Source organism: Oryctolagus cuniculus, chromosome 2 (genome assembly GCF_964237555.1).
Source record: "Oryctolagus cuniculus chromosome 2, mOryCun1.1, whole genome shotgun sequence".
In the NCBI taxonomy this organism is placed as follows: domain Eukaryota; kingdom Metazoa; phylum Chordata; class Mammalia; order Lagomorpha; family Leporidae; genus Oryctolagus; species Oryctolagus cuniculus.
The window spans coordinates 115,919,764-116,185,498 of NC_091433.1; the positions used below are offsets into that span (position 1 = coordinate 115,919,764).

The window sequence follows — 265,735 nt, forward strand, 5'->3', positions numbered from 1 at the left end:
GGGCCGGCGTTGTGGCGTGGCAGGTAACGCATCCACCTGCAGCACCGGCACCCCATACAGGCTCTGGTTCAAGTCCCAGCAGCTCGATTCCCGATCCAGCTCCCTGCGATTGTGCCTGGGAAAACAAAGGAAGATGGTCCAAGTGCTTGAGTACCTGCACCCACACGGGAGACCCATAAGCCCCTGGTTCCTGGCTTCGGATTAGCCCAGTCTCAGCCACTGGGGCCATGAGTGAATCAGCAGATGGAAGGCTCTCTTTTCCTCTCTCTGTCTCTCTGTAACTCTGCCTTTCAAATCAATAAATAAATCATTAAAAAAAGAAAAGCCCTGTCTATTCATCCTTCCTGGCCCCTGGGTTGTAGTTGTAGCTTTCCTTCCTTCCAGGAATGCAGCAAGATGCCTTTGGAACGAGGGTCTTATGACCTGATCCTGGGGAAAAAAAATACAAGAATACACCAAAGGCAGAAAAATTAGGGAAATAAGGAATAGATAAGAGAATGATGAAGACAATCCAACTCATGTAATGAGAATAATACAAAAGACTTGAAGAAAAATGATGAAAATAAAGATAAGCAAAGGAGATCCAGAGATATTGGGAGCCTCTAAAGAAGAAGACAGAAGCCATGAAGCAGAATACTTTAAACCGTAATGGAGGGGCCTCCCTTGTGGTGCAGCAGGGTAAGCTGAGGCCTGTGATGCTGGCATCCCATTGGAGTGCCCATTCAAGGCCTGGCTGCTCTGCTTCCTATCCAGCTTCCTAGCCGTTAGCCCCCTGCTAAAGTGACCTGAGAGAGCAGCAGATGATATTCCAGCCGCTTGGGCCCCTGCCACCCACATGGGAGACCCACATGGAGGTACAGCATCATGGCTTCCGCCTAGCTCAGCCCCAGCTGCTTTGGCCATTTGGGGAATGATTCAGTAGATGGAAGATATTTCTCTGTCTCTCTGTCTTCTGTCTCTGTCTCTGTCTGTCTCTCTGACTCTCTGTGTGTGTCACTCTGCCTTTCAAATAAATGAATTTTAAATAAAAAGCTAATTGAAATTTTTCCCAAAGATACATTTTAGTGCAAAAAAATGGAAATCCATGCATAGGTCTTTTTTTTGGTAATATGTTTTCCATGAACTTTTTGAAGACCCTTCATATTTCCAAAATGAGCATTTAAGAGAAGGATGAAGATATGACATCTAGAAAACTGAAGACTAGCAAAAGAAAAATGTTAAGAGGATGTCCTAGACAATGGTGAATGAAAATACCAGTTAAACAAACACTTGCTCCACGTGGGAGCTTGCCAGACGCTTCATGAAGATAAAACTGAGAAAACAGGAGCCAGCATTGTGGCATTCTGGTGCAGTGGGGTAAGCCACTACCTGCAACACCAGCATCCACGGTTCGAGTCCTGGCTGCTCTACTTTTTTTTTTTTTTTTAAGATTTATTTATTTATTTGAAAGTCAGAGTTACACAGAGAGAGGAAAGGCAGAGAGAGAGAGAGAGAGGTCTTCCATCCGATGGTTCACTCCTCAGTTGGCCGCATGGCTGGAACTGCACCAATCCAAAGCCAGGAGCCAGGAGTTTCCTCCAGGTATCCCACACAGGTGCAGGGGCCCAAGGACTTGGGCCATCTTCTACTGCTATCCCATAGCAGAAAGCTGGATCGGAAGAGGAGCAGCCAGGTCTCGAACCAGCACCCATATGGGATGCCAGTGCTTCAGGCCCAGATGTTAACCTGCTGAGCCACAGCGCCGGCCCCTGCTCCACTTCTGATCCAGCTCTCTGCTAATGCACCTGGGAAAACAGCGGAAGATGGCCCAGGTGCTTGGGCCCCTGCCAACCACGTGGGAGACCCAGATGAAATTCCAGGTTCTTGGCTTCAGTTTGGCCCAGCCCTGGCCATTGGTGGGGCATGAACAAGCAAATAGAAAAATGGAAGATATTGCTCTCTCTCTCTCTCTCTCTCTCGCTCTCGCTCTCTCTCTCTCTCTTTCAAGTAAATAAAATAAATCTTTAAAAAAGAAGCTGAGGCCGGCACCGCGGCTCAATAAGCTAATCCTCTGCCTGCGACGCCGGCACACCGGGCTCTAGTCCTGGTCGGGGCGCTGGATTCTGTCCCAGTTGCTCCTGTTCCAGGCCAGCTCTCTGCTATGGCCCAGGAGGGCAGTGGAGGATGGCCCAAGTCCTTGGGCTCTGCACCTGCATGGGAGACGAGGAGAAGCACCTGGCTCCTGGCTTCGGATCAGCGCAGTGCGCCGGCCGTAGCGCGCCGGCCGCAGCAGCCATTGGAGGGTGACCAATGGTAAAGGAAGACCTTTCTCTCTCTCTGTCTCTCTGTCTCTGTCTCTCTGTCTCTGTCTCTGTCTCTCTCTCTCACTTTCCATTCTGCCTGTCAAAAGGAAAAAAAAAAAAAGAAACTGAGAACATAGACATCTGATGTACTGAGAGGTACACCCTAGGACCCTGGGACTCTGGACCCTGGGAAGCGTAGGGGGATACATCAATGATTAGTACATAGACAACTGAGCACTGGCAAAAAGAAGGCAATTGTTAACTCCAAGGAAAATGAAATGTAGTAAAGTCAGGGAAAAGTAATTTTATTTTTCTGGTTAATATTTATAGTACCAAATTTGAGCCAGACATGGTTTAGGGCCTTGGGAAAACAGTCTGAATCTCTGCCTAAGTGAAGCTCTATTTTAATGGGAAGAGACAGAGAAGAAATAATGAGCACAATAGATAAGCAAGTTAGTGGCTATATTGGAAGGATATTTAAAGCATAGAGAAGGGGCTGGCTCTGTGGCTCAGCAGGTTAATGCCCTGGCCTGCAGCGCCGGCGTCCCATATGGGCACAGTTCGAGACCAGGCTGGTCTACTTCCAATCCAGCTCTCTGCTATGGCCTAAGGAACCAGTAGAAGATGGCCCAAGTCCTTGAGCCTCTGCACCCACATGGGAGACCTGGAAGAAGCTCCTGGCTCCTGGATTCGGATCAGTGCAGCTCTTGCCATTGCAGCCAATTGGGGAGTGAACCAGCGGATAGAAGACCTCTCTCTCTCTCTCTCTGCCTCTCTTCTCTTTGTGTAACTCTGACTTTCAAATAAATAAATAAATCTTAAAAAAAAAAAAGTAAAGCATGGAGAAAAGTCATAGAGTACACACTACATAGTTCAGCTGTCCAGAGTGTTTCCATGAGCACCAGATATAATTTACTGGGGCAGGTGTCTACCCCAGCAATTTATACCCCATATGAGAGTGTCTGGGTTAGATCCCTGACTCCAGCTCCCTGCCAGTGCAGGGGTGACAGCTCAGGTAGTTGAGTCCATGCCACATGGACTGAGTTCCCAGCTCTTGCCTTCTGCCTGGCCTAGCCCCGGCCATTGCCAGTATTTGAGGAATGAGCCAGTGGATGGGAGTGAACTCACTCTCTTGCTTGCTCACTCCTTTAAAAAATTTTTTTTTAAATTTTTGATAAAGAGAGCCTTGTGGCCCAGGTGGTTAAACCTCTGCTTGGGACACTCCCACCACATATCAGAGCATCTGGTTTGAGCCCCAGACTACTCCTCTTCAGATCCATCTTCCAGCTAATGAGCCTGGGAAGCAGCAGGTGACTCAAGTACTTGCATCTCTGACCCCTACATGGGAGATCCAAATGGAGTTCAGGGCTCCTGGCTTTCTGATGTTCCCAGGTCCAGCCTGGCTATTGTAGGCATTTGGGGCGTGAGATAGCTGATAAAAAGATCTACCTCCCCTGCCCGTCATTCTGCTTTTCAAATAAATCAGTCTTTTTAAAAAACAGAAAGCAAGGGCCGGCACCGTGGCTCAATAGGCTAATCCTCCGCCTTGCGGTGCTGGCACACTGGGTTCTAGTCCCGGTTGGGGCGCCAGATTCTGTTCCGGTTGCCCCTCTTCCAGGCCAGCTCTCTGCTGTGGCCAGGGAGTGCAGTGGAGGATGGCCCAAGTGCTTGGGCCCTGCACCCCATGGAAGACCAGGAGGAAGCACCTGGCTCCTGCCATCGGATCAGCGTGGTGTGCTGGCCACAGCGCGCCAGCCATGGCAGCCATTGAAGGGTGAACCAACGGCAAAGGAAAACCTTTCTCTGTCTCTCTCTCTCACTGTCCACTCTGCCTGTCCAAAAAAAAAAAAAGAAAGAAAGAAAGAAAGCCGACAGGACTCCAGCTTCACTACGCTACAATTTGCGGTGAGACAGGAGCAGCACCACCAACCACAGCAGAGGACAGCCCTGGTTCTTGGACTCTTGCACCCACGTGGGAAACCCAGATGGAGTCCCAGCCTCCTGCCTCCAGCCTGGCCCAGCCCTGGCTGTTGTGGTCATTTGGGGAGAAAACCACTGGCATAATCTCTCCTCTTTTTTTCTCTCTCACTCTGCCTTTCAAATAAATAAATAATTTTCAAAAAATTTTTAAAACAGGAGTCCCCCAGAGCCCACTGATCTTTCTATAGGTAAAATATAGTTCTATTGACAAAAACATGTTCACTCTCAAGGGTTCAAAGACACAGTCACTGCTAAAGGTGTGGTGCTTTTGCAGCTTCCACTGTTTACAGAGGTGGGAGTGTGTCATCCTTGGGTATGTTATAACAAGATGGAAGGAGACAGGGAAAGGGAGTTGTCAGTTAAGGAAAGAAAATCTGAGTGTGAAATTCCTTTCCAGCAGAAGCCGTGCACAGCAGTTTCACATCACCTGTTAAAAACCAGGGCAAGGGGCTGGCGCCGTGGCTCACTGGGTTAATCCTCCGCCTGCAGCGACGGCATCCCATATGGGTGCCGGATTCTAGCCCCAGTTGCACCTCTTCTAGTCCAGCTCTCTGCTGTGGCCTGGGAGGGCAGTGGGGGATGGCCCAGGTGCTTGGGCCCCTGCACCCACATGGGAGACCAGGAGAAAGCACCTGGCTCCTGGCTTCGGATCGGCACAGCGCCGGCCGTAGCAGCCATTTGGGGGGGTGGTGTGAACCAACGGAAGGAAGACCTTTCTCTCTGTCTCTCTCACTATCTAACTCTATCTGTGAAATAAATAAATAAATAATTCGCTAATAAAAAAACCAGGGCAAGGAGCCCCCACAAGAGGTGTGGAATCGGGAAGTATGCAGTACTTGTTTCCGTATGCGGATGAAATAGACCTAGGTTATTTGAACTTTAACTTCCAGGAAAGAGAGCGAATCTGTGGACACAGGGGCATCTTAGAGAATCAGAGAAAGCCAAGGAAAGAAAGTATTGGAACTGACATTGTGGTGTAGTGGGTTAAGCCACCACCTGTGACAGGGATCCCTTATGGGTGCTGGTTTTAGTCCAGGCTGCTCCACTTCTGATCCAGCTCCCTGCTAATGCACAGTGGAAAGCAGTGGAAGATGGCCCAGATGGAAGAGGGCCACCTACTAGGAGACCCAGATGAAGCTCCTGGCTCCTGGCATCACCTTGGCCCATTGCTGGACGTTGTGGCCATTTGGGGAGTGAACCAGCAGATGGAAGATCTCTCTCTCTCTCTCTCTTTCTCTCTCTCTCTCTCTCTCTCTCTGTCTCTCCCTCTCTCTCTGTAACTCTGCTTTTTAAATAAATATATACATATATATTTAAAATAAGTTTAAAATTTTAAAAAATTAAAAAGAAAGCATAAGGTGAGAAAATGACCTTTTTGGCTTGTAAATATCTGACACCATGGTCTATTTCAGGGCTGGAAGAGCCTTAAGGAATTTGGGTGGGACAGGGCTTGTCCTACCACAGCAACAAGAATATCCCTTCCTGGTAAGTTTAAACCTGGATACCTTGGCAATGCCATCAAAAGGGGATGTGGGGGCCGGCGCTGTGGCATAGTGTGTAAAGCCACTGCCTGCAGTGCTGGCATCCCACTGGTTCAAGTCCCAGCTGCTCCACTTCTTTTTTTATTTATTTATTTATTTTTATTTGACAGGCAGAGTTAGACAGAGACACAGAGGGAAAGTCTTCCTTCCGTTGGTTCACCCACCCAAATGGCCACTATGGCCAGCGCTGGGCCAATCCGAAGCCAGGAGCCAGGTGCCTCCTCCTGGTTTCCCATGCGGGTGCAGGGGCCCAAGCACCTGGGCCATCCTCCACTGCCTTCCCGGGCCACAGCAGAGAGCTGGACTGGAAAAGGAGCAACTGGGACTAGAACCCAGTGCTCATATGGGATCCCGGCGCCGCAGGCAGAGGATTAACCAAGTGAGCCATGGTGCTGGCCCCTGCTCCACTTCTGATCCAGCTCTCTACTATGGCTTGGAAAAGCAGTGGAAAATGGCCCAAATCCTTGGACCCTGCATGCATGTGGGAGACCCAGAAGAAGCTCCTGGCTCCTGGCTTTGGATCAGCGCAGCTCCCACCACTGCAGCCATGTGGAGAGTGAACCAGAGAATGGAAGATCTCTCTCTCTCTCTCTCTCTCTCTCTCTCTCTCTCTCTCTTTGCCTCTCTGTAACTTTACCTTTCAAATAAATAAATAAAATATTTTTAAAAAAGGGGGGGGGGATGGGAAGACACTTGGGATGCCTGCCTTTAATTTATTTGAAAGGCAGAAAGATAGGGACAGAGAGACCTCTTATCCATTGCTTCACTCACCTAACACCAGCAACAGCAGGGATGGGGGCCACGCTGAAGCCAGAAGCCAGGAACTCAATCCAGATCTCCAAATACTCCAGCCATCACCCGCTGCCTCCCAAGGTGCACATTAACAGGACACTGCAATTGTAAGTGGAGCCAGGAATCAAACCCAGCTACTATAACATGGCACGCAGGCATCCCAAGTGGCATTAAAAGTGCTGTTCTGCCCCTGTGTACAAGTATTGAAATGTCACACTGTACCCCATTAATATGTACAATTACTATATGTCAATGTTTTAAGTGGATGTTTTGTGAAAAAAAATTTTTTTGAGGTAAACTCTTCAAACAGGATTTCATAATGTAAGTTAGGTTATAGGCTGATTGGATTCCAAGGCTAAACTTGGGTGTTCCTAAATCAGATTAGGGCGTATGATGGGATATGTTTCTCAGGAAAGCCAGGAGCTATGGGATGAGAAGGCCTCCTGAGACCTAGAAGCCAGACACAAAGGAAAGGGTGTGGCTTCCCTGCTGCCCAGGGGCGTGGCCAGAAGTGTGAGCAACTGAGAAGGCGGGGAAGCTGGGAATTTTGGAGCAAACTCTCACCCTGTGCTGGGGCTTCTCTCTGAGGCTTCCCCCCGGTGGACCTCCACCCTGGAGTGTCCTGGGACTTCTTACACAACTGCAGAACCCAAAGGCTTGTAGGCTTAAGGAAGTGAGGGTTTTCTATCTGTTGATGGAATTTCCTCTGAGTAAAGTAACGCACGGTGACTTCAGGTAAGAAGGAAACCAAGCCTGTTTCCCTTTCCCTCTAATGTGTGGTGGGGCGTGGCGTGTGGCGTGTGGCGTGTGGCGTGCTAGTTGGTAAGGCAGACGGCTGAGGTGCAAGCAGGAGGCATCCGTGACCTCAAGTGAGGCAGGTAGCACCCCTGGGATGGGAGGTGGGCCCCAAACTTCTGAAGCAAGGTCAGGGCCTTGCATCACTCATTGATTCAACAGTGAATGGTAGTTCGGCCTCTGCTCTTTGTCAGGCACGATCAGACAGGGTGAGGAAGCACCTCTGCTTGTGAGGAACATGTCGACAAGTGTGCTAAGACAGGAAGTAGACCAAAGTCAAAGCTTGCGTAGCTTGGCAGCCCCTTGCCACGCACGGTGTGGAATGGGTGTGAGCAGCGTCCGCATCACCAGGGAGCTTGGAAGAAATGCAGAGCCTGAGTCAGCATTTTGGCAACACGTGTTGGGAGGCCCTGTGTTAGGTGATGGGGAAATCGAGTGGGGAGCAGGCAGCAGTGTTACACCTGGAGCAGGGGGCCAAGCTCTGAGAAGGCGGCATTCCAGCCTGGGCCAGGGGCAAGGAGTCTGGGTGTGGATGAAGGGTCACCAGGGGACTTGGTACAAAGGCCGTGGGGCTGCTGTGTCGCGTGGAACCTTCCAGCTGAGAGGCCAGTGTGGCTGGGGGAGTGAGCGGAGCAAAGGGAAGGCTCTCAGTGAGGAACCGGCAGTGTGGGGTCTGGGCAAGAAATTCTTCTCAGCAAGGGAGGGAGGAAACTCCAGATGGTTTTGTGCCAGCAGTGACACTGGCCAGGGTTACATTACATCAAAAGGATTCTCCCAGCTGCTGGCTTGGAGGTAGTCGGCGAGCAGGAGGTTGGAGACCAGTTAGGAGGTGCTGGTGCTGATCCAGTGTGGATGTGATAGCCTGGTTCAGTGGAGAGAAGAGCCCCAGTTGTATGCATCTGCTCCTGATGCATCGTGGGAGCAGAGCTAGCAGGGCCAGCTGATGGTGCTGCTCGTGAGGTGTGAGGCGAGCTGGGGTCTCCTAGGCCTGTGGTCCCAGCAGTGGAAGGCAGGATGGGCATGCATGGAGCTGGGAGCCTGCAGGGAGAGCGAGCTCCCCTTGTGGGCAGACAGTGGGTTACAGGCTCCTTGTCTGGGAAGAGCTCTAAGTGGAAGGAAACATCTAAGAGAGCTTGGTCTGACCGGACTCTTAAAAATTTATTGATTTATTTATTTGCCAATTTTGCTTTCTACTCTATAGTAGAGCCTTTTTTTTTTTGTTTTTCTTTTTTTTTTTTTATTTGACAGGTAGAGTTAAAGACAGTGAGAGAGACAGAGAGAAAGGTCTTCCTTCCGTTGGTTCACCCCCCAAAATGGCCACCAAGGCTGGCGCTGTGTCGATCCGAAGCCAGGAGCCAGGTGCTTCTTCCTGGTCTCCCATGCGGGTGCACGGGCCCAAGCACTTGGGCCATCCCCCACTGCCCTCCCGGGCCACAGCAGAGAGCTGGACTGGAAGAGGAACAGCCGGGACTAGAATCCAGCGCCTATAAGGGATGCTGGCGCCACAGGCGGAGGATTAACCAAGTGAGCCATGGCGCCAGGCCCCTCTTTTTTTTTTTTTTTTTTAATTTATTTATTTGAGAGGCCAAGTTACAGAGAGAGGGAGAAACAGAGAGAAAGATCTTCCATCTACTGATTCACTCCCCAGTGGGCTGCAATGGCTGGAGCTGTGCCAATGTGAAGCCAGGAGCTAGGAGCTTCTTCCGGGTCTCCCATGCAGATGCAGGGGCCCAAGGACTTGGGCCATCTTCCACTGCTTTCCCAGGCCATAGCAGAGAGCTGGATTGGAAGTGAAGTAGCTGGGACTCAAACCGGTGCCTATATGGGATGCTGGCACCACAGGCAGAGGCCTAACCTACTGTGCCACAGCAGCAGCCCCGAGCTAAGATAGAACATCCCAGCTGAGAAAACAAAGCCAGGCTGGCATGAAACCGGGCTGCCAGAGGCCTGCTGGGGAATGACAACCTGGCAGATGTGTAGAAAGGGCAGAAGGTGACTAGGCAAGGGCCAGGGCTAGGAATATGGAGGATGGCCTGAGCCTGGATCCCAGAAAGGCTGAGAAAGACAGAGGGCAGCAGTGTCGGGTGGCTCACAGAGCCTGAGTGGTGGCCTGGAGCTTTATTAAGGGTGTAACTTAAACCAAGGGGAAACCTGGAAGTGTTTGACTGGAAGAGACACAATTAGATGGATTTTGAAAGCATTCCTCTGGCTGTTTCCTAGAGAATGGCTCCAGGGCAGGCCAAGGGTCAAGATGGATGAAGGAACACCACCAAGGGATGATGCGCAGCGCAGGGCAGAAGGCAAAGGGCAGACTGGGCATGTGGAGGAGGGGCGGTAAGTCGGGCCTGGTGGAGCTCATGGTGCAACACACACTTTCTGGCAGTGTTTGAGTCAGGCAGGGTCAGTGGTGAGGAGCGAGAGAAGCAGGTGTAGCCACTCTGCCCAACGTCCCCTTCCTTCACCGCATCCCAGTAAGACAGCCCAGACCCCTCCTCTCTCCTTTCCAACACTGCTCAAGGTGCTCCTGCCTGTTTGGGGTGTGAAGTTGTTTATTGTCTGGTCGTCAGACAAGTAAGCTCCCCCAGGGCGAGGAACAGGTGTTCAGTTGGCCTATGTGCCCAATGCCAAGCACACAGCACCTAGCTGAGAATACACGCTCGGTGAGAATGTGTGATGTCCTGGATAGAGAAAACCATATCCTACCGAGTCAAACCTCACACCATAGACTACACTACACACGAGGGCATTGAGACTCTACGAAAGTAAGACCATTACACAAGTCAACACGTGAGCAAGTGACCAGCCTGGCTCCAAATGCACACCTTCCCAGTTGCTCCGGCCAGGATTGTGGCCCTGAAGTCGCCACACCTATGCCCTCTAGGAGAGTCCTGCCAGGGGTGACCACCATTTCTATGTGCCCTCTTTTAGACTGGGCACCCCAGCCACTGTCCCATACTTACAAGACCCTTTGCAATCCAATTTTTCATGCTTCCTTCTCCTTCCATAATGAAGAAATGACTCAAGGTAACTCTAAAATCCCATTTCACCTGGCCAATTTGCAATAACTTACAACCCTTTACAGAAGAACTATACCCCTCTTCTGGCAACTTCAGGGTCACTCTAGATGCTATGGGGATGCTTCAAAAAGTTTGTTTTGTTGAGGGGTGGGCTTTAGTCTAGCTGTCAAAATGCCCACATGCCACATCAGAGTACCTGTGCTTGATATCCAACTCTGGCCCCTGATTCCAGCTTCTGGCTACTATAGGCCCTAGGAGGCAGCAGGGATGGCCCAAGTAATTTGGTTCCTGCCACCCACATGGGAGACCTGGATTGAGTTCCTGGATCCCATCTCCTGCCCCATCTGGCTCTGGCTAATGCATGCATTTAGGGAGTGAAGCAGTTGATGGGAGCACTCTCTCTGTATCTCAAATCACAAAGAAAAGTAAGATCATGGAAAATGGGACTAAAAGAAAAATTCATTTTGGTGTAAAACAAAAAAATTGAATCCCACGTGTATCTTTTTCATAATGAGTTCCCTTGGACTAAATGTTGTGGTTAAGGTGTCATTTGGGACACTCGCATCCCCTGTCTGAGTGCCTGGGTTTGAGTCCCTGCTCTGCTTCTGACTCCAGCTTCCTGCTAATGGCCACCCTGAGAGGCAGTAGGTGATGGCCCAAGTGTTTGGGTTCCTGCCATCTATGTGGGAGACCCTGAGTTCTGGGCTCCTGGCTTTGGCCTGGCCCATCCCCAGTTGTTGTAGTCTTTTGGAGAGTGAAGTAGCAGATGGAAGATACTTCTCTTTGTCTGTCTCTCTGTGTTGCTCAATTTTTTTTTTAAGTTAAAATCTACCACCCATGTATGGTTGTTTTAAAAAATATTTTTGCACCAAAATAAACATCTTTTAATTAACTCAGATTTCCACAAACTTTTAGAAGGACCCTCATATTTTGGGATCAAGATCTTCCTAAGAATGGGGGCCCTGTCCCTCAGCCCCTCTCTACAGCTGACATTGTGCATGCAAAACACTGCTGCTTTGTTAGCCAGAGCTAAAAGCTAGCAAGAACCTAAATCTGCAAGTTAAACAAAGAATCGTGGCCTATAGCTGCTCCAGCACACCAAGCAGCCCTCTTAAAAATGAGGTCTATCCGTTATGCACTGAAATAGAAAACAAATCTAAACACACTCATGCATCACTTAACAGGGACCTGTTCTGATAAATCTTAGGTGATTTCACCGTTATGCAAACACAACAGGGTGCACTCACCCAAGCCAAGATGTCTGTGACCTCACCAAGTGATGTAACCTTATGGGACCACTCTATGCAGTCTGTTGTTGATCAAAACGTTGTTAAGGGATGCAAGTTGTTTGGGAAGAAAAAAAAAGTCTGAGTTGTGAGCCATGATACCAATCTGACTTCACAAGGGGTGGACTCTAGTTTAGTCTAGAGTAATCCAGTTAGCCCCGGAAAGTGGCAGTAGGGAGAATTTGGTTTTATGGTGTTTATTGCTGCTGTGATCTTTTCATTCTGTTTTTAGCACAAACACATAATTATTTGACTACACGGGAAAACAAAACATTCAAGTAAGATGGAGGTACATCCTCAGAATAGACCACCAGCAACACAGTTAATGTCTGTGGCCTCCCTGGGCATCCTAATAATGCGATTGTGAACAGCTAACACGGACAGTAGCTGTGTGCCCAACACTGTCCCACACCCTGTGTTTGTCATCACTCCTCTGCTGCTGGCCATAGCTGTAAGGCTGGTACCCACAGCAGAGGTGGAAAGCATTCTGAGCTAGGGACTGTGGCCAGGCAAGCAGCCTCTGGACCCTCTTCTCTGCCTGGGTTCAGATCCTGCTTCCTCCACTTTTTGGCCATGACCTCAAGCAAGCTACTTACCCTCTGTGACTCAGATTTCTCATTCGTGAGACAAGATTGATAGTTTCAGATTTTAACACAGCAAACAATGTGTCCCTCAGGTCATTCACCTGTCAAATGACAAAAATTATTGAAAACCAGCTTACAGATCTTGATTGGCTTTTATTTGTGCTTCTGGAATTGGACAACCCCTCATTCGGTAAACAGTGAGTGTTGCACTGAACTGAGTAGGGGCGGTGGTTTCACAGAGAAGCGCTGGGGAAAGCAGACACAGAGCACAAAGAGATCGGTTGCTCCGGAGAGGCCGTCCTTGCAAAGATGGGAACCCAGGGGGCTGCCTCATCATGCCAGCTAACACCAGCCTGTCTGGGAGTCTAGGTATCTGTCTCCTGATAAAGGCCTTAGTTGCTGCTTGGTGGCATCGACTTCAGCCTGCTAACTCCATTTTGGTTTGACCTGTTGGGTCTAGTGCAGGAGCTCAGTCCAAACCTGTGGTCTCCTGTACATTTTGTGTGACACACCCCAGCTATGACACAAGATAGAAAGGGAGTGTGTGAATGAGTGGCCGTAGAATGTGTGTGTGTTGACCTGGGATTATGTTTATGATCTATTCTTCCTTTCTGGGCATATAAGCATGGAGCTAGCCAGTTCTGTTTTTAGAGAACACTGCTTGATAGTCTGTTTTCGTTAAGTGACTTGATTTTCTTAATTACACAGGTAAGGCTAAAATAACCCATCATTTCTAAACCTAGGGTAACTACTGATAAATTTTTATGTAAATTTATGTTATATATTTATAGATCCTCCAATTGACACAATTCCATTTTTTATTAAAGATTTATTTATTTATTTTAAAGATTTATATTATTTATTTGAAAGACAGAGTTACAGAGAGGTAGAGACAGAGAAAGAGGTCTTCCATCTGCTAGTTCACTCCCCAGATGGCCACAACGGCTGGAGCTGTGCCAGTCTGAAGCCAGGAGCCAGGAGCTTTTTCCAGGTCTCCATGTGGGTGCAGGGGCCCAAGGATTTGGGCCTGGGCTTCCCCAGGCCATAGCACAGAGCTGGATCAGAAGAGGAGCAGCCAGGACTAGAACCCGGCGCCCGTATGGGATATCGGCATTTCAGGCCAGGGCTTTAACAGCGCCGGCCCCAGATTTATTTATTTATTTATCTGAAAGTTATAGTTACAGACAGAAACGCAAAGACAGAGAGAGAGATCTTCCATCTGCTGGTTCACTTCCCAAATGGCCAACATACCCAGGGCTGGGCCAGGTGGAAGCCAGGAGCCTGAAATTGCATCCAGGTCTCCCATGAGAGTTTCAGGGGCCCAAGCACTTGGGCCATCTTCTGCTGCTTTCCCAGGCACATTAGCAAGGACCTGGATCAGAAGTGGAGCAGCCGGGACTGGAACTGGCATGCATGTGGGATGCCAGCATTGCAGGCAGTGGCTTAACCCACTACACCACAATGCTTCCCAACACAGAGTTTTAAGACACATTTTGGGGGGCCGGTGCTGTGGCGCAGTGAGTTAATGCCCTGGCCTGAAGCGCTGGCATCCCATATGGGCGCTGGTTCAAGACCCGGCTGCTCCAATTCCAATCCAGCTCTCTGCTATGGCCTGGGAAAGCAGTAGAAGATGGCCCAAGTTCTTGGGCCCCTGCCCCACGTGGGAGACTCGGAAGAAGCTTCTGGCTCCTGGCTTCGGATTGGCACAGCTCTGGCTGTTGCAGCCAATTGGGGAGTGAACCAACGGATGGAAGACCTCTCTCTCTCTCTCTGTAACTCTTTCAAATAAATAAATAAATCTTTTTTTAAAAAGACCCATTTTTGTTATTCCATTATATTTCTCAATTCTCAGTGTACATCAAATACGATGGAAATACATCGTATTTCCAGTATATGGCATTATTTAACGTCTCCTAAAAATTTCATTCTGATCTTTTCTTAGGACAAAGAAAACATCCATACGAAACAACACATTCGACAGGAGGTTCCCTCCCACTTTCCCCAGGGCAGCTTCATGCACAGACAAGATCATGGAAGATCCCGAGACCTACGACTCTTTCCAACACGAACTTGAGGCTTATATTAGAAAGCAGAAAGCCAGAGGCTTACAACCAAAGATCTGCTTCAGAAAGGTGACAGAGGACTCGGCTCCCCAAGAAAGAGGCCGCATGGGCGCCGCGCCCCCGGGCCTCTTCCCCTGGGGTCCGCCCAGGTTCCCAGCTCCCCACGAAAGTCTGAGGCCCACAGAGGGTCAGGTTCCCGCCTGGCCTGACACTGGTCACCCCAGACAAAGACTGGGATTCCTAAACGGCTCTGCGCCCCCGGGCCTCTTCCCCTGGGGTCCCCCCAGGTTCCCAGCTCCCCACGAAAGGCTGAGGCCCACAGAGGGTCAGGTTCCCGCCTGGCCTGACACTGGTCACCCCAGACAAAGACTGGGATTCCTCAACGGCTCTGAGCAGAGACGCCTGCGGTCCTTCCAAAGCACCTGGCTGCCGAGCCCACGTGGGCAGGAGGAGCCCGCGGGCCGCGCCGCCGGAGCAGGAGCACGAGGCGCGGAGGGCTCCGGACGCCCGGGCCCGGAGAGCCGCGGCCACCGTGCAGGAGGCCCAAGGGCCCGGGAGGAGGCCCAAGGAGAAGCCGCCGCCCAGGAGGCGCGAGCTGAAGCCAAGAGGAAGCGCCAGGCGGCGGCAGAATCCCACAAGGAGAACGCAGGCCTGGGGCGGAGGAAGGCCGAGCCGCGCGGCCGCCAACGCCGAGAGCGCGAGCGCCACACACGGGCGGCCGCCAGGGCGGAGCGGCGGCGCGGCCGGGAGAAGCGGGCGCCGGGGAACGCCGGCTCTGAGGAGCGGGACCTGTGGGACGAAGCCATCCTCGGCGGGGGCTGCTGAGGCCGCAGCCCCGGGCGGGGTGGGGGACAGGGATCCGCCGCGAAGAACGCGCAGTCCCTGCCTCGCGTTCCGTTCTGGTACAGAACCCAGCTGGCGGACCCGCACACGGATGAAAACCACGAGCGTGCAGACGCGTGAGAAGAAAATGTAGGAAAATTGCCTCAGACGTGGACGTCGCAGCAAAACACGGCAGCCAGGGGCCTTTCTGCAGCAAAATTCCGTAGACATAACTGCCAAAGCACTCGACGTTGGCGTCCAACAGCACGTTTCAGATAAGCGCCGTATAGACGCGTAGCCCGGCTCCAGAGACACTGCACGCTGAGAGCTGTGAGGACAGGAGCCGAGGGGATGGGGGAGCCTGGGGCGGGTTGGGGGGGGGAGGGGGAGGGGAGAGTTAACTTCTCTTAAGTGTATTTCCTTCTATTTTGGATTTCGTACCACGCGATTCTTTTTTGATAAATAAATATTTTAAAGGGAGTCGACATATTGGAAAATCCGTTCTGTGCATCACCGTATGTGACTACTTCTGTACCTCTTGGCTGCCAGCAGCTTCTTGCTCGCTTGTGAAACTGAGACTTGTCCCCGGTTTGCCAGTCGCTTTGTAAATTGGTGTCTGCCACTAGAGGGCTCTGGACTCACCATGAGAACCGGCATCCCATATAGGCGCCGGTTCTAGTCCTGGCTGCTCCACTTCCCATCCAGCTATGCCCTGGGAAAGCAGTAGGAGATGGCCCAAGTGCTTGAGCCCCTGTACACGCGTGGGAGACTTGGAAGAAGCTCCTGGCTCGTGGCTTCGGATTGGCCCAGCCGCAGCCATTGTGGCCACTTGGAGAGTGAACCAGCAGATGGGAGACCTCTCTCTCTGTCTCTCCTCTCTGTAACTGCCTTTCATATAAATACATCTTTAAAAAGCAGAAGAGCAGAGCAGAGCCCGAGGGCAGGGTCCAGCTCCAGCCACACTCCTGTGGGACCTTGAACATCCTGACCCCTCCGAGCCTCGCTGTCACGTGCGGGCACAGCTCTGTTCCGAGCTCTCCGCGGGCAGGAGACCATCGCACGCTTGCACCTGCTGGGCGCCAGTCAGGGGCGCCACCTCCTTCCGGGAAAGCAGAGGGTCCTAAGCCTGCTCTTGGGAAAGGCGAGTGAGAGGATGGGGGCGGAGACCTTGCGCTCCGCACACCAGACTCCCGCCCCTTCCCCTCCCCGGCCCGTCCCACCCCGCCCCGGTGCCCGCTGCTGGTCCGCTCCCCGCCCCAACCCTGCTCTCTCCCCGGAGCCCCGCGGGGACCAGGTGTCCGGGCGACCCAGGATGCAGCCGCGGATCTGTCTCCTCCTGGCTGCGCAGCTCGCCGGTAAGACGCCAAGACTCACGGGCTGCGCGGGGCAGGGCCGGGTGGTCTGCGCCGGACGGAATTGAGAAGCGGCTGTGGTCCCGGTGAGGCATGCCACAGGCGAGGTCCCTAAGCAACACCGGGAGCTCTGTCCTCCAGTCCCTAGAGAGCCCGGGGATGGAGAGGAGGGGCACCCTTCTCTCCGCAGGAGTCTAGGGGCAGAAAGAGAGGGCGGGAGAAAGGAAGACAAGAGAGGTCAGGTCGGGAAAGCAGAGGAAATGTCTTTGTCCAGGGTCCCCGGGAGGATCTGCCCCGGCAAAGTCCAGCACTCAGTCTGGCCCTCGTGCCGGGCACTTCCGGCCCAGCATGCAGTGGACACATTCTCATTACCTCCCGGAAGCCTGGGTGGTGCGGGGGACACGGCTGCTGCCAGGTCTCAGTGCTGGCAGGGTGGGCTTCTGTGACCCCAACTCCCCCACAGTCCCTATTGTTGGGTGTCCTGGGCTGGGCGACTCACTACAGGCAGCCTTGCGGCCAGAATGTTGATCTTGGCACCCAGGCGAGGGTCTACACTGTCCTTCTGTCTAAGCCCGTACAGACCACCTTTGGAAGAAGCCCCTCACCCCCCAAACTGCCCACTAACCCGTGGTTGATTTGCTGTCAAGCCCCCAAAGCTGCAAACCAGCCATTCTGGAGAGAGAGGCCCGAGGCCTGGCGGCCCGGACTCCGACCCGCTGAATTCAGCGACGTCATTAAGTAGAAATGGGGCCATTCAGAGCCACTCAAGCTGTGGCCAGTCCTGGAAACAGCAGGTCCCTCCTAAGAGTGGAGTGGGTGGGCTACTGACAGGGTCACATGAGGCCACATGTGTGGTGTGGCAAGGCCTGGCTGTGCGTCCATCCCCAGAGGCGGAAGAGCGAGCAGACAGGAGAGAGACTCAGAGAGGCCCCAGGCCGTGTCCACCAGAGGGGGACATGCACACTCACAGCGCAGGCCTGGCACGATCGAGAAGTCACTCTGGCCTTTGCTTGGAAGGACTTCTTCGGGCATCTGTGTATTTGCGACTCGCTGAGCGCTTATGCTTGTGAGCCCATTACTTTGATCCCGCAGAGGATCACGGGGCTCCATGCTCGGTTCCGAGGCCCCACGGCCTGGGTGTGAAGCTTCATCCCTCAGCTGTGTGAGTTTTTGCTTCCTTGTGCAGAGAATGGGTGTGAAACGGTCTGTGCCCCCCACCCCGAGGCCTGGTGAGGGTTAAGTAAGATGATGCTTGTCCCATGCCCAGCAGAGCTCAATAAATGTAGTCATGTCCGAGCTCATTAAACACCCACAAGGAGTCAGTGACCCCCACAGTGAAGAAGCTCTGCTGCACCCCAAAAGTCAGACTGGCATCTGGGGACAAAGAGAAGGCCCAGCAGTCAGTGGGGGCCCTGCTGCCATTTCATTCTCCATGCAAGCAGAAGCTTAGAGTGGTCTGGGAGAGGAATCGCGTTCAAGTGCATTTCATCAGTGATTACGAAGGAAGCCATGAGGCCAGGAGTCTGAGCCGCCAGTACAGGCAGGGTTGTGACACAGGGCCCTGACTTGGGAAGCCAGCTCCTCCTGCACACCCACACACGCGCCAGGTCTGTGTCCCCTCTGCCTTGCTGCTCCTGTCTTGATCTGCAGGGTCTTTCTCTGCTCCACAGCCAAGCTTAAAGGCTCTCAGGTCAGACTGGGTTTGTTGGAGGCTCAGTGTCCGTGGCCTTGGGACCTGTGTTGCTCCTTCTCTTTGAGATTTTATTTCCTGCCAGGAACAACCCCTGAGATGGGGGAGAGGGCTTCCTTCCTTTCCCCTTTCTTTTTAAATATTTATTTTATTTATTTGAAAGGCAGAGTTAGAAAAAGATCTTCCATCCACTAGTTCACTCCCCAAATGGCCGCAACAGCTAGATTTGGGCTAGGCCAAAGCCAGGAGCCTGGAACTCCATCCAGGTCTCCCACGTGGGTGCAGGGATCCAACCACTTGGGCCATCTTCTACTGCTTTCCCAGGCCATAGCTAGAGCAGCCAGGACTTGAACCAGTGCGCATATGGGATGCTGGCATCGCAGGCAGCAGCTTAACCCAACGCTGTGCTATAGTACCAGCACCGTTTCTATCTTTCTAAGCCTCAGAGGCGTGCAGGACAATAGCACCAAGCTACTCCTACACAGAGAGGAGAGAGAGGCTGGGTGACCTGTGTGAGGTCCCACAGCTGGTCCTGGGCAGAGGCTGGGTTCAAGGCCAAGCTGTGGGTCCTCCTCTAGTTCTTCATGAATGAGCCCCTGCCTTCCAGGCGCTCTCCCTCAAAGATTAAAATAGACTACCCCACCCCTGGGAACACGGACCCAGTGACTGCCGGGCTGGGCAGTGGCAGGCTGTTAATTTTGTCTACCAGGGGACAATGAGATCCTTCTGCCGTCTGTCCGGAAATGGTGGCTAGTCCTCTTCAAGGTTGATCAGACCAGCCGTGTGCACTGCCTGTGCCCCTGAGCTTGTCCTGGGTCTCAGTCAGCAGCATAGAGTCTTTGGGAAGTCTTGACTTAGAGTGACCCCCGGGCAAGGTAAAAGGCAGCCTGCATCGGCTTCACGCTTTAAATTCATGGATTTGAATCCTGGGCCACTCAGTATCTGTAAATGAGATCCCGAACTAGTAATTTAATGCCTCAGTTTCCTCATCCACATAATGGGGACAAAAATTCTGAAGCCAAGGTCTGGGCTTGTAGCAGGTTAAGCTGCTGCTTGGGACACCCTCATCCCATATCAGAGTGCTGGTTCGAGTCCCAGCTACTCTGCTACCAATCCAGCTCCCTGCTAATGCACCTGGGAAGCAGCAGATGATGGCTCAGTACTTGGACCCCTGCCACCCACATAAGACACATACATGGGATTCCAGGCTCCTGGCACTGACCTGGCCCAGCCTTGGCTTTTGCAGCCATTTGGGGACTGAACCAGCAGATGGAAGATCTCTCTGTCTCTGTCTTCTCTATCTCTGTGTGTGTTTGTGTGTGTGTCTCTCTCTTTCACTCTCTCTCTCTCTCTCTGCCTTTCAAATAAATAAATATTCTAAAAAATTCTGATATCAGAGGCAAGGGTTTGGGCCTAGGGAGTAAGAAGATATCTTGTAGGGTTAGGGTTTAGTCTCTGATTGAGACACTGGCATCCCTTATCAGAGCACCAGTTTGAGTCCCACCTGCTCCGCTTCTGGTCCAGCTGCCTGCTAAGGTTCCTAGGAAAGCTGTGGAAGATAGTCCAAGTACTTGGAACCCTGCCACCCATTTGGGAGACCAAGATAGAATTCCAGGGTCCTGGCTTCGACCTGGTTCCAGCAAAGGTAGCCATCAGTGGACAGACGATCTCTGTCTCCTCTTTCTCTGTCACTCTGCCTTTCAAATAATTAAAATAAATCTTTTTTTTTTAAAAGGATACCAGCTGGATGCCTGTATCTCAAATTAGAGTTTCTAGGTTGGAGTCCTAGGTCCACTCCTGATTCCAGCTCCTGCACACACTGAGGCAGAAGGGGATGGCTCGCATAGTTCAGTCCTGCCACCCACTTGAGAGACATGGATCGAGTTCCTGGCACCCGGCTTCAGCCGGCCCCACCCCAGCTGTTGCAGGCAGCTGTTGTTGGGAAGTGAACTAGCAAATGGGAACCCTCTGTCTGTCTGTGTTTCTGCCTCTCAAATAAAATAAACAAAAATAGGTTTTGATCCTTAAACCAGTTTGAGAAGTGGTTGAGATAATTTTTGTGATCAAAAAATGGCAGCTCTCTCTGGTCCATTTCACAAAACTGGACTTGGCATTTGGGTCTGGTCTCCTGGCAGCTGACAGGGACATGAGTTCTGAGTCTAGGAGCCCGCAGCTTCATTTGACACAGTCCCTGGACCCTGGCATTGGGCACGCTCTTGCATGGTTTCTCTGTGACACTTGATTCAGTGTGGCTCCGAGACCCGGTAACTGTGCTGATGTGGTCTCTCTTCCTCTGGCTCCTCCCAGCTGTCCACGGCAGCACAACCCTGCAGCAGACCCCTGAGGCCATCATGGTTCAGACGAATGAAACGGTGATGCTGTACTGCACCTGCCCTAGTGCGACTGTCTTCTGGCTGCGACAGCGCCGGGTCCTAAGCAAGGACAGTGACCTCGAGTTCCTGGCCTCATGGCATCCCGAGAAAGGGACTACACTTGGCACGGGGGTGGAAAAGGAGAAGCTGACTGTGTCTCGAGAGACAACCCGGTCTGTTCTCAGTCTCACAAGCGTGGAGCCTGCAGACACTGGCGTCTACTTCTGCATGACCGTCGGGTCTCCCGCACTCACCTTCGGGAAGGGAACTCAGCTGACAGTGGGTAAGAATCAGGCCTGATCCTATAACGAGCGTTGAGCACCTACTGTACGCCGGTACCCCACTTGTTCCCAGCAAGCCCCACGCTGCTGCCGTGATCATTAGCACTGCTGCCAACTGTATCAAAGGCTGTGTGTTGAGACTCACCCAGGCCAGGCGCCTACAGGTGTTGGCATGTTTATCTCACTGAAGCTGCTGCCTACGATGGCAGGGGGCGTACAGGGTTCCCATTTTAGAAGGGAATCAGATGAGATCGAAAGATGGGTTTGGGGCTAATCCTCCGCCTAGCGGCGCCGGCACACCGGGTTCTAGTCCCGGTCGGGGCGCCGGATCCTGTCCCAGTTGCCCCTCTTCCAGGCCAGCTCTCTGCTGTGGCCAGGGAGTACAGTGGAGGATGGCCCAGGTGCTTGGGCCCTGCACCCCATGGGAGACCAGGAAAAGCACCTGGCTCCTGGCTCCTGCCATTGGATCAGCGCGGTGCGCCGGCCACAGCGTGCCAGCCGCGGCAGCCATTGGAGGGTGAACCAACGGCAAAAGGAAGACCTTTCTCTCTGTCCACTCTGCCTGTCAAAAAAAAAAAAAAAAAAAAAAAAAAAAAAAGAAAGAAAGAAAGAAAGATGGGTTTGAACCAGAGATGGCCAAAGGCAGTGCTGCCCTTCAGGCCTCATCAGAGCCGCCTGAGGCTGTGGCCACACTGGGCCGAGTCCCCAGGCCTGCCAGTGGTTTCAGAAATCCCTTGAGTGTGCAGGCGGGGTAAAAGGGGGTTCTTGAAGCCCTGCCATGCTCCGTGAGTGCTTTCCCAAAGAAGTGAGGAGCAGGTGCACGCCCCTTCCCCACGGAGGCCTGCAGCTCGAACCCACTCCCCGAGCTCAGGGAGGGCCTTGGCTTTCTCATCTGCGTCGCGAGGCTGCCGGGACCTCTGTGTGAGGCCGCAGTCCTGGGACAGGTCAGCACGGCAGTGGAAATGTGTTGCGAGCCGTAAGTGCAATTTTAAATTTCCCGATAGCCGTGTTATACAAAAGGAACAAGTGAAATGAGCTTGCACCATCTATTTTTCTTCACCCGGTTTATCAATAGGATTATCATTTCAACATGTAATCAGCGTGAGGATCACTAGACGGACTGACCTTGCTTTTTCCTACTGAGAGTTTGATGTGTGTTTTACACGTACAGAGTGCATTCCGACCGGCCCCACTGCAGGGGTCTCACGGGCCCCAGGCTGGCTTTAGCCTCTTCTCCAGCTTAACCTCTGGCCGGGTCAGCTGCCTACAGACCTCTCCCTCTGCTCTTCCGGGGCTACTGAGAGGGACCCCCAGAAACCAGGCTGCTCAGCAAGGGGAGGTGCAGGAAGACAAAACCAGCAGAGCCGTGCCTTTCACCAGCCTGGGCCTTCACCTGGAAGGCAGCGGGCGGGGGATAGATTCTGACAAGGCGTGGAAGGAGTCCGTGGTTCTCGTATTGACTCGTGGGCTTTGGGGGGCTTGGGATTTGGGTGTGGTTCCTGTTCTTGTCCCTCTAAGCCCTATAGCTGCCCAGTGCTGTGAGCTCAGGGTCTGAGAAAAGTGGGTCGTGAGAGACGCATGGCTGATTTTTTTCAGCCACATCCTACCACCTCCTCTACCAGCACCACCACACACTCCTGGTGTCCACGTTCCCAAACCCTGTGTACTGCTCGGCACCTCCCACACTGTGCACTTACCACCATCCCTTCTCCTCCAGGGGTGGGTTTCCTGGAGCCAGAGCCCACTTGTTGGGCCAGAAGATCGCTGCATTTAAAGTGTTCATTTCTTTATTTTTTTTCTTTTGATTTTATTTATTTATTTTCAGAGGAATAGTTACAGAGAGAGGGAGAGATAGAGAGAAAGGTCTTCCATCCACTGGTTCACTCCCCAAATGGCAGCAACAGCCAGAGCTGAGCCAGTCCAAAGACAGGAGCCAGGAGCTTCCTCCAGGCCCCCCATGAAGGTCCAAGAAACTGGGCCTTCCTCCACTACCCTCCCAGGCCATTAGCAGGCAGCTGGATCGGAAGTGGAGCAGCCGGGACTCAAACCGGCGCCCATATGAGATGCTGGTGCCACAGGCGGAGGCCTAGCCCACTACACCACAGCACCAGCCCCTATTTTTTATTTTTTGAAGGGGGCGGGGATAGAGAGAGAGAGAGAGAGTCTACTGTTCCTTCATTCCCCAAATGGCCACAACAATTGAAGCTACGCCTGGCTCTCCATCCAGGTCTCCCTCTTGGGCAGCAGCAGGGACTCGAGTACTCCAGATGTGCACCAGCAGGAAGCTGGAATCAGGAGTGGAGCCAGGACTCGAGCCCCAAAACACCCTCAGGTTGGAATGCAGGTGTCCCCCTGGGTGTCTTGGCCACTGCACCAACTGCCCGCCCCAGGTCAGTCATTTTAAGGGGGGGAAGCACAGATGGCACAGAAAGTGTTTAGAGAAAAGACAGGGCTTTTTCCAGGCCCCACAGACACACTGGGGGCTCAAAACGCCAGCCCCTTTCAAGGAAGACAGAGACGGGAAAGGTTGAACTGGGGTGTCAGGAGGAATGCAGGGGGCCTGGCTATGGGCAAGAAGCTGTTCAGTGGACCAAGCCCCTCCCAAGTCCCCAAGGCCCTGAGAGTCAGTGGAGCCGGTGCACCTCCCACCCCATTGCGAGGACTCCCTGTGTCCTCGAGTAAGAGTCAGGCCAAGAGAGAGGCTTCTGGGACTGTGAGGATGAAAATGGGTGATCCACCACCCCCTGCCACCAGCTCCTTGCTCTCAGGGCTGTTTGCTTCTTGCTGTACTTATCCTCAGGGCTGTGCTGCCCCAGGGCCTTGGTCCACCCAAGAAGTGTTTACGTATTCATCAGAAAATGCCTGTCCCCAAGGCAGTACAGCATGACTGACAGCACAGCTTCTAGAATCAAAGTTGTTTGGGTCAGACCCTGGCTCTGCTGATCCCTGGCCATCTCCCTTGGGGAAAATTCCCCCAGCTCTCCCAGGCCAGGCTTCTTCGGGAATAAAGGGGGAGCAACAGTGCCTACCCCAACAATAGACTTAGGCTGATGTGCGTGGCACTGTCTCTGGCACACAGCGGGAGCTCAGCACCCGTCCATTCAAGTTCAGGGTTCTTTCCAGAAACGGCACAAAGCAGGCAGAGCAGGTGGTGTTCGCTGCACTTCCCAGAGGCAGCTCAGGGGTCCAGGGGTCCGCTTTGAACCGGAAGAGGCCAGCCCCAATGTACCCTTCTGCTGGCTGCCAGTCCCTGTCCCCTTGACTCTCAGGTTCACACCTGTCCCTGTCCCTTGCAAGAATTTTGCAGAAAAATCGTTTCCAAGAGATCCGTTTCCTCCACTCACAAAGGTTGGTTTCTGTGGCACCCAGCACCCACCCCGTCCTCTACGTCTCAGAATTGCAGGTGTCTTCCTCCACCCTGTGGGCCCCTCCCACCACCCTCTGTGGAACCCAGGGGTGGCATGAGAGGAGTTGGCCCACCCTGAGCCAGAAGAGGGGCCTGACCTCTCGGCCCCCGGGGGCCAGTTCTTCTCATCTCTGGGACTCACGTTTGAAATGAAAGTTTAAAACTCAAGGTTTCTCTAGCGCTCTTCTATATGATTTTTTTTTTAAAAAGATTGATTTATTTATTTGAAAGGCAGAGTTACAGAGAGGCAGAAGCAGAGAGAAAGAGAAAGACAGAGAGGGAATCTTCCATCCAATGGTTCACTCCCCAAATGGCCACAATGGTCGGAGCTGTGCCAATCCGAAGCCAGGAGCCAGGAGCTTCTTCTGGGTCTCCCACGCGGGTGCAGGGGCCCAGGGACTTGGGCCATCTTCCACTGCTTTCCCAGGCCACAGCAGAGAGCTGGATCAGAAGTGGAGCAGCCGGGAAGTGGAGAACCAGCGCCCATATGGGATGCCGGCACTGCAGGTGGTGGCTTCGCCTGCTACACCACAGCGCCAGCCCCACTCTATGATTTTTAAAAGGTGTCTGAGAAGGAAAGCAAATCTCCACCCAGGCACCCAGTGTGGTGCTTTGTATGAGGAAAGGACGCCACCTCTTTTCTAGAATCTTCTTCCACCTGCTGAGAGGTTGGCAAGGTGGGCTGAGGGGCTGGTCATGCCAAGGACTTGGGGTCACAGCTTCAACTTGGGGTCTTCAGCCAGGGGTCGCTCTGTGTGCTGCACACTTTGCTGGATCCTCAGAGCTGTGCTGGGAAGGGGGGGGGGCTCATGTTTACTTCAGCAGGTGGGGACACTGAGGCACAGAAAAGTGTGATGATTTGCCCCAGCTCACACAGCAGCTAACTGGGCAGCCGGGCTCTGGTCAGGTCCAGTGGCTCCAGGGTCCCTCTCTCTAGAACACCAAGCTGACCCCCATCCTTGGGTCCTAGTTATATCGACGAGAACGCAGATCACAAATGCTCGTGCCCCGCAGCCTTCGAGCCCTGTCGGAGCCTGGGTGGGGCACGGCTGTGAGGATGCGAGGCGCGCCATTCTGGGCTGGCCTCTGCGTCCCTGCTCCTTACCTGACCGAGGGGTGCATTCTCCTTTCTCTCCATAGTTCACATGTTTCCCACCACTGCCCAGCCCACCAAGAAGTCCACCCCCAAGAAGAGAGTGTGCCGGTTCCCCAACCCAGTGACCCAGAAGGGTGAGTTCTCTTGTTCCCCTGCACCTGCACCCTCAAAACCAGGCAAGCAGCTTCTTCTCTCCCTCTTTCCACCAGCATTTGCCAAGTGTTGACCCTGTCGCCTGCTCTGCAGCCTGAGCTGGGGTTGGAAGGGGCACTGAGCAGGACAGTCATTCGCTGATTGGAGGACGGGCTTGCAACTCCTCGCAGGACCAAATGTAATGGACGGTGTGTCCACCCGAACACTCGCACTCGAATGTTCGTAGAAGCAGTATTCATAATAACCCAAGAGCAGAAACTGCCCAGATAGCCACCAGCTAATGAGTGGGCTAACAACAAGACATACACCCATTGCAATGGACTATCACTTGGCTGTAATAAAGACTTAGATGCTGGTTCTGCCATCGCACGGATGAGCCTGAGTGAAAGAAGCCACTCACCAAAGACTAGGTGTTTTATGATCCCATTGGCCTGAAATGTCCAGAACACACATTCTGCAGAGGCAGGAAGTAGATTAAGGCTGGAGGGATGGGGAGAGAGATGGGAGTGACTCCCAATGGGCACGGGGTTTATTTGGCTAGGGAGGGATGAATGTGTTCTACAATTAGACTTGGATATGCTTGCACAACTCCGTTAATATACTAAAAGCCATTAAATTGTATACTTCATTTTTTATTTTTGTTCCTTTATTTGAGAGACAGGCACTCTCCAAATACCTAAGGGCTGGCAGCAAATTCAAACCCAGGCACTCTGATATAGGACACATGGCATGTTAACTGGTGCCTTAACCACCAAGCCACATGTCCCCCCTCCACCAAATTATACATTTTTAATCTGGTGGAATTTATGGTATGTAAGTTATATTTCAATGATGCTGTTATGCAAGAAAAACAGCCTAAAGAATCAGCACATTAAATTTTTCCAGTTTTGATGCCTAACAGAGGCACCAACACAGATTAGGGACTTAATATATATTTGTTAATGAATGGACAAACTTCCCTCTGTGTGCTATAGGCACCAGGCACCTCAGCCAGAGTTGGCACATACAGTTTCCTTGAACCCATCAGCCCAAAAATACTGATCGCAACCCCCCCTAAGGGTTACTGGTGAAAAACAGCAAGTGCCATCTGCTGCCACCCCCAGAACAAACCACAAGCGGTCCCCCCACCAGGGCTGCCTCGGGCTTGGGTTGCTGTGTCTTAAGGATGCCAGGTGCAGAAATCATCTGAGGAGGGGCACCCAGCAGGTGGGGGAGGGAAGCTGCCACAAGGGGAGGGCACCAGACAGGCAACAGCAGAACCCTGGGCAGAGGGCCCAGTCTCAGGCAACAGCAAGATGGGGATACATAAGCCTGTTTGATAAAGTGCCAGGATGCTTCTAGAAGTTTGTGGAAAATAGAATGAGAAGGTAAGTTTATGTTGGTGCAAAAAGTTTTTGGAATCCATGCATACAAGGGGTCTCTAGCAATTTCATGAAAAGTGAATGTTATAAAAAACTATCCATGGACGTGCCTTTCAAATAAATAAATAAATGGACATGGTCTATGGTTTGGTAATTCCCATTTTCAGTGTCTGCCTCAGGAAGGCACTTGGGCAAGGCAGCACGCCACAATGTGCTCAGTAGCTATTGGTAAAACACAGCAAACAACCCCTGTTCCCCGGTAGTGAAATGACCCATAGTACATCCATGCTGGCCAGTGCTGCTCTTCTGGATGAAAAGAATATGTGGCCCGATTGTGCGAAGGAAAAAGAGCCAGTGGCAGAGCAATTTGGATGGCATAATTCACTGTATTAAAAAAAAAAAAAACTCTACGTATCCATGGAGATTATTCTGTATAAATACAAAGAGAAAGCTAACAGATGAACAGTGGTGGTTCCTTCCAGAAGGAGTAAGGATGTCAAAGTCCACTCTGATCCCATATCAGCTATTGCTTGGGAAATGAAAAGATTTTTTTTTTTTTTTGGACAGGCAGAGTGGACAGTGAGAGAGAGAGACAGAAAGGTCTTCTTTTTGCCGTTGGTTCACCCTCCAATGGCCACCGCGGCTGGCGCGCTACAGCCGGTGCACCGCGCTGATCCGATGGCAGGAGCCAGGAGCCAGGTGCTTCTCCTGGTCTCCCATGGGGTGCAGGGCCCAAGCACTTGGGCCATCCTCCACTGCACTCCCTGGCCACAGCAGAGAGCTGGCCTGGAAGAGGGGCAACCGGGACAGAATCCGGTGCCCTGACCGGGACTAGAACCTGGTGTGCCGGCGCCGCGAGGCGGAGGATTAGCCTGTTGAGCCACGACGCCGGCCCTGGAAATGAAAAGATTTTTAATCAACAAAGAAAAATCCTATTATAAGGCATGAGCATTGTCCACCTGCTTTGAACATAAATAGCTCCGGAATTTAATTCATGTTTAAAAGGTGGATGTGAGCCATGAAATTTTATATGCAAAATGATCTCAGCGATATGTGAGGTGCGTAGAGAAAACTCAGAAGGAGAGACACAGGAGGGCCCTGCACGTCTGCTGAGCCCCCCACTTCAGAGGGAGAACGTCTGAAGCAAGCTGTGACGTGTTGCCTGTGTGCGCGGTGACGTCAGCCTGCTTCGTCGCATCTGTCCTGAGCACACACACACTTTGTTCGTGTCCCTGTTCCCTAAATACTGTAACAGCTGTTGACACAGCACCTACATTATAGCAGGTAGGATCTGCAGCCTGAAGCACACAGGAGGATGTGCGTGGAGGTGATGCAGATGCCATGCCGGCTTATACAAGAGACTGTGCTTCCAGGGATTTGGGTATCCAAGGCGGTGGGGTCCTATAACCAGTCCCAAGGATGCCGACTGGTCACCAGGATGCGGATGGCGGTGTCTCTGGGAGGGGGCCTTCCAGCTGACTCTCTCTGTTTGAATTTCCGTCCATGTCTCAAATGTTTGGAGTCGAGAACGAGTTGTGTGTGTCTCTTCCAGGCTTGCCCTGTGGCCCCCTCATCCTCTGCCTGCTGGTGGCCGGCGTCCTGGTTCTGCTGGTATCCCTGGGTGTGGCCCTCCACCAGCACTGTGAGTTGTCCCCACTTGGTGGCCCCGTTGGCCGTTGGACATGTCCCTGGGGGTACTTTATTCCCTAGGGGAGCAGAGCAGGTGGTAGCCTGCTGGAAACTTGTCCCAGAAAAACTATGTTGATCCCCAAGGTGACTCTTGGCTCATGGTCATACAGCTCCAATCAGAAACCCTTCTGCCTTTGGAGTCAGACAAACCCAGTTACATCCAACACTGCTGCATGACGTCACCACCTTGGGTGTGTGCCTGGCCTGAGCCTCAGCTGCCTCCCAGGTTGCTCTTTGTAAAGTCCCAGCCAGAGAGCCCAGCCGTAGCGTGTGCCCCGTGGGAGGTAACGCATGTGAGCAGTTGACATCACAGCCCAGAGCCCAGAAGCAATTGCAGGGCTGGGGTAGGGGTAGGGAAGCTAGCAATCCTCGTGTTGATGAGGCTGCAGGGAAACTGGGACAGCTGCTGCTCTTGGCCACTCAGGATGGGATGGGTTCACAGCAAAGATGGGGCCGAGAGCTCAGAGCCCCAAGTCCATCCCTGGCTCTTCTCTCGCTGTGTGCCACCTCGAGCAAGTTGGGTGTCCTCTCCATGCTCCTATAAATGGGACGGACAGCAAGGACCAGTGGCTCTCCCCTCGTATAGGTCACATACCGCTTTGAATAGCTGACGGCAACTGTGAACCCCGTGCCCGGAGTAGTGCACCTGCTTGTGTAAGCCGTTAGCCTCATCACACAAAGGAGTCTGTACCCTCCTTGAGAACCCCAGTAAAGATCAGTGTTCTGCAAACCTATCTGATCAAGGACATCACCAGGAAAAAGTTGAGATACTGTGACTACCGTACTTAGTTAATGTATTTATTTAATGTATCCTGGATGTTCAAATATGTACTCCAAAGATAAAAAGTCAACAAGGAAGAGATAGACGTGTCAGTAGACTTGCTTGTATTTCCCTCCTATGTCCCAGCAGGCAGCCCTGCTCACCCTGTGAGTACCTGTGCTCTGCTGAGACCGCCCATCTGCTGGGCCGCCAATTCTTCCCTTAAAAAAGAAAAAAAGAATTTACTTATGTATTCAAAAGGCAGAATGATGGAGAGAGAAGGAGGGGGGGGGGGAGAGAGAGAATCTTCGATCCACTAGTTCACCCCCTAAGTGGCCACAATGGCCAGGGGTGAGCCAGACCTAAGCCAGGAGCCAGGACCCCACCGGGCAGGACTGGAAGTGGAGCAACTGGCTTAACCCACTGGCCCACAGTGCCGGCCCCTTGATCTCTCATTTCTGACCTGCTCTGAAGGGCGAGAGAGCAAGCTGAAGGACACACACTCTGGGGCAGATTAGTTTTGATTCTGGCTTCTCTGCTTACGAGCTGGGTGTCTTTGGATGAGTAACTCAGAGACTCACTCCCTCCATGCCTCAGTTTCCCCATTTATAAAATAGAGATCGAAGTCCCGTCCAGCTCATAGGTTCCCAGTGAAAGTAAAGGAAGTTGAAATGTGTGACGTGTTTAGGACAGCGCCGGGCACCAGGAAAGAGATCTGAGGTGTTGGCTGCCCCCCCACCCCCTCCTTCTCCTCCTTGTCTCTGGGCCCTGCCGCCGGTGGCCCACGGCCCACGCTGACTGCCTACCCTTGCTTTCCTCCTCCAGGCCTGCAGAGGAGAGCACGGCTACACTTCATGAAACAGTAAGTGTGGGAAGGGGGTGTGGCTCAGACCAGTGTGAGGCTTCCCTGGGGAGCTCTGCTCACAGCCTCCCGCCCTGCCACAGCCAGGGCCCCCCCACCCCCGACAGATTTCACCTTCAAAACAATCAGAGACAGGGCTCTGGAAGATACAACCTCCACAGACAGACCAACCGGTCATTTAGGTGCATTCCACACGCACGGCCTTCGGCTCGGAGCTCTCCTGAGGACAGCAATCCCCCTTCACAGGCATGGAGTTCCGCAGGGCCCCCCCGCCCCGCCCCGAGCTCGTGAGACAGGAGGGGCCTTCCTCCACCTCGCAGATCAGTGGCGAGGCAGGTGCATCCACCCCAAGGCCAGCCTTCCCCACCAGCAGTTCATTCCTTTCCCGGGAGAGCTGCCTGTGTCCCAGCTGCCACCCTCCACCCATGGGTTCCCACAGGCTGAGCCTCACAGCACGGAGGCTGGAAAGCTCTCAGGAGGCCCCGTGAGCTGTGGGGGCCCAGACCGAGGCCGTGCAAGGCCGGTAATGAGCGGAGGCTACGGCTACTCCTGGCCCCGGGCCACAGGCCGAGTTTTTGGATTCAGTTTTTCTCCCTCAAAGCAGAGACCTTGTCACCTCTGCCCCTTCGTGCATTCCATTGGCTCCTGAGAACAGCCATGTATTCCGTATAGAAATGATTGGGGGCAGACAGACGCAGCTTCAGCTGGAAGAGGGTCCCAGGGCCCTGAGCACCACAGCTCCACTGTAAGCCCACCTGGGACGCAGTGGAGCCGGGGAAGGGGGTCGGCGCAGGCCCTGAGCCCACCTCGTACTCTCTGTGTTAGCAATGCTCCTACCTTTTGTCTGGGTTCGCACCTACCTGTAAGATGTCATTTGAACAAAAGGGTTTGTGGCTAAAGAAAAAAAGTTTGAAAACCACCTCAGGTGTGGCTCTCATGATCCAGCTGTAGATAAGGCAGCCCCACGGGCCTCGCAAGGAGCCGCTGGGGATTCGGGGTGCCTCAGGAGCGAGGTGCCACCAGCCTGTCACCGTGTCCACCAGCAGCCAGTTCCTGCTGGCCCCAGGGTGTGCATTTGTGGGTGGCTCTTCTTAGCCGGTACTGCAGGAAGTAACACTATTCAAAGCTAGAGTTATTTGGGCTACCCTTTTTTTTTTAAAGCTTTTTAATTTTTTTACAGAGAAAGATAGGCCCTAAAAACACACTAGCACAAGGCTGTTGGCTGCAGGCTACTTGGGGAGACCCCTCGCCCTCATGGGCTGTGCCTCTCTGTTACAGGAAATCTAGAATCATCTGACTGGAAATAAGTGGTTTCATGACACACTGTTGTTTTCAGGTTTTACAGATGAACAATGAGTCCCTCTCTCATGTCCTGCTGTAAAAAGACACTGACCAGTGGCTGGTGCTGTGACGTAGCGGGTAAAGCCACCACCGGCAGTGCCAGCATCCCATATGGGTGCCGGTTCGAATCCCAGCTGCTCCACTTCCTATCTGGTTCTCTGCCATGGCCTGGGCAAGCAGTAGAAGATGGCCCAAGTCCTTGGGCCCCTGCACCCACGTGGGAGACCCAGAAGAAGCTCCTGGCTCCTGGCTTCGGATCAGTTCAGCTCTGGCCATTGTGGCCTGTAGCCATTTGGGGAGTGAACCAATGGATGGAAGATCTCTCTCTCTCTCTCTCTCTCTCTCTCTCTCTGCCTCTCTGTAATTCTGCATTTCAAATAAATAAGTAAATCTTTAAAAAAAAATAAAGCAGTAATGAGCAAGATCGGGAAACATGAGCGAGAAGGGACACATTGCGCCGTGGGGACAGAGGGGACCCGCTGCAACCACCTGCTGCTCACTGTCGCCAGTTCTCATGCATGTATACGCGTTTTCAGCCGGCCTTGGAGAATCTGAGGGAGAAGGCACTTGCCAGAGGCTGCCGGAGACCTGGGTCCCAAATGCCACCCGTGACACCACTTCTGCCTCCTGTCCCATCCCTGGGCTGGGCTCCCACCTTTGCTGGTCACTGCCCAGCCACCATCTTTGCATGTAGCCTGGCCTGGGGGAGGCATGGCAGTGGCTGCTCAGTCTGTGATGGGCCAGGCTGGGGCTGGCCATGCTCGCAGAAAGGCGGCCTGAGAGAGGCTGCCCACCTCCCGGCTGGCCGGCCCTGAGGCCTCTCCTTGGAGCCAGGACCTTGTGGGACTGAGGGCAGCAGTTCACTCCCCCTCCCCTTAGGAAGGTTCTCACTTTCACTTCTACTCCCTGGTGGTGTGTCAGTTTCTCCTCGCATTTTCTGATCTCTTTAAGGGAGGTGTTCTTGGCTATAAAAAGCCCAGGGGTCAAACTGCACCCAGCCTCTGTGACATCAGGGAAACCCAAGCACAGCCAAGATGCCGGTGCTCAGGGGACAGACAGAGCAAGGTTGAGATGTGTCCGTCCTCATTTGGCAATCTGCGGTCCTCACTGGCAGCCCTGGTTGTGGGAATGGAGAAAGCGGGGCGGCCATGGAGCTCCCAGGGCAGGCAGAGCCAGGCAGCAGGTGCCACGGGCCCAGTCCTGCTAGCCAGCTCCCCAGCACCTGCACTAGTGCCCCAAAGCGGCCTTGTGCCAGAGGAGGTCAGAGTCATCGGGGCCTCTGTCCATTTGTTTTCTCGTCACCTCTCCGCCGTGGCGGTCAGGGAAGACGGCTGCATTGAGAACAGTTGCAGAGCCGGAGTAGGGGGTGGCCACGAGGACCGTGTGCCCTCAGCCTGGGCACGAGTGGCCTGATGCACCCTGAGGCTGTGTTTCCCAGGTGCACCATGTCCAGGGCAAAGGAGAATCAAGTTCAAAGAAGGGCCCTCGCAAACCAGGTTGCAGCTAGAATGGAAAAATGTTACAGATGATGAGAGGGGAAAGGGTCTGGCAGGGAGGGGGCAGTGTGGCCAGCTCTTGGCCTCTGGCTGTGCTGGGTAGGATCTAGATAGGCCATAGATGGCTTGAGCAAACGCGCTGACCTCAGCCCGGCAGACCAGGAACAAGCTGCCTTCCAGGGCTGAGGGCGGGAGTGACAGAGACCCAATGGGCTGGAGCAGCCCCCTCCGGGGTTCTTTGTTAAGGCAGCTCCCAGCCTGGCCATTCTGTGCAAGTGGAAAGAGACCAAGGGCCTCACAGCCGCTCACACCCGTCCACAGCGGAAGCAAGAACAGGCCTCAAGGCCTCTGTCTCAGGCCCTGACACTTGCCTGGTGTCCCTGCTGCCGTCTTGTTTACAAGTTTGCATGAGGCTAGGTTGCGGGCAGAGGTGGCTCGTGCTTTGGGGTCTGTTATCTGTGCAGCAAGCACCTGTTGTGGGCCCCCCCTCACCGTGCTGGGGGCCGGAGCAGCGGGAGCTGCGGTGAGGAGGTCTGCACCCAGCACCTGACTTTGGTTTTAAAGAAGAAGCTGAACTGTTACTATTTTCTGAAGTGCCATTATGGCAAGTGCACACACACACACACACACACATATCTATAATTTGATTTAGATATATGCATACTTTAATTTAGATATTAACTAGCAATTCCACTCAAGCATTTATGCTAAAGGAGCACATCAAAAAATTATATTCATGGAGCCAGCGCTCTGGCATAGTAAGTTAAGAATCTGTGTGCGGTCCCAGCATCCCATATTGGTGCCAGTTGGAGTCCCAGCTGCTCCACTTGCGATCCAGCTCTCTGCTATGGTCTGGTAAGGCAATAGAAGATGGACCAAATGATTGGGCCCCTGCATTCACATGGGAGACCCAGAGGAAGCTCCTGGCTCCTGGCTCCTGGCTCCTGGCTCCTGGCTCCTGGCTTCAGATCAGATCAGCTCCAGCCATTGTGGCCATTTGGGGAGTGAATCAGCAGATGGAAGACCCCTCTCTCCCTCTGTCTCACCCTCTCTCTGTCCATAACTATGCCTCTCAAGTGAATAAATACATCTTAAAATTATATTCATAAAGAAATATGCATTAACATGTTCCGTGTAGTGCTGCTTATTAGCCAAAAACTGGAAACAACACGAATGTCCATCAAAAGGGACCAGTTAGATAAATTATGATGCTATCTGTATGAGTTACTGAATTTTGAGCTAGATCCATATATATTGATGCCAAATGATGACCACTGCACATGCATGTATTTTGGTAACATCGTGTTGATTATTCCATTTTCCCAAGTTTTTATTTATTTTTCATTATTTGAAAGGCAGAGAGACAGACAGCTCCCATCTGTTGGTCCGTGCCTAAAATATCTGCAGTAGCAGGGGCTGGCAAGGCTGAAGCCAGAAGCCTGGAACCCAGTGCAGAACTCTCATGTGGGTGAAGGGACACAAGTACTTAAGCCAACACCTGCTACCTCCCAGGCTGTGCACAAGCAGGAAACTGGGATTGGAATCGGAGCTAAGACTCAAACCCAGGCATTCAAGAGGGGATGTGGCACCAAATGCCTATTCACTAAATCTCATTTTAATCCAATACATGATCACCATCAAGATTCAAAGACAGATGAAAACAGGCCAAACAAATACACGCTGTCAGAAGCCAGGATACAGTCACCCTGGGGCTGGTGATCCTTAGAGCATGGGGTTGTTGAGGGGAGGCGTTGACAGGTCCTGTTCCTCCATCGGGGAGCTGGTTGTTTGTGTGTGCTTAGTTTGCCAGAGGTCATCGAGTTGTATGTCCACTTTCATACCTAGAGATGGATATAAAGATTATATTTCAATAAAGATATTTGAAACCCCAACACAGAACATTGCAGGAACATGTAAAATCAGCATTTGGAAGTCTCTTGTTTGTCCAGATTTTTTTCTGCAGGTACTTTTTCAAACAGAAAATTTAAAGATTATAATATAAGATGTAATGCAGATGGAATATATAAGATAAAAAATATAGAAAATCTCATTGTTTTGCAAGCTTGATCTTTTTTTTTTTTCTAATAATTTGCCAAGGCCTCTGGGTGCTTTTGCTTGTATATGTACAAAGAAAGCTCTCTAAGGATTTACTCCAAGCTACTAATGGCTGTGACTATGGGGAATTTCTATGTCTGGTTTTGTACAGTTCCACATTATGTAAATGTTTGTAACAATCATATATTACTTTGGTTGTGGGGAGTAATTTAAAAGTTTGGAAAAGAAACAATTTTAAAAGGTCATTGTTATAGTAAAAAATCGGAATCAATCAGAATTCCCTCCACAAACTACAAACATCATTCCACGGGAGTCATTTGACACATGTCTGAACAGCCAGACGGCGTGGCCCCCTCCCTCCTGGCTGTGCAACCTTGGACAGCGTGGCCCAGCCCCTGATTCACTGTACAGCCTTGGGCAAGCTCTGTGAGCTCCATGAGCCTCGGTTCCCTCCTGTGGAACAAGCTTGCAGGGTGCCTCCCTGGGTGCCTTGGCTGTGGGAAGGAGCCTGGGGAGCCCTCAGTGGGAGGCAGCCTGCAGGTGCGGCTCCCACCCAGGCCTGTTCAAAGTGGGGGCAAAGGGGGGGATGCAGGCTGTGACACCACCCTGCCTTTCATCCTTACTCATCCCCACCCCCGCCTGTAGGAAGTGGGCAACTTGTTTTCACAACGTGATCCCCGGCCCGCTGTGGGCTGCAGCACTGATCCGAATCTACACCCAGTCAAAGGGAAAGACAGAACGGCCCTGGCTGCCTTCACAGGTGCGCCGCCAGGCCGGGGACAGAGGTCTCCTCTGCCGCCTCTCGGGAAACCTCCTGGCTTCGTCACTGACGTTCCCCGGGGGCCTGAGTCACATCGATGACACAGCGAAAGGAAGCCCAGTCCCCCAGCCCCACGTGTTCGGGAGTCACAGAGACACGCGTGACACACGATTCTTCCCATGCTGAAGGCAGAGGGGCAGACAGAGGCCCCGTGTGTGCACAGTGTGGTGTGCTCTCCTGGGTCGGGCTTCTCCCATCTGCTCACTGCCTTTCCCTCTTTCTTTTCTTAAAGATTTTATTTATTTATTTATTTGAAAGACAAATTTACAGAGAGAGAGAGAGAGAGAGAGAGAGAGAGATCTTCCATCTGCTGGTTCATTCCCCAAATGGCCACAATGTCCAGTGCTGGGCAGATCTGAAGCCAGGAGCCAGGAGCTGCTTCCGGGCCTCCCACATGGGTGCAGGGGCCCAAGTCCTTGAGCCATCTTCCACTGCCTTCCCAGGCCATAACCAGGGAAATGGATCAGAAGAGGAACAGCTGGGACTTGAACTGTGGGATGCTGGTGCCGCAGGTGGCAGCTTACTCTGCTGTGCCACAGCACAGAGCCCTGGGCCTTAGTTTTTGGACGCTACTCCCAATGGACTTATTGGGGCAACTTCTGTGTGCTCAGCCAGGCAAATGCTGGAACCAGGGCTGCAGCACAGCCGTGCCCCAGGGCTCCCTGTCGAAGCTCACAGGCACTTACCAAGGGGGCCCATCAGCCTCAGTTCTCTCCTTATTGGCAGAGGGGCCCTGGCTCTTTCCTGCTACCTATGCCAAAGACTGGATTCCCAAGCCTCGAGGGCAGAATCCAAGTGAGCAAAGCAAAAGGCTCAGCTCCCGGTCCTGAGGTTCTGCCCCTGATGGTGGTGAGCAGGGCAGAGCTAGCCCGGGCCACGGCTCTCAGGGCCTCCCCTGCCCACTGCTCACAGCCCCTCTCTGTGCTGTGAGGGCTCCTCAGGGTGTCTGCTCTGCCAAGTCCATGAACAAGCCCCAGAGGACCCCAGCTCAGCAGCTCACGTGCTAGCTGAGCACATGTGTCCCCAGCACCTCCGGTCCCTCAGCCCACGGACTTCCATTACATCACCGGGGAACAGAGCTCCAGGGCCAGCACTTACGCAACTCTGAGGGTGGGTGGCCGCAGTGCCTCGCTGCCCCCACGCTAGCACCAGCCCTGGACAGCAAATAGACAAGTGGCAGAGAAATGCCCAGGTGAGGCTAGCCCAAGGCAGAAGGCGTGAAGCACTGAGAATAGTTTGCAGCCTCTCACAGGAGATGTTGTGGAGGTCCCTGTGGTTGGGTGGGGATGAAGTCACAAGAGGAACATTTGCGGCGGGGAGGCCCACCTTCCCCAACACACTTCAGCACCCTGTAGGCCCTGGCTACACCTGCTGGCTGGGCAGGGCCAGCCAGGACGCCTCCCCTCCACCTCCCATCCTGCTCCAGGGCTCTGCCCAGCCTGCGGGACGTGGACAAGGAAGTACAATGGGCAGTACAGAAGGTGAGCCTGGCTTGGACTGCAGAGCCTCCAGCTAGGTCAAGGCAGGAGAAGTTGGAGCTGGGGCTGTCCCTCCCTGCTGTCCAGCCCCTACTCGGCAGCCACACTGATGCTTCTGGTTTGGGCATGGAGAGGCAGGGCGGCTTTCATAGAGCAAGCAAGCCACAGTGGAAGTCCTTTTGTGACTCCTGCTGCCTGCCGACGTGGTCCCTGGGAGACAGCAGATGATGGTTCAAATAATTGGATGCCTGCCACCCATAGAGAAACCTGAATTGAATGCTGGCCCAACCCCTACCATTAAGGGCATTAAGGGAGTGAACTAATAGATGAGTGTGCTCTCTGTCTCCTTGTCTCTCTGTCTCTTTCTCTCTCTCTCTACCCCTCAAGCAAATTAATTTTTTAAAAGACGAATTTTAATTATCTGAAAGGCAGAGTAACAGAGAGAGAAAGGAAAAGAGAGAGAGATTTTCCATCCACTGGTTCACTCCTCAAATGGCCAAAATGGCTGGGGCTGTGCCAGGCCAAAGTCAGCAGCCAGGAGCTTCTTCCGGGTCTCCCACATGGGAGATGGACTTGGTCCATCCTCTAATGCTTTCCTAGGCACATTCGCAGGTAGCTGGATCGGAAGTGGAGCAGCCAGGAATCACACTGGCACCCATACAGGATGCAGGCATCGCAGGCAGTGGCATTACCTGTTACACCACAATGCCAGCCCCAGTAACTAAAATTTTTTCAAATGAAAAGTCACATAATTTTGATAGTAAAGAAGTAACATTTCGAGGCTGCAACTACCTAAAACATTTACACAGAACTTCACACTTACACTTGACTCTGAATATCAAGTCTCTCTCTTTCTCTCTCTCTCTGCACCCCCCGCCCCGGCCCCCGTATTGTCAGAGAAGTCCCACTAAGAATTTGAAGTGTCTTCACGTGCTGTTTAGGGAAGTGAACACTCGCCCCTACTTGCCAGCCACCATCTCCATTCATCAAGCTCTCGTTATGGGTGTGGTTTCGTGCCATTTGCCTGCATACCTGCACTTAACCCCCAATGCACGTATGCATACTTGCCATTTTACAAGCTGGGCACTAAGCCCAAGCTTGGTCAAGTCGTCACCAGGCTGGAAAGCAGCGTAGGACTTCACAAAATACCACCACCACCTACTGATTCTTGGTGAGATGTCCTCCTGCTGCTTCAATGGTGACAAGAGCCAGGGCAGTTTACCCCCAGGCCCTGCCCAAACCTCCCCAGTCCTGTCACTCTGTGAAGCCCCAGGGTTCATCATGACCATGTATCTGTCACTTGCAGCCGCTCTCTGTACTCTAGAAGGTAAAGAAGCTGCAAACCAACTAAAAGGCAAACATGTTTGCAGCTGGCAAAATCTGACCCATTAGTCCACGTCTGCAATCTTGCTAGAAAAAGGACTTAAGGTCTCCCTAACTGAACTCCCAAAATAATACTTGACCACTCTTGACAACAACCATGTCAGGTAATTTTCCATTGAAATACGCTCTGTGGCATGAACTTGAGCGGTGTGGCTGTAGAGGAAACATGGCCACAACCAGAGACAAAGGAAGGAAAGTGGATCCCTGACACTAACCTTGAAACGTGACTGCTCCCAATTATCTGGTGAAGCAGCTGTGCGCGGTTATCTTGTCTAGGGAGGGAAGATGTCCTAAGTTCTGCTTCTGCAACTCCAGTCACAAGTCTGTCCTATCAATCTGCCCCCAGTATCTTTTTATTTTTAAAGACTTATTTTATTTGAAAGTCAGAGTTACACAGAGAGAGAAGGAGAGTCAGAGAAAGAGAGAGGTCTTCCATCCCATGATTCACTCCCTAAATGGCCACAACGGCTGGAGCTACACCGATCTGAAGCCAGGAGCCAGGAGCTTCTTCTGGGTCTCCCATGTGGGTGCAGGGGCCCAAGGACTTGGGCCATCTTCTACTGCTTTCGCAGGCCATAGCAGAGAGCCAGATAGGAAGTGGAGCAGTCGGGACTCGAACCAACACCCATATGGGATGCTGGCACTGCAGGCAGTGGCTTTACCTACTACACCACAGCGCCGTCCCCCACCCCATGGCCTGCACAGGGAGTCTTTGGGGCACACAGGCACAGCCCCAAGAGCTGACACAGCCAGGTAACAGCAATGAGACCAAGAGAAAGCAGCAGCCCCTTCCAGCTCCCATACCTCCTCCCTGGCCTGCTGGCCACTCAGACTTGGAGGTGGCAGCAAAGAACAGGCCACGGCACACGGCACTTGGCTTTGCTCGTGTTGCTGCTGCACACTTCTGGTTCACGGTCATCTGCCCAGAAGAGGATGGGCTGGGTTTTAAAGGCCAGGCTCCCAGGGCCTGGGTCTCTCCCTGAGCCCCGAGGTCGGCCGCCTGGCATGATCTTTTCCCACCTGAGATGCACCCGGGTGCCTGCTGCCAGTTGTAGTCTGGCTCCAGTGTGATCGCAGCTACCGCAAGGCAGCCACAGGCCTCTGTCTTTATGTGCCTGGGGTTTGCTGGGACAGTTAGGGATTCAGCTGGGGTCGGATTAAAGCAGACAAAGAATCCCTATTCCCTGGACTATTTCCCGAGGAAATGAAAGGGAATGGTCCAAAGAGTCAGGGACCCTTGAGGAGAGGTGGTCTCCCAGAAGCAGGGGGGAGCCAGGCAGAGCTGCCAGCACACCGAGCCCACCCCATGCACCTGCCCCTTTCATGTGGGCATGTTATGTAGGGCAGCCCTTCCCCCACCTCCTGTACTGCTCGGGACGGATGGGACAAGTACACGCACAGAGGCAGATGCTGCCGCCCCCCGCCCCCCACCATTGGCTTCCCGGCCTCCTCTGTGTGCCCAGAGTTGCCCTCATTGTGTAGCAGAAACAACAGGGCTCAAAGACACCGCGCCGGCTGGAGATGAAGCCTCGGGAATGATTCCTCTCGGTGTTGTTATCAGTCAATAGCAAGAATGGGGCATTTTAGGAATATCGAAACAATCTACTCTCTAAGGGAGAGTTTTAATAAACTGTCATCCATTTACTTAGTAGACAATTACTCAAACCCCTAACACTGTGGTCACAAAGATGTCACAGGTGATTTGGAGAATCTTCACGCAAGGACAGAGAAGGCCGGATGTAACACTGCAGTGCGTGGGAGGGCACGCCACAGCCTGGGAACCCTTGACCGTGCTCCGGGCAGACTAGAATCATCTCTGCCTCTTCTGCTCCCCCCTTTGCCCCTCCATCACAGACCTCCCCCTCTCTCCCCTGGCCCAAGCCGGACGCTTTCTCAACTGCAGATCCACTCTTCCTTGACTTCCTTTCTCTTCTTCCTGGGGATTCCTTGTCCCCGAGCCCCAGTTCCCACTCCTAAGAACTGGAGAGAGCACTCACCTCCCTGCGGGGTAGCCTGATGACAGCCCTACACACACAGCCGCCAGCTGTGCTGGCTGCAGACCTGTGTGTGCCGAGTCGGCTGCTGCCGGCTGGCCCTGCTGGCTGAGAACCGGGCTGCTCGTGGTCTCTGGCCCAGCAGGCCTCGCGGGTTAAGAGGTTGGCAGAGTTCGCACCCAGCATAAGGTAGGGGTGTTTGTTCCTCTGGCCACAGTCCGGGGCGCTCCTCCCCTCCTCTCAGGAGGCTCCCACTGCACCTAGAATGCCCTGTCCCCTGCATTGCCCGCACGTAGGCGTGAACATTCACACCCACACACACTAACACACACTCACACACACACACTATGCAAAGGCCTCAGGGCTCCCCTTCAGCCTTCTCCAGCCCCACTTCCCACTCATCCTCCATCTAGTGATCCAGATGGCCCAGAGGGCCGGTGCTGGTCTCTGTCCCCACATCAGAGCCCTCGGCCGTTCTTCCTTCTCTACTGCTCTCTGCTGCCTTGGCTCCCTACGCTGTCGCCCTCCGGGGACACCTTCTGAGTGTCACTTCACCCTGGCCCAGCACCCCACGGGACACATACCTGATGGGTGCACAAGTATCGCAAGTGAACAGGATGTTTAAAATGAAAAGAAATCCAGCCGGCGCCGCGGCTCACTAGGTTAATCCTCCACCTTGCGGCACCGGCACACCGGGTTCTAGTCCCGGTCGGGGCGCCGGATTCTGTCCCGGTTGCCCCTCTTTCAGGCCAGCTCTCTGCTGTGGCCAGGGAGTGCAGTGGAGGATGGCCCAAGTCCTTGGGCCCTGCACCCCATGGGAGACCAGGAGAAGCACCTGGCTCCTGCCATCAGATCAGTGCGGTGCGCCGGCCACAGCGCGCCGGCCATGGCGGCCATTGGAGGGTGAACCAATGGCAAAGGAAGACCTTTCTCTCTCTCTCTCACTGTCCACTCTGCCTGTCAAAAAAATAAAAATAAAATTTAAAAAAAAATGAAAAGAAATCCGAGCTTTGGTTGTTATCCTCAGAGGGCTTTCAAAGATGGTTCAGGGTGGGCATTTGGCCTAGCGGTTAAGATGCTCACGTCCCATATCTAAGTACTTGCGTTCAACACCTGCCTCCCACTCCAGACCCCAGCCTCCTAATGCGCACCTTGGCAGGCAGCGCTTTGGGCTCAGGTAGTTTGAGTCCCTGCCATCCACGTAGGAGGCCTGGAGGGAGTTCCCGGCTGAGCTTTGGCCCAGCCCAGAGCTTGGCTGTTGCAGGCATTTAGAGTGAACCAGCCTGTGGGAACACTCGCTCTCTCGCTCTCTCTCTTTCTCTCTGCCTTTCAAATACATAGCTAAAATCGCCTTTAAAAATGGAAAACTGCAGTACGATGCAGGTTACAGGTGTTATCTAGAGCGGCCACGTTCACGGAAACAGAAATAAAGCAGCGGCAGCCAGGGGCCGGCCACGGGAGAGGCCCAGTGCGTCTCTAAGGCGCACAGAGCTTCCGTTTAGGAAGACGGGGCGGCTCTGCGCACATGTGCGGGAATGTGCTGGATGCCACGGTTCTGTGCACTTAAAACCGTAGTTTTTGCTATGGACATCTTGCAGCAATTTTTTTTCTCCATGAAGAGAAAGATTTTAAACTCCCCAAAGGACAGGACACTTCAGAGACAACATAGAACAAATCGCCCAGATAATAAGGCGCTTGATTCCGGCCCCTTAAAGGAAATGCGCCCCGCCCTGAAGACAGCCCCTGGCTGGACGCTGCTGGGCCCAGGACGACGGCCTTGGGAGGTAACAGAGAGTAGAAGCAGGCATCGCGCAGACTTAGACACTCGGAGGAAGTGCAAGGGAAAGGCCGCTAAGTACTCTTTTCCAACGTTTTTGAAATATTTTCTGTGTGGTTGTAATCATACCGAATGTATGCTTTACAAAAGATGCCATAATTTTCCTTGTTCCTACAGACGTCACAATTCTAATAGTTTATCATGTTAATGCTTACAATTGTGTTGAATGGATTGTCATAATCTACTTTCTTTTTTTAAAAAGATTTATTTATTTATTTGAGAAGTAGAGTTACAGACAAACAAAAGGAGAGACAGAGAGAGAAGTCTTCCATCAGCTGTTTCACTCCCCAAATGGCCGCAACGGCCGGAGCTAGGCTGATCCGAAGCCAGGAGCCAGGAGCTTCTTCCAGGTCTCCCACACAGGTGCAGGGACCCAAGCACTTAGGCCATCTTCCACTGCTTTCCCAGGCCTCAGCAGAGAGCTGGACCAGAAATGCAGCAACAGGGACTAGAACCAGCACTTATATGGGATGCCACAGCACGGCAGGCGGAGGCTTAGTCCACTACGCCAGAGCACAGGCGCCCATAGTCTACTTTCAACATTTCTTTATTTCTGCCTGTTTCCTGTGCATTAGCAGGCAATGCCTCGTGTGCTCCATGTCTGAGATTATATCCACTGGAGAAACTCTGCAGCTTGGAATCAACGTGTTTATTTATTTAATGTATAGTTTTGTGAGTGTTGTTTATTTTCATTGTTTGGGTTTTCTTTCCTGCAAATAGCTTTATTTTTTTGTTTGTTTGTTCTTGAGAGGCAGAGAAAGAAAGAGAAGCAGAAAGCTTCCAACCACTGGTTCACTCTCCCAAATACCCCCAACAGCCCTCGTTAGGGGCCAAAGCCGGGGGCCAGGAACTCAGTCCAGGTTTGGACGTGGGTGGCAAGGTCCCAGCTACCTAAGCCACCACCAGCTGCCTCCAGCAGGGTCTGCATTAGAATCAGGAGCTGGAGCTGGGAATCAAATCCAGGCTCTCTGACGTGGGACACAGGGTCTGAATCACCAGGCCAAGTGCCTGCTCCCTACAGCTTTTATCATCTGGTATTGAATTGCTTTCCAAGGCCACCACCACTTCCTCCCACAGTGGGTGCCATCTTTCACTTCGTTGCTGGGTTAGAGGTGGAAAATACTTTTTCAGCACTGATGTCATTTTGTACTGGAGAGTGGCAGCGTTTCAAAACTGTACGTTTCCCAGATGGTGCCCCTGTGCTTTAGGCACACAAGCCGGCCTGCTGTTTACAGAGCTAAAGCAGAGAGTCCACGCTGCAACACGGCAGGAACTCAAGGCCCTCCACAGAGTACCTGGCTCATCTCGGCTGGGCCCCGGGGCCAGAACAGGGCCAGGGCTGTTGTGGGAGTGGTCATCCAAGCTCAGAGTGGCACAGAGATGCTGAGGGAGGCAGCTGGACAGAAGACTCTGGCTGGACACACAGACAATCCAAAATCTGAAAGTCATGCCCAAGTCTGCACTCAGCTTCCAAAATGGGGGAGTCAGACAGAGCCCCTGTAATGCAAAGGCAGGACGGACCTCACCTCTCCTCTGTGGCCCTGGGCTCTGAGTGTCCTTGCCTGTCCTTTACCAAAAGGAACCCACTGACTTGGGGGAGCGACACAGCTAACCCAACAAGGTTCCAGTCACCAGACCTAACAAGTCATTTGCTTCTCCAGCAGGTAAAACCCTGCTGGCCAGTGTTGCCCAGAGGGCTTTGTTTAGGGGAATTCCAGGTCCAGGCTGGGGGAAACTCCTCATCTGGGGCAGGAGGGAACTGCTATTTGCATGTAGCCCTTCTCCCTCCTCACCACCCTCCCCCCCCCCCCCAGACCAACTGGAGCCCACCCGGCCTTCTTGAAAATTCCCTGAAGACCATGACATCGCCAACCAATCAAAGGAGGACATGAGCACCACTGATCAACCAGGAACTTGGACTTGAGCTGATGACACACCTCAGCCCCAATTTCAGATGAGCACCTTCACCCCTAACAACTTGGGGAGCCCAGGGTATTAAGCAGTAACTGCTCGGCTCCTTGCACTACACTTTGCAGTGTATAATCCCCGCTTTCTTCCAGCAGCCCTACGTCAGCACGTGAGGCGTGAGGACCAGGTCTGGGGGTTCTGGAGCAACATCTCCCACTAGTCTGGGGTGCTTTCCTGCAACAGGAGCAGCAGGGATGGAAAAGGCAAGGGACCAGAGCAGGCAGCACGCGAGGCAGCCAAGGCATGATCCAGCCGATGGGAGGAGGAGGGTGCCCAGGACAGGGGGCCAGGAGCAGAGAACCGTCCGTCGGGAGAGGACTGGCGGCACGGGGCTTTCCCCAGCAGCTGCAGGGTCTTGCTAAAAGTGAAACTGTGAATTTCGGAGGGTTCTGGAGGCGTCTGCGCTGGGAGGGAGACGTTTCCCTTCGGGGTCCACGCTGCCTTCAGAGTACCATCTCCTGCTCTGCCCCCCAGGCCCTTGGGGGTCTTCAGGGTCCCCTCTGGAGGGTTCTGAGGCGTCCCAGCCTGGCCAGCCCTGGAGGAACCCCCAGGGTGGGCGGAACTCAAGTGTGCCCGCCAGGACGCGACATCTTGCACCCTCACCACAACGACTCTGGGTAACAGAGCTCCCCTTGCTGAGTGTGTCGCAGGCTCGGGCATTGTGCTGGGAGCTGCGTGACCCCTTCCTTGCTCACGTGCCTAACAGCAGAACGAGGCAGCTATTAGTAACCCCACAGCAGATGAAGGGGCAGGCTCAGAGACCCAGCGGCATCCTCAACACCACACAGCACTTAATCAACCCCAGAGCTGGGCATCTGCCCAGGCAGCCTGATCGCAAGGCCTTCTCTTTTTTCCTCGTGTGCTGTTCTCAGCAACTGTGAGGAGTACAAACCTCTTGAGTTTGGGGGAAAGTGTGGGACAGGCCAGCATCGCCTAATAAAAAAGTTAGAGTTATTGGCTGATTTGATAAAAGACAAAACGAAAATTGATTTTTTTCAAGAGCATCCACAACTCGAAGCAGCCAAACCCAGCTATGCAGCGAGCGAGCAGTTCAGGACAAGAGCAGGGAGGCAGGGCAGGTGGATCAGAGCGGGCGGGACAGATGGGGTGGCTCAATAGTTAGGGAGGAAGGTGGCGCCGGGTAGACTGGAGCTGCCTGTGTGACCTTGGGCAAGTGAATTAACCTCTCGGAACCATGAATCTAACATGAGGATAATGATAATACATTCTACACACCTGAGCACTCGTCAAACAGCGCTAGAAAGACCCTTGGCACGCAGTGCTCAGTCAATAGACGCAGCCAGCACTGCTCTCTTAATCAGCGCTGGTATAACTTTCTCTTCTAGCTTTTTCGATCGGTGTAACACTCACCCTCACTCAAGGCTACAAGAAGGATGTTTCACGAACCTTGGAAACTCCAGGACTTCAAACAGTGCCTGGACCACGGCAGCTGTTCCTTATAAGTAGTTATTCTACTACCCAAAAGAGGACGGAGTTTTTGTTTTAAATCACGAAATGCGTCAACTATAAAGAAACGCGCTGAAAGGAATATGAGGAGACTTCAGTAAGTTCGTGGGAAAAACTGGAATTAAACAGTAAGTTTATTTTGGTCCAACAAATTTGAAATCCATACCTCACTTCGTCATGACATGACTCTCCATGAACTTTTGGAAGATTCCCTGTATAAAGGACCGAAAGTAGCCGAGACAAGTTTGCTGAAGGGCCGGGGGAACCCACTGTTGCAAATGTCGGGATTCATGAACTAGGAGTTTAAACAGTCATAGGCCAGTGAAAGAAAGGAGGGGACCCAGGAAGGCTATCTGAGGAAGTGCCGGGGGTGTGTGCACGCTGGTGGGAGAGGGACCACTGGCCTTCCACTTGGGAAGAATGTAAAACGCGAGCTCAATTGCACGGGATTCACAAAATTGGATTCCAGACAGGATAAAGGCTGAAAGTGAGAGGCAGAATTTTAAAACTTTCTGGGGAAAGAAAGATGTTTCTGGGGTAAAATGTCTTTCAGGGCTGGCCCTGTGGCAGGGCCAGTGGGTAAGGCCTCCGCCTGAGGTGCCGCATCCCATCTGGGCGACGTTTGGAGTCCCAGCTGCTCCTCTTCCGATCCAGCTCTCTGCTATGGCCTGGGAAAGCAGTAGAAGATGGCCCAAGTCTATGGGCTCTGCACCAGCATGGGAGACCTGGAAGAAGCTCCTGGCTCCTGGCTTCAGATCGGTGCAGCTCTGGCCATTGCAGCCATTTGGGGAGTGAACCAGAAGATGGAAGACCTTTCTCTCTCTCTCTCTCTCTCTCTCTCTCTCTCTCTCTCTTCCTCTTTGTAAATAAATAAATAATAAGTAAATCTTTTAAAAAATTTTCTTGCTCAAAACATAAAAGCATAGAGCTAAAAATCTGATAATATGAGGGTATTTCCAAGAAATTTGTTGAAAAATAAAATCAAAATATAAGTTGATTTTGGTGCAAAAAATTTGAAATCTATGTATCGTTTTTTTCATAATGTGCATTTTCCATGACTTTTTAGAGACCCTCTCATTCTTCCATAGGATTTTTACAATCAACTTGCCAAGAAAATCTGGTAGACTTTTTTTTAAAAAAAAATTTCATTTTTATTCGAAAGACAGAGTTACAGAGAGAGTGAGGGAGAGACAGAGAGAGCAAGCAGTCTGCTGGTTCACTCCCCCAGATGGTTGCAACCACTGGGGCTGGGCCAGGCTGAAGCCAGGAGCCAGGAACTGCATTCAGGTTTCCCATGTGGGTGGCAGGCCCAAAGTACTTGGGCCATCCTCTGATGCTGCCCCAGGAAACTGGATCAGCCGTGGAACGGTCAGAACTTGAACCAGCACTCTGATCTGGGATGCGGGGGTTGCAGGAGGCAGCTTAACCCCCCGCCCCACAACACCGACCTCTGGCCAACATCTTGAATGTACTGAATCAGCACATTGACGGGAAAAACTGGCAACTTCATCAGGTTGGCTCCCCAAGTCCACTATAATGTGCCTCCGAGGGGCAACCGCCATTGGAACCCACTCCGCGCCTATGGGATGTGCTGGCTTGGCTCTCAGCAGTAGCTCCACCTCCCACTCTGCTGGATAAATGGTAAGAGTCTCTCACAGCCGCAGGCCAGTGTAGCCCTGGTTCCAATTTGCAGGTCACAGGCCTTAGCTAACTGGGCAACAAAATCGAGGGGATGCCCAAAGGAAGGGCGCATCCTGCAGTCTACTTTCCTGTCTGAGGTTAGCTGGCTTACCTTCGGGGAATAGTCGCAATGGGTGTTTCTGCATGTGTGGTTTCCTCTCTCTGAGGGCAATCAGAAGAAACAGAAACAGTTCTCTGGCTTCAAGGTCCTGAGTCAAATGAGGGTGGGTTCCATCGTATCCAAAAGTCCGTCTGGCGATCTACTCCCCAGGTCTTCCTGTTTAAATGGACACAACTTCTGGTTGGTCCAACTGAGTCACAGAAAAGTCAATCAGCTCCTTCCGAAGAAGGAAATCATCAGGGATTGAGAGGAACGTTACATAAGGTTCAAGGCATCGATTCTCCAAGAAGACACAATCCGTAATATGTGTGCACCCAGCAACAGAGCCTCAAATGTGTAGGGGAAACAGTGATGGAAATACAAGAAGGAATAGACAAATCCACTACCCTAATCAGCTATTTCAGCACTCCTCACCCAGTAGACAATAAATCCAGCAGGCAGGACATGAGGAATGGTTTAATTGATCTGAACAGCACCATCCCCAGTTTGATCTAACTGACACAGACTGCTCCATCTAACAACACTAGAATACGTATTCTTCCCAAGCTCACATAGAAATTCACCAAGTAATCTACATTATAAAACAGAATCTAGGGGCCAGCACTGTGGCGTAGCAGGTAAAACCACTGCCTGCAATACTGGCACCCCATAGGGGCGCCAGTTTGAGTCACAGTTGCTCCACTTCTGATCCAGCTCTCTGCTATGGCCTGGGAAAGCAATAGAAGATGACCCAAGTCCTTGGGCCCTTGCACCCGTGTGGGAGACCCAGAGGAGGCTCCTGGCTCCTGGCTTCAGATCGGCCCAGCTCTGGCTGTTGCAGCCAACTGGGAAGTGAACCATCGGATGGAAGACCTCTCTCTCTCTTTCTCTGCCTCGCCTTCTCTTTGTATGTAACTCTGACTTTAAAATAAATATATCTTAAAAAAAATAAATAAGTAAAACAGAATCTAACAAAATTAAATGAACAGAAGTAATACAAAATAAGTTCCCAGACCACACAGTAAACAAGAAATTTATTAGTATGAGGAAACCTTCAAATATTTTAAGGTTAAACAGCATACTTCTAATTAACACGTGAGTCAAAGAAGTCTCAAAAGAAATGTTAAAATATTTTGAAAATGAAAAATATAATTTATCAAAATTCATGGGATACACCAAAAGCAGTATTAAATGCAATAGTGTGCATATATTTATTAAATGAATATATTTAAAAAACAGAAGATCTAAAACCAATCACTTAATTTTCCATCTTGGGAAAGAAGAAAAAGAGTAAGCAGCAAGGGGCCAGTATGGTGGCGCAGTAGGTTAATCCTCCACCTGCTGCACCAGCATCCCATATGGGCGCCGGTTCTAGTCCCAGCTGCTCCTCTTCCTGTCCAGCTCTCTGCTGTGGCCTGGGATAGCAGTGGAGGATGGCCCAGGGCCCTGAGCCCCTGCACCCGCATGGGAGACCAGGAGGAAGCTCCTGGCTCCTGGCTTCGGATCGGCATAGCTCCGGCCGTTGTGGCCATTTGGGGAGTGAACCATCGGAAGGAAGACCTTTCTCTCAGTTTCTTTCTCACTGTAACTCTTCCTGTCAAATACATAAATAAAATCTTAAAAAAAAAAAAAAGAGTAAGCAGCAGAAGAGAAATAATAAAAATCAGAACAGAAATTAACAGAAAGTTAAAACAGGAAAATAGAGAAAAATGAAGAAAACAAAAAGCTGGCTATTTGGCAAGATCACTACAATGAATAAACCTCTAGCCAAGCTAATCAAAGAGAAAAAAGGGAGCAGACACAAATTGCTGGTATCGGAGAGGAACCATGAGAGGAACCTCAGAACAGGCCGGGCGCCTGTGCAGGGCCGTGGGCCGTTCCTCCGTCTCCTGGGTCCCAAAGAAAGGCAAAGGCTTCCGGCTCCTCACACTCCCTTCCCTCTTGCCCAACCCAATTCCTTTCTCTGAAGGCCAAACATGAATCCTTCAATCCCAGGAAACTTGTGTCATCCCACTAGGCATCACTTTTTTCTATACTGCAGGCAAAATACCTGAAACTTCACCCAATAAACACACACATATACACACGCAAACAATACAACCCCTAAATCATATAAGCTCTAGCCTGCTGTGTGCCCAAACAGGAAAACAGCAGAAGGAGTTAGTCGGGGTGAACTTGAGGCATCTGTTGGAGGAGTTGGAGTTTGTTTGTTTGTTTGTTTGTTTTTTCCCAATAAGATGTTTGCCTTAGAAGTAATAGAAACATAACCCCTAAAAGGTAAGAGCTAGAAGAGATTAACCGAGTTAAAAGGTAGCAAACAGAAGCACAAAAGGACAGAACAGAGCACACACATACACAGAAGAAAACCAGCACCTGTCAGAGCGAGGTGGGGCAGGGAAGCCAAACACAACCAAAACAAAGGGAAAATGTAGGGGGAGGAGGGAGGAAGGGACCATCATTATGTGATTAGAATTGTGTCTACAAAGCACATTGAGTCTGTTAAGGACTAATTAAAAATTTAAAATTCAGCCCAATTCTTGCATCTCTCAAAATAAGACTGATCGACTTCTCACAAAACTCTGTGAGCTGCCAACCATGCACATTTGACAAATCCTGAAAAGGCCAATCCTTAAAATGGCTTGAAAGGCCATTTCTTTCTGAAAATCCAGACCAAGAAAATAATTCAAAATGCATAAAAGATGTATGTGCCAATGTTTCTTTGCGTGCCTTCCAAACAGACACGTGGTTTTTACACTTTGTAGTATCACTGTAAACTATCTCTGGGTTCGGTGTTTGATCTAGAGGCTACGTTGTCATTTGGGACACCTGCATCCCATGTCAGAGTGCCCCGGTTTGAATTCAGGGTGGGGCTCCCCATTCCAGCTTCCTGCTGAGGCACACCCTGGGAGGCTCAGGCATCTGAGTCCCTGCCCCCTCCCTGGGACACCAGCGGGTGTCCCCAGCTCCTGGCTGTTGCAGACATTTCAGGAGGAAACCAGCAGACGAGAGATCCTTATCTCTTCCTCCATCTCTGTCTGTGTCTCTGCCTTTTAAATAAGTAAGATAATGAATACAATTTTTTTAAAAATCGAGTGCACAAACTGTTAGATACATAAAGAGGAAACCGTAAACCCACAAACGAATCTGGGAAATTTACAGCTCTTTTGGAAATTAATAGACCAAGTGGATAAAAATAAAGAATATGGTCAATATGGGTAAGATATTTGAATGAAGCTTGTCCTAATACCCAGAATTTCGTACTCAATCCCTCATACAAAATTGTGCCTAAAGCTAAGTCCATTAATCAATCACCTATCAAAATCTCAAATTCCAAAAAGCATAAAAGCAGCCTCATCCTTAGACTACAGAGTGATAAAATTACAAACCAAAGAAGGGGCAGGGGAATCTATCCACAGGAGAAATTGTAAACAGCTTTTAAGAACTCTTAGGTTGCCTAAGAAATAAAAATAGAAATCACATGCCCATTTAGAAATCGTTGTATCACAGTGAAAAAGCAGACGTGAACTGAATGTCTAACGCACTGGACAAAATATGAATGGGATACTTGCTCAGATATCAGGCAAGACTGAGGAAGATGTGCTGAGACTGCTGAAATATGAGATCAGAACTGTAAAAGTAGGAAGGAAATCTGCTTTATATTAAATAGGAAAATGATGGATTCACATACAGGTATGATATATAGATACAGATAATGTATAGGGTCAGCGCAATAACAAAATACAAACTAAATATACCAAAACGTTAAATGATCCGACTTATCTATAGTGGCCCTAGGAGACAATTTTTTTCCTTTTCTATTTTCCAAAATATGATTAACTTTAAAAAGAAGGCAAAACTTTTTTTAAGGTAACTATTAATTGTCTACAGACGAGGCAGAGAGGGATTGTGGGGGCTTGCTAAAACATTACAAAATCTGTGCAGGGCCCGGCCGAACGAACTCTGTGGATAAACCAAGAGGAGCTCAGAGGGACTGGGCTCGCGGACACTCCCCGGCGGGGCTCCGAGGCGTCCCCCGTCCCCTGCGCCCGGGACCCTCCTCTGCACGGAGACCTTCGCGCCCCCGAGCCCGGAGCTCACCTCATCCTCCTCCTGGCCGAGGGCGCGCTGGCGCGACTGCAGCGAGCGAGGGACCCCGGCCCGCTTGGCCCCTAAGCGCCTCTGCGGAGCCGTCGGGGTGCGGGAGTGGCCGTCCGCTGCCCGCTCAGCCCGGGCGCTCGGGACCAGCTAGCACCAGCCAGCACCCACACCCCAGCCCTTTGTCGTTTTTGACAAGGGCGGGAAAGAAGGTTGGGCGAGCTCCTAGCCTGACCCGAACCAGAGACGCTTTCAGATTGCGGGGAGCGGCGGGGATGCGGGGCACCGCTCCGACGTCTGCATCGGAGCCCGGACGACCGACGCGGGCGTGGTCTCCCCGGTTGACAAGGAGCGCTGCGGCAGGTCACCGGGGTCTCCCCCCACCGGGCCAGAAATTCCATCGCGGACCAGCCGAGGGTTCCTTCGCACAACCTGACACCGCCACCCCGGAATCACCTCTGTCGCCCCAGAAAGAGGGACCCTCAGGGGCCTGCCACGGGCCGGGGAGCTGACGGTGGCGGGGATGGGGTCGGGGGAAGGGCGAGGGCTGCAGGAGACGCGCGACCGTGAAGGCGGCAGGCAGGAACGCGCACCTGCCGCCAGTCGCCGGATTCCGGCTCCACGGCCTGTCCAGGATGCGTGGACATCGCCCCCTGCAGGACTGAACTGGGCACTTCACGAGACGCAGGCTATGGGCACCGCACTGCGCCTGGGCGGCTCCGGCCCAGGGTCCGCCAACGCCCTGCCTCCGACCCCCCGCCCCAGCTCCCCCGCCACCGCGCCTCCGTTTCCCCCTCGGTAAAATAACTGTGTTGGGCCAAGACGTTTTCTGAGCCCACTTCTAACTCCGTGTTCCAGATCCTTCTCGCCTTCCCTGCCTACCGCCCCCCCCAAGGGATGTTAGGCAGCCCCCTCCACCCCCCCAACCCACTCGGAACCCCGGGTGTCTGAACTGTGTCCCACCAGGCCCGGACCTGCCTGGTGGCCGCTATTTCCCAGGGTGACAGTGGGATGCGCTCGGGGGCTTGCTGTGAACAGAAAAGTGAATGGGGTGGGGGACAGCAGAGGGGGGAGTCCAGGCCCGCGGTCACCGAGGTGGATACCTGGGACCCTTGCCAGGGCTGGCCCAGAGAGCTGTGCAGGAGGGGCTGCGCTGCGGTGGGCGGCCGTGCCTGGGTCCGCCTGCTGTCCGCCTGGCCTGTGTCCTACTCCTGACTGCCCAGCTCCTGCTGCAGCCACACTGCCTCCAGGCCCCTTCGTGGCTGTTTCAGGCACAGTGGGCTCCAGGCGCCCTGATCTACCCCCGACCCCCACCCCGCGCCCCTGCACTTCTCTGTCTCTTCTCAGGGTGGAGCCCTGGGCTGTGCTCCCCACATCCTGGCGCCTCCAGCGTGGCCTTCGTGTAGTACGCTTTCCGTCCCCATTGCCACAAGCTGCTGGGACCTGCAGAACAGGTGAGCAGCAGGCTCGGATGCGGAGCATCCACTGGAAACCCCAGCCACGCCGAGCTCCAGGTGGCTCCGCGCCACTGCACAGGGCGCACCTGCACCGGGAAGCACCCCTCTCTGCCCTCGCACTGAAAGACCGACTCTGGGGCACAGGGCAGATCCGCTGTCTGGCTCTGCCTCTGAGCGGGAGCAGGAACCTTCCAGAGGAACCACTGACCTCCGTGACTGAGGCGTGGCAGGAGCAGTCCTTCCTGTCTTCCTGACAAACAGGGACGTTTTCCAAGAAGTCCACCGCCTTCCACCCCCGCGGAAAGAGAAGGAGGCAAGAGGCAGGAACGGCGAACGCAGGGAGGAAAGCGTGGAGAGCCTGATGGCCACTTTCCTGGCCAAGACCGGCCATGTCTGCCTTCCTCTCTCTGGTGCCCCCGCCCTCCCACCTCCTCCTCTTCCCAGAGAAGCAAAGTCCTGCCCCGCACAGCTGCAGAAGGAGCCCCCGCGCCCTAGGCCCCGGTGGGTAGCGGGGAAGCAGTCGGCCTCCCCTGGCACCATTTCCACCGCGGCAGCCTCCAGCCTCCAGCCTCCAGCCTCTGCCGCTGGCCCCGCCGCGAGGGAAGAGAGGGGCTCAGGTCCCCGCGGAAAGTCGTGAGCCAGGTCACCATGGGAGGGCGACGCTTTGTGACCCAGGGCAGGTGACTTGGTGCATCCTCCCCAGTGGAGAATTAACCATCTTGTGTAAAAAAAGAAAACTTTCCACTGACTTTTTTAAAGTTTCTATTTTGGGTAAACCAGAGATAAATTCTGGCCCCCCCCACACACACAATGGCTGGAGGGAGGGGGAGGAGGGAGGGAGGGAGGGAGGGAGGGAGGGGAGGAGGGAGGGAGGGAGGGAGGGAGGGGAGGAGGGAGGGAGGGAGCCGAGGCTTCAGTTTCTTCAGCTGCACATTGATTTCTACCAGAGCCTTAACTGGCAGGACTCAGCCAGCCTTCAGACACACCACACTTGGCTCCCAGGGAACATGGACAAGGATGTTCGCTGCAGTGTGTGTATAACAGCAAAAATCAGAAACAACCCAAGTTCCATTAACAGAAGACCCAATAAACCCCGGCAGTCATCAAACCCCACGGCTCCTGTGTTCCTCCTAAAATAGCAAAGACCATGCACTAAAGGTTATTGATTTTTATTTATTTGAAAGGCAACAAGAGACACACAGACAGAGGTCTTCCATGTGCTGATTCACTCCCCAAATCCCCACAACAGCCAGCCTAGGGCCAGGCTGAAGCCAAGAGCCAGGGACTCCATTCAGTTCTCCCAAGTGGCTGGCAAGGACCCAAGTACTGTTTCCCAGGGTGAGCGCTGGCAGGAAGCTGGCTTTGAAGTGGGATGGCACTCAAGCCCTGGCCCTCTGGTAGAGAGTGCGGCCATCCCAGTGGCTTCACCCATGCCCAGCAGCGCCCAGACCAGCCTTCCTGCATTTCTTCAAAGTTGTTTTTCACTGTGGTAAGTATCCAGTTGAGTGGCCCTGAAGACATCCACACGCCTCTGCAACCAGCACTACCCTCCGTTTCCAGATCTTTCATCTTGCAAAACTGAAACTCTACCCTCACACCATAACTCCCCATTCCCCAGCCCCTCCCCTCCCAAAAGAACCATTCTGCCTCCGTCTCTGTGCTTCTGACTACCGCCAGCGCCTCCCACGAGTGGGAGCACACAGGATTTGTCGTGCTGTGACTCTCAGCACCGTGTCCTCCAGGCTCCCCCACGTCACAGCAGGTGTCGGGATTTCCTTCCTTTTTCCTTTTGTTGGTGGCCACTCCAGTTGCTTTCGTGTTTTAGCTACTTTTAAAAAATATTTTATTAATTTATTTGAGAGGTAGAGTTACAGACAGTGAGAGAGACAGAGACAGAGAGAGAGGTCTTCTGTCTGTTGGTTCACTCCCCAGATGGCCGCCATGGCTGGCGCTGCGCCAGTCCAAAGCCAGGAGCCAGGAGCCAGGAGCCAGGAGCCTCTTCTGGGTCTCCCGTGTTTGTGAACGATGCTGCTCTGAACCGGGTACGCTCCTTCACTCATTTCTGCCTTAGCTGCCAGTCTTCATCCTTGTAAATGATACAATTTCCAATTTAAATATTGGGATTTTTTTTCCTAAAATGTCTGTTTTCTTCTATTTAAAAAGCAAACTGATAGAGAGAGAAAGAGAGAGAGAGAGAGAGGTCTTCCATCCACTGGTTTGTTCTCCAAATAGCCGTAACAGGCAGGTTTAGGTCAGGCAGAAGCCAGGAACCAGGAACTCCATCCAGGTCTCGCACGTGGACGGCAGGGGCCCCAGCGCTTGAGTCATCATCTGCTGCTCCCCAGGTGCTTCAGCAGGAAGCTGGATTGGAAGCAGAGGAGCCGGAACTTGAACCAGGACTCCATTATGGGATGCAGGTTTCCCAAGTGATGGCTTAACCTGATGCACCATAAAACCCACCCTTCAATATTGATTTTTAAAAATAAAACCATTACATCACCCTTTTGAATTGCTTCTAACAAACTATCATTAATACATCCATTTTATTTCAACCACACCCATTTTTAAAATAGAAGGACAAATTCCTTCCTCTACTGGTTTCCTACCCAAATGGCAGCAACAGTCAAGACTTGGTCTGGCGGAAGCCAGCAGACCGGAACCCTCTCCAGGCCTCCCACATTGGTGACAGTGGCCCAAACACTTGGGTTACCATCTGCTGCCTTCTCTCTCTAGTAGGAAGCTGGACCCACAGTGGAGAAACCAGGATGCAAAGGACTCTGTGATACGGGATGCTGACCCCAAGACAAATTCTTTAACTCCTGGAAATTTTATGTTACTCTTTTTATCTTCTTAAACTTCTAAGTTGTACCCCATCTTCTCCATAGAAGTTTATTTTAATGTGATATGTCCATATGCTTGAGGATTTTTTAATCAATCAATATATCATACTTGTTTTGCCCTAAAAAGCATATAAATTGAAATTTTAATTTCCTATGGTTATAAATTCCAAGTATGACAAGCAAATTTAGATTATGCAAACGTTGCAACCATTAGCACTGCACAAGTGCTCAAAATAACACACATTTTAAATTGTAAAAATTAATTATTAAACACAAAAAATAACCCATGGTGATACTGTGTTATAGGTATGTAAGATGCTATCCTTGGGAGAAACTAGATGCAGGGTAGAAGATGTCTCTGTTATTTCTTATAACTTCAGGTTAATTTGCAAGGATTTCAAAATAAAAAGTTTTATTAAAAAGTCATTTTGGGGAGAAATGCGGCTCTTACTGAAATGAATAAGGTCCAATTTATTAATGAGCCCCTAGGATAATACTAATTATTGCTAGAATGAGATGGAGTTTGCGTCAATCTGCCTCTTTCTGTTTACTTGTCATACAATGCGACGCACCGAGAACTCCTGTCCTTCTGTCACAGCACAGCAGAGCCACTGACCTTTTAACTTTTTCCGATATTGTTTGGTAAAAGGAAAGAGAACAAACACAACAGCGATCTATCACCAGGAGCTGCTGCGTGTACCTGCAGAGGCCGCTGGAACCAAGCACCAGAAGCCAGGAACTTACATAACAGCAGTGTGCTGTCTCAGGGTTCTGGAAGCCAGAAGAACAAGATGAAGGGGTAGAGGCTGCATCTGGTCCTCTGGGCGCTCTGAGGAAGAGCCTCTGCCTCTGGCCTCGCTTCTGGCGGGCTGTTTCCAGTGGCTGGCATCTCCTGGCCTGTGGAAGCACCACGGCTGTGTCTGGCTTTCTCACCAGGCAGGGTTCCGCCTGTGTGTGTCCGGGTCCAGATTCACCTGTTGGTAGGGACAAAGTCATGATGAGTTCTGACCCACCCTTCTTTGAACTTGCTTGTTTCTGTAAAGATCTTATTTCCAAATAAGGTGACAGAAGTCTGAGGTGCTGGGGTGTAGGACTTCAGCAAATTCAACCCCCAACAGTTGCCAACTGAAACAGGTCTTTCAATTTCATTGAAAGCAAAAACTTGGGCACCACTGACCTCAACGTGGGCTTGTTACCCTCTGTAGAGTTACTTCCTCAGTTTCCGGAGTCTCACTAGACAAGGCTTTGCCAAAAGCCTACCAGGCAGCTATCATGTAAAAGCAGCTGCCTAAACTGATAAACTCAGAAAGGGTCACCGGGGTAGAAATAGTTTTCATGTAATTTCAATACAAGGAATGTGCATAAAATGTTTCCATCTTACCATAGGGTTTGATCTTTATTTGCATCAAAACTTTGCAGCTCAAGATTTCACTCATACAGTTGTTGAAAAATAAAAGTGCCCCCACAACCTCAGGGGTAAAACTGGTCTTCCAGATCAACCCGATCAGCAAATCACACTTACCTCCTCTTTTAACAAAGTCTGGTTCCTTTTGGAATCCTAATGGCTGGAAAGCACCTGCCACCAGCATTTCTCCCAGATGCCTCTTTGCCTGAATCCTGGGGCCCCTCCTCAGGAGAAATGTACCCTTTGGCAATTCCTAAGAGACAGATGTTGATGTTAAATGAAAAATATTAGGATTTATCCTTTTGAATTATCCTCCAATCAAAACCCAAACTCAAAGAAGGCTTTTCACCTCCAGGGCATTGAGCCATAGTAAGGTACAAGAAGGGAATAGAAGAGTTTGCCTTTTATTTTTTTTTTTTTCCTTTTATCTGAGAGACAGAACAGACAGACAGAGCTGGCAGCCTCTGGTTCACTCTCCAAATGCCTGCAATGGTTTGAGCCAGGCTGGAGCTAGAGCCTGGAGCTAGGAATTACATCCAAGTCTCCCAGGTGGGTGGAAGGAACCCGATTACTTGAGCCATCCCCACTGCCTCTCAGGGTCTGCATTGACAGAAAGCTGGAATCAGGAGCCAGGAGTCCAGTGCAAGCACGCTGATGTGGACGATGGTGTCTCAACCCCCAGGCCAAATGCTCACTTCTGCCTTTCTGTTTTAAAGTGGGAAAAGAAGCATCACCAAAGGGGTACAACAAAGAGAACCACAGGAAACACAGGCACTTGCTCTGTGGCAGCTCTATCTTAGGAAAAGGACCCGGGGAACTGAGGATAGGGAAAACAATTCTCTTAAAGTCACACATTATCCCTGAGGACAGTATCTGTGTACCTTCTAGGGTATGAGCGAGCGCTCTGGTTTGAGAACCACAAAGTTGCGGTTACACTGCTGCACAGCATTGAAAATAAACCTAGATGCATTATCAGAGCTCAGACTCAAAGACATGCAGTATCATGGCCTCTTGTACATCAAAACACAAAGTATTATATGACATTAATACATATGAGGATATTTTGAAGGGTTTGGGGGAAATGGACTCAAAAGTTAAGTTTGTTTTGGTGCAAAATATTTTTGAAAGCCATGCATAGGAGGAGGGTCTTCAAAAAGTTCACGGAAGGGGCCAGCATTGTGGCGTAGCGGGCAAAGCCAATACCAGCATTTCATTTGGGCACAGTTTGTATTCCAGCTACTCCACTTCCAATTCAGCTCCTTGCCAATGGCCTGGGAAAAGCAACGGTAAATAGCCCAAGTGCTTGGGCACCTGCTACCCACATGGGAGACCTGGAAGAAGCTCCTGGCTCCTGGCTTCAAACTGGCCCAGCCCCAGCCATTGCAGCCATCTGGGAAGCAAATGAGCTGATGGAAGATCTCTCTCTCTCTCTCTGTGTCTCTATCTCTCTCTAACTCTGACTTTTAAATAAATAAATCTGTTTTTTAAAAAACAGTTCATGGACAGTATGTATGATGAAAACACTAGGCATGGATTTCAATTTTTTCACCAAAACAAACTTATCTTTTAATTCCATTCTCTCCAAACTTTTTGAGATTCCACCTAACACATATAAAGTATTAAAACAGAGAGGGGTACGCTGAAGGGAATGATAGAAAAAGATGTGTCATGCAAACAGAGAAGAAATATGAGGAAGTCATCTGAATATTAAAGTAGACTACAAAATTAAATATCGGGGCTGGCTCTGGTGCAGTGGGTTAACACCCTAGCCTGAAGCGCCAGCATCCCATAGAGGCACGGGTATGAGACCCGGCAGCTCTACTTCTGATCCAGCTCTCTGCTATGGCCTGGGAAAGCAGAAGATGGCCCAAGTCCTTGGGATCCTGCACTTACATGGGCGACCTGGAAGAAGCTCCTGGTTCCTGGCTTGAGATCAGCGCAGCTCTGGCCATTGTGGCCAATTGGAGGGTGGATGGAAGACCTCTCTTTCTTTCTTGCTCTCTCTGCCTCTCCTCTCTCTGTGTAACTCTGACTTTCAAATAAATAAAATAATCTTCAAAAAAATTAAATATCATCAGAGACAAAGAAGGACATGTCATAATGGCTAAAGAGCCAGTTCATCCAGAAGACAGAACAATCCTGTGTGTGAAGCTAACAGCAAAGCTTCTATATATATGAGGCCAAAATCGCATGGGATAAAAGGGAGAAACAGACAAATCTGCAATCCTAGTTGGAAATTTAATGTCCTTCACTTGACGTTGACAAACCCCCAAATTTTCCTTCTCGCAAGGAGGCAGGGGTGGGACTTGGGACGTTGCATCTTTAATGTTCATTTGGATCTATGACAAAATGCTAACACTGTAGGCAGCCTTTGGACAAATCAAGGCCAATGTTGGCTTGTGGAGTTCTTGGGATAAGAAAGTCACATACTCCCATCCTGAAGGAGGATGTTAATCAAGAACACTCTGTTAAAATTATCTGTGTTACCAGAGGCCCCGATAAGTTGCTTACGTATGTAGTTATCTTTTGTGCTGCTTTGTTTTGCAGCTGGTTATGGATAAATACTGCTGGGACTTTAGAATAAATGAGCCTTGATCAGCCTTGTTGTCTTGGCTCCATTCTTTGCAATCGCTTGTCTCTCTTTTAGGTCCCTCTCCCTCCCTTAGGTTCTGTTCGACTGGCGCGGCTGGCCCACACATATCACAACATTAGGAGCGGGTCCAAGGGTGTTTTATATAATTTGCTATGCGTTTCTTGGTTCAAATGTTTTAAAACGTTAAAAAGAGCATATAGCTGAGACATTTAGAGTAGGGAGCAAGGAAGGAGGTCCAGAAGTCAGCATCATTTCGCCAACACGATCCTCCACACGTCCCCAGCCACGCTCCCTACGCTCTCTACTGGAGTCCTCCTCATCTTAGCATCAGCAGCTGACACGTAAGGCAGTGAGTGTCCTTGAGTGGGCCGGAGCCGACGCGGGCACGGACACACAGTCCTCCTGCCTCAGGCTTGTGCTCCCACATCCAGGCCCCCTCGCAGTTCCAACCTGCAGCACTGCTTCCCCCGTGAGGCTTCTGCACCTTCTCAGGCTCCCTGCTGAATTCCCTACGTGACCTGATTCAGAGCCTCCCCTGTTCCTCTCTCCCTGCCACCTCCCTTGGTAGCGATTCCACTCCCACAGCTACTTTCTCACCTCCTCCCCAAGGTTGCATCTGCAGCCCTGGCTGCTCCACAGAACTCAAATCCCAGTTCTCCTGCTGCCTTTGGGACACTTTGGTTTCAATGTTCTTGAGATGAAAGATCTGCATCAATCTGACCCAACTTCACAGCAAGCACACGCCAGCAGTGGGCTAGGGGGATGACACAGTCATTGCCAACACAAAGTCCGACCAAACCATGTGGGCTCTTCTCCCTCACGGCTCAGCCTCTTACTCCCTCTCTTATTCTCCTCTTTCAAAAATCCTATTACCTATTTCCAGTGCTAATTCACTTTAATTTCACTTTCATGCCCTGTCTTTATATCCCTGCATTGAATTCTCTGTGAATTCTTCAATGCTAGCTTCCGATTCACTAATTATTCCTTCAACTGTGTCCAACACACAGCTTTTATAGAGAGCACTCATTTCCCGCATGCTCAGTATTCATCATCTTCAACTGTTCTTATTTAACTTTTTCATTTTCCGCACATCCTGGTCCTTTTGTTAAAATCTCTTTTCATATGTTCTATTTTTTACATCTCTTTGGGAGTAGAATCACATTCTCATTGTTGAGTCTTTCTTATATGTACTTTGAATTTTGAGTGTGTACACAGAGTCATCTTGAACACTAGTTATTTATTTTTTTTACATTTTATTTGAAAGGCAGAAACACATAGAAACAGAAACAGGGAGGGAGGGAATGGGGGGAGAGAGGAAGAAAGAAAGAGAGAGAGAGAGAGAGAGAGAGAGAGAGAGAGAGATGCTTCATTTACTGGTTCACTCCCCATATGACGCAGCAGCTATAACTGGGCTAGCCAAAAGCCAGGAGCCCTGGACTCAACCTGGATCTGCACATGTGGGTTGCAGAGACCTAAATACTCAAGCCATCATCCTCTGCTTCCCAGTGTGCACATCAGCAGGATACTGGAATCAGAAGTGGAGCCAAGGCTCAAATCCAGGCATTCCAACATGGGGTGTGGGCACCCCCAGAATCATCTTAGCTACTGTACAAAATACCCCCTCTTTTAAAATAAAAGTGGGGGGAGGTGTAAAAGAATCTCTTCCTCCCTTCACTTTCACTCTTCCTGGGGTTTTGGTCGCCTCTGCTTTTCCAGGCCTTGTCTAAGGGTTCTGGACTCCAGTCTTTCAACCAAGAGAAATCCAGATCCAAGGCCCTGTTTCCAGCAGAGAGCCTGGCTCCAGCTTCCCTCTGTCAGTAAAGCACTTTGGTACCTCATCAGCTGAGTCACATCTTTGATACTTCTGCTTCAAGAACGGGCCCTCAAGACCCAACCCCAGAAAGGTTGCTCAAAAGCAGACCCCAGGAAGCCAGCCCCTCATTCCAGCATGGCCCCAGCCTACACCCATGAACGTCTATCTGGCTTCTGAGTGCATCTGTCTTTCCCTCTCCCACCTTATCCTTGTTTATTCTTAGTGGTGCTATTAACGCACCAGCACTGTCTTGACAAGAAATTTCCTCATCCTAATCCACATCTCTCCTAATTCTCATCTTCAAACTCAACTGTTGGAAACCTTTTTCTAACCACTCTTGCCTGAAATGAACTCTGTCTCCTCTGGTCTCCATCCTTACTTCTGCCTTCTCTTAGCTTTTGCTTCTTGAAGACCAAGTGTGTGCCAAGCCCTCTGCTTGGTGCCCTGATGGAAATCTCAGTGTGACCAAGTCTTTTCCTCCAGGGACAAAGGGTGTGAGTCAAGGAGGAAACCATTGCCCAGGAATACCTGAGGCCAGGTGATACGGAGAAGAATGTGGTCTACGCTGCTGGGGTTAGGAGCCACACCCCACGGGGAGAAGATGTTTGAGTGGCTCTTGGGGAAAAAGTGTTTGCGAGGTAGACAGCTATGGGCATTCCGGGCCGAGGGAACAGCCTCCGAGGTGGACAGCAGGAGGGCCCCTTTGGGAAATGGGGAGACCCTGAGCTTAGGAGGAGTGAGGAAGCTGAGCAGGACAGAGGATGGGGGAGGATGTAGATGGTGCTGTGGGGCCAAGGGCACGGGGCTTCCCCGGTGACTTTGGGAAGCACCTGACCTTCTCACAGGGGCTGGGCCAGGCCCTTGTGGGTTGAAGCAGGGGTTGGTGTGACAAGCTTTTCACTGGAAGACACTTAAGTAGAGGTGGTGTGACCAGTGAGGAGAGCCCTGCCAAAGTCCAGACAGGACATGACAGTGCCTAGATGAACCTGGGGGTCCCAGGGAAGTAAGGTTGGCAGCAAAGAGGTAGAACTGCGATGGAGATAAAGCAAGGTGGCCTCTCTAGCCCCAGACAAGTTAGCAGCACCCAGTGAGACCAGTAACACCACCATAGACCTGAGTTGGCCAGGGACCCCGCAAGAACCTCATGGCCATGCTTCCAGGCCGTCCCTGTAGTCTGTCTCTCAGCAGCTGAAACTCAGAGTCCTGATGAGTCTCTCACCACTGGGCCATTTCGAATATGTCTTCAGTGTAATAAACTACGATGGTTTCAGTCCACGTTCTAAGGACAAACACTTGGAGAAAAACAAAATCTGTTTTAATTCAGCACAGAAACTGTTTGCTCTCTGACACTTTCTCTCTCCAGGTATTTTTTAAGCTGAGGGCTTGCTTGATGAAGTGCGGTCATCCAGATTTCTTCCCACCACCCGATGTGGGTGCCGCCGTGCAGGGCAGGGGAGCTCACCTGGCTGTGATGGGCAAGCCTCACCCAGCCCTCTGCACACCTGGTCCCCAGAGAGCAAGCATCTCCGGAGCGTGCTGCAGGCGCATCTGCTCCCCTCTGCTGCAGGGCGGATGTCGCTGTGGTTACATTGAAAATCCACTGGGTTCTGTGAAAAATATCATTGGGGTCACAAAGCCTCCCTGGTGGGTTTGACATTGTTGGCTTGGTACACCCCACCCCAGCCCCCATGGTGCACTGTACAAAGGGGCTGCTACCCCCATGGCTGATGCTTTTCTCTGCTGCAAGGCTGGAAGGCCCCCGAGCCAGCTACAGCTCATTTCCGGGGTGCTGAGATAGGTCTATACTATTTCCAGGCAGTCCACCCCCAAATCCAGCCATCTTTATACTCAGGGGCTCAGTTCCCAAGATTCAAATATGTAAATGTTGGCTCTGGCCCCTTTCAAAGCTTCCTCTGAAGCCAGACAAGGCATACCTCTTAAGCATTGTTTCTGTTTGCTTCTTTTTAATATTCACTTATTTGAAAGGCAGTTATGGGGGTGGGGGTGGAGATCTTCTTCCCTCTGCTGTGGATTCATTCCCCAGATGGCTGCGATGGTCGGGGCTTGGCGAAGCCGAAGCTGAATATAGGAACCTGGGACTCAGTCCAGGTCTCGCCATGTGGGTGTCAGTGGACCAAGTGGGCCATCTTTCCCTGCCTTTCCAGGTGCATTAGCAGGGAGCTGGATCGGAAGTGGAGCAGCCAGGACATGAACCAGTGCTCACATGAGATGCCAGTATTATAGATGGCGATTGAACTTGGTGTACGACAATGCAGGCCCTACCTCTTTAGCATCCTTCAGATTGTATACTTTGGCCAACAGGCCATTAGAAGCCACCAAGCAAAATGGGAACCCGTCGTTTGCTGAGTCAGTGTCCTCTCTGAACTTTGCTATGTCCTTGTCTCTGCCGCTCATATGAGTTAAGAAACAGCAGTGTATCTACAAAACCAGGGACACACACACACACACGCACACGCACGCATATATCTGTATGTTAGTCATAGCCATCGCTGCAAAGGTTTTTGCCCTTCTAACTCCCTCATCCTCCATTTGAAAATGCTCCATGTTCAGGTGCGAGCCCTTGGTGCCACAGGTGCACTGCAGCTACCACAGCCTTGCTGGCAATCGCAAGAAATGAGAAGAAGCTGCCGAAATGCCCGTTAGTAAGAGAGCACCCATCTAAATACACTCATTTGAAAAAAATGTGCACATCTGCAGACATGAAAAGATTTCTTGCTTCTACTGTTAAACAAGAAATATGTTACAAAATGTATATACGGAGTACAATGTCCTGTGTTTCAAAACATCTGTTTGTGCGCAGATACTATCTGAGGGACACACTCAGCTGCAGCACTGGTTTTCTCCAGAGTGGAGAACAGTGAGACTTGAGACAGAGGATTTCTCTGCATTCATTTTCAAGAACATACGACTTTCATAACTGAAAAGAACACTTTTGCAAACATTTCTAAATGTTAACTGTTCCATGTTAGCATAAGCATCTTGGGGGCATTGAAATTTAAGTAAATTTTGTAAGTCTACCCAGTGCTTGTTTGGACTCCAAGAGAGGCAGGCAGCTCAGTGAGCATAGCACAGCCCATGCTGTGCTGTGACATCAGGGGTTGCAGAACACACCATGAAGTTTGGGACATGGCCCTCACCCGGCACTACTCCAGGGGAGTCAGTTCAAGTCCCGGCTGCTCCACTTCCCATCCAGCTCCCTGCTAACACACTGGGAAAGTGGTGGAAGATGGCCCAAGTCCTTGGGCCCCTGTACCCATGTGAAAGACCCAGCTCCTGGCTCCTGGCTCCAGCCGGGCTCAGTCCTGGCCATTGCAGCCATCTGGGAAGTGAACCAGCAGACTGAACTCTGCCTTTCAAATACACAATTAAAAAGGAAGTGCAGGTGACTTGGCTCTCAGTGAAGCGGCAGCGACTCAAGGGGCACCCACTGTGGGATTCAAAGGAGGAAGTTCAGGAAGCCCTGAAGGAACAGGAGGGCACATCTCCGAAGCTGGATAGCATCAAGTAAAAGAGAAGGGGGGCATAGGAGGGATCTTCACAAAGCCCCTGGAATGTTCCCATTATCCTTTAGTTCGATTTTTCAGGAATTATCTGAGGCCCCTACATACGTGTGCCAGGGAAAACTGCCTCCAGGCTCCTTGTGGAGCCCACGGAGCCAGGAAAGGAAGAAAGGAGAACCCAAGCTAGCCCCAGGGGTGAAACACAATACCGTTCCTGGCACAGGGAACAGCAAACGCGAGGGCTTGAAAGCACGGAGGAGCAGAGTTTGGGTAACTTCAAGTCTGCGAGGCTACTGCTGCAGGTGCATGGGAGACGCAGAGGCAGGGGCCTGGGGCAGAGCTGGGGTGGGGGTGGGGAGGTGGCACAGAACAAAAGAGCTGGAAAAGCCAGGCAGGGAGTTGAGCTCTGCCCAGCAGTGCAGGCGTAAGCTACAGAATGCCGTGGCGGCCAGATCCCTTGGAGGAGAATAATTTTCCTGGCGGGGTGACGGGAGGACTGCACAGGAAAGAGGCTGATGTGGAGGCTGCTGCCCGCTGGATGAGGGTAAGGCTGGGAAAAAGCCCTGGCTGTGGTCAGCAGAGGACGGCCAGCCTGCACAGGGCTTTGGCTGCCTGTGGACTCCGCAGAGGCCTCCCGGGGGGGGGGGGGGCAGGTTGCCCTGACCCAGCTTTGGAAGTGGGGAGAACCCCACCTCTTCTTCTCAGTCCTCAGTGCCCACTGGGCAGACAAAATGGCCCAGGGAGAGGGCCCAAGGGAAACAAGAGTGAGTGCCAAGGGGGTGGATGCTGCTCTCCCTGCGGCTGCCCTGGCCCTGGCTTCCTGAAATCCTTTCTCTCTCTTTATCCTCTGTGTCTGTCACTCCCACCAGAGAGCCGCTTCCAGGGGACACCCGGTCCTCATCCCCAATCCTGCAGTTTTCAATCCTACCCCGCTGCTCCCTCGACGGTTCTCGGTTCCCAGCCCCCTCCCCGCGCTGGAAGGTGACAACCACGAAAAGGAGGGTGACTCTCTCCTCGGCCGGGGCTTCAGGTGACATCACATCCTCCAAATGCGAAATCGGGTCTGCGGCCGGCCCAGGGGCTCAGCTCCACGTCTAGGTGCCGAGCGTCCTCCCGCGCGCCTGCTCTCCCGTCGGAGCCTGCCGCTGAGCCGTGTCCTGCCAAGCGCGCCATGGCCTCGTCGGCGACAGCCCTGCTCCTGCCGCTGACCCTGCTGCTGCGTGAGTCTGAGACCCCCGGGGAGGCAGAGGTGGGAGGAGGGGCGCGGGCCTCAGCCTAGCCCCTGCCTCCCGCAGACTTCGCCGCGGCCTTCGGGCAGAGCCAGATCCGGATGAAGCCAAAGGAGGTGACGGCGATCCTAGACAAACCTGTGACGCTGATCTGCGAAGTGCTGCTGTCTGACTTGGGGGATAGCTGCTCCTGGGTGTTCCAGCGGAGCGCCGCGGCCAGCCCCACCTTCCTGCTGTACCTCAGCAAAACACGCAACCAGGTGGACTCTCCGCTCAACTCGGGCAAGCGCGTCCAGGAAAAAGTCTTCAGCCTCACCCTGCACCATTTCCGCGAGGAGGACCAGGGCTACTACTTCTGCGTGGTCGTGGGCTCCCTCAGCCTACACTTCAGCCCCTCTGTGCCCGTCTTCCTGCCAGGTCTGGCGCGGGGCGCCGCACCTCTTCACCCGGGGTTGGGGGGGCACTCCTCTGAACCCGTCTTTCCTAGTGAACGCCCCTGGGTGCTTAGAAATCGCCCCCATTTCGCAGCCAGGAAAACGGAGGCTAAGGCGCGGTTGGGCAGGGACTGCAGATGGCTTTTCCTGTCGGGCCGACTAGGGCTCGAGTTCAGATGCCTGTGCGGTCCTGGGCAGGTCGCCCCCGTGCCTGGCACCTCGTTCACTGGGGTGCAGGAGAGAGGTCCGGGGCGCATATCCGAGGTTCCTACCCTTCCTCCCCACCAGCCAGGGAAAGACCGGGAGGAAGCTCCCCTTTGGGTAAGGTGCCTTGGTGGGGGGGGGGGGCTCCCCGGCTGGAGCGCAGGTGCATCCGCACCCTGGCCGAGCCCCAACCACACTCCATTGTTCCTGCAGCCAAGCCCACCACGATGCCGGCGCCGCGGCGACCCTCGGCGGCGCCCACCACCGCGCCGCAGCCCCGGAGCCTGCGCCCAGAGGTCTGCCGGCCCTCAGGGGGTGCCGCAGGTGAGGCGCGCGCGGTGGAGCCGAGGGCTGCCCACGTGGTGGGGAAACGGGGAGACGTGCCCGGGATGGTGGGTGGAATGGGGTCGGTCCCCGGGCCCGCTCCTAAGTGGCATCTTCGGTCTGGTCAGTGGACTCGAGGGGGCTGGACCTCACCTGTGACATCTACATCTGGGCGCCCCTGGCTGGGGCCTGCACGGTCCTTCTCCTATCACTGGTCATCACCGTCATCTGCAACCACAGTAAGTCCTGGGGTGCGGGTGCGGAGGCGTCTGCCCGGCTCCTTCCCTCCCCGGCTCGCTCCAGGCGGCGCCTGTCGGGAGCTAGGGTGGAGATTTGGGGAGGCTTCCCCGAGCTGCCTGGCGGGCCCAAGGGCGGCCCGGTTTGCACCCCTCTTCCCACGCTCCGGGAGGGTTTTGGAAGCCGGAGCCCCGGGTCGTGAACGGCGGCAACAGGAGGACTCCGCGGGTGTAGCCCGCGGAGCGCGCCCGAGGCCCGGCTCGAGGGGAGTAGAGGGCGTCGCCGGGGCCCTGGGCTGGGTCAGGCCGAAGCCAGGGCCCAGGCACTCCATCCTGATCCCTGACAAGGGCGCAGGCGCCCAGGCACTTGAGCCATTCTGCTCTGCTTTCCACCCAGTGGGTATTGCCGATCCTTGTGTTTGTAATGTTTATAACTGACGCCTGAGGCGAGGACTGGAACAGCAACTCTCATCTAAAAAGAAGTAGGAGAAGGGAAGGAGGGGTTGGCAACGCGAGGGGTTGGCAACGCGTGGTGTCCGGGAACACTCACTTCCGCCTTCCTCTTCCTTATCCAGGGACCCGCAGACGCGTCTGCAAATGTGCCAGGTGAGTCTCTCCACCCCCCCACCCCCCCACCCCCCCCCCCCCCCCCCCCCGGCCATGGGCAGGGATCCCCGCTCCCTCCGGAGAGCAGCTTTTGGGGAGAGAGGCCAGGGCAGTGGAGTCCTGGGAGCAGACTCAGCTGAACAAAGAGGCAGGGGGCGCCAAGGTCTGCCCTGGGGGCCCAGGGTGGGGGCTGGGGCCGGTGACTTCAGCAAATCTCCATATTCCTTGGTCATAGCCCCACAAACTCACCCCGAGGGCTTTGCCCAGTGTATCCCAGCTCTTTGAAGGACCTGAAGTCTTTTTCTGATTGATTGATTTCCCCTGGGTTTTTGTTTCTTATGAAAACTTTCCATTTCTTGTCTACTTTGCCCAGTTTTTTTTTTTTTTTAATTTTGAGGAAGAGCCGCACATTATGACCCACATAAATCTTGGCCTGGGTGCCTAATTTTTCTGTGATTATTGCCCCAAGATTGAAATGGGGGTACAGGGGGCATGAGGCCAGGGAGCGTGAGCCATTGGCAGCTCCAGTGGCTGCCACAGTCCACAGGAGCCCATGAGCATTTGGAAATCATCCCAGGAAAACACAGCAAAAGCCAGAGCCTGTGGGAGAGGCCTCCGTCTCCTGTCCCCTCCGCCGTGGCTGGGCAGCCCTGTAACACGTCACTGCCCGCCTTAGCCCGCACCGGGATAGGGAATCTATTCAGGATCTCTGTGAACCTCACAGCAACCTGGGGTGGCACACACCGCGGTCCCGGCTCACAGGTCACTGGCTTGGGGCTCACCTCCCCAAGGTGGCAGGAGGAGGGTGACACTCAGGTGACCGGTAGCTGCCTGCCTCACAAGTCGGCTGGCTGTGTCCATGGGTTCTGCACCTGCGGATTCAGCCACCTTTGAGTTGAAAATACTCAACACAACAGCACGCACAGGCTTTTTTCGCTGCCATCCTTCCCTAACAGGACAATGTAACCTATTTTACACAGCTGTACAGCATATTAGGTGTCCTAAGTAATCTATAGATGATTTCAGGTCTCCTGGAACCAATCCCCAACAGATACCTGGCCGGGGGCGGGGGGCTATATTTTCTAAATTTCAAATATTTAAAGTAGTTACTAGGATTTCCATTTTACAGATGGGGAAACTGAGGCTTGGGGCACTTGCTGTCAGCAAATAGCAGAGCTGCAACTTCCACCCAAAGCTCAGGCTGCTTCCTGTGGTTGGGGGACTGAAACAGGGGTGGGGCTGGGGTGAGGACTGGAAACAAGTACATACACCTGTTCCTCTCAACAGGTGAAAACACTTCCAATTTCCTACCTGGGCTTTGCATTCTGCACTCTCTGCAGGAATCCAACATCTTACACATCCTTATTTTAACAATGGAAATGTAACACATGTCCCCTGAGTATGTTACAGGAGATGCACCAAGGCATAAAGACTCTAAACACAGAGGGTTTGAAGCACTTTGATCACTTGGGAGCTTTTGCAAGACTCCTGTCTCATTTTGACACAAATAACTGAGAATAAACTCCTGCCCTGAAGTCCAAGGCTATGCAGATGGAGCCCACCTGCGTTCGCACACCTGCGCCAAGACACTCGGTGATGGTGGTGGGCAGCTTGGCTCCAGCAGAGCCTTTTTGGGGGTAGTGGGTGTGTAGATGTGACGCTGATGACAGAGGAGCCCGTTCAGGGGACGTTAGCCCAGTGCCGAGTTAACAAGCAATTCACTGTGACACCCCCCTTGAGTCGACCAAGCTTGATAAAGTAGTGCTCTCGGGCTGATGGGGGTGCCTTCGTCACCTCCTCCTCCATCCCTGTGACCCTGTGACCCTCCAGGGCCCACACCCTGTTCGCTGGTGAGCGTGGTTATGTCTCTTTCTCATACTCCCCTGGGAACCCTGACAGACTCCCAGAAGCTGGACTAAGGGTGCTGGGCCCCAGCAGACATGTTCTCCGCCCCTTCCAAGGCTGAGGGGTTGAGGAGCAGCGTGGCTGGATATGGACGCTGCCTGGGCAGGGCTCTTGCCGGGATGACAGTCTGCCTGCTTCTGTTTCAGGCCAGTGGCGAGACCAGGAGGCAAGCCGAGTGCTTCAGAGAGAACCATCTAACGTGTGACAGCCACTTCGCGACTTCAGACAGACGGCTCCTTATGAGAAGAGCAAGTCCTCCCCCCCGCCCCGCCCCAGCCCCAGCCCCAGCCCCAGCCCTAGCCCTGTATACCTTCCTATGTAGTGGTCCTCATTAGCTGGGTGGGGTGGGGGTGGGGGTGGGGGTGGGGATGGGGAGGGTTACTTTGTGGATTTACTCTCACAGACCCATAGTGCACACATACTGGGGTACAGGCCAGGAAGAGGCGGTCGGGGCTACCCAGAACTGCGAGCTCAGAGTCACGCAGACAGGGCTGAAGGTGGTCTCAGTGCCCTAGGGGTGGAAGCCTCTTCCCTGCCTGTTTGGGGGCTGAAGGCCTGACGGGTGGTGCGGGTGTTGCGATGAGTCACAGCACAGGGCTGGAGCCCACTCCTCTCCCAGATCAGCGCTCTTTTCCTTCACGGTTCCATGATGTCGCTGAACAGTTACGAGACCTGTGTATACCAGACCTGTGAAACCTGTGAAACTGTAGACAGCACAAATCCCTAGAGTCGAGTTGAAGGGGTGAATGGAATCCCAGAAAACAAATCTAAAAATCTCCGACCACACTGCTGCCCTTGCCCTTGCCTGCAGAGGCACCTGTTCCCAAGTCCACTGGACTGTCAGTACCGCCAGTCTCTCCACTGGAGACCACACTCCTGGCATCACTGGTGACTAATTGTGTTTTCTGTGAAGCTGGGATGGTTGGAGGGCTCCTCCTCCATCAGCAGATGCCCGGATGGGGCAGAACAGGCTGTGATGAGGTGGCCAAGAGCCAAAGCTGCTGCCCACTGCACATTTCCTCTCTTATGACCTTGACCAGCAATGTTTTCTCATCCCGAGAGAAGACTCACCCCTAATTGTTTACCTTGGGGGCAACCCTCTGTTAATATTACAGTGTTTTCTTCCAATTGTCTATGCATATATGTAAGATACCTTGTTTTCTGATCGGAAGTGTACTATACCTTTATTAAGTGGCTGTTAATAAACATTAATGGTATCGTGTTCAATGGCCAAAAAGTATTCTTTTGTTGTTACCATCTATACACTTATACATTGTTTCCAGTTTTCACTTCTGTAACACTAATAACACTTGGCACACGTTTGCTTATCAGTGTCCCACAGAACTCCTGGTCAGTCCCCACTGTCACCCTGGGGTCCCCACTTCCATGTCAACCAGCGGATCAGCACCCGCCTGTACCACCTTCCCTCCTTTCGCTCATTCTGGGTAATGGAGAAGCTGCTCCTCCCATAATCACATCTCCACCTCAATGCTGCCAGCCACAAGCCCAACCAACACGTTATTTCATTTGCCAGTGGCTGGCTGGCCTCGAATGTTGATTCTGCATCTCTCTACAGAAGATGCCCACGTTCTTGGGGCCTTGAAACAGAAAAGGCAAGAAAGGACTCTTGTCGTAAGCTATAAACTTAGTATCAGCTGGCTGGAATTCGGCCTTGATGTGGTTCATTTTATCAGTCACTCATTTAACAAAAACACATGCTGTTTGTGGAAGGGGGGTTTAAAAAAAAAAAAAAAAGAAAAAGTTCTCATTTTTTCCCTCTAGCTGGTCAGGGAGGTTCCCATTTCTGCCAGCTGCTCCTCCGGCGCATGGCACCATGTGTGCATCATTCCCTGCAGTTTCTATGGACAATTGGGTAGCACGTCTCCACGGAGGAACTACGGGAGGCAAAGTGGTGAGATGCAGGAGCCACGGAAACAGCTCCTGGCCTCCACTACTTGATGTGGGGGTTCTCTGGCGAGTGACTGTCTTGGCAACTAGATCCCCCCATACGTAAAATGGGAGCGTAAGCCTCTATCTTTAAATTGATTTTGGAGTTGCCTAGAACACAGCAAGCAAATAATACATGCTGATTAATCTCTGAATGCAGGCTCCTCCCACTTCCTAGCTCAAAGGCACCACCTTAACCCTTCCTGCTGGATACACTAGATCCGCCCCAGGGCCTCAGCCTCCAGTAAGAGCCAGCCCCAGGACAGGTGCCCACTCCCCCGCCTCTCACCCCCTGCCACTAGCTCCAAGTGTGACCAGGTTCCCCCAGGTGGGAACATTCTAAAATCATAGGGAAATGTGCAAAAGGAGCACGTGTTTTTAGTCTGCATTCCCTTAGCTCTTCACCGAGTAGGAAGGAAGCTGGCCTGTTCCTTCCCCGTTTGTGCTGCCTGTGAAGCCCTGTCTGGCTGACTTGGCCAGCGTGGCCAGGGTGCAGGGCAGAGTCCTGGCTGTGAACAGGATGGACATGAGGGGGCAGCAGAGTGGAAATACTGACGTCATCCCTTAGAAGCTCAGAGCAGTGCCCAGCCACCTCCTCTTCTCACATTGCTGGTGTCTCCGAAGGAGATGAGATGGTGACAAAGATATTCTAAGTCCCTCAGCAAATGCAGGCAGCTGCATGCTCCCTTCTGCCTGTCCCTGGGCACAGGCGTACAGACTGGCTCCACGAGAACACTTTTTAAATGTGCATTGTTTTTTAATTTTTAAAAAATATACAGAGGAGAGGCCATGTGTTTTACAAAGGAATATACATCAACAAAGCATTTCTTATAGTTTTCCAAAACTCTTCTTAGATCAATCCAAAATTTATAAATTAAATATATCAGAATTTTTTAAATTTAAAATGAAATCCCTGAAACCATGGGATATGCTAGACTTTTTCCAAAGCCAAATGAACAGAAAATATGAACACGGTCTGTGTTAAATAAGGTTTATTGTTAGCTTTATTGCCTATAGTCTATAAGATGCAACTTTATTGTGCCTTTGCAAACAGGATACATTTCTTAAAAAACTGATCAAAATTTTCCATACATATAGCTCTATATGATAGATTACAGTGCAACACTATTCTTATTACATAATTATAGAAATACTATCGAACCCAAGAGCACAGGGTAAGCCAAAGAAATACAATCCTGAGCCATCTGAACAAGATGATTGGATGAATCCTTTTAGTGTGAGTGTAAAAAACATGGAGGAGGAAAAAAATACATGCACACGCAGTCATGGCAAAATATATTCAAGCCCTGTGCTGGGCGCGACACAGGTGGGGGTCATGGTGAACTTCAGACACATGCACACTCACTCACGCTCCCAGTTTCTTCTGCTTCCCTCCCATCCGGGATACATTCACTCCCACCCCTTCCCAAAAGAAAAGATCAGGCACTAACTCTTAGTGAACCCCACATCGGCCTTGCTGGAGGTGGTCAGGTGACGGCTGGAAAACAGACAGAGTGCAGGTCCTCACCCACACCGTGAGGCACAGCATGCGGCGGAAGCCAATGCCAGCCGCCTGTGCCTCTTAGGAAGTCAGTGAAGCATGTGCCCACGACGGTCTAGAACCGCAGTGGGAAAATGTCTCAAAAAAACAAAACTTTCTCTTGCTTATGTCTTGAAGTAAAATCAACAGTGGGAAATTCACCCTAAGACTAACTGCCTCTCCTGCTATTAAAATACACTTGTCATTCTATTTTTGGTATCTATTCAATTCGAGTTCAGTAAGGTAAGTTCATGGAGCTTGTACGTGCTCATGGTAAACACCAGCGTACCACTTGAAGCCCGCCAGGCGGGAGAGGCTTGGGGCACACCAGCCTTGCCGGGTGTTCCTCGCTAGAACAGCCTCGAGACCACGGCACTCTAGTGTCACCAAGGATAATGTACACAGAGCTACGCAATGAAAGGTATTTGGTTTGTGTCTTTACCTTACACGTCCTAGTGATGAAACTAAGCAAACCATGCCTCCATACCTTCCCTGAAAATAACCTGAGTTGGCTGACCGCACAGCGGGGCCAGCGTGGCTGTCAGTCCACTTTATCAGAGGTTGAGCTGGAAAACCCGAGGGCTAACGTAGTCGACCAGCAGCTTGTCTTGTGCGGATAACCAAGAGTTCTTGGTTTTTGCAATACCCACGGTCCCAAAGGCTGTCGCCACTGAGGTGGAAGGAGCTCACAGCGTAAAGAACACTGAACTCAACTGCGGAGCCTGTGGGGCCTCTGGAGAGAAAACAAGGATCCTCACCGCCCACAGAACCTGGTGTGGGTTTTAGTGTCTCCGTATATACATGAGCTGCTACAGAAAAAATATCAGAACAGATTTACTTCCTAACTCTCGTAGTTTCAGCTAAATGCGCGCATACACACAAAATACATATCCTATGCATAAGAGGTGGCTCTTCGCTTCGAAAAGTTTCTCCGTGAAGAGGCACCAATACCCGTTCGCTGATGTAACTAGCAGTCTCAGATGATCACCGATAGAACAGAAACGGCATCTGCAGATGATCACACAGAGGAGAAAGAAAGATGGCGGGACAACCTTGGGACTGTAAACACCGTCCCTGAAGACACAGGCGCTCTGGCTGGGTCAGAGCCCAAAGATCTGCTCGTGAGCTTCGCGGGTGGAGCACAGTCCCCCGTGGCCTTTGTCCAGGACTGGTAAGTGGGAAATGGCTCCCAAAGAAGCCTCCCTGCAGTGACCCTCGATGCGTCTTTCCTGTCAGTGATCTGTGATGAACCTCGTGTCCGTCCTCACCTTCCGCACGCGGAGGCAGAGCGAGAGGAACCGCGTCCTCCTATGCTTCCCCGCCTGTCGGCCGCTGTGCAACCAGGTGGCACGCGAGTGGGGAGGGCTGGGTGCTGTGCCGCGGCATCTTTGGTTAAGGTGCGGCCCCTTCAAACGCACCTCTCCTGCGCCAGCAGTCTCCGGCAAACTCTGTGTCCACGCACTTGAAGGTCACACGACGCCATCTGCACGTTACGCTGTCAGATCAAGAGGGTCCCGTTCGCTGGCCCTCTCCCTGCCCACTGGGCTGGCAGGAGCTGACGCGGGAAGCCAGGAAGTCCCACACTTCAGTTACGGCGCGTCCCTCTCAAAGTTTCAGGTGTTGCACAGAAAACCGTCGACTCCCAGCCCCGGGAGAGGGACAAAGCAGAGCTCTGGCTTTTGTCCTCACAAGTGGCCAGAGCCAACTGTGACAGGTGTCTGCCTGCTGAGAACCGAAGCGCCCGGCCTCCTTGCACGTCTGCTTCATTCAGACCTCCCTTAGACACCAGACAGTCGCAGGCGTCCGAGGGAGAAATGGGGGAATAAGCTGCAAAGCAAGCCAAATCTGACCTAGGCAAGAAGAGGTCTTGTTTTGCTTTAAAAAGGTAAAGTTTTAATGAAAAGGAATAAAAATCTATACAAGAAGCCATTTTCCACTGCGAGCAGAGTGCTGCCTGGAACTCCCTCGGCAGCCCGGGGCCCTGTCTAGCTTTCGCGGAGACAGGGGACCTTTCCAGAGGGTTCCAACTGGGAAGAAACACACGGCAGAGGCCGCCGGCTATGGGGCCAGACCGGCGCTGGGACAAAGCAGGCCCTCTGGGTCGGGCCAGTGGGGACGGCTGGCTGCCCTACACAGCACACAGCCCCAGGCAGCGCTCTCCAGAAGTCCCCGCTCTCCCAGGGAAGCTGCAGGCTGCACCACCCAGGCTCGGGGACCACTGCAAACGCCGCCGCCTGGCCGCCAGCCGAGCCCCGCATCTGTTCGCCCGCCCTCAGAGTCAGCCCCTCTGTGGTCCAGAGCGGGAAGCACCACATTTCTCTTTGTTCTGTGTTTTCTTCTGGCTTCGTTTTCTCCGTGTCTTGACGGTCAGCTCCACGGCAGATGAAATCCAGCTGCAACACACTTGGTGACTCCCATGTAACATTCTTTCACAACGAAGCAGCTTCGCGGGTTCGAGTCAGAATTAAGTCCACAGAAGTCTTCTCCGTGCAGTTTGTCATACAGAGGAGGATTCGTACACACGGCTATTTCTGGACAGTGCATTAAATGAACATCCCTCGCAAGAGAAAAAGTTCATTATCTGAATCCACGAGAATACCACACAGATTCACAGTCAATGAGATGATACACTAGGTAGGAGAGACGCATCGGACAGGAAGCTATTCAGATACAAAAGTGGCAATAAACAGATTCAGCACTACTGACAATCTGCGAGCCGCTAAACTTGAGGGACGCAGAGTGATGGGTCTGCTAACTGCACTTTAGGACCGAACATGCTGCTTCCCTTCCAGATGCACGATGCTTGATGCTGGTGCACACACGTGTATCCACACACGCACAACACTGTGTCTGCAACGACAGACAAGATGGCCACAGCCAGCCACGTCCTGGAGGCAGATTTCAGCGAGCAGGGCGACCAAGACCAAGAGAGCGTGTATCAACTTAGGAACACTTCTAACTCGAGAATTTCATTTTATTGAACACACTTTTAAAACAAGCACCTCTTGGCAATAAAAGCAAAAAAAAAAAAAGAAAAAAAAAAACACCCAACCCAGTAATACTCCTTCCACTGTGTCCTAGTGGAAGACTTCTCACACCAGCCTGCCCAATCCATGATGGAATTGTAAACAGGCAGCCTGCCGGGCTGCAAGCAGAGCTCAAATGCAGGTGTGCGGACTTCGTGGTGAGAGCTGGAGCAGAGGAAAACATCAAAAAGCAAATTTGGAATCTATCACAGCTTTCTTCCTTAAGCAAAAAAAAATGCAAATTAGTTTTATATCCACAATTCCATTGATCAAACTTTTTCAGAATAATTTTCATTTAGTTACATATACATATCAGGAAATAAAGCGTTTCCACAAACTCTCTCAAGGCTTACAATTATCAAGAAAATGACCAAAGTGAAAGCAAGGGAAATATTCCACACATGGTGGGAAGGTCAATTTCTGTTTCTGCTCTTAAAAAGTAAAAAAATCACCATATAATTAAGTACAAAAACCTGCCTTGAATGACAACTGCTGGTGTATTTACTTGATCAGAAATGAAGACCAAGAATATAATAAAGCCCTATGCTAGCATCCACCGGGAGCACTGCCCCCGGTGTGCACACACTAAGTGTTGGCAACGACTCTGGAGCTTTAGCTTATATCAACATGGAGTCCTTGGTTAGCTGCGATAAATGGAACGTTCTCTTCTGAAATGCAACCACAACTCAGTTTCACTTACAAATTGCAAATTAAAATTATTTCTTCAGAAAAATATCTGTTTGGCATCTCCCGGGCTTTGCTCCATTGGACAATATGGACATTTTAACCTACAGGGAAAAAAGACGACACTGAATCAAGGGCCAGGATCAGCACTGCACGCTGTTCTCATTCCGCTACCACTACCCACACACACAGGCGTGCATACAGGCGCACAACGTGTCTGCGCCTACTCGGAGCATGATGCTGTCCAAACACCACCACCAAGCTTCCCAGGGTCGCAAGCACAACCTAAGGCATACTCTGAACTACAAGCCTCTTCTTCAGCAGTGATCACTGGACACTGTATTATAAACAAAACAAAGACGATTTTTCTGAAAAGTGCTTTTGAGATGTCAGAGGTAAATCCAACTTCTCTTCTCCAAAGGTTTCAGTTGTACCTATCTCTAAAGGAATTTCCAAAATATTAGTCACACAATCTACTCAAGGGCACCAGATCAGGTGCCAGCCACCGAATCCACACCAGGAACAGCTCACAGATGCCTCTTGGGGACACATGCGCCCCCTCAAGATCTGCAACCTATCTGGCTTCTAGTCTCCACCAGCCTGCAGGAGTAAAAGTTACACAGGTGTACACCCTCGGAGCCCACAACTACAGTTGCACGGACTTGTACAGCACATGTGGATAAGGCAAATCACTTCAGCACTGTTTACAGTGACAACCTCAAGGTTCATCCCTAGGGAACTGGCTACAGTCACACTCCCACATGGCACACTTGCAGCAGTTTAAACAAAAAAGAGCTTTCCCAGAAGTAACATTAAGTGGGAAAACAGAAAGCAGAGAGGACAAAGCATACAGAAGGCCACTATGAAGAAACAGGGAACTTGTATCACATCCCCAAAAAGTTAAGAGCTAAAGATTTGTGCTTCGAAATCTCATCACCACATCCATGAGCAAGTCAGAGACTGACAGAGATCAGACGCCACTTGTTCTGCTGAGTGAGCAGTTAGGAAACCTCTTGCTAAATCCAGCTCTATTACTTACTCTCTTTACTTCTTCGCCCACCAAGGACCAAAAGAAAATTGATTTACTAACATTTAAAAAGTCAGACACTTACTTGCTACCGTTAAACATTTTATTCAGGGCATCTCTTGATATAATGTGACCACAGACCAGTTTCATGGGTGGATTGTTATCTGTTGTTTGCTGACGAAGAATGGGACAGGCAAAAATAGAGTGATACCAGCACTTTTTACCAAGGTCCACTTCGATCTGTTTCAAAAGAAAAAAGAAAAAGAAAACATGAAAAAGGCTTGAGTTATATTTCAGAAAATGTTCTGTGCACAGAGAGCGCTGGCTGGATGCACACACCTGGCCAGAACTTTCTACAGCACTCTTCTCCCTCATGCAAAGTGAGAAATCAACCTTCATAGCTACATGCAACGTCACTTTTCAAACTAAAGTCTCATGTCTCCATGTTCATCAAAGGCAAGATGATATTCCAGAAAACACTGCCAGAAGTACCCAGGAACAAAACCCCCCAGAGCCCATTTCGGAAGCACGCCTGGCTCGGTGATAACATTCAGGGCGGTGCCTCCTTCATGGGTGGACTAACCATGGTTTACTGCTGTGCGAACTTCAGATGGGAGTTGCCTACATCTTGCGTAGCCATCCAGAGAAACCACCCGACACAGGGCTGGGAGCCAAGGCTCAGCGGGACCTTGCACAACCTGTGCATCGGGGCCCACAGCCTCGGACCAGCTGCCTCTCCTCACACGTCACCTGCCACGAAACCTAGCAGGGTGGGGACCTTCGCTCCACGAACAGCACTTCTGTTTTCTGTCCCTCTCAATCCGAAGTGGCTACTAGCATAAAAATCCATGACCCAGGCTCTTTCAAGAAGGTGGACAAAGTGTCCAGGACAATCCTGACAAAGATGGCCTGAGGACCACCACCAACGGCTTCACCAGCCCCAACACAGGCTTTCTGCAAATCCACATTCCAGCGCGCTCTGCTCAGGGGCCCAAGTGGCAAAGATTCTTCCCAGGTAACTGGGAAGCTGCCAGAGGCCGGGCACCTGCCTCAGCCGAGCGAGTGAAGGCTCGCGTTCCTTTCACTTGTGGAGGCTGGCAGCAGGGGAGTGGGGGCCACGTGTGCCCTGACCACACTCCGGACTGGGAATGCACCTGGGCCTCTAATCACAAAAGGATCTCTGAGTGGCTGGGACGACCCACTGACAGGGCGACCAGCCAAAAGAACAAGGTCACTGCAGATAAACCTGTGCACAGGTGTGGCAGAAGAGAAGCCACAAGCCAGATGTGTCTTTCAGTCGCTCACAGTCTGACACACCTGTGACAGGCGGGAGCACACATACGACGACCTCGGCACGTCACACCGTTGTGAGTACCTTCTTCGTGCCCCCAGTGTTCTGAGCATGCCCAAGTCATCTCGTGAGTAGCCGCAGAAAAGGGAAGGCGGTCCCCCGTTTAGAGAGGAGCAGGCCACTGCTTGCAGAAGCAGGTGGCGGGAGCTGGGGTTGAAGGCCACAGTAGCAGCAGCCACACAGCACTGGAGGCCCACAGATGGCCGAGGTGTCAGACACGGCCTGCGTTTTAACAGCCGTGTATTTGATTTCACGTCAAAATTTTAAGAACACTTCTCTAGTGCGTACGCGGTTCCACTCCTCATTTCTGTTACCGACTCACGCCTACATAAAGGACTCCTACCAAACGGCTACACTAGTGCTTCCTCCTTAAAGGGCAAAATGGGGATTTTTAAACCCTTTACAACCCTGGTGTGTGTTTGTTTGTTTTTAATGGCAGGAAAAAGAAACAGGCAACCGAAAATGGAACTCACAGGTAATTCGTCTTTCTGGTTCCAAACTCCAGTGCACTGCCTCTGTTCGATCACGGCTTTGATGTTAATTAGAGCTGGCAGCGCCACACAACCTGCTGAGAAACTGGGAGAGCAGCAGAGCAAGCGTCAGTAGCAGGCCAGGTGTCTGGCACATGGGCCAAGGAGACGTCAGCTCCTCCGGACTCCATGCACAGCAGGCCCTGACCATGGGACAGGGCACGGAGCCTTCTGCTCGGCTACAACCAAACCAAGCCGTTTCCACTAGAGAAGTAACTTGTTTTCCCTTCCCTCTTGCCAGGCCCATGAATGTACTTCCTGTAGGTAACTGAAAAAGCAAACCCTGTTTAAAAAACAATAACAAGAGCCCTCAAGTAGTAAATAAACCTCACCAATGTGGGGAAAATGCAGCTTTGAAAGCACAAATGTTGAGTCTGGCATTGTGGCACAGTGAGCTGAGTAAGCCTCCACCTGTGGCGCCGACATCCCATACGGGTGCTGGTTTATACACCAGCCGCTCCTCTTCAGATCCAGCTCTCTGCTGTGGCCTGGGAAAGCTGCAGAAGATGGCCCACGTGCTTGGACCCCTATACCCGCGTGGGAGACCCGGAGGAAGCTCCTGGTTCCTGATCAGCCCAGCTCTGCCCACTGTAACCATTTGGGGAGTGAACCAGTAGATGGAAAAGCTTGTTCTCGGTCTTTCCCTCTGTAACTCTACCACCCAAATAAATAAGTATTTTTAAAAATACAGAGATTTACTAAAAATGAAACAGACTAATATATTATATATAAAAATGGAAGCTCTGGCATTCAGTGTTGAGAGAGAATCACTCATGAACAGAAAGGTGCCCATTCACAAGGAGAGCAGAGCAGGGAACAAGAACACTGCTCTGCCAAATCCGGTGGTTTCAGCACGGAGCCTGCAAGGGAGAAAGACATTTGCACCGATTTATCCACTCAACAACACCTAACACTTCTCCTTGTACTGAGCACAGAGCGGCACGCCTGCTGTTTTCCTTCTAAAATGTGCTGCACGGCATACACTCCTAGAGCAGCGAGATGTGAAGTGTGGTCTGCAGATGGGTGCCACTGGTTTACACACCCTTCTTAGTTCAAAAGGAGGACAAAGAGTTGCTCAGGAGTCGAGAAGCTTTTAGAGAATTTCATGACCATCTGAAATTAATGCAAAAGTATTTATGGCTTACAAACCAACCAGATTTGATGGGCTCTTCTTGTCAGTCACTAATGACATCCTTGCCCCTCAAACTTCCGGCATTGGCTCCGCTTAGACCTGGATCACCCCTTCCGGAGTGGAAGCACCCATTTCTCAGAACCCAACTGCAGGCGCCCGGCGCTGTGGCACAGCAGGTTAAGCCACTGCCTGCGATGCTGCCATCCCGTATGTGTGCCAGGTCGTGTCCTGGCTGCCTTCTAATGCACCTGGGGAAAGTGGTGGAAGATGGGCCAAGTGTTTGGGTCCCTGCCACCCACGTGCGAGATCTGTAGGAAGCTCCTGGCTTCAGCCTGGCTCAGTCCTGGCCAACGTGGCCATCTGGGGAGTGAACCAGCAGATGGAAGGTCTCTTCCTTTTTCCGTCTCTCCCTCCCTATCTGTAATTTTTTTTTTTTTTTTTTTTGACAGGCAGAGTGGACAGTGAGAGAGAGAGACAGAGAGAAAGGTCTTCCTTTGCCGTTGGTTCACCCTCCAATGGCCGCCACGGCCAGCGCGCTGCGGCCGGCGCACCGCGCTGATCCGATGGCAGGAGCCAGGTACTTATCCTGGTCTCCCATGGGGTGCAGGGCCCAAGGACTTGGGCCATCCTCCACTGCACTCCTGGGCCACAGCAGAGAGCTGGCCTGGAAGAGGGGCAACCGGGACAGAATCCGGCGCCCCAACCGGGACTAGAACCTGGTGTGCCAGCGCCGCAAGGTGGAGGATTAGCCTAGTGAGCTGCGGCGCCGGCCGACTATCTGTAACTCTTTCAAATAAATAAATCTTTAAAGAAGGAGCCCGAGTATTGTAATCAAAGCTCAGCTGAGTCCTTCTTCAGGGCTGTCTCAGGCAGCGAGAGCCACCTGTCTGGTCACTGCTTCACAGGACACAGAAGTGCTGTCCCAGTGCCCCAGTCTGGGACAACTCCAGGCCCACGGCAGCTCCGGGACAGCACAGGCAGAGGCTTTCACCACAACTGCATCACGACCGACTTTTCTCTCCGCTCAGTCTTCTGCTTTCATTCCCCCATAGCTGATCCCGGGACGCTTCCTGGACCTCCATCCCCACTTCCGAGTCTGTTCCCCAGCCGGCGTCTGACGGCAACAGTGCCTGGCGTTACAGGAGATGTGGAGTCTGTCTCCTAGGTAGGATGGAGACTCGTGGGGCATGCACACTGCACCCAACCCATCTTAGTATCACACACGTGCCCAGCAGACAGTAGGGATTCAAAAACACTTGTGGAACTAAATGGGAAGAGCTAGGAAAAAAAAAAAGGTTTATCTTCTTAAAACAAGTTCTTCAATGTCAGGGGCTAGTGCTGGGTTATAGCTAGTAAAGCTGCAGCCTGCAATGCCGGCATTCCATGCGGATGCTGGTTTGAGTCCCGGCTACTCCACATCTGATCTAGCTCCCTGCTAATGCTCCTGGGAAAGCTGCACAAGATGGCCCAAGCGCTTGGGCCCCTGCACCCATGTAGGAGACCCAGAAGAAACCCCTGGCTCCTGACTTTGGCCTGGCTTAGGCCTGGCTGTTATGGCCATTTTTCAACCAAAGGATGGAAAATCTCTAACTCTGCCTTTCAAATAAATAAAATAAATCTTAAAACACACACACACACACACACACACAAAATGTATCTGTGAAGAGTAGTATTGTTTTATATTTCAAAAAAATTTCTAATGGAAGAAAGCTGGATTCTGATGGCCTCCCTTGCAGTCAATGCAGTTTTAATTTCTGCTGGTTGCAGTAAATTAAGGAAAGAAAAAAAAAAAAAAAAACTAGCTTTACCCAGATACACAGTACACTGACTGCCTTCTCAGATTATTGTGGATAGCTTTAAGACCACACCAAAACTCAATATAGAGCGGTCTCCTGAAAGTTAATTGCTAAGCAAAATCTGAAACCTCATCATTCAATTTTTTTTGTACCCTGGTACTTTAGATTCAACTGGCCTATCTCATAATTTGAATAACTTTTACTTGTGCATGTTTTCCTAAGATCATACTGAATTAAGACCTTGCAAATGTCTCATTTAAAACATCAAAAGGCTACACTGTGGTGTAGTCGGTTCAAGTACTGACTGCTCCACTTCCAATCCATCTCCCTAATAATGTACCTGGGAAAGCAGCAGAAGGTGGCCCAAGTCCTTGGGCCCCTGCCCCCATGTAGGAGACCTGGAAGAAGCTCCTGGCTCCTAGCTTCAGTCTGGCCCAGCACCAGCCAATTGTGGCCATTTGGAGAGTGAACCTGCAGGTAGAAGATCTCTATGTCTCTCCCTCTCCCTTCCTCCCTCTCTATAACTCTGCCATTCAAATAAATAATTCTAAAAAAAAAATTAAAAAAAAAAAAAAAAAAAAAAGGTCAAGTCTGTTAACATAATCACCAAGCTCATCAGAGAAGTCTTTACCTACTGGGAAGCTTACAGGCTCTCAGCGGAGGGTCTGAGTGCTGCCAAATGCCAATGCTGGCTTAAAATCTTGAACTTTATCATCGTCAAAAGACAATGACAGGCTCACTTCACTTAGTTTGTCTGGGAGTGTGCAGCACTGTAGTTCGTTAGTGATTCTTTCAAGTAAAAACTGAAGAGAGAGACGAGTTTATTAGCTCATAACTCAAGTGCTGTTTCTTGAGACAATCGGTGTATTCTGGCAGGAAGCGGAGGTGCTCGGTGCAAGCTTCCTGTTCCGGCACACGGAGTATTAGAAAGACGTGGGCTCGGAGGTGGAGGTTTAACAAAGTTAACGATCTTTAATGTTTTATCGAGAACACTATTTGGAAAACTAGCATTTCTTAAAACTGCAGGTACGTGGCTATGAGGAATGTGGGATCACTGCCCGTGTTGTGCCAGCTAAGGTGCTGGAGTTAACTCACCACTGTCCTGGCACCATGTACACGAATGTCAAATGGTGGGAAAAGTTCTCGGGACCCCCAGGGTCACAGACCGTAGTACTTAGGCAAACACTGCCCTAAAACCACGCCACTGCTGACTTCTCCAGAAATACCACCCCCGCTCGTCTTCGCAGAGACAACAAGTCCTCTGGGCTTTAAACACCAAGAGCAGTCCCGAGGAGCCGACTGAGCAGTGTGTGTTCCAGTGACTGACGGGGCCTACTGCCATACCTGACGCTGAGAGGGGACTCCACGGAGAGCCCCAGGAGGGCACAGGCATCCCGTGTGAAGATGTCACAGATGTCAGCCCACTGGTTTGCATCAAGCAGGTGGACGTACGGCGAGTTCTCGATCCCTTGTCTCAGGTACACAAGGCTTCCCATCAAAACCTGAATGTCTGAACAAAAAGCACCAGCGATTTGGAGGTGAGAACAACCGCACATGACATGAGTCTGCTTGCAGGTAACAGGCTGAGAAAGGCAACACCCCCACCTCCACTGAGATAGCCTCAAATAACGCAACAACGTCTACCGAAATTCTGGTCCATGGCACAGGTGTTGGACACAGAGGGTAAGATGCCACTTGGACACAGGTAGCCCCTAGCAGAGTTGGATCCCGGCTTCCTGCTAACGGAGGCAGCAGGTAGCTCAAGTAGTTGGGATCCCGCCACCCAAGCAGGACACCTGGATTGAGTTTCCAGCTTCTGGTTTGGGTCTGGCCCAGCCCCAGCTGTTGCAGGTATTGGAAGAGCGAACTAACAACTGGAAGATCTCTTCATCTCTCTCTGCCTATCAAATTAACTAAATAAAAACTTTAAAAATAATTCTGGTCCTTCACTCAGTTTAAGCTTAACATTTCTTTCCTCATCCTTAAATTTAAAAATACAGCATGAAGAGAAAGGGGATGAAAAAGAAAACACCTACATTGGCTGTAGAACGAGCCAGTGCTCTCACATTGCCACTGGCCAGTCAATAGCAGCAGAAGGCAAGACATGGCTGGGCACAGGGCAAGCGCACCTTCGCTCTTCCTTAGCCTCCCCTGAGCTTCATACAGACCAAAGAATATGCACTGGTTGCTTCTGACTTTATGTTCTGCTTTCATATCTGACTTTACCCTGGGGCAGTCAGAGTTCCGGGAGTGATTTTCATCTACAATTGTTTTAATTTAATGGCAAATATACATTAAGGTTTAATTAAGATAAAATGTTAAATTCCAGTGGTGGCTGTTTAGCCCTATTCCAAACATTAAAATCAATTGACTCCAGATTTACCTTTTTGATGATTTAGGGCAAATGGCTGGAAATTCTTGGCATACTGTAGTGCCTCTCGCTGATTGGTAGTTCCACCCATTAATAAGCTAATGAAGTACAGTCGGTGCAGCTTAAACTCCAAGGAGCTGTTTTGGGCTATGAGCATTTCACGGTTTGATACTGCCCACCTACAGAAAAAGCAGAAAAAGAATTTAACAATAATCAAGAGAATAAGCAAGGTGCACTCAAAATTGTTTGAATCTAGTGACATGAAGAAGCTTGGTCTGCCACCTTGTGGAAGTCTGTGGTAGCATCAACCCCTAGGGGAGACACCACAATTCCACCTGAAGAAATGCTACAGTTGGCGAAGGAGAAAAATACGCAGTTAGAAGACAGTCACACCTTGGCAAGGTTTCACAGCACAAGAGGAGCGACTGGCGTGTCACACCTGGGGTGGGACCTGTACAAGGAAGTGACATGAGCCACGACAGTCACAGCTGCACTGCTTAGATCCCCTGTTTCCTGTTCAACTGGAAACCTAACTCAATCAAAGATGCCAGGAGGGAACCATCGTTTATTTAAAAGACTTATTTATTTGAAAGGCAGAGTTACAGAGAGGCAGAGAGAGAGAGAGAGAGAGAGAGAGAATCTTCCATCCCTTGGTTCACTCCCGAGATGGCCACAACGGCTGGAGCTGTGCCAATCCGAATCCAGGAGCCAGGAGTTTCTTCTGGGTCTCCCATGTGGGTACATGGACCCGAGGACTTGGACCAGCGCCCACATGGGATGCCGGCACTGCAGGCAGCAGCTTTATCCACTATGCCACAGTGCCAGCCCCAAAATATTCTACTTCTAACCCAAGGATTACTGGAATCTGAACTGGGTGTGAACATAAAATCTCAGGGACCCCACAAACAACAGGAGTATAACATTTCAAGTTATTTACAACAGCTCAGTTGCTGGGGGGAGCTGTACCTCCCAAAGCTGCCCATCTAATGGATCCTACCTGTCCTCAAAAGGCTGCGCTTGCAAAAAAATATTCTAATAACTTGCTGATAGATCCACAGCTTAAGAGTCAAATCCTGACATTTCTTTGACCTCCAGGGATCATCCAGATCTTGGAAACATTTACCTTAAGTTTAGGTTCGCTTCAGAGCCTGGCCGGCACCGGAGTGACCATGGTCAAACCGCCACGCCAAGACTGGCGAAGCCCGCCCACAGGAGCTAGGCACTTCCGGCAGCTGGCTCTCACCAACACCCAACACCGTCCACCCACACAGGAGCTGCACAGTCGCAGTCTCCAGGCTGCCAGGCCCCTGGGGGACTTCTAGCTCCAGGGGGTACATTTCAGCCAGGCCACTTACCCGAAGTTCCTAACCGCAACTCATAAAAGCTCAAGCAAGGCTGGGTAGCGAGCCTGTTCTTTTTTTCCTCTGACACGAGGTTGTATGTGCGAGGGTTTGGAAGTCAGAGAAGGGAGCTAGAAAGACCAGCTGCTCGTGGTAATAACAGATGAAAGCGCACTGGAGAAAAGAAAGGCCCTCAGCAGGCGGTGCACACAGGAAAACGCCCATGATGCAGCGCTAAAAGGGGGGAAACCTATGACGTACAGGGAAAGAACAGCCACCACTTAGCAGAATTTCTAACAGGAATTTTCTCAGGAGAAGCTGAATTTCAAGCATCAGTTGCTACGGGCGGGGCTCTGACTGGCAGCGGGCGGCTGAGTGAGCAGCAGCCCCCGTCAGCACACGGCTCAGCAGTCCAGGCCTGCCCGCAGTGCCCAGGCTTTCTATAACCAACATGCTACTTTACACTTGAAAAAGGCAGTCGCATTCTAGGCTGATGCAAAAATAACAAACAAACCCATCCAAGTTCCCACACTTCTTTAAGTGATACTTTGTCTCAGTCTGTTCGACTATCTCCATGTAACTTCTGAATATTAAAACTCAAATCTCACACGGCAAAGAAGCTTTACTCTTCTTCCTCCTTAGCAAAAATGTCTAAACTTAGGGTGACACTCCCGATTTTAACCCTACACACTTTTTTTTTTTTTTTTTTTGACAGGCAGAGTGGACAGTGAGAGAGAGAGACAGAGAGAAAGGTCTTCCTTTGCCGTTGGATCACCCTCCAATGGCCGCCGCTGCAGCCGGCGCACCGCGCTGATCCGATGGCAGGAGCCAGGATCCAGGTGCTTTTCCTGGTCTCCCATGGGGTGCAGGGCCCAAGCACCTGGGCCATCCTCCACTGCACTCCCTGGCCATAGCAGAGAGCTGGCCTGGAAGAGGGGCAACCGGGACAGAATCCGGTGCCCCAACCGGGACTAGAACCCGGTGTGCCGGCGCCGCAAGGTGGAGGATTAGCCTATTGAGCCACAGCGCCGGCCAACCCTACACACTTGTAAGCACGCTCTAGCACTGAAGTGAAATCCCCGCCTGCCACACCCCCAGCACGGTACCCAGGAACCCACATTTGTATTCTCTTAACTGCAGCTCCAAGGGCACAGTTCACTGGGCAGACAGGTATCCGCTCTAACTTGAAGTCATTACGTGTGGCCTCCTAATACAGCAGCTAATCTTTCTAAAATTCTTTTATGGCCACTTCATGATTCTATGTTTTTGCTCTATAAATTCTTGTCGGAGTGCTATATTCTGGATAATGGCATTTCTAGCAAAGTTTTTTTTTTTAACGCTTATTTTCATTAACCTGAAAGGCAGGGGCAGGGGAGAGCAAGATCTCCCACCCACTGGTCCACTCCCCAAAGTCTGGACCAAGCTGAAGCCAGGAGCCCAGAACTCCATCTGGATCTCTCAGTGGGTGGCAGGTACCCAAATGCCTAAGCCGTGATCTGCTGCCTTCCAGGATACAGTAGCAGGAAGCTAGACTGGAAGCAGAATTCGGACCCAAACTGGCAGGCTGACACATGGCAGCTGAACCTGCTGTGCCACAATGCCTGGCTCTGATTTCTTTTTTAAGAGTTTATTTATTTTACTTGAAAGTCAGAGTTACACAAAGAGAGAAGGCGAGGCGGGGGGAGGGGGGTGTCTTCCATCTGCTGGTTCACTCCCCAATTGGCTGCAATGGCCGGAGCTGAGCCGATTCTAAGCCAGGAGCCAGGAGCTTCTTCCAGGTCTCCCAGGCAAGTGCAGGGGCCCAAGGACTTAGGGCATCTTCTTTCTACTGCTTTCCCAGGCCATAACAGAGAGCTGGATTGGAAGTGGAGCAGCTGGGACTCAAACCGGCACCCATATGGGATGCCAGCACTGCTGGCGGCAGCTTTACCCGCTACACCACAGCGCCGGCCCCTAGCCCTGATTGTCAATTTAAAATACATACACGTTTGGAGCCAGTGCTGTGGAGAAACGAGTGAAGCTGCGGCTGCAGTGCTAGCATCCCATAAGGGCACAGGTTGGAGCCCCAGCGGCTCTACTTCCAATCCAGCACTTTGCTATGGCCTGGGAAAGCAATAAGATAATGACCCAAGTGCTTGGGCCCCTGCACTCTCATGGGAGACCCAGAAGAGGCTCCTGGTTCCTGGCTTCAGACAGGCCAAGCTCCAGCCATTGCAGCCATTTGGGGAGTGAACCAATAGACAGAAGACCTCTCTAACTCTGCCTTTCAAATAAATAAATCTTAAAAATACATACACATGCACACACACCTCACTTTATCAACCAGCAAGTTAACTAAAAATTCAGTTAAATTATTGATTTTTTTTTTTTAATTCTTCTCCCAAATCTCTAACGTGGGCTACAAGACCACTGTCAACTTTGGAACTATCCCCTACTTAGAGAAACACTGCAGAGAGGAGGGGGCAGGGACAGCAGGTCACCAATGTCAGCTACCTCAATTCACTACCACCACAAGCTCCTATTAAAGAGAACTCCCCAAACAAGACTACTGACTAAGTCAGATACAACGCACACCTACACAATTACCCAACAGAAACACTCATTATCCTAATTGTCAGGCCTCTGGAAAGGCTTGGCACACTGTTTGCTCCATATTCAGAATTTCCCTATCATTGCAAAAATGACGACAAGATTTCGCCCGCAGCCAGCTGTTCTCCCCCAGCGACCTGACACCAGGGGCCTGTCTCTCTCCTGCAATCTGCCTAGCAGGCTGGGCATCTATCTCTGGGAATACTTAAGGAAAATGCCTCTTTGCATGTCCCACAGCACACTACGCTACCACTCCTGACAGGATTTTTAAAGGCATAAGTACGGTTTTAAAATAGCCTCCTTTAGGGACTTTCTTCAGTCTCCTTTTTTAGCCTCTTGGGATAAGAGCTGAAGTTCAGGGGCAATGAGTCATGCTGATGTACTGCACAGGTATGGACGCGGTAGGGCATTATTACCATGAATCAAATGCTTTACACACTCAGAGGATGGCAAACATTACAGAAATCAAAGTTCAAACAAAGTTAAGCCATTAGTTTGGAACAGCTACCATTTCATTCGTAAGGTATCTTTCTTACTTTTTAAGATTATTGATTTAGTTCAAAGGCAGAGTTACAAACAGGAAGGAAAGGCAGATCTTCCATCTGCTGGTTCACTCCCCAAATACCACAACACCCAGGGCTGGACCAGGCTGAAGCCAGGAGCCTGGAACTTCACCCAGGTCTCCCTCGTGGGTGGCAGGGACCCCAAATATTTGGGCCATCTTCTGCTCTGCTTTCCCAGGTGGCATCAGCAGGGATCTGGATCAGAAGTGGAACAGCTGGGACTTGAACTGGCACTCCTTCATATGAGACGCCAGCATAGCAGGTGGCGGCTGAACCCACAGCACCAGCACACCAACCCCCTGTGAGGTATTTTCAAGTGACAATTTCTCAGATGTGGGTTGGGTCCATCGCTGGAACTATCACCTGACTCATCACGCAGCTGGTGAGTCTTTGTCCTCACATGCTACTTAAGATGGGGTGGACATGAAGGAAACTGAAAACAGATCTGTGTAGATGGGGCAGGTGTCTGGCATAGCAGTTAGGACAGCAGGTGACAGCCTAAGTACCTAGGTGTCTGCACACAAGTGGGAGAGACCTGGGTTGAGTCTGGGCCGCTGACTTCAGCCTGCCCCAGTCCCAGCTGTTGCAGGCACTGTATTCTGACAACAGCTATTCTGTCTCTCAACAAACATGCACACACGTTGGAACTTGATAGAACTTTCACCTTAGCCAGTGTAAAAGACGATGAAAAATGGTGTTGTCACCCCAATGTCTTCTCTTCGCTGGCCTTTCTATTCCGCTATGCCATCGTCTTTTCTGCATCCTTCTCACTGGCACCTTTTTCCTTTTTCAATTAGCTTCTTTCAATATTGGTACATTCTCCCCAACAGACTGCACACAGGAAGTTAATCTATCAACTCTCTCCTCTTCCACCTTTCCAGAATTCGGACGAAGGAAGGGGAGGGAGGAGAATACCCCGCCGTGTTCCAGCCCTGAATGCCCTCCCCGTCAGACCTCTCCAGAGCCTTGCTTCCTCTGTGGTTCTGGGTGCTCAGCAAGCAGCACCTCGCTCGGGAAGAGCACCCACAACCAAGAACAAGCACACAAGCACAAGCACACACACACACACACACACACTCCAGAAACCCCTTCATCACTGCTATCCTCATCTCCAGTGACAGCCGAGGCACCTCTCCTTGCTTCCTCTTGCTATTTTCTAGAACCATTTTCTGCTTATAACGTGTAGAATAACTTCTTGAGCCTGACAAGGAGTAGGGCTAAGGACTACTGATCACACACACCACTGGCAGACTCCAATGGCAGCTGCTGTGGGGGGTTGCTTCTATCCCCAGGGGAAGCTTCTTGTATTTCAGCAGCCTGCTAGATACCATTCATGGCCTGTCCAAACCAAAACTCTCTGTGGCCTAAGCTAAGAAAACCCATTTTCACTCCTCTGTGCCCTCGTGGCATTCTACTGAGAATAGTGGAGCGGCTGAAGAATGTGGGACGAGTGTCCCAGACACAGTGGTGAGCTACTCACAGGCCCTCGGAAACGATGCTGTGCAACAAGGTGACCACATCTCAGCACATGTGGTCCTCTGTGCCTGTCAGCCAGGGCTGCAAGCCAGGACTTCAGCCAGAATAAAGGTGTGAGCCTATCTAAATTAAGGCGTGGCTCAACTTCACTCCCAAGATAAAAGCAAACTGCCCTTCTTCCTTTCATAACATACCTTCTATCAGACTTGAAAAATTCAGGGGAAAAAAAAGAGGAAAACAACTGTAACAAGGGTGTGAAACACCCTTGCAATCTGTGGCAGGACTATTATTATGGGGCAACATTTACAGACATTTGACAAGATCAAACGTACTGGGGCCGGCACTGTGGCCTAAAAGGTTAAGCAACTGCCTGTGACGTTGGTATCCCATATGACAGCTAGTCTGAGTTCCAGCTGCTCCACTTCTAATCCAAATCCCTGCTAATGTACCTGGGAAAGCAGAAGATGGCCCAAGTCCTTGGGTCCCTGCACCTGCGTGGGAGACCTGGAAGAAGCTCCTGGCTCCTGGCTTTGGATCGGCGCAGCTCCAGCCACTGTGGCCATTCGGAGAGTGAACCAGTGGATGGAAGACCTTTCTCTCTGCCTCTCCTTCTCTCTTATCTGTAAGCTCTACCTCTTAAATAAATCTTTTTAAAAAATTATATAAATATTAAAAAAAGAGAGATCAAGTGTACTGTGACCCAACATTCTAGGAATGTACACTACCTAGCTGGGCACTGGATACTCACGCCTGCACCACTTATAAAGCAACAGACTGTGAACTACCAAGCATCCATCAATAGAGGCTAATTAAAACAAGAATATATTAAGAATATTAAACAGCCACCAGAAAAAAATGAGATGGTTCCATATGTTCTGATACAAGTAAAAATTCAAAACTTGTCAGGTAAAAAACAACTGTGTGTACAGTAGACAATCTGTGCATGCAAACACAAACATACTTAGCACCATAAACTTGTTCACGTATGCCATCTCGGGAAGTGAAAGGCCACGGTGACTGTCCATGGGGACAGAATGTGGATGACTGGGAGGGAAGGGAGAGGACGTCCACTTCTGACTGCATTTTGAGTCTGTTAAAGGAAGCCTTAGAAAGAACTTACTGAGGCAACCCAAGGACTATTTAGGGGAGAAAAAAAAAAGCTGATGGACTCTGCACTACCCAACAGCTTTCTGTAAGGCCGCATCTGCTGTCAAGACAACAGCATCATGGCATTTCCGCACGAGAACATTAAACACTTTCTAGAGCAACCTCCTCTCACGCCAATTACATGTGCAGCAAGCTCATATTAAACTGTGCTTCCACATGGATCTGCCTAGCACAAGCTAGTCTCAGAGCCACTAGTAATCCAAACTGTACGTATGATTTAGCAATGCCAGCAGTCTTTAAAGGCCCAGGCCTGCTGCGCACGCATGCACGCACACACACACACACACGCGCACATACACACACACCCAGGGTTCTGGGTCTGAGTGGCTGAAAGCCAGATCCTGGACTAAGGCGAATCCACTAAGGTAGTATCACTCTTCGAGACACCTTTAGGAAGGCACCAGCTGGCTGGCTTCCCCGAAGGCAGGACCTCTGTGGAAAGGTCAGGAGGTGGCACGGCTGTTGGCACTGTTGAGGCTCTCCTTCTCCCTGTCACGTTCACTCAGAATCCTCCTCCAGACAATTCCATCGTTCCATTTACTGAATCCTGCCAAGAAATAACTACCACTCTACCACTCTAAGGTTCCAGAGAGGAATCAGAAAGGGGCGGGGCGGGCCATCTACACGAGGAGAGAAACCTGCCGGAACTCGCGGTACCCAGGGGCAGTGCCAGTCCTGGCCAGCTCCGGACCCGGAACCTGAACTTGTTCTGCCGTGACTCTTCTCTTGCGCCTTCTTTCCACGGCTGGACCTGAACAGCCAACACTGTCCAGGCGTCTTTCTCGGCGAGCCCTTGCCGGCTGGTCAGCGCCGCTGGCCGGCCTTGGCCTCCACCTCCGGACACCGCAGCTGCCTGCAGGAGCTGCTGCAGGCCCTCTCCCTCCTCTTTGCCCTCGCAGGAGGCGACATGAGTCTTCTCCCCAGCGTGGGCTTGCGAGAGGAACCAGAATCCCCCAAGCCGGTGTTCCCTATCTTCCAACTTTGCTGTAAGTGGAACAAAACGAGTTTTCTCTATCTAGCCCATGAAACATTTGCTTGCATCCACCAGTAGTGGGCAAGAACTGCAAAAGTGTTTGAGTCGTTGAAAGGCGACTTCCACTGAACATTTTCCAAGTTCTGAAGAACTTCAATTTTGCTTTAATAGGTGTGAATGGTGGGGGCAAGGCGGGGGAAGCTGACACAAGGACTCCCTGGTGACATGAACAGGAAGCACAGGGTTATACAACGCTGAATGCATATCTTCACCGTGGGATTACCGAGCTGAGTCAACAGTCTCTCACGTCATCTTCTGGCTCCACATCCTTCTCTCAGGCTCCAATCCCTCCTCCGTAAAGCGAGTTCTGACCTTGTGGGGCCATTATGAGGACTGAGCCGGCGTGGCGTGTAAGACTCTCCAGAGGCCCCGGCTAGAATCACCACTACGCTCCCCATGCTGACACTGAACATGGGAATGCGCCCAGGAGAGTGAAATGGGAACATTGTACTGTATAGGAATTCCCACTGTTGCCATGGAGTGCATGGGATGACCCCTCCCGCTGCCCAGACTGTCTTGAGGTTACAAATGATAGAAAAAACAGAAATAGCTGATTTATATGCTGTGATTATCAACAAGAAACTTCTACCTTACAGAAAAATCACAAGGTTTAAAGGGTCCTAATCCTCCTCCCCCTCACCCCAACACGGGGCTGGCATTGTGGCAGAGCAGGTCAAGCTGTTGCCTGGGACACCCACATCCCACGCTGGGGTGCCAGTTCAAGTCCCAGCGACTCCACCTTTGATCCAGCTTCCTGCTAATGTGCCTGGCAGTCAGCAGATGGCGCTGTAAGTACTACAATTCCTGTCACCCACGTGGGTGACCTGGATGGAGTTCCTGAGCCCTGACTTCAGCCTGGCCCACTTGAAACGTGAACCCGGGTGGAAGATCTCTCTCTTTCAAATAAATGAATCTTTAAAATTTTTTTTCTTCTCTATTCTTTTAAATAAAGAAAAGAATTCTTAATTAAGAAAAGAATTCTTAATTCTTTTAAAAATTATTTTCTTCTTTATTCTTTTCCAAAAGGAAAGTTGTGAGTACTTTGATGGCTGGGGCAGCGCAGATACACAAGCACAGTTACTGTCCACAGTGAAAGTTTGATGAAAAACCCAAGAAATTAATGAGTCAGTGAACATTACCTTGAAAAACAACCCAAATATTATTTCCTTTCATCCCTACAGGACAACTGGGAAACCGGCTACACTTTAATATTTAGGCATCCTCACTCTCTATAAAGATACTGTATTTTGTTTTAAAAGGTGTTGGAAAGTACTTGGCTCAATTTATCTTTTTTTTTTTTTTTTTTTTTTTTTTTTTTTGACAGGCAGAGTGGACAGAGAGAGAGAGAGAGAGAAAGGTCTTCCTTCCGTTGGTTCACTCCCCAAATTTCCGCAACGGCCGGTGCGCTGTGCTGATCTGAAGCCAGGAGTCAGGTGCTTCTCCTGGTCTCCCATGGGGTGCAGGGCCCAAGCACCTGGGCCATCCTCCACTGCACTCCCTGGCCACAGCAGAGAGCTGGCCTGGAAGAGGGGCAACCGGGACAGAATCCGGCGCCCCGACCGGGACTAGAACCCGGTGTGCCAGCGCCGCAGGCGGAGGATTAGCCTAGTGAGCCGCGGTGCCGGCCTTGCTCAATTTATATTTCAGGTGTGTCACAATCTAAAATCTGCTTAAAAAACAAAACCCATGAACTATACACAAAAGCAACACACATAAGGGTACAGTTTCAGTGAAAGCTAGCTGTAAATACAAAGTACGCACCACATATTTATAATTCATGCAGGAATTTTATGTTTTACAAATTTACACAGCCATTTCTCTCTACCTGTTTACTGGGCTGGTTTTAGAACTACACAAATGAACAGAGAAATGGTCAGAAACAAAAAACTACCTATGGAGAACTACATGGGTCGAGGGAAAACTGTGCATCTTATAAAAACCAACATAAATAGTCTCAATTTTTTTTTCCTGGTAATAATTATCTCAAATCCTTCCAGTTTTAAACATATCAGGATCTTAAAAGCCACGACCTCACGTACCATTGCTTCTATCCTCCAGTTTCTTCCCTTTATTTTGCGAGCTATTGATTACAAACACAACTGGGTCGGCACACCACGGTGCAGGCCAAATGCAGCTCGCAGCCAGTTCTGCACAACAGATGGCCACGAATGGTTTTTTCACATTTTGAAAAGATCATAAAATAAAACACGGCAGAATGTGTGACAAAGACTTTATGTGGCCTACAAAGGCTAACACATTTACCATTTGGCCTTTTAGGACAATGTGCCGACCCTGCCTGCTCTAGGGCAGTATTTCTGCTCGCTCAGTTCACGGACAGCAGTGACAAGTTCACAGGGAATCCAGATGCACAGTAACTAAGAACAGAGCACCTTCCTGATGGTACTTGCTGTCTTCCCGGGCACCACTTAGTCCCAGGAAGCACTGACGTCGTCTCCAGGAAGGCTGGCACAGACAGCACCCTGCAGAAGCTCCGCCGTCGAGCAGGCACCGCCTGCACAGCAGTGCTTCGGCTCCAAGGCTGCTGGGCCCACACAGAGCGCGGTGGGAAAGCCTGGGTGCAGGAAACCCATTTCTCTCACGGGAATTCAGACCAAATGATAAGGGAAATGAGCTCCATTTTCTCCCACCACGCACACCCCCCCAAACCGTTCACTACACTAAGGATACATTTCTCCCTCGACTGCTGTAAGTCTACCCTAGGTGAGATAAACCTAAAACTCTCTAATGTGTTTTCAATTCGCTTCTCTCACAGAGTTTCCTCGCAGTCCCCACAAGAAAACAAACGCAGTGACTCACTCCAAAGCAGGCCTCAGCACTCTGACTTTTAATGCTTCTAATATTCGATTTAACTCCACAAATGGTTCTTTTTGACTTGGGTCTACTGAAAGACCAGATTCCTGGAAAACAAAACAAAGCAGGACTTTCGTTAGAAGATATCAGGGTAAAGACACAGTGACCAAAGTATATTCTTAAAAAAAAAAAAAAGATTATTTAATTTATTTGAAAGTTACAGAGAAAGGCAGAGACAGAGAGAGGTCTTCCATCCACTAGTTCAATCCCCAGATGGCCACAACGGCTGGAGCTGCACCGGTCTGAAGCCAGGAGCAAGGAGCCTCTTCCAGGTCTTCCATGCAGGTGCAGGGGCCCAAGCATTTGGGCCATCTTCTACTGCTTTCCCAGGCTGTAGCAGAGAGTGGGTTCGGAAGAGGAGCAGCCGGGACTAGAACCAGTGCCCATATGGGATGCCAGTGCTTCAGGCCAGGGCTTTAACCCACTGTGCCACAGCACCAGCCCCAAAAAGTATATTCTTAATTGTAAACTATAGGGTGGAATATTAAGACAGCTTCCATCCAACATGTTCTGCCGTGGCAGAGACAAGACTGGCCCAAAGTCACTCTGCCCTGTTCCACATTTCAGCTGGGCACATGAACACATGGAATAAAACTGGGTATGTAAGGCCAATGAGATACAAATGTGCGATTGTTGGCCCTGCCTGGGATACAAAGGTGTGGCTAGAGCTCTGGCTGCTCTTCTGGACCATGAGGACAGGGGTCCCTAAGACAGAGCAGTACCATAAGCAGTGTAGGTTCCTAACGGCTTCCCAGAGCACAGCTGCCACACGGGCTACAGACACCCTACTACCTACTTCTATTCAAGAAAAAGTAGTTTCATTTTTGTTTAAGCCCTTGTTATCTTAATTCTCTAAATTAGGAAAGACTGGGGCAGGCTACTAGCCTAGCAGTGTAGACGTGGGTTTGAATCCCAGCCCCAATGACTGGGTTCCTGCCACCCACAGGGGAGACCTCAATTGAGTCCCAGCTCCTAGCTGGATGGGAGCCCTCTCCCTGTATCTGTGGTCTCTCTGCCTCTCAAATAAATAAATACTTTTAAAAATAAAATGGGAAGGCTTAGATTAGAGAGAGGTTCAGCTTATAGACTGGCCTTACATCATTCAATCCTTTTAGTCCTTCATTTTCCTAGACAGAAAGAGCAACAGCACACAGTGGCTTAGCTTAGGTTAGAGACCCACGGATCAGAGAACCTCTGTGGCGTTGGGCAAGTTAGACGTCCCACCTGTGCAGGAGGAATGATAACCTCTACTGTATGAGGCTGCGTGACAAATACGGGCTTACGGTAAACGCCGAGTACACAGCCGCTGCTACTGTCCACTGCATGGCACTGGGAAGCTGTGAGACCCCGCAGCTCAGGTCTAGTCGAAATGACAGCCGTATGCTGCTCACCTGAAGTGAACATTAGGTCTGAAATGTACTTGATCGACAAAATTCTTTGAGCTGGGCTAGATCAGAAGAAAAGATGCTAACGTTTCTGTCCCTCTCCTCCGCTACATCAACCTTCCCTATCCAAAGAGATGGAGAAGGCAGGACCACTTCTGATGTTCCTGATTCATGAACTGGGATCCACTTTGTCAGCCAGAAACAAGGAAACAATTCAGTTAACAAGTTTTCACTTAAAAAAAAAAAAAGAAAGAAAAAGATTTCCTAGTAAACTGAGGTCATCCCTGGTAATTAAAATATTAAGACTCTCTCTGTAGGGGCCGGTGCTGTGGCGTGGCAGGTAAAGCTGCCGCCTGCAGTGCCAGCACCCCATATGGTGCCAGTTCAAGTCTGGGCTGCTCCACTTCGGATCCAGCTCTCTGCTACAGCCTGGAAAAGCAGCAGAAGATGGCCAAGTGCTTGGGCCCCTGCACTCAGGCGGGAGACCTGGAAGAAGCACCTGGTTCCTGGCTTCAAATAGGCCAGCTCTGGCCATTGTGGCCATCTGGGAGTGAACCAGGAGATGAAGACCTCCCCAACCCCTGCCTCTGCCACTCTGCCTTTCAAATAAATAAATCAATCTTAAAAAAAAAAAAAAAAAAAAAACAAACAAACAAAAAACAAAAAAACCACTATCTGTAGCTAGCAGACATGAAAATCCCACTCGGCAAATACCGCGCACTGCAGGGAGCTGTGTTTCTGCCCCATATCCTCCCAGCAGCCACACTTACCTGGCAGAGCTCCTCCGCCACGTCCAGCATCCCTTGGCGGAAGAAGTGCTCCACCATCACCTCATTGAGAAGCCTCTGGCTGTCTGCCTGCCAGCAGCCATCTATTCCCACACTGCTAATGTCAGAGTCAAAGTTCTGGGAAAAGAAAGAAAAGGAGTCATGAATGGATGCTTTTCACCTCACCCAACAGAAAGCATGCGCCTCATTTCACTCTCAGGGTTCCTGGTAAGCACCTCATCCCCTTCTGTCTGCAGACCCAGGGCACGGAACCTTCTCCCTGTCCATTTTACTCTCAGGTGTTCCTGGTAAGCATCTCATCCCCTTCTGTCATACGACGGAACCTTCGCACTGTTCACCCTTGTCACCCTTTCTGAAGAGGAAACAGGTGTCTTTTTGGAGAATATTTTGGAAAAACATACTGATTTAATAAGAATCTCTGTGATTCCACTGAACTCAAGTGAACAGACTGAGTTCTAGACACACTATATCGACAGTCTTGGAAGAACACAGTATGACTGTACAAGCATACTCCCTGCAGCACGGTCTGTAACAGGGAGAACACACACGCCCGTAAATAATCCATGGTCCATTCAAACAACGCAGCAGTGAGGTCAGGACTGCAGGGACGGCCAGGCACTCACGGGGCTGGTGCGTTTACTCCTGGGCTCGCCAGCTACTATGTACCCGTGGGTCTGACTCTAAACAGTATACTACAGACTGAGCTGGGGACAGACCCAGTTCCCAGGCCCCAGAATGGCTACAAACACAGGACAAAATTTGCATAGCTACAATGGTTTTGAAAATGAAACTTAACATTGAACCTCAACCCAGGGAAGACTGATCAGAGCATGCGGCCTGAGCCTACCCAGGTAGAATCTGTGAAACAAAAGTATCAGCTTTCTCCACAGAATTTAAGCAAGACCCACAGTGTTGTAATATTCAGTATGTCCTGGATACACACACAGTTATTCTGCATACAAAGTAACAAGAAAAATCTTAACTGGGGGCAAAAATCATTGACACCAAGAGGATGCCAATACTGTAATCAAAGATTACAAAAGATTTAGAGTAATCAAAAGAGTTAGAGTAATTCTTATAAAAATGTTCCAAGAATAAGGGCAAGCACCTTTGAAAGATAGAAAGATTCAGCAAAAAATAGAAGATACACGAGCCAAAAATTCTTTAAAAATTATTATATAGACAGACAACAGAACGCAGGTGTTAGCAGAAAAACAATCAGTGAAGATAAATAAAAATTGAACAGAAAAGATTTAATGACAGCCTCTGGGACTGTAAGAAAATAAGAAAAGACCTAATATTTGTATCAAAGAAGAGGATACAGACTGGTACGGAAAAATAATTTGAAAAGCATTTCCCAAGTTTGGCAAAAGATATAAACTTGAGATTCAAGAAGTTCAGTGAACTACAAAAAAAAAAAAAAAAAAAAACCAAACAAACAAACAAAAAAAAACAAAACCTCAAAGAACACCTCAAAAGCACTCCTAAAAGCCAAAGCCAAAGCAAGTTTTGCAAGCAGCCAAGGTGCTACTTTTATGGGAACTATAATTCAAATGATTGTAGAGGCCAGAAAGGAGTGACAAAACATCCATCAAGTCCCCAAAGAAATTCTGCTCTCAGGGAAAGTTCCCTTCAGGAAGGCAGATGAATGAAGACGCTCCCAGAGGAGGGAAGGCTGCATTTGTCGCTGGCTGTCCCGCTCCGCACAACTGCCAGGCTCTTCAGACAGAAGAAAACGAGGCAGGAAACCTGAAACATCAAGGGCGACCTACTGCACCTCTGCCAGCCTTCTCCTACCCACTTCCCCTCCCACTCCCCCTCGTCTTTCAAAGCCACTGCCCTCCGAGAAGCCTCCGGCACCCTTCCTGAAGGCACACAAACTTGGGCAGGGTATTTAGATTGAACCGAAATCACAGCTGGATTGTTCTACAGCGCGTACCCAGAACGGGTGGCAAGTGACCACAACAACAACTGCACACGACCACTCCTGACAGTCAGCACAGGGCAGAACACCACGCTGCCCCGGAAAGAGCTATCTCCTCTGTTTGCAAACATGAAGCCGTAGCCGATAGCTGAACGCACACAATAAAATTTGGAATCACTTGGACAAAACCAAAACACCAAGATTACTGTCATTTTAATTTTATTCATTTTCTTTTTACGGACATCTTTCGTGGCTTAGTATTTAGCCTAGAGAATGGAAATAATACCAAGCACCTAGAGGCTACAGCACCCACGCACATATACAACAGACAGATCGATCCCTGGCCCGGAAGAACCACAACTGCTTGGATGAGGTTCTGCCTGCTGAGAGTTAATTTTCCAACAGCTCATCTATCCTTATGCTGTCTGTGACAACTCAAACATTGAGAGGGGGACTATGTTTTTCCTCTCTGGACTTGACTAGAGGTAAGAGCAACTGATGTTACTATGTTCTCCCATATTTTAAACCCCAAAAGCCATTCAAAAGACTAAAGGTGGGGGTATCTGCAGATCCCAGAATTGATTACAAACCCTGTGACCTGCCAATAACTATCAGCCAGAATCACCGAGAGTAATTAAGACAACCCCTCACTAACCTAATTCAATCCAAATTAAACCTTCAGGTTTCTAACACGCACTTGAATATTTATTCCCAAACCTCATCAAATTCCAACAAATCTTTCAGGCATGGTCCTCAGCAAAGAAATGAAACAAATCTGCATGGCACGAGGGTCAGCTCCAAGGACAGCCCGCACTAAAACAGACTCAGCAGTGTATCTTCAATCAGAATTTTAACGGTTACCATACCAGACAGTACCTGCTCACACAAAAGAATTGCCTGAATTCTTTCCTTTATATAACAAAAGTGAACATGGATCACCTAGAAAACTTTAAAAATAGTCCACCATTTAAACAATTTCCATGGGTCTGTTACAAAGTTCTGTAATGATGTCCTTCCCTTAGCCTTGTTTCCTTAAGGCTTATGAACGTCACCATCATATGACTCAAGAAAACCTAAAACCCTTAAGGTCAGAATCTCTGTATTCAAACTTGATAACTTATGTGCTATTCTTGGAGAATCAGCATGAATGAGAAATGCACCAGATGAAATTTTCTGAGTTTCCTTGCATCATGCTAACTTTCCAGTTTAAACTCACTGAGGAAGGTAAGTAAACGACTTTCACCCATAGTATGTTTTCTAGTTCCAAGTAATGAAAATTAAAACAGATTATAGGGTCACACTCCTCCGGCTAAAACTGCAGGTTCTTACTCAATGTTGCATCAGCGCTGGAATCAGGTCCAGCTTCTGTTGCTAGGCAACCAACTCATTTGCATGGCCGCCCAAAAAATCCGCAGCACTGTGAGGACGGGGTGAAGAGAAATACCTGTCTATAATTAGCATCTTGTGTTACCGCACTTTGTCCTTTCACGTGTTTAAGGCAAAGCCTGGCCCAATGCTTTGAGACGGGAAGGAAGGACCCAGACAAGAACCAAAAGCAAAAAAAGCACACGTTCAAGGCATTCAAGGGTGTGTCTGTCTGGAGAGGATGTTCTGGTTTGGAAGGAACAAGCTGGAAAACACTAAATTTGGAAGCTGAGGCAGAGAAGTCAATAACTTCAACACAATTTCGTTTTGAAACTGAGACCTACATGGCCCACCCTAACTGGATCAAGAACAGGCTCTCAAGTCAGCCAAACTTGCAGGGCTGGCTTTCGCTGTTCACCACCAAAACTCAACCCACTTCTCAAACAGATTTTATGCAATTTCAATTACTGAGCAGACAGTGGTAACAACGTGGTAAAACTCTCTTTTATTTTTAAGGTGCCAATTCTCTAGTATTAACCTTTTTTTTCCCCCAAACTTTCCCTCTACTTTGAAGGAAAATTGGTGCATGAACCTAACAATGCATTATTGTTGCATCTACCGGGAACAAATCCCCTGACAAGCATGCAGTAAATCTGGTTTAGCAGTGAGGCAGACTGCAAAGGAAACCTAACAGGGTAAGTTGACGTGGATCCTGGTTCCCATCAGATGGTAGAATCGAGCTACTCACACACAACCCACAAAAGCTTAATACTCAGGTCTGAAAACAATCTCCTCTCAATAAGACAACTGAATAGAAAAAAAAAAATGAAAGAAGAGCATAAAATTCACAAAGGGGGAAATCCTTGTGGTCAAACGCGAAGAGATGCTCAATCTCAAACATGATCAAAGGAACACAAAATTGGGAGCAAGGATTTAGTCTAGCAGTTATGTCTCATATTGGCATGCCTGGGTTTCATTCCTGGTTCCAGCTCCTGACTCCAGCCTCCAACACAGGACCTGGTGGGGGAGGTGGGAGTGATGGCTCAAGTGACTGGGCTCCTGCCATCCATGTAGAAGACCTGGACTACTACATCCCTGGGTTCTGGCCCAGCCCCAGCCATTGTGGGGATTGGGGGAGTGAATCCGTGGATGACAGCTCTCCTTCTGCCACTCAAATAATAAAAAAATGATTGTAAAGGCAAAATTAATACAAGTAGATACTATTGCACATCCATTTGATTAACTTTTCAAAAATTTAACGTCTGTTGATACCTGCGCTATAGGTTGAGAAATGAGGAAACAGGAAGTGCTGAATGTGTCTGGTAGGACTGTAACTTAGTCTAGACCCTTCAGGGAAGAACTTGGTAATCCCGGTAAAGCAGCTGATGAGGCGTGTGTCCTGCGAGGAGATGATCCCTATTTACGCAGATTCCAGACAGCCTAGCAAACTGTGGGCTGGCAACACATTCAGCACTCTGGAGGTGCATTTTACATACTGGGGCTACCTTTTTAGATATTCCATATCCTCTACTGTACAATATTTGCACCTCTACTTTGGGTTTCCAAGATAGGGGGAAGGTAGGTTCACAGTGACGGCCCTTACTTTATAAACAAAGGAAAGGAACACGCCCAGATCCGGAAGATGCTCCACACTCCAGCCATCTGTCATTCGCCTTCCTCACTATCACTTTACCCAGTTTGGCTGTGGTCAGCCTGCTGCCTGTGATGCCGCCTTATCAGAACAGATCACAGAAGTTTGCGTGACTGTTTTTTTTAATTAACTCCCAAAGATGACAAACATCTCTGTTATGATTCTGGATACAAAGGAGAGATTTATATGTGGTGGGTGCCCTGAGGGTACAAGAGATCAATTCTTTCCAGAAACTTCAGTACGGGAGAGTTCCTCTGAGTCTTAGAGTCTGAGGCTGCTGCTGTTCCGAGTTAGACAGACAGACAGACAGTGAGTGAGCTTTCACCCAAACGCCCACAACAGTATCTGGCAGAAGCCAGGAGCCAGGAACTCGTCTCCCATATGGGTGGCAGGACCCAACTACTCAAACCATCTCCCACTGCCTCCCAGGTTGTGCCTTGGCAGGAAGCTGGAACCAGAAGTGGACTCAAACATAGGCACTCAGATATGGACCACGGGCATACAATTACAATTAGCGACTTAAATGCTTAACACCCGCCCCAAATCTGGGTTTTCATCCCAGCTCTTCCGCTTGTTTTCTAGCTCTGTGACCTCAGGTACGTTACTTAACCTCAGTTTTCACATGTGAAAACCCCTACTGGTACCTATCCGACAGCAAACCTTCCCAATAACTCAGCAGAAGGCCAGGTCGTGCCACCAGTCTTCTCATATTTAAAAGAATCATTGGAAAATATCAACAGATATGAAAAAGCATATTAGATATTGGTGATAAGCTCATTAACTTAAAAGCATTTAAATACAATCACAGACCGGGCTGGCCAGCAAGGCTTAATGCGTATAATGCCCTTTTGTTCCTCTTAACCCAACCTGCCTGGGATGTTAGACCAAGCACAGTACTTCCACTTCCAGACACAGCAAATGGGGTCTGTACCACATTCACGTGCAGCGAGACCGTGGACACCAGACTGCAAAGGCCCCAGGCTTTCCTGTGGCCCAGATTGTAACTCATCAAATCACTACCTGCAGCAGCTAAACGATGCAGCTGCATTCTGCTCAGAACACAAGAAATAAGAAAAACACAGGTCTGTAACTTAGAACTAACGATGCAATGTGACAGATGGCCGCGAAGGCAGAGTTTAACTTTTGTTTGTAAATGATCTCCAGCCTGAAAGGGCAGAAGCAATACCGGCTCACAGGGGCTGACGCCCAGAGAGCGAAGCCACAGAGCATCCAGTTGTTCATGAGCCAAGGCTCTCGTTCTATCAACGGAAACCTTTATTTTTTGTAAAGATTTATTTTGTTTATTTGAAAGACAGAGTTACAGAGAGAGGTAGAGACAGAGAGAGAGGTCTTCCATCCACTGGCTCACTCCCCAGATGGCCACAACAGCCGGAGCTGCGCCGATCCAAAGGCAGGAGCCAGGAGCTTCTTCCAGATCTCCCACGTGGGTGCAGGGGCCATCTACCTGCTTTCCCAGGCCATAGCAGAGAGCTGGATCAGAAGAGGAGCAGCCGGGACTAGAACCAGCGCCCAAGGCCAGGGCTTTAACCCACTGCGCCACAGCGCCAGCCCCAGAAACCTTTCTTGCCTAAGCAAGTAGGACTCAAAGAAAGGGGCAGGCAGGAGGGTAACTGGGCCTCTATCAGCACCTGTTTCCCACGCCAAAGCACTCTTCCAAGGCTACGAATTGCTCTCAGGCTCACATATTCCCAGCCCCTCCTTCCCTGAGAGTGCCGACAAGAAAGGTCCTGGGGAGGTCTTCGGGACACCCACCTGCAGCAAACCACTGAGGCCAAGCCTGGCTGGGTCAGGTGAGTCAGGTCCACCCCGGTGCACAAGGCAAGCAGCGGATGGCAGCTCCTCTTCAAACCCCATGACTTTCAGAGCAACATCCTCCCTCCCGACCTCGGCAACGCATTTCACTAAATGCCTCGCACAAGTGCAGATACACTGCCTCCTGCATCTTCTTGATCTGTTCTCCAGTAACTGGGGCAGCGAATGAGGCACAGCTTTCCAACTATTTTATTTTTAGGAAACACATTACTCTTGGCATGGTATCAATATTTTCTTTATAAATGTATCAATTGTTCCATTTTGTTAATTCCAGAAATTCTACCTATGATATGTATCAAATTATGCTTATATTTCAGACCTCAGCTTACTTCTTTTTATTCTTAATCAGAGTGAATTTTCTAGTCTTTTTAATTCTCCGTCTTCCTTAATGCTTATATAATGCTATAAGACGTTATCTATTACACAATGATAGAATTTTGGAGCTAGTACGTAACTTTACCCACTACTATTTAAGGCTGAACATAAGAACTCACCGCCCACTGCTATTTTTATCTTCTCTTACATCCCAGTCATACCTACGTAAAAGGCAGTTCCAGACTGTCCACCTACTATCTTAAAACACTCGGCATTTCCTGGTTTATACCATTATTCCATTCACTCTGACAGTCAGCATTTCACCCTGCCAATCTAGATGCTCCATCTAGTGGCAGAAAATCATTTCAGACAAAGTAGTTTAAAAACAACGTTAACCATTATTTCCCCCCTTCAACATCACCAGATGTACAACGCTCTCATGATTCCCTAGTACAGCACAGAGCACACCCTTGGGTGAAAACTTTTCCCCAACCCTGACCCATCACTTCCAGGTATATACCTGGACATTACTGAATACCTTTGAGTCTTAGTTTCCTCATCTGGAATGTAAGAACAACACATCTGTATTATGGGATACAAGTACATGAAGCATTTGGTTCAGTATCTGGAACACGGCCAACTCTAAGTGACCGCTATTATCTCCCTACTCCAGACCACTCATGGTCAAGCCATCTTCAGCTCCTTCATGATTCACTCCACTTCCCGTAGGCCTTCCATCATTTACCTCCTCCCAACTCCATCTTCCCCTCCTCCCAGCAGGGCCAGGCACTCTAACCAAGTCAATCCCTTGTGAGTGTTTAACACGAGTCAAGCACATTCCCAGGTGCTGTTTTACAGCCTCTCTTCCTAGCCCTGTGGAGAATCACAGCTGACTGCTCTGTCACTCTGAATCTTACCCATATTCTCAGTCAAATCTAGGGCATCACTCTACAAACCTTAGATTAATGAAGAGCACAGCAATTGTTCCTTTATGATAAGCAGCGGTTACCCTACACAAGCTTATTTTATGTTGTGGAATCTTCCCAGGCATATGTGTACAATAAGCACTTTATATGATCAAACAAGACTGCAATCGTAAACACCATAAAAACTGTGTTTTTATATTTTAACTGTACTATGGCAGATTTTAGACAATTCACAATCTTAGTACTAGTTATTTCAACACATATATACACACCTCTGAAAGTAAAGCAGTGATTATTTTTATCGACTTTTCCTATAAATTAAAAAAAAAAGCCAAAGAAAATGTAAAACATTGAATAAAACGTCCTAAATCAGAATTCCAGATTTTCTAAAAATGGGACAGGAAATTAAAAGCAGCCCAACGCAGAATTTCTTTACACTAAAAAAAAATTTTTCCACAGAATCCAATGGCTGGTATTATTTATTTTCAATAGGAATCATACTATGAGCATTTGAAAATGCCAACTTATTAAAGCAGATTTCTTCAACTTTTTATATTCACAGTAATTATAAGCCAGAAAATGCCTTGGTTACTACCACCAGAAACCTCTTTTCTGTTTACATTTTTAGAGAAGTCATAGCTAGAGAACCTGAAAATACATGAAGATTAAATGAATTAAAGGGATGATTATCATTTAGCATGTCAAAAATTTACCCAAATTTCTTAACTCAAAACCAGCCTGCTAATGAAGGCTCTCTGATTGCCCCCATCTTGTGAGGGAGGGAGCACATGTCCCTAAAATGCTGCTCGCAGGCTGCTGGATGGCATTCCAGGTTCCCAGGCAGGTCGGTCTGGTGTGGCGCTTAAAAGCCTGGGCCACAAGAGCTCCAGCTCCACCCTGCTTGCTCACCACTCACTCACAAGAGTCCACTCGGCTTTTACAACAGGCTGCCCGGAGCCTGCACAAGTTTATCCGAGTCACATGACGATGACAGCTGGGGACTTGACAAGTCAGTGGAGTCTCAGGTGACAAAGCCCAACAACAACACGGGAATCCATTCACAATATCCAGGTGGTTCTAGTGGGGAAAGAGCTGCCTCTTCAGATGAGACCAAGTAGATGCCAAAACTCTCAGGAGGAAGTGTGTGGAAAGATGCTAGAGAACCGGGCTGGAAGACCCAGGTGTTCCTCTGTGGCTCTGGAGTACAGTCTAACAAATACTCGTTGGGATGGTATGTGAGAAGAATCCAGAATCCAGGTCACATAGAACATAAACTACTTTCATAGGAACATAAAACAATTCTTGAAAGAAATTTTAAAAGAATTATTTGAATATGCTCATGAAAAACAAAATGCCTTCAAAAGAGGAAGGAGCTAATTGAAATATGTAATCAGGACCATCCACCTCAAACACATCCTCCCCAATAATAAAGCCAAAATGCAAATCAGTCAGCAAAAATGTATCCCTGGATATCTATTCTGAAAGAGCTATTTCCATTTTTTGGCACCAAGTACATCAAAACGGTTCGCCTCAAAGGAAGTCAAATACCTACCACCCTTCTGAGTGGATGTATCTGCAAAGACCTGCCGGGCCTGCAGGAGACCTGCTCGGCAGCGACAGGACACAGACACAGCAGGTGACGGGAAAACACAGCTTCTCTACCAGTGACAGAGCGCTAAGCTGGTGGACCACGTGCCTAGCTGTTCTCCATCCTGGAACACACTGAGCTATGGCTGAGCCGGTTCCCACTTAGGGCAGGCACCTGCCATCTCTTCCCGGGCACTCTTCTCTGACTACCTTGGAAGCGTTAGCTTTCCCACCGGCATGGCACCTAAGGTTCTGCCACTCAGATGCCATCAGAATTGCGGACGGCAACTTCACGGTCTGGTGGGTAACCCCAGGAACCCACTAGGGTTCTCTCCCGGCTTTGAGCCGTGAGAATCACCAGAACACCTCATTCACTTTCAACAACGAAAATCTGAAGCCTCTTCAACACTCCCATTTATGGCCCTAGGCAAACTGAGACATCCTCACCCAGCGTCAAGGCCATCTCCATTGCCCTGGTTCTTAAGTGAACACACAGCAACAGCTACTTCGGGTAACAACTGAAGACTTCCAATGCAATAACCCCAGATAGCCTGAGGCCATGCCCACTTCCCGGGAGTTGCCAAACAGGCTTCATGACCTCAAAGCTACTTCAGAACACTCACTGTCTTCCCAGCCTTTGCTGGCGACTGCCGTCACTGATCCAACAAGGAGGCCAGCACGCTGCAGCTGCCAACACCTCCCGACCTCTTTTGCAGAGTCAAAGTCTTGCCACCATCCCACTGAGAGCTCAGTCAAGGGCCACTGGCTTCTGTAAGCCACTGGCTACCAACCCAAGTCCGCAGACCCCTGCTACTCACAGTCCAATCATACAGCACCTACCAGAGAACGCTGTGTTCTTAGACGCAGAGTTCTGACTTCCACAGCCTCAAGCCTAACCTTGCAATGCTACTCATTAAGATAATTTCTCAGGGCTGGCATTGTGGTGCAGCCGGTTAATCAGCATCCCATGAGTGCAGGTTCAAATCCCAGATGCTCTACTTCCCATCCAGATCCCTGCTAATAGGCCTGGGAAAGCAGACGATAGCCCAGGTGAGAGACCCAGATGCTCCAGACTCCTGGCTTCAGCCTAGCCCAGTTCTCCACTCTTATGGCCATTTGGGGGGTGAATCCGTTATTTCTGTCCCTTCCTCTAACTTTGCCTTTCAAATAAATAATTAAAAAAAAAGATAATTTCTTTTTTTAACTTTTTTTTTTTGGACAGGCAGAGTGGACAGTGGGAGAGAGAGAGACAGAGAGAAAGGTCTTCCTTTGCTGTTGGTTCACCCTCCAATGGCCGCCGTGGCCGGCGCACCGCGCTGATCCGAAGGCAGGAGCCAGGTGCTTCTCCTGGTCTCCCATGGGGTGCAGGGCCCAAGCACTTGGGCCATCCTCCACTGTACTCCCGGGCCACAGCAGAGAGCTGGCCTGGAAGAGGGGCAACCGGGACAGAATCCGGCGCCCCGACCGGGACTAGAACCCGGTGTGCCGGTGCCACAGGCAGAGGATTAGCCTATTAAGCCGTGGCACCAGCCCAAAAAAGATAATTTCTAACAGGCCTACCCTGACTTACATGGACCCACTCCCTAGAGTCAGTGAGGTTCCATTATCCACATTATAGCTATCACTCTTGTGCATAAAGACCTAGCAATTCATGGGACCATTTAGGAGATGCCTTTGCTACAAAGAACTCGCCAAGAATTCTTCCTATCCTCCTGGAAGCTTACAATGCGGGGACAGAAAAGTTTCTGATCAGACTTAACCTGAATGGCTCAAGCAGTCAGACGTATCACACAGTAACCTTGGGCTAACTCCTCTTAGACGATGAACTCCATAGGTAAGCCTGCCCAGTGCTAAAAATGATAACTACTTATGAATCGACCACTAAGTCAAAGACTGCTTATTCAGGAAATGTCACAAGGAAAAAAAAAATCACCCACCAGAAGTGATTGGCATGGCTCGCTGGCAACCAAGCCACCCACACATGAACTCACACACAGAAGGCAGCACTGAAGAAAAGCAACCAGTGTGCCCACAGGAAGCCAGGAGCCAGGATGCTGCAGGGGAGACACAGGCAAGGGCGTTATTCTAATCACCCCTAACAGACACAGCCACAGCCAGGGACTCACTCAGGAAGCAGGAAAAGTCACTCCTGAAAAACAGACTCCCACAGACACAGTTAAAAGGTCTCTGGAACCTCACCCTGACCCTAAGAGCTCCAGTCACAGAAGCAAACGGATAAACACTGCTATAAAAGGAGGGGCTTTTTTTGTTGGGTTTATTTTTGTTTTGTACATAAGAGCAACAAAGAACTTTAATAAGAGTAACTTAGTAGGGGCGGTGTTGTGGTGCCGCAGGGTTAGGCTGCAGCCTGCAACACCAGCATTCGCATTCGCATTCACACTCTCTCTCTTTCTCCTCTCTCTCTCTCCCCTCCCCCTCCCTCTCTGTAACTCTGCCTTTCAAATAAATAAAACAAACCTTTAAAAATAACAAAAAGAGTAACATAGTAAAACCAGACCTATAAAATATAAAATGCAAAGAAGAAAGGAATAGCAAAAAAATAACAATGTGGCAAAGTACTGTCAGAAGTATGATGCTGAAAAACCAGACAATACTTCCTTCAATACCATACCTTATCGATGGCTTTTCCAACCCGAGAAACACTGCTGTGGATGTCTTTGTGGTCCGAGGCCAACTTTTGAACAGTATCCTTTATTCTCTTACAGCACTGCGTCAAAACAAGTGAAAGTGTCCCTGATAATTCAGCATCTTGTCCTACGAAAGAAGAAAGATTAGTTAGTCACCAAAGCAAACCCAGAGATGGCAAGTTTCACACAGAAGAAAAATCAGTATCTGCTTTGAAGCAGATGGTCATAGATGTTTTTTTCCAAGTGAATACTGAGAATGATAGCTAAAACAAGAAAATTAAGAAGCCATTTTTATAATTGCAAAGATAAGCACAGACTGTGACTAATATTGTAAAGAGATTATTATCTTTCAGAAAATATGTCTAAATGAATAAATTATCCAACTCAGTTAAACTGTTCAAGACATTTGGGGGTGGGGGAGTTATTTATTTATTTGAAAGGCAGAGTTACAGAGAGGCAGAGGCAGAGAGAAAGACAGAGAGGTCTTCCATCTGCTGGTTCACTCCCCCAGATGGCCACAATGGCTGGAGCTGGGCTGATCCAAAGCCAGAAGCCTGGAGCTTCTTCTGGGTCTCCCACACGGGTGCAAGGGCCCAAGCACTTGGGCCATCCTCTACTGCTTTCCCAGGCCATAGCAGAGAGCTGGATCAGAAGAGGAGCAGCCTGGATTCAAACCAATGCCCATATGGGATGCTGGAACTACAGGTGGCAACTTAATCCACTATGCCACAGTGCTGGCCCCATCAAGGCATTTTTTTTTTTTAATTACTTTGATGTGACAGATTTAGTTTTTTAAAAAGATTATTTTCATTTTATTTTAAAGGCAGGGAAAGATCCTCTATCCACTCTCCCTCCCCCCAATCCAGGTACCCACAACAACCCCAGGGTTGGCCAGGCTGAACCCAGGAACTTAGAACTCAAAGTCTCCCACACAGGAGGGCAAGGACACTAGTACTTGAGCCATCACCTGCTGCCTCCTGAAGTACACATAAGCAGGAAGCTGGATGGGAAGTGGAACAGGGACTTGAACCAGGCACAGCTCAATGGGATGGGGACATCTTAAACACTATGCCAAATGCCCAACCAAGCCGGTCTCTAAACATTTTGGTTGTTACCAAATTTCCAAAAGAAAGATGATTTAGTTTAAATGTTTCATATCCCATATAAAGAAGAAAAAAAAAACTTCTTTGGATGCCAAGATCTGCAGAATACGGCTGATACCACAGGCCTGACACTGCTATCCTTAGAACATCTTGGTTGCGAAGTTGGCCCTTGGCTAGCAACTGGGAATTTGGAGTTCAAGAAGGTTCCCACCATTCCATAACTCATAAAAATGGCTCACCATGCCTAAACTGTTGTACAGTGGGTGCTTATGGTGACACCTGCTTTGATTGAAGGAATTTGGAATTCTGGTCCACACTAGTCAGAGGACTCCTCCATGACTAGCCCCAATAAAAATCTGGGAGACGGAGCTTCTCCGACAACTTAACACTTGTCCTAATTTGTTATTGGAGGAACTGAGTGTATCCTATGTAACTCTACAGGGAGAGAACTCTTGCATGTGTTTTCCTGGCTTTCTGGACTCCACCCTTGGAGCCTTTTCCCCTTTGCAGATGTTTCTTTGCTATAATAATCTCAGGAGCACAACCAGATGCTGAGTCCTGTGAGTACTCTCAGTGAACCACTGGACCCCACGGGTGTCCTGATGGCCCCTAACATGCTGGTAAATCAACTGAGAGTTACTACACTTTGGACCCTCCTACCTGTGTTACCTCCTTCCAAACCTTGTTCCTCTAGCAGCCAAAAAGGGAGGAAGCAAAGGGGGAGAACAAATCCAGTACAGTATTTCTCAATTACTCCTCTAGCTACATATCCTCTCCTGAAAGTAACAGGCTGGACTTCTGACATCTGTCATATAGCAGTGGTTCTCATTTACTTATTTATTCATTTACTTGAGAAGCAGAGTTACGGACAGAGAGGGAGAAACACAGAAGTCCTCCATCCACTGGTTCACTCCCCAAATGACCACATCAGCCAGAGCTGGGCTGATCCAAAGCCAGGAACCAAGAGCTTCTTCCAGGTCTCCCATGTGGGTGCAGGGACACTTGAGCCATCTTCTCCTGCTTTCCCAGGCCACGACAGAGAGCTGGATCAGAAGAGGAACAGCAGGGACCCAAACCAGCACCCATATGGGATGCCAGTGTCACAGGTGGAGGCCTAACCTATATTATGCCAAAGTGCCGATCTCCCAGCAGTGGTTCTTAAACTTTAATGTACACCAGAGTCACCTGGAGACCTCAGAGCTTCTGATTCAATAGGTCTGGAACAGGACCCAAGAATAAGAATAAGAACAAGGCTGAGAGTAGAGAAGCCCCTTAAGGTTGGGAGCAGAGTGAAACTGACATAAGGCCTTCTATTTATTTATTTATTTATTTATTTATTTATTTATTTATTTATTTATTTTATTTGAAAGACAGAGTTACAGAAAGAGGGAGAGCAGAGAGAGGTCTTCCATTCGCTGTTTCACTCCCCAAATGGCTGCAATGTTGAGAGCTGAGCCGATCCAAAGTCAGGAGCCAGAAGCTTTTTCAGGGTCTCCCACATGGGTGCAGGGGCCCAAGGACTTGGGCCATCTTCCACTACTTTCCCAGGTGCATTAGCAGGGAGCTGGATCCGAAGTGGAGCAGCCAGGACTCTAACCCATATAGGATGCTGGTGCTTCAGGCTGGGGCTTTAACCCACTGAGCCACAGCGCCAGCCCCCATAACATCTTAACATGGCCCATCTGATCGACAGACAGGAGCAGAACAGAAGGAAAGACACTAGGAGGCTGTGGCAGACTCTTCACAAGGGAGACGGCAGCAGCAAGCCTCAGGATTTCCTGACTGGATAGGAGGGAAGAGAAGGACCTGCAGATGTCTCTAAGGTGTTTGCCTTTAGTCCACTAGGAAAATGGTGGGGGAAGGCTCAACAGGCATCAGAGGGCTGGGAGAGATTAGAAAGTCCAGTTTGGGGCTTGCTAAATTTGAGACACTGAGTGGGCACCCAGCACACATGTGGAGGGGTCAGCTGGTTTTACAAACCTGAAGTCCAAGAGCAGAGGCAGGCCTAGAGACAGAAACTGCTGAGTCATCGGCATCCAGAGGACACTTGAAGTCATGAGACTAAATGAAATCACCCAGGGAGTCAGAGCAGACAGACAGGAAGAAAAGGGCGGAAGTGACCCAGAAAGGAGACCAAGACGAATGACGGAGGAAAACCAAGACAGTACGGTGTTAGCAAATCCAAGCGAGGCAAACCTGTCGGTGAGGAGGGAACAACCAACTGGGTTCAAGTTGGGCTGTTGGGCCAAGAAAGATGGGACTGAGACCCGGCCACCAAACCACAACGTGGAAATCAGTGACCATGACAAGAACAGCTTCAACAGATTTCAACAAAAAACAAACAAACAAACAAACAAACAAAAAAACCCACCAGGAGGCTGCAGGGAATGTGAACAGGGGATGGTAAGTCTGGCTCAATGACAACCACTGGGAGAAGGCAGTGCCTTTAGGGCACCCAGTGCCACAAGGGTGGCCAGAGTAGAAACTGCCCTTATCTCTAAATACAAGTGCCCACAGCGTCCAGGCACCTCCAACTCCTGATCACCTCATTTCCAGGAGTGGCGAATGAACATCCTGCCTGCAGGCTAAGGCCTGCGGAATCCCGGCTGGACCACAGGCCCACAGGCAGGACTCAAAAATTCTATCAACTCTAGAGCAGGCTTGGTAAACTTGGTAACCTTGGATGGTCCACGAATGATCACAGAAATCTCCAAATGGGCCTTGATAGAAAAAAAAGGCTCCCTGGCCCTGATAGGGCCAAGGGACAATTTGGTACTTCAGAAAAATTCCAAAATCTGTTTCTAAAGGGTGTTCCATGCAGACTTTGGACCAAAAGCAACCATTGAAATGCAACCATTTCAGCAGTTCTGTTCAGGCCGTTTCTGGTCTTTCTGAACCTAAACCTCCCCTAACCTTGATGCCATCTCCTGTACAACCCTCTCTGCCTATCCTGGCTCTTCTGAATTCCTGACAACTTCTGTTCTTCCCCACACCTTCCAGCACTTAATCACGTGTCATTTAACAATTTCAGGTATACAGGCCATCATCAGTGTCAACCAACCATAAGCACCCAGGGAAGACAAGGCTCATTCTGTAACCTGTATACTCCACAGTCTTACACTAGCAGTGCCTGCAAATGTGCAAAAACATCTGTATTTGATTCGGAGACAAAGCAAGGGCAAAGACAGTGAAAGGGAAGGCCATATTGAACAACTAGTTCTGGGGCAACAAGCAAAAACACACATACAAAAGAACCACACCATGTACAAAAATTCAAGACCTAAATTTAAAGAGTACAAACTGTCAAATTCTTAACATAGGTGCTTTCTTGACCCTAGATTAGGGAAAGGTTTCTTAGATTTGATGCCAACAGCAAAAGCAGCCCAAGAAAAAGTAATTAAATTGGACTTCGGCTGGCACCGTGGCTCACTTGGCTAATCCTCTGCCTGCAGCACGGGGCACCCCAGGTTCTAGTCCCGGATGGGGCACCTGATTCTATCCCAGTTGCTCCTCTTCCAGTCCAGCTCTCTGCTGTGGCCCGGGGGAAGGCAGTGGAGGATGGCCCAAGTGTTGGGCCCTGCACCCTCGTGGGAGACCAGGAAGAAGCACCTGGCTCCTGGCTTCAGATCGGCAAAGCGCAGGCTGTGGCGGCCATTTGGGGGGGTGAACCAACAGAAGGAAGACCTTTCTCTCTGTCTCTCTCACTATCTAACTTTGCCTGTCAAAAAAAATAATAATAATAACAATAAAATAAATTGGACTTCATCAAAACTAAAACTTTGGGGAACAGGCATTTGGCCTAGTGGATAAGCAGCCATTTGGGAGGCCTGGGCCCAAGTCCTGGCTTTGCTCCTGATTCGAGTTTTCTGCTAAAGCTGGGAGGCAGCTGGGGGTGACTCTAGCAGCTGGGCCTCTGCTGGGACACATCCGTGGGAGACCTGGACTGAGTTCCCAGCTCCCTGGCTCTGCCCTAGCCAGGGAGTGATTGCAGGCATTCAGGGAGCGAACCACTGGATGGGGACTTTGTCTCTCACTTTTTAATTAAAATTTGTTTCAGACAATGGGAGAAAATATTTGGAAATCATACATTATATTAAGAACACTTGGGGCCGACGCAGTGGCATAACAGGTAAAGCTGCCGCCTGCAGTGCCAGCATCCCATATGGGCACCAGTTCAAGTCCCGGCTGCTCCAATTCTGATCCAGCTCTCTGCTATGGCCTGGGAAAAGCAGAAGATGGTCCAAGTTCTTGGGCCCCTGCACCCATGGGGGAGACCTGGAAGAAGCTCCTGTCTTTGGGTCGGTGAAGCTCCGGCCATTGCGGCCATCTGGGGAGTGATCCAATGGATGGAAGACACCACCCTTTCTCTCTCTCTCTTTTTGTAACTCTGCCTTTCAAATAAAATAAATCTTGGGGGGAAAAAAAGTAGATGGTAAGGTAAGCAAATTATAGCACTGTGGAGTAGAAGGTTAAGCTACTACCTGTGATGCCAGCATCCCTTATGAGCACCAGCTCAAGTCCAGGCTGCTCTGCTTCCAATCTGGCTCCCTCCTAATGTGCCTGGGAAAGCAGCTGAAGATGGCCCAAGTACTTGGGCCCCTGCACCCACATGGGCAACCAGGATGAAGCTCTAGTTCCAACTGGCCTAACTTCAGCATTTGTGGGCATTTGGGGATGCTGAATCAAAGAATGGAAGATCTAATTCTGCCTTTCAAATAGATAAATTTTAAAAAACACTAATTTAAAAGAAAGCCCTAACTTCTATTCATCCATATCCATTTGCTTCCACAACCAGATGACAGCAAAGCACACAAAAATGCAGAAGCCAACAAAAGCAGTCATCTATAATTTCCCGACTAAACTTTCATCATCATCCTTGAAATTCACCAACATTTCCATATTTCAACAACTGAGATACTGAAGGTTGGAGCAGCCGTCATCCCCTTTTTTTTTCTTCACCATCTACAAATGCCTCTACTTTTTTATTGCAATGTTGTAAACCATAAATACTAGGAGTACGTGGTCAATTAACCACACCCGGTTTCTGTTATCTTCCAAGGAAAAAAATGATGTCTATAAGGTACAGTCCTGTGTCACATCAGGAAGTTTTAAGGATGGACCACACCCTCCACCACGCATGGACTATGGCGTGGGTGTGTAGGAGGCTACACCAGCTAGATTTGTTTAAGTTTACTCAATGACAGTCACACAGCACAGACCCCGCCTAAGAACACAATTTCAGAATACATCCTTGTGTTACTCCACACGTCTGTATTTGGAAGCTCAAGAAAAGTCTAACAAAAGAATCTGAAAGAGAACCCTGCGAAGGCCTTGTTTAGAAAAGATTCCACAAATGCATTTTCGAATGGATTCAGTGGAAAGCAGCCAAAGGTAAAAACAGGTTTGAAAAAAAACCACTATGATGATCAGGCTGACTGAGACTCCATCAAGCTTCTAAGTCCTGAAGGGAGAGTTTCAAAGTGCTTTTGCTCTCTCTCTATGAAAACACAGTCTGCTTCCAGGAGAATCTTTCTGTGAGAAAAATCTAATTGGGTTCAGTTCCTGGAAGGAAAGCTGAGAAATGACTCCAACATCTTCACCATGACTAACCCAGGCTGGCTCCCGTGGCAGTCAGTCACCTGTCACCCAGGTCAAAGCCCCATGCAAACCGTGTTTTTATTTACACAGACCTCCCCAGGCACACCAGGCCTCCTAGATAAGCAGGAAAGAAACAGCCCTGGGCTGACACTCACCATGAGAACTTTTAAAAACCATTCTTCCCAGCAACAAGAATCAGCACATTAAATCCAAGCAAAGAGCCTACGTGTGGTTGGTCTAAGTTAAAAACCATTTCCTTTCAACGTAAGGGACTAGCACCTTCTCTTTGATGAACAGATTGTAAGCATGATATTCTCAGAAATTAGAATAGCTGTGGGCTCCTCCAGAATCTGACATTTGCTAAAATAAATTAAACATAATTGACTTAACTCCTTTTTTTTTTTTTTTTTTTTTTGGAAAGCCTAGCTAAGACTTTAAGCTCTGCCTTTGGACTTAACATGGAAACAAACTGGGACAACGTTTGTGTCTGCGCATCCTGTCCTTCTCTATCAGAGTTTCACACTTAACACAGTCACTTGTCCAACACTCCCAAGAAATTAACTGAAGACAGGAAATGTGACATTTCATAACTGGCACCCAGTAGGCATTCCATAACTATCTGCCAAAAGAACACAGATAAAAATAATAAATTGTGGGTTACACATCCTCAATTTCAAGCCCCACAGAGGAAACCCCGTAGTGCCACCACCACCTCTGAAATCAGCAGACTGATGAGCCCCACCCTCATGTAGAATGCTTAGTGTCTGCTACACAATACCGCTGCGTCCTGCATTTCCCAAACAGGAAGCAAATCAGGAAATAATCCCGTCCCTATTTGCCACTGACATTATTATCTAAGGAGAAAAATGCAATGAAATACATCTTTACTTTAGTATGTGTGTTCCAACAGCATTTGGCCTCACAGTTAAGGCACCAGTTGGGATACCTGCATCCCGTATCAGAGCGCCTGGTCCAGGCTCCACACCCAATCCCAGTCTCCTGTGAATGCTCACTTTGGAGGACGGCAAGTGAAGGCTCAAGTAGTTGGGTCCCTGTCAGCCATATGGGAGACCTAGGCTGAGTTCCTGGCTCCCACTTCAGCCTGGCCCAGGTGTAGCCATTGTGGACATTTGGGGAGTGATCCAACAGAGGTGAGTGCTCTCGCTCTCTCTCTACTTCTCAAATAATAATAATAATGTGTAAGAGTATATAAAAAGTCAGAACGTAGAAAGGTACAACAAACTTGGTGTCTGGTTTCCACAAAGCTAAAAATGGTAAAAATCCTGGTTTTCCCTTGTTTTTGATAAGCAACCTGCAATACAGTTTCAAGCATTTGGAACATACATTTGTTTTATTTTCTTCCTTACTGATCCAAAGGCTTAAGACGACACAGGTCCGATGGTGTGACAAGATGTACTCACTACTGTGGCCCATCTCATACAACCAGGACAAACACAGCATGACGGTTGACAACTATGTTTCTCAAATGTACTCAGTATTCCCACTTTCAATTTTCTGTCACTTTTACAGTTTCAGGGGAGAGCGAGGGGCTCAAAAAAGTGTGTGTGCCCACATCCGTGTACGTGCACACACACACACACACACACACACAAGAAGATGGCACTATTAGAACTGCACAGGCTGGCAGGCAGCCCCATGGCGCCATTCAGCAGCAGACAACCGGAAGTTCTAATCTGGCCGATGGAAGATGCCAGTTACACCAGAAGTACACACTGTGTAGAGGCAAACACAAGAGATGGGACTCCCCCCCGCCCCCCACAACTGAGAGCAGTCAAACTCTGTGAGGCACAATGCAAGTGAGCACTGCCGTGGCTGTGGCCACATTCAGACTTTCAGAGGCTGAAAATTTCACCACTTACAACTAGAATGTTCTGGTAAGAATAAATAGTAGGATTCAGACCCAGCAACATTTTCATGAATATCCAGGAGGCAGAAAAATTTTAATGTAGCCAAGTCTATAAATATTACACATACTGCACTGGAGTGCTTCTGGGTCATTAAAAGTTAACTTCCCTGTCACAAAAAAAGAGAAATTTTAACAGAATTAAACAGAAAGCAAAATGGAACATGAATTTTGATGCAGATAAACACAAAGAGATCTGCTTGAGAAACATAACCCTAACTACCTCAACGAAGCCATACATAGAATTCACAGAGCCATACTTAGAATTCGTTCTAGATTAGCTTCCTCAAATAAAGTTAGAATAAAAAAAATGGCATCACTAAAAGGCTTGAAGAGGGGGGAAAATCTGTTACCCCCATTTTTCATACCTTAAAATAAACCAAATGAAACCAAGATGGAACAGCAAAGTCAAAAACGAGGGATAAGTATGACATTTCCGTTTAAGTGGCACGTGCTGAGCACGAAGGGCGGTGTTGGCAGTGTCCCAGGTACTTTCCAAGGTACTTTCCTTGTGTGCAACAGCTAAATCACACAGCCCAGGCTCACAGTGGTCCTGGAGCAGAGAACAGGACCTGCGACTGTCATAAAGAAAGGGAAGTCTTCAAAGCTTATGAGGCTGGGGCCGGCACTGTGGCCCTGCAGGTAAAGCCACCGCCTGTGAGGCTGGCATCCCATATGGGCACCAGTTCAAGCCCCAGCTGCTCCACTTCCAACCCAGCTCTCTGTTAATGTACCTGAGAAACTCGGAGGAAAATGGCCCAAGCATTCGGGACCCTGGCACCCACTTGAGAGACTCAGATGAAGCTCCTGGCTTCTGGTTTCCCTGGCTTCAGCCTGGTAGTCCAGGCCATTGTGGTCATCTGGGGAGTGAATCAGTAGAGTGAAGCTCGCTCGCTCTCTGATTTTCAAATAAATAAATAAATCTTAAAAACAACAAAGGGGGTTGGCGCTGTGATGTAGTGGGTAAAGCTGCCCTCTGCAGTGCTGGCATCCCATATGGGCGCCAGTTCCAGTCCTGGCTGTTCTATCTTTGATCCAGCTCTCTGCTATGGCCAGGGAAAACAGTAAAATATGGCCCAAGTCATTGGGCCTCCGCACCCACATGGGAGACCCGAAAGAAGCTCCTGGCTCCTGGCTCCGGATAGGCCCAGCACTGGCCATTGAGCCATTTGAGGAATGAGCCAGAAGATGGAAGACAGATTCAATCAATCAATCGATCAACCTCGCTCTCAGTCCACCTTTCAGATAAATAAATAATTTTTTAAAAACCAACCACAAAGTATATGAAGGGAAAACTGCAGACAGAAGAAAAAAGGGATGCAGGTCCATGGGTCACCTTTATTTAATTATTTGAGATGCAGAGAGACAGAGAGACAGGTAGAATACCCCGGCCTACTGATTCACATCCCAGTGTCCCCACTGGCTGGGGGTAGGCCAGGCCAAAGCCAGGAGATGGGAACTCATGCCAGGTCTCTCAGATGGGTGGCAGGGATCTAACCACTGAGGCCACCACTTGCTGCTTCCTAGGGCCTGCATCAGCAGGAAGCCAGAATGGAAGCCAGAGTCAGGACTTGAACCCAGATCCTCTGACAGGAGATGCAGGTGTCTTAACTGATATCTTAACTGGTAGGCCAAACGCCCACTGTAGCCCCATATTTAGAGAGCTTACTCACTGCTTTAAATTCAGCAGGGAGAGAATTCATCTCTAGCCATCATTAGTATCTCTCAAACCTCGTAACATTTCTTGTAGCATTTAAATCTAGAATTCACATTTTAAAATCCAACTCAAGAGCTGTGCCTTCCCCTCTCCTGAACTTTCCACGTTCCTCCTAGTTCTATAATTATCCACCTGTCACTCATACTCAAAGCCTTAGATCAACTCTGCATGCTCCAGCCCGTCTCTCCCACTCTGCCAGAACCCACCCGTGCAAACCCTGCTAACCCCTTCCCTCAGAAGCTCCCCTGCTCCCTGACCACAGGCCCCACTTCATCAGACCTAGGCTGACACTCAGCCTGCTTGTCTCCAAGCAAACCTCATTCCCAACTCCAATCAACCTCGATACTGCTGACATGTCATGTGTCTCCTGTCACATCCCTGCACCCCCCACTCAAAACGCCCCCAGCTTGATGTCTCTCAGTATCTTCCCAGTTCATTACTTTACCTGGTATCCAGTCTGTACCCATCTCATTTTAAGGTTTTTACCCCATTTCCCTCCCCACTGTCCTTAACCAGCTCGCTGCTCTGTAGCTTTGTTCCTGCCTTCCCCTGCTGACACTCAGCCTGTCCTACTGGCCACATTCCAGCCCCACTACAGCACTCCCCGCAGGTCAGGAGAGCCCCTTCCTGTCTCAGACGCGACCCTTATCGTCTGCACCACTCACTCATTCACATCTGGCCAAAATACATGGCCTTGCATTACAGGGCAATGCTTTTGTTTCTTTAAAACTTATACCAGTCTCATCTCCCTAATTAGAACCAAAGTTCCTGAAGGATGGGATCGCTTGTCCTTTGTGTCGCCTACAGATTCAGCCTAGTTCCACATGTAATTGCTGATTGGTAACCCTGACTAAGCGACATGTCCCACTGAAATAATACTCACCCCTTCCCATGCAGCTCTTTCTGAAGATTTCTTCTCTTTCGATTTTTCTGAATAGTATTTGTACCAACCAGTAGAAACGCTACATACTGGGCCATGGCCTAGGTGTTTTTCCCCTTGCAAATGTTAAGTCTGGTCCCCCTAACTCAAGCTCCTTCAAGAGTGCTTTCTACACCTTGTCAGGATTCCTTGCATTATAAAGCAAAACTCTGGGCACAACAGTATTTAACATACACCAGTAATAAAGACACCTAAATATTAGTCAACGAGTTTCAATTAAAACTACCTAAAAGCAAAGGCTTTATAAATACCACGTATAGGGGTCCAGTGCTGTGACGCAACAGGTACAGTCGCCACAGCCTGCGGTGCCAGAATTGCACGTGGGAACGGGTTCAAGTCCTAGCTGTTCCACTTCTGATCCAGCTCCCTGCTAATGGCCTGGGAAAAGCAGCAGCAGATGGCGCAAGTCCCCTGGCCCCTGAACGGCCTGGCTTGAGGCCATTTGGGAAGTAAACCAACAGATGGAAGATCTCTCTCTCTCTCTCCTTCTCTAACTCAACCTTTCAAATAAATAAATAAATCCTTAGGAAAAAAAAAACCCACCAAGTATACCGTTCTACAGATTTCAAAGCCAACTCACATCTATTATTTATTTCATCCCTCTAACTCTGTGAGGTGAGTTCTCTATCAGTTTACTGGGGAAAAAAAAAAAAAAAAAAAAAAAAAAAAAAAAAAAAAAAACCACCATGAACCAGTGCAAAGCAGGGATCAAATCCAGACCTCCTGGGCAAGGACAACCTGGTATCCATGGAGAAACAGTTCCAGGATACCGCCTCCCTCAGACACCAAAGCCCATGCAAGCCAAGTCCCTGATACAAACAGAAAATGGTACTGTTCGCACAAGGCCTATGCACATCCTCCTACATATCTGAAATCCTTTGATCAATGCTTAATACAATGTAAATGCTATGTCAATAGGTGTTGCCCTGCACCGTTTCAGGAATAAGGAAAAAAGTCTATACGTGTTCAGGAGACACAACTTTTTTTCAAATATTTTGGCTCCAAGGTTGGGTGAATCCACCGGAGTGGCGCCCGCAGACAGAGTGCCTGCCGACTGTCCTAATCCTTACCTCTTACACCAGCCTCCAAGCTCCTGTGTACACAGGTTTCTTCTAACATCAGTGAGATGTCATTAAATCTATACAGACACTACAGAAACAGCACATTCATCAGAGATAACACACAGCCTAACTTGCCCATGCCCCAGTAAGAGAAGAAATCACTCTCCAGACCTCAGTCCTGTGTGGAGAAAGGCTCAGTAATATAAGCTTGGTGGCCTCCCCAAACGACCATTTCTAAAATCCTCAACTCCTGCAGGATATTCCAGTCTCTGCTGTTTTTTATATTGATTTATTTCTCTAAAAGACAGGGACACAGACACAGGTGTCCCACCCACTGGCATACTTCCCAAATGCCCACAAAGGCTAGGGCTGGGCCAGTGCAGGATCCAGGAGCCCAGAACTCAATCCAGATCTTCCATGTGGGTGGCAGGGACCCAACCACTTGATCCATCACAATTGTTTCCCTGGGCAAATGTTAGCAGGAAACTGGAGTCCAGAGACAGAGCTGGGTATCAAACCTAGGTGCTCCAATGTGGGACATAAACAACTTAATTTATGGCTAAATGCCCAGCCCCTCTGTCCTTGGAGGTGTTGAGTTAAATCTAAGAAGTTCCTGCCACCCTTATACAAACTCTTGGATCTTTCAAAGAAATGCCCAGTTAGAGAGCAACATCTCCCTGGTATCCATTAACTTCTGCAAGGGCCCTTGGGTTCCAAATACATCGCTCTGGGCCAGGGCCCTCCATTCTCCCCAAAGTCTTACAGAGGAAGAAGGCCCTAAATAAAAACAATCAGGGTTTTTTTTTTTTTTTTTTCCCTCAAACATTTCAGAAGAGTTTTAAATTTACAAAACAATTAGCTTAATATCCCAAGGGAACAGTGTGCTCAAACCTCTTTTAACCATCCTAACAATAGATAGACAAAGACATGAGAACAATGGAAATTTCTCCATTAGCTCTTCTATGATAGTATCACAGTGTTGGCAAGTTTCTCCTTCACTAATGTTATTATACAGAATCAGAAACTATTTCAGGGATAAAATACTCTAAGGAAAATGATTTTATTATGCCAAGCATTAAAGCCATTTCAAGTAACTTCCCAAAGTAACAGGACCCAAGCTACTTTCACCACTCTACAGATAAACTCAGATTAAGAACTCAGTTTTTTTTTAATTGTATGAACATAGAGTTAGGATGCAAGACACAAGCTGAGAAAAGTCTGAGCTAGGCACAAAAATACCTCAGAGTACATTGTTAATGATGTAGTGTACAGCTGTTCATTATAACAGATATGTATTGCTTCTGTCTGGGAGCAAATGTCCCTTTCTAGAACTCTCTCCGCTACCTGATGAAGGGTGGATGGGTCATATGGTCATCTCTGTCCTGGCACGGGGTCAGCATAGCTCAAAGTGCTCAGAAGACCCCATACCCTAGCCTCAGCCACCAAGTGAGGTAAAGGCACAGGACCGACCCAATACAGGATAGCGGAGATACTCCTTAGGAGTCTTGTTGGAAATGCAGGAGAGTACCCACATACTCATTTTTGAGCCCCACTGGCCATCTCCACTTCCACTCATTGAGAATGGAGCTAACCATGTAAAGAACTGCCAGTCCTAATGATACCCCTTCTGTCCCTGGAGCCAGCCTGGCAGAACCTCAGCCTATTTAGTCACTGTCAACAAATTCCACTCAAATGAAAACCTCTGTGTCTCTGTTCCTGCAGGACCCTGAAGGGTCCCCTCCCACCCAGCTGTCTGCAGGCTCCCGCTCAGCAGAGCCAGGATGGTAGGAGGTGGGCCCTGCGTGTTGGGCTGGACTGAATGTATGCTAACAGCATAAATCCAATGCTACACTTTTGTGATTAAACTTTACTGTAAAAAAAAAAAAAAGCTACTGTGTCACCTGCAACCAAAAGAATACTGAATAATGTAACAGTCTAAACAAAGAAAGGCCAAATTACAAAGAATTCCTTCCTAAATGAGCTGGAAAGAAATGGCTACCAAAGTTAGATCTGCTTCTAAACCTACCTGGAAACATTGACTTAAATGAGTTCTACCACCTAAAATAGCCCAGTCCATTCTCCTTAGAATATCTCAACAATGGCTACTGTCCTCCACCCAAACTTTTATTTATGACCTACTTATTTTCTACCTTCCAGACTAGATGTTAAATGTAGATATCAAGTTGTATTCAATTCAAAACTCAAAGTCATTATTCTCTCAAGAGTGTATTGTTGGGGCCTGGTGGGCGCTGTGGCAGGTGAAAGCCGCAGCCTGAAGCAATGATTCGAGTCCCGGCCGATCCAGCTCTCTGCTGTGGCCTGGGAAAGCAGTAGAAGATGGCCCAAGCCCTTGGGCCCCTGCACCCACATGTAAGACCAGGAAGAAGCTGATGTCATAAATAAGAGTGTCAATTGTTAAATCAACAAAAGGAGTCACTGTGCACTTGCTCCCCATGTAGGACTTCTGCCCTTAATGAGCTGTACTATGAGAATTAATGGTAAAACTTGTCTTCAAACAGTACTTTATACTTTGTGCGTCTGTGTGGGTGCAAACTGTTGAAATCTTTGGCATCTTTGGGAGATGGGCAATGAGATGGTCCAGGAACAAGAGTGGGAGGGAGACTTCACTAATGAACTTCATCTTCTGAATGAGCCATTCACTCAAAATAGATACATTTTAAACTTAGGAAATTCCTTGAAAGTCACTTTCAGAAACTTCTTTGGAACTACCTTTAATGTCTAAAATGATCTTGCAAATCTTTCTCTGTATCTTCCAAAGCATACTTTAAAGCATGTTCTGAAACCATTATTAAATTGTTTCAGCCTAACCTTTTACCAAGTATCAATTCAGCAACACATAATATACAATGCATTTGTTACCCCTGCCAGAACCCCTAGTTGGAACCAAAAAACAAACATTTTCTCAATAGAAAGAAAATGCTGAAAAACATACAAATAAGTCAGATCACCAAACCGTCACCACACAAAGTGAGGTTCCCATATCACTGCTGTGAACGATGATCAAATCTGGTAACGAACTATCATCTCAATAGTTATTTAGCTATGAGGTTATTACTAGTTTACTGTAACTAAGCAAACCAAATTTATAACTCCACAAAGGTCCTTCCCAGAGAGAGAATAAGTCTACTAAAACAAAACCATTAATCCATGTACATGTGTGAGTGGCGCTTGAGAAGCACCAGTGCACTATCCAAATTAAATCAGGGGCACACTAGCAACCATCACACCCAGTCTCAACCCTATTGAATCTTAAATTAAACCAGACTTCATGCTCAAAAGGAAACTCTGCTTCTTGGAAGACTGGTACAACTAAATGACAAAAGTATTCTCTCCCCTCAGAGCTGGAGACATTAAAAGAACCCAAAGTTCAATAAAAACAATTAAGACTCAAAGCTCAATACAATTCCAGAATGCAAGTCAGGTTTTAAAATGGCACACTGGGGATGGGATTTGGTGCAGTGCTGAGACACTGTCTGGGATGCCCACATCCCATATCGGAGTGCTGGGTGCTGGTCCCAGTTCTGAGTCCAGCTGCAGCTTCCTGCAAGTCACACCCTGGGAGGCTACAGGTGATGGCTCAAGTACTTGGGTCCCTGAATTTTGAGCTTCTGGCATCAGCCTGATTCTGCCCTGGCTACTGTAGGCAATTCTGGGGAATGAATCAGTGGGTGGAAGATGAATCTCTGTGTATGTAAGCCTTTCAAACAAATAAGTGTAAAAATGTTTTTACAGGGTATACCACACTGCCGTCCCACAGCAATATCTCAGCAAACCCTCTGCATGCCATGAACAGTTCTCCATCCCTGCTACTACGGGCCAGGCTCTGGATCAGTCCATCCTCCTAAGGCAGCCACAAGGCAAGAGAAGGCCCTGGCGGGGGTTCCAGGAAGAGGAGTGATCAGGCCCCAGCAGGGCTCCTCTTGACTCTTCTCTGGAGCTCTGTATCGCTTTACTGCCTTTTCCTGCTTCTCAGACTTCTGTTAGCCCTACTGCAAATACCCTGGAAAGCAACACTCCCTCCCCAAAGCCTGCCCTTCCCTCTCAGAGCCATAATACTCCAGTATTACTCCTCTGCCGCAGGCCTTTACCCCATGGAGCACAAACCACCCCACCAGGTGTTAGGTAACCACCCTACATCCTCATTCCCCTAAAGGATTTGGAGAAATTTTACATGAAAGGATTCCAGGCTACAGAGAGATGACTTAGAGCGACTGAGAAGTGTCGGGGTTCACTGCAGGACTGTCTCCAGGCCAGTTGGACCCCACTGGCCCGTGTTTTCTACAGGGAATAAGAGTGGAAGATAATGCTCCCATCCTCCCTCCAAACTATCCTAACATGCTTATCACAGCGCTCACAACTTTAGAGGGGCAAACATCTAAATAGAAGAATACACAATTCATTCTCTCAGAAACCGAAGCGATCCCCTCGCCCCCACTGAAGGATCTTTCTGAAACCCACAGCCCCTCAGCAGGATGAGGTCCTAGAGAGGATCCTGGGGGATCTGGGATCTGCAAAACCCCCAGGGTTCTGCTTGATTTACATCACACAATTCCTGCAAGGAGGGTCCCAACCAGGGACCCTTCCTCAGGTCAGAGGAGCCCACCAGACCACCTGCCCAGACAGAGACGTTCGGACACCCTGCAACTGTCCTTTTAAACTTGAACATGGAATTCCAAAATCGGTCTTCAGCACAGACACCTCTGAGGAGGGTACATATAAGGCTGAAGGTGGTAGCCACCACCCTTGCCTGCAGAGAACTTTAATTCAGAAACGATCTGCTTTGAAAAATACCATAACCCAGATACCAAAGCATGCTGTCATCTCACAAAAGAACACCAAAAGTTAGATTTTATTTTAGAAACCAGACCTAGTATCTGAGGCATTTGTTTTAACATTTTAGAATGACCTTTAATCAAACCTATTCTTACAGAATTAAAGGAAATCAGAGATACCAACACAAGACAGGCAATTTGGAAGACAAGAGGGTTAAAAAAAAAAAAAAAAAAAACGGCTGACCATGGAAAGAAACAGAACTCAACAGCATGGCATGCAAGCAGCTCACACCCCACACCCCACCAACTCTCAGGTCCCCAGGAGCAAGCAAAGCTGTCTAAAGCGAATTCTTCATTATCACTTTATCCACCTGGGACTGACCCGAGATCACCTAAAACCAAGTTCACAGTCACTTCTGCTTCCACTAACAGCTCCCTCTTCCCGGAACCCAGGGTCTTCGTCTCCCATCATTTCCGGTCTAACACTTCATCTCCCACCGGCACCTCTGAGTCCAGGCGCTTCATTCATTCTCTTCCTCCGCTGGTTCCTCCCTTTCAGCCCGTAACAAGAACCACACTTCCTCTGGGAGGGGCCTCCCACCAGCCTGGCAGAGAGGAACACTTCAGTGTACACATGCTTCCTCCACTGAACCTCCGCTGACCCGGCTCTACCAAACTCCACGCACGGAGGCCCACTGACCCCCAGTGCCCAAACCCGCGCACGCTCTGCCTTGACCCTCCACTCTCCAAGGAGAGTCCAAGGTGAGGCTCAGACCCCGCCACCTTCCTCCCTCCTCTTAGGGACATCAGGAGAGTCTTGGACCTGCACATCTCCCAAGCCTCTGACTTGCCTTTGTGAAGCCCTTCAACTTCAGCGGGCAGACTCGGGACCCCCTGATTGCCACGCCACGCCGCCTGGCTTCCCCATTCCTGCCAACTCGACCATCACCACCAAGGCGGCCACCAAGGCCTGCTTGGGTTTCCACAGCAGAACTGGAACTCTTGCTACGGTCTTTTCCATATTAATATTTTAATCACTACGGTTGCAGGGCTGCTTCTTTCCTGGACTTCAAAAATGACTGCTGTGTCCACAGTGAGAAGCCGAGGACTCTCCCTCCACTGAAACTCAAGCCTGGGAAAGGGAGGCGTAGAAGAACGCAGAGGAGGGAAGCCGGGGCTTCCTCACCGCCCTGGTCTCACCTGCCACAAATACCTGCCTTTCTGCCCCCTCCCAGCCCTGCTCGGGGGAGAGGGCCGCTCCCCAGCCTCCCGAGCAAGCCCATTCAATAGCCAGCCCTTCCCTTCTCCATCAGCAAGAATCAGCCCTGCGACTCTCCGCGTCGAAGGACACCAGGCCGTTAACGCTCCTGGTAAAACCAAAACCCCAAGCCCCTTCCAGACCAGCTTCCAAAAGTTAGCTCTGGCAAACCAGGCGTCCCCATGGGGCCTGGGGTCACAGTGCAATCAATCATCTAGACACAGCACGGAGCCGAACTGTACAAACCCGAGCCGGCAACGCGGGCAGCTCCCCACTCCACCGTGCGCCTGCTCCCTGGGCCTCGGGAGAGGCTGCACCGGAGGGCGGCAGAGTCGGAAGTCGCCGGAGCGGCTGTCCCAGTAACCCACCGCCAAGAATAACGCTCGACTCCCCTGCTCCCACCCCCCACCCCCTAAAAAAGGCCAGGAAAGAAAAGTGCCGCGGCCAAAGATCTGGGTCCGGTAGACCAAGGGGCTTCCCATACCGACCCCCCAGTCCCTCGGACTCTCGGGGACAGCCCGCGCGGCCACGTGAGCCCCCCGGGGCCGGGGGCCGGGGGAGCCCGGCAGTTTGCAGGTGCGGCGGAGGCCGCCCACCCACGCTTCCAGCCCGCCCGACCCGGCTCTCATTCCGGGGTCGCGGCAGAGTCGAGGTGAACCGAGAAACAAGAGCAGCAAAGTCCCGGTGCTGGGCATCCCTGCGCCCCCCGCAGCCGGGCCGGGCCTGAGCCTGAGGGTGGGTGAGGGGCTCCGCCGCGAGGCTGGCTGGGCCCTGCCCCGCGCGCCCACCCGCGCCGCCCTACCGTGGCTCTGCAGGATCTCGTGCTTGAGGCCACCCGTGTAGTCGATGAGCTCCTCCAGGCCGCGCTCGCACAGCTGCCCGTAGCCGGAGAACTTGTGCAGCACCTTCTCCAGCTCGCGCTCCACCGTCACGCACTGATCCATGCCGGAGGCGGCGGCGCTCGGCTCGCCGGCGCCTGGCAGTCCGCAGCCGTCCGGCCCGGGCCCCGCCGAGGCCGCGTCCCGCTCCTCGTCCCCCAGGCAGGCGGCCGAGACGGCGGGCGCGCTAGCCGCGGCGCCGGGGGAGCCCCGCGCAGCCCGCGCCCGCCTGCCCCATGGCCCCCGGGTCCCCCAGGCGCGTCGCCGCCGCCGCTGCCGCCCGCTCGCCCGCTCGGACCGCCGCTCGCCGCGTTCGGCTGCCCGCGGCGGCGCCGCCGATTGTTTTTGTTTTCACGGGAACCGACCGATGACCTGGTTCTCCCGGGCGACACCAAGCGCCGCCGACTGCGGGGGGGGGGGATCAGCCACCCCAGCTAGGGAGAGAGGCGGCGCGGGCCGTACCAAGCGCACCCTCGGGGGAGGGAGAATAAGCCTGGAGAGCGTGGGCGGAGGAGCGCGACGAGTGTCCGCTCACGCCGCCGCTAATAAAGGTGTGGGCCGGACCACGCAGACAAGCGGGCGAGAGCGAGGGCGAGGGCTAGGGCGAGGCAAGAACCCAATTGGTCTGAGGAGCTAAATAGAGAACTTTAGACACAGCCCCTACGCGCAGGGAGCGCTACAACTACGCGCTCCGTAAACAAGGGGGTGGAAACCGTTCCTAACCACCCCGCCCAGAAACGAGGAAAACCAGCCAATGGGGCTCGGGGACTATGTAAGAAGTCAGCTTCCTCCAATCTCTGACCGGGGCGTAAGCCTTCAGCCAATCCAGGACGGGGGTCCAAACCAATAGGCTCGCTGTTGGAGGGGGAGACTTGGAGACAGGAGCGAGTGAGGCCAATCGTTTCCGGAAAGCCATAGGGGGTTGGGATGTATGTGTGTGTGTGTGTGTGTGGGAATAGGACGAAAATAAAAACGGTCGTTTTCCGTAGGGCCTCGTCCCAGCCACAGTTCTTGTTATAGCCTTGAAGGGAAAAGTGGGTCCGACGCTCCGAAGTTTTGAGTAGACGGGCCCATCTCCCCGGAAGGAAAGCGGAGTCGGGCCGCCCGGGCGGAGAGGCGCGGCGGGCGGGGGCGGTTCTCCCGGCGCGTACCCGCCGGCGCGCTCCCCACACCCCGCGGGGCGGCGACCTCTGGGCCCTGTCCTCTCCTGACCGGTGGGGACGAGAGCACGCGCCGGGGAGCTGGACTGCCCGCCGGAAGGGCGGCTTCGTCCCCGCACGCCCCTGCCCGCTGTGCGCCGCCGGCCTCGGCCTGTCTCGCCTGACGCCCCGAGCTGCGGCGCCGACCTTTGCGGCCTCGAGCGAGCGCAGCCGGCCGCGTGCCGCCGCCTCGGGCGGAGGACTCCGGCGCCCGGTTCGTCTTCGGGGCCTCCCGTGACCGCGCGGAGTCCCGCAGCCTTTGGCTTCCCGCGCGGCTCTGTCCTGTCACGACTTTGTCATGTTCGCGCCACTTAGCAACGTCCGCTGGGATTTGTTTGACTTTGTTGTCTGCACCACTTCAGAAAAACCGTGAAGGCTTTTTTTTTAATAGCCTTTTGAGTTTCAGTTTCCTTTATTTTTTTTTTAATAATTGGAGTTAATAGCACGTCATTGGTAGTTAGACTAGATAATACGCGTAAGTGCTTGCAATGGGCCGGTGATGGTGGCCGGCGGCCTTAGGGTAATCCAGCTGATGCTATTCTCATCTCTTCCTCCCCACCCACCCCGTTTCTGCCTTCTGCCCTCTTTTCTTAACAGATGGCCCTGATCCCTGTTTAACAGAAAAACACCCAACGCCAGGAATCTCCGTCACTCAGTATTTCTGTCTCCCATGGCTGTTGTGAACCTCAGACGCCCAAAGGAGCGAAAGTGCTTCCTCTCCGAGACAGCCCCTGGAGCCTGCGGGCTTCCTCGGACCCGGGGCCAGGTGCCCAGGTCTTGCCCCCTCCCCCGTTCTTCCTTCCTAAGGGCCGTGAGGGGAGCTGAGTTTCCCCCTCGATGTGTCTCTCTTCCTCCGTTCTTCCATGCTTGTTCCTCCCTTTGCTAAGCTCACTCACGTTTTGTTTTTTGTCTTCAAGGAGTTGTCATCACTGAAGGAAGTAGCCCCTGTGAGGAACTGAACATAATGCCCGGCACAGGTAAGAGCCATTGTTTCCTGTCCACTGATCGGTGTCTGGTTGCCTACAGCTTCGGGTCCTACCTCGGCCGGGCGCTTCGCCCCGTGTAGTGTCCCAGCACCACCTGCCACCTCCCTGCCAAGCTCCTTGTCGTTCCCCCTGGGGACTGAGGACAGCTCCTTCGCCTGTGTGCTCCTGAAATGCTTTTGGTTACTGTCGGCTTTTCAGAGCCTCTCTTTGTTCCCACGGCGTGAGTCCTGCTTTAACTATTGACACTTTTCTGTAACCTAGGCCCACCTATGCAGTACTGCCTTGTATACCCAAGTTGATTGTTAGCTCCCAGATCTGGGCCGGCTCCTTTTTCTTTGCCATAATTTAATCAGTCTAGGAAAAAATGTGTTCTGAGTATTTGCTAAAGGAATGAGAATAAACAAATTAGGGAAGAAGAGGCTTCAGCTTTAGCCAAGAGGAGAAAAAATAGTACTTGGAAGAAACTCTGATGTTCTGTTGACTTTGTACGGCCCTTCCTATGCGGTGTGTGGTTGCTTTAAGCCTAAACCTTTAATCCTCAGTGAAGGATCTCTAGAAACAAGGGGGGGAAAATTCCTTTTTTTTTTTTTTTTTTTTTGACAGGCAGAGTGGACAGTGAGAGAGAGAGACAGAGAGAAAGGTCTTCCCTTGCGGTTGGTTCACCCTCCAATGGCCGCCGCGGCCGGCGCACCGCGCTGATCCGAAGGCAGGAGCCAGGTACTTCTCCTGGTCTCCCATGGGGTGCAGGGCCCAAGCACCTGGGCCATCCTCCACTGCACTCCCTGGCCACAGCAGAGAGCTGGCCTGGAAGAGGGGCAACCGGGACAGAATCCGGCGCCCCGACCGGGACTAGAACCCGGTGTGCCGGCACCGCTAGGCGGAGGATTAGCCTAGTGAGCCGCGGCGCCGGCCGGGAAATTCCATTTTTAGGGCAACTGCAAATTGTTTTTTTCTGCTTGTATTTTCACTATGCAGCTAAAGTAAGAGTTCACCTACACACACACCAGTATCAAATGAACTCTCATCCCCACATTCTGCTTATTCTGGAGAGTCTAATTTGCCGTTATTCTGAACATTGCTCTCGTTCTCTCCTCCATTCTAAATTTGATTGTCTTTAGCATTTAAGTAAATGTTAATGAAAAAGAAAGGAAAAGAATACCTTTTATCCTTTTGCCAAAATTCATATTTGTTGTAGGAAAATTAGAGAATACAAATAAATAGAATAAAAGCTCCATGAAACCCCAAAACTCAGTAAAAAAATGTTTCAACACTTGGGGTGAATTTCCAGAACTTTTCCTGTGCACACACATATAGTCATTGTGCATTATTACCAAGTATAGCTCTCATTATATTTATTGTGTGAATATGTAGTCCACTGTTTTCCCTAACCCTCTGCCAAAAAGATTGCTTTTAAAACTGCTTTGATTTGTTCTTCAAAGCCTGAAATCAGGCAAGGCAGGAAAAACAAAATTTCATTTGTCAGTTAGAGGAGATAGAAGAAATACTGTGTCAAAAATATTTTTATGCAAAATACACTCAGATTAGGGTCACAAAGACCACACTAATAATTATTGGAAAAATAAATCAGCAAGAATTGTAAAGACCTTGTGGAAAAAACTGCTGGTGATTTCCTGGTTTTAAACTTTTTTTAGTATGTATATATGTATGTATGTATGTATTTGAAGAGGGAAAGAAAGAGATCTTTGACCCATTGGTTCATTCCCCAAATGCCCACTTCAGCTAGGGCTGGGCCAGGCTGAAGCCAGGAACCAAGAACTCTATGAGTCTCCATGGGCCTCACATTGAGTGGCAGCCGCCCAAGTGCTTGGGCCATGATCTGCTTTCCCAGGCACATTAGCGGGGAGCTATGGAAGCGGAGCATCTGGGTCTTGAACCTGCACTGATATGGGATGCCAGCGCTGCAGGCAGCACCTTAGCTTGCTGTACCACAACATCAGCCCCCAACCCCCAACCCAGTTTTATTCTAACTCAGGCCTAATATAAAAGTAAGGATAAACTGATAAGATATGTTATTAAGAAATGTTAAATTGTGAAAAAATATTCTCATTTAAAAAAATTTCATTATTTTCTGTTGAAAAACAAACCAACCCTTGGATATTGCTTCTGCCATGTCAAAGAAACAGGTGAAGGCACGGCCACCACCAAAATCTGTTGCTCTGAATGTGCTTTACCATTGTACCTCCTGTGTGCTGTGTTTTGGAGCATGTTGCCATTTAAATGCCTGTTTGCTGGCTGGATGGAGGGTACTTGCTAGCCATTATGACCTACTCTTAGGGACGGGACAGGCAGAGTTAACAACAGTGCGTTTCTTCTGTGTGCGTCACCCTTCTTTCGGCTCCACTGATGTCTGCAGAAGATAGTGTCTCCTGGGCAGCAAAGCTCTCCCCGTTGTAGCTGTCGCTACTTCGGGAAACCAGGGCCGTTCTGATCTAATTCCCAGCATTTAGCTCCTGGTAGACCTCTGAGAGGGTGCTACACAGGCATGGCCCTAGCACCCTGTTCTCAGCCTATAGAAGTATTTCTACCTCTGGAACCTCCCCGTCAGGTTTTACTGTCTGCATCTCTCTCTTGCTGCAGGCAGGATGTCTTTCTGTATTTTGCTTCCTGCTTCACCGGGTGTAGCAGGAAGGGTGCTAAACACTGTAACCTTGGAGTAACTCATTCAGCCCCTGCCAGCCTCAGTTTCCTTATCTGTACAATGAGAAACCTGGAATAGATGACCCTTAAGTTCCTTCCAGTTCTGAAATTACAGGGATGCCAGTGCTTATTAAGCAACATGTGAGGTGCTATGCTACCAAACAGAACTGGGCCGTGCCACTTCCCTGGTCTGAAATTTTTGAGTCTGAATCATGACTTCTTCATTATGGAAAAACAATAAATTTTTTATGCTCTGTTTATCCTTAATTGCTATTTATTGAGCACTTACTATGTGTTAGGTACTCTTCTTTAAATGTGTGATTATCTCAATCCTCAAAACAAACTTTTTTTAAAAAAAATTTATCTTTAATTTTTTAACAGATTCAATGTGGTATGTAGACACTATTTTAGGTTTTTAAATTTTTAAAAAATTTTTCTAAGGTGAACAAATATGTATTTCATATATACAGATTTAGGAGCATAGTAATATTTCCCACTCTACTCTCCCTCCTCTTTTCTTTCCCATTTCTTCCTTTAATTTTTATAATGATCTACTCTCAGTCTATTTTATACTCATAAGATTAACCCTACACTAAGTAAAGAATTCAACAAATAATAATAAGAAAAAAACACTGTTCCTCAGCAATAGAGACAAGGACTGTAAATAATCATTGAATCTCAAAATGTCAATTTCACCCCTATACATTACATTTTTTGGTACTCTATTAGAGTACACACATCAAAAAAAAACATATTGTCGTTCCCCGTCTTCGTGGAGGAACGACACAGGACCCTGCGCTGTTCTTTTGTCTGCTCGGCCCTCCCCGGATTTGCTGCTGGTTCTTCCCGGTTGGCTACCGTCACTTCCACCTCCGCGGAAGGGCGGTTCCCCCTGCCACTTTCCCCACTTCCGTGGGGGAGTGGCACACCACCGGCCGGCTCTCTCGGGGGGGCTGCACAGGTGTTCTTTCAGCTAGATGTTCCCTGGTGCATGTTGTCTCTCCTCCTTTATATTCCTCTTCCACCAATCCCAACTCTGCTACCCACACGCCGAGTACGCTGCTCTCCTCCAATCAGGAGCAGGTCCTGCAGCTTGTCAAGTTGGTGAAAGGCAGCTGTGTAGAAGCTGTTTCCTCCTCTCCCAGCGCCATATTGTGGGAGAGCAGATGCATAGAATAAGTCTTAATTCCAGTAACTTAGTCTAGTCCCAGTTGCTCTCAGTTGCTCCCCACACATATGGTATTTGTCTTTTGGAGACTGGCTTATTTCACTAAAAAATATACTAAATTTGCTGAAGAAAATAATGTTTTTATTATTTCTCAAATTTACAGACGAAGAAGTTGAGGCACAAAGGGGATAAGCAGTTTATGCAAGGTTACACAGCTGCTAAGTGGCAGAGCTGCAGTTTTAATGCAGATCTTTCCAACTCCAAAACCTGTGAGTCACTAGACCTCTAAAAGGCAAAGTTAGGCTTTATGTTTAGTAGTTTTTTTTTTTTTTTTAAAGATTTATTTATTTATTTGAAAGAGTTACAGAGAGAGAGAAGGAGAGGCAGAGAGAGAGAGATCTAACATCTGCTGGTTCACTCCCCAAATGGCCACAGTAGCCAGAGCTGGACTGATCTGAAGCCAGGAGCCAGGAGCTACTTATGGGTCTCCCACATGGGTGCAGGGGCCCAAGGACTTGGGCCATCTACCACTGCTTTCCCAGGCCACAGCAGAGAGCTGGATCGGAAGTGGAGCAGCCAGGTCTCAAACCAGCACCCATATGGGATGCTGGCACTGCAGGCAGCGCCCTCACCCACTATGCCATAGTACCAGCCCTGCTGATTAGTGTTAAATGTGTGATTCCCCCATAGAGTAAAGAATAATTTATTTTGGGTAATGTGGTTTGGTAATAGGAGCACAGGACCAAAATTCACAAAAATTGTATCACTTTCCCTCCAGTTCTTCAAACTTGGGCAAAATCTTAGCCAAACTAAGCCTTTATTTAAAAAAAAAAAAAAAGTAAGGCTATACCATGTAACTTGTAACATTATTGAGAGCAGGAAAGAGAGAATAATTTTTAAAGTACTCTCTAAACAATGAAGCCCTACAGAACTGCAAGGTGCAATTATTTCTTGTTGTTATTCCATATTCTCTCTCCCTTTTTTAGGCCTATCAAGTATGTATGTATGTATATATTTAACTTTTTTTTAGTAGTTGCCCTATAGTTTGCAATATACATTAACAGCTAATTTAAGTCCATTTTACTTAATCTTTTTATAAGGCCATTTTAAAATAGCACTTTACCACTTCATGGGTCATGGGTAGTTAAAATACAGAGGTCAGGACCCCCTTTTTTTTTCTGCCAAAGGCCATTTAGATATTTGTAACATCATTTGAGAACCGTACAAAATTATCAACTTAAAAATTAGCCTGCTATAGATTTATTGAATTTTGAGTCCTACCTTTGGTTGCCTTGGCAGGATCAGACCAAATAATTCTGGATATTCCCCACACTTGCTTGAAAATAAAATTTTCCTAATTCATCCTTCTTGTCCTTTATATCTTTGTTGTCATTTTGTTTATATGTAAATTATAGTCATTGAATACTTTGTTACTGTTATTATTTTAAAAAACATATTTCAGATCAATTAAGAATAACAATATTAAAGTTTTAATTTTCTTAAAAAAGATGTATTTATTTATTTGAAAGGCAGAGTGATAGAGACAGAAAAAAATCTTGCATTTATTAGTTCAGTCCCCAGATGCCTGCAACAGCCAGGCTGTTGCTAGGATACAAAAACTCCATCCAGGTCTCCCATGTGGGTGGCAAAAACCCTGTACTTGGGTCACCCTCCACTACTTCTCAGATGCATTCTCCAGAAGCTGGATTGGAAGCATGGAGTAGCTAAGCTTGAACCAAGCACTCTGATATGGGATGCAGGTATCCCAAGCAGTGGCTTAACCCTCTGCACCACAACACCCAACCCTAAAGCTTTTGTTTTACCTTCAATTATTGCTTCTCTCTTGCCTTTCCTTTATAATATCTGAATTTTTGACCTACATCATTTTCCTTCTCTTGGAAGAACTTTTGAACATTCTTGCGAGGTAGATCTTACTGGCAACAAATACCTTGACTTTCTTTCTTTTTTTGTTATTTTTATTTTATTTATTTATTTTTTTGACAGGCAGAGTGGACAGTGAGAGAGAGAGACAGAGAGAAAGGTCTTCCTTTTGCCGTTGGTTCACCCTCCAATGGCCGCTGCGGCCAGCACACCACGCTGATCCAAAGGCAGGAGCCAGGTGCTTCTCCTGGTCTCCCATGGGGTGTGCAGGGCCCAAGCACTTGGGCCATCCTCCACTGCACTCCCAGGCCACAGCAGAGAGCTGGCCTGGAGGAGGGGCAACCGGGGCAGAATCCAGCGCCCCGACCAGGACTAGAATCTGGTGTGCCAGCGCCACTAGGCGAAGGATTAGCCTATTGAGCCGCGGCACCAGCCTCTTTCTTTTTAAGAAGTAAGCATTTTTATTTATTTATTTTTCTTAAGTGCAACTTTAGGAATATAGTGATTCTTCCCACCATACCTGCCCTCCCACCCACACTCCCACCCCTCCTCCTCCCTCTCGCAATCCCAGTCCCATTCTCCACTAAGATCCATTTTCAATTAACTTTATACACAGAAGACATACTCTATACTAAGTAAAGAGTTCAGGCCGGCACCGCGGCTCACTAGGCTAATCCTCCGCCTAGCGGCGCCGGCACACCGGATTCTGTCCTGGTTGCCCCTCTTCCAGGCCAGCTCTCTGCTGTGGCTAGGGAGTGCAGTGGAGGATGGCCCAGGTGCTTGGGCCCTGCACCCCATGGGAGACCAGGAAAAGCACCTGGCTCCTGGCTCCTGCCATCGGATCAGCGCGGTGCGCCGGCCGCGGCGGCCATTGGAGGGTGAACCAACGGCAAAGGAAGACCTTTCTCTCTCTCTCTCTCACTGTCCACTCTGCCTGTCAAAAAATTTAAAAAAAAAAAAAAAAGAGTTCAACAATTTGCACACACACAAAAAAACTGTTCTTCAGCAGCTGAGACAGGGTTGTTCAAAGTCATTATATCTTGAAGTTAATTTTCACTTCTTCTTTTTTTTTTTTTAGAAACTTAATTAACTTTAAAGAAGCACCCAAGAATGATGTATCTTTTGTGAGCACTTAGACATAATTAAAATACAAGTCTTTGAGGACAAAGGTCCTGCATGGGAAGTTAGTGCACAGTGACTCCTGTTGTTAATTTAACAATTAACACTCTAATGTATGATGTCAGTGATCACCCGAGGCTCTTGACATGAGCTGCCTAGGCTATGGAAACCTTTTGAATCCACAATCTTCGTCAGTATTTAGACAAGGCCATAAGCAGAGTGGAAGTTCTCCCCTCCCTTCAGAGAAAAATACCTCCTTCTTTGATGACAACGTCTTTCTGTGGGGAGCAACTCGGACTATACTGTTACTGGAATTAAGACTTATTCTATACATCTGCTCTCCCACAATATGGCGCTGGGAGAGGAGCAAACAGCTTCTACCCAGCTGCCTCTCACCAACTTGACAAGCTGCAGGAGCTGCTCCTGATTGGAGGAGAGCAGCGCACTCAGCATGTGGGTAGCAGAGCACGGATTGGTGGAGAAGACGATATAGGAGGAGAGAGACGGCATGGTGGTGTGGGTTGGTTGGAGAGTGTGTTGGAGAGTTCGCGGGGAAGTTTGTTGCTTCGCTCTTTCTCATTTCTCTCTACTCATTCTTGCTTTGGGAGTTCGCTGTTTACTTATTCTTACTTTACTATAGAAAGGACTTGTAAATAAGGGGAACATCAAGCGTCCAGTCCGGTGCGGCTCCTCCGCGTGCGGAGGAGCAGCACTTTCCACTGGGGTCTTACCCACTAAGGTCCTCACGTAGGGCATTTTTTGCCACAGTGTCTTGGCTTTCCATGCCTGAAATGCTCTCACGGGCTTTTCAGCCAGACCAGGAAGCCTTAAGTGCTGATTCTCACGGCCCCGGCGCGGGGCCCCATCACGCACTCCGCAGCCAGCCGGCCGCCCCGCCTTCACGTCGGGAGCTTCCCACGCCGCCTTCCCGACTTCCACGGCCTCCCGGGGCGCGCCGCGGCAGCCCCAAGCCCAGCGGCCCGGGCGGGAGGCCAGGCGGCCGGGGCCAGCCCGCAGCCGCGTCCCCTGCCCGCCGCCATGGCCGCCGGAAAGGCAGGAGTGGCAATATTAATAACAAAGTTCGGGCTGGCACTGTGGCATAGAACGGATAAAGCCGCCACCTGCAGTGCCATCATCCCATTTGGCACCAGTTCAAGTCCCAGCTGCTCCACTTTCAATCCAGCTCTCTGCTATGGCCTGAGAAAGCAGTAGAAGATGGCCCAAGTCCCTGAGCCCCTGCACCCGCATGAGGGACCTGGTGGAAGCTCCTGGCTCCTGGCTGTGGATCTGCACAGCTCCAGCTGTTGCAGCCAGTTGGGGAGTGAACCAGCAGATGGAAGATTTCCTCTCTCTCTCTCTCTCTCTCTCTCTCTCTCTCCCCCTCTCCCCCCCCTCCCTCCCTCTCCCTCTCTCCCTTTTCCTCTCCCTCCCTCTCTCTGTAACTCTGACTTTCAAATAAATAAATAAGTAAATCTTAAAAAGACAAACAAACGGCAGGCACCGAAGCTCACTAGGCTAATCCTCCACCTTGTGCGCCAGCACTCCAGGTTCTAGTCCCAGTCGGGGCGCCGGATTCTATCCCAGTTGCCCCTCTTCCAGGCCAGCTCTCTGCTGTGGCCCGGGAGTGCAGTGGAGGATGGCCCGAGTGCTTGGGCCCTGCACCCCATGAGAGACCAGGAGAAGTACCTGGCTCCTGCCATCGGATCAGCGCGGTGCGCCAGCCACGGCGGCCATTGGAGGGTGAACCAACGGCAAAAGGAAGATCTTTCTCTCTGTCTCTGTCTCTCACTGTCCACTCTGCCTGTCAGGAAAAAAAAAAATCAAACAAAAAAGACTTCAGAGCAAGGAAACTTCCCAGACATACAGGTGGACATTATACCATGATAAAGGAATCAATTCATCAAGACATAGCAGTTCAAAATATGTATTCACTAGACAACAGAAATGCAAAATATGTGAGGAAAAAGAAAAAGAACAATTCAGAATTACACTTGGGAAGTTCAGCATTTGATAGAACAACTAGAAAGAAAATCAGTAAGGATATTGAAGAATTCAGCATCATCACCAACCAACATGATCTAAGAATACTCCACTTGGAGCCCACAGCTGGCCACCACAGGCTGCCCCAGCAAAGCGGATCCAGAGAACTGACTGACTTACAGAGGGCTCCTGCCCAGTGCTCCATAGTGAGTAATGATTTGTTCCATGGGCAGGCCACCATCATGGGCCTCCCTTACCAAGGAGGGGTTTTCTTCCTGACCATCCACTTTCTTACTAATGACCCTTCAAGCCCCCAAAGGTTGCTCTCACAACCGAAATGCATCATTACAATGTCAACTGCAATGACAGCATCTGCCTCCACATCCTACAATCACAATGGTCCCCAGAGCTGTGTCCAAAGTCCTCTTGTCCATCTGCTGCTTGCTCTTCAACCCCAATCCTGATGACTCTCTGGTGTCAGAGATAGCCCACATCTACAAGGCTGTCAGAGAGATGTACAGCAGACTAGCAAGAGAGTAGACACAGAAATATGCTATCATGTTAATACCACTCTAAGCTGTTGTGATGGTTTTGACAATGTCATGTCTCTGATCATTGTTGGGATTGATGTCTGCAATCATCGTTAGGATCTGCAGCCTTTTTGGATACACTAGAATCTATCCGTCTTCCCCAATCCTCTGTCTCTGGGGATTGGTCCCTACACACCTCCCTGACCTGACCTCAGAGGGTGTTGCTGCTCACCATGGTGCCATGTGTGTGCCCAGCCTGACCCCTCATCACATGTCCTTTGCCTTTTAGAACCAGTGCCATCCTGGGTGCCCAGGCAGAGCAGGCTTTCTTCACAACATCTTCCCTAACCCTGTCTATCACAGAGCCACAGCCTGAGGAGCCTAAGATTCTGGGCTTCCAGGAATGGGGAACGGAGTCACTGGGAAACAGAGGCCTCGTGCTGTGACTTCCACCAGTCTTCCTTTGCAGTGCCACAGGCTGACATTTCTCCCCCCACCCCAAAAAGCAGCAAGTGGAAAATGTCAGAATGAAAAGCACATAGCACCCCATGACAGATGAGTGTCTTTTTAGAAGCAAGAACAAAATGATGAAACCTGGAGAGACTTGGGTTATGTTTTTCTGTGTGATGAAGTTTCTCACCACCCCCACCTCCTCCCACCAGAAAGCCTACACGAAGCCCATGTGCAAGCCACTCAGACGACAACACAAAGGGAGAGACTTAAATGTCAAAAAAAAAAGTCACTCATTTAAAAAAAAAAAAAAAGAATATCCACAACAGAATACACATTCTTTTTAAGTGCATATGGAACATATATCAGGATAGATCATATTCTGGGCCATAAAACCTCAAGGATTGAAAGGAATTGGAGTGGGTGTTTGGTGCAGTGGTTAGGACAGCCTATATTCCAGGCCTGGCTGTTCTCCTGAATCCAGTTTCCTGCTAAATGCGCATTCTGGGAACAGGAGATGATGGCTCAAGTAGTTGGGTCTCCGTTATTCATGTGGGAAATGAGGAGTAAGCCAGTGAAGGGGATCAATTCTCTCTCAATCTCTCTCTTCCCCCCAACTCACAAATGGAATAAATAGATATTTTTTATTTAAAGAACTAAATCATAACAAACATGTTCTCTGAGCACAGTGAAAACAAACTAGAACTACACAGCAGAAAGATAACAGGAAAATGCCCAAGCACTTGGGAACTAAACAGCATGCCACTAAAGAAGCATGGGCCAAAGAGAAAGTCACCTCATGAAACAAGAAAAAAAAAAGCAAAATAAACCCAAAGCAAACAGAAGGAAATAACAAAAGAGAAAACCCTGATGACACTGAAAACTAAGAAATAATAGAGAAAATAAATAAAACTAGCACACCTCTAGCAAGACTGACAATGAATACTTTTGTGCTGCTCTGCTCTCAGCAGGCTGTGGGCTTTCTGGTGTGACCTAGCATTGTAGAGTTGCTGGCCACAGACAGAGTGCCTGGGCCTGTCTATCCCCAGGAAGACATAGTAGGTACAGACTAACCCTTCTCTAGACCAACTGATCTTTGATAAAGATGCTAAGAATAGGTCTTGGGAAAAGGACAGGCATTTTTAAAAGATTTTATTTATTTGAGAGGTAAAGTTACAGAGAGAGGGAGAGACAGAAAGGTCTTCCATCCACTGATTCACTCCCCAAATGGCCACAAATGACCACAATACTAATCAGAAGCCAGGAGCCAGGTGCTTCTTCCAGGCCTCTTGCATGGCCCTAAGCACTTGGAATGTCTTCCATTGCTTTCCCAGGCCATAAGCAGAGAGTTTGATCAGAAGAGGAGCAGCCAAGACATGAACTGGTGGAGAAGCTTAGCCATGCAGGAGAAGCTTAGCACAGCAGCTGCCCCAAGGACAGGCTTTTCAATAAATGGTGTTGGGAAAACTGGATATCCACATGCATAAGGATGAAATAGACCTTCCCTTCGCCTATCACTATGTACAAAAAGCAACTCAAAATCATCTGAGGACTGAAATATAAAACCTGAGGCTCTGAAACTACTAAAAGAAAACATAGGGGAGGTGTTTCAGGACATTGGTATAAGCAAGGATTTTTTAAATCAGACCCCAAAACCACAGGAGACAAAAGCAAAAATACAGAAATGGAATTTTATCAAATTAAAGACCTTGTACCCAGCAAATGAAACATAAACAGAGCAAAGATATAACCTACAAGCTGGGAGAAAATATTTGGAAGTTAAATATTTGACATATGGTTAATAACCAGAATATATAAATAGCTCAATGGCAATAAAACCAAATAATCCAATCTAAAAATGAGCAATAGATATAAACATATTTCTTGAAGGAATACATACAAATGGCCGACAGGTACATGAAAAAAATGCTCAATAACATTTATCATTAAGGAAGTGCAGAGGAAAACCGCAATAAGATATCACCTCACTCCAGTTGGATTAGCCATTATCAAAGACAAAATATGAAGTGCTGGTGAGGATGTAGAGAAAAGGGAACTCCAGCACCCTGCTGATAGCCACGTAAATTAGCATAGCCATTGTGGAAAACAGTATGGACGTCCTTCAAAGAACTAACATATGATATGGTAATCTCACCACTGGGTTAGGTATCCAAGAGAAATTAAATCACTCTGTCAAGGAGACACCTGCATTCTTGTGTTTATTGAAGCATTATTTACAAGAGCCAGAAGTGGAAACAACCCAAGTGTCCATCAACTGATAAACAAAGAAAATATGGCATGCATAAATCAATAGAATACTACTCAGCCATGAAAAAGGATGAAATTTTTGTCATTTACTACAACATGGATAGAACTGGAGATCATTATGTGAAGTGAAATAAGCCAAGAACAGAAAAACAGTGCTGCATGATTGCACTCATATATGCAATCTAAAAAAGTTGATCTCATAGAGGTTAAGTATATAATGGTGGCTAACAGATACTGGGGAGAGTAAGAAAGAGAGGGATGAGGAAAGGTTGATTAATGGGTACTAGGTTGTAGTTATATAAGAGTAAGAAGTTCTAGTGTTCTGTTGCATAGTAGGGAGACTGTAGATAATGATAATGTACTGTATGTTTTTTAAAAAACTAGAAGAAAAGATTTCAAGTGTTTTCCCTACAAATAAGTGAGGAAATAGATATGTTTACACTCATTGGATGTTCCACAGTGTATAAACATATCAAAACATCATGTGGTACCCCATAAATATGTACAAAATTTTGCATTAGTTACAAATAATTTTCTTTATGGAAACACAGTCCATAAAATGAAAAATTGATAAACTGAGCCTCATCAAAATTAAAATTTTCTTCTCTGCAAAATATCCTGTGAGGATGATTGTATGAACAAGCTACAGAGTGAGAGAATATCTTTGCAAACCAGCTATAAAAACAGTTTTTATCTAGAGTATATAAAGAACTCTCAAAACTCAGGATTAGGGGTAGACATTGTGGCAAAGCAGGTTAAGCCACCATTTGGGACACCCATATCCCCTGTTGAAGTGCCTTATTTGAGTCCTGGCTACTCTACTTTCCATCCAGCTTCCTGATAATGTGCACCTTGAGAGGCAGCAAATGATGGCCCAAGTAGTTGGGTGCCATGCCAATCCATGGGAGGCCTGGATGGAGATAATGACTGCTGGTTTTGGCCTGGCCCAGCCTTGGCTCTTGTAGTCATTTTGAGGGACTGAACCAATGATTTAAAGATCTCTCCCTTTTTTTCTCTCTCTCTTCCTTTTTCTTATTCTGCCTTTAAAATAAATTCTAAAACAATTTAAAAATGCAAAAGTAAAAAAAATTGCATTCAGAAAAAGGCAAAGAACACAAATATACATTTCCTTAAAGAGGGTATACAGATAGCCAGCAGTTAGGCATTACCAAAATAAAAATCTAAATATTAGCAAAATACAAATTTAAACCACAGTAACTATTACTACACACCTGTCAGGATGGGTGAAATAAAATATAGTGATAAGCCAATGATGCAGAAGTTGGGAGCACTCACTCATACATTGCTGATGGGAATGTAAAATGATAATCACTCTGGAATAGAGTATGGCAGTTTTTTTGCAAAACTGAACATGAGCTTACTGTGCAACCCAGCAGTTAGACTCTTGGGCATTTATTCCAGAGAAATAAAATGTTATGTTCTCACAAAAACCTGTACACAAATGAAGATATAAGCTTTATTTACAATAACCACCAAACAGGAAATGATCCAAATGCTTATCAGTAGGTGAATGGTTGAACCAACTGTGAAACATCCAGACTGTGTAACACTACTTAGCAATAAAGAAGAATGAGCTATTAATACACAAAACAGCATGAATGAATCTCAGAGGAATTATGCTGAGTAAAAAAAAAAGCCAATCTCCAAAGGTTCCTATTGAACCTTGAAATTATAAAACTGTAGAGGTAAATTGGTGGTTGCTAGGGATTAGAGACAAAGGAGAGGCAGAAATAGTGTGGCTACAAAAACATAACAGGAAGGATCCTTGTGATGGAACCATTCTGTGTCTTGACTGTGGTGGCCACACGATTCTACACACATACAGCTGCATGGAATTCAAGACACACACATGCACAATGCATGTAAAGCTGAAGAGGACTGGATAAACTTAATGGACTCTGTCAATGTTAATATGTTGGTTGGGATATTGTGCTGTAGTTATACAACATGATACCTCTATGGGAAACTGGGTGAAGGATTTGTAGGATCTCTGCAGTTTCATACAACTGCATGTAAATCTATAGTTATCTGAAAACCACTTTTAATGGCCCTTTGAGGATAATTACGACAATGAATAAGGAGTCTTTTTACATCCCTAATTATTGTATCCACAGCCTCTTCTCCCTGATTTTAGTGTTGCCTGGTGTAATTTCTCCAGTGATTTAATGTTACATTTAAATATAGAGATTTTATGGTGGTTTTCAAACTTCTGACTGATCTTCCCATAGTCGAGAGAGCAGGAAGCAGCACTGTTGTTGCTGGATGCTCTGAGAAGACAGCAAGTGTAGGGTGTAAACAGTGAGCCGCTGTTGTGTCATGAGACAAATGCCTCCAGTACCAATCTTCTCAGTTACCTCAGGTGTTAAGACAAGCAAGATGATTGTTCTGCGTAACTCCTTCTGGGCCTCTGTCATTGCCGTGGGTGAAGAATCAGATATTATACTTTTCTGAAAAATGGCAATAGCTTACTAGAATTCAGAGATGGTAGTGTTTGCAATAGAAATGAAAGATGATGGTAAGTGATTAACCGCATTCCAAAGGAATAATAACATGTTTCCTGGGCCCTTACCATCCCAGTCATGCCTCATGCCTTTGCATATGCCATTCCACCTGCCTGGAATGTCTTCCCTCCATCTTTCAAATCCTGCCTAGCTGTTGGTCAATCCTGACCCTTCATCCTACAGACACAGTTATTCCCTGTGCTATATACATCCAAAAAGCAAGCATACTCTTAATGTGTAAAATGTAAAAAGGAAAGAGGCCGCAATCTTGATCATAATAAACTGATCAAGAACTTGAATTCCAGTACCACACTGATTCTAGCTGAGTAGCTATAAGCAAATTGATTAACCTTTTGTTACCTCAAGTTCCTCATCTACAAAATGGCAATAATAATAATATTTACCTCACAGAGTTATAGAGGTGTCGCTCCCCCTCTTCGCGGAGGAATGACACTAAACCCTGTGCTGTTCTTTTGTCTGCTCGGCCCTTCCCAGGTTTGCTGCTGGTTCTTCCCGGGTTGGCTGCCGTCCCTCCACCTCCGTGGAGGGGCGGGCCCCCTGCCACTTTCTCCACTTCCACGGGGGAGTGGCACACCGCCGGCTGGCTCTCTTGGGGGCTGCTCAGATGTTCCTTCAGATAGATGTTCCTCTTAGATGCTCCTGGTGCATGTTGTCTCTCTCCTCCTTTATAGTCCTCTTCCACCAATCCCAACTCTGCTACCCACGCGCTGAGTACGCTGCTCTCCTCCAATCAGGAGCAGGATCAGCTCCTGCAGGTTATTGGTCTAACTGGAGGCAGCTGCGTAGAAGCTGTTTACTCCTCTCCCAGCGCCATATTGTGGGAGAGCAGATGCATAGAATAAGTCTTAATTCCAGTAACTTAGTCTAATCCGAGTTGCTCCCCACATAGAGGTTAATCAGTAAATGTAAAATACTTAGAGAAGTACCTGATATATCTCTACTTATAGAGAGAAGTATTGGCATAAATAGTACAATATATATTAGCCATTATTTTTATTTAAGTACTTATTTCGTTTAATTAGACCATAAGCTATTGGAAGTCAATGTAATTTACATTGTTCAAGATTACATTTTAATGCCTTGATGGATATCATCTCAGTTTCTGTGGGTCAGATTCCTGACCCACATTTACTTGGATTTATTTACTTGGATCACTCACAGACTACCTTCCAGCTGGGGCTGGGCCTGCCGTTGTCTGAGGGCCTCACTGGGGGAGGATTTGATTCTAAGCTCACCTATGTGGCTTATGTAGGATTCAAGTTCTTATGAGATGTTGGGCTGGACTTGCAGCACCTCAGAGGCCATTGGCCAGAAGAGGACTCTTTCCAGAGTTCTTTGAAGAAGGATGTTGGTGTCCCTCAGGAAGAGCAAGCAAGAGAAGTGAGCAAGACAGAAGTCACCCTATTTTTACAATCTAATCTCAGGAATCACTCACCAGGGCGGGCACTGTGGCTTAGCAGGTGAAGCTGCCACCTGCAGTTCTGGCATCCCATATGGGCACCAGTTCCTGTACCAGCTGCTCCACTTCTTATCAAAGGCAGCAGAAGATGGCCCAAGTCCTTGGGCCCCTGCTACCCAGTTGGGAGACCCGGATGAAACTCCTGGCTCCTGGCTTTGGCCTGGCCCAGCACTAACCAGGGAGCGAACCATTGGATGGAAGATCTCTCTGTCTCTGTGTCTCTCTTTAGCACTGACTTTCAAATAAATAAATACTTTTGTAAAGATTTATTTATTTATTTGAAAAGCATAGCTATAGCGAGGCAGAGAGAGAGATCTTCCATCCTCCAGTTCACTCCCCAAATGGCCACAATGGTCAGGGCTGGAACAGGCCGAAGCCCAGAGCTAGGAGCTTCTTCTGGGTCTCCCACATGGATGTAGAGGCCTAAGCACTTGAGTCATCCTCTGCTGCTTTCCCAGGGAGCTGAATCAGAAGTGGAACAGCCAGGACTTGAACCAGTGCATATGATATGCATATGAGATGTAGCACTGTAGGTGGCAGCTTTACCCGATATGCCACAGCACCGACCCCAGTACATAAATCTTTTTAAAAAAAGTAATTTTCCTGCCTGTCACAGTATTTGAAAAAGGTGAAAGATTTATACAATCTGAAGAGAAACCAGGGTATCTGACATAGTATTTGTTTAGCATAAGTCGCTAGATCTAGCTTTGATCAAGGTGAGGGAATTATACAAGAGCAAGAATCAGGCCGGCGCCGCGGCTCAATAGGCTAATCCTCCACATAGCAGCGCCGGCACACCGGGTTCTAGTCCCGGTCAGGGCGCCGGATTCTGTCCCGGTTGCCCCTCTTCCAGGCCAGTTCTCTGCTGTGGCTAGGGAGTGCAGTGGAGGATGGCCCAAGTGCTTGGGCCCTGCACCCCATGGGAGACCAGGAGAAGCACCTGGCTCCTGCCTTTGGATCAGCACGGTGCACCGGCCGCAGCGCGCTGGCCACGGCGGCCATTGGAGGGTGAACCAACGGCAAAAGGAAGACCTTTCTCTCTGTCTCTCTCTCTCACTGTCCACTCTGCCTGTCAAAAAAAAAAAAAACACAAAAGAAAAAACAAGAGCAAGAATCAGAGATAGCAGGGATCACTGGGAACCATCCAAATGGCTACCTGTCACAGTCCACATTCTGGTCCTAAGGAGTCACATTCCACCCAGGCAGAACTCCCAAAGTCTTAGCCCACTATAGATGGATAACTGTGTCTTATTCATCTTTCTTTTTTTTTTTTTTCAAAGATTTATTTATTTGAAAGTCAGAGTTATACAGAAAGAGAAGGAGAGACAGAGAGAGAGAGAGAGGTCTTCCATCTGCTGGTTCACTCCCAAATTGGCTGCAATGGCTGAAGCTGTGCTGATTAAAAGCCAGGAGCCGGGAGCTTCTTCCGGGTCTCTCATGCGGGTGTAGGGGCCCAAGGACCTGGGCCATCTTCTACTGCTATCGCAGACCATAGCAGAGAGCTGGATCAGAAGTATAGCAGCCCGAACTCGAACTGGCACCCATATGGGATGCCGGCACTGTAGGTGGTGGCTTTACCCGCTACGCCACAGCGCTGGCCTCCCTTACTCATCTTTCTAACCATAGCCACCTTTTCTCATTGCTTTAAACAAAAGGAAAGGGTAATGTCCTTTTCTCTGAAAGTAGAGTATAGAAATGAAATTTTATAAATCAAAATCCATAGCTGTTATTTTGAATACCCTGATATTTTAAACGGTCATTTTATTTCACGTCCATATTTAACTATAAAGATGTCTCAAGAGATCAGAAGGCAAAACCTGATTGTGCATTTTAAATTTCAGTCAGTTCATGCATATAATTCTGTTTATGTTGAGTTTGTGCTACCAAATCAACTTCTGATCATGGTTGTCCAATAAGATACAACCAACTAAAGCAAACCATTGCACTGCAATAGAACTCATCCGACCAACTCCAGGGCATTTCTGCAGTCTAGACACAGGTGCATTCAGCCATATGGTCTACACCCTGTGATGCAAAAGGGTGACACACTGGGTGCATGTCATACCATGCGCCCCCTCCTTTCCATGACGCACATCTTCCTAGACATAAGTAAAAATCAACTACTTCATTGTGGAGCTTTGGACTTGGATCTGCAGCAGCCTTTTCTTTTTTTGTTTTTAAGATTTATTTATTTATTTGCAAGTCAGAGTTTCACAGAGAGAGGAGAGGCAGAGAGAGAGAGAGAGAGAGAGAGAGAGAGGTCTTCCATCTGCTGTTCACTCCCCAATTGGCCACAACGGCCAGAGCTGTGCTGATCCAAAGCCAGGTGCCAGGAGCTTCTTCCAGGTCTCCCACGCGGGTGCAGGGGCCCAAGGACTTGGGCCATCTCCCACTGCTTTCCCAGGCCATAACATAGAGCTGGATCGGAAGTGGAGTAGCCGGGTTTCGAACCGGCACCCATATGGGATGCTGGCGCTTCAGGCCAGGGCATTAACCCCCTGCGCCACAGCGCTGGCCCCTGCAGCAGCCTTTTCAACAGTGTTGAATTCAGTGCCTTTCAGAAAATCAGAGAAATTGAACCTGAAATCTGAGTCTGCTCAAAATATGGATATTGATGGCTTAATATTTGGAGTCTGTTTTTCTTATTCTCAGCCCAGTATGCCAGAAAATATTTTTTTCTGTTTGATTTGATTTGATTATTATTTATTTGAGAGATGGAGATAGAGCTCCCATCTGCTGGTTCACTCCCAGAATGCCAAAATTGGAGGCCAGAAACTCAATCCAGGCTCCATTGTGGGTGGCAAGAACTTGTACTTGAGTTATACTTGTAGTACTTATACTACTTATACTTGTAGTTATATTTGTAGTACTTGAGCCATCATCTTCTACTTCCCAGGAGTCACAGCCAGGAATCACTAGGTGTTCCAAGTGGAATCCAGGTTTCTTAACTATTGGGTAAACACCTGCCCCTTCTTTTCTTTTAAAACTTTGAGACTTTAGGACAAACATTAAGTTTTTAGATTTAAATGATCAAAATAAGGAGGAGGTTCTCGGGCTACTGTGTCTATCAGGGACTAATGATCCTGGCACCCCTGTTCTTATTTAATACTGCTAAAAAATGTAATAAAGCCCTTCAGTATGGATCTTTGGGATAAATATATTATTTTAATGAAAAACTATGAAGGAAGTTATTCATAAAAGAATCAAATGAGATATTAGAAACAATAAGTCTGTCTGTGGATGACCTGTCTCCTGTAAATAGCACTTCCAAGCATCTCCATACATTGCACACTTACTAAACCCAGTAAGCTCCCTTGTCCCCCTCACCACTGCTTTGTTTCGGGAACTACTTCCCTGCGTAAGCCTTCAGTTCTTGCCCAAATCAGTTTCCTCATTTCCTGTTCTCACATTCTTGCTTCTGCCTCCACCCTTCTGCTGAGCAAATGCCTTCTTCTCCATTGCCTGAAGTCTGGTCGTACGCCTCTGAGCCTGGGTTAACTCAGGCTTTCCTTCCAGAGCCTCCTCCCCTCGCTGGAGCCCTCTCCCTCCTGTGGATCTCTTGAGGATAAAATTGGCACTGCTTGTTTTGGTTCTTAACCAACTCTCTGTTTGCTATAGCTCTTCTCCTTCCCCTTCCCCTTCCCCTTCCCCTTCCCCTTCCCCTTCCCCTTCCCCTTCCCCTTCCCCTTCCCCTTCCCCTTCCCCTTCCCCTCCTCCTCCTCCTCCTCCCCCTCCCCTTCCCCTTCCCCTTCTCCTTCCCCTCCTCCTCCTCCTCCTCCCCCTCCCCTCCCCCTCCCCCTCCCCCTCCCCCTCTCCCTTCCCCCTCTCCCCTTCTCTTCTCTTCCTGGCAGAGTTACAGAGAGGCGGAGGCAGAGAGAGAGGTCTTCCATCCGCTGCTTCAGTCCCCAGTTGGCCACAACGGCTGGAACGGCACTGATCTGAAGCCAGGAGCCAGTGTTCTCCTCCAGGTCTTACTATATGGGTGCAGAGGCCCAAGGACTTGGGCCATCTTCTACTGCTTTCCCAGGCCACATTACGGAGGTGGATCGGAAGTAGAGCAGCCAGGACTCAAACCAGCACCCGCTATGCCACAGCGCCGGCCCCTGCTCTAGCCTTTTCATGAATGTGTCTCCACCATGAAGCTGTCATGTCATGATAATTGTTTCACAGTTTCAGACCTTTGTAGATGTAATAGTTTGTGAAGTAGGAGTTAGTTTTTCCTGTGCTGTACGACATCACCAAGTAGTGATAAATGGGGCTTCACATTCTCAGAATTAAAGGATGCAGGAACCAAAGAATAGCTTTTCTGAATTCAGTAGTGGGTTTCTTTGTAATCTTATATCAAAAGTAGAGTTCCAGCGGCCGATGCTGTGGCGTAGCGGGTAAAGCCGCTGCCTGCAGTGCCAGCATCCCGTATGGGTCCTGGCTGCTCCACTTCCAATCCCACTCTCTGCTATGGCCTGGGAAAGCAGTAGAAGATGACCCAAGTCCTTGGACCCCTGCACCCATGCAGGAGATCCAGAAGAAACTCCTGGCTCCTGGCTTCAGATTGGAGCAGCTCCAGCCATTGCAGCCAATTGGAGAGTGAACCAGCAGATGGAAGACCTCTCTCTCTGCCTCTCTCTCTCTCTCTCTCCTTCTGTGTAACTCTTACTTTCAAGTAAATAAATATTTTTTTAAAAAAAGTAGAATTCCAAAATACAATATTGCAGAAATACACTTGCAATGAAACAGAAACCTAAAGCCGACATTTAGAGTGTCTCACTAAATTATTACCTACCTGTACACACGCACTGTGTACTCTTTCCTCGTGTTTTCTTAATTTTTCTAAAATGAAATTTCTATCAGACTGAATCCTAGTGCAGGCGGTGTGTCAGCCTTACTACCTTTGCTGGGAAGAGTGTGTGTGACTGCGCCTGAGGCTCAGAGGGGAAAATACCTGCACACTTCTGATGCAAGTGGTGGCAGGGCTGGTGTCAGCTTTCCTTGTGAAGCTCAATGCGTAATTTTCCAACCTCTCTCCAATCATCTCTTCATAGAAGATACATTTTATAGTCAGTAACCACAACTTTCTGATATTTGTCACCAATCAGAAAATAGTAGTCAGCCACTTAGGAAATTTTAACTTAATTTTACCCTCACCCATGGCCATTTTCAACAGGGAGGTGCTTTGGAAATTTTTATTTTATTTTATCCACTGAACTAAGTTACCAATTTAAAGTCTTCACCCATTTCCTTCAGCAAATCCCTGTGTGTATGCATGTATGTATGTCTTATTTCAGTAGTTTATATTACATTTAAAATGATGCTTTCTCTTCTAGGTGAGTAAAAAAAATACCTGATCTCATCAAACTCAAAAACTAAATTATAGATTTCTCTTCAATTTTATCCTCCTTGCACCTCTTACCAACTTCACATGAAGTGTTTAAGTCATATAGTAGTACTAGAAGACCTTTCTTCTTTTTTTTAAGATTTATTTATTTATTTGAAAGTCAGAGTTAACACAGAGAGAGAAGGAAAGGCAAAGAGAGAGAGAAAGAGAAAGGTCTTCCATCCACTGGTTCACTCCCAAGTTGGCCACAATGGCCAGAGCTGTGCCGATCCAAAGCCGGGAGCCGGGAGCCAGGACCATCTTTCAGGTCTCCTATGTGGATGCAGGGGCCCAAGGACTTGGGCCATCTCCTACTTCTTTCCCAGGCCGTAGCAGAGAACTGGATGGAAAAAGGAGCAGCCGGGACTCAAACCAGCGCCGGAAGGGGTGCTGGCACTGCAGGTGGCAGCTTTATGCGCTACACCACAGTGCTGGCCCCAAGACCTTTCTGTCTGTTTCTCTCTCTGTCTGTAACCTTACCTCTCAAATAAATAAATAAAATCTTTCAAAAAAAAGACCTATAAATAATTAGCAATTTAATGAATTTTTAGTACCTGATAATGAGGATTCAAAATGGTGAAACTGCCTAATTTCTCAATATATTATCTTTTTTGACTTTTTAAAAAGATTTTTATTATTTATTTGAGATAGTTACAGACAGAGAGAGGGAGAGACAGAGAAAGGTCTTCCATCTGCTGGTTCACTCCCCAGATGGCTGCAATGGCCAGAGCTGAGCAGATCCAAAGGTAGGAGCCAGGAGCTTCTTCCAGGTCTCCCATGCGGGTGCAGGAGTCCAAGGGCTTGGGCCATCTTCCACTGCTTTCCCAGGCCTTAGCAGAGAGCTGGATCAGAAGAGGAGCAACCAGGACAAGAACCAGCACTCTTATGGGATGCTGGCACCATAAGCGGAGGCTTATCCTACTAAGCCACAGTGCCAACCCCAATATAATATTCTTAAACACACACTAAAAGAGAAATTGCAGTGATTAGAATCTTAGTTGTCTGGTTAGAATTCAGGGACTGCCTAAAATCCATGATTGAATGTATGATTGGGAAGCCAGTGATAAAGTGTTGATCAACAGCTCCCAAGAATGAAAACCCCAGACCCAGCCCTCTAGCGCCAGGAGAGGAGCTGCTGTACTAGCTGTCTACTGTGTCGTAACAAATTATTCCCAAAAATTAGTGGCATAAAACAGCAATAATTGATTATTTCACACAACCTGACGTTCAAGAACAAAGGAAATGCTGGGTGATTCCGACTCAGTCTGAAAATCAAACCATTATTTTTGTTGTGAATAAATGAATAGCTATATAATTGCTAACAAAGAAGCACATTTTATTTTATATGAACATTTCGTCAGAATGTGTCATGTGTTTCATTAAAATTTCAACTGATTTCTGACCTTTTTTAAACAAGTAGTTTCTGGAATGTGGTTCCAGCCCACATAGTCTGGAAAAAGAATTCTAGAACAGTGGTCCACTATGAGCCTCCACAAAAGCAACATTTAACTATAACATATGTGACTACCCTTTATATTTCGAAGTTTAACGGTAATGAATTAACTGGTTAATTGACAATCATGTTACTGACAATATATTTGCTCTTTTATATTTAAAAACATTTTTAAAATTTATTTCTTTTAGTTAAATAATTTTCATGTACTTTTTCTCTCTTGATCTCACATCAAGTATATTTACTGTATATGGCAACATTAGGGAAACAAGTGATTGTCAGTTCACAGGAAAGGATTCAGACTAGAATCACCAGGATAGCTTTTAGAATTCTGTTTTCATCATAAATGAAACAATAAATACAATTAAAATTAGAATTGAAGTCCTCAAAGTTGTATTTTCAAAAGATTATGATAATAAAGAAATTTAAGGGGCCAGTCTTTTGGCTCAGCGAGTTAAGCTGCTGCCTGCAACGCTGGTATCCCATGTAATACCAGTTTGAGTCCTGGCCATTTCACCTCTAATTCAGCTCTGTGCAAATGCACCCAGGAAACAGCAGCAGATGGCCCAAGTATTTGGGCCCCTGCACCCATGTGGGAGACCTGGACAGAGTTCCAGTCTCCTGGCTTCAGCCTGGCCCAGCCCTGCTATGCAACCATTTGGAAAGTGAACCAGTGGATGGAAGGCCTGTGTGTGTGTGTGTGTGTGTGTGCATGTCTCTCCCTCTCTGTAACTTTGCCTTTCAAATAAATGAATAAATCTTTTTTAAAGAAGAAATTTAATACACATATTTGAATAATACAATAATAAAATAGAACTGATAAATATATCTGTAAGTGTACTTCCTTTCAGATGAATCTTTTCTCAGAATGAAACAACGGGACATGAAGGACAAAATTCTGTAAATGGCTTTATGTGATTTCAAATAATCATTAACAAAGCATTTTAAAGTACCTAACCATGGAGGAAATGGTAAAACATTTTAAAAATATTTTTTAAAAGATTCCCACAGCAAGGAAATACAGAATATAGTACTGGAATTTTAATTAGCTTTGTTGAGGTATAATTAACATAAAAGAAACCACACGTGGTTAAAAGTGTACAGTGTGGAATTTTTAACACACTGTGATATTGTGAAATACATATTAGGTCCTTGTTCCCACTTCCTGGTGTGTAGCCCCTCAAACCCTTGGACTCTCCAGAGTCGTTGTCTTTGGGTGCTACTACTGTGATGACTGGCGGGGAAGGTGGTCGGTAGCTTCAGGAGACCAAAGCAGGATTAAAAGGTTGGAACTTTCAGCCCCACCCCTCACTTCCAGGGAGGGAAGAAGGACTAAAGGTTTTGTTGATCACCAATGATCAATAATTTAATCAATTATGCTTATGTAAGGAAGCACCCATAAACACCAAAAAAGACAAGGCTCCAAGAGCTTCTGGGTAGCACCTGGAGGGGCACAGAAGCCCTGTGTCTTACTCCTATGCATGTCTTTGTTTGGATCCTTTGTACTACCCTTCATCATAAGCCGGTGAGTAAGGTGTTGCCCTGAGTTCTGAGCCACTCTAGCAAATCATAGGGACCCCAGTTTTGCAACTGAATCTGAAGTGAGGGCAGTCTTGGTGACTGAACCCTCAATCTGGGGGATCCAGCGCTATCTCCAGAAAGTGACAGATCTGTGTCCAATTAGAAGACACCAAGCAGGTAAGCAGGTGTTCACTGCAGAACTGATTGCTTGCCTGGTGTGCTGGGGAAAAAAATCCCCACACACAATGTCTTAAGCAACCTGTGTTGTGAGTATATAGTAGAAGAAACTGAGTCTCAGGGTTTTTTTAAATTATTTATTTAATTATTTGAAAGGCAGAATTGCAGAGAGGCAGAGACAGAGAAGAGAGGTCTTCCACCCACTAGTTTACTCCCCAGATGGCCGTAACACCCAGGGCTGGGCCAGGCCAAAGCCACAAGCCTGGAGCTTCTTCCAGGTCTCCCACATGGGTGCAGGGGCCGAAACACATGGGCCATCTTCAGCTGCTTTTCCAGTGGCATTAGCAGGGAGCTGGATTGGAAGTGGAGCAGCCAGGACTTGAACTGGCACCCGTATGGGATGCTGGCACTACAGGTGGCGGCTTTTCCCACTACACCACAGTGCTGGCCCCTTCAGGTTTTTTTTTTTTTTTTTCTGATGCGTGTTCACCAGGGAAATCATCACCACTGTTGCCAAACAACAAATTCACCCCCTGCACACATACTCCAAAACACCAAACCCAGGAAACCAAGTGCTTTTTGACAAAGAGAAGCTCTCTTTGTAAGGTAGCTAAAGAAATAGATCTGGGAAGGACCCAAATCGATTTTTTTTTTTTTTGACAGGCAGAGTGGATAGTGAGAGAGACAGAGAGAAAGGTCTTCTTTTTGCCGTTGGTTCACCCTCCAATGGCCGCCATGGCTGGCACGCTGCGGCCGGCGCACCGCGCTGATCCGATGGCAGGAGCCAGGTGCTTCTCTTGGTCTCCCATGGGGTGCAGGGCCCAAGCATTGGGCCATGCTCCACTGCACTCCCTGGCCATAGCAGAGAGCTGGCCTGGAAGGGGGCAACCGGGACAGAATCCGGCGCCCCGACTGGGACTAGAACCCGGTGTGCCGGTGCCACTGGGTGGAGGATTAGCCTATTGAGCCGCGGTGCAGGCCCAAATCGATTTTCTTGTTCAAAAGACGTTTGGGGATTTATGGAATTAGGGTAAATGGCACATAACTAGGTGAAGCTGGGTGATGGGACAAGATAAGTGAAGAAAAAAAGGGTGTGCGGAAGGGCATTTGGCCCAGATGCTAGGACATGGAGTTGACTCACCACATCCCACCTCACAGTGGCTCCTCTTTCCAACTTCCTGTTGATACAGACGCTGGGAGGCAGTGGTGATGGCCCAGCTGATTAGGTTCCTGCCATCCACATGGGAGACCTGGACTGAATTTCTGGCTTGAGTGTGGTCCAGCCTCAGCCCATGAGGCATTCAGGAAGTGAGCCAGTGCATGGGAACTCTCTCCATATTTCTGTCTTTGTCTCTCTACCTGTCATATAAGTAAACAAATTGGAAGTAAATAAATGGAAGTTCCCTTGAGTATTAGCAGATCATGCTTCTACATGCAAGCATGTTCAAAGAGGGCCACAGAAAAGTCATCAGAGATGTGTTTAGCATTATAATGAATAATAATGTTGCTCTCAGGTCAGTCTGTGCAGATTCACTTGATGACTCAAGTAGTTGGGATCCTGCCACTCATGTAGGAGACCTGGATGGGCAGCCTAGCATTTTCTCAGCTGTGTGGGCATCTGGGGAATGAACCAACAAATGGGAGTTTATCTTTTCCTCTCTGTCTCCCTCTCACTCTCAGATAAATACATTTTTGAAAAATATTTAGGAAACTGCCACTGTTTTTCAAAATGGTTGTACTATTTTTCATTCCCACCAGAAGTATATAAGTATTAGTTGCTTGGGCCGGTGCTGTGGCATAGCGGGTAAAGCTGCTGCCTACAGTGCCGGCATTCCATATGGGCGCCGGTTCAAGTCCCGGCAGTTCCACTTCCAATCCAGCTCTCTGTTATGGCCTGGGAAAGCAGTGGAAGATGGCCCAAGTCCTTGGGCCCCTGCACCTGCGTGGGAGACCCAGAAGAAGCTCCTGGCTCCTGGCTTTGGATCGGAGCAGCTCCAGCTGTTGCGGCCAGTTGGGGAGTGAACCAGTGGATGGAAGACCTCTTTCCCTCTCTCTTTGCTGCTCTTTCTCTCTCTGTATAACTCTGACTTTCAAATAAATAAATAAATCTTTTTAAAAAAATTAGTTGCTCCAGGGGCCGATATTGTGGCACAGTGGGTTTAGCCACTACCTGTGATGTCAGCATTTCATGAGTTCCAGTTTGAGTCCCAGCTGCTCTGCTTCCCACCTAGCTCCCTAACGTACCTGGGAAAGCAGCAGATGGTGGTGCAGGTACCTGGGCCCTGCCACTCACACAGGAGGCTCAGATGGAGGTCCAGGCTCCTGGCTTCGGCCTGTCCATCCCTGGCCATTGCGGCCATTTGGGGAGTGACCCAACAAATGGAAGCTCTCCCCACCCGACCCTCGCATCTTCCCCCTCTCTCTCTTTGTAGCTCTGCCTTTCAAACAAATAAATATGTCTTTAACAATAACAACAAAAAAATAATTAGTTTTTACTCATCTTTACCAACACTGGGTATGAACAGTCCTCTAAATTTAAGACTTTCCAATTGGGGTATAGAAGTATCTTGTGGTAAATTTTAATTTGCCTCTCCCTAATGGTTAATGACTTGAGCATTTTCTCATGTGATCATTTGCCATCTGCAACTCTTGTTTGATGAAGTGGGTATTTATTTTTCTCATTTTTATATTGATTGATAGTTTATAAAAAATCTTTATTTTCAGAACATTTATATATCCTTCATATATTAAAGCACAAGTGTTGCTGTGGATTCGTTCTGAGAGGAGGAGCGCAGTGGAGGCAAGAGGCACAGCGTCACCACACAGACCCCGAGAGTTGAGTGAAAGTGGGCCAGAGGCAAGCAGCCTGCAGACTCGTTTATTTCAGTTGGTACAGCAGCTTATATAGCCAAGGCAGCCAATCTGGTCAAGGGGTGGTTTATGCCCTAACCAATCACTGTCTGTTGCCAGGCAGGCTCCTTTGCCAGGTGGGTTCCAAAGCCATTCCTGAGTAACTGACGCTTGCAGCGGCCATCTTGGCATGGCCTTCTCATTCCACCACACGCAAGTCCTTTTTCAGATGTGTGATTTATAAATATTTTTCCAGTACTATGCCTTGTCTTTTCCTTCTCTTAACAGTGTTTTTTAGAGAATAGATTTATTTATTTGAAAGGGTTACAGAGACAAGGAGACATACAGAATGAGAGCGAGAGCAAGAGAGAGACAGAGAGAGAGAGAGAGAATGATCTTTCATCTTTTAATTCACTTCCCAGATGGCCTAATGGCCAGGGATGGCCAGGCTGAAGCCAGGAGTTTAATGTAGGTCTCCCACGTGGGTGGCAGGAGCCCAAACATTTGGGCCATCTTCTGGTGTTTTTCCCAGCCATCAGCTGGGAACTGGATAGGAAGTAGAGCAGCCAGAATAAGAACTGGCATTTATGTGAGATGCCTATAGGGTGCCAGCACAACAGACAGCAGCTTTACCGACTATGCTACAATCTGGCCTGAGCAGAACTTCTTGATCTTGGTAAGGTCAACATTTTTTTTTAACCTGGATTGTGCTTTTGTTATTGTTTCTAAGAAATCATTTAAAACCCAAAATCACAAAGATTTTATTCTAAAACATTTATAGTTTCAAGTTTTGCATTTGAGTCTACGATGCAGTTTGAATTCATTTTCCTATGTATTGTAGATATAGATTAAAGTTCATTTTATTGGGGGGTTATATGGATATCCATTTGTTACAGCAGAATTTATTGAAAAGATATGGAATTGCCTTTGAAGTTTGTTTAAAAAAATCAGCTGTTTATATATGTGCATGTCTACTTCTGAGCTCCAAGTCTTTCCATTGATCTATTTGTCCATACTGTCTTGATATTGTATCTGTAATGTCTTGAAGTCAGGTAGTGAAAGTTCCTTAATTTTGTTCTCCTTTCTCAGAGTTGTTTGGGCTATTCTGTTTCCATATGAATTTAGCAATCAACTTGTCAATTTTTACAGAAAGCCAACTGGGATTCTTCTTGGGATTACTCTGAATATACAAATCAATTTGGGGACAGTTGACATCTTAATATTGAGTCTTCCAGCTCCCAAATGTGTTTTGCCTTTATTTAGGCCATCTTTAACTTATCTCAGCAATATTTTGTAGTTTTCAGAGTGCAGCTCTTAAACAATTTTTTTCAGATTCAACATTAAGTATTTAATATTTTTGATGCAATTGTATATTTCAACTTTTTAGTCTTCGATTGTTTTTCATAAGTATGAAGAATTGGATTTTGTATATTGGCTTTATGTCCTATGTCCTTGCTAAACTCACTTCCAGTCACTTATCAATTCTGTTATCTTTTTTGCAAATTCTTGTGGATTTCTTAAATGATTGCATTTTTTGGAAATAGCAACAGCTTTACTTTTTCCTTTTTCATTCTTGATGCATTTTACTTATTTTTCTTGTATAATTCCAACGACTATGATCTCAAGTAATGTGTTGAATACACTGTTGAAAGTGCATATCTTTGTCTGTTTTTCATCTGAGGAAGTAAAAATTCAGGTTTTCACTACTAAGTATGATGGTTACTAGTTTTTAACAGAAACTGTTTATTAATTTGAGAAAGTTCCCATCTATTCATAATTTGCTGATAGTTTTTATCACTAATGGATGTTGGGTTTTGCTAATGCATTTTCATTACTTACAAAATTGAGATGATCCTATAATTTCTTTATGATTTGTTAATATAATGAATAATGTTGATTGATTTTTGCATATCAAACCAACCTTGCATTCTTAGAATAAGCACTATAATATATATCTAGTTGAATTAAGTTCCTAACATTTTCTTTAGAATTTTTGCATTTATACCTATGAAGGGATATTTGTATGTACTTAGTTTTTCATGTTAAGTCTTTGATCTATGTAACAGGGTGAATAAAGCTACACCCCTAGCAATAGTTGGGAAATATTCCTGACTTTTCAAATTTTATGAAAGAATTTTTGTCTAATTGGTATTATTTCATTCTTGTGATTTGTATATATCAGTGAAGCAAGTCGTCTGATTCTGAAGTCATTTGAGGGAAGGATTTTATCTACAAATTGAATTTTTAAAATAATGCAGGACTGGGCGGTGCAATGGCTCACTCGGCTAATCCTCCACCTGCGGCGCCGGCACCCGGTTCTAGTCCCAGTCGGGGCACCGAATTCTGTCCCGGTTGCTCCTCTTCCAATCCAGCTTTCTGCTGTGGCCCAGGAAGGCAGTGGAGGATGGCTCAAGTGCTTGGGCCCTGCACCCACATGGGAGACCAGGAGAAAGCACCTGGCTCCTGGCTTCGGATCGGCGTAGTTCCGGCCGTAGCAGCCATTTGGGGGGTGAACCAACAGAAAAAGGAAGACCTTTCTCTCTGTCTCTCTGTCTCTCTCTCTCTCACTGTCTAACTCTGCCTGTCAAAAAAAATTAATAATGCAGGACTATTCAGGTTATCTCCTTGAGTAAGCTTTGCTACTTCGAAGGAATTTGTTCTAAGATATTGAATGTATTGGCATAAAGTTGCTCACAATATTCCATTATCTTTTTTTAATGTAACACTTTTTTAAAGATTTATTTTATTTATTTGAAAAACAGAGTTACAAAGAGAGGTAGAGACAGAGAGAGAGAGAAAGAAAGAGAGAGAGAGGAAGAGAGAGAGAGGCCTTCCATCCACTGGTTCACTCCCCAAATGGCCACAATGGCCAGAGCTGAGCCAATCTGAAGCCAGGAGCCAGCAGCTTATTCCAGGTCTCCCACATGAATGCAGGGACCCAAGGGCTTGGGCCATCTTCTTATGCTTTCCCAGGCACATTAGCAGGGAACTGGATTGAAAGTGAAGTAGCCAGTACTCAAACCGGCACCCATATGGGATGCTGGTGATACAGGTCAGGGCTTTAACCAGCTGAGCTACAACACCGGCCCCTCCGTCATTTTTTAACATCTGTACCCCTTCCAGTAATGCTACCTCTCACATTACTTATGTTGTTAGTTTGCATCTTCTTTCTTTTCTTCCGGACCCCTTCTAGCCTGTGGTCTATTTCACTGACTTTCTCAAAGAAGCAGCTATTGGTTTCACAGATTTTCTCTATTTTTTTTTTCTGATTTTTATTTCATTAATTTTTGCTCTGAATTTTATTATTTTCTTTCTTTTATGTACTATGATTTTAAACTTTTTCTAGTGTCTTAAAATGGAAGTTGAAGTCATTGGTTTGAGATTTGTTTTCCTATTCTTGTTTATAAAAATATTCATTTATTTATTGTAAAGTAGAGTTATAGAAAGAGAGAGAGGGTGAGAGAGAGAGAGAGAGAGAGAGATCTTCCATCTGCTGCTTCACTCCCCACATGGCCACAACAGCTGGGGCTGGCCCTGACCAAAGCTGAAGCCAGAGCCAGGAGCTTCTTCCATGTCTCTCATGTGAGTAGCAGGGATCCAAATATTTGGGCACTCATGGGAGGCTTCTGAGCTGGATCAGAAGTGGAGCAGCTGGGACTTGAACTGGAGCCCATATGGGATGTTGACATTGCGGGTGGCAGCTTAATCTGCTGTTCCACAGTGTCAGCCCCCATCATTTTTCTATTTTTCTATTTGTATTTTGCTTGTAAAATTTTTCTTAAGTGGTACTTTTGATATGTTGTGTTTTTATTTTCATTCAATTAAAAATAATTTCCAATTTTCCCTATAATTCCTTCTTTAACCCATTGGTCATTTGGAAGTCTATTATTTATTTTCCAAATATTTTGGGGGTATTTCCTTCCATTTTCCAGCAGTCATTGATTTCTTTTTTTAAAGATTTATTTCATATATTTATTTGAAAGTCAGAGTTACACAGAGAGAGGAGAGGTAGAAAGGTAGAGAGGGAGAGAGAGAGGTCTTGTGTTACTGCATCTCTCTATTGTGTCATTTTCTTTTCTTTTTTTAAGATTTACTTATTTGTTTGAAAGGCAGAGTTACAGAGAGGCAGAGGCAGAGGCAGAGGCAGAGGTGGAGAGAGAGAGAGAGAGAGAGAGAGAGAGAGAGAGAGAGAGGTCTTCCATCTGCTGATTCACTCCCCAGATGGCCACAACAGCCAGAGCTGAGCCGATCTGAAGCCAGGAACTTCCTCCAGGTCTCCCAGGTGGGTGCAGGGGCACAAGCACTTGGACCATCTTCTACTGCTTCCTAGGCCATAACAGAGAGCTGGATCAGATGTAGAGCAGCCAGGACTCAAACCAGCGCCCATGTGGGATGCCGGCACTGCAGGAAGTGGTCTTACCCGCTACACCACAGTGTTGGCCCTGCATCATTTTCTTTTGAGCTTCCTTTGACCTCATGTAGTTTCATTCTTCATGGCCCTAGGGTCCATAGGCTGTACCATATAGTCTAGGTGTGTAGTAAGCTATTTCATCTCGATTTGTGTACATATACTGTATGATGTTTACACAACAACAAAATCATCTGCTGACAAAATCACCTAACAGTACACTTCTCAGAACATATACCATTGGGTTTGTTTGTTTGTTTGTTTTTAAAGATTTATTTATTTATTTGAAAGTCAGAGTTACACAGAGAGAGGAGAGGCAGAGAGAGAGAGAGAGGTCTTCCATCCACTGGTTCACTCCCCAGTTGGATGCAACGGCCAGAGCTGTGCGGATCTAAAGCCAGGAGCCAGGAGCTTCTTCCGGGTCTCCCACACAGGTGCAGGGGCCCAAGGACATGGGCCATCTTCTACTGCTTTCCCAGGCCATAGCAGAGAGCTGGATGGAAAGTGGAGCAGCCGGGTCTTGAACCGGCGCACATATGGGATGCCAGCACTTCAGGACAGAGCATTAACCCTCTGCACCACAGCGCCCGCCCCCCCCCCTTTTTTTTTAAAGATTTTTTATTTATTTTATTTGAGAGGTAGAGTTTTAGAAAGTGAGGGGGAGAGACAGAGGTCTTCCTTTCGTTGGTTCACTCCCCAGTGGCTGCAACAGTCGGAGCTGCACTGATCCGAAGCCAGGAGCCTGGAGCTTCTTCCAGGTCTCCCACGTGGGTGCAGGGGCCCAAGGACTTGGGCCATCTTCTACTGCTTTCCCAGGCCATAGCAGAGGGCTGGATTGGAAGAGGAGCAGCTGGGACTAAAATCGGCGCCCATATGGGATGCCGGCACCACAGGCAGAGGATTAACCTACTGTGCCACGGCCCCGGCCCCAACCCATTGTTAAGTGGTACATGAATGTATTAGAGTGTATTTGCTACAAAATGCCATGCCACAATTAATCTTGTTTTTAAATGGCATTTTAAGTGATAGGCCCTATATAATACTTGGTATTGCAATGCGGAGTCACCATGCACTTTTCTGGTTCCACATAGAGTTTTGCTAGCAATTTTCTTCCTCTGGAAGAACTCTTGAGAGCATTTCCAGGTCTCAAGGAACTTGAGAGTCATTGTATCTACAGCTCATACTGTATGAGCATGATCAGTAATTAGCAGGCACAGCAATCCAATTATGATTGCCAGTGCTCCTTTAAGAATGACTCATGCTTTTTGAGGACCTGTTTATTTTGGCTAACTTATTTGCTTGGTTCTTTTTCGTGTGTACAGTTCCTCCTTTCAACAAAAGATATCAGTTCATTATTCCTACTTGATTTTTTGCCTCATCCAAGTTGGTCCAAAACTCTTCCCAGAAATTCCTACTAAATGAGATTCTAATGAAATTGTTAAGTGGTGTTGTACAAAAGAGTAGCTGTTTTCAGTATTTAAAATTAAGCTGTCCTTTTAACATCTGTTCTTGAAAAATAATCAAATTAGTTAAGATTAGCTTGTTTTCTTGAAATTAATCTCCTTCATGCCTTTTCATATATTTTTAAAACTCACATAGTAAATATAACGCATTTTTGTTAAATAATAGGCTTAAGAAAAAAATGAGATTTAATTTTTCTAAAATTAAATAGGAAAAGTAGCAGCCAGCATTGTGGCACAGCAGGTTAAGTCGCCGCTTGCAATGCCAACATCCCATTTCACAGTGCCTATTCAGGGCGGGTGCCGTGGCTCACTTGGCTAATCCTCTGCCTGCGGCGCTAGCATCCCATATGGGCGCCAGATTCTAGTCCCGGTTGCTCCTCTTCCAGTTCAGCTCTCTGCTGTGGTCTGGGAGGGCAGTGGAGGATGGCCCAAGTGCTTGGGTCCTGCACCCACATGCGAGACCAGGAGGAAGCAGCACGCTGGCCGTAACGGCCATTTGGGGAGTGAACCAACGGAAGGAAGACCTTTCTCTCTGTCTCTCTCTCTCTCTCACTGTCTATAACTCTACCTGTCAAATAAATAAAAAGAAAAGAAAAAGGAGAAAAAAAAAAAGAAAGAAACAGAGTGCCCATTCAAGTCCTGGCTACTTGGCTTCTGATCCAGCATCCTGATAAGGTGCCTGGGAAAACATCAGAAGACAGCCTAAGTACTTGGATCCTTGCCACCCACATGGGAGACCCAGATGGAGATCCTGACTTCTGGCTTCACCCTGGCCCAGGCTGTTTCAGCCATTTGGGGAAGGAACTAGCAGATAGAATATTATCTCTCTCTCTCTCTCTGTCTCTCTCTCTCTCTGTATTTATTTGCCTTTAAATAAATAAATAAATCTTTAAAGAAAAAACAAATAGGGGAAGTAGATTTAATCTACATAAAGATTGTCAATTGATTTTATTATTATTATTTATTATTATTATTATTATTATTTTTGACAGGCAGAGTGGACAATGAGAGAGAGAGACAAAGAGAAGGGTCTTCCTTTGCCGTTGGGTCACCCTCCAATGGCCGCCGCGGCCAGCACACTGCGGCCAGCGCACCGCGCTGATCCGAAGGCAGGAGCCAGGTGCTTCTCCTGGTCTCCCATGGGGTGCAGGGCCCAAGGACTTGGGCCATCCTCCACTGCACTCCCAGGCCACAGCAGAGAGCTGGCCTGGAAGAGGGGCAACCGGGACAGAATCCAGCGCCCTGACCGGGACTAGAACCCGGTGTGCCGGCGCCGCAAGGCGGAGGATTAGCATGTTGAGCCGCGGCACCGGCCTGTAAAATGGTTTTAAATAATATATTTACAGGGCCCTTAGCTGTTTTGCAGTGGGTTAATGCCCTGGCCTGAAGCGCCGGCATCCCATATGGGCGCCAGTTCAAGACCCGGCTGCTCCTCTTCCAATCCAGCTCTCTGTTATGGCCTGGGAAAGCAGTAGAAGATGGCCCAAGTCCTTGGGCCCCTGCACTCATGTGGGAGACCCAGAAGAAGCTCCTGGCTCCTAGCTTCGGATCGGAGCAGCTCCGGCTGATGTGGCCATCGGGGGAGTGAACCATTGGACAGAAGACTTCTCTCTCTCTGTCTCTCCTTTCTCTGTGTAACTCTGACTTTAAATAAATAAAATCTTAAAAATAAATAAATAAGTAAATAATATATTTACAGGCCGGTGCTGTGGTATAGGGGGTAAAGCCCCACCGCCTGCAGTGCCAGCATCCCATATGGGTGCCAGTTCTAGTCCCGGCTGCTTCACTTCCAATCCAGCTCTCTGCTATGGCCTGGGAAAGCAGTAGAAGATGGCCCAAGTCCTTGGGCCCCTGCACCCATGTGGGAGACCCAAAGGAAGCTCCAGGCTCCTGGCTTCGGGTCGGAGCAGCTCCAGCTATTGCGACCATCTGGAAAGTGAACCAGTGGATGGAAGACCTCTTTCTCTGCCTCTCCTTCTTTCTCTCTCTGTGTAACTCTTTTTTTTTTTTTTTTTTTTTTTTTGACAGGCAGAGTGGACAGTGAGAGAGAGAGAGACAGAGAGAAAGGTCTTCCTTTGCTGTTGGTTTACCCTCCAATGGCCACCGTGGCCAGCGCACTGCGCTGATCCGATGGCAGGAGCCCGGTACTTATCCTGGTCTCCCATGGGGTGCAGGGCCCAAGGACTTGGGCCATCTTCCACTGCACTCCCTGGCCACAGCAGAGAGCTGGCCTGGAAGAGGGGCAACCGGGACAGAATCCAGCGCCCCAACCAGGACTAGAACCCGGTGTGCCAGCACCGCAAGGCAGAGGATTAGCCTAGTGAGCCGTGGCACCGGCCAATAACTCTGACTTTCAAATAAAATAAATAAATATTTAAAAAATAATAAATTTACAATATACAAATTTACTGACAATGTTGAAACGAAAAGCTACTGAAACCATAATCAAAGCAACATTTAAAATTTAAAAATTTAGCCTAAAACATTTTTTTCTTCAAGACGGTGTCAAAGCATTTCTTTTCTTTCTTTTTTTTTTTTTTTTTTTTTTTTTTTGACAGGCAGATTGGACAGTGAGAGAGAGAGACAGAGAGAAAGGTCTTCCTTTTGCCATTGGTTCACCCTCCAATGGCCGCTGCGGCTGGCGCTCTGTAGCCGGCGCACCACGCTGATCCGATGGCAGGAACCAGGTACTTATCCTGGACTCCCATGGGTGCAGGGCCCAAGTACTTGGGCCATCCTCCACTGCACTCCCTGGCCACAGCAGAGAGCTGGCCTGGAAGAGGGGCAACCGGGACAGAATCCGGCGCCCCGACCGGGACTAGAACCCGGTGTGCCGTAGCCGCAGGCAGAGGATTAGCCTAGTGAGCCACAGCGCCGGCCTCAAAGCATTTCTTTATGGGGCCAGTGCTGTGACGTAGTAGGTAAAGCCCTGCCTGTGACACCGGCACGCCATGTGGGCACTGGTTTGGTCCCTCATGCTCTTCTTCCAATCCAGCTCCCTGCTAATGTGCCTGGGAAAGCAGTGGAAAATGGCTCAAATGCTTGGGCTCCTGCACCAGTGTGGGAGCCCCGGAAGAAATTCCTGGCTCCTGGCTTTGGATGGGCCCAGCTCCAGCCACTGCAATCATTTGGGGAATGAACCAGCAGATGCAAGACGTTTCTATCTCTCTGTCTATAACTCTGCCTCTCAAATAAATAAATAAAAATTTTTTTTTAAGGAAAGCATTTCTTTACTGAGTGGCATGCTCAGGCTCCCACATGGGCTTAGCAGTTATAAAATTATTGTATACATTTATCATTTTCTTGATTTTTTTTACTGGTCTCAGTAAAAGGGTTAAAAGTGTTATTTTTGAAACTAAAACTGAAGAATGAAGGGTAGACCACTTGAGTGCCTAGATTCCCTATTGGAGTGCCCGGGTTCAAGTCCTAGCTCTGCTGCCAACTTCAGCTTCCTGCTGATGTGCACCCTAGCTTAGCAGATGTTGAACCAAGTAGTTAGGTTACTGTTGCCATCGTGGGAGACCTGGATCGAATTCCCAGCTTCTACCTTTGACCTGACCTAGCTCCAACTGTTTTTGAACATTTGGGAAGGGAATCAGAGTATTTGGGATCAGGGAATCTCTCTCTGTTTGTCTATGTCTGTCATCTATCTATATCTGTCTCCCTGCCTTTCAAATACATTAAATAAATGCATTTTTTAAAAAAATTAAGATGAAAGAATGAAATTTACCTCTTCATTGAAACCATGTCTCTTATTTTTGCTGGTCTAACACACATATTTCATTTTCCACCAAAATAAGACAATGTCTGGTGCATCTTAAGCAAGGGAAACTTTATTTACACATTTAATGAGTTTAAAACTTCACCAAAATGTCATTTTCCCATGAATAGCAGAAGCCTATTTTTTCACGGCAACCCAGAACTTGTCTAGAGACAGATCAGTGAATATTGAGTACATGACCAGACTGCACTTACGAATCCTTTTCATCTCTCCAAGCCACACTCAGGCGAATCAGAAGATTCAGGGAGAGAGTCTTCTTCCAGTCATGGCCTGTGTTGGCAAGGAGGGGCCGCATCATCATAGTTGGTCAGAATTCCACTTGTTTTAAGTCTGAGGACCTTGCCCCTTCAGGTAAACGTTCTCTCTGCAGTCTGGTGATTCAGCTGTTAGCCACACTCCTGTTGAGAACTCTATTTCTACTAAGCCACCGAATGTCAGTCTGTAGCAGGAGAGTTACGTGCTTTTTGCGCAGGTATTCACACAGTTTTGAAACCATTTTTGGGGGGACCAGTGCTGTGGCCTAGCTGGTTAAGTCTCCACCTGCAGCACTGGCATCACATATGCGTGCGGGTTTGAGTCCCAGGTGCTCAACTTCTGATCCAACTCCCTGTTAATGGCCTGGGAAATCAGTAGAAGATGGTCCAAGTCCTTGGGCCCCTGCACCCATGTGCAAGACCCAGAAGAAGCTCCTGGCTCCTGGCTTCGGATCAGTGCGGCTCTGACTGTTGAGGCCAACTGGGGAGTAAACCAGCGATGAAAGACCTCTCTTTCTCTCTGTAACTTTGCCTCTCAAAAAAAAACTTTTGAGTGAATTGTTGTCTGTTTAAAGAAGTCAACCATGTATGTCACATCATCTAAACATTTAATAGTTCTTCTTTGATAGGCTCTGACACCAGCAGCTCTCTGTGAGAAAACTATGTTATAAACGAAGTCAAAATTTCCTTTGTTCACTTTGCTTCTCCTGGAGCTAACCATTGGTGGACCCTGCCAGGATGGATACCCATATAGTTCTTCCGTTCCAGACATGAAGACAAAGCAGTGCAGCAGCTCCCCCACTTATCTGCAGTTTTGCATTCACTAGCTTTACTTACTCAGGGTCAACCGTGGTCCAAAAATATTAAGTGGGGAATTTTAGAAATAACCAGTTCACTCATAGTTTAAACTGTGCAGTGGTGAGAGTAGCATGATAGGCTTTCATGCAGTCCCCTTCCCTCAAACCTGGGTTGTGAATCATCCTTTTGTCCAGCATATCCAGAGTACCCATAAATGCTACTCCTCCTGTTGGTCACTTAGTTGCCACGTGGAATGCGGGCTCCACTGTCATGGTATGGTTTTGCATTATTGCAGTAATCATCATTTTGCCTAAGAATGGCTCCAAAGTACAAGAGTAGAGAGGCTGGCAATTTTAATACAGTATTTTGTAATTGTTCTATTTTATTATTAGTTATTGTTAATTTTTACTGGGCTTAATTTATAAATTGAATTTTATATAGGTCTGTATACATAAGAAAACACAGAATGCATAAGGAGTTCAGTGCTGTCCATGGTTTTAGGCAGCCACTGGGGGCCTGGGAATGTGTACCCTAAAGATAGGTGGGAACTACTGTAATGAATCTGTGCTTATTTAGGGCAGATTTTTGCAATAGAAAAAAAAGTTCTTGAATTGTATCTTATTTAAAAGCATTAAAAATATGATGATATAGGCCGGTGCCGCGGCTCACTAGGCTAATCCTCAGCCTGCGGCGCCTGCACACCAGGTTCTAGTTCCGGTCAGGGCGCTGGATTCTGTCCCGGTTGCCCCTCTTCCTGTCCAGCTCTCTGCTGTGGCCCAGGAGGGCAGTGGAGGATGGCCCAAGTGCTTGGGCCCTGCACCCGCATGGGAGACCAGGAGAAGCACCTGGCTCCTGCCTTCGGATCAGCACAGCGGCCATTAGAGGGTGAACCAACGGAAAAAGGAAGACCTTTCTCTCTGTCTCTCTCTCTCTCTCACTGTCCACTCTGCCTGTCCAAAAAAAAAAAAAAAAGATGATATGACATTTATTGGTAAAAACTGTTGACTCATCAATCTTCAGAGATAACTAATTATTTCAGTTGTTCACACACGGCTTCTTGAATGTAATGTCATGTGTCATTAATATACCAGCTGATCTGGTAGTTAAACACAGGCACCTTTTCATTTTTTCATATTACATCTTGTGGTAGCATTTTACTCCCTCTGAGTTCAATGCTGCCATTCTATGTTCTCACCATTGTATGCTCCTTCCTTTGCTAGACAGTAAATAACTACTACTAAATCACTTGCTTCTTGAGCCTTTACAACTGTGGCTTTGCTTTTTTTTTTTTTTTTTTAACAAAAGTTTTACTATTTTTTTCAAGATTTCAGTAACAATTGAAGATAATCAGCCCCTTTACTTATTAAATGGCAATGACTGAAAGTTAAGCATCTTTTGTTAAGAGCCTTTGCAATTTGACTGGAGCCATTACTGAATATGAAAGTGTTTACCACAGACAATGCTCAAAAGAAAAGAACAGTGTGGGTTCCAGCATCCCATTCCCTAGGATGGAAACTTCTTTAAAAGACTGGAAAACCTGCCATCAACCCTATCACAAAGGCCTGTAGTCCTGTGCCCAGAATCCTTCCCTTCTATCTCATACCTGATCTTCAAAACTCACCATGCTGGATAATTAGACATATTTAAAAACACAAATACTAATAAAATACACAGCAATAGAACATAATAAATAACTACATGCGAAAAAATACCCCAAAATGTGAAATCTTCACAATTTATGTCTAACCTACACAATCAATGCTTCTAGTAATTATTGCTTGTAGCTAAGTGACGTGAATGGCAGCAGTGTTATAAGCATTAGGGGGCAAGGGAGAAATTGGGAACGCTCTGTTCAAAGTACCTGTACAACCAAAGAAACAGTATAGTATCACTTCAAAGTAGACTGAGAACTGTAGACTCCAAACTATGGACACCACCAAAAATTTTTTAAGAAGAAAGACAGTTGCTACACTATGAGAGAAAATGGAATCATACAATAAAATAGAGACTGTGGAAAAGGAGTTAAGGCAAATAAGAAATGTAGAACAAGAGCAGTGGATGAAAACAAGCTGAAAATGGGGCCAGTGTTGTCGTGCAGCAGATTAAGCCACCTCCTGAGACACCAGAATCCCATTTGATCAAGCGTTCAAGTCTCAGCTGCTCCTCTTCTGATCCAGCTCCCTGCTGATGCACCTGGGAAAGCAGCAGAAGATGGCCCAAGTGCTTGGCCCTGCTACCCACATGGCAGACCTAGATGGAGTTCCAGGTTCCTGGTTTTGGCATGGCCCAGCCCCAGCCATTGGAGACATTTGAGGAATGAACTAGTGAATGGAAGATCTCTCTCTCTGTGTAACTTTGAGTTTCAAATGAATAAGTAAATCTTAAAAAAATTGGTTCAGGCGCTACCATCATGCCATAGCAGATTAAGCCACCACCTATGTGGGATGCTGGTATCCCATATGAGCTCCAGGCTCCTGGCTTCAGATCATCCCAGCCCCAGCTCTGGCCGTTGTGGCCATTTGGGTAGTGAACCAGTGGATGGAAGATCTCTCTCTCTCTCTCTCCCTTTGCCTCTCTGTAACTTTGCCTTTCAAATAAATAAATAAATAAATATTTTGAACAGATAATTTCCATCTAATCATTGCTTTCACTGCATCCCACAGATTTTTATAAATTGTGCTTTCTTTTAAAAATTTTCATTTTATTTGAGAGAGATAACGAGAACAATCTTCTGTATGATTCGCTGGTTCATCCCCCAAATCCCAACACTGGAGCACGGTGAATCTGGGAGCTCCCATGGGAGTGGCGGAGACCCAAGTACTTCAGCATCACCTGCTGCCTCCCAGGATGTGCATTAACAGGAAGCTGGAACTGGGAGTGGAGCCGGGACTCAAACTCAGGCACTGTGAAATGGGATGCAGGCATCTCAAACAGTATCTGTTTTTTAAAAAATGTATGTATGTATGTATCTGAAAATCAGAGTTAACAGAGCGAGATCTTCCATCCGCTGGTTCATTCCCTAGATGGCCGCAACGGCTGTGACTAGGCCAGCCTGAGGCTAGGGGCCAGGAGCTTCTTCCGGGTCTCTCCCAAGGACTTCAGACATCCTTTCCCAGTACTGGCTGCTTTTCCCAGACGACTAGCAGGGAGCTGCAGGGGAAGTAGAGCAACTGGGACATGAGCTGGCAGCCATATGGAATGTCATTATCACAGGCTGTGGTCTTACCCACTATGACGGACCCCCAAACAGCATCCTAACCACTACATTGAATGTCCAACCCAGTTGTATTTTAATTTTTATTGAGTTCAAAATATTTTAAAATTGCTCATCTCCTGAGACTTCATCTTTGACCATTTTTTGTTTAGAAGTGTATTATAGGCCAGCGCCGCGGCTCACTAGGCTAATCCTCCGCCTTGCGGCGCCGGCACACCGGGTTCTAGTCCTGGTCGGGGCGCCGGATTCTGTCCCAGTTGCCTCTCTTCCAGGCCAGCTCTCTGCTGTGGCCTGGGAGTGCAGTGGAGGATGGCCCAAGTGCTTGGGCCCTGCACCCCATGGGAGACCAGGATAAGCACCTGTCTCCTGCCATCAGATCCGCGGCGGCCATTGGAGGGTGAACCAACAGCAAAGGAAGACCTTTCTCTCTGTCTCTCTCTCTCTCACTGTCCACTCTGCCTGTCAAAAAAAAAAAAAAAAGTGTATTATTTAACTTCCAAACATTTTGGGATTTTCCGGATATCTTTCTGTTACTGATTGCTAGTTTAATCCTATTGTCATCTGATAGCATACTAGGTTGACCTCTATTCTTGACCCAGAACATGGTTTCTCTTGCTCAGTGTCCCATGTGAGCTTGAGAAGAACATATATTCTACTGGATGAAAGATTCTATAAATGTCAGTTAGATCAGTTGATTGACAGTACTGTTCAGTTCAACTCTGTAATTACTGATTTTATGCCTGCCAGATCTGTCAGTCACTGAGGAAGGGGTGCTGAAGTCTGAGTACAATAGTGCATTCTTCCATTTTTCTTGCAGGTCTATCAGTTTTTTCTTCTCATACTGTATTTGACATTTTGTTGTCAGGACCACACACATTAAAGACCCTTATGTGGTTTTTTTTGAGATTTTTTTGTATATTGCTCCTCTTTTTCCTGGAAATTTTTCCTTGAAGTTTTCTTTGTCTAAAATGAATGTAGTGCTCCGGCCTCCTTTTGACTAGTATTTACATGTTATATAATTTTCCATCTCTTTGCTTTTAATCTGTGTCTTTATATTTAAAATGTGTTTCTTTTAAACAAAATTTGGTTGGATCTTATTTTTTTTAATTAATTCTTTATTTACTTAAGATGGAGAGAGAGAGAGGATCTACTTGTTCACTTCCCAAGTGCCCACAATGGCAGGGATTGGACCAGGGCCAAAGCAGGGATCCTGGAACCCAGTCCAGGTCTCCCATGAGGGTGACAGGAACCCAATTACTTGAGCTGTCATCACTAGACACTAGACACTTCTAGAGTCTGCCTTCATAGGAAGCTGGAATCAGGAGCTGCAGGAGAGCATTGGACCCAGGTACTCTGATGTAGGATGTTGGGGTGGGGGAAGCTTAACTGTGAGACTAAATACTCTCTCCTTTTTTAAAAAAATATGTAAGCTCTGGAGACTGGCATCATGCATAGCATGTTAAGCCGTCAGCGATGTGCCAGCATCACATGTGGGTGCTGGTTCAAATCCTGGCTGCTCCACTGCCTATTCAGCTCTCTCTAATACCCTGAGAAATGCAGGGAAGATGGCCAAGGTGTTTGAGCCCTGCCACCAACACAGGAGACCTGGAAGAAGCTCCTGGCTTCGGCCTGGTACAGCCCTTGCCGTTGTAGCCATTTGGAGAGTAAACCAGCGGATGGAAGTTCTCTCCCTCTCTCTGTGTAACTCTTTAAATGTTTAAATACATTTTTTAAAAGATTTTATTTATTTATTTGAGAGGTAGAGTTACAGACAGTGAGAGGGAGAGACAGAGAGAGAGGTCTTCCTTCCGTTGGTTCACTCCCCAGATGGCTGCAACGGCCAGAGCTGTGCCGATCGGAAGCTAGGAGCCAGGAGCTTCCTTCCCAGTCTCCCATGTGGATGCAGGGGCCCAAGCACTTGAACCATCTTCTAATGCTTTCCCAGGCCACAGCAGAGAGCTGGATTGGAAGAGGAGTGGCCAGGACTAGAACCAGCACCCATATGAGATGCTGACGCCGCAGGCGGAGGATTAACCTACTGCGCCATGGCGCCGGCCCCTATAAATACATCTTTAATAAAATAAAATAATATACTTTCATAATTTCTGTCTTTTAATACTTATATCATTCACAATTAAAATTATTAATAAAGTTGGATTGATACTTATCATATTTTGAACTGCTTTAAAGATTTATTTATTTATTTGAAGAGCAGAGTTACAGAGAAAGAAGAGACAGAGAGAGAGAGAGAGAGAGAGAGAGAGAGAGATCTTCCATCTGCTGGTTTATTCCCCCAAATGGCTGCAATGGCCAGAGCTGGGCTGATTCGAAGCCAGGAGCCAGGAGCCAGGAGCCAGGAGCCAGGAGCCAGGAGCTTCTTCCAGATCTCCCTTGCAGGTACAAGGGCCCAAGGACTTGCGCCATCTTCTGCTTTCCCAGGCCACAGCAGAGAGCTGGATCGGAAGTGGAGCAGCCAGAACTCAAACTGGTGCCCATATGGGATGCCAGCACTGCAGGTAGTGGCTTAACCCACTACGTGACAGCACTGGCCCTTAGACTGAAATTATACCACTATAAATGCATGTTTTGGAAAAGAAGAAGATATAAAATTAATAATCTAAGCTTCCACCTTAGGGTACTAGGGGAAAAAAAGAGAAAATTTTATTAAAATTAAGCAGAAGAAGATAACTTATAAAAATGTGGGCAGCAAACATCGAAATTGAACAGAGGATATCAATAGAAAAAGAATCAATGAAACTAAAGCTGGTTCTTTGCAAATATCAGTGCAATTATAAACATCTAGTTAGGCTCACCAAGAATAAGAGACGCTACACATTACTAATAGCAGAAATGAAGGAAGGATATCACTCTTGATCCCATGAACATGAAAAGGGTAATAAAGGACTATTAGGCTGGCGCCGCGGCTCACTAGGCTAATCCTCCGCCTAGCGGCGCCGGCACACCGGGTTCTAGTCCCGGTCGGGGCGCTGGATTCTGTCCCGGTTGCCCCTCTTCCAGGCCAGCCCTCTGCTGTGGCCAGGGAGTGCAGTGGAGGATGGCCCAGGTGCTTGGGCCCTGCACCCCATGGGAGACCAGGAAAAGCACCTGGCTCCTGGCTCCTGCCATCGGATCAGCGCGGTGCGCCGGCCGCAGCGCGCCGGCCGCAGCGCGCCGGCCGCAGCGGCCATTGGAGGGTGAACCAACGGCAAAAAGGAAGACCTTTCTCTCTGTCTCTCTCACTGTCCACTCTGCCTGTCAAAAAAAAAAAAAAAAAAAAAAGGACTATTACAAATAATTATAATCAATAAATTTGATAACTTAGATGAAATAGGCTGATTCCTTAAAAAGATACAGTCTGCCAAAAGAAACAGGAAATCTGGGTAATCTGAACAGACATCTATTAAAGAAACTGAATAAATAATAATCTTCTGAAGCAGAATGCACCAGACCTAGAATTCACTTATGTTCCAACGTGGACACCCTGGGAGGTCACTCTCCCCGGGCTCTGTCCAGGTGGCATAGGGGAGCACAGGGCTCTGCCCGATGATGTACAGTCCCTTCCCACGCTGTTGGAGAAGAAGCGGGCCTCAAGTCTGTGCCTGCATATTCCTACAGCTTCCCAGAGTCCTGTGGACAATGACTGGGGAGACAAACCATGCAGGAAACAGTCTAAGCATGAAAAAAAAAAAAAAAAAAAAAGAATTCACTTATGAATTCTACTAAAGTTTAAGGAAGAAAGTATACCATTATCTCTATAGTCTCTTCCAGAAAACAGAAGGAAAAAAGAGAAAGAACATTTCTTCGTTGAGGCCAGAATTATCCTAATATTAAAGCCAAAGATATAAAAAAAGCAAAAACAAAACAAACAAACAAACAAAACAATACAAACTGATATCTCTCTTGAACATAGGTGTAAAATTTCCCAACAAAATATTAGCAACTCAAATCCAACAATGAAAAAACAATTATACATTATGGTTATTTTTGCCCATGTTATATTGCTATAACAGAATACCACAAAGTGGATACTTTGTAAACAATAGAAGTTTATTCATTTCATGGCATTATTAAGGTGCTTGCATCTGGTGAGGGCCTTCTTGCTGTATGGCATATGGCATATGGCAGAGGGCACTTAACGGCAGGAGATTGCAAAAGTATACAGAAAAAGACAGAGAAACCTTTCCTACACTGGGTTACTCTCGACACTCATGACAGCAGAGTGGGACTGGGCCAGGTTGAAACCAGGAGCTTAGAACTCATTCCAGAACTCCCACATAGGTGTCAGGAACCCAAATACTCGACCCATCATCTGCTACCTCCTGCCTGTTAGCAGGAAGCTGGGAGCAGAAGCACAGCTGGACTCTGCTGTGGGATGCAGGAGTCCTAGGTGGAGCCTTAACCATCACACCAAACGCCCACCCCAGGATACACAGTGTTTTAATGTGGAAGTCATCATCATAACAATTTTTTTTCACTTGTTGGTTTCTTGCAATAATGAAATAGTGGGATCAAAATTAGAGAATGGATTAATTGTGTCATTTTTATACAATGAAAAACCAAACAGCAGCTACAATATATCAGAGTTGTTGTGATCTACATGAATTAATATGGATAAACCTCAAATATATATATCCATATTTAATATTTTCTAATATGTTCATGGAAAATAGAATTTAGAAATTAATTTTTTGCAAAACCAATTTTGAAGTCCTTGCATGTTTTTGAAGCTCCCTCATATTTGTAAATATTAATCAAGCTGTAAAGTTTGTACCCTTTGCTATATATACCTTGTCATAGTCGATTTCTATAAAAAAACACCATGAACTGGATGGATTGTGAACAGCAGGAATTTATTCCCACAGTTCTAGAGGCTGGAAAGTCCAAGATCAAGGTACTGGCAGACTCATTTTCTGGTGAGGGCGGCTTCCTCGCAGACAGCCATCCTCTCCCTGTCTCTGCACGTAGCAAAAAGGGAAAGAGGCCTGCCTTTGGCCTCTTGTAAGAGGGCTACAAATCCAGTTCACAAGGGCTGTGTCCTCATGACCTCATCACCTCCCAAAGACCCCACGTGCTGATAATCTTGGGGATTAGGATTTCACATATGAATTTTGTGGGAGTACAGGAGGAAATAAATATTGAGACCATAGCACACTTTCATTAAAAAATGGATAATTTTTTTTGTTTTTTTGTTTGTTTGTTTTTATATTTTATTTAAGGTATTCAAGTTTCATACACAGATTTAGGAACATAGTAGTACTTCCCACCCTACCTTCCCTCCTGCCAACGTTCCCACCCTTCTCCCTCCTCCCTCTCCTATTCCCACTCTTAATTTTTACAAAGATCTATTTTCAGTTAACTTTATACTCAAAAGTTTAACCCTACACTCAGTTAAGAGTTAATCAAATAGTATAAAAAAAATGCACTGTTCCTCAACAGTAGAGACAGTGGCTATAAACAATCATCAAATCTTAAAATGTCAATATCACTCCTATACATTACATTTTAGGTACTCTATTAGTTACCACAGATCAGGGATAACATATGGTATCTGTCTTTTGGGGACTTGCTTATTTCACTAAGCATAATGGTTTCCTAGTGCATCCATTTTGTTGCAAAGACAGGATTTCATTTTTTTTTAACTGCTGAGTAGTGTTCCAAAGTGTATATAAACCATAATTTCTTTATCCAGTCTTCAGTTGATTGACATCTGGGTTGATTCCATATCTTAGCTATTGTGAATTGAGCTGTAATGAACATGGGGCTACAGATAGCTCTTTTGTCTGCTGATTTCACAAAAATGGATAAATTTTTGAAAGTTTGCTGAGTAGGTGTGGGGAGTTAGGTACACTGCTGGGTATGCTATAAATTGAAAGCAATCTTTTGAAAATATCAGGCAATATATAATGTGCATTAACTCTGACATCTTTTCTCCCACTAATGCCATTTTTGGTAAGAAAATTTTCCAATAACAGGAAAAAATGTAGAAACCACTTGCACAAAGATGTTTAATACAACATTATATATAAAAATGAAAACCTGTAAACAAACCAAATGTCCAATTATTGCAGAAAGTTTTAAGTAAAGTAATATAATAGACCTACATAAAGTCTTTTAAAATTATCTGGCAACTTTTCCAAGTATGTGAAAAATTATATCAAAAATAATGTAAGTTCCAAAATCAGAATGCAAGTATCAGATATCAAATGATATCAATTATTTATTACTATGTACTAACTACTTAAAACTTAGTGGCTTAAAACAACCATCCTTTATTTGTTCACAATTCTGTTCGCAATTTGGGCTGGGCCCAGCAGGATAGTTCTTTGGTTTGCCTACCTAGGTTACTTCCCAGTGTCACTGCAGTCATCTGGTGGTGGCCTTGGGTTGGATGGTGTAAGAAGGACTTGCTCTTAGGTCTGGTGTTTGGTGCTGGCTGTTTAGTCTGGTGTTTGATGTCTGGGCCTTTCTCTTTCCCATGGTCCGTCATAACAAGAAGGCTAGTCTGAACTTTTTCCTGTGATGGTGGCAACATTGCAAAAGGGCAATCTGTTGATCAAGGCCAGTCACAGGGCCAACAGAAATTCAAGAGGAAAGGCAACAGACTGCACCTCTGGGTCACATTGCACAGGGGGCCATGAATAAGGCTACGAGGAATATGTGACCACAGTCTCATCCATGATTCACAGTGATTCATAGCCAGTCCCCACATGAACATGTAAATCATATGTAAATACACTGATAACTTTTGGAGAGAAGCCAAGGAGGGAGGGGGAACTGCAGCAAGGTGTTTTATATGACTTTCTCCCCACAAAATGGTCAGTAAAATTTTTATGAACTAAGAAAAAAATCTTACATACCAAAATATGTTCATTTGACCACATTAAATGGGAACACAGAAGACTATTTTGTGTGCAAGCAGTGCTCATAAAAAAACACCAGAAGAGTAACTCCAGCGTGTCGGGTTCCAGATTTAGTGACAGCAGACACGCCAAGGACCAGATAAGCTTTCCTGGAAGCTTCACACAAAAACTTTTTGAAGGATTTTCCACAGTCGGTTATACAAGAAAATACTACCTACTTGTCTACAAGCAAAAGCTTTTGTTTCACCTAGAACTTGAAGTAGCATTGTCCTATGCTGCCAAAACGGGTCTCCCTACTCCGTGGTTTCAGGTTTCTTCCACTCAATAAATCTGTCCTGACTTACTTTTTTTTTTTTTTTTTTTTTTGACAGGCAGAGTGGACAGTGAGAGAGAGAGACAGAGAGAAAGGTCTTCCTTTGCCGTTGGGTCACCCTCCAATGGCCACCGCTGCCAGCGCGCTGCAGCCGGCGCAGCGCACTGATCCGATGGCAGGAGCCAGGTACTTCTCCTGGTCTCCCATGGGGTGCAGGGCCCAAGAATTTGGGCCATCTTCCACTGCACTCCCTGGGCACAGTAGAGAGCTGGCCTGGAAAAGGGGCAACCAGGACAGAATCTGGCACCCCGACCGGGACTAGAACCCGGTGTGCCGGCGCCGCAGGCGGAGGATTAGCCTAGTGAGCCGTGGCGCCGGCTGCTGACTTACTTCTGAAAACTTTGTGCTTTACATGAGTATGATACACATTATTGGGGTCTCTTTTTTTAACCATTTTATTCTGATTTCTTCTTGCCTAATAGATGCCTAGTTCTTCTTTGAGACATAAAGATGTATAGCTCTTAAAAGTTAGCTGCTGTCTCTGCCCCTCTTGGTCACTGTACCCTCATCATTGTGGGATCATCCAGGGTGGAAACTCTGGAGTTGGCTTCATTCCTTCTCACTCTCCTGATAGCATCCAGTTGGCTTCCTCAGCCCGTGAATTGACCTGGGAAAAGTCTCTTCTGGCTGCTTCTATCCTGACCTCCAGGAGCCTCCCAGGTCGGCCTTGATCCACTGTCATCCCTCCACGGTTCCTTTTCATGCCTCAGACTGCCACCTGTAGTACATTCACAAAGCAGACCTGTGCAGATAACCTGGTGAGGAAATTGAGTACCATGTGTCTTTTAGGCTCTGTCTTCTAGACAGAAAGGGATCTCTTTGTTTCCTTCCCTGTTCTTTGAAGCCAGGGCTCTGGGGCTGAAGGGTTAGGGACCAAGTCCAAACCTTTGGAAAGTCAGGTGGAGAGGCTAAGGGTTGAGACCATGGTTATGGTGCAATGGTTCCCGCTCAAAATGTGGTCTGCAGACTGGCAGTGCTGGGAAGTGTGTAGAAATGCACCCCAGCCTAACGAGTAGGAATCTGCAACTTTAATGATGTCCCTATGTGGTTTGCACCCATACTAAAGTTAGGGAAGCATTGTAAGGAATCCCCCTTGTGCACCTCTTCAAACCCTTTTGTTGCTCCCCCTCTTCATGGAGGAACGACACTAGACCCTGCCTAGGCTTCATATCCGAGTCACGGCACCATTATGTCGCTCCCCCTCTTCGTGGAGGAACGACACAGGACCCTGCGCTGTTCTTTTGTCTGCTCTGCCCTCCCCGGGTTTGCTGCTGGTTCTTCCCGGGTTGGCTACCGACCCTTCCACCTCCGTGGAAGGGCGGTTCCCCCTGCCACATTCCCCACTTCCGCAGGGGAGCGGCACACCGCCGGCCAGCCCTCTCGGGGGCTGCTCAGATGTTATCCGGATGTTCCCCTTAGATGTTCCTGGTGCATGTTGTCTCTCTCCTCCTTTATAGTCCTCTTCCACCAATCCCAACTCTGCTACCCACACGCTGAGTACGCTGCTCTCCTCCAATCAGGAGCAGGTCCTACAGTTTATTGGTTGAACTGGAGGCAGCTGTGTAGAAGCTGTTTCTCCCTTCTCAGCGCCATATTGTGGGAGAGCAGATGCATAGAATAAGTCTTAATTCGAGTAACAGTCTAGTCCCAGTTGCTCCCCACACCTTTAAATTCTTGCCGTGTCCCCTCCTGCTGCAGCAGCAGCCAGCTCTCGCATATGTACACCTGTCACACATACATTGCCTGGCTCTCTTGCCTTCATTTACAACCTATTGTTCCTGCTCCTGGGCCAACTTCTCAAATAGTCTTGTACCCAAGTCGTTATTTCAGGCTTTGATGACCAGAAAACTGAGGGGGGGTCCCAGGAAGCGAGACAGCCGTGCTCTGGAGCCAGCTCAGTTACAGCTGGTGGGGGTCAGGAAAAGCCCAGGGCGCAGGCAATGGTCACCATGCCTTGGGAAAATGTAGTTGCTGGGTTACCTATTTTCAAGGTAGGGCCAGCTTCATGGGCCTGTGATCCATGCAGGGCTCAGTGCTCAGCGGGATCCTACCTTTGGCTTAATGCTCAGCTGTAGTCATCTTGGACATTTTAATGACTTTTTTTTTTTAACTAAAGTGTTCTGCATTTTCATTTTGCACTGAGGCCTGCAGTTGCAGAGCTGGCCCTACCCGCAGGGTAGGAAGAAACAGCCAAATTCAGACCACAGGCTGAAAGAGTCTTCTTTAGGACGCCCATAAGCTCTCAGAATGCATCAAATTCTGCTAGGGTTGGTGGGGGCTGGAGAACTCCCCTCCACAAGGCCAGTGAAATTGTGTTTTATTTTGTCAGCTCTGGAAAATGGGAGCCAAAGCCAATTTGATTTTATTTTGGAACTCAAAGGAATGTAACATTTCCTGCACTGCAGTGCTGCACAGGTACTCCTTACTCCTTCCATGAAGATACTATCAGGTCATTCTTATGTTTAAAATTTGATAGTGTTAGCACTGGCATTGTGGCATAGCAGGTTAAGCCACCACCTGAGATGCTGACATCCCATATGGACAGTGGTTCATATCCTGGCTGCCTCCACTTCCAATCCAACTCCCTCCTAATGGCCTGGGAAAAGCAGTAGAAGATGGTCCAAGTGGTTGGGGCTCTGCGCCTACATGGGTGACCTGGAGTGCTCGCTTCGCCAGCACATATACATGGGAGACCTGGAAGAAGCACCTGGCCCCTGGCTTTGGCCTGGCCCACTCCTGGCCTTTGCAGCCATTTTGGAAGTGAACCAGTAAATAGAAGATCTCTCTCTCTCTCTCTCTCTGTGCATATCTCCCCCCCCCAACCCCGTAACTCTGCCTTTCAAATAAATAAACCATTTTAAAAAGTAAGATTTGAGTGTTTCTGCAGTACCAAAAATGAAAGTATAATCCCTGTAGTAAGGCATTCAACGTTCTGCAAGGTTTAATACCCACTAGTTGGGCCACCTAATCCTCTCTTGGAATTAAACACTAGTTTAATATAGCAAACTCCAGCAAATGTTCCCTCCACTCTTGTCTCCCATTCACCTGGATTCTGTATTACTCCTGTCAATCACTAATATTTCTTCTGCACATCCAGAAACTTTTAAAATTTATACAAGTCAATACTATGCCCTTTGCTTCCCCTTTTACACAAACAGTAGCATACTGTACCTATTCTGTTCTGACCTATCCATGCTTTTACTTATGTTTACTGCCCTTGGTCTAAGATACTTTTCTATTCCATCTCCATCACTAATTTAATTGTAGCCCACTATTTGATCTAAAAACATGACAGTTTCCATGGGTAATCTAATAGATTTAATTAATTTTTTTTAAAGTTATCCTTTCTGAAGTCACTTTCTAATGAGGATTACTTCTTGGTTTTTTTGTTTGTTTGTTTGTTTGTTTGTTTTTTAAGATTTATTTACTTGAAAGTAAGAGAGAGAGAAGGAGAGGTGGAGAGAGAGAAGTCTTCTATCCACTGGTTCACTCTCCAGATGGCCGCAACAGCCAGAGCTGGGCCAATCCGAAGCCAGGAGCAAGGAGCTTCTTTCGGGTCTCCCACGCGGGTGCAGGGGCCCAAGAACTTGGGCCATCTTCTACTGCTTCCCAAGGCCATAGCAGAGAGCTGGATTGGAAGTGGAACAGCCAGAACTCTAACCAGTGCCCATATGGGATGCTGGCACTACAGGCAGAGGCTTTACCTGCTACACCACAGCGCGGGACAGCACCAGTCCCTAATAGATTTAATTTAAATAAGACCCTTCCTTGATCTCTTTATTCTCCTAGAAGATTCTTCCTGTTCTTGCCAAAAAGCATTTTATTCTATTTTGCCTATGCTTCTCATCGTTTAATATTACCCTAGTCTGACACTAGGTTTGTCATTGTCTTTTATTTCTATGTTACACACGGCTCTTCTCAAGAGCAATAGTTCTTCTTTCGCTGTCCCCACCACTCTCATCGTTAGCACAACCTGTGCACATTTTATCAGCTTTCTCACTCACTGCTTTGATAAACAAAGCACGAAGTCACGTGGGCGTTGCAGCTGGTGTTGCTTTTCCAAATGTGTTCGTCCTGTTCTACTTTTAGTTCTTGATGAGGTTGTAATGATAGCAGTTGTGTCACAGATCGTGTTCTCTAATCAGGTGCCCCATAACTAATCCATGTTATGAAAGCTTGTGATGAAGTCCTTCTCCCTCAGATGGCCTCTCCTGGTCCAGCAGAGTGCATGTCCCAAAACAGTTCTGGGCCCACAGCCAGAAAATTCAGTGACCAAAAGGGAAGAAAAGAAAACCATCCAGAGGCCAGCGCTGTGGCATGGCAGGTTAAGCCTCCGCCTGTGGCACCTGCATCCCATATGGGCGCTGATTCCAGTCCCAGCTGCTCCTCTTCCAACCCAGCTCTCTGCTATGGCCTGAGAATGCAATGGAGGATGGCCCAAGTGCTTGGGCCCCTGCACCCACATGGGAGACCTGGAAGATTAGCTCCTGGCTTCGGATTGGCCCAGCTCCAGCCATTGTGGCCATTTGGGGAGTGAGCCAACAGATAGAAGACCTCTCTCTCTCTGTCTCCCTGTCTCTGTCTGTAGCTCTACCTCTCAAGTAAATAAAATCTAAAAAAAAAGGAAGAAAGAAAGAAAGAAAGAAAGAAAGAAAGAAAGAAAGAAAGAAAGAAAGAAAGAAAGAAAGAAAGAAAGGAAGGAAGGAAGGAAGGAAGGAAGGAAGGAAACCATCTATTTAGAAAATATTTGGATAAGGATTCTGATTGTTCTAGCAGGGTTCATGTGCCCATCCTTGGACCAGTCACTATGACCAGAAGGATGGGATAATATTATTGTCTTAATCTGGGTCCTTGCCCATTCCAAAACCAAGAGCTAGGTTATTAACAGGAGAAGCTTGGCAGTGAAGACATCCTGATAGACAAAACACTAACTACTCATAGTACAGAAAGATCAGATTGTACCCCCATAAGCAGGTGCAATTAGTATGTTTTGATGAAAAACAAACTAATTTAAAAGAATACCAACTACTACTCTATGTTGAGCTAACCAGATTCCCTTATCTGCATCTTCACCTACTGGGTTTTGTCTTACCCCTTAGGTAGTACAAATATCTGTTATATACATATTATACAGAGCAATCCCTTTTCCTTAAGGAAACCTCACGTATGTTAACACAGGGCACAGGTGGCCTCCCTGTCTCTTCCCTTCCCCAGCCAATGACCATACTGCTGGTTTCTTCCTTTGTTTCCTGCCATTCATTTCTCTCCTTCTCTGGCCCTACCCATACCCAGAGATTCAGCCCTCCCTGGGTTTTGCCTTGGTCCTTTTGTCTTCCTCACTCTGCATGTTCTCCCTGGGTCTATGACCAGTGCCCACCACTCTATCACTAGCATGTGCCACCAGCATTCCCTATGCTTTCTAAGTCTGATGCTAGGCTTTTTCTGATAGGCTTTCCTCTGTCCTAGTTATAAAATCCTGAGGCACACTTGTTGGGGTCTTAAGCCTGAGGCTGGCCCCTGACCGGCAGGGAACAGTACAAGCACTCCCAGACAAGGCGAACGGGAGAGGTGTTCGACAGATCAAGCACACTGCAAGCACCCGTAAGTTCTGTCAAAGCACGAACTACTTTATTGAGGAAGCGTACAGGCTTATAAGGCTTACAAAAGACATGCACAGTAGGGGAGCCAATTAGCGAAAAGGTCATGCAGGCGTGGATGGACCACGCACAGGGGCATCTTAAGTATAGGGATCACGCACTGTCCACGTGTCCGGAACCAAAGTGGACCTATCCCTGCCGGTGGTCTGATCTTACGTAGCTTAACCTCGGCAGCCTCAGACACGCCCCTCGAACATCCGCCAGGCGCCATGCTGTAATGGAGGTTTTAGGCCATGCCCAACATTCTGTCCTAGTTATAAAACCCTGCAGCACACTCCTACTTAGGAATTCTATGAATTGTTTCATCCTTTGTATAAGTTACGATTTGCCTGTGTGCACAGCTTTAGTGGATGAAAAAGGCAGGTGGTTTCTGGGTGCAGCCCTCCACTCACAGAAGGTGGGAGATAGTTAAGCACAAGGCTGGCGCAGCAGCCCCAGTACCGCCCACCTCCTCCCCACAGAAGGGCACTGGGTGAATGTGAAGTGCAGCCCGAGGCTGGTCCTTAGATTCTCAACCCAGACCTCCTAGGGCCTCTTTTCCCCTGGCTCCTGACCCTGCAACCCCCTCCTGGCACCTTTCCCTCCAGCCTTGGACTGACCTCCTTAAAGCCCCTACATCCTTTAAAAATTGCGTTCAGAAAAACAATTTTACAAGACCAGCCGTCAAAAAAAAAATACACTATTGATTGCTTCGTCTTTCCTTGAGTAGGCGTCTCCTTTATTCTGTTTCTTCTATTTTTGTCTTGGGTTCACAGCTCCTGCTCCCCAACTCTGAAGAAATCCATCTGCCTTACCCCAGTAACCCAGAGCTGCCTATCCTCATCCCAACTTAGGTGGACAGAGCAGTCCCGTTCACATTGTACTCGGCTGCTCACAAATAGAAAGGGACACGTTAATCATACATGAGTTCATCATACTCTGTCTTTATGGAGTTTACCTTAAAGCAACATTAGGTGCACCAACAGTAAGAGTTATAGAACTTCTTTGAAGGGCAATTGGAAAATGGATAAAAAAAATCTTTAAAATATTCCTACCCTTTGACCAGGTAGTTCCTCTTCTGAAGAATTTCTCCTAGGGGCTAGCGCTGTGGCTCAGCAGGTTAAAGCCACGGACTGCACCACCAGTATCCCACATGGGTGCCAGTTCATGTCCTGGCTGCTCCACTTCCCATCCAGCTCCCTGCAAATGCACCTGGGAAAGCAGCAGAGGATGGCCCAAGTATCTGGACCCTTGCCACCTACATTGGAGACCAGGATAGAGTTTCTGGCTCCTGGCTTTATCTTTGCTGAGCCCTGGCCATTGCAGCCATTTGAAGAGTGAACCCATAGGTGGAAGATCTCTCTGTCTCTGTCATTCAGTCTTTCAAACGAATAAGTAAATAAATCTTTTTTTAAAAATCATGTCATAGAATCAAAGATGGTCTGAAAAGCCTAGTTGGAATCTCAGATTAGGAGCTTAGTTAAGTAGATAATAGTGGACTCGCATTGTGGCACAGTGGGTATAGCATTCCCTACGTGCTGGCTGGTGTCCCAGCTGTTCCACTTGCAATCCATCTCCCTGCTAATGGCCTGGGAAAAGCAGTGGAGAATGGCCCAAGTGTTTGGGCCCCTGCCACCCATGTGAGAGACCAGAGATGAAGCTCCTGGTTCCTGGCTTCAGCCTGCCCCAGCCCGGGCTGTTGTGGCCATTTAGGGCATGAACTAGTGGTTGGAAGATCTCTCTCTCTCTCGGTAACTCTGACTTTAAAATAAACATTAAAAAAATAGATAAATAGTATAGCTATACAACAATCAATTATATTGTAGGAAAATGTCAACTAAAATGCAAACATTTTCTGATTATATTGCCAAGTGTATGAAAAGCAATTTGCAAAACACTACTTACATGTTTCTCTTTAAAAGGATATGGGGGCCAGCGCCGTGGCTCACTAGGCTAATCCTCCGCCTAGCGGCGCCGGCACACCGGGTTCTAGTCCCGGTCGGGGCGCCGGATTCTGTCCCGGTTGCCCCTCTTCCAGGCCAGCCCTCTGCTGTGGCCAGGGAGTGCAGTGGAGGATGGCCCAGGTGCTTGGGCCCTGCACCCCATGGGAGACCAGGAAAAGCACCTGGCTCCTGGCTCCTGCCATCGGATCAGCGCGGTGCGCCGGCCGCAGTGCGCCGGCCGCAGCGGCCATTGGAGGGTGAACCAACGGCAAAAGGAAGACCTTTCTCTCTGTCTCTCTCTCTCACTGTCCACTCTGCCTGTCAAAAAAACAAAAACAAAAACAAAACAAAAAAAAAAGGATATGGGCATAGGCAGCGCTGTGGCTCAGCTGGTTAACGCCTTGAGTTGCAGCGTCAGCATCCCGTATGGGCACTGGTTCGAGAGCCGGCTGCTCCACTTCTGATCCAGCTCTCTGCTATGGCCCGGGAAAGCAGTGGAAGATGGCCCAAGTCCTTGGGCCCCTGCACCCGCATGGGAGACCCGGAAGAAGCTCCTGGCTCCTGGCTTCGGATCAGTGCAACTCCGGCCATTGTGGCCAGTTGGGGAGTGAACCAGCAGATGGAAGACCTCTGCCTCTCCTCTCTCTGTAACTCTGACTTTCAAATAAATAAATAAAATAAATCTATTTTTTTTTTAAAAAGGGTATGGGAAAAGTTCTGGAAATATACCCATGAGGACGTTAATTATAAAGTTTCTATATTGTCTTCTTGCTTGCTCATGCTTTCCTGTTTTTCTCTGAAAATCACTAATTACTTGGCAATCGAATGATAACACTAAATGATGCTGATTGCTAGATGGAAAATGGCCTCCCGTGAACAATGAATGGCCCTGCCATGCAATAAACAGTCACCTGCTTCCCCAGATGCACTAAAATTAGAGGGCTACACTGTAGGTCTCTTCTTTTGACACATAAAAAATTTATTTATTTATTTGAAAGTCAGAGTTACAGAGAGAGGGGGAGAGACAGAGAGGTGTTCCATCCACTGGTGTACTCCCCAGATGGTCCCAAGAGCCAGGACTGAGCCAGGCTGAAGCCAGGAACCATGGGCTTCATCCGGGTCTCTCACGTGGGTGGCAGTGACCCAAACACTGCTTTTCTCAGGCTGGAAGTGGGACAACTGTGACACGAACTGGCGCCTGCGTGAGAAGCCGGCCACAAAGGGGCAGCTGTATCAGCTACGCCACAGCGCCAGCCAGGGTCTCCTCTTCTGACAAAAGGAGATATGTTTTCAGAAACCTTCTCATTTTCATACCCGGACAGCTGGAGGCCCTGATGCAATCGCTGGGCCCTAATTCAGCAAATCTGTTTGTGAAAGGAATGAAGTCTGCAGACCTCACTCCCTGCAGAAAATTCAGTACTGCTTCCTTACAAAAAGTGCTGCCTATATTTAACTTCTGTAAGACATATGGCAGAATATGGTAAAGATTCCCGTGTATCCTAGATTCTCTCAATTCTAGCCTCCGTCTCCTGGTTTCGGACTATCGTACAGTGTAAAATCATTATCATCTTCGTCATCAGCAGCCATGCTGCTGAATATATGCAGCGAGCGTGGCATCACACAATGTACGTTATAGGTATTATTCAGGTTGAAATTCACAACCCACTTTGAAGCATTAGCCCCCGTGGTGCAAGTGCAAGTGGCTAACCTAGCATTTCTCTCCCCCATTTCCTAACAATACCTGGGAAGATGGGGATACCTCACCTGCCTACAAGTGGGTGTGAATTTTCAGTAAGTCACTACATAGGTATCACCAATGAAGTTGCTGTGCACATTGGGTACAAGTCTTTGTGTGGATATATAGTTTCTTTTCTCTGGGAAAAATACACAGGAGTGGAATGGCTGGGTTTCATGCAGGCATATGTTTAACTTTTTGTAGAAACTGGAAAAAGTTTTTTTCCAAAGTGAACATACCGTTTTACATTCTCACAAGCAGTGTGTGAGGGCTGTGAACCCTCTGCATCATTTGCAACACAAGGAATGATGAATTTTTAAAATTCTAGCCATCTTAGTGACTACGTATTGGTATCTTCTTGTGATTTTAATTTGTATTTTCCTAAGGGATCTCTCTGTGTGTAATGATGTGGAACACTGTTTAAGGTGTTTATTTGCCAACCAAGTATCTTCTTTAACTGTTGTTATTTGTTTAAAAGGCATATAGAATTGATTTTTTATACTGATCTTGTGTCTTACAAACTTAGGAAGATCACTTTTTCTAAACCCACAATAGAATTGGAAGACTATTAGATTCTCTACTTGGAATATCATGTCATCCCAAAGACAAAAACAATTTTACTTCCTTCTGGATGCTCTTTAGTTCTTTTTCTTGCTTATGGCGCTGGCTAGAATCTCTAGCATAATGACGAGTAGACAGATAAGCACTCAGTCACTCACCCTCAAATGTGATGGTGGATGTAGGGTTTTTGGATGCCCTTGTATCTAGTTGAGGAAATTCCCTTCTATTTCTCATTTTCGAGGAGTTTTTAATCAGATCCGTTTCTCCTGCCTCTATTGAGATGGTCATATAGCTTTCCCTTTCTAGTTTGTCGATATGATAAATAACATTGACTGAGTTTTGAATGTTAAAAAAGACCCTGATCGTCAGTCTCTGACGCTGGCATCCCCTGCGCTTTGGATCCAGCTTCCTGCTACTATGCCTGGGAAGGTAGCAAAAGATGGCCCAAGTGCATGGACTCCTACCACCCAAGTGAGAGACCCAGTAGAATTCTGGCTCCTGGCTTCAGCCTGGCCCAGCCCCAACCGTTATGGCCTCTGGGGAGTGAAGTAAGGGACGGAAGATCTCTCTCTCCCTCTCTCTGTCTTCCAGATAAATAAAATAAATATTGATAAATAAGTAAAGCAACTTGAATTCCTGGGATAAACATCATTTGCTCACAATAGATTACCCTTTGTAAGTACTGTTGGATTTGCTTTGCTAAGGTTTTGTTTAGAATGTTTGCATATATGTTCATAGGGACCATTTTTCAGTTTTCTTCCCCTATAGTCTTTGGTTTAGATATCAGAGAAGAGTTTGAATAATCCCAATATCATTTCCTCCCTAACTCTTTGGTAAAATTCACCAGAGAAATCATCTGGGCCTAGAGTTTTCTCCATGGAAAGCTTTTTTTTTTTTTTAAGATTTATTTATTTATTTGAAAGTCAGTGTTACACAGAGAGAGGAGAGGCAGAGAGAGAGAGAGAGAGAGAGAGAGAGAGAGAGGTCTTCCATCTGATGGTTCACTCCCCAGTTGGCCGCAATGGCCAGAGCTATGCTGATCCGAAGCCAGGAGCCAGGAGCCTCCTCCGGGTCTCCCACGCAGTTGCAGTGGCCCAAGGACTTAGGCCATCTTCTACTGCTTTCCCAGGCCATAGCAGAGAGCTGGACAGGAAATGGAGCAGCCGGATCTCGAACCTGTACCCATGTGGGATACTGGCGCTTCAGGCCAGGGCATTAACCTGCTGAGCCACAGTGCCGGCCCCTCCATGGAAAGATTTTAAACTATGAATTCAATGGATTTAATAGCTGTAAAATTCTTCAGATCATCTAATTCTTCTTGAATAACTTTGATAATTTGTTTCATTCAAGGAAGTTGACCAAGTCTAAGTTGCTGAATTCATTGAAATAAAGATGTTTATAATATTCTCTTATTTTCCTTTTAATATATGTAGTGTTACACATTTTACTGATGTGTGTGGTTTAAATCACATAATGCATTTTTAAAAATTATTTCATCATTATTTTCATTTAAAAAGTAAGCTTTGTTGGGGCCAGCATTGTGGCACTGCAAGTTAAGTCACTTCTCACAACACCAGCATCCCATATAGGAGTGTCAGTTTGAGTCCTGCTACTCCACTTCTGATCCTGCTTCCTGCTAATGTGCTGCAAAAGCAGAAGTTGGCCCAAGTCCTTGGGCTCCTGACACCCATGTGAAGACCTAGATGGAGTTCTTGGCTCCTTGCCGTGGCCTAGCCCAGACCTGGGTATTGTGGCCAAATGGGGAGTGAACCAATAGATCTCTGTGTGTGTGTGTCTGTCTCTCCCCCTCTCTCTGTCACTCTTTCAGATAAATAAATAAATAAATAAATAAATAAATATTTTTGTTAAAAAAAGTAAGTTGTCTTTTAAAGATATTTAAATAATAACTTAAAAGTTAAATAGTTTGGGGCTGATGCTGTGGTATAGCAGGTAAAGCTGCCGCCTACAGTGCTGGCATCCCGGGCACTGGTTCAAGTCCCATCTGCTCCACTTCTGATCCAGCTCTCTGCTACTGCACCTGGGAAAGCTGCAGAAAATGATCCAAGTGCTTGGGTCCCTTAACCCACATGGGAGACTTGGATGAAGCTCTTGGTTCCTAGCTTTGGTCAGTCCCAGCCCTGACTGTTCTGACTGTTATGGCCATTTAGGGAGTGAACCAGCAGATGAAAGATCCCTCTCCCTCTCCTTCTCCCTCTACCCCTCTCCTTCCCCCTCCCCCTCCCTCTCTGCCTCTCCTTCTCTATAACTGTGACTTTCAAATAAATAAATAGATCTTTAAAAAGTCAAAAAAAGTTACATGGTTATCATATAGTTTCCAATGCTTTTCAATCCTTTGTGTAGTTTTATATTTCTTTATTAAATTAAATTTTAGTTTATATAGAAAATAAGTGAGCATTATTTATAAGAGTTATTCATTATTTATTTAAAAGGCAGAATTACAGAGAGAGAGAGAGAGGAGAGAGAGAGAGATTGTCCATGAACTGGTTCACTCCTCAAATCGCTGCAACTGCGAGTACTAAGCCAGGCTGAAACCAGGAGCCTGGAACTTCCACGTGGGTGGCAGGAGCCCAAGGACTTGGGCCAACTTCCTCTGCTTTCCCAGGTGCATTAGCAGGGAGCTGAATCAGAAGTACTGCAGCTGGGACTTGAACCGAACCCAGATGGGATACCAGCAGTGCTTTAACCCTTAACATTTTTTTTTTATTTTTTTATTTTTTTTTTATTTTTATTTTTTGACAGGCAGAGTGGACAGTGAGAGAGAGAGACAGAGAGAGAAAGGTCTTCCCTTGCCGTTGGTTCACCCTCCAATGGCCGCCGCGGCCAGCGCGCTGCGGCCGGCACACCGCGCTGATCCGATGGCAGGAGCCAGGAGCCAGGTGCTTTTCCTGGTCTCCCATGGGGTGCAGGGCCCAAGCACCTGGGCCATCCTCCACTGCACTCCCTGGCCACAGCAGAGGGCTGGCCTGGAAGAGGGGCAACCGGGACAGAATCCGGCGCCCCGACCGGGACTAGAACCCGGTGTGCCGGCGCCGCAAGGCGGAGGATTAGCCTAGTGAGCCGCGGCGCCGGCCTAACCCTTAACATTAAAAGGTAGACATTGAAGCCGGCGCCGTGGCTCACTAGGCTAATCCTCCGCCTTGCGGCGCCGGCACACCGGGTTCTAGTCCCGGTCGGGGCGCCGGATTCTGTCCCGGTTGCCCCTCTTCCAGGCCAGCCCTCTGCTGTGGCCAGGGAGTGCAGTGGAGGATGGCCCAGGTGCTTGGGCCCTGCACCCCATGGGAGACCAGGAAAAGCACCTGGCTCCTGGCTCCTGCCATCGGATCAGCGCGGTGTGCCGGCTGCAGCGGCGGCCATTGGAGGGTGAACCAGCGGCAAAAGGAAGACCTTTCTCTCTCTGTCTCTCTCTCTCACTGTCCACTCTGCCTGTCAAAAAAAAAAAAAAAAAAAATTATATAAAAAAAAAAAAAAAGGTAGACATTGAAAAGTCTTACTCCCTTACAGATCCAAATCTCACCACATCCCCCAGTATAACTACTTTGATTCATTTTTCAGGGAGGGAGGAGGGAGCATGCGCATCCATTATGGAAATATAAATAAGTTTTTAAAAATTCTTATTCTTATTTTCCTGCTTTTTTCATTTAACATTGTAATTTGTTGATCTCTCCTTTTAGAGCTGCCTTGGGCTGGTTATGCCAAGGTTCACTTAACCAGTCCCCTATAAATGGATACTTGCATTGTTGCCACCCTTTTTAAAGATGTATTTTTGAATTTTATATTAACATTTGATATGTACATATTTCAAGGGATACAATGAGACCATATACATAACTTAAACTGACTATGACAGCCAGGCAACCGTTCCGTTTCCTTACCTTTCCTTTGTGTTTGGAACCTACCAGCTACTCTTTTATACAGATTATGCATCACCATGAGCGAAAGTCACCCACTCGGCCGCAAAACACCAGAACCTGTTACCTTCACCCCTTATTCAACCTTCCCCACACACCTTTCCCAGTTGCGAGTAATCATGCTCTTAAATTCAGACTGAATATATATGTTACCATTATTTTTATTTCCACATAAGATAAAGAATATGCAATATTTGTCTTTCTGTATCTGGCTTATTTTTACTTAGCATGATTATCCCCAGTTCCATTCATTTTGCTGCAAATGTTCTTTTGATAGAAGAAGAATAATCCACTGTGTATAGCTACACATTTTCTTTATCCGTTCATCCACTGATGGCCACCCAGGTAGAGTCCGAATCTTGGCTACTATGAATAGAGCAGCAATGAACATGGAAGTGCAAGTTTATCTTTCATATGTCACCTTCATTTCCTTTAGAAATACAACCAGAAGTTGGACTACTGGGTCATGTAATAGATCTATATTTCAAGGAGTGGGGGGATTTGAGGAAACCTTATACTGTTCTCCATAATGTCTATACTAACTTACATTCCATCAACAGGGTATAAGGGTTCCCTTTTCTCCATGTCTTCTCCAGGATTTGTTACTTTTTGGTTTTTTGACAATTCTCATTCTAACTGGTGTGAGATGATGCCTCATTGTGGTTTTGATTTGCATTTCCCTGATGGCTAGTGAGCATTTTTCATGTATTTGTTAGACATTTGTATTTCTTCTTTTGAGGAATATCTATTCAGATCCTTTTCCCGTTTCTTAACTGAATTGCTGGTTATTTTGTTGTGGAGTTTTCTGAGTTCCTTAAAATTGTCACATGAATAGTTTGCAAATTTTTTTTGCATTATGTTGGCTGTCTTCTTCCTTGTTGTCTTTGCTGTGTAGAAGCTTCTTAGCTTGATATTAATCCTGTTTTTTCTTTTGTTGCCTGTGCCAATGTCTTAAAATGTTTTCTTCTAATAGTTTCATAGATTTTGGTTTTAAATTTAGATCTTTGATCCATTTTGAGTTTATTTTTGTTTAGGATGAGTAAAGTTAGAAATCTTTTTTTAAAGATTTATTTACTTACTTGAAAGTCAGAGTTACACAAAGAGAGAGGGAGAGGCAGAAAGAGAGAGAGAGAGAGACAGACAGACAGACAGAGATAAAGGTCTTCCATCCACTGGTTCACTCCCCAACTGGCTGCAACGGCCAGAACTGTGCCGATCCGAAGCCAGGAGCCAGGAGCTTCTTCGGGTCTACCATGTGGATACAGGGGCCCAAGGGCTTGGGCCATCTTCTGCTGCTTTCCCAGGCCATAGTAGAGAACTGGATCAGAAGTGGAGCAGCTGGGGCTCAAACCAGCGCCCATATGGGATGCTGGCACTGCAGGCGGCGGCTTTACCTGCTAAACCACAGCCCTGACCCCAAGTTAGGAATCTTGTTTCAATATCATCTAGTTTCCCAAGACGATTTATTGAAGAGATGGTCTCTAATACAGGGCACCTTATTGGCTCCTACTTCAGATAAGTTGGCTGTAGCTGTATGGGTTTATTTCTGGGGCTTCTGTTCTCTTTCACTGGTCTGTTTCTACTTACATGCCAGCACCATGCTGTTCCGGTTACAATAGCTCTATAGTGTGCCTTAAAATCTGGTATTGTGATGCTTCCAGCTCCGTCCTTATTGTTAAAGTTCACCTTAGCTATTCAGATTATTTTGTGTTTCCATATGAATTTTAGGATATTTTTCCCAGTTTTGTGAATAATGTCATTGATATTTTAATGGAGATTTCTCTAAACCTGCCAAGTCACTTTGGGTAATATAAGCTTGTTTTTTTGTTGTTGTTTTTTTGTAAGATTTACTTATTTGAAAGGCAGAGTTATAGAGAAAGAGGGAGAGGCAGAGAGAGAGAGAGAGAGATCTTCTGTCTGCTGGCTCACTCCCCAAATGGCTTCAACAGCCAGGCCTGGACCTGTCTGAAACCAGGAGCCAGGAGCTTCTTCCGGGTTTCTCATGTGGGTGCAGGGGACCAAGGACTTGGGCCGTTCTCACTGCTTTCCTAGGCCATCAGCAGGGAGCTGGATCAGAAGTGGAGCAGCCGGGACCGGAATCAGTGCCCATATGGGATGCTGCTTAATGTAAGTGGAGACCTAACTTCCGTGCCGCAGCTCCGGCACACATTTACGGCAGGCAGCGGCTTAACCCACAGCGCCACAGAGCCAGCCCCAATATGGACATTTTAATAATTTTTCTAATCCATGAGCATGGGAGGACTTTCGCTTTTTTGGTGTCCTGTTCAATTTATTTCATGAGAGTAAACGTCTCCTTGTTTCTCTGTGTAGGACACCTTTAAGTCTCTTTTGTAATGTTGGTCAGGTTAACTTGTGATAAATTCTTACTATGTTTGAAAAAGTCCTCATGGATTTTGTGGGTTTTTGTTTTGTTTTGTTTTAGTTTTTAAGAATTGGAATATAGGGGCTGGCACTGTGGTGCAGCAGGTCAACACCCTGGCCTGAAGCGCCAGCATCCCATATGGGCACTGGTTCGAGACCTGGCTGCTCCAGTTCTCGTCCAGCTCTCTGCTGTGGCCTGGGAAAGCAGTAGAAGATGGCCCAGGTCCTTGTGCCCTGCACCCGCATGGGAGACCCGGAGGAGGCTCCTGGCTCCTGGCTTTGGATCGGCGCAGCTCCGGCTGTTGCGGCCAATTGGGGAGTGAACCAGCAGATGGAAGATCTCTCTCTCTCTCTCTCTGTGCCTCTCCTCTCCCTGTGTAACTCTGACGTTCAAATAAATAAATAAGTCTTTTTTTAAAAAATGTACTATTCTAAAAAAAATTGGGATATAATTCACATACCATAAAATTCACCTTTTTAAGGTATACAATTCAGTGTGTTTTTTGTATATTCTCAGATTTGCGCAGCTATCATCACTATCTTATTCCAGAACATTTAATCGCCCTCTCCCCCCCAAAAAAACCTGTACTCATTATTGGGCTCTGCTCGTTCACCCCTTCCCCTCAGACACTAGCAACCACTGGTGTATTTTCTGTCTTTAATTCCTTCACTTTAAAAGGTAAAGAATTTTAGGTTGACAGAATTTTTTCCCTTACACATCTTTTTTTTTAATTGGAAATATGAATATATTTGTATTAAGATGCTCACAGTGAATGACATGTTAGCACTGTCATGATAAAGAATCCATGACCCACTGTGGCAGGAGACAGGGCTAAGCTCTCAGAGCCAGTGCCAGGTGTCCACTGAAGACGGCCCCGTTCAGAGAGCATGTTTCCTTGGATTCCACCGGCTGCACTGCAGCTTCCAGCCAGGCCTCCATGATTTTCCCAGAATCCTTCATTCCAGCACCAGCTGACCCTCTGCCACTCCTGACTCCTTCAAGTCCTAGGTCAAAGGCCGTATCTCATTCACCCAGTCGCATGTGGAGTCCCATGCCGCCCTCAGGGTTGGGGACACAATGTCACACCAAAAGCAAACACCAGGGGTACATGAGTATACAGTGCTCAGACGTGAGCCTAACAACCTCAGAGAATGCAGGCTTCATCCCCAGTCAGTATACCACCCCCTAGAGAGCACAGGAGGCTTCTCACTCATTGTAACAGGTACAGAATGATTCCCTATGCCAGGCACAAGGGACACAAAGTGGCCAGCGTTCACTCCCAGGATCCCCTGCACACAGCAGGAGGTCAAAGCCTGAAAGGAACCAGATCTGCTCAGCCACGTTCTCCTGCCCCTCCTGCCTCTGAAGGCTGCCTCCATCTGTTTGGGGCATTACAGCACTATTCACGAGGGAGGGTAACAGGATGGCAGGGAGATGGGGAGAAACAACCCTGTAAACAAACAAAATACAAAAGTGCAGAGACCAGGTTTCATACCACAGTATTTCCTAATAGGAAGCAGCTGAAAATGCTACACTAACACAGACACTATGATGAGGAGTCAGTCTGAGGGTGTGGCGGAGCTCACGGGTTACACTAAGAGCCTTTCAATGGATTGCTGAATGGACTGGATCTGCTGTTTCGGTTGTGACCCTTCTTTGATGGTGACGGAACAGGCGATGACAGGCCTGGAGACCCCACAGGCCCGGCGCAGGGCCTGCTTGGAGCACACAAACACGTAGGGCATGTTCTTGTCTTCACACTGCGGCGGGAGATGCAAGATGATCTCCAGGAGCTCAGCGTCTGCGGCCATCACAATGAACTCTGAGATGCCTCTGTTGAGGGTCTTGGTGGCCTTGCGGGCCCCTTTCCGAAGCTGCTTGTGGTTACACGACTGCTGAACCAGGTCCAGGACCTCTTGGTGAGGTGGGCATCCGCAAGGGGGTAAGCTTTTGGACTCACATCCGCTTCAGTCGTGGCTGCGGCTCCTCGGGCTCTCCCTTAAACATCTTAAAAGACAATCTGGGGCCGGCGCCACGGCTCACTAGGCTAATCCTCCACCTTGCGGCGCCGGCACACGGGGTTCTAGTCCCGGTCAGGGCACCGGATTCTGTCCCGGTTGCCCCTCTTCCAGGCCAGCTCTCTGCTATGGCCCAGGAGTGCAGTGGAGGATGGCCCAAGTGCTTGGGCCCTGCACCCCATGGGAGACCAGGAGAAGCACCTGGCTCCTGCCTTCGGATCAGCGCAGTGCACCGGCCGCAGCAGCCACTGGGGGGGGGGGGGGGGTGAACCAGCAGAAAAGGAAGACCTTTCTCTCTGTCTCTCTCTCTCACTGTCCACTCTGCCTGTCAAAAAAGGAAAAAAAAAAAAAAAAAAGAAAGAAAAAAGACAATCTTCCATTACCATCTCTTACTATTTTTGATAAGAAATCTGCTATTACTATAAATGTCCCTGTCCCTCTGTTTGTCTTTGCCCTGCGGCTACTTAAAGATTTTTCTCTTTATCGCTGTGTTACAGCAATCTGATTACAATTTTCTTGGTTTAGGTTTCTTCACACCTCTTGTTTTTAGGGTTCATTAAGCAACTTGGATCTGTGGGATAATAGTTTTTACTTAATGAAAGAAAATTTTGGCCACTGTTTCTTCAAGTATTTTGGCTCTTCCAATTCCTCTCCTGTCTTATGATTGCCTTTTTTTTTTAATCTTATTTATTTGAAATGCAGAGAGAGAAATATCTTCCATCTGCTGGTTCACTAACCAAATGCCCACACGAGCTAGGGCTCGGTCAGGCCGAAGTTAGGAGCCCCGGGTTCAACCCAGGTCTCCTATGTGGTTGGCACAGACCCAAGTACTTGAGCCATCACCTGCTGCCTCCCGGGGAGTGCATTAGCAGGAAGCTGGATTGGAAGCAGACTAGTTAGGAGTTGAATCAGCGCTCTGATATGGAGTGTGGGTGTCCCACAAAGCAGTTTAACCAGCTGCACCACACACCTGCCCCTCTTTTCTTTTTTTTAAGTTCACCGTTCTCTCTGTGTTTCATGTGGGTAGTTTTTAGTGCTAGGTTTTCAGTTCACTAATCTGTTTTTTTTAAGCAATGTCTAATCTGCCCTTAGTCACATCCATTGTATTTTTAATCTCAGACAATGAAGGTTTCGATTTGAGTGGTTTGATATTTTCATGTCTCTACTTAACTTTCAACATAAGAAATACAGTTACAATGACTGTTGTAATGTAATTGATCCCTGCTTCTAACAGTTGTATAAATTCTGGTTCATTTAAATGATTTTTTTTTCCTGTCCATGATGGAACATATTCTCCTGCATTTTTGCAGGATTATATATCATTGATTGAATGCCAGACATTATAAATGTTGCCTTGTTGAGTGGTAGATATTTTTGATTCTTATAGATATTCTTGAGTTTTGCTTGGGCATGCAGTTAATTCCCTTGCAAGTGGTTTAATATTTTGAACTTTGCTTTCATAATTTGATATGTGAGACCAGACCAGTAAATTGACTCAGTTCAGAGCTAATTATTCTCCTAGTGAAACAACACCCATCTTTGTGCCCTGGTCCATGCCCTGTTAATCATAAACTTTTCCAGTCTGGCTGGTGGGAAGAGATGGTACTCCCAGGCCTTCTGTGAATGCCAGGCACTATTGCCTCTAAGATTTTGAATGGTTCTTTACCTGGCTTTGGGTTCCCTCACACACGTGGTGATCAGTACTCAGCTGACTGCTCAAGGAGAAACCCCTGAAAGTCTGGAGTAGTCTCTCTGGAACCCTCTGCTCTGATACTCTGTCCTGCTCACGGCAGCCCCCTTGGTCTGTGCATGCTCTGAGCTTCCTCTCCTCGATGCAGGGAGACGGCTGACCCCTGCCTGGGCTCCCCTTCCCTGTGTCATGACTCAAACTCTGCATGCCACAAATTGGGACAAGCCAAGTCCAAGGAACAACTTATACACATATAATTGTTTAACTAGCTGCTTAAGGGTGCATGCAGGGGGCTCCGAGGTGTACCCTTAGGTAGGATGACGTTTACAAAAGGGGGCTGTCATCCTGGACGGAGGCAGCTGCTTGTGACCTCAACTCAGGCCTTGAGTGGGTCTCGGTAGTCGATGAGGAGCAAATTCCAGGCCCTGGGAATGACTTCAGAAGAGGGTCTCTCCTTTTGGGTGATACTGTTCACTGAGATGCCAGCGGCAAGAGGAGAAGCAGCAAGACGGGCATCTGGGATGGCTTCGGGAAGAGCAGGAGAAAGGAAAAAGAGCTGAAAGTTTAGGAATGGTTCTAAACTGGACAAAGGGAGAGCAGAGGAGAGGACGTCACCTCTAAGGAAAGAGTCTGCAGACAGCTAAGCTGTGGCCAAATAAAAGGTGGATGGAAACAGACATTTCTAGAGAATGCTCTGAGGAACTGAATGTTGCTTTTGACGTGGGTTATGGAAGAGACGGAAAAGACAGCAATGATTCTGATATTCAGGATTTTGTCCACATATGGGGCATTCTTTGGGGTAGCTCTCCATGATGTCTAGTTTGTGACACCATTGACCACCTGTGACAGCTAAGTATAAAGCAGGCATAGGGAGCTGGCCTTGTGGCCCAGTGGGTTAAGCCGCTGCTTACATCACCAGCTTTCTATATCGGAGTGCCCATTCAAGCCCTGGCTATTCCACTTTGGATCCAGCTTCCTGCTAATACTCTTGGGAAGGCAGTGGGAAAAGCCTAAGTGTTGGGCCTCTGCCACCCCTATGGGAGACCCAGATGATGTCCTGGTTCCTGCCTTCAGCTGGGCCCAGACCTAGCTATTGCTGCCATTTGGAAAGTGAACCAGAGGATAGACGATCTCTCTCTTTCGTTCTCCCCCAATTGTCTCTCTCTTTCTCTGACACTGCCTTTCAAATACATAAGTGAATAAATCTTTTTTTTTTTTTAAACCAGGTACAGTATAAAAGGGACACATTCAATTCAGAAAGGTCTGGTAAACAAACATGTTCCTTTTTTTTTTTTTTTTTTACAGGCAGACTGGACAGTAAGAGAGACAGAGAGAAAGGTCTTCCTTTGCTGTTGGTTCACCCTCCAATGGCCGCCGCGGCCGGCGCACTGCAGCCGGCGCACCGCGCTGATCCGATGGCAAGAGCCAGGTACTTCTCCTGGTCTCCCATGGGGCGCAGGGCCCAAGCACTTGGGCCATCCTCCACTGCACTCCCTGGCCACAGCAGAGAGCTGGCCTGGAAGAGGGGCAACCGGGACAGAATCCGGCACCCCGACTGGGACTAGAACCTGGTGTGCCGGCGCCGCAAGGCGGAGGATTAGCCTAGTGAACCGCGGCGCCGGCCCAAACCTGTTCCTTAAAATAATTCCAAATACCAGTCATACCAATTCTCTATTTGAGAACCCTCCCACACCCCAGAATACCTCTCAGAGTAGCATACTCAAGCAATCTTTAAATAAATTCTGTTTGACATCAGGGATTCCCAGGTTATTGAATTGGGGGGGGTGTCTCCAACATTTTTGTCATTGGCTTCATCAGTGACAATTATCTATGTGGAGCACCTCTAGGTCCTTCTTTTATTCGCTTTCAGTCGAATGATCAAAAACATGTACATGCCCAACTGAAAGTTGGAGAAAGGGAACTTGCTGTGCCCCAAGATTTCTGTGGATTATTTGACACTCACACCGACCCTTTCAGTTAGATGCAAATAAACCCTATGAGACAAGTCAGTCATCTCCACTTCCTGGAGAGTGGAGCTCAAGACAGAGGCTTCCGGGCGCACAGTGTGATGGGGGAGAATGATCACAGAGGCCACGAATGAGGGACAGAGGGAGGAAAGATAACCAACACAACAGGGTGTTATGGAGTTGCCCAGCGCATCTAAGATAGTTGGGGTCTCCTGAGACTTGTCTATCCAAGGAAGATAGAAGACATCTCTATCCACGAGTGACCCCCAGTCGCCACCCCAGTTGTCCAAGTTTGATGTGCAGTGTGTTAACTGCCATACGGAGAGCTGAGTGGAGTCCTGTGAACATGTCAGAAAGGCCCCAGGGCGAGAGCAATGGACTTGTAGTTTAGATGCTGCCAGGCTACATTGGCTAGGCCAAAATAAGAGGGTTAGGCTGAGAGCTTTTGCAGTGTGCAAGAGAGACCCTGCTCAAGGCCACACTACTCGTGTGCAGTGGAATGCGACAGGATGGGACTGTGAACACCAAGCCATGTGGGACCCCAGCCAGGAACACTGCCTTCCTATCAGGTTTCACTCTTGCTGTTGTTTGGAAGACTGGGGGTGGGAGGGGACAAGTGAGGGGGTGGACAGTCTTGTTGTGACTTTGATCATCTTAAACCATGCTACTTCTTATAGTCCCCGCTAGGCACTGCATCGTGAATCGTCAGGGCTCACACAAATCTGCTGCAGGGGCCACAAATCCCCTGAGAGAGAGTCAGACACTTGCACCTGCAAAGCCACCTGGAGGTGGGGGGTTGGTAGCAAGCACCAGCTAGCACAGGAGCCTCTGCTATGATGCACCCAGCCATCACTGGGCAGCTTCCTGTTTGATCCTTTCAATACACGGAAGGTTTCTAAGCAGCCTAAAGCCTCGTGTTTCTTCCACTTCAATTGCCTGTGGACTAGCACATGATTTTCTGAGAGAGTATGCTACTTCCCCCTCCCCCCAGTTCCTTGAAGATTGTCTCCTGTATACTACTTGGTTTAAAATCTTTTTATCTTTTGCAACAGAATGGGCTTTGAACACAGATACACCTTGGTTTGAACCCTAGCTCCGCCATTAGCTTTGTGGCTTTGGCAAGTGACTTTTCTTGACTCATAAAATAAAAGCAGACCTTGTTCTAAAACCTGAAAGCAGCCCCAGGCCTTGCTGGCCGTCAGCGGTGTTAGCAAAGCAGAGATTTTGCTCAGGTCACAGGAGCTGGCTCTGCTGAACACCTGGAAATAATTCAGAACCATTACTGCCATTCATTCACTCTACAAGTGTTTGAACCAGGAATTCGGCTGGGTGTTGGAGAGTGAGCAGGAAACAGATCATGCAACAGCCCTATCCTTTGGGAGCTGACGCTGTAGTTGTGAGATGTCAGTAAGTGACTTAATTAAAGAGGGTAGTAAGTTCTACCAAAGACAGAAAACAGGGCACTCTAATATAAAGTGACTTGGGAAAGAGGCACGATGGGGACAAAGCTACTCTAGCCAGGGTAGTTAGGAAAGGCCTCTGAGGCTTGAGCAGAGCCATGGAGGAGACTGAGGCAGCCGTGTCAGTCAGTTACCTATCGCTGAAGAACAAGTGATCCCACGGTGCCCTCGCTGAAAACAACATTTATTATCTCACTCTCTGTGGGTCAGTGATCAAGGCAGGGCTTAGCTTTGGTGTCTCAGGCTCAGGTGTTAGCTGGGTGTTGTCAACCCTAGGCTGCTCCGGAGGAGGATGGGCTTCCGGCCCCACCCACTCAGCTCTAGGCAGGCCCCTGGTCCTTGCTGACTGTGGGCTTCTTGCCACAGGAGCCTCTCCGAAAGGCAGAGCTCAAATAGCAGCTGGCTTCCCTCGGAGCGAGCCTGCAAGGGAGTAAGGAGGGAGACTGAGCCCAAACGGGAACCCTTTCTTTTGGTAGCCCTCATTGTTACTGCATTCTATTCACTTAAAGTGAATCATTAAATGCAACTGGGGTGGGGGGGAGTAGTGGAGGGAGTGGCTATACAAGTGTGTGAATACCAGGAGGCAAGGTGAAACTGCCTGTCACACCCTGCAGGGGAGAGTGTTCAAGGCAGAAGGAAGGGCAAGGGAGGAGAGAGAGACCCTGGCTGTTTTCGAGGAAATGAGAAGAGGCTGATGGCAGTGGAATGTACTGAATAAAGTGGGGGGAGGAGGAGATGAGTTAGAAAGCAGAGTCTATAAAAAGTTTGGGTTTTAGTCTCAGTGCAGTGGGGACCCCGGGGAAGGCATTAAGTAAGGGAGTTAGTGATGCTATCCAGCCACTCGGTGATTTCCAAAGCTCCAAGGTAGGTGCAGCCCCACCAGGAGGAAGGAAGGAAGGAGGGAGCGGGGGGGGGGGGGGGGGGAGAAAGAGGAAGGGAAGGGGAAGGGAGGGGGGAAGGAGGGAGGGAGGGAGAGGGGAAGGGAGGGAGGAAGGAGGGGGGGAGGGAGGAAGGAAGGGAGAGGTGGAGGGAGGGAGGGGGCAGGGAGGAAGGAGGGAGGGAGTGGGGAGGGAGGGAGGGAGGAAGGGAGCTGAAGGAAAGAAGGGGAAGGGAAAAGACGCTTCTGCTCAGAAACTGTCAATGGCAGCCACATGCCTCTCCAGCTCAGGACAGGTATTCTGAGGTATTCCCCAGGCTGTTTTTCCAGGCTTGTTTCCAACTACTGCCCTAATGCCAGTCAAAGTGGCGTTTCGGTGGCTGGCATTGTGGCCAGCGCTGCGGCAGCAGGTTAAGCCTCTGCTTGTGACACCTCCATCCCTTACTAGAGCACTGATCCAAGCTCCAGCTGCTCCACTTCCAATCCAGCTCCCTGCTAATGCACCTGGGAAAGCTGTCGATCATGGCCCCATACTCGGGCCCCTGCCACCCACGTGGGAAACCCAGATGGAGTTCCGGGCTCTTGACTTTGGCCTGGCTTAGCCCTATCCATTGCAGCTGTTTGGGAAGTGAACCACTGAATCACTGTGTTTCCTGTCTCCAAGCTTGTGCTGTTTCCTCTGCCTGCAGGGCTATTCCCACTATCTCCATTTGTCAAACTTGAACCCTGGAGCATATGTTTGGCTACTTGGGACACCCATGTCCCATGTCAGAGTGCCTGGGTTCCAGCTAAAATGCACATCCTGGGAAGCAGTGGTGTTAGCTCGAGTAGTTGGGAGACCTGGATGGAGTTCTGGGCTCCTGGCATTAGCCTGCTCATAGCTGTTGTGGGCATTTGGGGAGTGCACCAGTAGATAGGAGCTCTATGTCTGTCTCTCTCCGTACCTCTCACTCTGCCCCTGAAGTAAATACATAATTTTTTAAGATTGTGGACTTTTTTTTTTTTTTAATCAAGACCCCCTTCTCAGGCGGCCTTTTCTGATTCTTCCCTTCTGCAAATGCCCATTGCTCTTTGTTTGATTGATTGTCATTGAGGATTTACATCTTGCCTTGTCTCGGGACTTCATTTCTAGACTGTAAGCTCCTTGACATCAGGCACTCTGCTTATTTTTCAAATCAGTGGAGTACCAAGGGTTTAAACATTTATAATCAGCATTAACCAGTGTTTGCCAGTTTGAATCAAACTGGAAACTAGAAACTTACAACAGCTTCATTGGCTCTGAGGGCTCCCTGAGAAATAATTTCTCTTTGGTTGACACCAAGTTATAATTTTCCTATCACAACTCAAAAATTTGCAATCTTGGGGCCGGCATTGTGGCATAGTGAGTTAAGCTACCTCCCGCAGTAATGGCATCCCCTATGGGTGCCAGTTCCAGTCCCAGTTACTTGATTTCCGATCCAGCTCCCTGCCAATGCATCTTGGGAAGCAGCAGAAGATGACCCAAATCCTTAAGCCCCTGCCACCCACTTGGGAGACTGGGAAGAAGCTCCTGACTTTGCCTGGCCCAGCCCCAGCCAAAGAAGCTTTCTGGGGAGTGGGGAGTGAAAGAGAGGATAGAAGATCAATATCTCTCTCTCTCTCTCTCTCTCCCTCCCTTCTCCCCTTTTTTCTCTCTCTCTGTAATTCTGCCTCTGCCCTTCAAATAAATAAATAAATCTTAATAACAACAACAACAAAAAGCAAGATTCTGGGGCCGGTGTCGTAGTGCAGCAGGTTAAGCTGTCCCTGTGACACCAGGATCCCAGGAACACCAGTTCCAGACTCAAATGGAGTACCTGGCTTCTGCCTGGCCTGGTCCTGGCCATTGTGGCCATTTGGGGAGTGGACCAGCAGAGGGAAGATCTCTGTGTCTCTCCTTCTCCCTGTAACTATACCTTTCGAATAAATAAATAAATCTTAAGAAGGCAGATATGGTATGATTTGATTGGTATGGCATGTCAGAATAGACAGACCCATGAAGACAGAAAGCAGATTGGTGGGTATGAGGGGCTGGGGGAAAGGGTGATAGGGAATGGCTGCAGATGAGTGTGGGGCTTCTGAGTGATGAAAATGTTCTAGAATTAGAGAGTGGAAGTGCTTACACCAGATCATGAACATACTAATAATCACTGAATTGTATATGCTAGCATGGTGAGTTTTATGGTAAGTGAATTATATCTCAGTGTTTAAATAAATATGTAATTAAAATCAGCCACATGTGTGAGAAGAACTCAGATACAAATGGTAGCAAATTAGCCTAACTGTATTAAAAAAATAACATGGCAATACTGGAGGTTATGGGAGAGAGGAAATTAACCCATATCCCTTTGGGAAAGCATGTTTTGACTGAGTATTATAAAGCTGAGCAAAAAGAACTATAGACAAATATTGTATTCTAATGAATAAAATTATTTTTCACAAGCATATGGATTAACTATTATAAAACTGTTTTATGAGTATATCAGGATTAAGAGAATAAATAAAAGGGTAGGCGTTTGGCCTAGCAGTTAAGACATTAAGTGCAAGAAATTCTTGAAGTTCCACCCATAATTTTTTTAATTATATGCATTTTCCGTGAACCTTTTGAAGACCCACGGAGCCCCATGGGTTCAGAAGGATCCCACCCTCTGTAGCCATCTTGAGATTCTTCATAATTTTATCTTTGAATCTGTGGTTTGCAAGTGATGTCTTGCAGCCATTGGCACATGTGGGTCCCTGTCAGCTTCTTTCAACCCCCAGACGCCCTCTCCAGCCTCCCCCTCTCTATGTCTGCCCTCCCCACTGTGACCTCTTCCCTCCTCCACTCTGGGTGGCAACTGGGTAGAGTCCATGGTCAGGCAGAGGGAGGCCAGTGTTCTTTGCCATAGGCCCTCCATCTGCTTTGGAGACCCGAGCTCAAGCCCAGGGAGGCTGGGTTGGATATATGCACTCCGGGTGCTTCGTGATGAGGCCTGGCTATAGCCAGCCCTGTCCCAAGCTGGCAGCCCCCCAACTCTTTGGGGCTATTTGCTGGGGGCAGGTTTCTGCTCCACCCTCACCCTCAATCCGGGTACAAGCTTGTTCTGGCACTGAGGTTGCAATCCCTTCCCACTGCTGACAGTCAGCTGTGTGTTGGCACGACGCCATGCACCCGTGATGCACTGGCCTGTGGCTGAGGGAAGGGGCCCTGGTGCCTGTGAGAACTTATGCTCGTTCTGCGAGTATTCCCTGCCCAAGGGAGAGCTCCATTAAACAGCAATTTTAGAAAACCCACCGCGCTGCATCAAGAGAGAAACCACAGGGACTGGCCTGGCAGTTAAGACCCCGGGCCTCCCAGGGTGCCGTACTTGACATCTGAGTTGTTTCCAGGTGTTGGGGACTATGAATGGAGTCTCTAGGAACATTCCTGTGCCTCCTGAAGGATCTGAACAGAAAAGCCAGGGATCTATGTGCCACTCGCTCGACAGAGTGGGTTTCCTACAGGGCAGACCTGATCACGTCGTTCCCCTGATTAAAATTCTTCACTGCTTCCTCCCTGCCTGCAGCGAGTCAGCAGCACCATGTCTGCACTTTTTTCAAGGTGCCAGGTGCCCAGATGACGGGGTCAATCCTGCCTCTGGAGCCTGACTCCAGCTTCCTGCAATGCAGATCCTGGGAGCAGTGCTGATGGCCCAAGTACTGGGCTCCTGCCACCCCAAGGGAGACCTGGACTGAGTTCCCAGCTCCCTACTTGGGGCCAGTGTAGCCTCTGATGTTGCAGGTATTTGGGAAGTGAACCAGCAGAGGGGACTCTGTGTGTGTGTGTGTGTGTCACTCTGCTGAGGGGGGGGGGGGCGGAGGGAGGAGAAGGGAGAGAGAGAGAGAGAATATGCTTTATATTTTAGTGCTTTTAATGGTACTTTTTTCCAGCTTGTTTGAATAGGACATGCATTTTCATTTTGTACTGTACCTGAAAAATGGGTAGTCAGTCCTGCTGTCCCATGGCCAAACCATGTGTCATTATTCAGAGGAAAGAACAGTTGACTCCAGGAAGAAGGGTGACTTCTTATTTGCTTTTGTCACCCTTATTTACCTCTGTCTTCAAAGTGTATATTGGAGGAAGCCTGCTGCTTGGTTTTCCTACTATTGGAAGAAGACAGCACTGGCGACATCTGCAGAGGAAGCTGCCAACTACTGATAGAATTTCTTTTTTTTTTTTTTTTAAGATTTATTTATTTATTTATTTGAAAGTCAAAGTTACACAGAGAGAGAAGGAGAGGCAGACAGAGAGAGGTCTTCCATCCACTGGTTCACTCCCCAATTGGCAGCAACAACCAGAGCTGCACTGATCTGAAGCCAAGGGCTTCATCCTAACTCTTCTGTCTTAATGACCATAAATGCCCTATCCAAACCAACTATAAATTATACAAGTATATGCTATCCAATAGTGAGCTTTCTAGGAAAATGAAATCTGTTGGATAAATTTTTAATCAACCTTCGTTAGTTGTTTAGGAGATTGCCCAGGAAGCATGGGAAGAAAGAACCAAAGAGGGAAGAAGGAGCAATGGGCAGAGAGGGCGGGGCCCAGGGGAACTGCAGGTTTCAGGGGTGCGTGTGCCTGCAGCATCTGCCACCACCTCCTAACAGTGGTGTGGCTGGGGAGGAGCTCCTAGGGTGAGCTGCTGCAGGATGAGCTTCTCAAAGTCAAGAGGTATCCAGATCCTCTTTTATTAGTAGTTACTAGGGGAATTAACGTTCATGTCCCTGGAGTGGAAAACATCACTCGTATCTCCCCTGCCCTGCGCCAGAGCTGTGCTTAGCTGTGCATATCTGCCAGATCTGAGGTGGGAAAAGCCCAGGCCATTGAAGTAGAACTCAGATTTCTAGCTTTTTTTTTTTTTTAATCATTTTTAGCCACTTTTTTAAAACCAAAATATGTTCTTTATAGTGTTAGAGAGCAAAGGAAAGATAATAGGTCGTTTTCCTTTGTCTTTTTCTGCTGGTCCCCACCTGAAGGCCCAGGAGCAAATGGTGGGGTTCTTTCTCCTACACTCCCTGCCTGCCATTTTGTTGCTCCTCTCACTCTCTGCACTTGATCATGTCTTGGAAACAGAGACTCTGTAGTTTAAATGTGTATGTGTGTGTAGAGCAGCTATACATGAGAACAAATCCTAGGGCACCCAGAGCCCAGCTCTTTCGTGCAGTAGTTTATGGGACCTTTGTACAAAGGTCTCAGGACTGTTCTCTGGGCCCACTCCGCTCCTTGGCCACCCAAGCTGGAGAGGGCCCGAGGGTGTTTATGAGGGCCAGGCCTGAAAGGGGTGCACACCACTTCCACACACCTCTCACGGGCCACAGTTCAGTCACTACCCAACATAATTTCGAGAAAGGCCACATGGCCAACATTGTGGCATGGCAGGTAAAGCCACTGCCTGTGACACCAGCATCCCATATGGGCACTGGTTCAAGTTCTGGTTGCTCCACTTCCAATTCAGCTCTCTACCAATGTCCTGGGGAAAAGCAGCAGAAGATGATGGCCCAAATCCTTAGGCCCAGCCATCCACGTGGAATACCTGGATGAGGCTCCTCTTGACTTTGGCCTGGTCCAGCTCTGGCCATTGTGGCCATCTAGAGAGTGAACCAGTGGATGGAAGATCTCTGTGTAACTCTGACTTTGAAATAAATCAATCAAAGGAAGGGAAGGGAATAAAAGGGAAAGGAAGGGATAAGGAGAGGCAAGGAAAGAAGAAAAAAGAAAAGAAAGGCCAAAACCTGTGGTCTGTCTAGACTCCTGAGACAGGGCAGTGACATGGTGGACCCATGGAACTACCTCTGCCAACTACCTAGCTGGTGTCACAGCACCCAGGAAAAGTTCAGAAATTGAAAGCACAACACTCTGGAAGCCCATGGTGGAGGATGGGGCTGAAAACTGGAGGATTTGCTCCATGTGTCATAAGGTAGAGGGCCCTGTGCAGCCAGGCACTTGTCCCTCCCCTACCCCAGAGGAAGGAGAAGTTCATCTTTGAAGACAACTGATTGACACTGGACTTGGAAACTCTAGACCTGGCTCCTAGCTAGGAGAAGAATGGGAGGCACCTACTGAAAATCTTGTTAACAGTTTTCAAGCTTAACAGCTGAGACTTGATGACCTAGCCCATTCTCCCACAAAGTCCCAGAATGCTATCAATCACACTCGAGCTTCCTGGGCAGGATTTCCTCTCCCAAGAGAGCAAACAGCTTGGGGAAAGGAATTCTGGATCCTTCTAGTTTTATGGCCGGGCTCTGCTCCTTCACCTACAGGGAGCCCCACCCACTCTCAGAGAACTTCCAAGGAGCTTTTCAGTGCCTCCCATTTGTGAACCTTTGCACAAGAGGGAGCCAAGAACTACCAAGCGATTAGAGGGAGTCTTTAACGTGAAAGACAAAGTCCAAAATAAACAAATGGAAAATGAACGCAGATAAAGGCAATGTAAAGAGCAAAAGAAAACTTAGAGAGACAACTACTGTAGTTAATATCCTGAGAGAGATAAGAATGCATCACATACATTGAAAGAAAAAAATCACAGGGTGCTATAGAAAAGACACATCCCAGTGACACTAATGGAACTTAAAGTAGGTTAGCAGTAGGCCTTTGACCTAGCAGTAAAAACACTGACAGCCCATATTGGAGTGCCTGGGTTTGACCAGCCTCTTTTTTTCTTAACCCCAAAGAAACTTTTTATTTAATAAGTACAAATTTCATAAGTACAACTTTAGGAATATAGTTATTCTTCCCACCATACTCACCCTCCCACCCCACCCTTTCCTCCCTCTCTCATTCCCAGTCCCATTCTCCATTAAGATTAATTTTCTTTTTTCTTTTTCTTTTTTTTTTTTTTTTTTTTTTTTGACAGGCAGAGTGGACAATGAGAGAGAGAGAGACAGAGAAAGGTCTTCCTTTTGCCGTTGGTTCACCCTCCAATGGCCGCCACAGCCATTGGTGCCCATATGGGATGCCACCGCTGCATGCTGGGCTTTAAGCCTCTGAGCCACAGCACCAGCCCCTCCAAGGCTCTTGGCATGAGCTACCAAGGCTATAGAAGCCTTTTGACACCATCTGTCAGTATTTAGACAAGGCCATAAGCAAAGTGGAAGTTCTCCCTTCCGAGAAAAGTACATCCTTCTTTGATGGCCACTTCTTTCCACTGGGGTCTCTCTCACAGAGATCCTTCATGTAGGATTTTATTATTATTATTATTATTATTATTATTATTTTCCACAGTGACTTGGCTTTCCAAGCCTGAAATGCTCTCATGGGCTTTTTGGCCAGATCAGAATGCCTTAACGGCTGATTCTGAGGTCGGAATGCTATTTAAAGCTATTTTAACCAGCCTCTTGCTTTTGACTCCAGCTTCCTGCCCGTGAGGACCTGGGATGATGATGCTGCAGGCTCAAGTAATTTGGTTTTTGCCACCCATGTGGGAAGCCTGGATCTAGCTGCTGGTTCCCAGCTTTGACTCAGCCCAACCGCAGCCATCATGAATATTTGGGGAATGAACCAACAGATGTGCATGCTTTCTCCCTTTCTATCTGCCTCTCAAATAAATAAAAATTTATTTTTAGAAAGTAGACTACTGCAAATACAGTGTTTTGTCAAACACTGTCAAACAAATTGTTAAGAATGATCTGTGACTTTTAAAATTTACTGTATATGGGGCCAGCATTGTGGCATATTGGGTAAAGCTGCTGCCTGCAACAGCAGCATCCCATGTGAGCACCAGTTTATGTCCTGGCTGCACCATTTCCAATCCAGCTCCCTGCTGATGGCCTGGGAGGGGCAGTAGAAGATGGCCCAAGTGTTTGGGCCCCTGCTACCCACATGGGAGAACCAGATGAAGCTCCTGGCTTTGGCCTGGCCCAGCCCTGGCCATTAGAGCCATCTCGAAAGTAGACCAGTAGATGGAAGAGCCCTCTCTTTCTCTTTCTCTCTCTCCCTCCCTCTCTAACTCTTTCAAAAATGAATAAAGCTTTTAAACAATTTATTGCAAAGGAATGAAACTGACATCTTCTTTTATTTTTTAATAAGTAGTTATTTTTATTTGCAGCTTTTTTGTTGCCATGATTTTTTTTAAGATTTTTAAAATTTATTTGAAAGAGAGTTACAGAGAGAGGTAGAGACAGAGAGAGAGGTCTTCCATCTGCTGGTTCACTCCCCAGATGGCCACAATAGCTGGCGCTGTGCTGATCCGAAGCCAGGAGCCAGGAGCTTCTTCTGGGTCTCCCACGTGGGTGCAGGGGCGTAAGGACTTGGGCCATCTTCTACTGCTTTCCCAGGCCATAGCAGAGAGCTGGATCAGAAGAGGAGCACCCAGGACCAGAACCGGTGCCCATATTGGGATGACAGCGCTGCAGGCCAGGTCTTTAACCCACTGTACCACAGCACCAGCCCCGACATCTTGTTTTTTAAAGAAAGATTTGTTTATTTGAAAGGCAGAATTAGAGAGAGAGGGAGAGACAGAGCGTGATATCTTCTATCCTCTTGTTCATTTCTTCAAATGGCCACAACAGCCAGGGCTGGACCAGGCCAAAGCCAAGAGCCAGGAGCTTGAGATGAAGGATTTAAAGGGAGTGGATGGGGCCAGTGCTGTGGCGCAGTGGGTTAATGCTGTGGCCTGAAGCACCGGCATCCCATATGGGTGCCGGTTCGAGACCCGGCTGCTCTCTTTCAGTCCAGCTCTCTGCTGTGGCCTGGGAAAACAGTAGAAGATGGCCCAAGTCCTTGGGCCTCTACACCCGCATTGGAAATCCGGAAGAAGCTCCTGGCTCCTGGCTTCGGATTGGGGCAGCGCCGGCCATTGCAGTCATCTGGGGAGTGAACCATTGGGTGGAAGACCTCTCTCTCTTTTTCCCTCTCTCTGCCTCTCCTCTCTTTGTGTAACTCTGACTTTCGAAGAAATAAATAAATCTTTAAAAAAAAAAAATAAGGGAGTGGATATTTAGCCTAGAGGCTGAGTTACCTGTGTCCCACATCAGAGTGCCTGGGTTTGATTCCTGGTTGCAGCTCCTGACTTTACCTTCCTGTCAACACAGGTACTGGGAGGCAGCAGTGATGGCTCAAATGACTGGGCACTGGGAGAAATGGACTGCATTCCCAGCTCCTGGCTCTGGCATTATGGACGTGAGGGGAGCGAACCAGTGCATGGGAGATCTCTTTCTGCCTTTCAAATAATAAATAAATAATTTAGTAGAAGAGGTGGAAGATAAAGTTGAAGACACCTTCCAGAAAGTAGAATGAATGGTAGAGAGAAGAAAAATTCAGAGAGAGAAAAAAAAGAGAGCATAAAATCAGAGAATCAATTTAGGATTCCAACAGCTCACTAACAGGAGTTCCAGAAATGTGAGAAAGCAGACGGGGAAATTGATGAAAGAATTCCCCAGAACCGAAGGCCATGAATTGCCTTGCTGGAAGGCACTCAACACAGTGAAGGGAAGGAAACCATCACTAAGGTGCGTCATAGCAGTCCGAACATGGAACACAAAAGGGAGAGCCGATGAGTCTCAGACGGAGAAACAGGTCACTTGGAGAGGACAGGAAGGAGGATGGCGCCAGCCTTCCCACAGCAACACGAGCCTGAAGATCCTGAGGGCAAGTGCTTTCCAGTGTGGAAGTCTGTACTTGGCCAAGCCATCGTCCAAACACGAGCATGCCTCCAGTGAATCCAGATGGTTCCAGAAGAAAGTGTGCATATATAATCTGAGAGAACAGATGCGATGGAGGAATGACACAGTGGGAACTGGTTGGTTAGTTGGTGAAGGATATAAAGGAGGGTTTTTGTAATATTCTTGTAAGACTTCTGTAAGTGCAAAAAGAGAAGCCCACCAAGAATGAGAATAGAATAAAGGAATGGGGGGCGGTGAAAGCTCTCCAAGCTTTATCTCCATGAAAACTTTCTTTTTTTCTTTCTTTTTTTTTAACTTTTATTTAGTAGATATAAATTTCCAAAGTACGGTTTATGGATTACAATGGCTTTTCCCCCCATAACTTCCCACCCACCCACAACCCTCCCATTTCCCGCTCCCTCTCCCATTCCATTCACATCGATTCATTTTCGATTATCTTTATATACAGAAGATCAATTTAGTATATATTAAGTAAAGATTTCATCAGTTTGCCCCCACACAGAACACAAGTTGCCAAATACTGCTTGAGTACTAGTCATACCATTAATTCACATTGAACTACTCATTAAAGACAGAGATCCTACATGGGGAATAAGTGCACAGTGACTGCTGTTGTTGACTTAACAAATTGACACTCTTGTTTAAGGCGTCAGCAATCTCCCCAGGCTCTAGTCATGAGTTCCATGCAGACTTTCTTACTAAGCCACTGTAGAATGGGATGTGTCCCATGCAAACAAGGAAGTGAAAGAACAAACTGTAACCATAGATCAAAGATACAGAATCCAGCAGAGAAGACAGGGCGTGGGGTGTCCTGCAGCCTTTGGGGCCATCTGGGGAGCGAACCAGTGGATGGAAGACCTCTCTCTCTCTCTCTCTCTCTCGCTCTCTCTCTCTTTCTCTTTGTAAATCTTTCAACTACATAAAATAAATCATAAAAAAGAGATAATTCTCATCTTCTATACTAAGAAATCAATAGATAATGTATGAAATAGAAAAACAGTAGAAACTTATTTGGAAACTAAAGATAAACAAACAAAATGCTAAAAGTACCGAGGGCATTTGCCTCTGAGGAGCAGGAATCAGAGTTTGTTGGGAGATAAGCAGGGGATATGTTTTTTTACAAGCATGGTTTATCTGGGGCAGGGCCAGTTTATCCTTCTTAGTCCTGCACAATGTTATTACCTTTCACTTTCAAAGTTGTCTGAGTTTGAGTGAAGCCTTGAGGGGTTGGTTACTTGATATCATCTGCTGGTTCCCTCCCCACATGCCCACAACCTCCAGGGCTGGGCTAGGGCCAGAGCGAGGAAGGCAATCCAGGTCTCCCACCTGGTTGGAAGGGAGTTACTTTGGTCCAAATCTCCATACCCCATCTCTGTCTCTAATACAAATACAAATATAGGATCATGTCATGAGAATTTCTCAGGAACCTGCTTTTTCCAACCAAACACTATATTTTGGACACAGTCCCATGTGTGTAGCTATTCATCTACATTTTTCCTTTTTTTACTGGCTGCCTCATAGTTTGTTATTTGAATTATTGTATTGGACTAGGCTTCTGCAGTAACAAAACTCTGCACACACATCTCTGTGTCCATGTCCAATTATTTCCCCAAGGTAAGTTACCTTATAAACTCACCTCCTGAAAGGTTGTTCAAGCCACCAACAGGGTTGAGTGCCCAGCCCCCCTCATCCAGCCCACCCAATATGTTCTTTTAGCAGTGCTTTCATCTTTCCCAAGGGTTAAACACTAAGGGAACCCAGCAAGAGGGTTGGGATCCGAGCCAGCTGAAACAAATATGAAATGTCAAAAGAGTTCTTTAGCCCCTTCTCTCTGGTTCCTCCTACACTCGACAGTGATTTCCAGTTTGGAACTCTGGCCTGGCTGGTTCCATCCTCACTCCCTCCCTCCCCCTCTCCACACCCATACCTCTGTCACGGGAGCTGTGTGGGTCAGTCTCTGCGCACAACCGAGTGTATTCCTTGGAGGTGACAGACATCACTTCCCATGTCAAGGTTGGGACAGGAATACCGCAGATTACCCAGTAACAGGGTCACTGTGACATGCCCAAGGAATCTGAAATTTCAGAACCGAGTTAGTTAGAATGAACTGTTTAATACATTCTCTCACGTGCTCTCCCAGTCCTGGAAACAAAGGCACAATGAAGTCAGTGAAGACTGGGCGCAGAGTGTTAAGGGCTGGCTGTACATTCTGCACCTCCTCTGATTGTTTCTCTCTGCCCCCTGGGCCTGTTCCCCTCCAAATTCCTCCTCCACTCACTGGGCACTGAGATGCCTTTGTTAGCTTTATTTAAAAGGGATACCATCCCGAGGCTACATTCTCACGGTCTAGTCTTTGCTTTCCAATCTCCAAGATGGAGGATCATATGCCTTCTCTTCTTAAAACGTTCACCCTGAATTTAGGACAATTTTGTGCAATGGCTAACCGGTCCCTTATAATTCCAGGGGCTTCTTCCTTCCTGGTCAAGGGCGCTGGTCAAAATCAAGCGCGTGAACTCAACTCCTCCATCTCTCAAGACCCGCACAGAGGTTGACATACAGTTGTTCCACTGTGTGGCGAAATAAATAAGAGAACCAGGTACTGCATGCTTCTCCCTATTACTTTAAGTATGCCCTGTTGTTGGCAATGCCCACACTCACAGCGAGGAACAAAACAAAACACAGGGAACTTTGCACCTGCACATGGCACATATGTAACCTTTGTCCTGGCAACTTGGCGCTTCCAAGCCTGGCTTTCAACATTCCGTAGGCTGTAAAGGGGGCAAAGACGGTAACTGGCAAGGGCAACCGGGCCCTATTCCGACTCCTTTTTTGGCCAAACATCCTCCAACACACGTGTGCAGAGGCAGAAAAACATGTTTTCTGGGTTTCACCTTCTACCGCCTCCAACCAAGTGGGCCAAAACTTTCCCAACTCACCAGGACTCGGCATTCACTGCTATCTTTACCGGTGTGGAAAGGATAATGAACTGCCCTATTCTATACCCAGATAGCACACAGAGGGACACACAGTCCGAAGTCCAGCCCTGGAACCTAATCAATCGGTAAACACACGCAGGGCAACAGGGGAGTGCAGAAGTCACTGGAGTGGTCACCTCTGCAGCTGCCTGCCCTCCAAGCCAAGCCAGGCAGCGGCACCTCTCTCCCGCCCCCTGACTCGGCGGCCCGCGCCCGCGCCGCAGCCCCGGGGCCCCACCCGCGGCCCCGCCGGGCGCTCCCCGCGAGGCCCCGCCCCAGCCCCGCCCCCGCCTACGTCACTTGTTATGTCTCGGCTCGGGCCGCGGCCGCAGCTGATCTGCTCCGGAGGCGACGGCCGCGGCCTGGGGAGGTGGCGGCGGTGTCCCGGACGGCGGCTGCGACTCGTGCCTCCCATCCGCGCGGGGCGGGCGCTGCGTGACCAGGAGGCAGCCCGGTAGCCGCCCGCGGGAGTCCTCTCGGGGCCTGTGTTTGCTTTTTTTTTTTTTCCCCCTCCCTCCCCCGCTTCAGGACCGTCTCCCCGCGCGCCCGACTTCCCTCTGCAGAGACCGCGACGCCCCCTCCTGGGTCGGGCCGCGGTGCCCGCCCGCCTTGCCTGCCCGTGCGGCGCCGCCCGCCGGAGGAGCGAGCCTGGAGCCGCTGCCGCCGCCCGGCCCGCCGCGCTTTCTCGCGGAGCCTGGGCGGCCGGCGAGGCCTGGGGCCTGGGCGCCGGGTGCGGCGCTGCGGCGGCCTCCCCTCCCCGCGCCGGGCGCGCTGGGCCCCGGGCCTGGCCGGGCCGAGCGCCGCGCCCTCCCGACCCGCCGCCGCCAACCGCCTCCGGGCCCGGCCGCCCTTTGAGAATCTGAGCCGTCCCCTCCCTCTACGGTGCGGGAGGACCGACGCCGCCACCGGGGTCAGGGCCCCGCGCCGTTTCGTCCCTGGCCGCGGGCTCGCTCCGCGCCCTGCTCCGTTCGGTGTTGATGGATGGGGTTTTTTGAGTATTTCCCCTTCCCCTCCCGCGCCTCCTGACTGAAAGGCCTGGCGCGAGGCTCTGCGCCCGTGCCCTCTTCGTCTCTCGCCCACATCCACCTGCCCGGCCGCGGGGATGGCCCGCCGGTGACCGCCCCGCGCGCCGACCCCGCACCCTGCCGGCCGGGGCCGCCGTGAGCCCGCCTCCCCCGCCGCGACCTCCTCCTGCCCGCATCCCCAGCTCCCCGGAGCCGGAGGCCCCGCCGGCGAAGATGTGGCTGAAGCTCTTCTTCCTGCTCCTCTATTTCCTGGTCCTGTTCGTCCTGGCCAGGTTCTTCGAGGCCATCGTGTGGTACGAAACTGGCATCTTCGCCACCCAGCTGGTGGACCCGGTGGCGCTGAGCTTCAAGAAGCTGAAGACCATTCTGGAGTGCCGGGGGCTGGGCTACTCGGGGCTGCCCGAGAAGAAGGATGTCCGGGAGCTGGTGGAAAAGTCAGGCGAGTACGGGGCCGGCTCCTGCCCCTGCGTGAGGGGGCCCCGGGAGGGTTCGGCACACCCCTCGGTGTTCTTTGTCCAGAGTGAGCCCCGATTTCGAGCAAGGGGGCCGAGGGGGCTTTTCTAGGGGGCGTTATGTGGCTTTTTCAGGTCATTTGGGAATGACAGCCGAGTGCACTCTCTTAGCATTGTTTCCTAAGAGGAGTGAGTCTTTTTCTGAAAATTCGGGAATGTCAACAAACATTGTTTATTTGTGTTATTTGTCAGTTGCAATTCATAACAATACAAGAGAAGGAGAACTCGGAGTGGTTGTCAGGGAGTAGCAGATTTTGTGGCAGGGCGGGCTGGGCATCGGTGGGCTGCCTCACATCAAGAGGCAGTGGGGCCTGGGATTTCAGCGGTACATTGCGAGTTTCAGTTTCACGTGTACACAGTGCAGTGTTGGCGCTGCACACCTGAAGACTGAATTCAGGTGAACATTGTGCGTGGATGTCTGCCTTGACTTTTTTTTTTTTTTTTTTTTTAGTTTGTGTTTCTCTCGGGATGTTTATAAACAATTGTGTATCCTCCAGCTAAACTTTTTTTTCCCTCCCCCTTGGGTCCCGGGCAGAGCTGAATCACTCCATGAGTTGGTAAATAGGATTGGAATTGTGCTAAGGGGAGAGTTGCCATCTTTTATAAAGCATGTACCTTCAGTGACCAAGTTTTTGGGGTAGGATTGGGTGAGAAATATTCATTTGTTTCACTGCTGAGTGAAATCATCTCATTGTTGAGATGGATTTCCTGAAAGGGGACTTAGGCCGAGGAGGGCGTTCTGTTATCTGCTGTGTTGTTTCCAGTGTACCATCAGCTGTGTCTTCTACAAAACACTTGTTTTCCTCCTTGTCTAGGGCCCTGTCACCAGGTAGAGTGGTAGCCAAGAATACACACTTGATAGCTGTAGAACGCTGGGGTTAGGGGTTCTGAAACCCAGCTCTCACTACTGGGAATAAAAGACGGACTCCTCACTGCCCAAGTGATACCTTTTTCTTCAGAGTTAAAACACGAGGGTGCTACAGAAAATGTGTGGAAAAAATGGAATTAGAAGATCAGCTTATTTTGGTGCACAAAAGAATCTGAAGTCAATGCATGGTTTCTCACAGTCCACATTTTCCATGAAGTTCTTGAAGACCCCTGTGTGACACCGTGTACGCTTCTTGCCCTTGACTTACTCACTCGTTTATGGGGACTTTTATTTCCGTGGAGGAGATGGACTACCTGAAGTCAAAGATCTCTAATAAATAGACTCTCTTGGCCTAGCAATGAGAAATGTCTTGATGCAAAAGCCAAATCGTTTGCCATCACGTTTTTTTCTTTCAACTTTCATTATTGCCTTTCTTTAGAACTAAAAACACATTTCATGTTGAATGTACAAGGAGTCCACATATAATGTAAAGAATAGACACAGCCCACAAAAACATGACTCAAGTCACTCATTTTATAGCAGAAAAGTCAATTTAACTGTAAAACTTAAGTATGCACTGTGAATAGTTTTGCTTCTATAATGGTGCAGTGCTGGTTTCAGTCACTGCGCAAGTTAAAAATAAGTTGACGTTTTCCTTTCCTTTTTGTTTCATGATATAGGTTCTACATTTAAGCTGTAGATTTGTAGATGAATGTGGTATTTGTTCTAAGAGATAAAGTTCTAACCTCCAAGTCATATAGACCCTGTCGCTGGTTTAAGTGGGGCTAATGACGCATGCTGTCAGCCCATTTCTAAATCTTTTATAACTGAAGCATCTAACCATACTGTTTCAAAATTATGTGAAACCCAGACATGTTGTATACAAAACAAAATAATCAATATTGGAGTGGCTTTTGGGATTGGTCCAGATTCAGTCATTTCCTATTAAGTTATGTGATGACCCCATTAGAATTTAAGCTCTGCTCTGTAAGAGATGGATTTTTGTCTGTATTGTTCACTTTTGCCTGACACACATTAAGTTATTATTGCATATTTGTTAAATTGTGAATCTTGGGTATATTCGGATTCCACTGGTTTATTTTAAATATTTATTTTAATTTGTTTGAAAAGCAGACAGTCGCAGATGTAGATCTCCCACCTGCGGGTTCACTCCTCAAATGCCGCAATAGCCAGAGCTTGATTAGGCCAGAGCCAAGAGCCTGGAACTCCATCCAGGTCTCCCATGGGGGTGGCAAGGACCCAGCTGCTTGAGAGGTCACCTGCTGCCTCCCTGGGTGTGCCTCAGCAGGAAGCTACAGTCGGGGGCAGAGCTGAAACGCGAACCCAGGCACTCTCATATGGGACTGGGCAGACTGCTGGGCCGGACACCCACACTGTCCAAACACCAAACGGTTTCTAGGGTGAAAATTTAATAAGATGGTTCCTAATAGTCCAAGATGCAATTGATCATTGAAGTTGGGCGCTGGGGTCTGTGAAATCTTATGAGTGTCATTTCTCTTTCCTGTCTTCAGGTGACCTGATGGAGGGTGAGCTCTACTCTGCTCTCAAGGAAGAAGCAGCATCTGAGTCTGTTTCTAGTACCAATTTCAGTGGTGAAATGCACTTCTATGAGCTTGTAGAAGACACGAAAGATGGCATCTGGCTAGTTCAGGTATCACAAGTGGCGATAGTTCTTAATAATACGAGAGCCTGCAAAGAGAATTCGTTACCAAAATCCTATGTACCCGGCAGTGCACTTCTGTACAAAGAGTGCTTGTGTCATGTTTCCTAGACATAACTCAGTTCCCACGGGGAGGCTCCCGTGTCCGCTTAAAGAAGTTCTGTAGACCGAAGGAAATGAAAACTGGAGAGTGGGAAAGGGAGAGTTGGGAGAAAGGAGCTTGACTGCTTTGTTTAGAACCCTAGAAGCAAATCCATTTTAGTTGTTACATCTTCCCCGAGGTGGGCAGCACACAGATAGATTCATTTGATTTAGTATTTTGCACTGCTTCTCTTGAATTGGTAGACCAAATAATTTTTGTACCTAAGGGAAGAGAACATTAGAGTAAAAGAAAAAAGATCCTTTTCCGAGTGGAATAGCCGATCTGTGACTCTAGAGGAACGCCATGGGGGCAGGGAGCACATGACTGCTCGGAGGAAGTAGTACAGTTGGTGACCATAGTAACGTGAGAACCCTGAGATTTAATTAGCACATTAGCATTCTGGAGCTCCGAGTGGCTTCCCAAGGTGTGCTTCATGGTAATGAGTAGCCACATCATGTTTATATTTCATGTAAATTAGAAAAATCTACTATTTTGAACGTATAATTTCATAAACATTGCTTAGGACAGTGTGAGTTCATGTAAAGTAACATATCAAGTAAATTAACAGCACGAGTAGACAGAATTATGAATGAAATCTGTAAATGGCTGAAGCTTGGGAGTCATATCAGCCTAAGCCTTTCTGAGGTTGGGAGGTAGCTAGCCCAAGGTTGTGGGACACCTATCAGTAATACTGAACCAGGATCCAAACTCCTATCTCTTGATTTCTGGTCCAGAGCTCCTGTCCTTTCACACTGGGATTGGCAAAGTTTGATTCAGAATATGAAAATTAAAGTCACTTCTTTGTATTTCTGAGAACAAAGATTGCAAAATATGGTAGAAAAACTTGTCATTCTAAGACCTTCCTTGCAGGTAGTATCACTGACGAGTAGTACGATTGTGAATATTTTCTATCGTATGATTTGGGAATTATTTTGGGAAATGCTTTGGATATGCATAGGCTCTGTTAACTTTTCTATTGTGTTTGACCATGTACCCTCAAAATAATTTGATTTTTCAGTTCAGCAAAGGGAGAACCTAGAATGGTACACATGAGGTCTATATATGATCTTTTCAAATTTTAATGTATTTCTGTTTTAGTTAATTGATATTGAAAAATACACTGTAACTCCTATAAAGCTTTAATTTGTTAAGTAAATTGTTATTACATTTATTTTCACTTTGTATTTTTTCCTAATAGTCTTGATCAAGGAAGACTTAGTGGGTTTGATCATTTTAGGTTACTGAAATTGAATAACCAGTTCCATTGCCATGTTTGTATTTATGATCTAAATGCTTGTCATCCACATGGCCAACCCCACGGACATGAGCATGAAGATGCTGAGCACCTGCCAGACTTGGAAGAGCCATGTCAGAAGTCTAGAAATTCTTTTGATCATTATGATGCTGCCTATAGGCAATAAACACATCCTAGTTTATTAGTTAGCATATGTTCTTGGCTTATAATTGATCATTTTTATATTAAATATATGAATTAAACTCCCTTAGTATCTGACAAAATTTACCAAATAGTTTATTTGGGAGATTCTTGGGTGCCAGGCCCTGTTCTGGGCCATAGAGATAAACCAGGAACACTTAGAAGGCAAAGTCCTTAGTCTCTCAGGCCATTCACGTTCCAGTTGGGAGAGGCAGACACAAAATAAATAAATATTTCATATGGCATCAGTTAGTGGAAAGTGCTAAGAAGAAGCAGCAGGCTAAGGAGACAGAGTGCAAGGAATTCTCAAGTAAGGTGACACTCGAATGAAATGAAGAACAAACAATGGTAGTGAATGTTAGGATTATAAATTCTGGTCGCCAAATTTCTGATGTATTTTCAAACCTCATAGGTATTAATGGTTAAAAAATGGCTCCTAAGAAAAATGGAATGTTTTTATGTGGTTTTCTGTATATGGAAATGGTACAATAGGACACACACTTAATTTTTCCAGTGACGCGCAAGGTTTGCACTGAGCACCACAGTGTGGTGTGTGTTTCTGTCTAACGGCCAGTTTGGTCTGGAGGAAGAATCTCTGGCAGGGCAGCTTAGGAGAGTGAGATGGAATCCGTGCCCCTGGCACTGGGAACTAACCAGCTGAGCTAATCAACAAACTACCCTGGCTTAAAATCTTAAAAGAGGATCAAATATTGGCTTTCTTTGTTATTTTAACTTATATTTAAAATTGAAAGTATCTGCCAGGAACAGAAGAAAAATATTCTCTCAGTTGCTTGCCATTATATCAGCTCAGATCATATTTTTCTGATCTTCTGAGAAGCATAGCTTTCAAGAATTAAGTTTCTAATGCTTTGGATTATTCTTTTCTGTTTTAAAAGAAGCTGATGAATGTATTTGCTTTATTGTTTTTAAGTCTGTGAGGAGTGTTTTCAAAGCTAAAGATGCTTAGGTTCCGGCCAGTCCAATCCTCTTCCGATTGTTCAGGCCAATTTGACCGTCTTCTGATTGTCAAGCAGTGTCTATCCTATATGCTCTGCAGTGTGAGATGAATAGAACTAATTTTGGTTTTCCAGGTAATAACACAAATGTAACATCTGTACCAGCAATACACTGTGTAATCCATGAAAACCAAGTCTTCTTTTCCTAACGGTTGTTTGTAGCCTAAGCTCCTGTTTTTCATTAGCTATTTATTTCCCAGTTTTGTGGATGCTTTGATTCTGCCATCACTCAGTCTTGGCGTCACCAACTGAAGACGGATATTTTTTCACAAGAGACTTGCTCCAAGAGGCAGGTGGCACAGTGAATAGGGTTCTGAAATAGAAGTTAGCGTAATTTAGGGGTTTTATAGACTTACCCCTGTTAACATTTCATTTTCTCTGCTTTGACTTCTGGCATAGTTCAAGGAAGCACATATTTTTCCCAGCTGTGTCATATGATAAGGAGTTTAAAGTCCCTGGAACTGAGGTAGCAGTAAAGAGGGTCATATGATTTAGAGTAAAGTCTTGGGAGTCCGTGTTTCACTTAAGTATTATATATATTTCCTGCTTGGCTGAAAGGATTGTATGGCTGATTTTAAACTTGTTTATCTTTGCTCCTAGACATTAGTTTTGTTTAGGAATATTCTAACTTATCCCTTACTTAACACTACTCCGGAGGTGAAATAAATGGCAAGCCACTTTATCCTGTGTTTTGTATTGGTGAAAAACTTTTGTATTTACTCATAAAGTAAACCAGTTTTTTATTAATCATCCTTAACTTTTAATGATTTTATATAGCTTGCATAGAATATATGTACTTAGATTGCATGTATGTCTTGTGATGAGAATGATACACTCACACAGAGTGGTGTATTGGCACAAAAAGGAAACCTTAAACATTTGTCCGTCGCCAGGCCCTCTGTGTAGTCCTCTTGCTCTCTGACATGTGTTAGGGCTCCCAACAGAAGGAACCTAGATGAGGTCGCTGGAGCACATGTTGCCTTTCCCAGAGAGCTGACTGTTGGCACTCATTTCACACATCCACCTAGAGCTTCTTGGAGCTTTCTAAACGTGAAAATGGTTACTTCCTGCCAGGAAGATCGGAAGTCCCAGAGTATTGTGTTGTGATTTTAAAGTGAATAGTATTGGTAATAATGGCATTTATGAAAATAAACTTGGACCATATACACTGGCTTAAAGTAAATCAGATGGTTTCATGACAAGAAGAGACATTTTGGGTTTCCTTTTAAGTTCCACTTGGTTTTGTGGTTTTGTTTTTAATTTTTAAAACTTTGGTTATGCTTTCAAATTTTAGTTTTAATTTTTCATTTTATTTGAAAGACAGAGAGACAAATAGAGATCTTCTTCCATCTGTTGGTTCACTCTCAAATGGCTTCAACAGTCAGGACTGAGCCAGGCCTAAGCCAGGAACCCAGAACTAACTCCAGGGACCCAAGTACTTGAGCCATCTTCTGCCTCCCAAGGGTGTGCATTAGCAGGAAACTGGATCAGAAGCAGAGAAGCTAGGATTTGAACGAGGCACTCCAATGGCAGCAAAATACCCACCCTTTATTTGTTTTTTTTACTAATATCTTTACTGAAATTTTGCCTTCATTCAAGCCAGGAAGATTAGGGGATGAGAAGGAAAAAGTATTAATGGTTAGAAAGGCTGACATTCATCAGAAAAGTCATTGTCATTAGATATTTTGAATTAATTTAAGAATTTTTTTCTTTTTTTAAAAAAATCTTTTCTTGCAATCCTAATTGTATTTGAAAGCTATTTACAAATTTGAAGAAGCTTAAGAATGTAAAATTAACTATGGTAATTCTTTTTATATGTGAGAGCTTTTCATGATTGTTAAGAAAAAGTCATAAAAGTAGTATCGGTTTATTCAGAGTTTAATTCAATGGTAAGCACAGGTTTGACTCTTATTCCATAATTATGTTTTGAAAAAAGTAAAATTTGAACTTGTTGAACTCAATTTGTGATAATTTTTAATAAGTTTTATTTGAATTGTTGTTTAAGATTTTCTTTAAAGAGCAAAGAGAAATGACTCCAAGGACCATTTTCTTCTTGTGTAACTTTATTCCAGAAAAAAAACCATGGGGTGGAGAATGTGGCTAATTTTTTGATATGGTTTTGACTCCCCTTCTAGGTAATGGCCACAGAGTGTAGGAGTTTAAGTCTTTTCCAGTTGGGTAGTAACTCCTTCAATAAGAATTACTGTAATAATATGATACACAGTAACCAAGAACTGGGAACAAAGTATCTTTTTCCCAAAAAATGAAATTATATCATAGATACAAAAGGTTAGCTTGACTCCATTTTAGATCATTAAAGTTTATTTATTTTTTTCTTTTTTTGGGGAATAGGTCATAGCAAACGACAGAAGTCCCTTGGTGGGTAGAATTCACTGGGAGAAAATGGTCAAAAAGGTATCAAGATTTGGAATACGGACAGGCACTTTTAATTGTTCCAGTGATCCCAGGTGAGTTGTCAGGCAATTCTTAGACTTTGAATCCCAACTAAGATCTTTCTTGTTTAATAAAGACAAGGATATGGAAGCCTGCTTGAACTGAAAGCTAATTATGTTTATCACACTGCCAGTTACACAGATGCTTGACTAATAGTTTTTTGATAAATTGGTGCTTAACTGATTTTCTCTCTCAGATCTTTTTCTCCTTTTTTTTTTTATTACTCCCACCCCCGCCTCTTTTGTGTTCTTCCTATTGGGGGTAGATATCCTTTTGTTTTTCTTTTCTAATGTATTTGAAAGGCTAGAGACAGAGATAGAAATGCTTGAACAGCTGGGACTGGGCCAGGCCCAAGCCAGGAGGCTGGACTCAATTTGGATCTCCCACATGGTTGGCAGGGGCCCAACTACTTGAGCCATCACCTAGTGCCTCCCAAGGTGCACATTAGCAGGAAACTGGAGTCAGAAGCAGAGCTGGGACTTGAACCCAGGCACTCTAGAATGGGATACGGGCATCCCAGGTGGCATTTTAACTGTTACACCTAACACCTGTCCCAGTTGGGGGTATCTTTTTAAGAGTATGTCAGTTTTCTTTTCCAGAATGACCTCCGCAGATTCACGGCTTAGTTAACATCTCTGTGCTAATGTAAATCTCCTGTAATTCTAACCTCTAATGTGTGTTTCTGTCTGCTCTGTCCCATGTGCATTCTTTTTCCTGATGTCCAAAGTCAGATCCAGCCTCTTTTTCTTTAATCAGTCATGTTCCATTTCCCTTTCTCTCTCCTTCACTGTTTTTTGTTTTTTCTCCATCTACTCAAGCAAGAATCCTTGAAAAGCTCCGTATTTCGGGTTGTCATCGCCAGTATTTATTCTGACACATTATTTTGTGTTCAATATTACATTATTTCTTCTTTGAAAATGTTCTATTTTTACTTATGATGCCACCAAGTTATAACTTGTAGTCATTCATTCATTTGATTATTAATTTGATGGATATTTAGTAAAGATAAGTGTATACATCAAGTTTTGTTTGGTGCTGCAGTGGAGGCACATCATTGATTGATGTCTATGTAGAAAATCCTCCCGCACAGTATTAGGTAGTTTTTAGGTAGTTTCTTTCTTTCTTTCTTTTTTTTTTTTTTTTTTTTGACAGGCAGAGTGGATAGTAAGAGAGAGAGACAGAGAGAAAGGTCTTCCTTTTGCCGTTGGTTCACCCTCCAATGGCTGCCACGGCTGGCGCGCTGTGGCCAGCGCACTGCGCTAATCCGATGGCAGGAGCCAGGTGCTTCTCCTGGTCTCCCATGGGGTGCAGGGCCCAAGCACCTGGGCCATCCTCCACTGCACTCCCTGGCCACAGCAGAGAGCTGGCCTGGAAGAGGGGCAACTGGGAAAGAATCCGGCGCCCCGACCAGGACTAGAACCCGGTGTGCTGGCGCCGCTAGGCGGAGGATTAGCCTATTGAGCCACGGCGCCGGCTAGGTAGTTTCTAATGTAGGTAGATGGCAGCTGACTTACCCGTGTCCCTTTTCTGTGTTGGCCATGACAGACAAATCATTGGCTTTAGAACACTCTCTAAAACCAGTGCTGCAACTTCTTTACTTAACCACACGTTGCCTCTCCTCAGAATCCCTGTTTCGCCCACTAGTAATATAGATGTGATTTATGGCAGGAGCTCCCCTGAAGTCTGGGCGTAGAAAAGGAAATCCCTGTAACTCTTAACTCACATTTTCTACCCGCAGAGCTGCCATTCTCATCTCCACCACAAAACCGTGGTCACATCCCAGTGTCTTTTGTTGAAATGTCCAAGACAGCCTGTCTTAATGTTCTTATGAAAAGGAAATCATTCTTATTGTGTCTTATTTACCAAAGACCTGATTCTGTCACTACCAAATAGTCTTTTTTTTTTTTTTAAGATTTATTTATTTGAAAGAGTTACACAGAGAGAGAAGGAGAGGCAGAGAGAGGTCTTCTGTCCACTGGTTCACTCCCCAATTGGCCACAATGGCCAGAGCAGTGCCAATCTGAAGCCAGGAGCCAGGAGCTTCCTCTGGGTCTCCCACGTGGGTGCAGGGGCCCAAGGACTTGGGCCATCTTCTACTGCTATCCCAGGCCATAGCAGAGAGCTGGATCAGAAGTGGAGCACCCAGGACTCGAACTGGTGTCCACATGGGATGCCAGCACTGCAGGTGGCAGCTTTACCCACTATGCCACAGCGCCAGCCCCTACCAAATAGTCCTACGTGAATGATCTTTTTCTTTCCCCTCTGATGACCACAATATCAGATAGATGAATTTTTTTAAATAGAGAATTTCAAAAGTCAGTATGAATAGCAGTATTTTCCTGAAAAATACAGGATTCTTTTTAAAAACAAGTAACAGTCTTATTTATTTATTTGAAGGGCAGAGTCATAGAGAAAGAGGGAAAGACAGAGAGATTTCCCATTTGCTCGTTCACTCACCACACAGACACAACGGACAAGGCTGTGCCAGACCAAAGCCAGGAGCCTGGAACACCATCTGGGTCTCCCACATGGGTGCAGGGGCCAAGCACTCAGGCCATCTTCCACTGCTCTCCCAGCATATTAGCAGAGAGCTGGATTGGAAGTGGAGGAACTAGAACTTGAATCAGCGCTCATAGAAGATGCTGGTACTGCAGGCAGCAGCTTAACCCACTGTGCCACGATGCTGTCCCCACAGAATTCAGTTTTTAAAAATCAGTGCAATCATATTCAAGTGACTAGTATGTTTCGAGTACTGTAGTATATAAATGTTAGAAAATTTCAAACTTTTTTTTTTTTGACAGGCAGAGTGGACAGTGAGAGAGAGAGAGACAGAGAGAAAGGTCTTCCTTTTCTGCTGGTTCACCCTCCAATGGCCACCGCGGCCAGCGCACCGCACTGATCCGAAGGCAGGAGCCAGGTGCTTCTCCTGGTCTCCCATGGGGTGCAGGGCCCAAGCACCTGGACCATCCTCCACTACACTTCCCTGGCCACAGCAGAGAGCTGGTCTGGAAGAGGGGCGACCGAGACAGGATCCGGCGCCCGGACCGGGACTAGAACCCGGTGTGCCGGCGCCGCTAGGTGGAGGATTAGCCTAGTGAGCCGCGGCGCCGGCTCAAACATCAAATTTTTTAAAAATTAAAGGTTAAACACATGTTGCAGCCTGATATAAATTGTTAAACACTGATGAATCAAAAATAAGCTATTCATAATAGAAAATGAAAATAAGCTATTAAACATAAAAAACTGAAAGAAATAATAGTAGTTGGTTTTGTAGTGTAAACTTAAAAAGAAAAATATATCAGAAGTGTTAGTCCAGTGGATTTTAGTACAAGTTTTTCTAGCTTTTCATTTGAAAAATGTTTCCTGATTCTATACTAGCTGAACTGTGGTAAAGAGAGACATAAATTAGCTGTCTGAATCTTTCATCTTCATCTTCAAATAATCCCATCTCTTGTTTATGACTGGAGAGATCTTATTTGAGCAGCTTTTTTTGTTGATTGCAGCTGTACTTTCTATGATTAAAAACATTTCTGGGGTGGGCATTTGGCAGAACACTGAAGCCACTGCTTAGGACCTCCACATTCCATATCAGAATGCTCAGGTTCTAGGGGGCAGCAGGTGAATGCTCAAGTGCCTGGGTCCCTGCCACTCATGTGAGAGACTTGGATTGAGTTCTGGGCTCCTCGCTGCTGCAGACATTTGGGGAATGAACCAGTGAATGGGAGGTCCCTTTCTCTCCCTGCAAAGTATTTCCTTACAGGAAGAAATGTGTTCACTAAAATCTTAACTTGTATTAGAGTCAGGAATCCAGAGTAGCTTTAGGAAAATAAAAAGAATGACCATGAGCAGAAATGTGTCATTGCAAGTAGCCTACACAATTCAAACATTGAAGCTACTTTGTGATATTTAAGATGTAAATAAAGCAATTATCTGTATGTATTAGACTTGCCTTTTTGGAAAAGATAAGAATAGAATTCATGTTAGTGAGGAGTGAGTTATTATGCATCACAGAAATACAATGTTAAGGGATGGAAGATAGTAGATTTTGTAGGAATATATACTTTTCAAACCATTTCAGCTGAAAATATATTGATAGTAATGACATATTATCTTGTTAAGGAAATGAATCAACTCATCAAGAAGCTGAGAGGTCTGGTCTGTAATTCTCATTCAGCTAGATAGTTCCCCAGAGCCATTACTCACCTGTCTTTAAGACATAACATGTTGCCTTCATTTAATTGGGGGTGGGCATTGTGGCACAGCAGGTTAAACTCCTGCTTGTGATAATAGCCAAATTCATATCAAGAGTACTGGTTCAAGTCCTGGCTATGCTGCTTCCAATCCCGCTCCCTGCTGTTGCACTTGGGAAGCAATAGGTGTTGGCCAAAGTGCCTGAGTTCCTGGCACTGTGCATCCCCTTCTCCCCTGTGAGAGACCCTGGTGGAGCTCCTGGCCCAGGCTTGGTTATAGCAGCCATCTGGGGAGTGGACCAATGGATGGGAGATCTCTCTGTCTGTCTGTCTGTCTCTCTCTCTCTGTCACTCTGCCTTTTAAATAAATAATATTTTTAAAAATATCAAAACATCTCTAAGATAAAATTAGTTGTATTATCATTATAAAACCATATGCTACAAAATCAGCTTTCCTGTCTTATCTGATTACATAAATTTACAATATGCTTATTTTATTTAATAAAGTATAATGCATGCTTACTAAGTAAAAGCATAACATCTATGATTTTACCCTAATATTCTGAGTAGCAAAGTAAGAAATCAGACATTTATTACCATCCATTTACAAATCTGTAATAAAAAATGTAGCTACATGGTAGATTTTCTTTTTTTATAACTTTATTGAAGAAAGTTTTATGTATCATAAAATTCTTCATTGATGGAACAAGGAGATAAGCCTCCATTCTCCCATTGCCCAAAAGATATAAACTTTGGGATGTATTCCTTGCCCTTGAAACTCAATTGGGTCTCACACCCTATTGCCTTCATACCCCACCCCTTAGAGCCACCTGAAAGACCAGTTGCAGGAATTCCCCTTTGCTGGTGTCCCTACCCCACCCCCAGCCCCAGCCCTCCTAATCTATAACAAAGGCCTGGCCCCTGGGGTCGGGGCCTTCTGCCCCCATCCATCATGGGCACACGGACAGTTGTCACCCACCTGTGTGAGTTTATTTACTCTGAATAAATTTGGTCTGGCTGTAAATTCATACACTGCCTCCTCTCTTCTGTGCCTCTTTTCTAACTTTTTTGTGCCCCATGTGAGGAAGCACCAATCTGCAACTCTTTTCCTAACACTCATGGTAGGGTTTTTGAGAACTTACAGTCACCCCACCATCATACAACAGCTGTGTTCCTTTCTCAGTGTTCTTGTCACTCCTTTTTCAGGGGGAGATGGATGTCATAAATCTCATGGCAAGGACCTGTCCATTTCCAAAGGAGTAGAGTGATGACTCTACTGGATAAACCGAAAGAAATAATTTTAGTTAAATTCTTCTGTGTTTACTCTGCTGTAGCATGAAGATCATTCTTGGAGTGAATTTTTTCATCTGAATACTTTCTGTATTCCTTTATATTAAATGGTCCTCTTCATGGTCTTTGATGATAAGAGAATATTAAAAAAAAAAAAGTGTTTGCAGTAGCTGCTTTCTAGATTAGCGTCTGTGTAGATTACTTGGTAGCAGCGCTGTGTGCATAAGGCATTGTGGGAGGTGCTTGAGATAGTAAACGGATAAGGCATGCCTCCTGCCCTCAAGGGGCTTGTACTGAGTCAGGGACCCAGCCTGTTTCCCTTCTCTCTCCTCCACCCGTCTGAATTCTAACCATCCTTCAAAACCCAGTTCAGTTGCCAAATTTTCCATGAAATCGTCACCAACTCAAATCCCCCTAACATTCCCCTTTTTTGAACTTCTTTTACATTATTTAGTAATAAAATTATGCGTTTTTATATTTGTTTTTAATGGGATTTTAAATTTCTTATGAGCAGGAATTAATTTCCTACTACCTTTTTGATCTCACCACTACATAGTACAGAAATGGCTACTTGAGATTCTGAAGTATTCACTGATTCCTAGGACTCTAGCACGCCCCTTCCTTCCTTCCTTCCTTCCTTCCTTCCTTCCTTTCCTTCCTTCCTTCCTTCTCTTCCTTCCTTCTCTTCCTTCTCTTCCTTCCTTCCTTCCTTTCTTCTTTCAAGATTTCAAGATTTATTTATTTATTAGAAAGGTAGAGTGGAGAGAGAGAGGTCTTCTATCCTCTGGCTCACTCCCCAGATGAAGCTGGGCTGAAGCTGGGCAGGCTGAAGCCAGGAGCAGGAACTCCATCCGGCTCTCCCACACGGGTGCAGGAACTCGAGTACTTGAGTCGTTATCCATGGCTTCCCAAGCACCTGAGCAGGGAGCTGGATCAGAAGCAGAGTAGCCAGGACTGAAACAGCACTCCAGTATGGGATGCAGGTGACCCGAGCAGTGGCTTGACCAGCTGTGCCACTGCTCTGTCAAGTACTTGTTCAGATACACTTTCTTAGAGAAACAAATGCAAAACAAATGAGCCTGCCTTGCCATCTTGCACACCACTTTGTGATTATTTGGGGTTCTTTGGTTTGGACGAGAGGATGTCTTTCAGGTGTGAAATGAGCTCCTCGGCCTCGCCTGGTGGTTCTCTCACAGGTGGCTCTCTTACAGATACTGCAGGCGAAGAGGCTGGGTCCGCTCCACACTCATTATGTCTGTTCCACAAACGAGCACTTCTAAAGGGAAGGTCATGCTTAAAGAATATAGTGGACGCAAGATCGAAGTAGAGCACATTTTTAAATGGATAACTGCTCATGCAGCTTCTCGGATCAAAACCATTTATAACGCTGACCATTTGAGAGAAGAATGGAATAAAAGTGACCAGTACTGGGTAAAAATCTACCTGTTCGCTAACCTTGACCAACCACCAGCTTTCTTCTCTGCACTAAGTATAAAGTTTACTGGAAGAGTGGAGTTCATCTTTGTCAATGTGGAAAATTGGGACAACAAGAGCTCCATGACGGATATTGGTGTACATAGCATGCCGTCATACATACTTAGAACTCCTGAAGGAATCTACAGATACGGAAGCCACGCGGGCGAGTTCATATCGCTTCAGGCCATGGACTCATTTTTGCGCTCATTACAGCCTGAAGTGAATGATCTGTTTGTTTTGAGCTTGGTTCTAGTTAATCTTATGGCTTGGATGGACTTATTTATTACACAAGGAGCTACTGTAAAGCGATTTGTGGTTCTCATAAGCACTTTAGGGACATACAATTCTCTATTAATTATTTCCTGGCTACCTGTGTTGGGCTTTTTACAGCTCCCTTACTTAGATAGCTTTTACGAATACAGCTTGAAATTGTTGCGATACTCCAATACAACCACACTGGCTTCGTGGGTCAGGGCAGACTGGATGTTCTATTCTTCACACCCAGCCCTGTTTCTCAGTACATACCTTGGACACGGTTTGCTCATCGATTACTTTGAGAAGAAGAGACGGCGCCACAACAGTGAGGAGGTCAACGCCAATAACTTAGAGTGGCTGTCAAGTCTGTGGGACTGGTACACCAGCTACCTCTTCCACCCGATTGCTTCCTTTCAGAACTTCCCCGTGGAATCCGATTGGGACGAAGACCCTGACCTATTCTTGGAGCGGTTAGCTTTCCCTGACCTTTGGCTTCACCCTCTGATCCCAACTGATTACATAAGAAACTTACCAGTGTGGCGATTTAAGTGTCTTGGACTCCAGTCTGAGGAGGAAATGTCAGCGAGTTCTCAAGACACTGAGAATGACTCAGACAACGAGAGCACAGACACTTCGGGCAGTGAGAAGGAAGCACCTGAAGATCAGCAAAGCCTAGGTCCCAGTTCCCCAGGGGGAGCGAGTCGCCGTGATGCCGAGGCGTGTTCGTGTGCCAGTAAATATTGTCAGACCAGCCCCTATGAACGGAAGGGGAGGTCGTACAGATCAGACAGCACAAGTGAAGACGTGGAACCTGACTGGTTAACCTGGCCTGCTGACATGCTGCACTGTACTGAATGTGTTGTCTGCCTAGAGAATTTTGAAAATGGATGCTTGTTAATGGGCTTGCCTTGTGGTCACGTGTTCCATCAGAATTGCATTGTGATGTGGTTGGCTGGGGGCCGACACTGTTGCCCTGTTTGCCGGTGGCCTTCTTACAAAAAAAAGCAGCCATATGCACCACACCAGCCCTTGTGAAATGACGTCCCATCTTCACCAGGTGCAATCTGTCCTTTATGAGCTTGGAGTATCTTACAGCTTGCCTTTTTAATGTTAGTCACAATGTTTTTGTGGTTTGAAGTTTAGTTTAATGTTAGTGCAGTGACAGGAAATACACATTATGCTAATGTTGATGACAGAATTTATTTGGTTGCCTTGTGTCAATTGAATGCATACTTACTGTAAAAATTTTTATTTACAACATTGGAAATTCCGAAGCTAATGTTTTTTGTAAGCACAAAAGAAGTATGATAGAAATTTATCTTAGCAAGACTTAACAAGGTAGGATCAGATTCTAATGGAATTGAGCCGGTTTCTTATCCTTAATGTTTCCGCCCTTTTTACAATCTCTGTCCAGCACCTCTTGGTTAAATAATGTATGCTCTGAAAAATGAAATCAAAACAGACCTATGAAATAAATTATTTTAAAACCAAAAGATTACAAGTTTCCCAGTTTTAAATTATTTTTGGTAAGGTAGCTCAATTCTAGAGATGTTTTGCTGGCTTATTAATTTCACAAGTAAGTGAAAGATGATCCTCGACTCATGTGGGAAAAATATGGAAATTACGTTGCTGACACTGGCTTGAGGTGATGTTAATTCACCTTGTAATTGAGTTAGCTTTGATGGGAGAGAATTTCATGGAGGGCTGTTTCTTAAGTACTAAATAATTTATTAGTATTTAGCACATTCATTAAACCAAATCAACCATAGCATAGATTACCTTATATTTTCTTCCTGACTTACTGTGAAAATTTTCAAAACTACAGAAAAGTTAGAAATATACACATTATCTGGTTCATGGTGTTTACATTTTATTACACTTTATCTTCTATGTCCTCCCCCCCCCCCCCACTCTGAGAGGCAGCGAAGCAAAGGGCAGAGCCCCTCTTTTCTGGTTCACTGCCCAGACCCCCACAACAGCCGAGGCTGGGGCAGGCCAAAGCTGGCATCTGGGAACTCAGTCCACGTCTCCCACGTGGTGGCAGGGACTCCACTACCTGAGCCATCTCCTGCTGCCTCCCACGGTCTGCCTTGGTGGAAGCTGGAGCCGGCAGCCAGAGCCAGGAATTGAGCCCAGGGACCCCAGTAGGGATGCAGGTGCTATAACTGGTGTCTTAACCACTGGGTCAAACACCGACTCCCCCGACCATTGTTTGTTTTTGTTGATCTTTTTGAAAATCGTTTTTAGTTATCATGCTTCACTTAACATTGACTTAGTACCATTGGAAATATGACCTGTATTTGCCAGTTGCTCCCAGGATTTCCTTTTTATCTGTATATGTTTTTTTTTTTAAGATTTATTTATTTATTTGAAAGAGTTACACCGAGAGAAGGAGAGGCAGGGGCAGAGAGAGAGATCTTCCATCCGCTGGTTCACTCCCCAATTGGCTGCAATGGCCGGAACTGTGCCAATCTGAAGCCAGGAGCTTCTTTTGAGTCTCCCATGCAGGTGCAGGGAGCCCAAGCACCCAGGCCATCCTCTACTGCTTTCCCAGGCCACAGCAGAGAGCTGGATCGGAAGTGGAGCGGCTGGGATTTGAACTGGCGCCCATAGGGGATGCTGACACTGCAGGTGGTGGCTTTATCCACTACACCACAGCGCCAGCCCCTGTATATGTTTTCATGTCATTTTTATTGTGAATTCAGAGAGAATTTGTATGTGAGGTTTATTCTGCTAACTCACCCTATCCTCTCACAGGGGTGGGGCACCTTTTTTGTGCCAAGGGCCATTTGCATATTTATATCATATGCGGTCCATAAACATTTGCAACTTAGCCTGCCGTAGATTTATCACTTGAGTCTCGCCTGCAGCTGCCATGGCTGGGCCAGACCAAACATCTGCAGGCCAGATGTTCCCCACCCCTGCCCTAGAGCAGTTCCGTTTTTCTGGTGCTAACATTTCTGAAAAGCACAAGCCGGTTGACTTATAGAATGTTAGACGTTCTGGATTTTAGTGTGTTTCATGATGAGCAGTATAAGAATATTCAATGCCGAGGTGCAGTCTGGAAGCACTTCCTTGCTTTTCGACATGAGGTGTTCCAGCCTTTGTATTCTCCCCAGCCAGTCCTTGTCATCAAGTGCCCATGTTTCATGGTGCACTTTATTATTATTATTATTATTTGAAAGTTACAAAGAGAAGGAAAGTTAGAGAGCAAGCTTCCGTCTGCTGGTTCTCTCCCCAGATGGCCACAACTGCCAGGACTGGACCAGACCAAAGCCAGGAGCCAGGATCTTCTTCTGGGTCTCCCACAAGGGTGCAGGGGTCCAAGCACTTGGCCATCCTCCACTGCTTTCCCAGGCACATTAGCAGGGAGCTGGATTGGAAGTGAAGCAGCCAGAACTGGAATTGGCGACCATAGGGGATGCCAGCGCTGCAGGGAGTGGTATTACCCACCATGCCAGAACCCCATGGTGCACTTTTAAAACCTTTAACTCATTTAGCTCCAAAGTGGTAAGAAAACAAAATTGGGGGTACTGACTTTTTTTCCTTCACAGTGCAGTGTGCCTCATTTTCAAATACTAATGGAAATACAGATGCTCTTGCACTTATGATGGGGTTACATCCCAATAAGTCCTTCATAACTTTCATAACTTGAATATACTGTGCTTAAAATTCGCCTGAGAGGCAGAGAAAAAGCTGCTATCCACTGGTTCACTCTTAGCAACAGCCAGATCTGAGGTAGGCCAAAGCTGAGAGCAAGGAGTTCAATCTGAGTCTCCCATGTGCGTGGCAGGAACCCAATTACATGAGCCATCACTGCTGCCTCCCAGGGTCTGCATTTGCAGGAAACTGGACCCAGGTATTGAACCCAGGTACTCCAGTGTTAGACGTAAGTGTCGCAACCCCTAGGCCAAACGCCCATCCCAGTGTTTGCAAGCTTTAAAAAAACTGGTGCAAGTAGTGCTCCCCGTGTTCCAGTTTTCCTTTTGCAGAAAGTAAGATTCCTGGAATTAAGGTTCTGCTATTGGTCTGCTGCTCTTTTTCTCTCATGTGTCCAAGTGAAGACCCCTCCGTGGTCTCTAGTTTTATGTGTAGCTATCTGCTAGGCACCTCTTGCATTCTTTGAAGTACTTAGAAAATCTAAAACAGCTTTTCATTCTCTCTCACCACCCTGAGTCCTCTTAGGGTCCTGATTTCAGTTAAGGAAAGAGAGACACTCGAATGTACACAAAGCATCAAAATTTTAAAATACAAGACTTCTCCTCCAGCATCCTAGGGCACATTATACATTGGAGACCACAGTCTAGAATACAAACCAATCTCAGCAGTAGCTTTTGGGGCCGGTGCTGTGGCGTAATAGGCTAAGTCGCCACCCATATGGGATCCTGGCACTCTTTTGAGTCCCGGCTACTCTTCTACCGATCTAGCTCTCTGCTGTGGCCTGGGAAAGCAGTGGAAGATGGCCCAAGTGCTAGGGCTTCTGCACCCACAGGGAGATCCAGATGAAGCCCCTGGCTCCTGGCTTCCGATTGGCGCAAATCTGGCCACTGCAGCCATTTGGACAGAAAACCAGAGGATGGAAGACCTCTGTTTCTGTCTCTCCCTATCTCTCAAATAAATGAAATCTTTAAAAAAAAAAAAAAAAAAACCCTGACTTTAAAAAAATTAGCTTTCCAGGCTCTTCCTCATTGCCTGGTCTACCTGTCACTCATTGTGAAACTCAATACCGCTGTCATCTAGACCGCTGCTCTAATTTTTCTGTTTGGTGCTTTGCTATCCCCTCCCCTAATGTTCTCTTCCCTTCCTCCGTTCTTTGCCTGGCTCTGTCACACTTTCTCCAGAAATGCTGTATCTTCCTAGTCATCCTCCCCTCCCTTCCTTACCAGCCCTATGAAGGGACAAAGATGCCGATCTGTGCACTGGACACTTAGGTGAATGTCACCTAACACGAGTGTGTGTGTCACCAACAATGAGGGAGAGCGACGCGTGCACTTCTATACCCTGGCACCACCTTGTACACACCCGTCATGCTTGGCTGCATTGAATTAAAATTCTCCATGAGTCTTTTTAGAATGAACTTGTTTATGGCAGAGACTTCTTTTCAGCTGGGTTATCACAGTTCGTGACATAAAATAGGCATGATACATTCTGAATGTTAGACATGCAATAAAAATACCACAATGAGGTCAGAGGGAAAACAGTTGCCAGCAGTTCAGGTCACCAGGTGAACTTGACTCATCCCGTAATTGCTAAGCACAGCAAATAATCATGCTTTCATCAGATTGTCCTGGAGGTGGAGAATTGAAGGAAATGTTCAAGGTTGACAGATGCCAAACTTTGTGTTTAAAAAGCAAGTGTGGAATGACCTATTGTATTTCGTGCACTACAGATGCCGATTGTGTGGGCTCTATAGTTACTGAACACTGCTTAACTCTTAGGAGCACCATGCACAAACTGCTCTGCTCCAGAAGTTTTCTACTCTAATAACATCTAAGACGCTTCCTTTCCAATAATTCCTTGTGTCTTGTCTTTTTTTGAAGATGAGAAGTTCATGAGGGCAGGAGTGATGCTAACTCTGCTCTTACATCTTTCACATATCAGATCCAGTATGGATTTCAGTAAGTGTTGGCTTGAATTCTAAGGATCTATTTTAATTTTTCTCTTTGCTAGACTTTTATTTATTTATTTATTTGAAAGGCAGAGTTATAGACAGAGAGAGGAGACAAGAGAGAGAGCTTCTGTCTGCTGGTTCACTCCCCAAAAAACCACAACAGCTGGGGCTGGGCCAGACCATAGCCAGCATCCAGGAAGTCCATACTGGTCTCTCAGGTGGGTGGCAGAGGCCCAAATACTTGAACCATCTTCTGCTACTTTCCCAGGCACATTATCAGACCAGTGGGGCTGGCACTGTGGCATAGTAGGCTAAGCCTCCACCTGCTGTGCCAGCATCCCATATGGGTGCCAGTTCAAGTCCTGGCTGCTCCCATGTGGGAGATCCAGAAAAAAGCTCCAGGCTCCTGGCTTCAGATCGGCCCAGTTCTAGCTATTGTGGCTGTTTGGGGAATGAACTAATGGATAAAAGACCTTTCTCTGTCTCTAATTCTGCCTCTCAGTAAATTAATAAAATATTTTTTTAAAGATTTATTTTATTTATTTGAAAGACTTATAGAGAGAGGTAGAGACAGAAAGAGAAGTCTTCCATCCGCTGGTCCACTTCTCAGATGGCTGCAACGGCCAGAGCTGTGCCAATCCAAAGCCAGGAGCCAGGAGCTTCTTCCAGGTCTCCCACACGGGTGCAGGGGCCCAAAAACTTGGGCCATCCTCTACTGCTATCCCAGGCCATAGCAGAGAGCTGGATCGGAAGAGGAGCAGCCGAGACTAGAACCCAGCGCCCATGTGGGATGCCGGCACTTCAGGCCAGGGTATTAACCCACTGCGCCACAGCACCAGCCCCTCTATCTTAATTTTTTTTTTTTTTAATTTTTACTGCTTTGAGACAGAGAAAAAACTCCTATCTGCTGGCCCAGTCTCCAAATGCCCACAATGACTGGAATTGGGCCAGGCAAAAGCCAGGAGCCAGGAACGTAATCCAGGTCTCCCACATGGTTGGCAGAGACTCAGCCACTTGAGCCATCACCTGCTGCCTCCCCGGATCTGCAATCAGAAGCCAGAGCTTGGGGTCAAACTAAAGCATCTGAAAGTGGGACATGGGCATCTTAACCAGCATCTTAACTATTAGACCAAAAGGCCACCCTTCCTTTAATTAAAAAAAAAGATGTCAGGGATCCAAATTGGCTGTGGCCTCTTTGTGACCTCCATATAAGATCCTAGCTTTCAAAAAAAAAACCTGTCGTTCTATCTTGTTTAGGACATTTTCTACCATATCCTCACTCTCTCAGAAATAAGTGCATTTATGGAACAGACAAGTATGAGCAGCTGCCCTCTCTTGTCAAGCGCGATCCCTTATGCTGGTGCTAAATTGCGTACTTGTTATTGTCAGGTGGGATAATGGGCTCTTTACATTAGAGGTTGGGCAAATGGTGCTTGAATACTCTTATCTGCAGTCTGTGTTTTTAAAACACACTCCTGGTACTGACATAGAGAGTACGTGACTGGATTTCTAGCGCATTTCTCTAATAATGAAGAAGAAAAGTAAACCTAAAAATAGAGAGGCACCCAGAAAGATGTCCAACTTGGACCCTCACGCGTTTTCTGATTCATAAGTGAATCTGCTTCTGAGTGACTGAGGGACCGTGCAAGTGCTCTCTCAGAATTAATTTTTATTCTGCATAGTATGCAAATGAGCTTGATGATTTAGCCATATGGAGTAGGGGAGGAGCCTGCTAGAGGCAGAGCAAGTAATGGAAGAATGTATCTCTTCTATCCTTAAAACACACACACACACACACACTCACACATGCAGGATTTTAGCTCCTGGCCAGGTGGTAAATAATGTCTTGAGAGGACATCACTTTCCTACCAACAATGACTCTGTGTCACAAAGAGAAACATTGTGTCAGAACCGTCAGTACCATCTGCACAGAGATTCCTTTTATAATACTCAAAATAGCCTGGAATGTTTTGATGGGGCGGGCATGCAGCCCAGCGGCGAAATTGCCACTTGGGATGCCCACATCCCCTTTCCGGGTGCCCCAGTTCAGGGCTGGCTCCTCTACTTCCAGTCCAGCTTCCTGTTAATGTGCACCCTGGGAGGTGTTGATTAGAATGTGACCAAAGGGACGCTATGCAAGAATCCACTCGTGCTCCTGGACCCTGAGTGACCAAGTCCAGGTTGGTCTACAGGACAGCAAGACCTCATGGGGAACAACTGAGCGTTCCACCCAGCACCCACTGGGCCCCTTCTACACACGCGGGAGTCCCAGGTTGAGTTCTGCCTGGCATTGGCCCAGCCCAGGCCTGAACACTGCAAGCATCTGGGGAGTGAACCAGCAGGTGGAAGATTTCTCCCCATCTGTCTCTCCGCCTGTCTCTCTCTTTCTCTCTGCCTTTCAAGTAAAATGAAAATAAATAGTTTTTAAATGCAATTTCTCAGGATACTGACAATCACTTTTTGTCAAGTATCTCGGGGTACTTGCAAGCGCCTTCCGCGCGAGGTCAAGCACGCTCGGGTGGTGCGGTTCCACCTGCTCGGCAGCGACAGAGGCTGAGGTCCTTTCTCAGATGCAGAGCAGTGGGTTTCAGACAGAGCCAAAGGGACGTTGGGACTGTCATGTATTTTCTGGCAGCTTTGGCTCTTATTGTTTAAGTGTTCTGCGTTTGTTTGTACTGATTTCCTGAGCCAAGTGGCTAACACAGTAGGTTTCTGGAACGGAAGTCCACAAGCTGCCTCTCTTTGTTGCCAGAAGCCTAAGTTAGAGACACCTCTTAGAGAGCCAAACACAGCCACATCTCTGGCTTTTAAAACAGTGTTGTTGAAATTATTTGTCAGTATTAAACATAGTAGACTGTGATGGATGATGATGGTGGTTGCTTTAAAAGCACCTGGTTTTGCTTGATGAGGGAGAAAATGTGATTTTTACAGGTTTCCTGTTTAAAATACTAGAATCACATCTGAATGTCATTTAGTCCAATCTTCTGCCTGCCTTTAGATTCTTGAAGTCCCTATTGTGAATGGGCACACTCATTGTCTAACAATAGTCATGCTACATTTGTAAAAATCTGTAAAAATTCCACCGGCCAGGACCCACAGAAAAGCGTGCAAGTAGCCGGCATCAGAGCAGCAGCAAGTGCTGAAAGCCCAGATTGGGACACTGTGCTGACACCACCCACGCTACCACCTCTAGGAAGGGGGATGACTTAGGAGTTCAAAAGTCGCTGCCCTGATAAAGCCTACTTGCTCTGAAATGATATTCCATTCTTCATCCAATTGGTGCACCCTCGGCCAGGCTTTGCATTTAGCAAGAAACCTGTGAACTGTAAAGTAGTGAGGACCGTTCTCCCGTGCTCAGCACCGAACTCAGTTCATTGCCCTGAGCAGCTCCAAAGCAGGGAGCAGGAGACTGAGCGCGGCTTCCTGCTGCTGCAGCCAAGCACAGCCCTGCGTCGCTGAAGGAGGGCAGATGCACTCTGTGGCTGTAGGAAGGATAGGAGATCAAACTACCAAATGCAAAAGCAGTGGAGAGCGCCATGTGCCTCAGATTGCCTCATGCAGAAGTTAGAGAAGCAGCTCTTTATAATTTCAAAATATTTCTAAGACTGGAAAAGCCTGCAATAGCCCATTCAGTTGCTTTTTTTTTTTTTTTTAACCTCAAAGCAGGAATGTATCTAATCAATCCATTCTGGGAAAATACGAGTGTGTTTTATGTGCAATCTGCTAATCAGGGACCTAGAGTTTGTTCCAACAACGAGCAGCTGTTAGCCAAGGAGGATGTGGTGCTACACTGTAAGCCATGTGGCTTACTGAGAACTGTTCCACAGTCTGAATGCAGCAGGAGTACTAGTGTCTTCTGAAATAATTTCCCCAGAGGGCAGCCTCCGTGTGCGACATGGAAGAGCTGTCTGATGCCTCGTGACATGTAGTAACCAGCTAAGAGGAGGTCAGGAAAGGGATGAAACATGTGGACAATACCCTCATCTTCTATGGTTTCTTTAACCACTTTCAACTATCTAAGGAAATACATTCTTTTTTTTTTTCCATTAGTTAAAGCTTTCACTAAAGGATAATTTATCTTCATAAAATAATACAAACAAGGGGCCGGCGTAGCAGGTAAAGTCGCTGTCTACAATGCCACCAATTTGTGTCCCGGTTGCTCTTCTTCTGATCCAGCTCCCTGCTAATGTGCCTGGGAAAGCAGCAGAATATGGCAAAGTGTCTGGGCCCCTGCACCCATGTGGGAGACCTGGAAGAAGCTCCTGGCTCCTGGCTTGGCCTCGCCCAATACTGGCTGTTGAGGACATCAGGGTGGGTGAACCAGTAGATGGAAGATCTCTCCCTCTCTCTCTCTTTAACTCTGACATTCAAAATAAATTTTAAATATCCTTTTAAAAAGTATACAAACATGGTATATGCAGTTTATTAATTTGTTACCAAGTCAATAGACCCATGTAACTCATCATTTAGATCAAGAAATAGAACAGTTGCCACATCCCAGAAAACTGTCTGGTTTTTCTCTGAGTTACTCCTTCTATAGTCCTCACTGGACATAATTATATAATAATACTTCTAAAATTATATATTTATTTTGCCTTTTTAAACAGTTATATTAATGGGACCTTTTAAGATGTAGTCTTTTGTGTAGAGTTTCTTTCACTTAAAATTGTGTTTGTGGGCCGGCGCCGCGGCTCACTAGGCTAATCCTCCGCCTAGTGGCGCCGGCACACCGGGTTCTAGTCCCGGTCCGGGCGCCGGATTCTGTCCCGGTTGCCCCTCTTCCAGGCCAGCTCTCTGCTGTGGCCAGGGAGTGCAGTGGAGGATGGCCCAGGTGCTTGGGCCCTGCACCCCATGGGAGACCAGGAAAAGCACCTGGCTCCTGGCTCCTGCCATCGGATCAGCGCGGTGCGCCGGCCGCAGCGCGCTGGCCGCGGCGGCCATTGGAGGGTGAACCAACGGCAAAGGAAGACCTTTCTCTCTGTCTCTCTCTATCACTGTCCACTCTGCCTGTCAAAAAATAAAAAAAAATAAAATAAAAAAAAATTGTGTTTGTGAGGTTCCTCTCTGTTGCCTGTAGCGGTTGTCTGTTCTCATGCTGTGTAGGGTTACAGTCATGTGCCACTTAACAATGGGATGCATTCTGAGAAATATGCCATTGGGCAATTTTGTCATTGTGCAAACACTATAAAGTATACCCACACAAACCAAGATCTCTACAATGTCACCGGCAAGGTAATCTTATGGGACCACCATGGTCTATTCAGAAATATGGTTATGTGTGGGGCTGGCTCCTTGGCTCACTTGGTTAATCCTCTGCCTGTGGCACCGGCATCCCATGTGGGCACCGGGTTCTAGTCCTGGTTGCTCCTCTTCCAGTCTGGCTCTCTGCTGTGGCCCAGGAGGGCAGTGGAGGATGGCCCAAGTGCTTGGGCCCTGCACCCGCATGGGAGACCAGGAGGAAGCACCTGGCTCCTGGCTTCGGATTGGCGCAGCGCTGGCCATGGTGGCCATTTGGGGAGTGAACCAAAGGAAGGAAGAACTTTCTCTCTCTCTCTCTCTCTTCCTCTCTCCCCCCACCTCTCTCTCTATAACTCTATCTGGCAAATAAATTTTTTAAAAAAGAAACATTTTATGTGACATATGACTGCATACTCGATCATATGAACATACCCCCATTTAGTGATCCATTTTATTGTGAAAGGCCTTTAGCTGATTTCCAGTTTTTAGCAACCACAAATAGTACAAGACGAATATCCTTGTGTATGGCTTTTGTTTGCATACTTTCACATTTCTGTTGAGGATGGGATTTCTAGGTTATTAAGTGTACCTGTGCTCAGTTCTGGGAGACACTGGCAGTTTCCTGAAGTGGTTGTACTAATTTACAGCCTCTTCAGCAGTTATGGCATTCCACATTCTTGTTGACATTTTTATGTCATACACATATTCATGTTCAGAGTTCTGGTGGGTGCATAGAAATATTTCTTTGTGGCTTGAATTTGCATTTCTCCAGTACTAATGAAATTCATTGTCACGTGTTTATTGGCCGTTGGAATCACCTCTTTTGTGAAGTGCTTGTTAGAATCTTTCATTCATTTTTCTATTGGGTTGCTGGGTTTTTTTCTTTTTTCTTATTGAGTTATAGGTATTCTATATATTCTGGATATGAGTCTCTTGTCAAATCTAATTGTTGCAAATATTTTCTCTGTCTGTGGCTGTGCTTTTAGGGGGAACCAGGATATTTTTTCAAATATTTGTTTAATTGAATGTCAGAGTTACACAGAGAGAGGGAGAGACAGAGAGAAAGATCTTCTATCTGCCTGTTTACTCTCCAAATGACTGCAACAGCTTGGGCTGGGTCAGGCCAAAGCCAGCAGCCCAGAACTCCATTTGGGTCTCATGTGTGGTTGGCAGGGGCCCAAGCACTTGGGCCATCTCCACTGCTTTCCCAGGCACATTAGCAGGGAGCTGGGTTCAGAAGTAGAAGGGCAGGGACTGGAGTTATCACTCCAGTGTGGGATATCAGTGTCACAAGGGCACAGTGCCACAATGCTGACTCCAGCAAAAGGATTTTTAACCCCTATTTTCTTTATAAAATGTCAATCATATGCAAAAGTAGAGGAATTCATATAATTAATCCCCATGAACCTAACTTCAATAATTACCGTTCATAATCTTGTTTCAACTATATCATCACTAAAAGTCATCCTCTTTCATCACCCTAATCTGCCCTTTAGTTCCCCCTACTCATTTTGTTTTAAATTTTTGTTTAATTTATTTGTTTGAATGGCAGAAAGAGACACACAGAGAGAGAGATCTCCCATCTTCCAGTTCACTCTCCAAATGCCTGCAACAACCAGGGCTGAGCCAGGCCAAAGCCAGGAGCCAGGAACTCAACCCTAGTATCCCACGTGGGTTGCAGGAACCTAACTACTTTGTGCACATTAGCACAGAGGTGGAATTGGAAGTGAAGCCAGGACTCGAACCCAAACACCCCAACTTGGGATATGGACATCCCCAGAGGTGTTGTAACTATTGTATTAAACACCTGCCCTCTCGTTACTTACTTCAACATTTATTCTTCATATGTTGACTAGATTAAGTCTGATCGAATTAATGATTAGCTCCAATGTATGCATTTTTGCGATTCTCCTAAGCTCTCTGCTTCTGATGACTTGGTTGACCACTCCCTCCTTGAAATGGCTTTGTTCTGGCTTCGGTGCTACTACTCTAACCGGTTTTTGCCTTCTTCTCTGTTCCTTCCTTCATAATTCCCTTCCTGGAATTTTCTTCCTCCCTTACTCCATCAGTTCCAGTTTTCAATTCACTTGGATGATTTCATCAATTTTAGGTCCTTCATTCCCACTTACATGCCAATGGCTTCTACATCCACATCTCCAGTGCAGAGGGCTCTAAACAAGTCCACATATGGGCTATTTGTTGGACATCTCACTTGGATGACCCACACGGATCCAAGGCAGACTGCTCACTGCCCACTCTCCCTATTTCCCCATTCACCCATTATACTAACTCTTCCTAGAGAAGTTAGGTTCACAGAGAAATAAAGCAGAGGTACAGAGATTCCCTGTGTACCCTCTGCCCTCGCACATGCGCAGCCTTCCCTGTGATCAGTATCCCCCCTGAAGTGTACTTTTCTTAAATTTTATGAACCTGCTTGGGCACCTCATTATTACCCAGGGTCTGTTGTTTTCACTCAGGTTCCCTCTTGGTGTTGTGCATTCTATGGCTTTAGACACATGTATGATGACATGGAGCCACCATTTTAGTATCACACAACAGTTTTCCCTGACCTGAAGTTCCTCTGTGCTCTACCTGCTCATCCCTCCCTTCCTCCCACCATTGGCCGACTCTGATCTTTCTACTATCACCATCCTTCTGCCTTTTCCAAACATCATCTATAGATGCTGCTTGGCTTACAATGGGGCTATGTTCCAATAAGCCCATGGTAAACTGAAAATATCCTATGTCAAAAATGCATTTAGTAAACCTAGTCCACCAAGCGTGCTAGCTAAGCAACACAATCCACTGTAGTCAGTTCACTCTCATGATCACCTGGCTAACTAGGAACTGCAGCTCGCTGCCCCACATGGTATTCTGAGCAAGTATTGTACTAGCTATCCCTAGCCCAGGAAAAGATCCAAATTCAAAAGATGAAAATTCACATCCCTTTCACACCATCAAAAAGTTGAAAAATTGTCAACTAAGCCATCATAAGTTGGGAGCCTATGTGATTGGAATCTTACTGCATGTAACCTTTTCAATTATTTTCTTTCACCTAGTAATACGTATTTAAATTGCCTCCCTGTCTTTTCATGGCTTGGTGGTTCATTTGTTTTTAGCATTGAACAATATTCCATTATCCTAATGTACCACAGTTTATTCATTTACTAAGAAGACATCTGGATTGCTTCCAAGTTTCGGCAATTGTGAGTAAGGCCATTATAAACATCCGTGTGCAGGTTTTCTGTGGACATAAGTTTTCAACTCCTTTGAATAAACACTAAGTAATGTGATTGCTGGCTCATATGGTAAGATTATATTTAGTTTTGTGAGAAACTGACAAACTGTCTTCTAAAGTGGCTGAAGCATTTTGCATTCCCCCCAGCAACGAGTTAGAGTTCTTATTCCTCCACATCTCCACCAGCTTTTGGTGTTGTCACTCTCGAAGATTTTGGCCATTCTAGTAAGTGTGTGGTGGTGTCTTATTGTTGTTTCAATTTACATTTCCCTGATGAAAGATGATGAAGAGCATATTTTCATATGCTTTTTTGCCATCCATATATCTTCTTTGGTATAGTGCCTATTAAAGGTCCTTGGCCTGTTTTTTCTTTTTTTTCTTTTTTTTTTTTTTTTTTATATTGTTGAGTTCAGGAAGTTCTTTTTGTGTTCTGGGTAACAATCCTCTATCATCTGTGCTTACTGCAAATATGTTCTCCCATTTTCTGTGGCTTGTCTGTTTACTCTCTTTACATTGCCTTTTACATAGCTGGAGTTTTCATAATATTACAGTACACAAGATGCACAGGTATTACTTGTTTTTCAAGACATCTTTGAACAAAGAAAAGTAATAAAGTAAAACTTATCAATTCTTCATTTCATGCACTGTGACTTTGGTGTTGTATGAAGCATCTTCAAAAAGTTCATAAAAATGAGTCTTATGAAAAAGTATGTATTGTTTTCAAAAAATTTTGCACCAAAATTAATTTGCCATTTAACCCGATTTTCATGAACTCTTTGAAATATCCTCATATAATCAGCAGGGTCATCTATGTTTTATGTTAACTTCTAGGAGTTTCATCTTTTATATTTAGGTCTGTGATCCATTATGAGCTAATTTTTATGTGGAATGTAAAGTTATGTCCAGATTGATTTTTTGTTGCACTGTTGTCCAGTTGTCCCAATACCATTTGCTGAAAGCACTATCTTTTCTCCATTGTATTGCCTTTGTTTGTTTTTCTAAGATCAATTGACAATATTTATACAGTATCTATATTTATACGGGGCCAGTTCTGGAATATCTACTATATTCCTCTGGTCTATTTTTTTTTTTTTTTTGCCAATACCACCCTATGTTAACTGTGGTATTGTTATCATAGCTTTAATAAAGTCTTGAAGTCATATGGTATCAGTCTTCTGTGATCTCCTACAAAACTGAATTGGCAATCTGGATCTTTTGTAGCTCCAAATAAACTTTAGAATAGGTTTGGTGATAACCACACACACAAAACAACTTGATTGGGATTGGCATATATCTATAGATTAACTTGAGAATTGACATGAACGTGGAATAGCCCTTTATTGAGTTCTCTTTTGATGGCATCAGATTTATTCCCCAGTATGAGATGTTGACTGGTGGGTGGACAGAGTGGCCACACCAGCCCGAGTTTCTGCACCAGAAACACCCTACTATGTGGTTTATCGGACTATTTTACAGAACAGAAAGAAATTTATATTAAGTCAATGCATTGGGAGGGGGAGGTTTCTGTTACAGTGATTTAGTCTTTAACTATTATGCCATCTCAATAACATCATAACCCAGATTTGCTAATCACCTTTCCACTTAACTCTCCTGTGCTGTAGTCCCAGTCTGAGTAAAGTCTCCTAAAAACATGTAGTCATCTTGCTTTTCTCAACCTTCACTTCTAACTTTCCTAAGAGTAGTGACTTCTTTCTCTTAAAAATGACTCAGGATCTGTATTTCTGGCCATGATGGAGCAGCTGGTACTGCACCAGTTGTCTTCTTGCATAGATAACTATAAAATCGGACTAAACTGTCTGAGGCGAATGAGTCAGGGAATGGATAACAGTATGAGACTGCGATTCCTGAGAGAATGGAAGGGAGGCCCAGAATGACACAGCTGTCAGCCTGAGGCAGTCCCCTGACTGCAGTGCAGGCAGCTCCAGTCCAAGCACGGTGGCTGCAACGACACTCAGCCATGACACTGCATATGTATGTGGTTTATGTATGTATGTATGTATTGACAAGCAGAGTTAGACAGTGAGAGAGAGAAACAGAGAGAAAGATCTTCCTTTTTCCGTTGGTTCACCCCCCAGGTGGCTGCTAAAGCCAGTGTGTTGCGGCCTGCGTGCTGCGCCAATCCAAAGCCAGGAGCCAGGTGCTTCCTCCTGGTCTCCCATGGGGTGCAGGGCCCAAGTACTTGGGCCATCCTCCACTGCACTCCCGGGCCATAGCAGAGAGCTGGCCTGGAAGAGGAGCAACTGGGACAGAATCCGGCGCCCTGACCGGGACTAGAACCCGGTGTGCCAGCGCCGCAAGGCGGAGGATTAGCCTAGTGAGCCGCAGCGGTTGTTTTTTAAAGACTATTGTTGTGTACCACATTATACAAATATTCCCCAATTTATGTATGCATCGCTTTGCTAATAGATACTTAAATTGTTTCTAGTTTTTGCTGTTATGAATTAAGCTGCTTTGAATATTACTGTTGTATAGAATGTTCAGCGGACATAAGCACTTAGGTTAGGTGTATGACACTACTCAAAAAGTTCCTGGTACATGTATATTATTTTAAAAAATGTGTGGATTTCACTTTTCTCTCTCTCTCTCTCTCTCTCTCTTTTTTTTCTTTTTTTTTTTTTTTTTTTTTTTGACAGGTAGAGTGGACAGTGAGAGAGAGAGACAGAGAGAAAGGTCTTCCTTTGCTGTTGGTTCACTCTCCAATGGCCGCTGCGGCCGGCGTACTTCAGCCGTTGCACCGCACTGATCCGAAGGCAGGAGCCAGGTGCTTCTCCTGGTCTCCCATGGGGTGCAGGGCCCAAGCACTTGGGCCATCCTCCACTGCCTTCCTGGGCCACAGCAGAGAGCTGGCCTGGAAGAGGGGCAACCGGGACAGAATCCGGCGCCCCGACCGGGACTAGAACGCGGTGTGCCGGCGCCGCAAGGCGGAGGATTAGCCTATTGAGCAGTGGCGCCAGCCAGATTTCACTTTTTTCATATCAAAGTAAACTTATCTTTTAATTCCATTTTTCCACACATTTTTGAAACCCCGTTGTATAAGTGATGAGATTGTTCTCACATGAAATTTCTATATGTTTAGCTTTAATAGATACCAAAAGAATTTTCCAAACTAATTGTACCAATGTATACCCTAACCAGCAATGTATGAGTCCCTGTTGCTCTATGACATTTACTGACACATTATGTTGTCAGTGCTTTTAATATTTACCATTCTTGTGAGAACATACTGGTATTTCATTGCAATTTTTATGTCTCTGAATAAATAATGCTCATCCTTACACATTTTCATTAGCAATTTGAGTATCCTCTTTTGTGAAAGGTTTATTCAAGTATTTTGCTCATTTAAATAGCTGTGATGAGTCTTTTGTTATTAATTTGTAGGAATCCCTTATATATTTTGAACATAAATATTTTGTTAGAAATAATTAAGTCTGTGGCTTCCCCTTTTTCCTGCTAATGGTGTCTTTGATAAATACAAATCCTTCATGTTCAAGAAGTCCAGTTAAAAATTTTTCCTTTAATAGCTAATTAAAATTTATCTCTTCTTTGAATCATCTTTGTCCATCTCAAAGTGACAATATTTTTCTACATTTTGCTCTAAAAGCTTTGCTATTTTTACCTATTATATGTTAGTCTGAAATTCATAAAAAGTTAATTTTTGCATATGGTGTGAGGTAGATTAACTTTTTCCCCACATGGATATTTTAAACTTGACCTAGGAAAATTTAATGAAAAAATATCATTTCTCCTACTGAATTTAGGTGGGATATGTTGTAAATGAGTTGATAGTGTATACATTTACATTGTTTCTCCTGGGTATTGTATTCTGTTCCATTGGTTGCTACAATAACTTCACACCAACATCACAGTGTTTTACTTATTATAATTTTATAATACTGTTGATATCTAGTAACATAAGTCCTCTAAATTTGATACTTTCAATTTTCATATAAATTTGAAAATTAACTTATCAAAATCCACCACAAAGATTCCTTCTGGAGTTTTAGTTGGGGTTGCATTAAATCTACTAATCACTTTAGAGGGGATTATCTTTATAATTCACGATAATTATCTTTATAATCTCAAATCTTCCAGTCCATGAACATCTTATCTCTCCATTTTTTTAGACCTTTAAATTCTTTTTAAAGATTTTACTTATTTATTTAGGGGACAGAGTTACGGACAGAGAGATGGAGAGAGAGAGAGAGAGAGAGAGAGAGAGAGAGAGAGAAAGGTCTTCAGTCCACTGGTTCACTCCCCAATGGCTGCAACGTCCAAGGAGGGACCATGCTGTAGCCAAGAGCCAGGAGCTTCTTCCAGGTCTCCCACACGGGCACAGGGGTCCCAGCAGTTGGGCCATCTTCTACTGCTTTCCCAGGCCACAGCAGAGAGCTGGATCGAAAAAGAAGCAGCCAGGAAATGAACTGGCACCCATATGGATGCTGGTGCTGCAGGCGGAGGCGTAGCCTACTGTGCCACAGTGCCAGTCCCTAGATCTTTAATTCTATAACCACTGTTATGTGGTTGCCTATAAAGGAGTCTTGCACATTTTTCATTCAACTTACTCTTAGATATTTTATTTTTTTAAAGCACTATGTAAATGATAGTGTTTTATAAATCTTATTTTCTAATTGTTGCTTCTACATAGAAACACAATGTAGTTTTATTTACAAAGACCAATGGTCACTTTTAGTAGAAGTGGTGTTAAAAGTGTGTATCAACTTGAGGAGAACTGACATCTTTATCATGTCACATTTCCTTTTTTTTTTTTTTTTTTTTTTTTGACAGGCAGAGTGGACAGTGAGAGAGAGAGACAGAGAGAAAGGTCTTCCTTTGCCGTTGGTTCACCCTCCAATGGCCGCCGCGGCCAGCGCGCTGCGGCCGGCGCACCGCGCTGATCCGATGGCAGGAGCCAGGAGCCAGGTGCTTTTCCTGGTCTCCCATGGGGTGCAGGGCCCAAGCACCTGGGCCATCCTCCACTGCACTCCCTGGCCACAGCAGAGAGCTGGCCTGGAAGAGGGGCAACCGGGACAGAATCCGGCACCCTGACCGGGACTAGAACCCGGTGTACTGGCGCCGCTAGGTGGAGGATTAGCCTAGTGAGCCGCGGCGCCGGCCCAAATATCATGTCACATTTCCAATCCTTGAATACAGTTTATGTCCCTATCTTTCATCGGTGATTGCTTTCTTCAGGGTTATGTGATTTTCAGCATTAAAGTCCTATGTATCTTTTGTTAGATTTATAGCTAATGATTTCATTTTCATTATAATGGTGTTATATTTTTAATTTTGGCGTCCACATGTTTTTTACTAGTGTATAGAAATGGAATATAAAATAATTCTGTAAATTTATCCGTATTTGGTGACATTTCAGAACTCACATCCATTGATAGGAGTTTTAGGATAGATTCCTCAGTATTTCTACACAAACAATCATGGGATCTTCAAATAGCAAGAGTTTAATTTCTTATTTGTAATACACATGCTGCTCATTTCCTCTCCTTACTTTATCGCAGTGGCTGGAACTTCCAACTCTATACTAAGTGGTAAAAGAGAATAACCCAAACTTACTGGAAGTCATTCAGTTTGCGCCAATGACTTTAATGTTAGTTGAGAAGTATCTTTGGTACATGATCTTTATCAAGTTCAGAAAGCTCCCCCACTATTTGTATTTTTCTGAGTTTTTCTTGTTTTTAAATATGAACGAGCATTGTGTTTCATCCAGTGCTTTCTCCACATCAATTGATATGGTCATGTGCTCCCTCCCTCCCCCCCAATTTTGTCCTGTGAAAATGTAGGATTACACTGATTAAAAAAAATATTGGACCAGTGGTTAGCCTTGTGACACAATGGATTAAGTCACCACACATGATGTGGGCATCCCATATGAGTGCCGGTTCATGTCCTGGCCACTCCACTTCCAATCTAGCTCTCTGCTAATGCACCTGGGAAAGCAATGGATAATGGCCAAAATGTTTGGGCCCCTTCTACCCACATGGGAGATCGAGATGGAGTTCCAGGTTCCTGGTTTCGGCTTGGCTCAGCCTCAGCCATCAGACCATTTTGGGAGTGACTGGAAAATCCCCCTCCCCCCGTGTCTCTCCCTCTCTGTCTCTGTAACTCTACCTTTCAAATAAACAAATACATTAAAAAAAAAAAAAAAAGAAAAAACAGCTAGGCATCCCTAAAGCACATCTCTGTTAGTCATATTGAATAATTCTTTTTAGATATTGTGGAATTCTATTTGCTATATTTTGTTAAGAATTTTTATGTCTATATTTGTATTTTATTTTCATCTGGTTTCAGTATTATGGTAATAATAAGTTCATTTAATGGACTGAGAAGTGTTTAATTCTCTTCTGTTTTCCAGAAAATGTTTAGTTGTTATTAATTCTTTAAACATTAAATAGAATTATCCAGTGTAACTCTCTGAGCCTGATGATTTATTTTGAGGAGTTTTAAAAATTATGAATTAAATTTCCTTAATAGAATATTATTCACAATATTATTTTCAGTACTAGATAGTACTGTTATCTATTATATTATCCATCTTATATTGGGCATTATGGGTTTTGTGTGCTTTGGGGGGGGGGCACTGGTCCATTTGATCCTGTTATCCCTTTGATTTCTGAGGGTCTATAGTGCTATTTTGTTTCATTACTAATATTGAGAATTTTTATCCTCTTTTTCTTTGACAATTTTTCTTTTTTTTAAAGATTTATTTTATTTATTTGAAAGAGTTACAGAGAAAGATAGAGACAGAGAGAGAGGTCTTCCATCCACTGGTTCAATTCCCCAAATGGCTGCGATGGCCAGAGCTGAGCCAACCTGAAGCCAGGAGCCAGGAGTTTCTTCAGGGTCTCCCTTGTGGGTGCAGGGGCATAAATGCTTAGGCCATCCTCTGCTGCTTTCCCAGGCCAAAATAGAGAGCTGGATCAGAAGAGGAGCAGCTGAGACTCGAACTGGTGTCCATAGGGATGCTGGTGCTGCAGGCCAGGGCTTTACCCCACTGTGTCACAGAGCCAGCCCCACCTATTTTTCTAGAGGCTTGTCAATTTTCCAGATCTTTTCAAAGAGCTAGCTCTTTGTTTCATTAATGTTGTCTACTGATTTTGTTTTCAGTTTCTTTTTTCTTTTTTTAAGATTTATTTTACTTATTTGAAGAGCAGAGTCATAAAGATAAAGGGAAAGACAGAGAGAGATCTTCCATCCACTGGTTCACTCCCCAATGGTCTCAATAGCCAGGGCTGGGCCAGGCTGCAGCCAGGAGCCTAGAACTCCACCTTGGTCTCTCACGTGGGTGTCAGGGGCCCAAGTACTTAGACGGCTTTCCCAGGGGCATTAGCAGAGAGCTGGATTAGAAGCGAGCAGCAGGCACTTGAACTGTTGCTCATCTGGAATGCCAGCATCACAGGTGATGGCTTAACCCAGTGTGCCACAAGAGTGGCCGCTTTATTTTCAATTTCACTGATTTTTATTCTGTCTTCATCTCTTTCCCTATGCTTGCTGTGGGTTTATCCTGACCTTCTCTCTTTATGTTTTCAAAGTACATACTTGGTTTAGTGATCTGAAGCTTTTCCTCTTTCTAATGTATAGTACTGTAAATTTTAGTGCCATTTGGAGAGTGAACCAGTGGATGGAAGACCTCTCTCTCTCTGCCTCTACCTCTCTCTCTCTCTGTCTTTCAAATAAATAAAATAAATCTTAAAAAAAAGAGAGATGGGATTTGGGGGAAAGGCAGTTGTCCCAGCTGGGGGTGCTCTCACAATCGCTGGGTGATGGTAGAAGTTCTGTGATCTCCACTCGGCCTCCTCTGACACACCCCAGGGTTGCCTTGCTAGCATCAGGTGTGGAGCATTCCAGGCCCCTAAGTTCCATTATGATTTCCTCTTTGACTTAACATTCTGAGACCCCAATGGATGTTGGAAACCTCAGAAAGCATTGAGCTCTCTATATGTTCTTTCATATACATACATGCTATGACAAAAGTTAATTTACAAATTAGGTACAGTAAGAGATTAAAAATAAAATCCGATAAAAAGTAGAGTAATTCTAGTATGCTGTAATAAAAGTTATATAAATGTGCCTTTCAAAATATCTTGTGCTTTTACCTTTTCACTTTAAAGGAAGCACTTTATGGTTTCTCTTTGGCATACCTGGATGGTATACTCCTTGTACTATGGAGTTATTACTAAGTAAAATAAGGGTTACTTGAATACAGCCACTGCGAGTCAATCCAATGACCAAGAGGGTGGGTAACAAACACAGCATAGATATGATGGACAAAGGGGTTCTATAGGTCTTAGGTGGGATGGCACAAGATTACATCACGCTACTCAGATTGGCATACACTTTAGAATTCTTTTGTTTCTAGAATTTTCTGTGCAGTATTTTCAGACCACTATTGACCACAAGTAACTGAAACCTTGGAAGGGGTAACCACAGAAAGCAAAACAGGATAAAAGAGAACTGCTGCAAAGGGAAAAGCAAATTATATATAAGGCTCAATTCTGTCTGCAGTTTCAGACAACTGTGGGGGCCTGGGGGTGAGAGTGGGACTACTATGCCTGGAAAAATGTTCTGAGATTTCCAAAACATTTTTTTCCTTTTCTCCATTGATGTCTAATCCAACTGAAATGTGTCATATAATGTGGTGTATGTTAAAAGTGATTTATTCACTTCCTTTACATTCTGGTAAATAGGCAATTTTGGCAAATGTTCCATGTGTGGTAGCCTATTATTTATTGTGCACAGGATATGATAATAAGATCAATTATATCTTGTTTTGCATCACATATTTGTCCCTTGGGACAGGCTTTAGGCTTAGCAGTTAAGATCCCGCTTGGGGCACCTGCTCCCACATTGGAGTGCCTTGGTTCAATGCCCAGCCCTGGGCCCTGATTCCAGCTTCTAACAAATGTAAACCCTAAGACACACTGGTGATAAAGTAGCTGGGTTCCTGGCTCTTGGCTTCAGCCTGGCCCAGCCCTGGCTCCTGTTAGCATTTGGGGAGTGAATCAGTGGATGGGAGCTCGCTCTCTCTCTCTCTCTCTCTCTCTCTCTCTGTGTATCTTCTCTCACATTTTTTAAAACTTAAAAAATAATTTTAAAGTCTTTGTCTCTTGTTCTATCAATTACTGAACGAAAAGTCAAGATTTCCATTGATCATGGTGGGTGTTCTGGACAAACTTGTGTCTCCCTAAGACTCAGATGTCGAAGCCTTAACTTCCAATGCGACTGTATTTGGAGACAGGGACTTTATGGATGTAGTTAAGGTTAAATGAGTTCTTGCAGGATAAGGGAATTCTGGGGCCAGCGCTGTGGCGTAGTAGGCTAAGCATTGGCCTGCAGCACCAGCATCCCATATGAGCACTAGTTTGTGTCCCAGCTGCTCCTCTTCTGACCCAGCTCCTACAAGGTCTTCAGAGCTCCCAGCTTTAGGGGGTCTCAATTTTGTTTCACTATTTTGCCCAGCCAAAAGCCCCTGCCTCCTGTTCTCATGCCCAAACCTTAAAACCAAGCAAATACTTTATTCCATTTTCACAAAATTCAAGCACAGGCAAAACCAATCCATGAAGATAGGAGTCAGAACGATCGTTATCTTTTGGGAAAATTGAGAACAAGCATGAGGAAGCCTTCTGAGATTCTGAAAACTCCTTAAGGATTATTATTGTTTTTTCTTTAAGAGAGAGAGGGAGGGAGGGAGGGAGATGGAGCAAGATCTCCCATCTGTTGGTTCACTCCTCAAACACCAGCAGCAGCTGGAGCTAAAGCAGGGAGCTGGGGCTCAACCCAGGTCTCCCACGTGGGCAACAGTAACTCAGTTCTTGCGCCGCCGCCATCACCTCTGCCTCCCAGGGCCTGCACTGGCAGGAAGCTGGAGTGAGGAGCAGGAGGCAGGAATCCAACATGGGCGCTCTGATGTGGTACACCAGCATCTTAACCACGAGGCTAAATGCCCTCTCCCTGAAAATGTTTAAATATTGATCCACATAGTGTTTTTACAGGTATATACATATGGAAAAATTCACAGTGTTGTGAATTTCAGATGTATGCTCTTTATATAGGATTTATTATCTTTTTATAAATTGTACACAAATTAGGTTCTATGTTTCTGTTAATGATGGCCATCCTGATTTCTTTTACTTTTTTTTGAAATATCAACCATATGCACAAAGTAGTTCATGTTGTATTTTGTCAAGATTTTCTATGTGTTTTTGCTCAGTTTTTCAGAATACCCAGTCTACCATAATGTTGGCTATATAAGATGCATGCTATTCTTCTAATTTTGTCATTTTTTTTTTGGAGATTTTGGTAAAGTATTGTTTTAGTATTCCAGCTGGATCTTAAACAAAACTGTAGGCTTTGCCTCTGCTGTGGGAAAATAAGGGAAGTTGTATCTCCCATCCACTGGTTCACTCTCCAGATGCCTGCAACAGGTGGGACTGGATCAGGCTGAAGCCAGGACCTGGGCTCTCAATCCAGGTCTCCCGAGTACTTGCGCCATCACCTGCTGTTTCCCATGGTGTACATTGTCAGAGAACTCAAGCACTCCAATGCGGCATGCAGGCAGCCCAGGCAGCACCTCAATCACGACAACGATGCTCACCCCAATTTATTTTCAAAGGCTTCCCCCCAGTCTATCACCTTGCTTCTTCTTTAGAGTGAGGTGCCCATGTATGTATACACAGGTTGTTATGGGTTGAATTAGGCCCCCTCAAAAGATAATGTTGAAGTCGTAAATCCATCAGAACCTCAGTATGTGACCTTATTTGGAAATAGGGACACTATAGATATAAATAGTCTAGAAAAGTCACATGGGCTTGCTTTAGATGGGCCCTTAGTCCATTATGACTGGTGCAAGGGTGCAAGACACTTGAAGAGAACATACACCCTGTAACCACAGAAGCATGTTGGAGCCATGCAGCTGCAAGTCAAGCAATGCCAACGGTTGACCAGATGGAGGAAAGCACGGCCTCGCTGACATTTGGCTTAGAACTTTGAAAGGATAAATTTCTGTTGTGTTAAGCCGCTCTGTTTGCGGTGCTTTGTTACAGCAGTCTTGGGAAACAAACAGACGCCATCATATGGTTGTTGGAGGAAGGATGGAAATGGGCAAGAGGTGACTTGAGGTCTATCTTTGCCTTATCTCAGGCCATAAACTGTGCCATAAGCTGTGGGTTAAGTGCCATTTGGACCTGAAGATTAGCCAGGAATGAAGATGAACCCACTATAAATAATGATTATATAAGTCATGGGAAGGAATTCAGTTTCCAAAGGTTGGTTCATATCTAATATTTCCATCCATCTGTTGTATAAAATAAGGTGTATCTTGGTTTTATTAAGCCAAAATTCCTGCCAGGAATTGAGTTGTGATTTTCTTACCCAAAACATTTTACCTAATAATCTACCTAAGAAATGGGGAAGCAGTGAGCCAGGAAGCTCCATAAGATTGACTGTCTTGGTAACACTAGCAAGGACAAACTAGGAAGTAGAGGAAAAGCAGTTCCTTCCATTTTTCATTCATTTCTATTCTTCATTTTCAATTCAGGGAAGGATTTAAAGCATAGGCATTGAAGTACCTCTCAAGTCAAGGACATGGCTCTATTTATGATATTTTTTCAGGGATCAAGAGGAGGAGGCACATAAAGCTTTAGCAAATGTGTGTGAATAATGTCTATGCGACCATATGGCAGGACAGTGTGATACTGTTAAACACTTGCTGTGTTTGGCAGGAGCAAAGAGCCCAAGTGCCTGCTCACTTAGTTGTTCCCACCTCCTCAGATGTGAGTCCCAGCAGGTGGGAGGATCCAGGCCACACTTCCCGGGGTCCAAGGAAGAAGGACAAACAGCAGTGACAGCCACGGCAAGGGAGGGAGGGCTCTGTCCGGTGCCGAGGCTACTTCAGGACCCGAGGGGAGAGTATACATTGCTCTGAGGGTGCAGCTTGAAAACGAATGGAAGGAAGACAGTCTACCAGCTGCGGAGGAGCAACTGCACTGAGGGGTTCGTGGGGTACATGTGTACCTACAGGCCCTGTATCTGAGAGGCTACGTGCGCAATTAAATCTCTCTCGACAATTCTCTGACCTTGGTGACCAACTTCAGGACAAGTGCAGCTTTGGCATCCAAAATACCAGAAACTGGGAAGGTTTTTGGCACCTGCTGTTTCCTGTTCTGGTTACTCTCTTTGCAAGCTCCTTTTTTTTTTTTTTTTTGACAGGCAGAGTGGACAGTGAGAGAGAGACAAAGGTCTTCCTTTTGCCGTTGGTTCACCCTCCAATGGCCGCCGTGGCTGGAGTGCTGCAGCCAGCGCACCGCACTGATCCGATGGCAGGAGCCAGGTACTTATCCTGGTCTCCCATGGGGTGCAGGGCCCAAGCACTTGGGCCATCCTCCACTGCACTCCCGGGCCACAGCAGAGAGCTGGCCTGGAAGAGGGGCAACTGGGACAGAATCTGGTACTCCGACCAGGACTAGAACCCGGTGTGCCGGCGCCCCAAGGCGGAAGATTAGCCTAGTGAGCCGCGGCGCCGGCCACAAGCTCCTTCTTAAGCTCTCACCTGCTCGGGAACTCACTGATCCCATTGTCTCCTTAGGATTTGGTACACTTGTAGTAATTCACTCAATTCTATTGATCACCATTAGATTTATTTATCCTCATTAGATTGTATGAGATTCTTTTTGTAAATTGTCAGCTTTCTAAAGCCTACTGAATGCCTGACATACAGCAGGAATTTGATAAGTACAGTTGACCAGTTGGCCATCTGGTATCCTTCTACCTGATTAATGGTTGGCTCATAATTTATTCTCAAAAAAAAAAAAATGAAGAGGGGTGTGGTGAAGGAGACTTGAAAAAATATGCACAGATATCCCATTTTCAAAGAACTGCTTCACATTTAAAATAGGAAAGAAGGGAAGGAGGAAGGAGGGAAGAAGGAAGATTGGCAGGGAGGGAGACAATTAAATGGAAAACAAGCACAGGATATGAAGAGGCAATTCGCAGAGGTTCCAGTGGCCAACAGATGGACAAAAGGGTGCTATCCAGACCAGTAATCAGGGAAATTAAAACTAAAAACATTTTATACTGTTAAAAGTGGCAAAACTTTAAGATGGATAATATTCATTTTTAACAAGGATTTATGAAATAGGACACTCTTATACACTGCTGGTAGGGGTTCAACTATTACACCTCTATGGAGGATATCAGTAGTATGTTTTAACATTTTATTTATCTATACTTACAACATTATTTGCTAGGGGAGAACTGGAACCCACAAAACAATAGGGAAATGAAGACATAATTATGATTAGTTATGATACATTCCTGCTATGGGATCCTATAGTTATCGGTAATGACAGTGACGAGCATCTATGTAAAACTTCTTTACAGGAATTTTTAGGGGCACACTTTTTTTTTTTTTTTTTGGACAGGCAGAGTTAGACAGTGAGAGAGAGAGACAGAGAGAAAGGTCCTCCCTCCATTGGTTCACCCCCCAAACGGCTGCCATGGCCGGCGCGCTGCACCAATCTGAAGCCAGGAGCCAGGTGCTTCCCCCCGACCTCCTATGTGGGTGCAGGGCCCAAGCACTTGGGCCATCCTCCACTGCCTTCCCGGGCCACAGCAGAGAGCTGGACTGGAAGAGGAGCATCTGGGACAGAACCGGCGCCCCGACCGGGACTAGAACCCAGGGTGCCGGCACCGCAGGCAGAGGACCAGCCCAGTGGGCCGCAGCACCGAGGGGCACACGTTTGACCTAGCAGTTAAGGCGCCAGGTCAAGATGCCTGTGTTTCATATCAGAATACCTGGGATCGTGTCCCAGTTCCAATCCAATTCTAGCTTCCTGCTAATGCAGACCCTGGGAGGCAGCACTGATGGCTCAAGTAATTGGGTCTCAGCCACTCATTTGAGAGACCTGGACTGATTTCCTTGCTCCTGGCCCAGCCTCAGATGTTACAGGCATTTGGGGAGTAAACCATGGTATGGGCTATCTATCTCTTTCTCTCTATCTCTTAATTAATAAACTTTTTAAAAAGATTTATTTGCTTATTTGAGAGGCAGAGTTACAGACAGAGAGAGGGAGAGACAGAGAGCAAGGTCTTCCTTCTGCTAGTTCACTCCCCAGATGGCCTCAATGGCTGGAGCTGGGATGATCTGAAGCCAGGAGCCAGGAGCTTCTTCTGGGTCTCCCACGTGGGTGCAGGGGCCCGAGGACTTGGGCCATCTTCCACTGCTTTCCCAGGCCATTAGCAGGGAGCTGGGACTCCAACTAGTGCCCATATGGGATGCTGGTGTTGCAGGCAGAGGCTTAACATACTATGCCACAACGCTGGCCCCAGTAAATAATTTTTAAAAGGAGGTCAAGGAAAAATTTTAATGTAATCCCAATTGATTGAAAAAATGTATATTCTACAAAGGAAAAAAAGCCCACATAATGTGAATCTTTTAAGGCCTTTTTCCCAATGGAGGCTTTCCTTTTACAATGAAAATATACTTCTAATTTTTAAAAAAGATTTTATTTATATATTTGAGAGGCAGAATTACAGACAAAGGGAGGGAGACACAGAGAGAGAGAGGTCTTCCATCTGCTGGTTTACTCCCCAAATTGCCGCAGTGGTGGGAACTGGGCTAGACAGAAGCCAGGATCCAGGAGCTTCTTCTGGGTCTCCCATGTGGGTGCAGGGGCCCAAGCACTTGGGCCATCCTCCACTGTCCAAGTGCCCTCCTGGGCCACAGCAGAGAGCTGGACTGGAAGAGGAGCAACCGGGACTAGAACCCGGCGTCCATATGAGATGCCAGTGCCACAGGTGGAGGATTAACCTAGTGTACCACGGCACCAGCCCCGACAGATTTTTTTAGATATGACTTCAAAAGCACAGGCAACAAGAGCAAAAATGGACAAATAGTACTACATCAGATTAAAAACCTTTAAACAGAAAAAGAAATAATCAATAGAGTTAACAGAGAACCTACAGAATAGGAGAAAAATATTCCAAACTACTCATTTGCTCAGGGTTTAATACCCAGAATATATAAGGGAACTCAAATAACTCAATGGCAAAAAACACAAATATTTTAAAATGGGCAGAAATCTGATATAGACCCTTCTCAAAAAGGGTGAGCAGAAGCCTAAGTGTGAAAAATGCTCAACATCACTAATCATTAGGGAAATGCAAGTGAAAACCACAATGAGATACTAGTTCACCGCAGTTAGAGTGACCACTAAGAAAGAGATAAAAATCAGAAATTCTGGCAAGAATGCAAAGGGAGCTGTCCTATACAGTTGGTGGAATGTAAATAAATACAGCCTTTATGGAAAATGATATGAAGGCCCCTCAAGAAAGCACAAACAGGAGTTGGAGTGCCGATTGAGTCCCAGCTGCTCCGCTTCCAGTCAAGCTTCCTGCCGATGCAACCAGGAAGGCAGCAGATGATAGCATAAGTGGCTGGGCCTCTGCCCTCTGCCACCCATCTGAGAGACCAGGATGGAGCTCCTGGCTCCTGCCTTTGGCCAAGCCCAGACCTGGTTGTGGAGTGAACTAGAAGATGGAAGATTTCAATTTCGCTTTCTCTGTCTCACTCTCTAACTGTTGCTCTGCTTGTCAAAATAAGTAAGTAAGTAAATAAATAAATACATAAATAAATCTTTTAATAGAAATACAATTACCATATATTCCTGCTATTCCATTTCTGTATATATATCCAAAGGAAATGAAATCAGTCTGTTGAAGAGACATTTGACTCCTATTTGTTTTTAAAGGTTTATTTATAAGAGAGTTAGAGAGAGAGAGACAGAGAGTGAGGTCTTCCATCCTCTGGTTCACTCCCCAAAATGGTTGCAAAGGTCAGGGCTGGGTCAGGCCAAAGCCAGGAGCCAGGAGCTTCATTCAGGTCTCCCATGTGGTTGCAGGGGCCCAAGCACTTAGGCCATCTTCCGTTGTTTTCCCAGGGGCATTAGCAGGGAGCTGGATCAGAAGTGGAGCAGCTGGGACCTGAACGCACATGGGGTGCTGGTGCTGCGGGAGGAGACTGAACCTACACCATAGCGCACCCCACTCCCATGTTTATCACGGCACTATTCACAATAGCCAAGACGTGAGATCAACCCAGGTGTACATCAATGGACAGAGGAATAAAGGAAAATGTGGTGTATATACATGCACAATGAAATATTATTCCATGATAAAAAGAAGGAAGTCCTGTCATTTGAAGCAACATGAATGGAACTGAAGGACATTAAGTTAAGTGAAATAAGTCAGGTACACAAATGCAAGTAGCACATGTTCTCACTTATCCATGGGTGTTAAGTTGATCTCATTGAGGCTGACATGCTGCGGCAGGTTAAGCTGCCGCCTGCAATGCCAGCATCCCATATTTGAGTCCCAGCTGTTCTTCTTCCAGTCAGCTCCCTGCTAATGTACCTCAGAAGGCAATGGAAGATGGCCCAAATGCTTGGGCCCCCGCCACCCACATGGGAGACCTGGATGGAGTTCCAGGCTCCTGGCTTCAGCTCGGACCAGCCCGTGGCCGTTGCAGCCATTTGGGGAGTGAACCAGAGATGGAAGATGTCTCCCTCTCTCTGTCACTGTGCCTTTCAAATGCATAAATCTTAAAGGAAAAAAAAAATCTCATAGCAGCAGAGAGTAGACTATCGAGTGGTTACAGACCCTGGAAAAGGTGTGGGCATGGGCAGAATGGAGAGAGGATGGGTAGAAGTACAGGGTACAGTAGGTTAGGAGGAATAACTTCTAATACTAGAGAACTTTTAATAGTTGTATAGCATTACAGGATAACTATGGTTGACAATAATTGTTTATCTGAAAATGGGAACAAGGGTTTTGAATGTTACCAAGGTAAAGAAATTACAAATACCTGAGTGAAAGGTACACTAATTACCCTGTTCTGATCATCAAGATCTATATACATGTATTCAAATGTCATATAGAGGGGGCGGTGCTGTGCCGAGCAGGTAAAGCTGCTGCCTGCAGTGCAGGCATCCCATGTCGGCACCAGTTCGAGTCCCAGCTGCTCCACTTCCAATCCAGCTCCCTGCTATGGCCTGGGAAAGAAGTAGAAAATGACCCAAGT

At 47.5% G+C, this 265,735-nt stretch overlaps 5 protein-coding genes, 3 long non-coding RNA genes, 1 other non-coding gene and 2 pseudogenes across 14 annotated transcripts; 7 read left to right on the forward strand and 4 right to left on the reverse strand.

Annotated features, from left to right (window-relative positions):
* The first annotated feature begins 5,673 nt into the window (after positions 1-5,673).
* Positions 5,674-15,514, forward strand: LOC103347785 (lysine-rich coiled-coil protein 1). Its single transcript, XM_008254702.3, has 2 exons — positions 5,674-5,747; positions 14,220-15,514. The coding sequence occupies exon 2, from the start codon at positions 14,308-14,310 to the stop codon at positions 15,163-15,165; it is 858 nt and encodes a 285-aa protein (XP_008252924.2). The 5' UTR covers positions 5,674-5,747; positions 14,220-14,307; the 3' UTR covers positions 15,166-15,514.
* Positions 15,515-16,387: 873 nt separating this feature from the next.
* On the forward strand, positions 16,388-31,933 carry CD8B (CD8 subunit beta). 2 transcript variants are annotated; one of them, XM_070069686.1, is made up of 7 exons: positions 16,388-16,517; positions 20,512-20,859; positions 23,085-23,247; positions 25,404-25,493; positions 28,426-28,515; positions 30,148-30,184; positions 31,521-31,933. In XM_070069686.1, the coding sequence occupies exons 1-7, from the start codon at positions 16,475-16,477 to the stop codon at positions 31,563-31,565; spliced, it is 816 nt and encodes a 271-aa protein (XP_069925787.1). In that variant the 5' UTR covers positions 16,388-16,474; the 3' UTR covers positions 31,566-31,933. The 2 variants fall into 2 exon arrangements, with proteins under 2 accessions (XP_069925787.1, XP_008252370.1); XM_008254148.4 differs by lacking the exon at positions 23,085-23,247.
* Positions 31,934-34,614: 2,681 nt separating this feature from the next.
* On the reverse strand, positions 34,615-52,518 carry LOC103347630 (uncharacterized). Its single transcript, XR_516209.4, has 3 exons — positions 51,902-52,518; positions 47,816-47,980; positions 34,615-34,862 (listed from the first exon to the last, which is right to left on the reverse strand). It is a non-coding gene; the product is annotated as an uncharacterized lncRNA (long non-coding RNA).
* A 1,963-nt stretch (positions 52,519-54,481) lies between these two features.
* Positions 54,482-57,978, reverse strand: LOC103347631 (uncharacterized). Its single transcript, XR_007918194.2, has 3 exons — positions 57,718-57,978; positions 56,940-57,169; positions 54,482-55,716 (listed from the first exon to the last, which is right to left on the reverse strand). It is a non-coding gene; the product is annotated as an uncharacterized lncRNA (long non-coding RNA).
* Positions 57,979-66,377: 8,399 nt separating this feature from the next.
* CD8A (CD8 subunit alpha) lies at positions 66,378-71,687 on the forward strand. Its single transcript, XM_070068818.1, has 6 exons — positions 66,378-66,747; positions 66,823-67,173; positions 67,608-67,718; positions 67,847-67,957; positions 68,530-68,560; positions 70,612-71,687. Exons 1-6 carry the CDS (start codon positions 66,699-66,701, stop codon positions 70,661-70,663), a joined length of 705 nt encoding a protein of 234 aa, XP_069924919.1. The 5' UTR covers positions 66,378-66,698; the 3' UTR covers positions 70,664-71,687.
* Positions 71,688-73,148: 1,461 nt separating this feature from the next.
* RMND5A (required for meiotic nuclear division 5 homolog A) lies at positions 73,149-131,283 on the reverse strand. Of its 3 annotated transcripts, none has more exons than XM_008254149.4 (10): positions 130,527-131,283; positions 111,315-111,457; positions 99,064-99,198; positions 96,855-96,955; positions 85,882-86,048; positions 84,843-85,008; positions 80,514-80,616; positions 78,775-78,929; positions 77,679-77,766; positions 73,149-77,194 (listed from the first exon to the last, which is right to left on the reverse strand). In XM_008254149.4, the coding sequence occupies exons 1-9, from the start codon at positions 130,666-130,668 to the stop codon at positions 77,703-77,705; spliced, it is 1,176 nt and encodes a 391-aa protein (XP_008252371.1). In that variant the 5' UTR covers positions 130,669-131,283; the 3' UTR covers positions 73,149-77,194; positions 77,679-77,702. The 3 variants fall into 3 exon arrangements, with proteins under 3 accessions (XP_008252371.1, XP_002709693.1, XP_017195730.1); XM_002709647.5 differs by having other exon boundaries at positions 73,149-77,198; XM_017340241.3 differs by having other exon boundaries at positions 73,149-77,766.
* On the forward strand, positions 79,764-81,616 carry LOC138848567 (uncharacterized). Its single transcript, XR_011386501.1, has 2 exons — positions 79,764-80,056; positions 80,480-81,616. It is a non-coding gene; the product is annotated as an uncharacterized lncRNA (long non-coding RNA).
* Positions 131,249-143,997, forward strand: LOC127490298 (ubiquitin-conjugating enzyme E2 D4 pseudogene; annotated as a pseudogene).
* Positions 143,998-177,600: 33,603 nt separating this feature from the next.
* Positions 177,601-177,803, forward strand: LOC127490434 (small nucleolar RNA SNORA73 family). The gene has a single exon (XR_007918385.1). It is a non-coding gene; the product is annotated as a small nucleolar RNA SNORA73 family (small nucleolar RNA).
* Positions 177,804-197,931: 20,128 nt separating this feature from the next.
* Positions 197,932-208,730, reverse strand: LOC100357041 (NHP2-like protein 1 pseudogene; annotated as a pseudogene).
* Positions 208,731-218,531: 9,801 nt separating this feature from the next.
* RNF103 (ring finger protein 103) lies at positions 218,532-236,034 on the forward strand. 3 transcript variants are annotated; one of them, XM_051842682.2, is made up of 4 exons: positions 218,532-219,661; positions 222,135-222,274; positions 227,229-227,344; positions 232,727-233,873. In XM_051842682.2, exons 1-4 carry the CDS (start codon positions 219,436-219,438, stop codon positions 232,743-232,745), a joined length of 501 nt encoding a protein of 166 aa, XP_051698642.1. In that variant the 5' UTR covers positions 218,532-219,435; the 3' UTR covers positions 232,746-233,873. The 3 variants fall into 3 exon arrangements, with proteins under 3 accessions (XP_051698642.1, XP_008252372.1, XP_051698641.1); XM_008254150.4 differs by lacking the exon at positions 232,727-233,873 and adding an exon at positions 234,022-236,034 and having other exon boundaries at positions 218,539-219,661; XM_051842681.2 differs by lacking the exons at positions 218,532-219,661; positions 222,135-222,274; positions 232,727-233,873 and adding exons at positions 222,293-222,861; positions 234,022-236,034.
* The last annotated feature ends 29,701 nt before the right edge of the window (positions 236,035-265,735 follow it).

What these genes read in the sequence shown, in the direction of transcription:
- LOC103347785 (XM_008254702.3), top strand. Translation starts at nt 14,308, where the DNA reads ATGGAAGATCCCGAGACCTACGACTCTTTCCAACACGAACTTGAGGCT.
- CD8B (XM_070069686.1), top strand. Translation starts at nt 16,475, where the DNA reads ATGCAGCCGCGGATCTGTCTCCTCCTGGCTGCGCAGCTCGCCG. An exon ending in GGGAACTCAGCTGACAGTGG is followed by an intron (nt 20,860 to 23,084) that starts GTAAGAATCAGG and finishes CTCTCCATCCAG; the next exon opens with GTCTCCCTCTTGGGCAGCAG. An exon ending in TGTGGCCCTCCACCAGCACT is followed by an intron (nt 28,516 to 30,147) that starts GTGAGTTGTCCC and finishes TTCCTCCTCCAG; the next exon opens with GCCTGCAGAGGAGAGCACGG.
- CD8A (XM_070068818.1), top strand. Translation starts at nt 66,699, where the DNA reads ATGGCCTCGTCGGCGACAGCCCTGCTCCTGCCGCTGACCCTGCTGCTG. An exon ending in GCCGCTGACCCTGCTGCTGC is followed by an intron (nt 66,748 to 66,822) that starts GTGAGTCTGAGA and finishes TGCCTCCCGCAG; the next exon opens with ACTTCGCCGCGGCCTTCGGG. An exon ending in GCCCTCAGGGGGTGCCGCAG is followed by an intron (nt 67,719 to 67,846) that starts GTGAGGCGCGCG and finishes CGGTCTGGTCAG; the next exon opens with TGGACTCGAGGGGGCTGGAC.
- RMND5A (XM_008254149.4), bottom strand. Translation starts at nt 130,668, where the DNA reads ATGGATCAGTGCGTGACGGTGGAGCGCGAGCTGGAGAAGGTGCTGCAC. An exon ending in TGCCCTAAATCATCAAAAAG is followed by an intron (nt 85,009 to 85,881) that starts GTAAATCTGGAG and finishes CTTTTTGTTCAG; the next exon opens with ACATTCAGGTTTTGATGGGA. An exon ending in GAGTCCCCTCTCAGCGTCAG is followed by an intron (nt 80,617 to 84,842) that starts GTATGGCAGTAG and finishes CTGCTCTCCCAG; the next exon opens with TTTCTCAGCAGGTTGTGTGG.
- RNF103 (XM_008254150.4), top strand. Translation starts at nt 219,436, where the DNA reads ATGTGGCTGAAGCTCTTCTTCCTGCTCCTCTATTTCCTGGTCCTGTTC. An exon ending in ATGGCATCTGGCTAGTTCAG is followed by an intron (nt 222,275 to 227,228) that starts GTATCACAAGTG and finishes TTTGGGGAATAG; the next exon opens with GTCATAGCAAACGACAGAAG. An exon ending in AATTGTTCCAGTGATCCCAG is followed by an intron (nt 227,345 to 234,021) that starts GTGAGTTGTCAG and finishes GCTCTCTTACAG; the next exon opens with ATACTGCAGGCGAAGAGGCT.